The 285,872-nt window shown below is 36.9% G+C and overlaps 3 protein-coding genes across 8 annotated transcripts; all 3 read left to right on the plus strand.

The window, feature by feature from the left end:
* The first annotated feature begins 7,428 nt into the window (after nt 1-7,428).
* Nucleotides 7,429-14,835, plus strand: LOC117419440 (EF-hand calcium-binding domain-containing protein 10-like). 2 transcript variants are annotated; one of them, XM_058986036.1, is made up of 4 exons: nt 7,429-7,712; nt 9,624-9,788; nt 13,836-13,926; nt 14,646-14,835. In XM_058986036.1, exons 1-4 carry the CDS (start codon nt 7,673-7,675, stop codon nt 14,686-14,688), a joined length of 339 nt encoding a protein of 112 aa, XP_058842019.1. In that variant the 5' UTR covers nt 7,429-7,672; the 3' UTR covers nt 14,689-14,835. The 2 variants fall into 2 exon arrangements, with proteins under 2 accessions (XP_058842019.1, XP_033888073.1); XM_034032182.2 differs by lacking the exon at nt 7,429-7,712 and adding an exon at nt 9,016-9,133.
* Nucleotides 14,836-16,767: 1,932 nt separating this feature from the next.
* Nucleotides 16,768-43,888, plus strand: LOC117419534 (zinc finger protein 800-like). Of its 3 annotated transcripts, none has more exons than XM_034032346.3 (7): nt 16,768-17,092; nt 28,008-28,101; nt 29,953-30,067; nt 35,363-35,458; nt 35,734-35,877; nt 37,897-39,595; nt 41,887-43,888. In XM_034032346.3, coding segments are annotated over exons 2-7 (2,109 nt in total). In that variant the 5' UTR covers nt 16,768-17,092; nt 28,008-28,047; the 3' UTR covers nt 41,888-43,888. The 3 variants fall into 3 exon arrangements, with proteins under 3 accessions (XP_033888237.3, XP_058842021.1, XP_058842022.1); XM_058986038.1 differs by lacking the exon at nt 16,768-17,092 and adding an exon at nt 17,894-17,979; XM_058986039.1 differs by lacking the exon at nt 16,768-17,092 and adding an exon at nt 19,660-19,820.
* Nucleotides 43,889-47,348: 3,460 nt separating this feature from the next.
* On the plus strand, nt 47,349-195,832 carry LOC117419481 (metabotropic glutamate receptor 8-like). 3 transcript variants are annotated; one of them, XM_034032252.3, is made up of 12 exons: nt 47,349-47,618; nt 47,869-47,924; nt 51,672-52,498; nt 103,569-103,785; nt 143,186-143,321; nt 145,399-145,553; nt 147,410-147,547; nt 168,037-168,237; nt 180,336-180,475; nt 181,744-182,679; nt 193,060-193,306; nt 195,316-195,832. In XM_034032252.3, the coding sequence occupies exons 3-12, from the start codon at nt 51,992-51,994 to the stop codon at nt 195,363-195,365; spliced, it is 2,727 nt and encodes a 908-aa protein (XP_033888143.1). In that variant the 5' UTR covers nt 47,349-47,618; nt 47,869-47,924; nt 51,672-51,991; the 3' UTR covers nt 195,366-195,832. The 3 variants fall into 3 exon arrangements, with proteins under 3 accessions (XP_033888143.1, XP_034782081.1, XP_033888144.1); XM_034926190.2 differs by lacking the exon at nt 47,869-47,924 and having other exon boundaries at nt 47,355-47,618; XM_034032253.3 differs by lacking the exons at nt 47,349-47,618; nt 47,869-47,924; nt 51,672-52,498 and adding an exon at nt 100,338-100,432.
* The last annotated feature ends 90,040 nt before the right edge of the window (nt 195,833-285,872 follow it).

Below are 285,872 nucleotides of genomic sequence, written 5' to 3' on the forward strand. Positions count from 1 at the left end.
ATCTTATTAGGCACTTGGTGTTTGTACAGCAAATTACTAAATGTCAGTTTACCTGTAATCACATTCAGTTCATACAGTAATATATCAAATCTGACTTTGTATTTCATTTTTTATTTAAGCATTAAATGGTTGATTCATTGTTGTACTTACAATAACTACTGTAAGGCTATAGAAATCCATTTCAGACTCAGTACTTAAGTAGCCACAGGGATATTAAACAGCTGCCATACATAAATATGTGCTACACACCAAAGAGCATGTCTGCCCTTCAGCAAAAACTAACAGCAGCTAATAAGGATATCAGTTCTAAGGAATTAAATCATTGTTGGTATTTATGGACACTGTATAATTTAACTGTGCACTTCCTGGCACCAATTGTGCCATCTAATTTTTTTTTCTTTTTTCGTAGCATGTTTAATATTACCGTATGTTTAGAAAACATTAAATCCCAAAATGAATTGGTCCTCCTGTTGTGCATACTGTATATGTATTTCTCATAAGGTTGGAGGGATTCATCTATTAATATTTTACTAACTACATGTTACGAAATGGTACATAAAATTACTTCATTATAGATTTATCAAATGTGAAAATAAAAGATTGAGAACTCTGCTGTAGATCAGCATTGCAGTATTACAGATTATGTTGGTTGTTGTTACAGGCACAACTTTGCCCACAGGCAAAACTGCTGTAATGGTATTTATTTTTGCAGATTCAATATTATCTTGAATTGCCAACGAGGATGACCAGTATTAACAGACAAAAAATAGTGTTAATGAAACTGCCACAAGCACTCACTAATTTTAGATTTACTGATTTATTGAGGAGTAAAATCAGCAGTGGGCACTGCTGGAGTATGTCTCCAACTTGCTAATGGGAAATATTTTTGCAGGCTGTCATTGATCTTAGCACCTTGCACCTTGCATCTTAAAATTAAGTGAAGTTGACTAGTGACGGAAATGATCGTCCTAGTAGCAGTCAAAACAATCCATTGTTGCCCATGGGTGTATTTTATAGAATTTATTCTATAGTTCACAAAGTGGTGACAAGCTCAGTCTCAAGAGGTCTAAGAGTTGTCAATCATCATTTAGCAACAATACCACATTTTGTCTACACTTGTTCCAACAGACAGATGTGTTTTCAAAGAACAAAAGCACCAGGAGCCACACTTGATTTGTAGTTGTCGGATTCTCATTCACCATAGACATTAGTAACACAGCCTACATCAACAAAGTGTTTGCATAGTTGTAAGAGCTTGTGCCATCTAGTAAACAGCTACAGTTGATCAGGTTTTCTTTTGTATTGCTGTACCTGTTCACTAGATGGAGCTGGCGCTAACAATTTACAGATACTTTACTGGTGTAACCTGTGTTGCATATATCTGTGGTTAAACACAATCTGGCAATTAATCAAGAGCTGCTCCAGAACTCGGGTCAAAGCATATATCAAAAAGTGAATATAAAAGTTATTGTGCAGTTTCTCTCCAGGAGTTTCTTTTAATCAAAGCTCAGTTGCACATATAATACAAAATTACTCCAGCTAGAATCTTTGAAGGTCTGAAGATGTGTGCCAAGTGGTTTTGTATAATTCCATTTTTTTTGTGGCAGAACCAAGAAATATGTTTTTTTCAAAAATTCAAACATATTTGTAATCTTAAAATAAAGCCAGCATTTGCCTACACTGAGATAGATGCCTGTTCAACAATCCACTAATCAAAGAAAAAATAACCCCGGGGCACTTGGTGGCTGTGTGAAACAGTTGTGGTGGTATGATAATTGGTTTAATGTAACGTGAGCTGGAGGATACTGTTGGAGATGCACATGGTCTCTCCACAAAACATGTATGCCTCAATAAACTGAAGTTTTCAAACAGAAACACAAATGGCAAATCAGAATTTGTGAAGATCAACTTAAACAAACTAAATTTAAGTTGAAATACAAAAAGCAAAGCAGATTTTTACTTAGAAATAAATACCCAAAAGCCAAATAAATGCTCAAAACCCAGTTTATCAAGTTGTCATAATAACCCACTTAATATTTGATGATACACTACATTACTCTATTTAAAGATAACTGTTCTTATCGAGTTAAAGACGCAATTGCCCTGCTATTTTACTCCAGTGAAAGGGAAACAAACAACTTAGGTAGGTTACTTGATTTACTATCACAGTTGTCTATCTCTAGATTTGTAACATTGTCAGTCATTTATTTATTGATTTAGAAGAAAATGGGGCATATTGAACACTGCAGCACTAGCTCTGATAAACACAGATCATCCAGTATGTCTTAAGAGAAATGCTTGTTGAAGATATACCGTTAAGTGGAGAGGTCTTTGCCCACTTTTAATCTCATTAGTGTGAAGTTTGTAAAATAATGCCTTTGCTTTCCTATTCAATGTATTGATGTTTTTTTTTTTTTTTTTAAAGACAGGGTTTATTTGAGTACTAACACATTTAAAACATAATTAATTCAGGGTTGGCATTCATTTCAACAGCAGTACTCTGTTATCATGATAATGGATTAGTAGTGACCCTCTGTTTAATTGTATAACCAAAAGCAATAGGCTATCTTTTGTTCCATTTTCTTGGGGGAAGGGAAAAGGGATTAGAAAATCTGAATTCCTTTGGGACCACTAAAAATTATGGGGACACCATTTTGGAAGAGAATATTCTAACTTTTATAAGAAATGACCAGAGAGGACAAGAGACAGAGCTGCTTTGACTATAAGTGAATATATTATTCCACGACTCGAGGTGGAAGGGGGTAGCTGTTGGCAGGCCCAAAACAAGACAGAGGTCTCTGGCAATGCTGATAAAAAGCTTGTAGCAGTTATGTGGCATTGCATCTTACACAATTCTGCATGTAACACTAGACAAAGACAGCATTTAATGTAATGCAGTTTAAATATTGGGGGTTTAACTGGCTGTTCCATCACAAACATCATAAATCAATAAGAATCATCAACACTCTTTTTTTTGTGGGAGTTGTGGTATAAGGGACTTGACGCCTCTCTTACAATGAATATATATTTTTTTGTGAACAACAATGAAGCATTTCCGGGGGCATACTGTAAGGGGAATGGAATCTCTGATGGAATATTTGAAGTAAACATGAAGGAAAATGTATGTTTGAAAAGAAAAGGATATGTGTTGGTGAAACAGTAGGCCTACTAAATATTAACTCAACATGTTCTGTTTTCTACCCCAGAAACTATAAACAAATGAACTTAACATCAAATATTTACAATCACCTGTACAAAAAGTTTGCAGTGAAGATGAGATTTTTTTGTTTTTGTTTTTGTTGTGCTTATCAGGAATGATTCCCAAATGCTCACTGTACTTTAAAAGTTCTCTTTCCGTTGGCCACTGTCATAGAGCACTGAAATATGGCAGATAAAGTTGATGCGTGATGTTACATTGTCCCACATCTGATGAGCAGCCGTATGCTGTTCAGTGTGATTTCCATTTGCTTCAATTACAGCATCCATTTTTGGCATCAGTCCTGCAAGGGGATGGAATTTTTGATTGCTGCCGTTATCAATCAATCAGTCAATCTTTATTTATCTAGCACACTTCACATCAATAGAGTGCTTTACATAAAATAAGATACCCAGTTCACCTCATGCAGTTGCAAACAATAGTACAACTGCACTGAAGAGATGGGTTTTTAATAGACCTTTACATTTATTTAAACTGTCAGCTCCTCTGATGTTTATGGGGATGTTGTTCCGTAAAATTGGAGCCAGACAACTAAAGGAACGCCTACCCAAAGTGAAACATCGGAAGTGGGGAGCCACAAGGTAGTTCTGTGCATTAGATCTGAGACACCTGGCAGGAACATTGTTCTCCAGAAGCTCAGAGAGGTAAGCAGGGCTGGTTCCGTTTAAAGCCGTCTAAGTTAACAAAAGGATTTTAAGTGTAATCCATAAGCAGACTGACAGTCAATGCAGAATTCTGAGTCACAGTATGAGCTTAAAGCTGCAGCTGCATTGCTCATCTTGCAGGCATAATAAAAGTGTACAGGGTTTATTAGTTGATCCAAGGATGTTGCTGGACAATATATTGGACATGACTAACTTGTTAGTGCATTCAAGCGTATAATTACTGGCACCGTAGAAGTTGTGTCTATTTGGAGCACATCATGTGGCAATTCTTGCAGTGAGGTGGATCTCTACAATCAATCAATACTGACCTGAATCCTGAAGTAACATAAATCTGTGACAAGGTGCAAATGCATAAAAAAGCATAGTCACTTGAAGCAAAAAATATATAAAAAGAAAAAGATTTACAACACTTAAAAAATACCTCAAAGACTATTATGCATCCATATATGCAATCTCTCTCTCTCTCTCTCTCTCTCTCTCTCTCTCTCTCTCTCTAGCATATACACAAAAGGTTTAAATATTTTATTTCAGGACGATGAAAAGCTCTCACTGTACACAAGATATTAACACCAAATGTATTACCACACCCCCTCAATAAATGAGCATTTGTTTTTATAAAATAGTGATATTCCAATGCCTTTTTTCAGGTAAACTAGCCACTGTGTCACTTAACCACTACTACCATATGAAAGTGCACACTGTACACAACATATTGATATAAAATGTATTACTCCTGCCCCAGAAAGAGGGCACCAAAATCACAGGCACAAATCCTGCCCCCTCACTAAAAATGTGTTTTTTTTTGTGTGTGAAATATTGATATTCCAATTCCTTTCTTAGTTAAATGATAAGCTGTGTCATGTAACCACTACTACCATTTGAAAGCTCTCACTGAAAAGGAAATATTGATACCAAATGTATTATCCTTTCCCCCAAAAGAGGGCCTGAAAATCAAAAGCAAATACCCCTAAAGATCTATTTTAGAGTACAACTGTTTTGTCTGGGATCCATTAAAAAAATACAATACTAAAAACTTGAGTCTGTGCAAAAATTGCATGTAGGGTTGTATTGAATGACTGCAATTGGGATTCTACTTATGATAACCTTCTTAGTGGCTCCTCTCTTTTAAACCTGGCAGAAGGTCCTATTTTACTCTTGCTCACTTCTATAAGGTTTTGCACTCACTGTGTTCTACCTCTATGTCAGTCTGTGCTTGTAAAAGACCTGGGTTGGAAGGTCTCCACAATGCTGTTCTGACAATCATTCCTTGTAGCCTTCGGTTGGGTTGGTATTTTTTCTTTGGCACAGCCTTGGGGTTCTGGAATGCCCTTCCGGATTCCATTGTGTCATTGTCAAGCCTTTCCAGGTTTAAAACTGCTGTTCAGCATCATCTGTGCTTGAGATTACCTTGTTTTAGTTGTAATGAAACCATTACATGTATTTGTATGTACATGCATATATGCAGGCGGAGGTGGGACGCAAACCAGGGACCTCCCGCTCTGAAGTATAGTGCCGATACCACTGTACAAAAGAGCCGGTTCCCGTGCTGGAGCTGGTATCGGGCTTATGTCTTCATATTGTGCACGCTACAATATGTATATGTGTGTGTGTGTATATATATATATATATATACACACACACATACATTGTATATCACTTTGGATGCATAGTCATTGTTTGGAATTATTTTATTGTTGTATTGTCATTTACTGAGTATGACCTACTTAGGTCTCTCTTTGTATTAGTGCTTGCACTATCAAGATGTACCTGTGCTGGCTCTGCAGGCACAAAGTGAATAAACTGAGATTGTTTCTCCACATACTTCTTTATAATACAAAGCCTGTTGAAATTCCACATGCCCTTCTCAAATGTCTTATAAAGTCTAGAAATGTACTGTATTGGTATGGTATTTAAACTTGCTTATCTAATTTCAAATGTCTAAATACATATTTATGTTTAATTACCTCATATATTGTGCCCAGAGTCTCATTTGTATATTGTAATGTTGTATATTGTAAATGTTAGATATCTAAGAAATAAACACATTTTACCTAAAAGCCTATTTGGAATGTGGGTAATATGACTAGGCCACCAGTTATAACACCCCTGGTCTACTTTAGGATATTTTGTGTACAGTGTCTGCTTTCATATGGTAGTAGTGATTAAGTGACACAGCGGCTTGTTTACCTAAGAAAGTCATTGGAATGTCATTATTTTATTTAGAAATTGCTAATTTATTGATCTTGCATGTTATCAATGGTCAGTTGTGAATATACTGAATGTGGTAGCTAGACAATGGATCATAGAAACGGGTCATTTAGTGCCTGGAGTTGTAGCCTGTCTGGGAATTGCCAGAAACACCTGACCAACAAGTCTGGGTTTTCAATAAAAAATAATTAAAAAAATAAAAAAACATAAGGTTGAATCCATTCCAATGCATGTTTGTGACTGGTGAATAAGCAACTGGATTCTTAATCTTAGGATTTCTCAGCAGCGTCTTGGTCCCCCTCAACCCACCCTACCAATTTACCTGTCAACCGAACGTAAATTTATATAATAAATATAATATTCTGTGTTCAGAGTAGTGGTTAAGGAACACAGTGGCTCGTATACCTAAGAAAGGCATTGAAGTATCATTATTTTATTGTAAAAATACTCATTTATTGAGGGGGAGGGGTATTTGCCTTTGCCTTTGCCTTTGGTTCCTCTTCCGGAGGCAAGGTTAATACACTTGCAGAGTTAAGCCTGGAACACACATGAGCGGCGTGGAAAAAGCAGAATTTTGCCACGCATATCGCTCACGATTTATTTTTATGAGACTGAACTCACATTGGCGGAAAAGTATCGCAGCAGCAGAATTTTTTTAACAGCAAAATATCGCTAGGCAATCGATATTTTACAGCCAAAGACATTTTCCCGCAGCGGCAACTCTAGCTCTAACCAATCAGATGGGTGGTTTGGGATTGCATGATACATCACATCTGGATGAAAACTTCAGAATATTTCGCAACATGATTTGTGTCATTAAAATCTTATACTACTTCATCACACACAAAAGTAAGAAGACCTGGTTAATCCAAAATTACATTCAAAACATTTTGGCCTGGTTTTATTTGGTGCCTGTTAGGCGTAACACAGTTCTTGATATTTAATTCTGTAAGAACAGAAAGTTAAGGGGCAAAATTAAGCTTTTAGAAACATAAGGCAATTTTGTTAAAAGCATAATGAAGGGGTGCTCTACTAAATTTACACATCTTTCATTGCGTTTACTTAAAATTTAACTAAGAAATCTCAAATACAGAATGAAGCAAAACATGTAATTTTGTAACCTAAATAATCTCACTATTCATGAATGACAAGGTACCATTGAGATGATGTGAAACATAGTATTGCACAGTACAATTTCTCCTTTTTTTCCTGGTCTGTAAATAACAATATTTTCTTTAACAAATAAGATGCATATACTGTATTTATACTGCTACATGGCATATAATTTAGTTTGAAGTTCTTCCTCGTCCGTCTCATCATAACTGGAACTCCAGTCCATAATTTATGGCCAGTTTTGCGGTATCGCCCCTCACCGCTCCCAGCTAGAGCACGCCTTGCTCGTGTGTGTCCCAGGCTTTAGGACTACAGAGAGAAGTAGTCGTTGTATGACATTTGTGGACCACGAAAATACAAACCAAAAGAAATGTACTCATGGTGCACGGAAAAGAGAAGAAAAGTTTGGCTGAGGTCACTCAGCACGAAGTGATTTGATGCTCAGTAGTTTTAATGGATTAATGATGTGATGGCAAAGTGCAAATTTGATAGTCGGTGCAGAACGCCAGGTAAAAATCAGACTTTACAGCTGCTAAACACGATTTATGTAATCATTATGGGGGGTTTGCATCCGCAAATCACTTTGTGGTAATGCATCACCCCCTTGGTATCAATATTTTGTTTACCGTGTGCACGTTCATATGGTAGTACTGGTTAAGTGACACAGCGGCTCGTTTACCTACGAAAGGTAATGCCTTTTTTTAGTGAAGGGGTATGGGTATTTGCCTGAGATTTTGAGGCCCTCTTCCCAGGATTGGGGTAATAAACCTTGTATGAATATTTTGTGTACAGGTAGCAGTAGTTAAGTGACACGGGTGTTCATTTGCCTAAGAAAGAATTGTTTGGTGGCCATATTTTGCTTCAGAAAGTGTTGTTCTGCCTTGTTAATCTTTATCTGAAACAAAAACGCAATGTTATCAGAAGTGCTCAGCAATTTAAAGTGGAGATATAAAAAACACAAACCAAGTTTCAAGAAAACCATTGGGGCAACCTTGCCCAGCACAAAGCAAATAGGCACAACTGTAAAACCGATGGGGGCCAAAATTGCCAAGTTCGATCTGCTTTTATTGTGCATGAAATTTGTAAGTATGCTTTATAAGTATGCTTTATATAAGAAATAAACGCCCAGCTTCAGTTAAACCAATTATATATATAAAAAAAATGACTAATGAATGTCAAACTTCAGGTTTTAACCGCCATCTGAATATTGAATAATGAATAATTAATAAGTGTGTCAAACTTCAGCTGGGTGATGTACGCGACAAAAGCGCTCCATTAACTGTAGAAAGAAAAGTAAACACAGTGCAACAAACTAAGAGGTTCCAAAAGTTCCTAGTTTAAATATAAACTCATTCCCTATGTTTCCGAGCAGCATTGTTCCAGCACTGACTGATCCATAGAGGGTGATGTTTTCAGCAGTGTGATTATCGTTGAAATGTCAGGCTACTGGAAATGTAGTGGTGTTGATTCAAAAGCTTCGTAACTATTCCACAAACAAAGAGGTCTGCTGAACGCCTTTAGTTTGCCCAATGTATAGTTTGCTGCATTTCTTGCAGATAATGCATATAGTATATAAAACTTCAAATAAAATCGCCTGTCAATACGCGCCGGGTCCACTGGCAAATATTGTAAATAAACGCTGGAGGCGTTTAATTTAAGTGTTATGGTATTTATTAAGTATTTTTACATTTGGAATGCTCTACTTGCTCACTAGGATGTGTCCCATGCAAGCCAGGTATGTATGTATTTATTTATTTATTTATTTATTTATTGCAATTTCTGGTATCCTAGCAACAGAATTCTAACAAAATGACTAACATAAACAACATGGCGACATCTCGGGAACTGGAAGCAAATAATTATCTGGAGAAACATAAAATATTAGAATTTATGGATAATCTTACTAGTATGCTCTTCTTCCACAGACCAGGTAAGAACGTTCAGTTTTGTTTCGCTTTTTTTTGGTAATGACAGTGTCAGTATTCAAGTATGTACACAAACCTACAAGTAGGGACCTACTACCTTACTGAGTTTCAGCAAATTGAAAGTAGATGTGACGATAAAGTAAAACATATTGCAAATTAACGCAAGCTAGGATAGATAGAACAAAGTAAGATTATAATGCAAACAATTTGGGTCAGACTGGCAATTGGCCATATGTCACTGAGTCCTGGGAAGAGTGTTGGGCAACGCTGGCGGGTGGGTCATTTGTTCTGTATAGTTTTTCTCCACGAGCATTCTTGCTGACTAAATATATTGTTATCGATGAACTGTCACCCGCTTCAAAATTATGTAATATATTGCATTATTCAAAAAATATGTAATATATAGCATTATTCAAAAACAGCAAGTAGATGGTAGTTAATAGAACTGCTATCATTAGATTATACAATTATATTTATTTTATTTTGTTTACACAGAAAGACCCTGTGAGTTTTTGATAACTCAACTTGAGAGGCTGAAATTAGCCAGAACAACATCTAGGGATTATCCTTGTCTATTTAATGAATCAAATTTAGAGGCTATTTTTGGAATACTGGATCCCACAAGGCAAGGATATATTACTGTTGGCCAGTATAAAGAAGGTAAGCTGTTTTTTTATATATATATATAACTTTTTCACCTGTGCTCTACCTTTTCTAATGTTTCCAATCACTCTGGTTCTGAGTTCTGATGCTCCAGTGTTGTTCTTTGTACAGTATAAGAATCCCCCTGATTATCTAAACTTATTCAACCCTTTTAAATACATAAATAAATCCAATAACATTTGAAACAAATATCCCTTTACCTACGTTTCTTTTTAATAAAACGAGCCAGCTGCCCTATGTCCTCTTCACATCCTATCCATACAAAAAGAGCCATCCCTAAAGGACTGGATATAAGGATAAAAATAGTCTGTTCTGATAAAAATTACTATAAAAAACAGAGACTGGAATTAAAAATAAATCTTAAAAAAAGAGGATATAAAGAACTGATTATTGAGAAAGAATTGAGAAAAGTCAACAAACTGAACAGAAATGACCAACTTGAATATAATAAAAGAAAAAAGAAGGTTAAAAGAGTACCATTAATAATTACATATTCTAAATTATTAATCAGCATTTCAAAAATAGTTTGGGAACATTTACGTATACTTCATAATTCAGAAAAAATAGGAAAATATTTCCAAAAGCACCGATTCTGTAGACATATCACAGGACATTAAAACCTGTAAGAGCACATGTAAGGTCTGCAAATATATGTGTAAAGATCAAATTGATATCACACATAGAGAAAAAAGTACTCAATCTTAAAAAATCCTTCATGCAAAACTAGCAACCTTGTTTATGGTATATTTTGCCAAAAATGTAAGAAAATTAAATATGTAGGAAAGACAGGTACAACATTATACAAATGCATACAGAATCACCTGTCAAACATAAGAAAGACAAAAGTAAATGAACCAGTGTTCAGCACTTTACAAAGAACAAGCAAAACATAGATGACCTAAAATTTGTAGTTTTAGAAAAAATTTAATTAGACAATGTACAATATAGAAGACTAAAAGAAAATAAATGGATAAATAAACTCAGTACCATGATGCCTGAAGGTTTAAATAGAAAAGAATAGTAGATCATTACATCATCAACTACAGTATGTGGTCAATGACATCACAATCACATTAATAGATTTAAATAGAAATAAATAAGTGTAGTTGCCCTATATATATATATATATATATATATATATATATATATATATATATATATATATATATATATATATATATATATATATATATATATATATATACACAGTGCCTATATAGTAAGTATTCACCCCCCTTGGATGTTTTCACAGTTTGTTGTGTTACAACCTGAAATCTTGATGAAAAAAACTGAAATGTCTTGGTTAGATAAGTATTCACCCCCTTGAGTACTTGGTAGAACCACTTTTGGCAGCAATTACAGCTGTGAGTCTTTTGGGCTAAGTCTCTACCAGGTTGCACATCTGGATCGTGCAGTATTCGCCCATTCTTCTTGGCAAAATTGTTCAAGCTCTGTCAAGTTGGATGGGGATTGTTGGTGGACAGCAATCTTCAAGTCTTGCCACAGATTCTCAATCGGATTCAAGTCCGGGCTTTGACTGGGCCACTCTAGGACATTCACTTTGTTGTTTTTAAGCCACTCCAGTGTCGCTTTGGCTGTGTGCTTGGGGTCATTGTCCTGCTGAAAGGTGAATCTCCATCCCAGTCTTAGGTATTTTGCAGACTGAAGCAGGTTTTCCTCAAGGATTTGCCTGTATTTAGCGCTTTCCATTTTGCCATCTACCCTGACAACTTCCCAGTCCCTGCTGATGAAAAGCATCCCCATAGGATGATGCTGCCACCACCATGCTTCACAGTAGGGATGGTGTTACCTGGGTGATGTGCTGTGTTGGGTTTGCGCCAGACATAACGCTTTGCATTTAGGCCAAATAGTTCAATTTCTGTTTCATCTGACCACAGAATCTTTTGCCATATCTTTTCAGAGTCTCCCACATGCCTTTTTGCAAATTTCAAGCGAGATTTTACATGGGCTTTTTTTCAGAAATGGCTTCCTTCTTGCCACTCTTCCATACAGGCCAGATTTGTGGAGTGCCTGAGCTATTGTTGGAACGCTGTAGGTCTTTCAGAGTTGTCATTAGCCTCTTGCTGGCTTCTCTGACCAATGCCCTTCTTACCTGGCTGCTCAGTTTGGGAGGACGGCCTACTCTAAGCAGATTCTGTGTGTTGCTGTATACCTTCCACTTCTTAATGATCGACTTGACTGTGCTCCAAGGGATATTCAATGCCTTTGAAATCTTTTTATACCCCTCCCCTGATCTGTGCCTTTCCACAACTTTATCTCGGAGTTGTTTTTAAAGCTCCTTGGTCTTCATGGTAGTATCTTTGCTTTGAATGCACTACCCAACTGTGGGACCTTACAGCGACAGGTGTATTTAATCTGAAATCATACGAACCACTTTTATTGCACACAGATGGACTCCATTTAACTTATTGTGTGAATTCTGAAGGCAATTGGTTGCACCTGAGCTTATTTAGGTGTGTCATAGCAAAGGGGGTGAATACTTATCTAATGAAGACTTTTCAGGTTTTTATTTTTAATTGATTTGTTTTTTCAAAATTTGCAGTCAATTGATCTGCAGTTGCTCGCCTGTTTTGCCTTGCACTTCGAATTCATGCGCGGATATCACGATTCTGGAGTATGCGCTTCCACCCACTGTTGCCCTTTGCTGATGACCTGGGGACCTCTGGCACTGCTCTGGCCTGGTTCTCCTCCTACCTCTCCAACTGTACTTACCAGGTAACCTGGCGTGGAGCAACCTCCACACCTCACCCTCTCTTAACAGGAGTCCCCCAAGGGTCAGTCTTGGGTCCTCTCCTGTTCTCTGTCTACACCCGCTCCCTGGGCCCCCTCATCGCATCCTATGGTTTCTCATACCATTTCTATGCTGATGATGCTTAGATTTTCCTCTCCTTCCCCACCTCCACCATCTCCTCCCGTATCTCTACCTGTCTGTCTGCTATTTCCTCCTGGATGCACTCGCATCACCTCAAACTCAACCTCTCTAAATCTGACCTCCTTTTCTTTCCCTCCTCCATCCCCTCCTCTGATCTCTCTATCTCTGTTCCTCTGGAATCTACCACACTCTCTCCCTCTTCCTCCGCTAAGAACCTTGGAGTCACCCTGGACCTCTGCCTCTCTTATTCCCAGCACATCTCCACTCTGGCACGCACTTGCCGATTCTTCCTGAGCAACATCCGAAGAATCCGACCCTTCCTCACCAACTATCCTACCCAGCTCCTGGTCCAGGCCCTGGTACTCTCCCGCCTAGACTACTGCAACTCCCTCCTGGCTGGCCTCCCTGCGTCCGCCACCCGTCCGCTCCAGCTCATCCAGAACTCTGCTGCCCGCCTGGTGTTCTCTCTGCCTCACTTCGCCCACGCTACTCCACTACTCCGCTCGCTCCACTGGCTCCCGATCACCGCTCGCATCCAGTTCAAGACTCTTGTACTAGCCTACAGATGCCTTGACCAGACTGCACCCAGCTACCTCCAGACCCTCATCTCTTCCTACACCCCCACTCGGCCTGCACTAGAAGACTGGCTCTACCTCCGCTACGCTCCCCTGCCTCCAGAGCCCGCTCCTTCTCCACCCTTGCTCCGCAGTGGTGGAATGACCTTCCTACAGATGTCAGGACTGCCCAGTCCCTGACCACATTCCGGCGCCTCCTTAAGACTCACCTCTTCAAACAGCACCTGTAGAACTCCTCTGTTTGTATCCTGGGACACTATCACCCTTCATTTAAATGTGCTTTATTTTGCTCTTATCTGCCCCCTATTTTACTGCATTTAATCCTGTACTTCAGAATACTGTAATCTGCCAAGTGTTTAATCTGTAGTATTTTGTATTTAATCATATCCTGATATAACTATCACTATTATCTGCTGTATTATTGAATTGTGGTTTGTCACACTTGAACAAACATTATTGTATTTCTTGCTCTTATTGTATTACTTGTATTGTAACACTTGTATGTATTTGCTTACGATTGTAAGTCGCCATGGATATATATATGTAACATTTTTGTTTGTTTGTTTGTTTGTTTAGCGCTGAATACCATAGGGTTAAAACAGTTTGTTGCATTTCCACAAGGAGCAGATTGCAACAGAATAACACTGGAAACATTCAAGAAAGAAACGTGAGTATTGTTTGTGCCTGTGCCTGCATCTTGATAGCTCTGTTTGCGTACCAAAATAAAAAGACCCCCTTGTAAACAATACCATAATAACTAAATACATTAATAATCATTAACTTTTTTTATGATTTTGGATGATCTAGTCAAAACACTGAGTGATTAGCTTTCTTTAGTAAACAGCTGTATTCTGTGATTCTCAAGTTTATGATTAGGGACTGTTTGTTTTGCTTCAGGTTGCTGTTGGACATCACTGACCACCTCACAGACCATTTTATACATGCCAGCTAAATTGCCAGATCATTATATCATCAGCATGTAGACACAGTGTTTTTGGGTGATATTTACAATATGCTGTCATTACCCTAGTAACATAGTATCAAGTTATTAAAAGGGTTGAACAATGGGTAACCTTTAACAACAAACAAACCAAAAAAAAAAATCAGTCCTGCTATATTCTTAGAAACTAGTAAATTGCTGATGCTCTGTACATAAAGTGGAAACAGCATTGATGTAAACTTAACGTAAACAAATAGGAAAGAAAAAAGTAAAAGATACTGTCACTCGCAGAATGGTTGAAATTTGGTCAGAGTTTTGTTTTTCAGCAAGACAATGGCCCCCGCGTACACTAGCAAAAATGATTAAATTGCCTATCCAGGATACATAAATGTGGATGAATGGCTGTACAAAAGTTAATACCATGTCTTATTTTGTTTTTTTTGCAGGAAGGATGGATTAATAAAGTCTTCTGCCACTTTTAAATCATGAAAAGTGCAAAAGATTACTGTATCCATTTGTTTCCAACCTGCTGTGTATATTGCACGTTGTCCTGTACTTGTGAAGTTTACCTTCATTTATTTTTTACAATCAACATGCACATTTAACAAATAAAGATGCAGTTCTTATGAAAACTAATTTATTTTGCTTTTTACATTCATTTGATATTTTTAACATTATTATGTATAGGTCATAGTGACCAATATCTTCATAGTGCTGCCATTATATTATTTAGTTTTACACATAGTAATGCATATTCAGTTGTGATGAAATATGCTTTGGGAATTTTAGCACAAGTTATTGAAAGTTATCTGTCACACATAGTTTTAAATATACAGTATATTTTGATGAAACATTTTTTCATCACATCACATGCTTATATACTTAGTCATGATAAGATTTCTGTATTAACAGCTGTGGTTTCGGGGGTTAAATGCCAGTGATGTACTTGTTTATATCCTTGTCAGGGGATATGCTTTACACATAAATACATGTAGTTCTGTTTTATCTACTTCTTTTTGTCTTGCGTAATTACTGAGAACATATTATAACAGAACAAATATAAAAATAGTCTTAGAGAAATAGGTCTTTAGAAAAAAATTCAGCATAATTTAAAACACGCGCATATGGACACCTTACAAGTAGGCTGTTTCAAGTCAGTCACCATTAAGTAAGCTTGTATTTTAGCGCTATTCTATTATTGTAAAGAGGTGTAGGTTTACAAATGTGTGCATGCATTAAATATGCCACATTGTGGTGATTGGGAGTAGTGTGGGTATTTTGTACTTATAAAAGACTAAAGAAAATGTGGGCCCTAACACCTTATTTAGACAACAGAACATTCAGATGGTTAATAATGTGATCCATTAAAATACAACTTGGAATTCATGTAATTGCTCCATTATTATTCCTTTGTGTGGATCCATTCCAGTGTGAGACTGGTACTTTTCACAGCAATTCCCTGCTGAATGCAGAGGATATCATAGTGACAAATCCAGTCAGGAGACAATATGGGATACTGACTACAATCCTGTTGCTGGAAAGTCAGTGACTTTAGAGTATGGAAAGGAAATATTTTTTAAACGTCTGTATGTTTCAATTATGACCATTACAAAATCCATAAACTTGTATTGTTTAAATATGGCTAAAGCTGTCCCAAACTTAATTTAATCTGATCAGAATGTGCATACAGTAGCATACATCAGTGGTGCTATTAACAGAATAGTCGTAAGCAAACAACTGAAGAAATTGTGAGACAAACTGGTATTGTAAGAAGGCTGAGGAAGAAAGTAGAAACCCACATGATCATTCTGAGTTACTGAATTTAACTGTCAGACAGAGAAGGAGCCGAAATAATGGATTCGGATGACTAAGCAAGGACCAAAGAAAAATAGTTTAATTTACATGTTTATGATTAAGAATAGGACTAGAATAAAGTAGAACAAAGCAGAACAGAATAACGCTTTGTTTTGAAATTCAAGATTATTTACTTGAAGTGTGTGTGTGTGTGTGTGTGTATGTGTGTGTGTGTATGTATAGTGTGTGAGTGTGTGTGTGTGTATATATATATATATATATACACACAAAGACAAAGCGGCCCCCATATACACTTGTATATACATGAACACATTTTTATTTTTTTTATCCAAAAAAAAGGAAAATACAGGATTTTTTTAATTCACAGATTTACATCCCACTTCCCATATTTTTGTATAAATAATAAAACAAGTTTTGATTTACATGAGGAAATATACATGCAAAGAAGAGATCCATATATGATATTCCAAATACATACAGATATATATATATATATATATATATATATATATATATATAATTAAGGGTTACTGCTACTACTAGCTTTTTTCTGATTAAGAAACGGATGAATGAACAGTGAAACTTCTTCCAACAAAATAAGTCTTGTTTGATGATAAATAAATAAAAACTAATACAAAACAAAATTTAATTAAATTGGCAAAAGCACTATATTTGGAAACGGAAACAGGTTAAGAATGAAAAAAAAAAGTTTGCTTGAAAAAAAAAAAAAAAACGTGTGCAGCTGCCCACCCTTCCAATGGGTCAGCTGCCCCTTCCTTTGCCCACCCCCTAAGTGGCGATGGCATTGGCATTCACATTGCTCTAGACAAGTATGAGGACTGCACCTTTGCGCAGCAGCAGCAGCTCTTTAGTTCTGAAACTTAGGTCCCCCTCTCAGTGCACAAAGCAGGCAGCTGCTGAAGGAACAGCTACAGCGAGTGAACCGGTGCTGAGAGCAGTAATAAACAATCTCCAGTAGAGATACCGAGACACGGACACGCAAGGAAGCCACACAGACAAAACCCCGTGACCGTACACGGCTTTACCAGGATTTCTGATCTTGGTCAGGACTTTTCAGGTGAGAACATCATACAGCACATTCCGAACCGGGTTGGTTGTAAAAAAATGGGCCTAGAGTCGCGCTAAAAGCGACCTTATTACTTGCCTATGTTTCCCGTACGTGGTTGTTTTTTTGCAGAAAATGGCGTCATCGCTCTCTTTTGTTTCTGCAACTGCGAGGAGAAACGCATTGGTTTCTGAAGCCAAAACTGACCTCAAACCTTGTCGTAGGGGTACTTAACTTAGAGCACCAGGGTTATCAAACGACTAGTTAACTATTTTATCGTTTTAATATGATTTTGTAATTAATGGAAGGCCGTGGAAAGACGCGCAAAGCCGGAAGGGTCACCAGTCCTGTGCGCCAAGCTGCTGCTTGGAAAAGGTGGCACCGAGCCGCAAAGCGCACATTTTGCAGCTGAGTATTGGCCGTTTTGGGGATGTTCTGGTAAACTGTACTGCGGCGGACAGCTTTTAGATTTAGATTTTTTCTTATCAGTTACAGGGCCCTCCCCATGAAGTGTTTAGGTCAGCACACTCGGTTCTTTGGATATATTTTGTTTGGTGCAACCCGCTTTTACGCTGCACTCCCCTGCCATGCAGCAATCTGCAAAGGGGGCCTCTCTTCTACGGTTTGAAAGGTGCATTTTGTACTTGGCTTTTCCTTTGATCAAGTTAATCTGGCCTTTTGTGGACCAAAATAGTGGCGTTTTGGGCTGACAATGTAGCCGTGTAAAGGAGATTTCAGGGGATAATGGGGCGATGCAAATCGTGCCATGAGAATGGCAAACTGATTTTTTTTTTTTTTTTTTTTTTGGAATTCAATTCAAAGTTTCTGCAGCTGCCTCCTTGTCCAATCGGTACGTCTATGCGTCCCCTGGATGTAGCCAAGCATTTAAGCAACGTGAGGTATGCCTGTTCTAAAAGGTCATTTATTCTGTACAGTACTTGACCAAACACGTTTATGCGTGAAGTGCTAGTTTACAACACTTTGCATTGGTCAGTGACACTACAAAGCGGATGTCCAGTTTTACAAATAAAAAGTACCTATAGGTTTTGTAATTATTTTTTTAATGCTGTGTGTGTACTGCGTGATAAACTGTGTACACTGCTTGTTTTAATTGGGGTTTCTTATTATAATATAAGGCATGCGCGTAGATAATATTTGAAAACGAATTGTGCTAGTGTTGTCACCTGCAGTGGTCCTCTCGTCCTACAGGCTACAGACTTGACAGAGAGGCGATTGGGAAAACAATAAACGGGAGCGTTATTATGTATTTAATCAAGTAATATTTCTATTGAATTTATGGAATCTGCAAAAGCGAACGACGACTCTTACAAATACACCCTGTAGTTCCTGGGTATGTTTGAAAAACGTAAACTGACTAAACTGCGCCAAGCTGTGAAACAGAATACAGTATATTTTATATTGAAGTATTTTTATTCAATGTAACTTTGACAATAGTGTTGTAATACATCTGTACGACTTTGGCATATTAAACAATCATAAATGTATACTGTATAAAAACGTTTTGTTCGAGTTAGGCGAGCAGTCGTAATTTGTTTATATAAAACAGTGATCTAACTTTTACATTTAATATTATGAGCATACATACATTTTTGTCATCATGCATTCAAATGAGGTAGAATTCAGCGTTGTAGCGCAGAAGACTATGTGGTGATATGGATAATGTGTATGGAAAGGGAGTGGTCATTTGCTTTTACTGTACATCCTCTTTTCATTTTCGCTCTACATTAATTCAGAAAGCCTGTAGACTTGTAGAAAGTTGCATAGCAACAGATGCTGCTAAAAAAATTGTCTGGGAAATGTATTCTGCTGTGTAAACCGAATAGTTAATTGGTGAGTTTCAACAACGGATCTCCAGCCTTACTCTTTTGTAGTGTAAGTGTCAGCCTTAAAGTTAGTATCTTAATCGTTTAACATTGTTTACAAGGCAATGCAAGTCTCCTAAAATACAGTATTTTATTTTAAAATGTTGCGCGAAACATTTAGAGTGGCAGCCGCTGGATAATGTTAGGTGATTTATTGAATCTAATCCTGCTCATTTACTGTAATAGTCTAGATCTATTGTATACTTTTTATTTTATAACTTTTATTATAGAACTCCTATTGGACATTCTGTGGTAACCATTTATACCATAGTATACAGTGTGTACACCAGTGATTGCTGTGCAGTGCATAAAGTGGGAGTAGAAACATAATAGTTGTAGGTTTGCAAGGCCAAGTCTGCCCTTGTCATGATGAAACACCAGCTTAGTAAGGCCGATTTTGGGGTTCCTTATCATGCCAAGTGAATAAGAAAGAGCACACCATATAAAGCCCCATAACAAGTGTCAGGAATATGGCTGCTTGCCTACCCTAGTTTACTGTCCCACCTTCTCATCGTAATACATTTTCTATAGGGCAACAAGCAAATTGCTTGATAATATTGCATGTGTAAGTAATGCACACCTTTAAGGTTTCATTTACCTAGTCTCACTGGAGATGCATTCCTTTCGATGTATTAGTCTCAGTGTATGCATGTTGCATGCAGTACAGTGTTCTATGGTGAAGATATTGTAGCCACATTCTTCCAAGAATCTTTTATTCTTTTTTCTGGCAATTCCTAGGCAGGCTACAGGCTACAAGCTGTCTCGTCATTTCTCACGCTGCCGCATACAGTATGTTCATCACAATTGACCATTGAGATGCCGGGAACCAACGAAGAACAAGAAGCTTTGCATAAAATGTAAATATCATGCGTAATTCATATTTTTTCAATGCATAAAACACCCCTTACACAACTTGTCAGGAGCTCTGCCTGTTAAGTGAGAGAGCACTGTGAAAGCCATGAAAGCCACACACCCCGCCTTTTTATATAGATAAGTTTTCAGAACTTTCAAAAAAGGATTTGTGTGAATTTTACTCAGCAAGTTCAAAAGTATAAATCTGCTTTGCTTTTGTGTTTTAATGTTGTTTTCGTACAGTAAATATGCTGTAAATATAGGCCCATGGTGTGCAAGGTACACCAAGAAACACCCGTGTTAAATTGATATTGATACTATTGCACATTACATTTTAAAAAAGAAACAGAGCCAGTGTGCAATGGCCTTGGCTGTGGCTATAGTTTTGTGTCTTGAGTGGCATACTATAGAGGGTAGCCTATTATTGCTTTGATCAAAAAATATTGTCTATGATGGCTTTTTTGGTTCTAGGTTTGTGTTTGACTTTTTTTAAAGCTACAGTATGTAAAGATGTTTTAATATTTAAAAACCTGATGGGCTGCAAGAATATCCTCCAAGTTTATCGTTCTTCTCATACAGACTTTTTATATATTTTCTTCTGTCAAACTGGTTATGACATGGAATAATGGTGCTCAGTAAACGAGTGTAGCCTCTAAATAGATTTCTGTACCATCTAGGCCGAGTTCTCTTTCCCTCTATCCAACTAAACCAAACTTAATACAGCAAGGTGCCTTACTGTAATTTCCATCTAGTATTTTAACCTTGCTGATGGGACACCTGTGGGAATGAGAGGGTGTTTCAGTAGGTCTGTCCTGTGTAAATATGCACAGTAATTATTTACAAACAGTAAGTGGAAATGATGCACAATAATTCAGTTACAGTATATGGTACAGCACTTGCCACTATAACTTGGCAATGGGACAAATATCCGAATATTCAAACGAATGTATTCAGATACAAAAATCAGATGCACTTATCTACCACCTCACCAGAAGTTGCACAACAGTTTCAAAAAATGGCAAATGAAAAAGAGCTCAGTGTGATATGTGATATGAATATATAAAATCCCCCCCCCCCCCCCCCGAAAAAAAACCCACAGGATCAACACAGCAGCTTTTGAGTCTCCTATTTAAAAGTTTTAGACAGCAAAAAGTAAACAAACCAGATTATGTGTGCGCACGCATAGTGATCTCTACGGGCCATTTGGGTCAAAAACACGTTGCTGCTGTAGAGCGAGTCAGAATCTCATGGGACAGAAAAAAGGCAAGCACGCCATTCTGAAACGCCTCACTTAAACAGTTCCCAACTTGCTGGAAATGCTGTATATAGATTTTTATATAGATTTTATGGAATATATTTTTAGTTTTTTGCGACTTTTTTATGCGGAATGTAATAAACGAGAACCAAAACCGGTTTTATTTTTCCCCCTTCATTTTACGCCATTTCTACATTTGTTTTATTTGAAGTGTTTAAAGTTACATTTCAGTTTTCGTTTGCTTGTTTAGCTACAAAAAGGCACAAGTAAACCTCACTTAGGAAAATGTGTCAATGGCCACTGTTTACTGCGAAGAAACGGCAATGGCAAGGAATGAAAAAAAAGAAAAGTGGTGTCAACTTTATGTATTATATTTTGGGAATAAACAAAACAACATTTAACTTGAACTGCTTTTTGGCATCCTTTGTTTTTGTAGTTAATTCACTGGGTTAAAATAAGGCATGCACAACATATACTTTACTCCTGAGATTTACATAGTGTAACGTCTTGCTGTAATATAAAGGCACATACACGGGCCACGCCCCCTTGCCCCTGCTGCTATGCTGTCTCTGCCTCCGTTCTGAGCAATATAATGGCTTTTATTACTTTTTGAAAACGAACATTTAAATTGAGTGACTATCCGAACATGAAAATCCTGTGTTCGTTCCAGCACTACTAATGTATTCGCATCGTTCAGTTTTTTTATTAAGTAAATCTCTGAATGATGCTCCTTATTGTATGTTATACAATAGCTCTTCTTGCCTGGCCCAGCACTACAGTGACCTAGTCAGCTGCCATCATTGTTTGACCACCAAGGTCAGCAATATGCTTTTCTTTTTATTGCCAATTAAGTCAGGTACAGTTTTTACTGTTGGCATTCCCAGACAGGTGGATTTATACAGTACCTTGTGAATCCCCTCTAAAGAAAGTAGAGTCTCGCTGTAGCCTAACAAGATAAATAAGGGTTTTTTCCCATCTCCATCCATTGTAGAGCACCTCCATCCTTGTTCAAAACACATGTAGCAAAGAATTTGCATACTTATTGGATGTACTGCTGTTTTTTTGCCTTTATGTGGAGATGCACTGGAAAAACTGTCAAGGTTGTGGTGGAACTTAGTCTATGCATTACACTTCGATCCTGGCTGATGGTGCATGCAGCAGTTTAAAATGCAGTGCTGCCGATCACTTACCACATACAGTATTGAAAGCCATTGGACTCATTTCTATTACTAGTTCTGTGACAATAGCAACTCAGGAATATTTTTATATTATTTTTATGTGATTTTAGTGCACTTTAGAATTTTTTTTTTTTTTACCACCTTGGTCTTCATGTGCTGTGTTTTGGCACGGGGAATAATACTTTGATTTGCAAAACTGTTTACTGTTCTGCTGATTACACTTTTGCATCTTAATGGTGACAGACAGAAATCCTACAGTCTATGTATGTATGTATACATACATACATACATACATGGTAAACTCTTTGGGTAAACCTAAACCCTCCCTGCCCAGGCAGCGCTTTGCCAATTGTGATCCTCCCCCCTGGGAACTCCTGGCCACGGTCGGCAGTGGCATAGCCTGGATTCAAACTGGCGATGGCCAAGTTATAGGGCACTACTTGGGAGCTCTAGTTGGGCTGTTTCTTCAATCATTTTAAATACGGTGACCGAATCATATGATCTAAATGGAGATGGCTATAATTACATATTCAGCTTTAAAATACATATTTGTATATTTTTACAGACAAATACCCTAAATGAACTCCCATGCATTGTTAGATTTTTGGTTTTCATACTCTAAACAAAGAGCTATGACAATATCCTTGATGTGCTTTAGAAAATGGTAGAACTGTACAGTGTGTTTCAGAATTTAAGAATCTGCATGTAATGTAAATGTGGGTTATTCCAGTGTAAACTTCATTAAATGAAAAGGTATTTAGCAGGACCTAGATAAATAATTAGACTGTCATGAGATAATGAGTGTTTGGCAGCCCCTTCCAATTTTAAGACCAGCAGGAGACTTCTCTTAACTGATGCAAGTGACTATCATGAGGACCCAGTGGCTCATTCAGTAAAAGCACTGTTGCATGGAGGGCAGGGAAAGTCATGTGAGTATGATATAAATCCATTTTGCACCAAGTTGAGCATCTTGGCGGGGCACAGATGGAGGGAGATTGGCTGGGTATACTTCACCTGATCACACTTATGTCCATGCAGAAAATCCTTAAGGATTGGAGTGCAGTTTGGTTTGAAATCTTAGGCGCTCCACATTATATTGAAAATTATCTTGGAAAATGCTACTGTATTTAGATATCGCTAATGCTAATTGATTTCAGTTCAGAGCTGGCTGCTGTTAAATCAGCAAACCAAGCATATTAGCCATGCCTGTAAAGCCATATCTCTGTGTGGCAGTTATGAAATAGAAAAGAGAACTTTATACCCAGCAAATAGCTGCACATCTCCAAACAGATCTTTACCGAGAACAAACTTGGAGGGGACAATAGTACAATATGAAGCAATAGAGACAGAGACGGAGAAAGAGCTAGCACTGTTAAGGGGCTAATAATACAATTAAATTGCTGACCGGAGGTACCAACCGGACTTGTTTCACCTGATCAGGCTCTCTGGAAAGCTACTGAAAATAAGTCAGTACATCCCTAATGTCTATGTAGTGGGTGTCTTCTTACCATCCCTGGTTACCGGGCTCTATAATTTGATGGCATTTTAAACACTGCACATTTTGTATTCTTTTCCTTAACCACTTTACTTCTGGAAATATTTATTTCAAGATGCTTCCCATGTACCCTGTGCACCAGTCACCTGTTTCCAAAACCATGATAACTGATAGCCATCAATACCACAAACTACGTACATGTGGCAGAGGGTATAGCAGAGTGATGATGACCCTTTTTATTTATTTTTGCTCTGGTCATGCATGGCCAACCCCCCTCACACACACTTTTGAAGTGAGATTTTCAGTGATGCATTGGTCCAGTGTCTTTGTCAAAATTAGTTTGTTCAGCTTCATTGGTTTCAACTTAAGTATCCCATAAGGAAATAGGCTGCTAAAGTCTGTCTGCTGCTGGTATTTTTACAGTACATATGAACAGCACACCTGAAACTACCTGTTCAAAGCTTTCTTAAATATTCTTCTTCCATTAATACTGTAATTTTGTAAAATAAAATAAAACAATATGTAGTTTAACAGAGCTTGAGGCTTTTCGATGGATTATATCCAGTAAGGAGGTTTACTTGCCAGCTTACACTCATTGTGTTTTGGAAGTTTTGCTTCCTGCTTGGCACCTAAATCTCAGTTTGGAGCCCTCAGTATGACAGTTTTACTTCGCAGCTGAATTAATGGATTTTACTGCAGTTCAGGGTAGTAGCTTTTCATTGTAATAATACTTCAGGAGCATTTGGAAATGTATACAGAACAACCCAATTATGTCTGTATTATTTAACAGCATTTGTACACCTGCAGTGGTCCCTTATGGCCTGCGCTACAGCCACAGACTTCATTGTGCACTTTACATTTTTGGCACAGAAAGTTGCCATATTGAAAAGAGCATCTGTATCCTGCTAGCAAAGACTTATCAGTGAAGTTAGAAATCGTTTTTCCCTTTCCTTTTCCATCTTTTAAGATGTATTTAGTGTCACAGCAGTAGGGCAGCAACTTCTAAACAACCTTTTCCTATTGGATACAATGTTTTTATGCGCTACCCTTTTTGTTCCAGCGCAGTCTGAACTCTTATGCACAAGTAATCTATTGAGCTGAAATGCACTGAGAACCTAGTTAATGTTTTATGGTGATTTGCACTTGGTACATAACAAACCACAAACCAAACCCATTTAGAGCTGAAGGGTCCAACAGCCTAAAGAAAAAAAAAAAAAAAAATCGACAAATTAAATTGAGCTGTCTAGCGGTGGGGGTGGAATAAATGTTTTTGAAACTTAGTTTAATTTGCACATTCACAGCTATTCCCTGCTGACCTGTATATGAACATCATACATCTTACCTTTTGCACTTCCAGTGGCACCTTTATTCCAAGTTCAAGACCATGATACCTACCTTGTTTTTTATTTATTTATTGTGCATACTGTAGTCCTTTTTAATACCTTTTTGTTTGTGGTGGAGAGGTGCTCAACAATATTGTCACCTGGGTTTAACTACTGTAAGCAATAAAACAAATAGAATAATCATAAAATAAAATAAAAAACACTGGTAAGGATCCAAATGGATTGTCTTTCCCAGAAACGTGATTAATCTGTTTTGATTAATGGCCGAGGTAACCTCTTTCAAAAATCAGCTAGGCCTACATGCTTGATCTCCTAATACACAGCGATACTAACCACAAGACCATTTTATTAGCAAGTCATGTTGCATTATCTTTCAGACAAATTGATTTACAGAAAATCGAAATGCAAGTTGTTTAGTTTTTTGAAAGATATTGACATTTCTCTTGCAAATAATGATGCAGTTACTGTGCTACAGTGCAATCCTCAAGTATAAATGCCATTAGAAACCAAAGGAAATAATACCTCAAAGAGAAGTTCTTTAGCCACACAACAGTGTTCAGGTTTTATTGCACATCCCTTCTTGATTTCACACAAAATATCACAAGCCCATAAATACTAGTGCTGGGACAAACACTGGATTTTCATGTTCTGATATTTGCTCATAATTTTAAAAATTTGCTCATTTTCAAAAAGTAGTAAAAGCCAATATATTGCTCAGAACGCAGGCAGAGACCGCATAGCAAGGGGGGCGGGGGGGGGGGGGGGGGCGCTTATATTCACGGTATAATAAACCTATTTTGTACATTTTCATTTATTATTATTATTATTATTATTATTATTATTATTATTATTATTATTATTATTATCTGTAGCAGGATAGCATCAGGAATGAGAGACTTGGAGACAGACGCTGTAGTTTTAAGTGCTGTTGTGCACGTTTATTAAACTAACAAACAGAAAGGCACAAGGGCCAATATAAACAGTTCAAACAAAAGACAAAAAAAATGTGGTGGGCATTCACCTTCACTATAAAATTATCAAAACAGACCAGTTTACACTCGCCAAACTCTAAACACCTTCCCCAAACAAAGGATTGTTCCCCTTTTTTATATAGTGTAGGCACTCCCCAATTAGCACTCCATTACCTAATGGGGAATGACCACACCTGTGATTGTTGGCAGGGATGGATTTAACCCCATCCCTGCTAACCTTACATTCCCACACATATTTACATTTAGGACTTTCACCCTGCCACATTATCATCTTCTATAAGTGTTGTGGAAAGCTTGCTTGCTATTCTATTTATTATTGTCAAAAGTATACTGCTAATGGCCACTGGGTTTAGTGCAAACTAATTTAATTACTGGTATAGACCAACTTTTCTTGTATGGTCTACTCTATACTTTTTAATTTAAAATATACAGTACCATTTTGTTTGACCTAATTTGCAGATCTTATGTACTATTTCCTTTGTATAAGTCTATGGTGCTTGCAGTGTTACAGTAACCCCTGGGAACTTCTTACATTTCATTTTTCTGTCTCCCTCTGCTGGCTTTAGGAAGATACTCAAGTTATATTTCAGAATTAGAAAATCAAAGGTGTGAACCATAGTTTATGTATACAGTCTTTCAAATGTACTAATGTATGTTTAGACAGTTACAGTATACTCCTCAGTCAAGTTTAAAATTATTGCACTATGAAGGTTATAGTGCAGAGGAAAAAAGCATAAATATAAATTATTCAGACAAACCTTGTTAAATATTATAAAATATGTAGGGATTGATACATTTTGCTAATTGTTTTAAACTGCTGTAAAGAAGTTACATTAACTAGTAATGGCTTTAATAGTAAGTTTTTACCTTTTTGTTTGGAAGATTTAGACTATACTGTAAGCAAGTACAGTTAAAAAAAAAACACCTCAATGATCAAAGAACACTAAGCTAATTTAACCTTACAATTCTTTGTTTACACTTGCAGTACCGTGTACAGGGCACTAGTTTTATTTTATTGTGGAATGTATCGAGAGGTGTGTTTGTGGTTTCATCATTGGACATGCTAAAAGTTGTGGAGCATTCCTGTTACACCATCAACCTACTTCTAAAATATTTCTGTGCACAAGAAACCTCACTGTCATAACGTTGTGCCATTCTGTCCTGTACACGCAGCATGGGAAATGGGGAAGATGTGTCATGCAAAGTTCATGTTCCGAACAATTTCTGTAAGAAATATAATTCAGGTTACAAAGTACTTTCATTTAAATTGCATTGTGTTTGTTGGGGATCGGAATTCTGGCATGAGAATGTTGTGGGAATAGTTTACAGCAGTGGTGGCCAGTACATCCATTTTGGTGGATCTCAGTGGGTTCTGCGATCCACCGCCAATAAAGTAATGCGTCTACAGTAGTACAGTATGAAATTAAACGTATTCCATGTGTAAATAATGTTAGACTTCCCCAGACTAATTGCATAGCATGGTTACTCCCATGTTCTTAACATAAATAGTTAACAGGGGAAAGAATGAATTAATGTTTGACAATGCCCTAACTATACTGTAATCATGTACAGTAGCTATGGAACAGGATAATTTTGATTTAATCCTCTGGTTAATTTAATATTCTGGTTACTTACTGTAGTTGTGTCTTGATGGTCCGCTGAGCCAGTTTACTACAAAATAAGAATTAAATTAAGGTAAGACTTCAAAACCCTTCATTAGAAAACTCTAATAAAATAGTCTCCCAATGAAAAATAGTGACACTGGAGCAGCCTCAACAGTCAACTAAAATAAAATATGACCTGAACTGTACATATATTTTCACAACCAAAACTAACATTTGCAAAAAACCACACACTAACCTTTTACAACTAAGCCCCATAGTTGTGATCTGCTTTTTATTTCAAACCAATGTTCTTATTGTTAAACAGGTTGAACTGAACTGAAGCTTGCTGTCCTGTGGTGAAAACTATGGAGAAGTCTCCCTCTGCCATTAGGAAGACTTCACACTTTTTACGTAACCAGGTAGACTAGACTTAAGTTTTTTTTTTAATATGTTTTTAATGTTGGTCTGATCCTCACATATTTGGAAATGTAAGTCTACTCTCTAATTGCATACAATAAGCAACAAATATCCTAACAGCCTGCATTAAAAAAAAATAAGCCATAAGTATTTTGTAAACTGTGCCACTGCAGTTTTAAACACAGTTTAGTTGATAGTCCTACTGTTGCATCGTTTGTATGTAGCATTCAGCTGTTCACACATGCTACATTCTTCATGACAGTTTAAGTACTGTGTTTGCGAGGAGCCAGATTTATTTAGCATTCACAACTAGTAAGGTTCAAGTTTAAAGGACGTTTTTTTGCTGAGCGCTATGATGGTTATAGTGTGAATGCAGAGAGAAAAAGCATAACCAGATACAGGTACTGTTAAATGGTAAGGGCTTTATAACAATAAGTTGTGTCCTTTTTGTTTGGAAGATTTAGACTATATTATTATTATTATTATTATTATTTATTTCTTAGCAGACGCCCTTATCCAGGGTGACTTACAATTGTTACAAGATATCACATTATACATTATTTCACATTATACAGATATCACATTATTTTACATACAATTACCCATTTACACAGTTGGGTTTTTACTGGAGCAATTTAGGTAAAGTACCTTGCTCAAGGGTACAACAGCAGTGTCCCCCACTGGGGATTGAACCCACAACCCTCCGGTCAAGAGTCCAGAGCCCTAACCACTACTCCACACTATACTGCATGCAAGTGCTGCATGATCAAATAACACCAATGTTAATTTAAGTATACAAATCAGCACTGTTTCGTTCCCCCCCACCATTATTTCAGATCAGTCCAATAAGGTGTTTAGAAGTTCTAAGCCTCACAAGCTTTCAACACAAACATCCATGGAGCTCGCACACATACCAGTAACCAGAGCTCCAGATATGGTCGTGGGTCATTGAGTCATTCACTCTCCAATTTAGACACTATGTGAGTGAAATACTGTACATACCTGATGCTAAATCTTATGGGGTATGCATTAACTAACAACAGTTATTCTTCTTAGCTTTATTGACCACAAACAATATGACTGTGAAGCAAATAAACACAGTAACAGACATTTATTTAGTTATTTATTTATTTATTTATTTATTTAATTCATGGTCGCACTCTTGTCATCTTGCTTCAAAGGGATTAATTATATCCTGCCATTTATTTTCTTCAATAAATAAATAAATAAATAAATGGCAGGAGTTATATAATTAATCCTTTTGAAGCAAGACGACAACAGTGCGACCATGAATCTCTCTACAGAAACTCTTTTGGTAAGCTATCTAAACTGAAAATTTGGCTGAAAACATTTTGAACTTTTGCATTGCCGTAGAGACTCTACTTTCATTCCATGTAATTACCTTATACTGGTCAGCACCTCGTCAATATCAAACATTGTAGTGCACAAATGACCTTTCTGGTTTATATATAATTCCATAAGTCAGATACAAAACCTAAACACAATTAGTTTATTATGGATCATAATACAGTAGCAGTCAGGCATGCAGTATTTTATAGTGTGCATTGGGTGTGTCCGTAAAGTTAACATTTACAGAAACAGAGAACAGCCATGTCATTGCAGTTTATTTGGTAAATGTTATTTTATTTTCCTTGAGTTATTTATCTTGGTAGTTTCTGTGATTTTTTTTGTTCAGTTGTTTTCACTTTTATCTGTCTAATACAACACTGTAATTCAAGAGATCAAAAGGCTTAAATAGTGCTTTTGAAGTTTGCTGGCAGAGAAACTTTCAAATAATTAAAAAAAAAAAAAATAAAAAAAAAAATAACATGCTTCTGTATTTTTCATGTCAGCACACCAGTAAAAATGACTCTGACGTAGAGGATAATAAACCACGGATGCAAAGAACACCTGTGAAAGACCAGTGCTCTCAGACAGAGCACCATCACCATGGCTGCTGTGAACCAGGTAACGTTATATATTTTAAGTCATAAGCTGTAGGGATCAGGAAGCCAGTTATTTTATTTCACACCATGTAAAATCTGACAAAGAAACAAAAAAAAAAACTAAATTATGTTGACAGTCAGGTTTGTTTACATTCTTCACTGTTAGCTGTAGGGATGTCACATAAATTATAAGACATGCATTATTCACTTAAGTTTCTTCAAAAACACTAATTTGAACAAAGTAGAGTACACATGAGTTTAACTGGGGGATTTTTTCCCCTTATTTTTTGTAAAATATTTCATAGTGTCATATCGTTAAGCTAATCAGTATATGCCCCCACAAACTGTTTGTGCCTTTTGTCACATCAACCTTCACAAACTGTTTGTTCTCAGTACTTTCCTGTTGTCAACTAGCCTCCAACCCCCCCCCCCCCCCCCCTTCTTAGTCTGTTCTCTCTTGAGTCATCTGTTTTTAGCCTATTGTCAACTCCAGGCAACTTCTGCTACAGGCAGCATTGATTTAACTGTTATGCTTAACTATATTTTATTAGTAATTATACATTAATTCAAGTAATGAAAGAAAGAAAGAAAGAAACTTCTCATTCTCTCTTACACATTACTATAAAAAAGCAAGTTCACAATAACAACGAGCAATTTTTCGTGTTTTAATTGTATAGGGATACATATTGTATTGTAACCCATGGACTGAGGTGCGAGTCGTAGTGAACTCAAACATACACAACCCTACTTATTTGATACTACGATGATTTTTTTAAATACATCTTGCTGTGAAAAGTGACTTGCTGAATACTCAAGCTGAGAACAGGCATAACAGTATAATTAAATCTAGTGAAATCAAAGTACAGAAAATGATTCCCTCCAGTTTCATCAAGTCAGAGTGACAAATGAAATGTGTTTGTGCACAGTAGTAGTGGATTCTTTTTAGTGCTTAAACTAATAGGAGCATACTGTAACTCTCTTATTCTGTTGCACTGGCACAAGTGTCAAAAGATAACAGCAGACAGACAATTCCTGGAGAAGTAGTAGATAAAACAGAAAGAAAAAAAAAATGAAATGGCTGAATCACAGGTTAAGGTGATGGCAGTGCAGCATATTATGGGGGTATGCATACAATGAGTAGTACTCTACCCAAAAAAAACATCACTGTGGAATGCTTACGAGTTGGTTGCAAAATGAGTGTCATTTTCTCCTTGTTGAAGTGTTTGTTTGTGTCTTATAAAAAATAAGACACAAACAAACACTTCATTTTTATGTCATGTACAAGTTTGTTCAAGTACATTTCTAGGTTGATGATCCCACTGAAATATATGCTTTATTTATTTTCAGAAAAAAATTGGGTAGATTTACACTATAGTAAAAGCTACTGACTTAAGCTGATCTGGTTTTCCATTAAGCCTCCCCCAAACATACTTATAGTAAGGTGGTTTTACTTGGCATTTCTTTAAGCAGAATCTTTATGGAGGGAGGGGGAGCTTCCATATATAAATCTCTCCAGAATCCAGCTGCTGTGTACACAGATGAATGTAGCTAAACTGGGAGAACCAAAGGTGTTCACATGGGTACAGCCACCTGGAATCACTTTTGTAGGTTCACTTTATCTACAGAGAACCATTCAGCTCCATCCTCTTCTGGATTATATTTTATGAGCCCTTTTCCCTTGCAATTCTTTTTTCCTTGAGTTGCTTTGAAGATTTGAAGTCTGAAGTCATACATTTAGGTTCAGTATCTGTTGCATTATGGGGATGATAATCTGTTTATACTTCCTATGATCTGTTTTTGCAGTTCTGTGATCTCTGTTGGTGCAAGGCGCTGGAATCTCATCTATCATAAAACCTATTCACCTTCAGGCTCAAATAAAAAAAACAATCTCTCTGCATGCTTAACGTTCTAACAGTCAATTGTGTTTAAATTAGAAACCATGAGGCAGCATTTGTAAAAATAAATCAAATAATTGAGATGCTTGGAACTGGATAAACACACCTTCAGGTTTCACAACTGGGTTCAAGAAAGGTGTTTTCCTGTGAGTCTTTAGTTTCCGTAAGGTGCATGTGCAGATATTGGGGAAGGTTCTTCTGGGTATCTGATGTGACTGCTAATATACCAACCAATTAGGGGATACAGTAGTCTCCACGTGTAGGAACACCTTCTAAGAGAACACTTCGCCTAAGGGAATACCTTTGTGGTTAAACAGCATTCTCCCCATTGAAAATGCTCCGGCTAAAGCAATTCGTTCACAATGGATTTTCCTCCTCGCCACTCCTCAGCCACCCCTACAGGCCAGGTGCTGAGTGAGCTTGGGGGGCGGAGATTTGCAGGGCTGGTCTTTGTCCTCAAGAGGCCGGTAGCCTGCAGACATCCGCTCTCAGTTCCTGGGTGTAAAAAGAAGCCGATGGGCTTGTGGGATCGGAGGACGCCCACTGAGCCTCGGGTTCCTGACCTGTGTGGGGAGTCGCCGCAGTGAAGGAGAAAAATTATTATAATAATAATAATAATAATAATAGTTGGGAATATCAGGGGTAAAAATAATTAGATAAAAAAACATTGATTTAAGATTGACAAATATGTTTATTGTAATAAAAATGAAATGCTTATATAAGATTATCTGTACAATATTTTATTTAAATAAAACAGTAAAATACAGAATGTAAATCTCATGGCAATGTGTTTATGTATTAAATTTATTTATGTATTTCTTTCAGTGAGAGTAGTGCAGGGAAAGAATGTTGCCGTTCAAAAAAAAAAAAAAAAAAAAAAAGGTCATCATGGTATGAAACCAACAGTGTTCCAGTTAGCCATCATGGAGCAATATGTTAGGTGAGGGAGAAATAGCTGTAAAATGCTGTACACTGTTTAAAAAAAAAAAAAAAGTATATAATAGAAGAAACATATTTTGTGTCTGCAGAATTTGATGGAGACTACTGTAAATATTGCATGCATTTTGGTAACAAAAAAAGAGAGAAACTTGACAGGTTATACACATCCTGGGGTTCAGCAGTTACAAAACTGAAAGAACGTCAAGAAAAATCAGAATTCCACAAAGCAGCAGTAATAGTTGGCGATGAATTTGTGTCTGTGATGTAAGAAACTAAAACACCTGCACATCAGAAGATGAATTCAGCTTATAGAGAAAGAGTGGGGGGAAAAACAGGCGGCGGCTATTTTTATATTTGAATAATTCCCAAGTATTGCTTATTATAGTTGTACTCTTAGTAGGTTACTTAAATTTACTAGCAAATGTGTTCTAAACTTCACTGAAAGGAAATATTTTCTTAAAGTATGCTCTAAATTTGTTGGTGAGGTTAGGTCACAGGGCACCTTTTGTGTATCTTGAAGAATTTAGTGAACCCATCAAGCTACTGTACAAGGTAGATCCGTCCCTGTTAATCACTAATTGGTTGATTGTGTTCACTGTTAAATAAAACCAAAATTCTACAAGTTATATTCTACTTTTTTTGTGTGTGTGTTTTGTGCGACTGGAGGGGGCAAGTATTTTATTTTTATTTAAGTAGATTTTTCTAGCATTTTGTCCCTTGGACAAGAAGTCTTTTTCAGAAATTGCACCCTTGATATTAACATAATTTAACATCATGTAATCAAAGAAACTACAAAATGATATCGCAAAAGTCTACCGGAAGCCATAATAGTAGTACAGTATTTCATGTTAGATTTCAGATGTCAGTTTTTCGTTAAGTATATGGAAAACTACAAAGCATTATGTAATTCAATATGTTAACGTAACATTACTCAGCAGATTTCGTTTGACTTTATGAAGCAAAATTTGTTAATTCTATAGTGTTGCTAAACTGTTGGCCATAGTAGTTAATTGCCTCAGAATTATCGAATTATAAAACAAAAGTGCTATATAATATCATATGCTCTATACTTGTGGTTAGTGTTTAAAAAAAAAAAAAAAAAAAAAAAAAACTTATTTTGAATGCATATCCAAAATTAAAAGAAATATTGAAATGTCAGAAAAAAAAACTTGAGAATTTGAACTGATTTACCCTTCAATGATGGTTGCATCTCTAGGCTATGAATTAAGCAGACTCGGTAGGGTAGTGCTCAGCAGTTACTCTTTCAACACTTTATATCTATGAAAACATTGTATATGCATATTTTCAGGGTTATTAAACACATCAGGTAAAATGTTCATTGCTAGTGATTATGCCCTGTGCATTCTATTGTACACTGTTTGCCAGTGGTCATTTTTATAACTTTGATTTCTGGGATAGAGACTGGTTTCAGCTATAGTTGTATTAATTCTCTCATTGGGCCTACATACAGTATTGTTTGAACTTTAGTTACAAGAAGTTACGTGAATTATGCATGTAAAATAGAAATATCTAATTTTGTACTGTAATCATTTTTAATAATTTATATTATGAACATATCCTGTCTATGCAAAATGAAATGTTTTAGATTAAGCATATTGACTAAATAATAAATAACTTTAGATTTAACCTGCTTTAATTAGTAAAATCCTTTTTAATTATGAAACATTACTTATGGAACGGTGCCATAGTGTTGCAAAGCCCTAATGATTTAATTGTAAATAAAGGCAAATTAACCAGAACGACCTACAAGCTTAGACCCAGTTAGCATTTTGCATAATGAGATACCATAACTGTGGCAGCTGACCTTTCATGATGAGCTTGACAGACTGTCAGCTGTAATTGCTTAAATTTGTTAATCAGTTGAACTGTCAGTTTTATTGACACTAATGAATCATATGTTTAAATATTCACTACATTTTACAGCCTGTGAATGAAAAGAAACAAAGGCAGCTGAATACATTAACCAACAACATGTGCTGTGCTGAGGATGTCCCTGTCCTGTCCCCCCGACTGACATTTAGGAATTCTGAATCCTCAAATCTCTCTCAGCCAATCAAAGCACTGAATTATACAAACATTCTTGGACACCTGTTCTCCACTACAAACTATTGTGATATGCTATGCTTTGCTGGCTTTTTGCACACTGCATTTAACTGATCCTTCATGAAGTCTATCTCAATATCTTGGATCAAACCGGGCCATGATTTTCAAGAATATTTTGAAAATGTTTTGTAAAGTGTTAGATTTATCTAAGAAATCACTTTACAGTTCTAGAATCTGTAACATCCCTTAATTCATTTTAAACGGAGAGATATCAGAAGTTTGTGTCATTTCAATTATACAGTGATATTTTACTTAGTTCTGGTTTGTGTCTTCTTGCTGTCTGCAAACATTTTCTGCCCAAGGAAATGGCAGTTTTGAAGTGTGACTGGGATAACGTGATTTGTTTTGTGTTTTTATAGCCTATGCTATGGAGCCTGGTGATCCTCCTTTATTACAGCAGCAACTTCAAACATCAAAATCTGGTATTCAGCAAATCATTGAGTGCTTCCGATCAGGTAATGACAAGTTCTTTGTTGGAATAATTGTAATAGTTTCTATTATGTATTGTTATACACAATAAAACATCAGTACACAGCTTCAGGAAGTTTGACAAATGGTTCTTCAGTGTGAATTACATTTGAATGCCTGTTAAGCCATACCAGTTATTTTGTCCATTAGGATAACTTAATAAGATAACTCAAATGCCGTTTGAATAATATGTATACAATAATATTTTATCTGTTGGTAGGTATGTTAAGTGTGTGTTTGTTTCTTTGTTTTTTATCTAAAGGAACTGCACAGCTTAAGAATATTTTACTGAAGGAAGTGGATACTATTTTTGAATGTAAACTCTGTCGAAGTCTCTTTCGCGGTTTGCCAAACCTGATCACACATAAGGAGTTCTATTGCTTTCCCAGGCTAAAGTTGGACAATGGTGAGTGTGGCAATTTAACAAAGTACCAACAAACTTCTATTTCTTCTGCATTTGATCGAATCAGACCATACACACTTTTTTTGCCCTGTAACAGAAAGATCTAAATAATCCAGAACATTTTACTGTGGTTAATGTTTTATGCATGTTTAAATCCGAATGAAATTCATTAAGCAACATCAAGTGTTCGCAAAGTTCAATGATGAGCGTGCACAAAACTCAGGTACCACAGAGATGATTGACAGAGAGACAGGCTAAATGTCATGTGAACCCACCTACTTTACCAGTTAAGCAGTTACTGTACATCAGCTCTTAAGGCTGGTTCACACTGGACATACAATTCAGATGGACGCTATGAACAGACGCAGGCTGCAGTTCACACTGAACAAACATTCCCAAGTAGGACCATATATAGACTTCTAATACATAAAACAAGCTATTATTATTAGGCTATTACATTTAACAATTTTTAAAAACGTGAATACTTTAGTTACGTTTATTAGGCTAGCTATCTGATTGATACATATATTGATTTATGTGTTTCTATTTATACCTTGTTTAAAAATGTACGTTGATTAAAATGGCGTCATTAGGAGGAGAGCTTCACATTTCCATACAATTGATTCAGCCATTTCATCATTTTATATAAACAATATAATAGCCTAATAAACAGGATCTCCCAGATACTTGTAATTATTATTATTATTATTATTATTATTATTATTTATTTCTTAGCAGACGCCCTTATCCAGGGCGTTAATGCCGTTAACAAGGGATTTCAACATTTTAAACAAAGCGCTGGGGTAAATCACATAAAAAAATAAATAAATGAAGAAATAAATAAATAAATTTTAAAAATAGAAAGACTTTTAATCATTGCGTTTTCCTTTTTTTTTTTTTTTTTTTTTGTTCAAATGCAGCTACCCTAGTGTATTCACAACAATACTGTATGTATTGTGTGTCACATTTCACACTGAAGGAGAGTTCTGAATACAAAAGTCAAACGCTGCAAATCCATAATTGTTTGTGAGCAATTTATTACGTGATTTATGTGTTCGGAAACAAGCCCTCAAACATTTGGTAATACACAATATTAGTATTACGAATATATATATATATATATATATATATATATATATATATATATATATATAAATATATATATATATAATATATATATGTATTATATTTTTTGAAATTGTTTATTTAGGGTATGTGAACTATGCATCAGCTGCAGAGTCACTTACAATTACGTCTCACCCGAAAGATAAAGCACAAGGAGATTAAGTGACTTGCTCAGGGTCACACAATGAGTCAGTGGCTGAGGTGGGATTTGAACCGGGGACATCCTGGTTACAAGCCCTTTTCTTTAACCACTGGACCACACAGCTTTGCTTGGGGTCAGGATTACACAACCATGTTTGATGAGGAATTTCTGAGGAGAGATGCTTTAAAATCATTTTCATGATAAAATTGCATGTACGAGATTAAAGAAATTAATCAAAGTAATGGGAATGTTAAACAAAACTAAGGTAAGCTCTGCTTTGTTAAACTTCACACCTATAAAACATATTCACTTTAAGTTTGCTCAAGAAAAGAGAGACCAAGAAACTTGATCTGGTGCTTGCTGTTAAACTATGGTCAGACCATAGTTTGCAATAAAAATAATTAAGGCTTTTCCTCGGTCTGATTTTTAACAAAAAAACAAACAAACGATGTCAGCTCGTTAACTGGAAATGTACTGGCTGGTCATATTGTAATAGTTGGAATCCCTTGCAAAAGAGAGAGAGTGGAGGTTTGTGTCACACAACCAAAGGTGTAGCCTACTGTGCTGTCTGCACTACCTTCTCTGTTTCTATGCAAAACTGTTGAGACCCAATGCAAATGAAGCAAAGGAATCTGTCCTACAGAATCTTGCAGTACATAATTATCTGTGCCTTTTCCTGGCTGTGTTATTTAGATCACTTTAATTAAAGGGGTATCTAACTACAATATGTTATTTTTATTCTTTTTAATTTTCAGACCCTTCAGCTTCAAATGATAAACAGAGTCAAGCCATAAAAGATCTTCTGGAAGCCATATATCCAAGAAAGGAGAAGCAGGAATACGTTGTAAGACTGGAACCAATAGAGACCAATCAGAATGCAGTGTATCAATATGTCGCTGGAAAAGATGATCAAGAGACAGTGAATTACAGTTCTCAAACTCAACACCAAGGACATTTGGAGGAGCCCAGTCCTGAGCAGAACCAAACTGAAGTACCACCAGGCACAGAAATTGTAGAGCCAATTCCTGTAGAAGATATTAAAAAGGAAGTTAAAGTGTCTATGGAAGACGAAGCAATAGAGCCTTTCCTTTGTCTAGATGAAACCTCGAACAGTGATTCTGTAGATCAGCAGGTTGCATGCTGCATCTGTGGAAAAGACTTTAATACAAGACGCAGTGTTCGTCGTCATATAAGGAAGGTTCACAAGAAAAAGATGGAAGAATTGAAAAAGAACATAGAGACGAGGAGGGGGGGTCCAAATCCGCCGTCTGTCATGACTGGTCGTTCAAAGAGTGCATTGCTTTCATCAGGCAGAAGCTGTCCTGTTTGTCAAAAATCATTTGCTACCAAAGCCAATGTTCGCAGACATTTTGACGAAGTTCACAGAGGGTTAAGGAGGGATTGTATAACTCCTGATATTGCTACAAAACCAGGTCAACCACTGTCTCTAGAAACCAACGGCTCTCCTAAGAAATCACCTGGCTCTCTGCCACGCAGGAAAAAGTACTCTGCTAGGGCGGAGTACAACCTGACTGCTCGTAAGTGTCTCCTGTGTAAGAGGAAATATTCATCTCAGGTAATGCTGAAAAAACACTTGCGAATTGTCCACAAAATGACCAAACTGGAGAGAGGTTCAAATGGTACGATCAGCAGCACAGAAATCAAAGTTAAAGTTGAAACCTCTGATTTAGCAGATCACAATGCAGAATCATCTGAACCAGATGTCAGTCAGTTTCCTCCGAATGACTCAAAGGGCACAGGTCAAGCAGCGGAAAAGAGACATACACCCACAGCACAGAAGAATAAGGGTAAACAAGAAAGCGACAGTCCAAAGTCATCCAGTCCTCCTGCAGCAGGTGGCCAGCAGAAGGTCAGGAAGCCCAAACTATCAATGGGCTTTGACTTCAAGCAGCTGTACTGCAAACTTTGCAAGCGGCAGTTTACCTCCAAACAGAATTTAACAAAGCACATTGATTTGCACACAGATGGAACTGAGATCTACATCAAGTTCTACCGGTGCCCTCTCTGCTTGTACGAGACCCGCCGTAAGAGAGATGTGATCCGGCACATCACAGTTGTGCACAAGAAGTCCTCGCGATACCTAGCTAAAATAACTGCAAACTTAGAAAGCAGAGCAGTAAAGAAGCCTGTTGAGATGGTACTAAACAGCGTGGTTAAGCGGGGCCCCCAGAAGGACGAAGGGAAAAGCATGAATTCAAAGCAAGATGGCACACCTAGCTCTCAGTCTAGCAGAAAACATGACACTGTTGAAGTAGGCACAGAAGTCAAATTCGCCAAAAACCTCTCCCTGCACACGTATAATAAGTGTGGAAAAGCCTTTGCCAAAAAGACGTATCTTGAGCAGCATAAGAAAACCCTTAGGACAAGCGCGTCAAGCTCCCCTGAAGAAAGCAAAACCACAGGTCGTAGTACACGGTCAAAGGCAGTTTTTTAGTAAGTATGGAAAGACCACTTGTGGCAAGAATCTGTATGATTATTTTCTTTTACCCTTAGAAATATACTGCTACTAAATACAGTAGGTTCAGAAAATGCGAACCCCTGCTACTATTACTTTTTATGTTGCAGGTCCCATTCACGTCCGTGCTCTGGTCTGACTCCATTTAACAGCTTAAAAAATAGGAATTAAAAAGACTGAAAATAATAATTTTATGGCTTAAAAGTAAAACAAATATGTGAATTAATAAACTACAGCCATAGGATAAGGAACATCTGCTATTCATGTTCTCTTGCTACATTTTAATAGCATTTGGTAGTTATTAAACAGTGGTAGCGTTTCCTGCTACTGTAAATACATTTCAGTGAGCTGCAGAGCAAAATGCTGCTTAATTTGATATGCTTGCTGCTCAAATTAGTCTTTTAATCACTGGAAAAAAAATGTATTTATGTATTTACCATTTATAGGGACAATAAATATATATGCAGTGTGTAGTATCTTCCACATTTACACATCAACGCCACCTTTTTCAGACTGCTAAACAACGACTGATGTGCACACTGTAGGTCTTTACAGATCTAGATCTGTACATCATTGCGTCTAGTTGCTTTTGTAATTGTGGTGGATTTAGCTTGAAGTCGGTCTTTTTATAGGCGTGGAAGTTTTTACATTGGTTTTTTGTAATGTTCCCTTTACTTTTGATTGATTTAATTTCTGTAGACGTGTGTGTGTGTGTGTGTGTGTGTGTGTGTGTGTGTGTGTGTACAATTTTAGTATTAAAATTATTTCTCAGAAAATTTAAATTCTGTGTATAAACATGGTGGTGTAATCTCATGGAATGTTTTGCCTACCACAACAGAGCCACAGTGGCCACATTGTAATTGATCCCTTAGCAATCAGATGGGTGTGCACAAAACTTCGGTACCATACAGATTATTGACAGACATGTAGGCTGAACATCACTTCAGTGTCCTGCATCGCCTGTGCTTCTAAAATATTCTGTCTATTACATAAATTTATCTTAACTTTGAATTGTTTGGGATTTAATGACTTTTTCTGTGAAACAAAAGAGCAAACTTGTCGGTCATTTTTCTGTCGGAGTGCCACTGAGTAAAGTGTTGAAAATGGCTTTTGTTTTTTTAAACTGCAGTGTGCCTCTGAAGTGTTCATATTGATTGTCCAGTTTGTTTGTCGTGGATTAGTGGACATCAAGGGGCCCACAAAAAAAACACATCATTATCTCGGTGTCATTACATTTGCAAAGTTAAAGATTTAACATGTATTGATAGAGTACATATTCCTGTGCATTATTTTTAATTTTACTACACGCCCACTCTCTGTATGTATAATCTTTTTGCACAAAAGAGCCAGCTATATAGAGGGTGATTTTATATGCTGCGTTGATGTGGTTTCTAATCACTTGGTGATTAGACTTGGTGATCTAGTGGTTAGATTAAGGGGATTGTTACCAAGTGGTTCCCAGTTCAATCCCAGCTCAGTCACTGACTCACTGTGTGTGACCCTGAGCAAGTCACTTAACCTCCTTGTGCTCCGTCCTTCGGATGAGGCGTAAGAACCGAGGTCTATTGTAAGTGACTCTGCAGCAGCAGTTGTTGATTCATCTGAACTACCCCCTCTGAGTAAAAATGAAGAAAAACTACCAAGATTGTTCCAAAAAGTTGGTCAGAAGTATTAAGCATCCTGGCAACGTCAGTCCCTAGTGAGCGGGTATTCAGTAATGCTGGGCAGATTGTAAGCAACTGCCAGTCATCGCTTGAATTAAAACAAAATGTGGACACTATCATGTTCCTTAGCACAATTGAAATATAAGCCATGGACAACACTTGTTACTGAACTGCTGTGGACAGTGATAAGGTATGGCTACTCCATTCAACCAGCAACCGGAAGTCCCAATTGAAGAATTCTTCCCCATTTCAATAAAAGGCAACTCTTAGGAAAATCCCAAACAGTCATGCAGATAAGTGGATTCAGAAGGTATTTTAACATGTACATAGTATACCCTTGAGGTGGTGTTGACTTAAAAGCTAGTTGAACAAAGTGATTATATACACCTTTTGGTTATTCCCTATTGGTTGAAATTGCATTTGAATGAATTATAAAGAAGGGCAGATGATACAAGAACAGAACCTTCTTTGGTTCAGTAGTCCCCAGTCTACTGACCTATGAAAGAGAGTTTGTCCTTTTTGAGTAAGAGTTTAAGAAACAAGAAGACCTCATTCTTTGTTTAACAGTACATAAAGTATTTAACAGCTTTTGTTGTCTTTCCCAGATACCTCCAACTGATTTACAGCGTGCTTGCACTGGATTAATAATTATAAAATGTACTGGAAATGAAAACCACTTACAATACTGCAGAAATTTATACGACAAGGAGAAGACGACAATGAAGAAAAAAAATGCAGTCTTTCACATGTATACTAATGGCTTTCATCACAATAGTTTGCTAAATTAACATTAAAAAATAATGTAATGATTTCAGTATTTTTAAAGTTAATGTGTGGAAATGTTTGAAGTACTTCATTGCACTCAGCTTTGGGGTCCCACTGCTATTTTAGATTAGGGGTCGCTGTATGTTTAAAAGTCTACGTTATATAAAATGTGTGCAGTATGTATTGTTCAGCAGGTGGTAACAGCTTTTATCACACAATTAAAGATGGCTTAATAATGCACGAATGGTGAAGACACACGTTTATGATGTCAGGCCATTGTCGTGAGTGTGGTAAAAGTTACCACTTCCTGAACCACGCATTATTTATTTTCAAGAAAGAAAAATACTATACAGACAAAAGTCAGAGACAAAGGTGTCATTTCTTCTGGAGGAGGAATGTTTTTATTATTATATCATAATGGTGACCAATTGCAACGTGATATTACATATGACATTTTTTTGTCTCCACTGCAGGTGATAACACGATTTATCACACAAAATACTATAATGTAATATAGGAAACATAATGGATTTGTGAGATACCAAATGTGTCTCTGCATGTCATTGAAGAAAACTTGGAGTTATGATACCTTACTCATTGTGCACACATAATGGAACATACAGACATTAATCTTTTTTGAGAAAAAAATAAGCTATTTGCAAGCCGTTATTTGCAACAGTACCTTTGGTCAGTGTTTTGAATCTGCAATATGATTGACTAGTTGTGAGTTTTCTTCATGCTTTTTTGAGGAAGAGGTTTTTTTTTTTTTTCTTTTGGTTCAAACTTGTTTTTGAAGAGAATATGTTTAAAGTTAAAGCTTGGGAATAATTAAGCTGACAGCTTTCCAAATATACGAGTAGATTCTCTATGTACTCGTGGGTCGTGGTTTTAGGTGTGTACATGTCTATTATATTGTACTATACTATAGACACACACTATACACAGTACTCTTGTTTTGCGATCTGTCATATATGTTCCATTAAATCTCAATTCAGGATTTAAATGTGGTTAATAACTGATAGGCAACATCATAACATGCTTGTGTTTGTCTTGAATTGTACATTAAATATGTATTTTGATAACTTGATCTGTACTCTTCTTGAATGCTATGTCTTTTTTTTATATAAGAATGGGTAGCAAATGATTTTGACTAATATTTGTGTAAATGTACTATAGTAAACTTAAATTGATGGGCAACAAACATCAACAGCACATTTAAGTACAAAAGGTTTATTTTGAATTTCATATTAAGCTGTATCTACAAGATCACATTTTAAGTTGTAAGATCCAGTATTCAAATGAACAATTCACAAATGCCATTGATGTTGGTTGAAGCAGGATGATTGCATATATAAGGTAGTTTGTTTTCTAATGAAGCACATTTTATGTATATAACAGATATTGTACATGGTGTTTTAAAACATTCATTTTTAAAGTGATCATTCTAAATGTTTTAACATGATCATTCTGCCATGGTCATTTTTACAAATGTCTGCTGTTTCAGAATGCAAAGTAAATAGCATAGATCTTCTACTTGTAATTATGGTAGTCTTCCTAGCGCTTTTCACTAACAAAACAATGCAGTGAATATGAAACAGATAGTATTGTTGCTATTACTGTTCAATTGAATGTATATGATGATGGATAAATGCACTGTATTTTACTTGTAATAAACTGAGCTGGAATATAGCTGTGTTTTTAGTTTGGGATGCTAGACTAACTGTAAATGAGTTCCCCTTGATGGGCTAAATGACCTTTTTTTCATTCTCAAATGTTTATGTTCTTATGTAGGAACTCATTTTTGATTAACAGTCAAACATTAAAAGAACTATAAAGTTTGAACATTGGTAATGATGGTTTATTTCTAGAACAAAATGGAGACACTTGCTGCCAGAATTTAGTGAAATGTCTGGATTTTGCAAATGTCACATTTTGGTGATCTTGGGGAACGGGCCATGATCCAGTATCATCTCTTCTATCCACACACCACATAGTAAAAAGTGTTACATATACAACATTCCCATACATGACTGTCCTGAGATCTTTATGTAAACTGCAGATGAATACAATAGTAAAGGTTTATACCTGGAGTGAATTAGAGCCCTAAAAGTCTTAATAATACATGTTCCCAATTGACAGAGCTGGAGGTGTAGCTGTTCCATATGCAGCAAATATAAATTGAATAATGTGAAGCACTAAGAAGATAGATTATGCAGATAGATAGATAGATTGATTGATTTTTATTTTTATTTTTTATAAATACTCATATCACTCCTTATAGGACAATCCCCCGATTTACACGCTTCAAGCCACAGCAGTCTCTTCAAGGAAAGGCAAAGATGAAGTGGCTATAGTTTCAACTTCATACAACTTTGGTATCAGGTGAGCAAGGAAAATGACCACTATTAGCATCGCTTGGTTGCCAAGGACTGTTGGTGTAGATTTTGTTTATATAGACATTTTGGACCATGCTATATATAGGTGAACTAAATAAATGATTAGCTATTGGTAGATATGAAAGTTTACTTTTGTTGTGCTTATCTTTTTGTTTTGTGCAGATTTCACCTTTTCTTGGATGTATTGTCTCGCTTGCTTGCCGTTTAAACATTAAAATCATTATATATGTCCCTTGCACCCAAACACCCAGTTTTCTTTACTATGCCAAACAAACTTTGCAGTAAACTGCACTTTTTCCTCTGATGTAATTTCCTGGTACACCAAAAAAGGTCGGAGCAGTCTGCAAGAACGTATCTGGTTTGGCAATAAATACAAACACTGATATATCACTATTGTAAAATAATTTGATTTAGTTATTTTTTCCCATATATATATTGTTTCATTTTATGGTCATTATTATGGAAAATATTAGATAGACATGCAGCCTTGTATCAAAACATTCTACAAAGTAAAATGATACCATCTGCTTGTACGCTGATTGGCAGACAGTTTATCTTCCAACACGATAAAGACCAGAAGCATACGGCTGTGTGGAGTAGTGGTTAGGGCTCTAGACTCTTGACCAGAGGGTCATGGGTTCAGTCCCAGCTGGGGGACACTGCTGCTGTACCCTTAAGCAAGGTACTTTACCTAGATTGCTCCAGTAAAAACCCAACTATAAATGGGTAATTGTATGTAAAAAAATAATGTGATATCTTGTAACAATTGTAAGTCGCCCTGGATAAGGGCGTCTGCTAAGAAATAAATAAATAATAATAACTCTGGAATTCTTGAAGAAAACAAAGATAAAAGTTCTGGAGTGGCCTTCACAATCACCAGATCTCAATCCATTAGAAATTCTTTAGAATGATCTGAAAAAAGCTGTAACCAAGCATTGGGTATCCAGTCTGCCTAAGCCGAAGGAAATATGCAAAACAGAATGGGCCCCAATTTCACCAGCAAAATGTAACATACTGGTTAAGAATTATCATAAACATCAGAAAGTCATAATAAAACAAAAAGAGGACACAAAATACTAAAGCAGGGGTGCCAATACTTGTGTCATGAACAAATACTTTTTTTTATAGACTATTTGTTAAATTATAAGAAATTATGTTTTATTAAAAATAGGCCTTAATCTGTTACCTTGAATTGTAGTATAATAAGCTTTGGGTGCAAAACGTTTGAATAACTTGTATAAAAGAACCAGTGTATTTAAATACGAATTAAAAAAGATTGGTTGATTTTTTAAACATAAGATTTTACATTTTGGACTAGTTGCCAAGATCAGTTACAATCAAAGCCACATTACCAAAAATGCTTTTGTGATGCTGTCAAGATCATTTACCTTGAGCAGCTAATAAAATGTCTTCAGTATCCGAAACTGACTCGTTTGGCCTTATTACATCTTTCACGCATTAATTCACCTACATATACGTTGAAAAAAGCAAATGATCTTGAATACAGAATGACTGATTTAATTATAATTTGCTCCCATTCGTTCTTTTTAAGTTCACGTGGATTCGTGTCAATTAGTAATATACTTTAGGATGTGTGCTCATGTGAGATTGCTGCTTTAATCCATCCCTGTGGTAGAAATGCATTGGTGTATGTCAGTGTCAGTGAAAGGCTGATCAACTGTTGCATTGTTTAGCCACTAGATAGAGCTAGTCTACTGATCAGAACCTGACGTTTGTATTTTGCATGCTAGAAATGCATGTATTGCAGCGTCTGAAAATCAATCTTTTCAACCTAAGAAGCAAGTATTATTGAAAATGTAAACAAAATACACAAATATTGTTGTAGGGTAAATACTGTCCGTGTCTGGGGAAATATGTAATGTATTAAAAACGTGTTATAGGGTATATACAGTAACTTGGCAATATCTAGGCAAATGTTAATTTTGAAAACTTGCTGGCTACTCTAACAATAATGTATTTAAAAATAGAAACCAAGGATAAACCATAAGGCCCCGTATTAACTGGTTTTGTAAACCATTAATTTGGGAAAACTAGATACTAGACACTATTGCTTTCTGTCTTTGTCTGATTTCAGATTGGACGGGGTATTTTTGAATATTTAAATTTAAATGGGCTCCATATACATTCGTGTTCCTCATGGCACCGGGAATAAAATGTTATACATAATCTGAAATTAATTAGCCTTTATATTTACCACTTTATATCAGTGGCCCTGGAACAATTTTTAAAGTGTGGGTGTTGAAATCTACTGCACCCCCAGCACCCCTAGTTCCAGCGCCCCTGCTTTATATTTGTCAGAGGCTCAGTTACACACCACATGCATTATACACTATATATAGTTATCTGTGATTCATTCAATTCAATATACTAAAATCACCGGGTGTTATATTCAAAAGCTAAAATATTTATGCGGATGGGATGTTTCTCCTAGGTAGAGATCTGCTGAGGGAGGACACAGAGTTTAATCTCAATCAATCTCTCTCTCTCTCTCTCTCTCTCTCTCTCTCTCTCTCTCTCTCTCTCTCTCTCTCTCTCTCTCTCTCTCTCTCTCTCTAAGCAATGAAAAATATACTTCAGTTGTCAATGCATTTAAACATAAAACAGAAATATTAATAGTACAATGTTTTTTTTTAAATCTAGAATCTATACGTTTCTATAAATTCAGTATTTCAATTCTTTTTTTCAGAATATTGTCTGTGCCCCTTTACAACTCTAATAACTATGCGTAAGTGTTTTAATTAATGCAAGGGGTTAGTTCGCCGAAATGAGATTCTGTTCTGTCCATGTCAATGATACTCAATAGTATGTGTAAAGTGTTATTTTTTTACTGCCATATATAACACATGTATGTAAAATTCCAGTTATGTATTCCGTAGTAACGCAAAAAAACATGTAAAAAGTAAAACAATCTGAGGAAGAAAGCCTCATTGCCTGTGGATTGATTGAACGGCTGATACTGAGCATCTGATGAGGATTAGAATGAGAGTTGAGAAGACCACTCACTGCCAGTGGGAGTATTTTGCTATTCATTTGGAGGAGACGTGCTCCTCCTTTCTCGATTCGCTGTCCCTTTCAGCACCAAGAACAGTTACTAATGCAGCTTCAAGCGGGCTGAAAAGAGCAAGAGGAAACTGGAGTAAAATGCAGAACAGCAGGTACGTACTGAAATAAGTTATTTTTAGTGTAATCGTTCCTTTTATTAAGTCATATTGGAAGCATGGGTGTGATTTCTGCATCAAGTGTTCTGACTGTATTTTCTCTGGGCATAGACCAGATAAGATAATCTGCTGAATGTAACAATGTGCCATAATCTTTTGTCTCCTACTTCTAAATGATATCTGTGGAGCTAAAAAAAAAATTGGATCGGCATGTGAACAAGAATGTCATGTATTTTTATCTTCAAAGGAATTGGAGATACCACTGATTTAAGAAAAAAAAAATCTACCAAAACAGCGAACCAGGTACGTTATACAAAAGGTGTTACAATTACTTTCATTAAAGTGCTGTAAGAGGAATGTTGTGGGCATTTGAACAAACTGTATAAAAACATATGCTCAATTTGCCGGGAAAATTTGCCATAGTAAGTGTGCGTTTTCTTAATTTGTATTTTTTGATATGTTCTTTGCAGTGCAGTATATTTCCCACGGAACTTCCTCATGCAGCTCTAATAATTCAATATGCTTCGACAAAAGAACAAACATAAAAAATAGAAACTTTCGCGCCAGAAAGTCTATTACTGTACTACAGTTACTAATAATATTAATATTTAATAGTATTTGACTATATGCTGTATTGAACACATTAGTATTTTTTTATGCTAAGGCATGAAATACCATGATTTGTATGCTTCTGCAACTAAAAGAGGATTCTGTATGTATTACTAATTCAATTTAAGCATCAAATTACGTCACAAATGCTACTGCCTAGAACCAAATGAAACGTGTTTCATTAAAAAAAAAAAAAAAAAAACACATTGTGATTGTTTGGGGACACAAAAAAGATAGAAGCTTTTAGAAATTTGAAATGCAGCCGGCTGCCCGCTTCTGCTCACATTTTAATTAAGGGTTGTCTATCCTTCCCCATCACTTATGTGTGATATATTGAGATTTTGAACACTGTTGTCAAAAAAAAAAAAAGAGTTTAAAATGAACTGTTGATGCACTATAATAATTACTAGTATGCTTTTTTATTTTTTATTTTTCTTATGAACATGTTTTACATTTCCCCAAAGGATTTGTTTCCGGTTGTGTTTAATCTGACATGATCCGTGTCAGCATGATTAATTATGTCAGATTATCAGTAACAATTAACATTTTGAGTATAGAGAGGATTAAAATGATACATTCTCCTAGCAACAGGGCTACAAAAGCTATCTGTTCCACAAAATAGCGTGACGATCCCTAGAGGATTGTACAGTTGGAGAAAATGTAATAGAATCGCCAGAAGATGCTTCGTGTTTGACACATACCGGATCGTGTAAATTAAAGGAAGATTGGAGAGTGCTTCTTTCCAGTGTAATTGTTTTTGGGGAAGGGTGCAGGTTACATATGTTCAGTGCTGGAAAGTAATCCACGCAGACTACTCTGTTCTTCCTGTTAGCTTTCTTTGGACTTCTATTATTACTAGTGTTATTTATTGATATTATATTATTTCTTGGACGATTTATTGGATTACTGTCAATAGTCACAATTTATTTAGCTATCCGAGATGTAATTTCCTATAAGATGCTTATACTCGCAAAGAAGCCCGTACAGTTGGTAAAAATATGGCAAATATTTTATAGAATATTATACGATTAACTTAAAACTAACCGACTTTCAATTCAGGGACATGTTTAGAAATTAATCTGACAACCAAGCGAAATGTGGATAATATTCTAAATGCCGATAAATCCTAAATTATCTAAATGAAGCACTAGTATCAGCTATGCCAGGTAACCTGAAATAATATGCACTATCCCTGAGAGAATAAAATAAAATGGCTACAACTGCATTGCATTTTATTGAGCAAATTCTTGTATACAGACGATTACATCGCATCCCTATTGCCATAGATCTGGGGAAGCATTATGTTCCTATCAAGTTGATATTGATATCTTTGGTAATATTCCTGCATTTGAAGGGCAATATCACATATAGTATTATTACCGTACTGCATTATGTAGTCAATACATTTTCATAACGATATGAAGGTTTGGTATACGACGATTTTTTTAAAAGGGAAAATATGTTTTTATCAACAACACCAATGAGAGGTTGAACATTTGACATGTCTGGACGACGTTTAAAAAATGTATTGGATTTTAAATCTTAAATTCTGAAATTCTGTAATAAGTATTCATATTAACTGATTGAGGTATACATTCTTTAACCAGATTGTAATAAATTAGCTACATTCGGATTTATGACATACAAGCACCACCATGTTAGACATTGTCATCACTGAGATTTAAATGTAATCAATTGCAAGGCATTTTATCACCAATAATGTGGTTAAGCCTGAGTTGTTCTTATTCTGAGAAGGTTTTCAATGCTGAAATAAAGCAGTGCTGATCAGTATCTTGGTTAATGTAGTATAAGATCAATTGTCTGTTTTAGTATGTTTTGGAGTTCCCAACTGCACTTTATGTAGCAGAGGGCTTTAATAGTTTTAAGAGGTCATTATAGACTAGAGGAACTGTGTTTTCTCTTGTATGCAGCTGTCAGCTTTGAAGAACTCCTGCTTCAAAGAATTTCAATGGTTGACCAGATATTTTAGGGCTTGATCCCATGTAACATATACACTGATTGCTACAAGTTAAGGTCAAATGGTGAAGACAAATCGTTTCCTATTTTTCTTTCTACAAGCTAGTGGTTCCACGACATTCAAACATTCTTTTGTCTTAGAGTGTATAATACATGAATTATATCCTTCCCCTAATGTTAATAGTGCTTTTAATTACCAAAAATATAAATAAACGTCTGTTTATAGGATGTTTAGAAACAATACAGCATGTGAAATAATTAAAAGGTGGCAAACAGTGCAGAATGCATGTCAATTGCATTTAAAAGAGTAATGTCATGGGACATTACAACAAAAGCCCTTAATGAAACTGAAGACCGGAGGCACTAAAAACAACATTATTATCCTTATGTGCTTCCTCAATTGATGACCCTGGTTTGTCATTTATGCAGACAATGAATAATGGTCAGTAAAATATTAGGATGCCTATTCATAGTATCTTGCAAAAGGGCCAATGGCAGATGTTATTACTCGTCAAGAAATAAAACACTTAAAAAATAAGAAGCAACCGTTTAGTGCTAACAAAACCAGCAATTGTGCTAGACATGGCACCACACATCTAGTGCTATTGCAGGTAGTTACACAATGCTGCTTGTATTTATGTTTTTGACAGAACAGAACATCTTTATTCAGGAAGATCAGAGTGAAAGGTGCAACACAGATCTATTTAGGTCAGCACTAAGAGTGAATAAGGCTGATCTTTAGGAGACTACAACTTAGTAGTGCCTTTGGGTGGTTAAGAATCTCACATTTTCAAGAGTTGTGCTTAAATTAAATTATAATTAGCTAGAACCGTATGGAGTATCTTGCCTGACAGTATATCTTGTGGGTCTTGAATGAAAAAAGATTGCTCCATCAGCAGACTTTCTTTTTTATGTGTGATGTCTTACAGTTACTAAGTCGTAGTAAATTCTCCAAAGAGAATGGGTGTTTTGGTTTTCGCTCTTCCTTAATTAAAAGCGAGTCTCCTGGATTTCAATGCGGAAAAACAAAAACACTTTCAATGTTAATCATGTGCTCTATTATTAACAGTTTATGATTATAATAGTCAGACAAACATGGTGATTCATAGAACCTTCCAATATATATGCATGGATATTTGTACAGAAATATCAAGACTTCCATGCATACATATTATTATACTTTTGAAGCATTTTGAAGTAGTTTAGAAAAATACAATGCTTATCACATACCTAGACACTTGTAATAATGTATCTTGCACTCGGTGCCAGGTGTTTAACATTCGTAAGGGAATTTTCAGTGCATTAAACTGTGAGTATGTGTGTGTGTGTGTGTGTGTGTGGGGGGGGGGGTGTGTGTGTGTGTGTGTGTTAAAGAAAACAAGGCAATATGCTATGAAATTAAAAATGCATTAATAATCATTGGACTAGATACTAAAGCTATTTTTATTGATGCATCTTTTGCAGGACACTGAGAGCAGATGAAAATTAGGAATATAATGCCTTCAAAATCATACTGAGACTCAGCAGCAGCATTGCACTTCAGGATTCCTTTGGCACTCCAAAAGATACATTTTTCAAATGCAAGGCACATGTGGCAGAGATGTTATAAAAATCGACAGCCATCCTTCTGTGAACAGCATTGATTTGTCGACCCGCTGCATGGCTCTGAATTGATAGTGGGTTGGGACTGATGGTCGTGTTTATGTTGTGCACCTTCAGATGGTCTGTATACTCTAACCAGAAGAACCTTCACTTCTTTGACAGTTGCTGTATCTTAAGCAAACATGGTGAGGGAAAGGAAGAGATCTTTTTCCTGCCAATGCTTCTTTCTACTGACAGCCAAATACTGCTGGCTGCTCACCATGCAAAAAACAGAGGCCCAGGAACATGCCCATTCCATCCGCCTGGAAGGTGATATCATTTTGGGAGGACTTTTCCCTGTTCATTCTAGAGGAGATCGAGGCGTGCCTTGTGGGGATTTGAAGAAGGAAAAAGGGATCCATAGACTGGAAGCTATGCTTTATGCCATAGACCAGATCAATAAGGATCCTGACCTCCTTCCTAATGTCACGCTGGGTGCCCGGGTCCTTGACACTTGTTCCAGGGACACTTATGCCTTGGAGCAGTCTTTGACATTTGTGCAAGCTCTCATTGAGAAAGATGCATCAGACGTAAGGTGTGCCAATGGGGATCCCCCTATCTTCGCCAAGCCTGACAAGATTGTTGGAGTAATAGGTGCTGCTGCAAGTTCAGTGTCAATCATGGTTGCCAATATTCTAAGACTTTTTAAGGTAAGATCTTACTTTTCTGAATATGTTCTGTGTGTGGGGTATAGAAATAAAAACATAGGTTTCCTATTACTGGTAATACAATCTTGGAATAGCTGTCAATTAAAAAGGACAGTTTTGGGGGTCTAAATACCACCAGTCTATTAATCAAGCTGGGTCCACCAGGTTTTATTTATTTATCCACTTAATAACAATACTAAAAGCTGTACAACAAATCAGGTTTCAAATTTAGGTTAACGTATTGAGATCCTCTGCTGTTTAGTTATACTGCTGTTTCTCTGTCTCACAAATACAATGCCGTCCCAAATACTACCAATACATCCTTGTATTTTCCTCCCTAGAAATATACTTCTGCTACGGTTACTGCTACGTCTGGTACAGCCCTTGGTGCAGTACCAGTCTGGGCAATCATCATTGGCAGTCTTTCTCTAGCCATTCTGCATACTTAGAGAATGTACAACCTTATGGTGTCCCAATGCATTTATACAGGGCTCCACTGAATAGCATGCTCATGCTTGAAGAGGAGGAGGATGTTCTATTAAGGGATACTAGAATGTTTAATATGCAAAGGGATCCGAGTGGGAAAAATGTCATAGGGTATTAAAATAAAAGCTAGAAAAAACAGCATTTGTCTGAATGAAACAATTGTCTTTTAAAGTACAAGTCAGTCTGACAGGTGTTTCTGCAGCCATAGCTTAGTGACACAAAAAAAGGGGTAAACAATGTATTTTTGTTGGCTCTCGCTTAATAGGCTTTGCTGCACTTCTCACTGTGGCAGTGATGTGAAACACAGACAGTGATGAAGAAATCACATCCTCTGGTGCATTCCTAATCTGTTTGGATTGTTCCATAAAGTAATGGAAAAAAACCCTGTGTTATACACAAGTCACGCTTCTGGAGATCTTTGCATTTCAATTTTAAAGCCAACAGCTAAAAGGGACAGCTCCACTGTTAAATAAACATCATCATGTTAATGTATGTTTCATAGAAATACAACATGGCACAGTATGATTTAAATGCAGTATAACAAATTGATATGAAATGTAACCAGACTTACCCCAGTTTTCTCCCCAATTTGGAATGCCCAATTATTATTTTTATCCCGGTTCACCGCTGCAATTCCCCGGCAACTCGGGAAACGGAGACTGAAACACACGTCCTCCGAAACACGCGTCCTCCGAAACACGCGTCCTCCGAAACGTGTTCCTGCCAATCCATAATTTTTCGCACTGCAGGTCCACAGCGAAGCCACCAGACCTATAGTGCTGGAGGACAACACACATCTGAATGGCTCCACTGCAAACCTGCAGGCGCCCTATCAGCCACAGGGATCGCTGGTGCGCGGTGAACCGTGGATTGCCCTCCCGACCAAAGCCCTCCCTACCTGGGCATCGCTCAGCCAATTGTGCGCCGCCCCCTAGGAACCCCCGGTCACAGTCGGCAGTGACATAGCCTGGATTGGAACCTGCGATCTCCAGGGCGCATCCTGTACTCCACGCAGCTCCTTTACTGGATGCGCCACTCGGGAGCCCCTACTGCATTTTTTTAAATGATCATTTCTTTATTTTACACATTAAGATACATGAAAAAATGTTTGAAAAAACAAAACAAAAACATAAATGATAACTGAAAATATAATTGCACACAATGAAGCATCGAAATCATAAACATGTTCTGGAGGCGTGAGTTAATGAAACACATGAAAAAAAGCTTTATCACCCAAGTGGGTTTGAGTAAAGGCAGCTACACACCAGACGCGATGCGACAAGTGCAAATGTGCAGTGAAGCAACAAAATTAATAAAACTCACACCACAGATGACAAGAAAGGCGACGTGGGGGCGACACTAAATAAATAGAATTGAATCCTATTTTTTGGGATTTTGTCGCACGACAACTAGGGAATTGAGCAATCAGAGAACAGCTTCAATGCACGTGATCCAGCAGAGTGAAGCAGTACCCAAAATGACGGAGGAAACAATAATACTTGATGTGGAAAAACACCCACAGATGATCATTGCAAATATAAAGATACAGAGATGAAAGATAATATATGGGAGTCCATTTCAAAGGAACTGGATAAGCCTGGTATGTATGATTTATTGCCATATATGTTGAAATACCATCAGAGAAGACACTCATAATTTCCACATAATGTTGATGAATATGTACCAATCTTGATCATGGTTTTGTCAATAGCAATTTTAATAGTTTTATAGATATGGCAGTTTTCAAATCTGTCACATTGCATCTGTGTCACTTCAGGTGTGTATGGTCAAGTTGCTATGAAAGTATCTTGTCGCCCATTGAAAAAATCATTATGTCTGGCACGTAGCAGCATTTAGTAAGGGGAAAAACCATGAATTATTGCTGAGGCCATTATTGGTTTGACCTCAAGAGATGTTAGAACAGATACAATGCAGAGTGGAGAGTGGTAAACTTAAAATGACACCTCATTGTCAAGGACTTCTTTGTAATGCCAATACCAGCCTGGGAAGCTGACTGTGACTGTTGGCAACCTGTAAATTAACTCACAATTACAACCCCTGACAGCTTCACACAGCCCACAACAATGACTTTGGCTGCTCTTTTCTGTAATGCAGCTGGAAACAGAAGTTATTTCCAAGGGGCAGTTGGTTCTTTGTTCCTTCAGTTTCTTCTAAGGGAAAAGGATTCAGTGTCATGTAGTAATGCATTCGGTATCACATGTCAGAATCTCTCAAGGGGCTGTAGATATCGAGAACCTTTAGTAGAATTAGTTATGCTGGAGTTTTAGTAATTCATTAATCATTTGCTTCCAAATTTAGCCATTCCCTGCTGTGTACTTCAGCTATGGCCAATAGTTTTGCATCACCCTATAGAATGAACTCATTTTGTCGAGTGAAACCTGCTAAATAATGTTACGTTAACATATTGAATCACATACTGCTTTGCAGTTTTCCATATACTTAACAAAAAACAAAAATTGAAAAATATGACATTTCGAAATTTACCATTAAATATGGTACTACTATTATAGCTTCTGGTAGACGTTTGTGATATCAGTTTGTAGTTGATTACGTCATCAAATTATGTTTTTATAGGTTTTTTTTTTGTTAAATTATGTCTCAATCCTAAAATTGTAGATGATGCAAAACCTTGGGCCATAGCTGTAGGTATTACTGAATGTGCAGAACCAGAAATACACTCACTGAAATGGTTAAAGAAATTATACAGTATATAGTGGTTTGTAGGCCTTGTAGCATACCTTGGTTATTGAATATGAGGCCAAGGTTACCAAATACCATTGTTAATTACTGAAGGTCAAGCTGTTTCAATATCAAATCTGTTAAGGCACGTAAGTCAAATGTCAAAGTTCACAGTCGAACAGGAACTGCATCAAAGCAGTGAGGGAAAGATCTGTGTTGTACGCTAATAATTGAGATTGATTACACACATCATTGAAGGACACCAAAAAACAGTGAGAGTAAAAGCAGAATTAGCAAACAGATGCACACCAATTCGCATCATACGTGTCTGGGATACATTTTGTATTGCCTCTTTATTTAATAATTTATAATTGCAAATGCAATTTTAATTGTTCTTATTAAATTCATGCTTTTATACAAGAATGGAAAATGCGTTCATACAAGAATGGAAAATACTTAACCAAACGTGGTTTAAAGCTGAAAATTACTTCACTTTTACTTTACAGCGAGTTACGAAACAATAATAGGGTATCTGCATTCAACATGTCTAACTGAGGAGTCATAGAAGAAGACATTTATAATTAGAACGTTACTGTGAGATTTGAGCAAGAGCATCAGTGGTTACTGATTCATAAAATATTTTCCCAGCCGAATACATTTTAACACACAATGCATCTTCCCAAGATCTTTGGGGAAGAAGAATATGTGAGTTATGTGTACAAACTGGTTTCTTGCATTAAATGCTTCAGTACTAAATCAGATTATCTTCTAATACAGCACAGCTTCATTTAAATGTTTACAAGAGGGGAATGTTTTTGTATTAGTTTTTTTTTTCTCCTCCAAATGATATACTGTCTGCAGCTACAATATATACCATGTTGGCACAATTATGAGAAAGACCAGGGTATACTCTTCAGTATAAGTTCACACATTTGACTTGGCTAAATTCAATCTCCCATTCAGTAATTTATATGATGCTTATTTTATTTTTCAACCCTTACAGGACATCCTTAAAAAATGAGATGCTGTAGTTAGAATCAACCCACAGTTAGAACATTGTCCTTTAAGTAGGGCCTGGTCAAAATTATATCAATAGCCTTCACTCCCATGCATTGAAGCTCTTTCAAGATATTTGATCAATATATACTTCAGCTTAATATGGACAAGTAACCCACTTTCAGTAAAAAAAACACCACCACAAAATCCTCAATCATGATGGAAATCAGTGCACACAGGGGTTCCCTTCTTTTCATGTATTTAATATAGCGTTTTAGCTGAAAGGTAGTTATGAGGCTGTGTGGTCCAGTGGTTAAAGAAAAGGGCTTGTAACAAGAAGGTCCCCAGTTCAAATCCCACCTCAGCCACTGACTCATTGTGTGACCCTGAGCAAATCACTTAACCTCCTTGTGCTCCGTCTTTCGGGTGAGACGTAGTTGTAAGTGACTCTGCAGCTGATGCATAGTTCACGCACCCTAGTCTCTGTAAGTCGCCTTGGATGAAGGCGTCTGCTAAATAAACAAATAATAGAACATTTCGCACTACTTTGTCCAAATGTATTTTTAATACTGTGTCCTTTTGGAAGTTGTATTACCCTGTTAAATTATTTCTAACTGAAACTAGCTGCAGAGCTATCAAAGTAATGAGAGATGCAATGGTCATTGTAGTATTTTAAAAACCCATTTAATGCATGGTCACCTACTGTAGATTTTTTTTGTTATTGTTATTGTTGTCTGTTTGGGGTGACAGACTGATATAGTATTTAAAGGCTCTAGGATAGACATTAGCAGTTAAAGGCGATCATAAGAGAAAGGGTAGAAAAGGTGATTTTTCTCAAATGCCAGCAATTCATCTTGTAAAAGCATCACGGCTACCTGCTGATTTCTGTTATGCAATGAGATTGCAAATAACATTCCACTGCAGTCTTAATCAATACAAGGTCACAGGCAACCCCCTTTGGGAAGTCTCCTATTTACCGATGTAACTGATGTAGCACAGTTTCTGGCAAAAAAGGAGACGTTTATGAATGCTTTATTAATGCAGAGATTGTATATAGTGCTGCTTTATATTCAGCTATTGAATGGGGAATGCAATTCAATGTCATTTTCGTAATTATTCATATAGACTTCATGTCATCAATTAAAATCAGTTTCTACCATATAAACAGTTATGACCTGAGGAAGGTGCAGAGAGATGCTGTTCACAAGGGCAAGTATGATACTGTATTTTAATTAACCTACTGTCATATGCAATCTAGTTGAGATGCAGCATATAAGTTTGTTGACTTGGTGTCTCTGAATTTGTTAGTTGCTGTCATTATCTGAAGATTTTGTATTGGCTGACAGAAATTGATTTTCAAAGCAATTAAGGACAGTCAACAAGTCTGAATATGGAAAAGGACCGAACACTCTGATCCCATTTGTATTGACACACTGAAATGTATATTGCAGGTTTTAATGTAAAAAAATAAATAAAGGTTTAAGTGACTTAAGTGCCGTTGGTTTCATTATTTTGTACTTCCAATACGAGCCTGCATTAGAGGGTAAAATAAGTTATCTTACTTCAAATACTTTTTTTTTTTTTTTAACTGCATCTTAAGCTTTCAGGAAAGCTATGGATCAATAATCACAGCCCTATTTCTTTAACACACAATTAGATTTCTGCATGTTCTGCAAGCAGGTTATATGAACTGAATAAGGCTCTGGGAACATCTGCAACACCAGGAGTATGTACATAAACTGAACGTCACAGAAGGGTAGGGCCGGTGTTAGGTTAACTAGTACCTTAGGCAGCCTTTGAGGTGGCACCCCCTTCGATGTAAAACTAAATAATTACTGTTGTGCATTGAATGGTTAAACTCGGTGAATAGCTTTAAACTATAACGTATTCCAATTATTATTGTTCATATTGATGTAGAATATTATGTGGTGTTAGTAATGATTTTGCTGAGGTTGTTGGGTTCTTAAAGCTCTTCACTGGGGGCGGATTAGGCTAAGGAAGATTAGGCTAAGGAAATATTTAAACAAAAGGTATTCCAGGAACATTCTGGACATTTGTTATGAAAGCGATCAGTTTATGCACAGAAATGTTCATTTTGTGTGTCGATATTCCTGGAGCCGCAGATGTTCTGAAAACCTTTGCACTGCCCTTTTCATTGTTCAGTCACGTGGTAAAAATGTCTATACATTCACCCAATCCCACACATTTCTTTTTATCATTCCATGGTGGTATGTTCCTAGATTTTCAACAAAAAAAAAAAAAAAAATCTGCATTTAAAAAAAACACATGTATGATTTCTGAGAGCTGTAGTAAAAGCTTATGCAAATTACTAAATCCTGTTTTAAAACTTGTCCCTTTTGCACAAGATAATAGACTGTACTGGTCAAAAATACATTTTTTTAATGAATGCTGTTGAAATCAGTGAAATACCTACTGTGGTGCTATACTTGAAGTTCCACAGCAAACAGACATGCTTGCTTCATCAGCACTTCTTCTGTGTTTTAATGCTTATTTTGCCAGATTGTTGGGGAGCTCCTAATAAAATCAACTCCTCTTATTGTTATCATTTAAACAAATATTATAACATCCTCACAGCTATTTAATACCATCATAAGCCAGTCCCCTTTGTAGGTATGTTGCTCACAGTCTGTTCTTGTTTGTGTATCTGTGTGACTGCCTTATAATTCCTTTGTGAGAAAACCGTCTGGTTATTGTGGTTGCATAGGCAAATCAGGATATTCCGTCTTCTTGGGTGTTTCCACTATCCTGAAACCAAAGAGAGAGGGGAAAATTAAGATGTGTTTTCTTTTACCTTCTGTGAGGCACATAAAAATATTATACAGCAACACACTAAAAAATAGGCCTTCTATCAAAACTTCACAAATATAGAACTTGAATGAATAAGATGTGTTATTGTCTGATTGTCTGGCAGAGACTACACAATTGGAGGTTGTAGGTTTAGCCCTTTGCCAGGATAGAAGTAGTCTTGAAGAAACCTGGCGTGCAGTGTCACTGGCTCTTGTGATGCTGAGCTGTATTTGAAAATAGATAAAGCAATGCTTATATAAAGAGGCCATCACAGATATATCGTGGGAATCCTACATCCATTATTGATATTACTTTAACTGTTGCATCACTCCTTTCTGTGATTATCCTAAAGAATACCCATAAAAAAGTGGTTCCTGCCATCACTGGCTTCTAAAATGATGTAATGAATGAAGGCATCTGTAACTGATGATGGGGGTTGTTTTCCCCTGGCTTTGCTCTTTAATTTTGTTCTCTCCCCCTTCAGTTCTCATCCCTGTCAGTCTAATGTTTGTCCTGTAGAAATTAAATGTCTGCACCTATAGAAAAGCAACCTGTAGACATTCCAGAAGGACAGCTGCCAGTACCTGTATTTCTGTTTCCAAAACCAAATGTAGCACAGATGCCAGTGAACAGTTGAAAGAAAGCTCTAAGGAGTCCAGATATGATAACAGCAGGACTTTGGTAAATTAAATTACCAGTGTTGATAATGTCGATAACTCAGTGTGCCTAAACTGAAGAGCCCAGGGACTCTGGAAGGGAAGAATACGGTTTATTAATAGGGGCTTGCGTAGGGGAAGGCACATTATGAGAAATGGGAAAAAGCTAATAAAAGTGGTTTTGTGATATTATTCTGATATATATGATCTTGACTGTAGGCCCAAAGAGTACTGTTTATTTTGGTGGTTGTTGTTGTTGCCTTTTAGAATACAACGATAATTGCATTGGCATATAAACAACAGTAGCTGCATTGGTAGCCATATTATTGTTCATTCATCATATACACTATTGCTGTAAAATGATATCAATATAACAACAATATCTTATTACAACTAGTAGTAGCAAGGAGAAAACTGATAATATATTCAGGTTTCAGTACATTTTGTATGGTTGAATGGAAATTTGGAGATGTATAATGTAATTCACATTAACACAATGCCTTGCACAGTGAATTGAATGTATAAAGTCAGATTGAAAAAGGTAACTGAAGGGCTCCCGAGTGGCGCATCCAGTAAAGGTGCTCCGCGTGGAGTGCAGGATGTGTCCTATAGCCTGGAGGTAGCAGTTTCGAATCCAGGCTATGTCTTTGCCGACCGTGACCGGGGGTTCCTAGGGGGCGGTGCACAATTGGTCAAGTGCCGCCCGGGTAGGGAGGGATTAGGTTTGCAGGGGAACCCACGGTTCACCGCGCACCAGGGGCCCCTGTGGCTGATAGGGCGCCTGTGGATCTGCAGTGGAGCCATTCAGATCTGTGTTGTCCTCCAGCACTATAGGTCTGGTGGCTTCGCTGTGGATCGCAGGGCAAAAAATGACGGATTGGCAGGAACACGTTTCGGAGGATGCGTGTTTCAGCCTACGTTTCCTGAGTCACCGGGGGGTTGCACCTATCACCCGCTGACCCCCACAAACAGAAGAGGAACCAGCTGAAGAAAATTGAATGTACAGGTGGTGTCATTCGGAGGGGGAGGGTATGTGACAGGGAGGACCCCGTCACTGGTTCTTGCGCGGATGTGTGCAGCTAGGACGTGTAACAGGAGACGCATTGATAGATGACTAATTGAGCAGGTAGACTCATCAGGCGCTGAGCTGATTGAGAGGTCCGGATTGGCTGGGGGGCGTGTCCAGGGAGGCTGCACACAGCTCAAGAAGCGTCTGCACCACAGCTCGAGGTGCACCATCATGCTACACAGACAGGCACTTTGTTTACATAAAGGAGGAGAGCATCCACTCGGCAGGATAATTACTATGGAACCCTTCAATTGCAAGATGGTGTCTGTGAGGGCTCTGCCCAGCCAGGACTGTTGCAATGACCTGGAGTCACTGGGAGGCCGGGACTTCAGGAGCAACATCAGTAGCTTAGTTTAGGGAATGTTGATCACAACCAAGGAGGCTGTGTGGTCCAGTGGTTAAAGAAATGGGTTTGTAACCAGGAGGTCCCCGGTTCAAATCCCACTTCAGCCACTGACTCATTGTGTGACCCTGAGCAAGTCACTTAACCTACTTGTGCTCCGTCTTTCGGGTGAGATGTAGTTGTAAGTGACTCTGCAGCTGATGCAAAGTTCACACACCCTAGTCTCTGTAAGTCACCTTGGATAAAGGCATCTGCTTAATAAACAAATAATAATAACCAGTATAGAGAGGGTTTTGTAGTGTAGTAGGTTCCTGGAGCAGGATGTCTCTTTTAATGAGACTAGCGCTCACCTTGTGTGGCAAACTTTTATTTTTAGCTTTGTTTTTGTTTTTTTTATTACATGTGACACCCAATGCTCTGTGTCTGTGTTAATTAAAATTATTATTTAGTGATGACCCACACACGTAACACTTCCCCTGTTACAGGTGTGCAAAAAATAAATCTTGAAAAAAGGCAGCGAGTACTTCCAAAAACCTTGGCAAAACTGGAAGGTATACCCAGTATTTAACAATATATCAGAATGAAGAAAAAAAGACTGAAACTTGCAACATTTTCTCATTGTGCTTTCCTTTCAGGGCAGAACTACAAGTTTATCGTATCATCTTCGTTGCAATTAAGCAGATTTTTCATTTTATTTAATGTATTTCTTTACGGTATCAGAAAATGAAGTTACCTTTGGTAGTCAGAAACTTGAAAGCTTACGGTAAACCAAAAACAGATCTGTTAAATACAGTATTTTAGGCTGTGGTGCAGGTCATTTACAGTAATATATACACTGTTGATATATTTTTAATCTTTTTCTTTTAGACATGACCTTTGGCTGAAGGAAAAGCAAACGGGCAGTACAGCTAAAATGTCAGATTACGTGATTGCACATACCCATACACTCCAGTTACTTCTAAATTATCCACTCGCGTCCAGTTATTATACAAGGAGGGAGATTGCAGTCCTCCATTTTCCTCCAGTCGCTTTCTAACATAAAAAAGCCCCTTGAGTAAATGACTTGGGCCTCCCTACCAGGAATGTATAATTCTCTTTATATCTTCTCATCTTCATGTGCTTCATGAGAAAGGCAATGCAAGGTGTTAAATAGTTGCATTTTTTTTTTCAGTTGTAGCACAAAGGTAGTATTGACTATATGTCAATTAAAAGGCATACACTGCATGAGGTACAGGACTCTGCTATGCGTACTGTCTAATGTAAAAAGGACATGAACCTCAATCTTTCTACAAAGGTGAAAGGGATAAGCAACAACATTTATATTTTCTTTCTTTCTTTCTTTTGATAAACTTTAAAATACAGGTACATTCCCTACACCTAGTTACACTGTATTTATAATTTGCTACATGCATTCAATTGTGAAGATGGAACTTCATTTATTACATTATATAACATTAACCTGATCACAAAACTCTGTAGTAAATATATGTATTAAATACAAAGTGTAAATGCAGTGCAGCTACAGTGTAATTAGAAAATGAACTGGCATGGTATCTGAAGATATTTCAAACTGTAAGTCTTTGTTGTGCTTAATATGTGCCAATCGCAAGTACCCCGCAGATCCTGTTTTAGGACATACCATGGCGCTTATACTACTAGCTCGCTGTGGAACTGTACACTTTATTGAACGAATTTCTCATGTAAAACATTCTGATGACAATATTAAATTGTCTCTGTATCTTATACTGGTGACAATACCGTGAAGCAATAATAATAATAATAATAATAATAATAATAATAATAATAATAATAATAATAATAATAATACAAACACAATTAAATGTGTACAATAAATATGTCAAATAACACACAAACATGATACAAATAAATAAAATAATGACAAGCTCTTTCTCGCTTCTAAAAGAAACCTGCCAGATCCCCAAATTATGGAAACAAAAAGCAGCTACAGTTGACCACACCAATAAAGCTTTGTTGCAGCAACCACTTCCATGTTATTACCTGCCGAATAATGAGGCTAAACGCAGCTTCATTGTCAGGTATGCCCCCTAATAAAGACTAATAAAAGTATCAAGGTAGTGAGTGTGCTTAGCTGGCTACATACATTTTGGCAAAAAGCCCAACTTTTTTTTTTCTTTGTGACTTAAACTTCCAGAAAACTTGCCGAATAGTTGGTGGAGGTTGGCAGGGATGGGGTTAATTTCCTATCCCTGACAAATACATGTGAGAATGTGGCTGGAGCTAAATTGAATGATTAAGGGTTAATTAGGCTCCAGCCACATGGTATTTAAGGAGGGGAAAAGCCTTTGTTTGGGAGAGTTTACGCTGTACACTGTGAGTGGTTGCTGTTATTATATCGAAACTTTGCAGTGAAGGCTAATGCCCAGCCTACAACGGTTTAGTCTTTTGTTTGAACCTTTATTTTGGCCCTTGAACCAAATTTTGTTTCTGTGTTTGGTTCATGGTGTTCGTGACTTGTTTTGTTAAACCTTTTATTTTTATTTAATAAAAACACACACCAGCGCTTTTCAACAGGTTTATTTAAAAAATAGTGGTTGGTAACAAATTAAAGAAGCGTGATAAATTATGTCTACACGTCCTATTCCGTAAACCATGCTAGTATAAATAGAAAAAACAACAACATATATTGTTCAGGAAAAATTCAACAGCATCATTTTTTAAAAATATGAACATTCATGTCTTACAGAAGGGACATAAATCTGGTGAATTGCCTGGTGCACTGCACAATACAACCTATAAACATAATGTCAGAAATATCCTTTTTTTTACTTCATGTAGCAGATCACATTATTATACATGCAAACACGGCGACAGTCTGTCAGTGCTCTGTGGGATGATATGTAAATGTGTCATTCAGCAACGCTTCACATTTGCACCGCCAAAATAAGTCTTTTTTTTTTTTTAAGAAAGCTGAACACATTTTTAAAACTGTGTCTATCCACTGTGTTGAGCAAGCTGATGTTCATTGGCTTCCTAATAGTTAGCCCATGCTGCAACATATTGCCAACAAAGAAAATTTTGCTGGGGTCTGCTCGCTTCTGCCATTCACAAATCTACTGCCAAAAAAAGCACTGTCAGATCTTTTGATTAGATCCTGTCCAAAATCAAATCACCACATCTTTGATGAGACTAAATATTTGGAAGATAAACAATTAGCTGTTGTGTCAGGCAGCCAAACTGGATGATGAGAAAGTGGAGGCTTGTAATAAGACTAGGTGCATACATACCAGGGGTGGCCAAAATAGTCAAGGAAACTACTTAAATATAACATAGGAAATAGAAAATTTGTTTCTGGTAATGCATTTGAAATAGAAAATAATAAATACAATTTTGCAAAGAGGGTTTTTGTAAATAGTTTTTTTGTTTTGTTTTCCACAATAAGGATGTGTGTCAGTAACATCCATAACAATAATAGCAATTCAATGTTTAATCACAATTTGATAAGCTATTCTGTAGATATATTTAAAAAAAATGTTTGTGTGACATTGTCACAAAGACGGCCGGAGTGGGTGGCGTCAGACCAGAGCCAGGAAATAAACAACAGAGACTTGGGGTTTTGGTGAGGCTGAGCGTGATCGCGCTCAGCATTTAATAATTAACAGACAGAACAGAAAATAAAAGGTTTGAACACAAAACAGGACACGGCACTTTAAGTCAAAATAAATAGACAAACAAAACAAACTAACACTTAACAAACGGGGACGAACAAACACGATGAGTAAAGCAAAAACAAACGTTTCTCACTCTCTCTCTCTCTCTCTCTCTCTCTCTCTCTCTCTCACTCTCACTCTCACTCTCACTCTCACTCTCTCTCCTAACCCCGAGTGAATGAAAATGTGTCTATATATACTGTTGTGCTGGGATTCAATTACTAATTAATTATTCACTTGAATCCCAGCACGTGAATTCATTACATGCAACCCCGTGCTCACATATTACATTTAACCAGCACGTGAAGTGATTTGTGCCCTCCTCGTGCCTAAATACAAATCTACATTTTTAAATACACGTGAAACACAGACCCGTTTATATCCCGTGTACCAATCTCTATACACCAACACATAACACACACATGCACACAGGGGCGGGGCACATTGCCACAGACATACAGATGGACAGATGGGTGAATGTACAGACACGCAGACCCCCCCCCCCCCCCCAAATAACTTAAACTAAATAATGGTAATACCAAGTTTCATGACAATAGGATAAGCGATTCTCCAGATATATACACAAATGTGTGTGATGGACAGATGTCTGCAGGGATTTCATAATCTAAGTGCAGAAGAAGAACACAATGTGGATAATCCCTGCACTCGGGTTGGCTGCGAGGATATACATAATGGTGAACTAATGTACAGCTCTATATAAATTATTGTATCATCTCACAATCCCTCGTGTCATCATCAAATCTGTGATAATGTAATATTCATATTCTATACTGCATATTTTTTATTTTTTATTTTGGTTGACTCACTGACACATTTGTTAACACTTTTCCAAAGATTTCACAGCATTTTCTACTGTTATGTTATTAGGACTTATTGATGTCAATTTGAATCCTCTTACATGTATTTGTAGTATATCCTTCTGCTATCTATATACATATTTAACTAATCATTGCTACTACTTTACCCAGTAATAGAATACTTTTTAAATCAAAGTAGCACAGTTAATAACTAGTTATTTCTTGCAGATTGGGCAGAAATTCATCCTTTTTGAGTTTACAACACCCCCTTAATGAAAGACACATACTTGCACTTGGATGTTATATTTTTATTGAGACATTAAAAGTCAAATTGGTATACAAAAAAAATCTATTTTAAAACACTATTTACAAAATAGTTTTCCATTCTAAAAAAAAAGTATTTGAAAAGTATTTGAAATAGGTATTTTGTAAATAGTACAATATTTTCAGAACCCTTGTGCCCTAATACAGTACTGTGCAAAAGTTTTAGGCAGGTGTGAAAAAATGCTGTAAAATAAGAATGCTTTCAAAAATAGACATGTTAATAGATTATATTTATCAATTAACTAAATGCAAAGTGAGTGAACAGAAGAAAAATCTAAATCAAATCCATATTTGGTGTGACCACCCTTTGCCTTCAAAACAGCATCACTGCTTCTAGGTACACTTGCACAAAGTCAGGGATTTTGTAGGCATATAGTCAGGTGTATGATTAAACAATTATACCAAACAGGTGCTAATGATCATCAATTCAATATGTAGGTTGAAACACAATCATTAACTGAAACAGGAACAGCTGTGTAGGAGGAATAAAACTGGGTGAGGAACAGCCAAACTCAGCTAACAAGGTGAGGTTGCTGAAGACAGTTTACTGTCAAAAGTCATACACCATGGCAAGACTGAGCACAGCAACAAGACACAAGGTAGTTATACTGCATCAGCAAGGTCTCTCCCAGGCAGAAATTTCAAGGCAGACAGGGGTTTCCAGATGTGCTGTCCAAGCTCTTTTGAAGAAGCACAAAGAAACGGGCAACGTTGAGGACCGTAGACGCAATGGTTGGCCAAGGAAACTTACTGCAGCAGATGAAAGACACATCATGCTTACTTCCCTTCACAATCGGAAGATGTCCAGCAGTGCCATCAGCTCAGAATTGGCAGAAAACAGTGGGACCCAGGTACACCCATCTACTGTCCGGAGAAGTCTGGTCAGAAGTGGCCTTCATGGAAGATTTGCGGCCAAAAAGCCATACCTCTGACGTGGAAACAAGGCCAGGCGACTCAACTATGCACGAAAACACAGGAACTGGGGTGCAGAAAAATGGCAGCAGGTGCTCTGGACTGATGAGTCAAAATTTGAAATATTTGGCTGTAGCAGAAGGCAGTTTGTTCGCCGAAGGGCTGGAGAGCGGTACACGAATGAGTGTCTGCAGGCAACAGTGAAGCATGGTGGAGGTTCCTTGCAAGTTTGGGGCTGCATTTCTGCAAATGGAGTTGGGGATTTGGTCAGAATTAATGGTCTCCTCAATGCCGAGAAGTACAGGCAGATACTTATCCATCATGCAATACCATCAGGGAGGCATCTGATTGGCCCCAGATTTATTCTGCAGCATGACAACGACCCCAAACATACAGCGAAAGTCATTAAGAACTATCTTCAGCGTAAAGAAGAACAAGGAGTCCTGGAAGTGATGGTATGGCCCCCACAGAGCCCTGATCTCAACATCATCGAGTCTGTCTGGGATTACATGAAGAGAGAGAAGCAACTGAGGCTGCCTAAATCCACAGAAGAACTGTGGTTAGTTCTCCAAGATGTTTGGGCCAACCTACCTGCCGAGTTCCTTCAAGAACTGTGTGCAAGTGTACCTAGAAGAATTGATGCTGTTTTGAAGGCAAAGGGTGGTCACACCAAATATTGATTTGATGTAGATTTTTCTTCTTTTCACTCACTTTGCATTTTGTTAATTGATAAATATAAACTATTAACATGTCTATTTTTGAAAGCATTCTTACTTTACAGCATTTTTTCACACCTGCCTAAAACTTTTGCACAGTACTGTACATGCAAGGTTGCATTGTTAAAAAAAAAATCATGTTTATGAAGTATAACCTAGCTCATGTCTGCCAGACTGCAGCCCACATACAGGTTCAGGAGGTCTGAAGTCCTCCACTCCTGCAGTCTAGCCAATTACTCTTCTGAGCAGGAAAACCTAGAAATAGAATGTCGCCAAGCTACCGAACTGGAGGACAGAGTTCAGCTGTTATCTGCCTGGCCTAGTCTGGAGCCTGTGCAGTAGGAGTAATTGTGGCCTGGTGATGTAAAGCAACCACAGATGTTTTCCCCTTGTAACCTGTAGGAGAGCAATGGCCAATGGGTACCCAGCCAAGCTAGACAACCTCACCATCACATAACATAATCATAATCATAATCATAATCATAATCACAATAATAATAATAATAATAATAATAATAATAATAATAATAATAATAATAATAATAATAATACAAACACAATTAAATGTGTACAATAAATAAGTCAAATAACACACAAACATGATTAAAATAAATAAAATGGACCAAACTCATACAACAAAAATACTGACAAGCACCTCTTTTTCACTTGGAGATAAAAAGTATCTAAAAAAAACCCACCAGATCCCCAAATTATGGAAACTAAAAGCTACTAATCTCAGTTACAGTTGACCACAGCAATAAAGCTTTGTTGCAGCAACCACTTCCATGTTATTACCTGCCGAATAATGAGGCTAAATGCAGCTTGATTATCAGGCATGCCCCCTAATAAAGACTAATAAAAGTGTTATTTATTATAGCGCCTTTCACACCTAGGTGTCTCAAGACACTGTACAAAACAAAACAATCAAACATAAATCAACATTACAAAGCACAATGAAAAACAATTAATCAGTTAAAAAAAACAAAAAACATTCTATAAATACATAAATAAATTAAATACAATAAAATAGGTATATATATAGATAAAAGCAATCATCATAAAAGTACAGTATATTAATTATAAAGTGCAGACTGCAGTAGAGTCAAACAATTAAAAAAAATACAGCAGAGAATAAGTGCGTCTTAAGGGTATTTTTAAATTTGGCTACTGTTGTGGATTCTCTAATAAAAGTGTGTAATGAGTTCCAAAGAAAGGGAGCAACACAGCTAAAACCATGCCCTTTGAGTGTAACATGTTTTGGAACCATGCATTTTAACAATCCAGAGTTAGAGGATCTAAGCTGCCTCCCAGGGATGTAAGGGCTAGGAAGGCCCTTACATCCCTGGGCAAAGCCTTGCAGGTCAACAATAATATTTTAAAGGAAACACGGGACTGTGTCTCTGAACATGTTGAACACATTACAGCCTTCCTGACCTTTCAATCAAGTGTTTGCATTTGAGCACCAATGTGTGAACAAGAAATCAGAAAGTGCAAACGAGGCTTAAAATTTGCTTTTGAAGAAAATAAAAAAAAACAGGAAATGTTATGCTACCAGCAATTTTAGCCCAAACTCCACTGCTCTAGATAATAAATCATCCTCGGAGGGGAGAGCAGATCTGCATAGCCCACAGCTTCCACCCATGCCGAATTTCTGTTGAACTGCTGATGTTTTAAGGAGACAACCTAAAAGTAAAAAACTGTATAGTCAGTATTCTGCAACTGTATAAGAATCCATGCATGTTGTACCTAACGGTGCCATGTTTACACTTTTTTGTAAACTACTTGCAGTAAACAGTGGCACCCTTTAAACAATGGGTAGGGCCTTGTCAAAAAAAACAAAACCCTAACCCTAACCCTAACTCTAACCCTAACTTTCAATTGAAAATAAGACAGCACCAGTATCAAAATGAAACCTGAAATACAGTAACTACTGAAAAACACAAAATAATTTCATCTACTTAAATACATTCTGTGAAATTGTAAGACAAAATGTCAGGATTTGTAATATTTTAAACAATGGTGGTATTTATATTATCTACTGTATAGATATATTGAAAAGACTCTTCCCTTTATGCATAGTGCATATACTTTTTACTTAAATTACACTATGTAACACAATTTTTGTTCCTGGGTAGTAAGTGTTATTTCCTAATTGCTTATGCCTCAAAAGTATAGAAAATGGCTATTATTCCCCACAAACTTTGCTTTTGTGACCAGGACAGTGATATTTTGAAATTTACCTATTTCCAATGAGAAAACAGGTGAATTTGTGTCTTTTCGTTCACATAAAGTCAGAAAAAAACAACATATGAATCCAAATTAGCATGTATTTATACTAAAGTAATACAAAAATGACTACAAAAGATTTAGAAGTGAGTAGTTTTTCGAGATTTACGATTATACTGTAAATCACTTTCACGAATCAGCCCCCAAATGTAGTCTCCCATCATGTTCTCGTTATACTGTCCTTGGTAGCGGCGTTCAAAGTCCAGTATATCCTAGTGGAAGCGCTTGCCTTGCTCCTCCGAGTACGCTCCCATGTTCTCCTTGAATTTATCAAGATGAGCATCAAGGATGTGGACTTTGAGGGACATCCTACAACCCATTGTGCCGTAGTTCTTCACCAGAGTCTCAACCAGCTCCACATAGTTTTCGGCCTTGTGATTGCCCAGGAAGCCCCGAACCACTGCGACAAAGCTGTTCCAAGCCGCTTTCTCCTTACTAGTGAGCTTCTTGGGGAATTCATTGCACTCCAGGATCTTCTTTATCTGTGGTCTGACGAAGACACCGGCTTTGACCTTTGCCTCAGACAGCTTAGGGAAGAAGTCTTGAAGGTACTTGAAGGCTGTCGACTCCTTATCTAGAGCTCTGACAAATTGTTTCATAAGGCCCAATTTGATGTGCAGTGGTGGCATCAGCACCTTTCGGGGGTCCACCAGTGGCTCCCACTTGATGTTGTTCCTCCCCACAGAGAACTCGGTCCGCTGTGGCCAGTCCCGCCTGTAGTAGTGCGCCTTGGTGTCTCTGCTGTCCCAAAAGCAAAGATAGCAGGGAAACTTGGTAAAACCGCCTTGGAGACCCATCAGGAATGCCACCATTTTGAAGTCTCCTATGACCTTGATGCCATCTCAGAAAAATGCAGATATGTATCCACTTAGGCAGCTGGAACTAAACTGAACTGGTGGGCTTAAGGCCCCTGTATTTATACTAATATTTATATTACTGGAAAGTTCTAGAAGTTACTCCAAGTTTACTCAGCACTGAATCTATCTGGAATGTTCTGGAAAATAGGTAAATTTCAAAATATCACTGTCCTGGTCACAAAAGCAAAGTTTGTGGGGAATAATAGCCATTTTCTATACTTTTGAGGCATAAGGAAAATAGGAAATAACACTTACTACCCAGGAACAAAAAAAAAAAAAAAATTGTTACACGGTGTTATCAAATCACATCATGAACCCTGTTTCGGTTTTGCTTGGTTTAATTTAAATTCTACTTCTATGGGGCCATTTTCATTTACAAAGCAATGTCACCGCCAAGGATCTAACAGTAACCATTTAAAGCAGGTTTCCCCATAGGATCCAAGCTATCCCACCAGTGACTGAAAACTGTTCAATAGATGTTTGACCGTTATCAAGAAACATGAAATACCTAAGAAAAAAAATTGCACTTCAATGAAAACCTCATTAAAGATGCATACTTATTTTCTATAATTCTTTTTTGTTGTGTTCCTTCAACAGTCATGTATGTCTTAAAGCCTTTTCAGTAGATGCATTTGTTCTATTTGTATACATTTATGTTCTAAAATAAGACGTATACTGTACAGTGTTAAATACTAAATGTCGCTTTTTAACAAAACAAAGGGTCATTTTGAAGTTCAGCATTCAGTAACTTTTATAAATGTTATACTTCTAGTAGATGGCAGTAGCTGCAGGCATTTTGTTTTATGTCATCCTGTAACAATGCACAATTGGGATGGATCCATCAATGGCATATTGCAACAATATCTAGCACTATGATTCAATGTAGAATCAATAAATATACTCCTGATGTTCATCTCTATTGTTCTTACAACACTATAGTGCTTGAGACTCAGAAACTGTATTCTGCTAAAGTCCTCATCTACTCAAAGCAAGACTATAAAGACTATAAAGAATGTCTAGTTGACTCGTGTACGATTCAGAAATCAGGACATTTCCTGTTACTTAAGAGGGAATAAAAAGAAGAATACTGACAACATTTCATTTTCATAAAAGAGTGAATTTGCATAATAAGTCTCTGAGCAAACATGAGTAAGGACATACACAAAATGTATTGCCATAATCAAAGGTTCTAACTTTAGGTGTGGGGTTAATTTTGAGGATATCATTCATCATATAATGAGAATTACAAATATGTTGAATACCAGTAATTATTATAATTTTTTTTTTATGATCTCTTTTCAGAAATCTATTAGTGGCTTTTAAACTCCACCTCGTCTCATATTAACATACCCTGCCAGGGGCTGGAGACTTGTATAAAATAATAATAATAATTACAAAATATCTTTCTAATAGATGTTGCTTCTTTGGCAGCTCCATCCTGTTGACCTTTACACACAACACAATTTAAAACTCCACTATAGCTCCTCAAATTCAAGTTCACCCGTTATCTTGAATGTATGTGAGTAATTCAAGTGCAGTAAGTTCATGCTGAAAATATAATAACCTCAAAGGTAATCATTAGTAGGTGCCATTTATGTCCCCTGACACTCACTACTACATGTATAGTTATTACCAGTGCTCGAATTATGGGACAAAAAGTAGGGGGGGACTCTACAATGTTTTCCTCGCAGACTTCACAATGTAAATCACAATATTCCAGGACAAAATAAGACTATGAATAGAAAATCAACATATTTGTCATGTTTGTTTGATTTATTTATGCTTGCTCTGACAGGGTAACGCTGTGGCCCAAGATGTTACTGGCAGGAATTACAGACTCAGAGTCAAGAAGCTGCAGTTCAAATGCTAAACCGCACATTTATTAAACAAACAAACACAGGAACAAATAAACAGGCACAAGGGCCAAAATAAAGTTTCAAGCAAAAGATTAAACAGTTGTAGGCTGGGCATTAGCCTTTAGTACAAAGTTGCAAACAAAACCCAGTTACACTCACCTACCTCCCTGTTCCCCAAATAAAGGATTTTGTCCTTCCCTTTATACAGGAAGGGACATAATTAACCCCATCCCTGCCAACCTTACATTCCCACACACACTATTTACACAAGTAGGGCTTTTGCCCTGCCACACTTGCCTATTTATTTTCCAAGGAAATGAAGATAGTCAACACATAGGTAACGTAAAATATTTAGCTTTATTAAATTGAAGAAAAACAGGTATTATACTTTAAATGTCTTGTATCTTTTCAATGCTAAATAAAACTTATGTCTTCAAGATTGGCAACATTGCAACAAGCTGGTGCATTAATAAAAATAAACCACCCTCACATTTTGCAAATACAAATAAACAATGACACTCAAGTGTCACAAAGAGAAACAACAGCGACTGAAGATTGAAAGTATAATAACGTTGCTTAGCAAGATGGCTTAAAGTATTATGATTCCTGTATTTTGGATGCATTATGTGTACTTTAAGCTTACCTTTCATAGTAAATGAACATAAATAGACTGTTATATTCTTACAGTAAATATGTTATTACTAATTACCATTGACTTCATTTAATATATGCATTTTCTTTGTCTTGATCATATTGGAATCCTTAAAAATCACCAAATTTCAAACAAATGAATATTACTGATACAAACTGGTAGGTTTTATCTAGCTACCATAGGACCCTGTCTGACAACCGTCTGGATTGAGCTAAGTAGGGTACATCTCTGGGGTCTTCAAGTGGGCACCTTCCATCCTCTGCGTTTCATTGACTAGCCCACGATACCTCAAGAAGGCTCGACGGTGATTCTGCTGTCCCAGTATCACCCCCCTCCGTCCCCCACTCAACTCAGCCCAGCTTACTTACCCCAGCGTTACTTTCTTTCTATTGTGCTTGAGATCCCCAGCCAGAATCTTTCCATCTCAACCACAGCCAGTTGCTGCTCCTTTCTGCTGCTTCAGATAAGTTCTTCACTGTGCGACGCAACTCTTGACCACTGAACCCGACATCTCTGAGAAACCGGGTTGTAGAGTGTGCCACAAATCCTCGACAACCCACCTCCACTGGGTAAACCCGGACTCTCCATCCTTGCTGTTCCGCTTCAGCAGCTAGTTGAGCATACCAAAGTTTCTTCCTCTCATACGCCTCATCACTGTTACTGTTAACTCTACCAGATGAACAAGGCGTGCTGATCCAGACCACAAGACAATGTCTGGTTGAAGGTTAGTGGTGGCAATCTCAGATGGAAAAATAAGCCGTTGACCAACATCTCCCAGCATTTTCCAGTCTCTAGCAGCTTCAAGCTGTCCTGGGTGAGGCCTGGTTTTAACACCTTTTCTTGGTGGTTGCTCTCCTGGATGGAGGAATATTGTCTTTTGTGTGTAATGCTTTGATGGAACTGGTGGCAACTTATTTTATGCTTGTCTTCTAATGCTAAGGCCAAACATCTCAACACCTGGTCATGGCTCCTTGGCTAAGACCCACCTTCCTGTGAAAATGTGCCTTAATGTTGCAGGTGATGAACACAAAGGACACAAGGGATCCTCACCCACTCAGAGGTTTAGGTTCTGTGGTGATGGGAGAACATGTTGATCTGATGAGGAAACTGATCCTGCTCTGTTCCATTGTCCGTAGGTCTTGCCAGCCGATGTTGCGTTGTTCTACACTCTGTGTGGAGTAGTGGTTAGGGCTCTGGACTCTGGACTCTTGACCGGAGGGTCGTGGGTTCAATCCCAGGCGGGGGACACTGCTGCTGTACCCTTGAGCAAGGTACTTTACCTAGATTGCTCCAGTAAAAACCCAACTGTATAAATGGGTAATTGTATATAAAAAATAATGTGATGTCTGGTAACAATTGTAAGTTGCCCTGGATAAGGGCGTCTGCTAAGAAATAAATAATAATAAATAATAATATACTCTCTCATCTCTTCCATTCTCCCTGCTTGGCCTGGGAAACGGTCTTTACACACCTCATCCTCACCTCCTACTTTTGCACCTCGTTGACTAGCAGCTTCCTCCGCTGAGCTGGGGTTGAGAGGAGCCTGCAGGCCTTCATGCCTGGCCTTGGAGTACAGTACATGGCTAATATGTACTGGAGCCCGTCTGTCCTTGCTAGCTTCATTAAGAGCTTGTTTACAGAAATCAGCACTGATCTCATTCTACCCCCTCTCTCCCTTTCCCTCGGGACTTAAGAAGTCGCCTTTTTTATAACATTGCAGGGCATGTTTATAATATCAGTATCGCCATATTCACTTCTTGTTGCTTTTCCTTGGGTGACATGATATGAGTGCAAGTTTCTTGCACCTACATGTTCACTAGGAACACTGCAGTCCTCATAGATAGGTAACAATGAGCAATTTGACCTTAGAAAAATGTACTGAAGCACTTCCAAAAATCCTAGAAGAACAGAAGCATTTTGGCAATACCCTATTACACTTTTTTATGTTGCAATATGAGTCATGTTTCTAAAAATGCAGGGGTAGTAAAATTCTTTTTATGTAGAAAATTAAATTGATTGCCTAGTCTTTATAAAATACATACATTTAATTACTTGGCAGAGACCTTAAGACTTTGGATCAAATTAACATCCAAAAGGCATTTTTATATGATGAGCATTATCATTAACATATCAATAATTGTTTATTCCATTTCCTCTAGCGAATCCGATTAGTATCTCAAATTTAAATGAAGTTTTAATTCGCTTTGAAAAAAAATCTGTCTGTTAAAGATAACATTTAATTGCTCATTGAATCCAGTTCAAAAATCTTGAAGTGATGAGAAAAAAAGAGAATATTAAATGATAGCGATGAAACGCTTACCCTTATACAAGATAGGATCTTTCTACATGGCAATTGAAATTCGTTTCTGAGATTTATATTTGAAATCATAAAAGCTTCTTTCCACACTCCTGTGATTACCACATTAGGAGTCCTGCTTGTTTATTAAAGCTACAACAGCATTGTAATGAAAATACATCTAAGCTACATTAGCATATGCTTTTATATATGTTCAAATAATTCATTCTGATGCAAAAAACACTGTGGTGTTTTGTTATTAAGCCTGCTCTTAAGAGAGCTCTAAAAGAGGTTTGCTTTTCATCCTAAATATGTAATTCCTGAGCACTTCCAAATATAATGTGTTTGGCCCTGGTGGAGCTGATTACTCCTAACCTCATAGAAATTGCTACAAGGTTATAAATTAGAACTAACAGCCATTTATTGCTGTTTAAGAGCTATCAAAAGTGATTTTTGTAGGCTACTCTGTAGAGCTGCTTTAACCCCTAATCGCTGTTTGATTTATAGGTTGTAAAATGTTGTCATTATCCTGAAAGAAAAAAACAATTACGTTTTGGTAAATTTTACTCACTTTATTCTTTCCTACTTGCTGTGGTTTAATGTTAAAAAGCTTGTTGTGGTCTAGTTCATAATATTGTGATGTGTTAACTTCCTCATTTCTCCCCTTATGCGATTTGAATGAACTTTCTGTTAATACTGTAGGTATGTGTGGTAAAGTGGCACAATTGTCAGAATGGCCAGCCACTTACCACCACTAATTCAGTGAAAGTCACAGACAACCGTTATACATTTTAGTGTCTTCTGACACACTTTTATTTATGGCAGCAACAGGAAACAAAACAGAAAACAGAAGAATAGAGCCTAGCTCCCTTGGAGCACTGACTGAACTTAATATTATTCCTCTAACTGTCTTAGAAAAGGATAAGCCTTTTATCCCTTAGTTAAAAAAAAATACAACAATCTTTTATTTATAATCCAAAATCATAAACCCAGTCCAAAATACAGTTTGTAACATGATTAGTCAGTATTGTAAAGCACATTAAATCAAACCTTCACAATTGTGTTTGTCTCTTCTTATCCCTCTTCTCCCCAACATCACCCTGTCCTTTTATCCCTTCCTGGGTCCCTTCCTGGGGTAACAGCAATTGACTTCACCTGTGCTCTATAGTCTGGCTGATTGGCAGCCGTCTTAACTCCAAGTGATTGTCCAGTAGTTACCTTCGAGCCAAGATGGGTGTCAGTTACATAAGCCTCCCAGGGCTTAGAAGCTTGGACTTTCCAGCCCGGGATATACACTGCATCACAGTATGTATACAAGTTTCAACTTGTCAAACCAAAAATAAAAATATAAGCTTTGGTGAATTTCACTGCAGTTAATATAAATAATGCTGTTACCTTGGTACAGTATATGACATCAATGTTATAGTTGAGGGGTGTCCTGAAAAAAATATTGCAATCAACATTTTGTCAATCTACCTTCTTTGGTGTTATACATGGGAATGTCTCAGTCTAAACATTGGGATTTTAATATTGAGGATGGCATTCCCATTTGGGAGCTGCTATCACTGCTATGTTTCTTCAGTGAAGGTTTAATCTGCTTTGTCCAGATAGAGGTGCTCCAGGGTTAATAGTCTTTCCAGATTTTCCTGCAGTGAGTCTGTATGGATTTTCAGTGCTTTATCTCAGATAACTGGCCTATCAATGCACACACTTCAATTAACACTGATAACATACAGTTGCTGGATCATGGATTGGCATCTTAATTCAGCATTACAAGATACGCTTTCTTCACACTGACTGACAAATGTGTTAGCGTACAGCACAATAACAAAGTAATAAGATCACACTGCCAACCAGTAAAACTGTATTACAATGCTAGAACCTAGAATCTCATACATAAACTGACAAGACAAGCTTCTAATTGCAGATGCAACAATGAGATCAGGCTGTGGTTGATAAGGTCATTGCTAGAGTACTACATCAATATCATTCTCCTGCTTTAAATAGTGTAAGGTACATGAGAGAAAACATGTTGGACCTCTGCTAATTTGTCTGCATAAGTGTGGGTGTATTTATTCGTTTGCAAATATCTATGCTGGATAGAATCACTGTGGTGCAACTTCAGGTTTAAAGGGATAGGATGTAAGCTTCAATTTACAGGGAAGAACAACTGAAGACTTGTTTGTTGAGAATTAGCCGGGCCAAATTTGTATTGATCTGTATGGGATTTAGCCAAGGTTAAGCTCTTCTTTGTAAACATGTTAGAGGAAGCTTAATATCCACAGAGTAGGCCTGATACTGGCTCCCTAACATTATGTTTTGGGAGCCAGAATAAGAAAGTGCTGCTCATGCTGTTTTGGGAACTAAAGAGCAATAGAATGCCATGTTGATTTTGCTCAGCCATTGTGCAAACTGAGAAACTGGTCTGGACTGTTGGCATTCCTCTGATTCAATTGAAAACTGTTTTACATATAATTTAGAAAGAAAATAAATATAATGAAAATGCTTTGTGATGTGTAAGTAGGAAATATATTAACCATACTTTTTTAACACAGTGTTTCATTCATGACTTGCATTGTAAACCTAGCTGGGGCAGTGCAAAGTCATGTTGCTTCATGCATTTGCAATAGGGGCTACACAAATTTACCCTCTCTGAATATGCACTCTTGAGTAGCTGTGAACCAAAGAGCTTTTGAATAATAGCATGACTTTTCTAAACTAAATGACTAGAATTAATGGCTCCGTTATTTAAAATCTCTAATACACCAAGTCACCAAATTAGTTGTGTAATAACAGAATTTGTTACAATGTAGTCAGCAAAGTTTTACACATAATTCTCACAAAAAAATGTAACTTCATGTAATATGCCCCTAGCCTCTTCAGCCTGCAGTTGTGGGGAAAAGAAAACCTTAATGGATGACGTCCTTCAGTGTTTTGTTTTCCATAGCAGGACAACAAAGTGGCCAGGTGGCTTTTTAATCACCCTCGCTATATAGTAATACAATACAATCTAAAATACAATTTGTACATCCCTGTGTATTATTTTGCTCATACACCATTACTATTTTGTTTCAATAAACACTGTCCCTACTCCTATTTATTGCCTTGTGACACTATGGCTGATTTATTGTTAAATACACTACTCTCCTGTGTGGTTTAAAAACATTACAAGTGTTAAGCAGATGTCGATGTAAAGTAGCCAAGATTCCCATGCCAGACGCTGACTAAAGCAGGGCCAGAAACATAGAGTTTCTGGTACTGTTCTGGGCCAGCAGGTTTGTGTTGGGTACATCTGTGACTGCAAGGCATTGTAGGTGCTTTTAGTGCTCCAGATTGTTTTAGTGCTGAGTCAGTATCTTTCCCAAATGACATCCTCTTCAGGCTAATTCAATTGCATCCTCTTCAGGCTAATTCAATTACTTCGTTCAGTTCCAAATTGTTTCCCGTCAAGTTTTGTAAACTGTTTCTGTACTTCTTTACAAACATTAAAACGAAGGTGGATCAGGATAAAGCGATTGATTTTCAAGCCCTTTATTTAGCTCCTTAACAGTACATGAAAATGACCCGTAACCTTCATATAATAAGATTATTCTATGGTGACAAATTAATAAAAAAAAATGTGATACATGTATATAATGCATAACTGGAACCCGTCTGTCAAGCTGTATCATTTTTCCTAGAGCACTTTTATAGTTGTTGTGTTAAGCCACTTGGTGAAGGCTAGCTTTCAATTAAATTAACCTGCCTTTATTAAGAGTCCAAATATGCACATTAAACCTTGCTCAAACTGTTTGTATTGAATACGAATACTGTTATACGAGGCCAGCATTAGAAAGGTGGCCAAGTGTAATTATTCCTGAGTTGACAAAACACTGCAACTTGATATCAGTAATTAATTTATGTAAAGTTTATATTTCCTATCTGTGTGCTTTTGCAACGACTGATGTTGATACTACAGCTACCCTGTATTAATAGGTTAGGTATCCATTGGTATTTATTCTCTGGACTTTAATACAGTTTGAATTATTATTTAATTCTTGCTTTTCACTCTTTCTGGTATGGTCCAAATATTCTGCTTATTCTTGCTTTACTTGTTTTGATGTTCTGTATCATTGCTCATATACCTTGGCACAGGATTCTGTGGAACTGGATAAACTGTCCCTAATGTAATACTGCTAAGAACTTGGACAATAGTCATTAGGCCAGTTTACATGTGTGGTTATTTCACGTGAATCGACAATATACATGAAACTTGGCAGGAAAAGCTTGTGAAAGTGTCCCAAAAAACTGTCTCAATATTTTACATGAAAGTCTCAATTTCTTGTGAGATTCCAGGAAAAGCTTATGAAATCAACACCCACTTACACATGTAAACATGAGTTTCTTGTGAAAATGTTAATTAGCTTGTTCAAGTCCTTTCCTAAAGCTGCTATAAAAGTCACATGGGAATACGTAAGTTACCATTGTCCAAAGATGGCAGCAGGGAAATTAATGTTTTATTTGCAGTATTTCCTTTATCAGATTGATGTTGCGATAACCCCACATACATGGATCTAAATGTGTTTGTAAAGTATCATACAGATTGTATTTACAAAGTTTCTGTTTAAAACTATTACTACAAATGTTTGATAAGCTGCTATCTAAGGCTTGTGAATTCAGGTGGTTACAGCTACTGTACAGTATTCCAGAATACACTTGCAAATAGCTTTCCAAACAACCGTCAAAACGTCTTTATTGTAAAGTACTACTAAGTACTATGTTTAAATGTGTATAACTATACTCCAATGCAATTTCTCCTAGTTACTTATGTCTGAGCAAAACCCGTGTCCATCCTCCACTTACATCCGTTGGAGCGATGAAGAGACGGGTGTTAATATCCATAAGGGAAGATGATCTGATGAGGCAGCTTGATACAATGCACAACATGAACGTTGTTTAACCCACTCTCAAAATAAAATGTGGTGTGGAATTTTCATGACTTATTTCTTGGGAATCAACAATACTACTCAATATTCCAATTCTTTATTAAGCAGAAGCAGTCATTATTATTTATTTATTAGCAGACACCCTTATCTAGGGCGACTTACAATTGTTACAAGATATCACATTATTTTTACATACAATTACCCATTTATACAGTTGGGTTTTTACTGGAGCAATCTAGGTAAAGTACCTTGCTCAAGGGTACAGCAGCAGTGTCCCCCACATGGGATTGAACCCACGACCCTCTGGTCAAGAGTCCAGAGCCCTAACCACTGCTCCACACTCCTGCCCTGTCATACAAGTACAGCACAAATGAGGATGCTATATTTGGTATAAAGAGATATAAAACAAGCTAATGAAACAAAAATGTGATACAAAATAAAAGTACACCGTCGGGTTACAAAAATAAAGATAGCCGTGCATCTCTAATAGCAGGACCTTCTTCATATCGCTGTTTTACAATTCTTGCTGGAGGCTGAGGTAGCTGTTCCTCTGCTTGCCTGAGCACCTCCTTACGGTCCTGGCACAGATTGTGCAGGATACAGCAGGCTGGAATAATTTGGGGAACAAGCTCTTGGTTCACTTCAGTACGCTTCAGTAGTATCCACCCCCTCCCTTGCAATAGCCCAAATACCTGTTCAACCACCACTTGGATTTGGCCCAGTTTAGTATTAATAAAGAACTAACAACTCCACAGATGATCCATCTGTGTCTACGCATATATGATTATTAGTAATATTTAACAATAATAATTTCAATATTATTTTATTCATGTAGTAGTCATTTGTAGATACATCATTTTTTTTATGAAGGTCATATAAGTGATGTTATTTAGTTTTCGTAGTCCCCCAGTCAAACAGCGCGATATTAGCCTACCGTACATTTCTTTATAGTTGATGTTACAGACAGTAACGAGAAAACCGAGACTACTCTTACGGCCTCAGTGATAAACAGTGATGCATCTGATTTTTCTCAAGATAACAGAAGCCAAACAAGTGGGAAATCACTGTGTCCATGGCCTGCTGTTTAGACTGCAGAAATGTGGCAGGAGAAACAGAAGGTTTATCCTTGGATTGGCTGCAGTGATGGTAAACTTGGCTGTAATATCTGCCTAAAAGTCAGGAGTCTCTGTGCTTTTAAGAATGTACAGGGTGTCAACATTTCAGGTGAATGGTGCTTGTTTAAAGTTTCATTCAATGGAACATACTGAACAGCCCAACTGAAAGCATTGCGAAAGAAAATTTTGCACCACCAACAGTCAAAGGCACGTATTACTGCAAATAAATTACAGGAAAAGTCACAGGAGCAAACTCTTGAGAAAATGTGCGATAAATGGAATGCATCAAAGTTTAATAGCACTCTTGTTATTTTTTCGATCTGTGTATTACCTTGCAAAAAGTGACAGACCCTTCTCTGACCACTTCAACTCATTAGAGCTTCAGAAGATTAACGGCATTGATATTGGAATTGGCTTGCATTCTAGATACAGTGCTACGAAAATAACAGACCACATAGCTTCTGAAATGAAAAAGAAAATCTGTCAGCACCTTCTCCATAACAATTGCAAAATTTCTGTGATCATTGACGAATCAACAAGTCTGAGTAGCAAGTCAGCACTTATTGTTTATCTGAAGTGCGAAAGTGACAAAAACGAGGAGCCTCATTTCAGCTGACCCTGTGTTTGAGCAACTGTTGAAGTGTTTGGATAAATACGGATTCTGTGATAACTATTTGAAACAACACCTGGTGGCATTTACAAGTGATGGGGCAAGTGTCATGCTTAGCAGAAAATCCGGCGTAGCTCAGAGAATCACTGAAAAATATCCTGATATCATTGTTTGGCATTGCTTGAATCACAGACTGGTGTTGGCAGTAGGGGATTCTATCTCCGAAACTAAGGGCATTAATCATTTTCATCTATTTATGGACACATTATATTGTGTATTCAGTCGATCTCCCCAAAATCAACGAGAACTGGCTGAGTGTGCAGCACAATGGGATCAACAAATAACGAAAATCGTCCGTGTTCTTAGCACTAGATGGGTTGCTAGTTCTTTTTTGACAGTCCTTTGTGATCATTTTTGACATGAAATGAATGACACAAGGAGTACACCGGCTGACAGAAAGACATATAATGGACTGCATAGGAGGTTGTCATCAAAACAGTTTTTGCTAGGTCTAGCGCTGATGTATGATACCTTATGTGAACTTTCCCTAGTTTCTGTGTGTCTACAGAAACAAGACACTACAATTGTGCAAGCAGACAAACTCATTCGCCGTAGTATTCGTTTCATAGAAGCGCTCAAGGAACGACTTTGAACAAAAACTCTCGAGGCAGAAGTTGCAATTAGGGAGGGGAAATTTGGAGCTGTATCCCTGACTGACAACAGCAAAATCATTGCCATCAACCGTCAACAGTTACTGACGAGCATAGTCAACAACTTAACCCGTCAAATGTTCACTACGACCTTATCAGACACCTCGCTTGGAAAATCTGTATCTGATGGTGAAAAAAAAAGCAGTCACTGATGGAAGTATTGAGCATTCTGGACCGTGATCATTGGCCTTAGGAACTTTATGCAGGATATGGGGAACCGCAAGTGATGTCTCTGTCCAGGAGATTTAAAGTGCCAACAACAACAACTGTAAATTCCTACTGGGATATATTGATGCACAAGGGCATAATACCCCAAGGGAGCTCCAGCCATTGCTTAACTGTGCCAAATTCATTCCATGCAGCTCAGTTGAATGCGAACAAGGATTTAGCCAGATTAATTTAATAATTTCACCATTGCGCGCAAAACTTCTGCTTCATCGAGTATCTGCCCTCATGTTTCTGAAACTCCACGGAGCACCACTCTCAGAACGGGATCCCAAACCTTACGTCACTACTTGGTTGCGGAGTCACCACTCAGCCGATGATGCACAAACTAGAGTGACAAAGGCTGATCCAATCCCAAGAGAACCACTGTGGAAGCACCTGCAGCAGTGAGTGACTGATACATACTTTTGATGAGTTGATATAATTTATCTTGATTCTTTTTTATGTATTCAAATGCAGTTTAATGACAGTGTTTTAATCATGTATGTATTAGTGTATGAAACTGGTTATGAAAATAGGTATTTATATTTAATATAAACAGCTCTAAGTCTAGTGTCTTGTTGCATATACTATTACTTTACAATAATACCTCAATACCCAATTGTCTGAATCTGTACACGTAGCCATTTCAAACATGGTAACCAGCTACTGTAGCATGATAAACTGCAGTTCTTTTGAGTGTATGGAGAAAACTGGGAAAATGAGAAGGTGGAATAAAAGTCTGCTTTAACAAATACATTTCCCCTTTTTTTGTGTTTAAACGTAAAGCGTGGAGGATTCTGCAAAACAGATCTTAATTTGGGATCGGTTGAAAATATGTGCCAATGAGTACGTATTATGTTATTTATCGTATTTGAAATAAGTAGAAACAAAAGTTATAGAATGTTTACTTTTATCTTTCTTAGTCACTTGAATCGTATATTGTGTGCGGCATATAAAAAGCAAGCATTTGTGACAAGATATATATTCTGTCATTCAAATCAGAACATCAAAAAGGCATAGTAGTCTTCTCTGCTGCACATACTCTCTGCCTTGCCTCATTCCAGGAATGCCAGTTAGCTGTGTTTATATAATGCACAATAATGTGCCTGATTGAGTCTTCTGCTCCCCAGATGTTCTTTGTAAATGCCATAACAATCTCACAGGGATATCCCTGATTAAATTAATAGAACTGAATAAGTTCATTGACGATGTGTCAGTTCAATCCACACTAATATCCTTCCACGCTTGCTCTGTATTTTGGACTTGTTTATATTTATCCCAAGTGTTTTATTCTTGGGGGGGGGGGGGGGAGAATTGGGACCAGAGTATACATAACCTAAGAGCATATGGGTGCATGTGTGGTAGAAGTGAATGTGGATCGAAGGAAGACAAGCTTTTAGTAATTTTCTGCAATTCAGCATAGGTGGTGCTGCAGATCAATCAGACAGTTCTATAACTAATGTGTAACTGATTTCAAATTAAGAGTCGTGGGTGGTGGTGGATTATTATGCATACACTTGGAAAAGACTCTTGGAAAAGACTGAATAGATTGACATTAGTCCTTAGCCCATATTATATATTAGCATTGGTTTTGCAGGAAAAATAAGATAATTAATAATACAGTAGTCTCTGTGTATAGGAACACCTCCTAAGAGAACACTTTGCCTAAGAGAGCACCCTTTTAGTGAAAATGATTTTTTTTACCATTGTAAATGCTCCGCCTAAAGGAACAGGAACTCTGCTTAAAAGAACACCTTTTTGGCACCGCCATTGATTCGTTCACAACATATACGGTACTGTTTTGTAACCTGATAACTCATCATCATCAAACTTAAATTCAAATGGTTTATTCAAATCTTTTCAAATGTGACTTATCATCGCAAGAGTGTCTTGAGGCACACTGATTGGTTTATTCAATCTTTCCATAACCTCCATCATATCATTGCCTCGTTTTGTATGCTGATTTCCACGAAAGCACCTCATCGCTACAAAATAGCATGTAAACAAACAGAGAAATGCACCGCTGTTTCTCTTGCTACAAAAAGTGGGAAATTGTTTGAGTTCCTGAGAAAAACCTGAATCAGACACAAGTCAGCGAGCAATTTGTTTTTTTGTTTTCCATTCTGGTGAGTTGCTTTACCATTCTGTTAAATAATTTTGTGCATGTCTTGAATATTGCTCCTGTTCATGTATTCATAATTAATCTAAAGCTGCTGTTGAATTTTTTTATGTGTGTAGGGGTGCTGTGTTAATTTAGTTTGGCAGTTAGTTTATTCACGATAGTTTGTCTGTTACTTTATTATTATAGTTTTTTAACATACACTTGCCTATTGCTTTTCTCTAACTTATTCTGCTTAACTCATATGTCGATGCCTTGAGTCATGACAAATAATAAATATTTATTTATTTATTGATTCATATTGTGTCTGATGGTCAACTCTTCTTAAAGAACACTTCGGCTAAGAGAACACTTTGCTTGCATCCCGAGGGTTGTTCTCTTAGCCGGAGACAACTGTACTGAACAACCTATTCTACATTAGAAGTAACTAAATCAGATACTTTAAAAATGCACCATTATGTTAAGTTTTGGATACTTTTATTCAAGGTTAGGATGCCCACAGTTGGGTTTAGCAACATCTAATCTAGTTCACAGCTCTTGTTCTCTTTATCAAACATGAAAACCACACTCTCCCTTGCAAAACTACCATCTTATTATCCCAATAGGATTGCCAATCCCATTTTGAAAAGGAAACAAGTCTTAAACTAAAATGACCTGTGTATGCATGTTAAGAGGCAAGAGCCATTCATATTTCAGAGGGTGTGTACAATCACCGTACACAGCCTCAGCACTTCTTTTCGCTACTGACTTTGATGATAAATGTAATGTAGTAATGTTCAAATGGGAATGGTAACCTAAAAAGGGTCTTGACTCCCTGCTGCGTATCCCACTTCATTACACCTCGTGAAGGGAGGACTGGCACGCTACAACAGTAAGATCATTCATAAATGATCTGAAGCTTGGGGTGATAACATGTTCTCAGTGTCTTATAAATTTGCTGCTGAAAGGAAGCAAACTTCAAAAGAGCTACTGAGTGAACATATAATTATAATCATGGAAAAAGAGAGTGGACATAAATTTAGTTCCATTAAGGACTGGGGAGGGCATTCGATCACAGTGCCTTTTGTGTAGGAGAGACATGTAGGTTTTGTTTTATTTTAATACCAACTACCCTGGTACAAGCCTATTAAATCCAACGAGTGCCTGAGTTATTAAACAAAATTAGAAAGCATGGAGTGCTACAATGGCATGCCATTGGAACAGGGTGAATGAGTTTCTGAATTTTGAAATGGAAAAGAGCATCAGAAATGAAGTGATGGTTCAATAAATAAGATATTTCCTATATGCAGATGTCCCTCTTTACTGAGCTGGTGCTGGCTGGCTTAATCGCTACAAACAAGGCTGACCTCCGGTTTCAAAATCCTTTCCTTTGATTTTTTTTGGAACGTTATGTTTATTTCATGCATGTCCTGTGGCACCAATGTGGTTTCCGGATAGTCTTGTAGCATTACCAGAGCCTTTGTTTAATTTGAAATAAACATTGTACTACAGGAAAAGGATAAACAAACCAGGATGTCTTTCTGGAAACATCCTTGGCTTGGCAAATCACAGTGGCATCCCTGACCGCTTATCACTTTATATTAATTGATTTGAGTTGTATTTTACATGTTTTATTCGTTCTGTTTCATATTGTTGTTTTAAGGTGTTTTTAATATGCTTACACCACCCCAAATAAATAATTATTCACAAAAAAGAGTAGTAGAATAATATATAGTCTATAGAATTCCCAAAGGAAATAACTAAAGATGGTCATACAATGAATTAGAAGCAGATTAATATGAAGCTTGGTGAGAACTGACCTTTGTGGAGTGCCTGACACAAGTGTGTTGCTTCTTATCAGAGGATTCTGTGGTAGGGAAAGACACTGAGGGACTGAACAAATTCATGAAAGTTGAAGAAATTTGGGTCTGGAAGTTTGAAATTGCTACTGTAATAGGATATAATGATGCATAGGGAAGCTTTTAAACAAAGTGTTGAGGCATGTATTATATATGAAATAATCATGTAGCAGCATCTCAGGGATAATTAGTGTAATTACCCCTGAGTTAACAAAACACTGCAACTTGATTACAGAAATTCATTTATGCAACACTTCGGTAAAGTTTATGTTTCCTATCTGTGTGGTTTTAAAACGACTGATGTTGTGCGCTCCACTGTGGCTATGAAACTTTAGTAACGAAACCGAGATGTGCTGTGTGTGAACTGAAACAAGGTACATAAAATGCATCCTATTCCATTGTGATGCTAGTTTCATCCTGGGCTTTATTATAAATTACATGGCTATAATTACATGGTTAGCTGTATAAGTGCATGGTTGAGAGTATATGTACGTGGTTTGGGTTGGGTGTGCACTGTTACTGCGTAGTAATATAATGTCTATTTGACATCTGATTGGAGGAAACAACCTAGAGCATTGTACAAATTTCTGTATTATGGAAGCGGATTTAGCAAATAAGAGGTGGTAGCGGATTTAGCAAATTAAGAAACTCACTAAAATAGGGGTTTCTGGTGGACATTGGTATAAACTAAGATGTCTGGATGTCTCTAGACTGATCACAATCACGTTTTCCTAAAATGTTTTATTTAATTATTTTAAATGTAGCAAAGGGTGATGGATTTAAAAAATATGAATTAAATACATTATGTGGAGATAGTATTACCAGAGAGAAGAAACATTGCTACCTTCTAAAAAATAATTTAGAGATTAGTAGCTTGGAATACCATTAACACTGCCAAACGCAAAGGATGTGGTTTTCTGAGCTAGAGTTAGAAATGAAGTACAGTAGAAGGCTGGAAGCTCAGTTACAGAGAAGGATGTAGCATCTAATCTACTGCATAAAGGCTGATTGCCTGGATGAAATAACAGCTGCAAAAACAATAACAGAAGTGGGAGGTGGTTCAGAATTACAAACAGATTAATTTCATGGCTGAAGACAATTTTTTTTTAAAGTAAAGAAATCATAGAAATGAAATCTAGCATCAACGGAAGGTTTACTGGAGTTGAAAAAGATGTAGTTGCAGTAACTTGGAACGATTGGGTTGGAGGATGGTGTCTGAGGTTGTTTGTATTGATTGCTGCAGAAGTCCATTGATCCAAGTCTTTCAAAATTGACAACTCTAGAGACTTATACTTTAGGAAATGGGAGAACATATGGTTTTACTGTATGTTGAAAATCAATGAAAATCAGGCCTGGAGCAGGGAATTTCTTTGTCTGACAGCAAATATCACGCCTGGTCACAAGCTGGCTAAAGAGGTGTCAAAGCCAGGGGGTCCAGAATGATATTAGTCTCGTCCTACAGGGAAGTTTAGTTTCATTTTCTTACCCACATTGTTGGTATATATATATATATTTTTAAATGACCACCAGTTTTTCTATCCAATTTGGAATGACTGCTGCTGCTCCCCAATAGATGATCAGGATTGAAGATTGATGGGCAGCCCCTCTAGCTTATAGAACACAGGCGAAGGCCTGTCTGGCCCATCTCCACCTGGCCTTGTTGGACACATGATCAGTAGGAGTTGCTGAAGAGCTACTGCATTCTTCCGCCAAACTTATTTACAATTTGTATTTTCAACTCAATCACACCGCATCTTGCGCTGTCCAAGATGCTGGGAATATATAACAAAAAATATGTCAATTTGTTTTTTTTTAGGTTTAATGTTAGTGAGCTAGTGGTGAATAGTTAATAAACTCCTTCAAGTGTGACCTTTGCTAAAATCTAATTTGGATCACACTTCCTGACCTTTTAAATCAGAACTAAGCTCTTAAAAGAATAGATGCTCTGAAATAAATTCAGGATGAGTTAATGTATTAATATTTTTTTTTCATCATAAAACATACATGTTGTGTTTTATGAAATGGTTTTCTTTCTTCTTCTCAGATCTTCCTTCAAAATGTAATTGTTATTCAAACAAGGACCTGTGAGGTAATCTTTATATAAATCAGATTAGACCATGTAGACCAACTGAATTACCACTAAACATAAGAACATAAGAAAGTTTACAAACTAGAGGAGGCCATTCGGCCCATCTTACTCATTTGGTTGTTAATAGCTTATTGATCCCAGAATCTCATCAAGCAGCTTCTTGAAGGATCCCAGGGTGTCAGCTTCAACAACATTACTGGGGAGTTGGTTCCAGACCCTCACAATTCTCTGTGTTAAAAAAAAAAGTGCCTCCTATTTTCTGTTCTGAATGCCCCTTTATCTAATCTCCATTTTTGACCCCTGGTCCTTGTTTCTTTTTTCAGGTCGAAAATGCATTGTAAAGTTTTAACATTACTTCCCTTGATTTAAACACTTTTCACAATATATCCGAGCATCTTGTTGACCTTTTTTTATAGCTTCCCCACATTGTCTAGATGAAGACATTTCTAAGTCAACTTGTTTGTGGTAAAGCAGTTATTAGTAAACTTGACATTGGCTCAGGCTTTTGTCTTCCTATGTGAAATCAAGTTTGACAATTATAGCTAGTCAGGAATTTATCAAAACACCCACAGGCTGAAACGTTTTTATTTCTAGAGTTTTCTTCTGCAGAATGAGTGTTGCTTGTGATGGATTTTAAGAGATTTAAAAGCAGGTGTTGCTGAAACAGCTTACAATTCATGAATAAATGGTGCTGCAGTGCTATCTTTGCTGCTAAAACCTGTTGTTCATTATTTGGAGTTGATGCAATCTTTATTTAAAACATAATGTCACATAATAACAGTAGAATGTCTTTGACTTCTCATCTGAAATGCTGTTTCACTTTACAACAGTGTTCAAAATGTTTTTTTTACTGGTTGACAGAACCATTGTTTTTATATTCCAGTAAGGGAACTGCCCACATTATAGTTGCATAATTAGCTTAAGTGTTGTTTAATTCAGATAATGTGTAATACAGGTAACTTGTCAGCCCTTTAAAATACAAGTTTTGTTGTAAAAGACATTTATTATATTTTCATTTTTTTATTTACAGTTCTGCATAGAGGCTTCAAAATGTGAAATTAAAAAGTAAGGCTGTTTACACAGGGGTGTTTGAATGCTTCCCTGAAAAGGCAGAAGTCTGGTATCTCTCAGACCTAACCCCTGTAAATATCATTCTGCCCCCAATATTGGATATGCTTGTGCTGCAAATATCACAAATATTCATTGGGGACATCCTCAGTCATGGCTTATTTTTTTTAGAAAGGTGTTCAAATGGTAGAAAGGACCTGGTCATGAACATGCGTGCCAATTTAGGTGTCGATTGACGTTGCAGTTTAAGAGAAGAAGATTGTTGAATATTTGGCGCCAATCCAGCGTAGCGGGCAAAGTAATTGTTCAATCGACCTCGATTGAACATATGTTTCTTATAGGCCATTGCTGTACTATCTGCTGCCATCGTCATAGTTCCACCTTAAGTTGTTTTTAACGGCAAGAATTTTGAAAAATTCCCAAAATTTCCACGAGATCCAATATGGCGGTCGAACCATGTGACTTTTTCATTTGGGGACGCCAGTCTGGTTGTCCAGCCATAGTTATCTACTTACCCGTATGCGTTTACATAACTCTGTGATGTTGTTTGGGACAGATAGAAGAGAATACTTCCAAAGAAGAAAAACTATAAAGGCCACAGAAAAGGCAAAGTTCCTTGAGGAAAAGATAAGAAAGCCGGAAAGACAAACTGAAAAAAACAAATTCTGATGTAGACTTGCTTGTGTGTTTCGGATCATTTTCTTGCTGCATGACCCAGCTGCGCTTCAGCTTCAGCTCACGGACGGATGGCCTGACATTCTCCTGTAGAATTCTCTGATACAGAGCAGAATTCATGGTTCCTTCAATGAAGGCAAGGCGTCCAGGTCCTGATGCAGCAAAGCATCCCTAAACCATGACACTACCACCACCATGCTTGACCGTATGAGGTTCTTACTGTGGAATGCAGTGTTTGGTTTTCGCCAGACATAACGGGGCCCATGTCGGCCAAAAAGTTCCACTTTTGACTCATCTGTCCATAGAACATTGTTCCAGAACTCTTGAGGATCATCCAGGTGTTTTTTGGCAAACTTGAGACGAGCATTCATGTTCTTTTTAGTGAGCAATGGTTTCCACCGCGCTACTCTGCCATGAATCCCATTTTTGCCCAGTGTCTTTCTGGTGATGGAGTCATGAACACTGACCTTAGCCGAGGCGAGAGAGGCCTGCAGATCCCTGGATGCTGATCTAGGGTTCTATGTGACTTCCTGGACGATTTTATGCCTTGCTCTTGGAGAGATTTTGGCAGGACGGCCACTCCTGGAAAGATTCACTACTGTCCCAAACTTTCTCCATTTGGACAATATGGCTCTGACTGTGGTTCGGTGGAGCCCCAGAGCCTTAGCAATGGCTTTGTAATCCTTTCCAGACTGATAGGCATCAACAACTTTTTTCCGGAGGTCTTCAGGAATTTCTTTTGTTCGTGGCATGATGTGCCTCTAGAACCTGTGTGCTGACAACTTCACTCTGATGGTAAGGGCCAAAGTTAGTCAGATTTATATTGGGCAGGGCTGGCCCAAATCAGGCCTGGTTGTTAACCAAAGTACTCAAACAGCTGACCCTAATTATCCCTTTAATTGGGTTGAGTTAACTTGGGTGGGCAATAACTTTTTCACATCTGAAGATTATATGTTTGATTACCTTGCACACCAAACAAATGAAAGAAGCACCAAACTTTGGGGTCATTTTTTCTCTCAGACTCCCTCTATATACTACTACAACCCACAAAAAAATCTGACCAAATATAATCTGAAAAATGTGCAAAAATGCAGAAGATCAGACAGGGGGCAAATACTTTTTCACGGCACTGTATATAGTTTTTAAATGTATTTAAAGAAAGGGCACAAAGGGTACCATGTCAACTGTAATATGATATAGAAGGACGGCCTGCAGTCTGTAACCATTTCTTCTGATGTTTTAATGAATTGCATCCAAGGATTTAGCTATAAGATGAAGTGCTGAGAAAGAAACTCATAACCAACACAGAGCTTTCATAACCGACACCCCACACTCATAACCAACATTGTAATTAAAATTAGAATTGAAACAAATATGAAATATAAGTTTAAAAAACAAATGCTATACTTGTTTTCTATTTGCAAAACACTCCACATCTGTCTAAGTACTGTTTGCTTAGGATTTATTTTTTCTTCAGGAAAAAAACTTTTATGAAAATGTTATTTAATAGAGTGTCAGTTATGAGGTATAAATTTAAACAATTTAAATTAAAAACAATAAGTTTTTAATTATTGGGTGAAATATACATAAGAAAAATATTACAATTCTAGAAATACGACTTTTATAAATCTATCTAACAACAGTGTTCAGTTTTAACAAGTTTTCTATTGGGTGTCGGTTATGAGATTTTGAGGGGCTCATGACAGAAAATTAAGAAAAAAATACAAAAAAATGAAAAATATTAACTGTGCCAATAGTAGGAAACAAAACTTCGAAGATTGCTGATTGAGTATAGGTTTAAAAAAACACATAACAGCAATGATTTTATATCAACTTTTTATCAGTCCAAGTTACATAGTTATTTGAAAATTCCAGAAACTATCACATCTATGATTGTCATGTGAGCAGTCCAGACCCAATGAGAAACTATCAGCATCTATGATTGTCATGTGAGCAGTCCAGACCCAATGATAAACTATCACATCTATGATTGTCATGTGAGCAGTCCAGACCCAATGAGAAACTATCACATCTATGATTGTCATGTGAGCAGTCCAGACGCAATGAGAAACTATCAGCATCTATGATTGCTGAGAAAAAAAATTAAACATGTCTACCACTGCCAGAATTTAATGTTGTTGATGCTATATGAGGTACCCTGGCGCTAGAAAGCAGCACCATAGTGCCAAATTTGCAACCCTGTTAAAGCATGTCTGAAAACCAGATCCCACTTGTGTATCAGTGGTAAAGCAGTAGTACAGTTGTATCATACCACCTGCATTTAAAATAAGGTTCTACATTATCTGTACCAGCCATACATTTGAGTAACATGCTTTCCTCTATGTATAATATTGGTTTTCAGGGGTTTAATTGCCCTAATACAGTATTTTCATGGTGATCCTTATACCAGTGTGCACCTGGTCATAAGATACCAGCGGTACATGTATGTAAATTTATGAACAATCATTTTGCCATTTATTTGTGTCATAGGTTTACATAAAGATGTATTCAGATAAGTATCGCTTAAAACAGCAGTTATACAGTAATGAGATTTGGAGTCTGTGAATTATAAATCTCCTGGTCTGTGTTTAAATCAAGGCATTATCTAATTGTGTGTCCATATATGAGCCATTCATTGTTAGAAATTAGCTAGAGAGTTTTTCTTTTTTGTTAGAGCTTTATTAGTTATGAAAAATATGCTCTCATAATTCCCATCGAGAGACTAATGTGATCATATCAAAAGTGATTTATGTGCAGTGAATACTGCTACAGAGCACAGTACTGTGGGAGGAATTACTTTTACAGAGTCCATTGGGCTGTATTTTACTTATATTGAAGGCAAATGAGCTCATAATTCTTTTATTGACAGCTTGCATACCTTATTATACATTATATCTTCATGCACATAAAGCTGTATGCACAGGAAACAATACTGTACACCTGTATGATATATATATATATATATATATATATATATATATATATATATATATATATATATATATATATATATATATATATATACAGTACTGTGCACAAGTTTTAGGCAGGTGTGAAAAAATGCTGTAAAGTAAGAATGCTTTCAAAAATAGACATGTTAATAGTTTATATTTATCAATTAACAAAATGCAAAGTGAGTGAAAAGAAGAAAAATCTACATCAAATCAATATTTGGTGTGACCACCCTTTGCCTTCAAAACAGCATCAATTCTTCTAGGTACACTTGCACACAGTTCTTGAAGGAACTCGGCAGGTAGGTTGGCCCAAACATCTTGGAGAACTAACCACAGTTCTTCTGTGGATTTAGGCAGCCTCAGTTGCTTCTCTCTCTTCATGTAATCCCAGACAGACTCGATGATGTTGAGATCAGGGCTCTGTGGGGGCCATACCATCACTTCCAGGACTCCTTGTTCTTCTTTACGCTGAAGATAGTTCTTAATGACTTTCGCTGTATGTTTGGGGTCGTTGTCATGCTGCAGAATAAATTTGGGGCCAATCAGATGCCTCCCTGATGGTATTGCATGATGGATAAGTATCTGCCTGTACTTCTCAGCATTGAGGAGACCATTAATTCTGACCAAATCCCCAACTCCATTTGCAGAAATGCAGCCCCAAACTTGCAAGGAACCTCCACCATGCTTCACTGTTGCCTGCAGACACTCATTCGTGTACCGCTCTCCAGCCCTTCGGCGAACAAACTGCCATCTGCTACAGCCAAATATTTCAGATTTTGACTCATCAGTCCAGAGCACCTGCTGCCATTTTTCTGCACCCCAGTTCCTGTGTTTTCGTGCATAGTTGAGTTGCTTGGCCTTGTTTCCACGTCGGAGGTATGGCTTTTTGGCCGCAAGTCTTCCATGAAGGCCACTTCTGACCAGACTTCTCCGGACAGTAGATGGGTGTACCAGGGTCCCACTGTTTTCTGCCAATTCTGAGCTGATGGCACTGCTGGACATCTTCCGATTGCGAAGGGAAGTAAGCATGATGTGTCTTTCATCTGCTGCAGTGAGTTTCCTTGGCCGACCACTGCGTCTACGGTCCTCAACGTTGCCCGTTTCTTTGTGCTTCTTCAAAAGAGCTTGGACAGCACATCTGGAAACCCCTGTCTGCCTTGAAATTTCTGCCTGGGAGAGACCTTGCTGATGCAGTATAACTACCTTGTGTCTTGTTGCTGTGCTCAGTCTTGCCATGGTGTATGACTTTTGACAGTAAACTGTCTTCAGCAACCTCACCTTGTTAGCTGAGTTTGGCTGTTCCTCACCCAGTTTTATTCCTCCTACACAGCTGTTTCTGTTTCAGTTAATGATTGTGTTTCAACCTACATATTGAATTGATGATCATTAGCACCTGTTTGGTATAATTGTTTAATCATACACCTGACTATATGTCTACAAAATCCCTGACTTTGTGCAAGTGTACCTAGAAGAATTGATGCTGTTTTGAAGGCAAAGGGTGGTCACACCAAATATGGATTTGATTTAGATTTTTCTTCTGTTCACTCACATTGCATTTAGTTAATTGATAAATATAATCTATTAACATGTCTATTTTTGAAAGCATTCTTACTTTACAGCATTTTTTCACACCTGCCTAAAACTTTTGCACAGTACTGTATATATATATATATATATATATATATATATATATATATACACACACACACACACACACACACACACACACCTAGAAACAAAAAGATATAGTATAAAATGGTATAAATACAAAGGGTTATATATCATTCCATATAGAAATCTATTAAAAATATATATTTTGCATTTCCTCATTTATATACTTCATACAAAAATATTGCTAGTTTACAAGGCCAGCAGTTCTGCAAGTGAACAATGCATTAGATGTAGGCAGGTCAGGTTTGTTGAATGTGAATGAAGTACAATTCTATAAACACATACATATAATTTTAATGCATATTTATACATTGCTGATGAAGTGAAAGGGGGATAAATGGACTTGTTGAAAGAATCCAAGATAAACACAGAGCCATTTCAAAAATAAAAGAAAAACACTTGTGCAACACATTTCATTTCTGACTTTAATGTCATTTACCTTTGGGGAATGACCAAAACTGAAACTATAAAAACAAGCTGAGGTGAGGAACAGATAACTCAACATTTTCATTCAAGAGATGAATTGTTACCTACTGTATGCTGCAACAAAAGGAATAATACAACAGTAGGGAAGCTATTTCTGAAAATGTCAGGGGTTAAATCAGACAAGAGAGATGTGTCTGTAAAGTATTTCATGATGAGTTTGGATATTTGTTAATTATTGATGTTTATAACTAAGCAGCAGAGACTCTTACTTCTAGAGTCTATAAAGCATTCATTGTTCTCTATTCAACTGTCCAACTAACAGTACCAGTATACATTTAGGTGTGATATTTAACCAATAGCTCAATGCATGGCACGATTCAAAACAATCAATACTGCCTGTTGCTGTTTGTTAAGAAAAAGGCCCACATGAACCATTTGCACATCCCAATGGAAATGTGTAATTATTTGTTCTAGTGAATGGCAACATTTTTCTTCACTTTCCAAAACATTTTGTGCTGCCGCAGGCATTTACTCTTTCATAGACAATGTTGTAGCAGCATTTTACTGTGCCACTTCCCACAAGTAGCTTTTAAATGATATATTTGTTAGTACAGAAGCTCAAATAACCTACAACTATATGGAAGAAAATAAATTGCCAGACAAACACACAGAATGATATGGTTATTGCTAGATGAGCCTTTGAAGCTTTTTAAAAAAAAACATCAATAAAATGATACTACCATGCAAAATCAATACTACATACATGGTTTTTCCATTTTGATAGGAATAAAAAAATAGCGTCCAATTATTTTACATCCGTTTTTCTCCCCTATTTAGTATGTCCAATTATGCTCTTCCCAACTGCTCAGAAAAACTACAGGGTCAGGGGGTGATAAGCATTCCCTGGCAATTTTACTTCCACAACCCATGAGATCCCCAGCCACGATCAACAACTTGGCACAGCCAGGTAAACCTACCCTCCCCTGAACGTACAGTCGCAGACAAAAGTATTTAGTGAACATTAGCCACTAATTAATATGACAATGACCAAAATACACAATTTCTGGTAGTTAAATAATCTATTTAAAAAAAAAGCAGCACTTAAGCAATTTCAAATATTTGTTTATGACAAAAGTATTGGCACCTTATATTAATTATTACCATTGCACAGTAATAAAGCTGCATTATAAAGCCAATAAGAGGTAATTATTTCCAACATCTGTGGAAGAATAACATTTTGGCAACACAGCAGATGGTGGTCTTGGATTCATGGGAATGCATGTTTGAGAAAAGCACTCTTAGTAAAGTACAAAGGAAATAGCTACAGAGCAGTGTCAAAACAATATGGAATACCAAAATCCAACTGAAACACTTGAAAGAAGTGTATGCTCAAAGAAGGTTACGGGTACAGCAGGTAGGAGAATCGTCCAAGCGGCTAAAAATTAAAATCCAAGGATTTAGAAGCATCAGGTATAATAGTGCATGAAAGAACTGTACAAAGGACATAGGTAAGTTGAATGCATGTGATCTCACTGCAAACCACTTTTAAAGAAAATGCACAACAAATCAAAGCCATGAAATATGAACCGAAAACTGAAGCATCCTTTAACCAAATTCTCTGGTCCAGAGTCTAAAATATACCCCGCCCGCCACAATAATTGACCATAGTATAGTTGGAGAAAAAAAGATGGGAAAGCCGTCAATGAAGAAAACCTTGTACCTACAGTTAAACATGGAGGTGGTTCAATCATGACATGGGGGTGTTTTAGCAGTTTAGGGACTGGAGGCATTCATGTGATTGAAGATTGAATGAATGCAGCCATTCTATAAAGTACAATGATACCATCTGCTCGTAGGCTGATTGGCAGACAGTTTCAGCATACTGTTAAGTCAACTCTGGAAGTCTTGAAGAAAATGAAGATAACAGTTCCGGAATGGCCTTAAATCACCAGATCTCGATCCAATAGAAGTGCTTTGGACTGATCTGAATAAAGCTGTAGTCCAGCATTGTGTATCCAATCTGTCTGAACTGAAGGAATTATGCAAGACAGAATAGGCCCACAATGGTGGACGCCTTGATATTTATAATAAACTCAGAACTCTGAATCAGGCGAATTACATCATTAAAATGTATACAATTAGGCAAACATTATGACAAGAATGTGTCTTACCAAGATTTATAAAATGTTTAGTACCACTGGATATGTATTCTTCCCACATTCTCTGGGTCATGAATCAATTGTGGAATTGCAATAAACAGAAACTCTTGCATAAGTTAATGATCAAACCAGAGAACTTTTTTCTGAGAACAGAATTTCATATCTATGAGGCATATTTTTAGGTAAAATGTATGCAAATCCATATGTTAATGTGACATGTTCAAAATTAAGACACCGGTTTCCACTTCAGTGTTCCAAGAGCTTTGCTGTCTTACCATGCTTTTGCCAGGTTTCATTCACCATTTGTTTTTCTACTGTGCAGATTTGCTATATGTTTATACCATGGCATAAGGAAGTACTGCACCTTTGACCAAATAGGTGCAATTGACTTTCTAGCTGCATGCTCTTCAGATGTGTGTGGCGCAATTGTCACAGCTAAGCGGTTCACCTACAGCTGAATAGTATTCATAATCAGCCATGAAGCAAAGCGGCAGGGAAATGATTTATTCACCATAGGTCCACCACTGCAAACAAAGGAGACAAAACTGAGAAATATCACATTTATTCCAGACAGAAAACCATTTCACTGTAACATGGACATTTAAATGCAAAGAAAAAATACAAATATCCCTACAGAGGTTTGCAAAAATTAATCAAAATCAAATGTGAAAATGAAGCAGTTGTTTTGGCTGTTACTGGAGGAACACAAGTGTCCTCCCCCCCTTGAAACTTCCTGCCCCTATGCCACGCTGCAATTGAAAAGGCAAGTGGCTGCTACTTCCTGCAGTTTCAGAAGATTGTAATTACATATTATATCACTTTTATAGAAGCAAAAGGACAGTGTGGTCTTTCTTTTTTCCTTATGAATGAACTTAAACTATGATTATACAATTTAATTCTTCCCTATAGTTAACCACAGTTTACTATGCTGTACCATACTTACTGTATCTGGTATTCCATGATTTCACTATATTTGCTGTACTTCAGTGCTATATACATATAAATATAAAGTATGTGTGGAAGGGCACCCCTAATGGGTAGTGAATGCAGGGCAGCTGCTTCCTTTAAATAGCAACTAATGTGTGAGGCAGACAGACAACATATGATATTTTAGAGGAAAGTGCCATTGCACACATGTATTTTAGCATACTCAGTGCAGTTCCAAAACTAACAAACAAAGAATACCTTCACACAGAAAATAAACAAACAAAAACCCTTGCTGTAAAAGGCATTAACTATACAATAATCCCCCTACCTAACAAGGAGGACTAGTACCTTCAGCTCCAAAACAAAAATGTGAATGTTTAGTTTAAAAAAAAACAAAAAAAAAAAACAACCAAGGCGACAGCACACAACCCTGTTTTTCAAACATTTTCAGCAAACACTCCATCTTCTCAGCAAACACTTCCTCTCCCAAACAAAGGCGCTGGCTTTTCTTTTACAGCCTGAGGCTGGGCTTAATTGATCCTCAATTAATCAATCAAGCCCCAGCCACATTGTGCACAAGGATTTGGCAGAGATGCTATTTTAACCTCATCCCTGCCAAGCCTAAATTCAAAATATACATTATTTATTTACACAATTCACACAAACGCAATAATAATGAAGTAGACAGCATATATCTGCTGTCTATTATTATTATTATTATTATTATTATTATTATTATTATTATTATTATTATTATCAAATACTTTTGTTGGTCTATAATGTGCTTTCCATTTATTTATAAAGGACTATTATGGGGTTAATTAGTTATATCACCATAACATCAGTTCACTCAGTGTGAAAGCTCTATTGGGAGCCAACTTTCATTTAGAAAACTACACACAGAGGTACCAAACACTTCAAGGCTGGATAATGAATAACTACAAACCACCACTGACTGCTGTATCTTTTCTCACTTACAGGTATTTTTCAAAAATGATTTTATCTGAAGCAGAATCTTTCTGTGATGTAAACAACCTAAATTACTTTATCACACATTTATATGACTCAGAACTACCTGCTGTTTAAATGTGCTTTAAAACCATTCGGTCCTTTTTGTTTGCACCCTGACTGCTTAGACATCTGGATTCCCAAAACTAGTATTTTAAAACTGTTGCTAAATGGTATTCAGCGGAGAATACATTTGAATTTGTTAAATAAAAAAAAAAAATACACATGGAAGCTGCAGTACTGCACAATTTTACCAGGTAGTTCATAACATCAGTATTAAATTAAATATAATTTAATTCATTAAACACTTCCAGTTAAAATAGATACAGTAATTATATAAATTAATGTAATTTGCCAACACTTTGTAATGTAAATAAGAATGTGTCTAAGAAATATGGTAATTATTTCTATTGATGATGCACAACAAATAGAAAAATGTTAATTAAAATGTGTGTCTATTCACAGCCATTATGGCTGCAGTGCCCGTTCAGCTACAGCAATTAGAGACGCCTGTATTAGGAAGTGTTTGGATCCAACCAGTAACATGATTACGTGATTTGCATGGTTAAGTCGCATCAGAAGGAAAAAAACAACAAACTAACAGCCAACACTACCCTTTCAAGAACATGGATTTCTAACGTGGGTAATGATGCTATCTCAGAAAAGAGTCCAGAAAACAAAGCAGTAAGCCTTACAAAATCTGCACAAAAACAATTGCAAAACTTGATATTATTTTCAGGTCAGTAGTTTAGAAATCTTTACGATACTTACAAGTGGTTTTCTTTCAGGTTTTAAAAAAAATAATTACTGTAACTAACTTGAATATGTTTCAATTGCTGTTATCCCCTTATTTTAATGTCCTTATTTTTACCACAACAAAACTAAAACGGTAGGAAATACTTTGTATTACAGTGTTTATTTTCATTATTTGTGCATTTATGATAAAGATACATTTTAGTTTTCTCAGTTTATCCATTTATGCAGCACAGCGACCCGGCATTTTGTATGTTACACGCAGGAAAGAGATTTCTGAGTTTAGTTTGTTAAACTCAGTCAAAACATATACTATTAAAATTTAACAAAAATGGTCCCATGGATTACTGATAAAAGTCAATCTCTGGCTTCAGCGCAGGGAGCTATGTCCTCGCAGGCTCGAATCTAGGCTGCTGGTTGACAAAAGAAAACAGCAATTTCTGAATAAATAGTTATCATTAGGTTAAACTGTGTTGTTTCTTTCTGTGGCCAATAATTAGATTTGTATATGGATCCTAAGCAAAATTACACAACATCCTACACTTTGGCCTTGACTTTGTTTAGTGGCATTGGTGCCCTGTGGCAGTGTGGCAAGGCAGAAACATGGGTATGTGTGTGTGTGTGTGTGTGTGGGGGGGGGGGATATTGGGTGGCAGGGAGGGAGTTAAAATGCTCCCTGAAAAAACATGTGGGAATGTGGCTGCAGCCAGGAATTGAATAAATGATTAAATGATTAATTAAGTCTCCAGCCACAGCTCATTGGTCCATATAAGAAAACAAAGAAGGACCTAAACCTATATATTTCACAGTCTACAAAAGGCAGGCAAGTTGCCATCCAATTTGCCCAAAGAGGAAACCAGATCCTCCGCTTTGCCTCTACTGAGTGTTACTCACAATAGACAGAAGTTTCTAGTTCCTGGCTTCATATGAATATGTTGATGAAACATGGGATGTGATTTTTTTAACAATGAACAGCAAGTCTCAGCAGATGAAATTAGGAAATTCCACTGTAAAAAAATAAATCAGCAGGTGATAATGTGTAAGCAGATGCAGTGGTAACCCATGTATTTTTTATACTGAACACAATGAGCCATGTATTTGGAAGACAGATTTAAAAAACAGACAACTTGTGGCTCAAATATGCAGCTGTGTAGGGCCCAAGGGATACAATAGAGGACTATAGATAATTTATAGATAGCAAGCTGTAGCAACCTACATCCCAATGTATTATTTTTATTTTATATGCTGAGTTTCGATTTTATTATCCACGTTTCCTACTCTACAGAGTCTAGCTCAGAAATTGACTTTTTCTAAACGAAAGAGAATGTATTCACTTGTTAGACAGCCAAAAAGATTAGAAAGCGGGTATACGCTGTGACCACAGTAGGGTTTTGTAGCTCTAGCTAGATGGTTTTAATGTGCTGTACTCGAGCCAACACAGTGTAAAAGATCTGAATGCCGTGGGAGTGTTTTAGGTGTTTTTTCAGAATGGCTGTGCAAATTCAACACAAATGTTCATATGGGTAATTAGGGACAGCTGTTTAAGATGTACCATAGCTGTCCCCAGCTGAAGGCATTCTATTGCATAGGTGCAGGATTGCCTTGAAAAGGCTTGCCAGTTCCATCACTTACAGTGTTAGTATTTGTCTAGCCTGAAGAGGGATGACCAAAGGAATTATCATGGAGCTGCCAGCTACATGGGGAGATATTGATTAGAAGTGGGCAGTACAAGGTAGTAAGAGCAGACAAACCCCCATTATATATCTGGTACATACTACATTTTAAGGGGCATTGTGGCAATTGAGAAGGGCACCCGGATGAACTTATACATACCCAACTCGGGATAAGCCAAAGCTGGGAGCATTTTTTTTCAGCACTAGGAAATCACCCTGGATTGCATTGACCAACTATCTGTGGTTATCCCAGGATTGCCATTAAAAATGTAATCCAGCGTGATCCCCCAGTGCTGTGGCTTATCCTGGTGTAGTATAGGTTGATCAAATCGACCCATTAGTTATACCTCAGAAAGGGTTTTTGAACATGAAAAATCCATGTTCTCTTCTGAACTAATAATTTATGACTTTTTAAAATGAACATTTATCAGTAAATATGACATGATTGGATGCTATTTGTATAAATGGCAGCTTTCTGCTGTGTGAATTGAAAATGAGGCTGTGTTGCTCGAGAGTAACACCTTGGACTTTTTACATTACATCAATCAATCAATCAGTCTCTTAGACATTCTGTTTGCCTTTGAGATTTCCTCTTATTATCAATCTGTCTTCCTATCAGTAATTTATTGTGTTTTGAATAACCAAGCAGTGACTCACTGTACCTCTCTTTTTTAATCAACAGATACCTCAGATAAGCTATGCATCTACAGCCCCTGAATTGAGTGACAACACCAGGTATGACTTTTTCTCTCGAGTGGTTCCTCCCGACTCGTATCAAGCGCAAGCCATGCTTGATATTGTCACAGATATGGGGTGGAATTTTGTGTCGACCCTGGCTTCCGAGGGTAACTATGGAGAGAGTGGCGTGGATGCATTTATACAAATCTCAAGGGAGTCTGGTAAGTGGCCATTTATCAGGTTTTGTATTCAGGCTTCCTTATCTTTAGTCTCACAGAATACCATATTCCCTTCATGGAATAATTAGCAGGTGCTCATCTTAGAAATCACCCTCCCTTCATATATAGAAGGTGGATGCTTTACAAGTCCTTCTGCTCAATGAAGCCACATACAGATGTCACTGTTTGGTGGACTTTTACTGAAGTGCAATATCATTAAAAGCAGAACTTCCAGATCTTTAAGAACTTCCTTTCTGATCTTCAACAGACACAGTCTTTTCAGTATTAAACCATGATGACACCAGTGTAAAAGTTTGTGTGTATTTAAAATATGTTTAGCTATTTCTTTTTTGCATTCACTAAGAATGTTAAACAAAACAAACAAATGTGCTCTTTCTCCTATAGAGTACTGTATTCCTTCGAATTTAAGATGCCCTCGAATTTAAGATGCAGCCCAAGTTTCCCATCCTCAATTTGAGGAAAAAATAAAACATCAAATAAATATGCATTTACAAATATACAACCTCAGTTACACATATGGAGGCAGTTTGCAGCTGTCTGCTATATCACACAGAACATTACAGCTATATGCTGCTTCTCATTTCCAGTCGTGATTACTCACACCTGCCTGTATGTCATGGATCATTTGAGATTGGGCAGTAACTTTTTGGTTTCTTGTTTGTCTTTTCTCGTCAGTCACATTGCTGTTTGTGTACGCTGGTATTTACGTCTTGTGTTGGCGATTTTAATACATGCATCACTATACTGTACTCGAATTTAAGACGCAGGCAATTTTGAGAAGAAAAAAATGTTTTAAAAAGCGCTTAAATTTGAAGGAATACGGTACTTTATATGCCCCTAAAGAAACATAATTTGTAAGCAACAACACAAACCACGACATGTCTGCTGTGACTGTATATATTTTACATTTGAGAATATCATTGTAAATCTGTAATTTACTTGCTTGCTATTCAGTTTTTTTCACATTTTAGGCTTAGGTTTGCCAGGGTGTCCTCGGCTCACCGCGCACCAGTGACCCCTGTAGTCTGGCTGGGCGCCTGCAGGCTTGCCTGTAAGTTGTCCAGAGCTGCGTTGTCCTCCGATGTTGTAGCTCTGAGGTGGCTGCATGGTGGGTCTGCAGTGTGAAAAGAAGCGGTTGGCTGACAGCACACGCTTCGGAGGACAACATGTTCGTCTTCACCCTCCCGAGTCAGCGCAGGGGTGGTAGTGGTGAACTGAGCCTAAAAATAATTGGCTATTCTAAATTGGGAGAAAATAATAAAAAAGACAATTGGTGACTCCTAAATTAATATATATATATATATATATATATATATATATATATATATATATATATATATATGTATGTATATATATATATATATATATATATATATATATATATATATATATATATATTACATTTGTAAGCACAGCAAGATATGTGAATATATTATCTATTTGAATAAAATTTGCATTCAGCTCAGGAATAATTTAATATCAAGCCTGTAATATATTGTGTTTATTCAAACACAATGCAAAAGAGTAATGCGAATACTTTAGGAAACCAGTGGGAAAAGACCTGTTTTTCTTTTGTTTCATCTAGAAAATAAATGGGGGTGGATAAAGGGGACTGCAATTTGCTGAAAAAATAATGTTCTGTAGAAGAGTAAGCTTACTGTAGATTATTTTTAATTAATTAATGCGTGTTCTGAGTTTTGGATCTGATCTACAAGGCTTCTGCTGCAACTTCCTCCAAAATAACACTCATTCAACCTTTAGCAGATTGATAGAATATTTGGGAAATGTAATTCGTGGGCTGTCACTATCTTCCTGTAATCCGTTAACCTTCCTTGATATTTTACATTAAAACCAAGCTCTAGGTGATCCATGAAATCATGCTGCTTGTCCAAGAGATTAATAATACACTGTTATCTCCCTCCCTTCTTGAGGAAGAATGAAGGGAAAATAAAAAGGCAAATGTCCTTTTCAAAAAAGATATACTGCATGAACCATGAGAGGAAGGTTGCTTGAAAAGTGTTCAAATCGTCAGGTGGCTTACATAGGAGACCAGTAATCAATTTCCAAAGAGTTGGGAATGTGATAATGCCCATAGGCTTCTAAGTTAGTTTCCCTGTCTAGTTGGTGGAATCCAAATAGACTCATTACATGCAGAACACAAGCCACTAGCTATATTTACTGCAATGTCTGAGCCCCATGCAAGCCATGGCACTTTTGCGCAGACTGCACTGTAATGACTTGACAGACTGTCTGTTCTTTTTGACCAGGCCATGGTTTACTCAGTGGGAATATACATCTTTCTGAGTCACCAAAACTGATGTAGAACTAAGGTGACACAATGTTTCTGCCATGTCATTCACATCAAGTCTGGAGGCTTTTTTTTCATTCTGATGCAGTTCCTGATTTTTTTTTCATATTGAAAGTATATGCTTCACTGAGCTGCCCTTTAATAAACAGATTGCTTAATCAATTACAGGTAACTGCACCTGAAACGCTAATGTGATTATTGTAAACAGTGTGCTTTAGCTACCACAGACGAACTCTGGAAAATATGGTGATTGCTTAAGTTAGTAAATATTAATATTAAAACAAACTGGACAAATCATGTTTTTTGTTATACTTTTGAGTTATGTTTACACTGTGGCGAATGCAGTATTTGGCAATTTGAAGGTTATGTATTTTTAAAATAGCTTGGGCCACTGCTCTGCAGCATGCTTAAGAATAGTTTTGGTCCTGGTGATGTGACATTGACTCATACTCCACAGGCTGCGCCATTACTCATATCTTCAGGTTGTGAATGTTCAGAAAATGTTTAATTAATGAAAACCCATGCTTAAAGTTTCAGTTCATTATTTTGCGTTAATGTGTTGTTTCTAATCAGGCTCTGTTTTCAGAAATTAAGAAGTGCACAAACACAGAAACAATTAATGATATCTTTAAATGTAGTTGCCCTGTTAAAGGCTTGTAGCATTCTGCCATAAATGCATAGAAGTTATATCATGTCATACATTTAAAAGAAACATCCTTGGTATAAATTCAACATAAACCATTGACTATTCATGTGGCAATTGACAGCACTGCATTCCCTTACAGCTGCAAAAATAGAATTTGACCATGCATTTGAGCTTTATTATATTAGACAAGCATGTCTAGATATCTGAGTGAAACTATAAACATCATACATCACATTTGTTTATTGACTGACCGTGATAGGACCTGGGACAAGTCCTGGGACATGCTTAATGTATATATTATATATGTTGCATGGATCTGGGTGTTTGTGCATTTGCCATGTCCCTATGTGAGAATATGCTTGGAATAGAACAACTGTTATCTCATTTGGCCAAACAATAACTAAGTTATTTAGTTAATTGATCTGCCAGCTATGCATGTGGATAGAAAAGGCTCCATATCATGTGTTATCATCATGTTTTGAAAGTGAATAAAGTGAATGGCAATCACATGGTTTTAACGCCTGCTCACCACACATTATTTAGGTAGAACTGATTGGGTATATCAGCTGCTCATTTTTATATAGGAAGCAAAGGACTGTTCGGTTTTTCAAATTTGAAATAAAATTGCTCTGAAGCTGTAAAACACATCTTTTTTTTTAGTTGTGTGATACCTGCCTGTCTGCATGGCCACTCCATTACACCAATGCACATCTAATTAGATTTAGTTACAAATACAGGCTTTGGACTCACAGTTGTATATGTGGAAGCAATAAACATGGCCAGTTACTGGGGGAATAGTCATTCCCTGAAGGATAATACTCTTAAATTATATAAATGATTAATTCCGTAAGTGATTGAAAGTCAGGCAGCCCTTTTCAGAGATCCTTTTAGATCCACTTAAGTTGTTCACATTATCACTCAATCATCAATCAATCTTGTTTTATATAGCGCTTTTCATAGTGGACCACATAGCACTTTACAAGATGCAGTAACAACAAGAAAATCCATAATACTTTAAATACAGAGAAATGCATAATATATGATACACAGTAAAAAAAAAAAAAAAGCATAATACATTAAATACAGTGGAAAGTGCACAGTAGCAGCAACACTGCAGCTAATATCAAGCTTAAAGAGCATGGAAAGCAAGAGAGAACAGGTAGGTCTTGAGGGTTGATTTAAAGTGAGCGACGATGGGAGCATCACGCACCAAAGCTGGGAGAGAGTTCCAAAGAGTCAGAGCCATGAAACTAAATGAGCATTCTCCAAGTGTGGTGCACTTTTGCTTGGGGATAACAAACAGGCCAGAGTCGGAGGATCTCAGCTTGCGGGCAGGGACATAGTGGGTCTGCAGGTGGAGGAGGTATTCAGGACCTGTGTGATGAAGGGCATTGTAGGTGAGCAGGAGAGATTTGAAAATAATCTTTACAGGTAGCCAGTGCAGCTGGGCAAGACAGGGGGTTAATGTGATCACGTTTTTTACATCTAGTAAGGATCCTGGCAGCGGCATTCTGAACTAGCTGCAGTCGGTTTATAGTGCGTGCCGGGAGACCACCATATAGAGAGTTGCAGTAGTCGAGTCGAGAGGAGATAAATGCATGACAAAGTATCTCCGCATCCGGGAGGGAAAGGTAGGGATGGACTTTGGAGATGTTTCGAAGATGGTAGAAGGAAGATTTGACCACGGAAGAGATGTGGGCCTCAAAGGACAGGTTGCTGTCAAGAAGTACACCAAGGCTTCATACTGTGGGGGAAGGCAGCAGCAGACAGTTTCCGAGGTTGAGGGCAGCTATATTTAGATTCTTAAGTTGAGTTTTAGATCATACTAGAAGGAGTTCAGATTTGCTGGTGTTCAGCTGAAGAAAATCCAGGCCTTGATGTCTTGAATGCAAGCCGGACCATGGCAGAGGGGCTACCAGAGTCGAGTTTTAAGTAGAGCTGGGTGTCGTCAGCATAAGAGTGAAACATGAGACTGTATTGGCGGATGAGGTCTCTGTCTTATTTACTGAAGAATACATTTACAAGATACATTTTAATAATGGTATTTCATAGAATTTCAGATTTAACAGATTCTCTAGGTTGCATAAAGCACATAAAAACAGTTATCATTTTAACAGAAACATATATATACCGGTTTGTTTAAAAACCTTTACCCAAATTTTCTGAGCAAAAAATTAGTTTGTATTAAAACAGAAGTGATTTCTTCATTTTTTCATTTAACCACAACTGCTCACAGTTAACACCTTGAAATGTTAGTGATTTCTTTAGCTTCATGGTGTACATTTCTTAAAGGTAATTATTTTTTTCAGATAAATAATTGAATAGCTGCAAACCATTTTGCTTTTCCATAAATCAGATTAAAGAAGCAAACAGGTCCACTCAATCTCCCTGTAAATGTTGACATTTCCATTGAAATTTACTGGGAGGGCCATTCGAACAGCAGGTGGGATGTTTTGCAACATAAAGGAAATCATCAACCTAGCGCTTGTCTCATTGTGTGCCTTCTTAAGCACCGTGCATAATAAAAAAGGTCTCTTTGATCCTTTTGATACTTTGAGGCAGATGCTTGATGGATATGAGTAGACACATACAGTAGCTTTCTACCCACTGGCTTGCCATGTATGCAATATATATATATATTATATATTATATATATATTTTGACTTTGAATTAGTGCTCAATGTGGGCTTTAAAAATTAATTATGAATTAGTCTTCTGTTCTTTAAAAGGTATTCATTCAAAATCAATGGGATAGTCTATTCTGATAACTGTCAATAATTTTACAGTTTCAGAGTCTGAGTGTGTCTTTTATATAACCAGTTCTACACATATAAAATAGATGTTATTTTTTGTACTTAAAAATAAGTACTTATTTTGGGGTATACACACTTTTGTTATAACACAAAGATTCTGCATGCACCAGGTTGCCAGTCTTGGTTGGGGACACACATGGAATACTGCAATGACCTTTGCACTTAGATGAGGCAAGTTCTTAATACAGTAGCTTGGTAACATCCTTTGCTGAGGTTCAGCGCTGAAATCTGCATTAGTTTGACAGCGGGTGAACAGAGTGGTGAGGCAACATTCCAGTTGTGTAATTTTAAATTAGGTTGCAAAAACAAGGGTCAAATAAAAAAATAAGATACAAAAACAACATATAAGTTACCATTGCAATATCTACAGTAAGTCCAATAGTAGTTGGGTGTACTCGTTGCTAGAAGGTGATGCACCGTGTTGTTTCTTTTATGAAATGTAATCATCGCTGTAAATGTTTCAAACTGTATGTTAATTTACTTGTAGCACATTGGCATGCTAAGTATCATTTGCTTGGAAATCCACCAAAAGTGTTGTATGCCTGGAGTGACCAGGGATAATGATAAAGTACAAACTGGTATTTCTTGTGATTGTAACCTCTGTGCATAAACAAAACAAAAACTGATGACTGTATTTTCATGGGACAAAAGTGAATGTGCATAACGCATACAGTATGACTTTGATTTTACAAACCCTGATTACACTGCAAGGTTATTGCCATCTTAAAACTATCAGCTGTTGTGCTTTCGATTATCATTGGACTTCAGTGCATTATTAAATTCAACACTGTTTTCATTTTCATACATACATTAACAAATACAAAATTAACTGGACTGTATAATCGTTTGAATCACAATAGTGAACCCTTTTCGCTGGAAGTGTACAAGTAGCCTACTGTACTGGTAGTATAAATACATATTTATATTAACAAGGACGCTGTAGATAATTTCAGATTCTTGCTGGATTGCTCATCTGTATGCTTGAAAAAGGGTGTATTTATACTTGTAAGCACTTTTTATACACCCTACTACAAGGGCGCTGGAACTACCGCACCCCGGGCTTTACATGACTTCCATCATATACAGGGTTACAGTTTTGTTCAATGGCTTTCAGCACCCACACTTTGGAAACGGTTCCAGTGCCACTGCCCTGCAATAGTTAATTTTAGTACAATGACTACAACTCCTCTATTTGAACGAGTGTGAATAGTAAATTTACTTCAAAGCTTAACTCCAAATCATGTGCAGTTTTGCTGTACTCTGACAAAATGCACGATTGTCTTTAAAGTGTAGTCTTTAAGACCACAGAGCTCCCAGCTGTCGGGTGTAATGCATTTCTGCTTTCTTTTGCTACCTGGTGGCAGGACTGATGAAGTGCAGCTGATTCAATGCCAGCCAGAAGAAACTGGATTGCAAAACTGCGACAATTTTGCGACAGGTGAATAGCTGGCCATGGCTACCACTGTACATACATTTTCCAATCACAGGGCACTGTTTTTAAATGAATATTGACTTAAGTAGCTCAGTGAGCAAACCCATTAAATAAAGCTAAAACTACATGCAGTACAACAGCATTCTACATCATGTGCTTCAGCGACAATGGATGTAGCCCCAAGAATAAGGTTCCAATGTGAATGGCAACCAACTAATACACATGTTATCAAACACACCGATGGAAAATGGAATCTTCATTAATCTTTACCCTAGGAGGACAGAAGTCGACTGTTCCTGCAGTCAGCCAATTGACTCTTTTCATTCGCTGCACCTAAGCAATAGATGTTACCAAGCCTTTGAACCCTAGTGGGAAGTCTCTGCTTGAACTCATTGGGTGATGAACCAGTAGGGGTCACTGAAGCAAGATGATGAGACTAACTAACCCCAGTCTATTTTTCTTCATAAAACCACACAAAGACCAATGCTACACTCCCTGTGGGTTCCCAATATCAGTAATGTGCTGCTACTCCCTTTTCAAGGAGAACAGCTCTGTGTAAACGTATTGGGAGCTTTTTAAAGGGGGAATACACATCTCTTGAAGGCGTGCTAACTAACTGATGAACCAAGGGTTGTAAAACTCAGATGTAAAGTGATGGAACTCAAAGAGATCTTCCCCAGTTAGCTTTTGCTGAAACTCAAAGTAATTGCACTGCAATGCTTCCATGTGTTTATATGAAGAGACAAACAGGAAAGAGTGTAACTTGTTTAACACTCTCCTTCAAGTCCAATTAATATGGGTAATTGCTAGTATAACATTATTTAAAATGTAACTTTGTAAATGTAACTTGAATCCTCTGTTTGTTATATTTTTTCAGGAACATTGCCTAAGATGCTCTTAAGAGACTCTTAAGAGAAACTTCTTGAATGTTGGTATATTTGACCTTTGTAAAGGTGGTCTACAGAATAGAAGTAAAATACATTTGCTAAGAAACTGCCTATGCTAAGTCTCCATAGCACTCCATTTCCATGGGTAAAATAAAGAAGACATATTTGCCTTGCTACATACCCTAAACAGAATCGTTCTAGTCTGCCTGCAAGATTCAAAGGATATTCAAAACAGTTTTTGTTGAAAATAGTATTGAACTTCTTATTTCCTATACTTCGAATGTGCTGGAGCTTGTACCTTGTTAACACATTTGTGTACCCATAACCATTGAAAGGCCAATTTAATAAATAGTTATTATCAAGAAATCTCATGGAGGAGGGAGCAATGGTAAAGGCATGGTGGTTGTAAAACTGCTGACTTCACTACTCCTGACATTAAAGAAAAACAATTAACATAATCAATGCGTGCAAAGAACAGTGTTAAAATCCAATTTACAATGTTAAATGACCTGTTTTTAACACCTTTTAAAAATGCAAAGCTATTAGTAGAAGACTGGATTATATGATTGGCATACACCTTCAATAATAACTTGAAGCCACTTCTTCTTGACATATAATCAAAACTCTAATCCTTAGCATGTGGCATATATGCCAAATCTGAAACGCAACTTTTCTGAATCTTCAACTTTGCTCTGACTATAAAGTAGATGGCATTGGGACCTTAGGCAATGAGTGAGTTGGTAGAAATAGCAGTGTTGCTATTAAAGGCATTTGTTTCAAGAATTAATTGACTGTAGAATCGAATGTAAATGTTTTATACCATATATAACTCAAGAGAAATCCCATTATTTTAGAATGTTGCTTTTCTAAGCGGATCTAATGGAAAGAATTAACCCTTGTGAAGATTACACTGTTGCAATGTCTTTTCCCATTTTTTTGAAAATGAAGCCATTTGTCCTTTTGAGGCCAGACATGCAATTTAGTCACACACCACCATAAAAATGAGAAGTTTTTCATTTTTCACTCAACTGTTTTTAATAGTTAAAGGAGAAAGATGAATGCATTCATTGCTCAGACAGTGCATTATATTCTGGAAATAATTGATTGTGGGTTTTATGAAAAAAAAAGTATTAAGAAAATGTACAATTAGATTGGATGATTGCTTTAATTATAAGCTTTTGAATATTTTAATTAAACTGCTTTTTGTATTGAGATTCATGAAAGGATATGCATTTTCCTCGACTGCATTATCGATTTCTAAAGAAACAGAGGTGGAAATTAAAGAAACTGATCAAATCTCAGCAAGTCATTCAAGTCCCTAGTATGTTTCAAATGGATTGTGAATCACAGTAATTAGATGCAAGTGTTAAAGAAAATCAGGATTTAATTTCAATGATGCTATACACACTATGTGAGTATATATCTTTGTTAATTTCATCTGGACTTCTGACCTATGAGTACGTTGTTGATAGAAAACGATTATGACAGTGCACTGTCGCTGTACAAGAAGTGGTGTTTATATATCAACTTCCAGAGTCTTATCTCTTCTGCTATTTAATTTAATCCATACTTCTGTTAACCCAGTGTTCAAGGTTCATAAACACCTTACTCAGTGCTAATCTAAACATGAGGGTCAGAACCCTTCGTAAGTATCTTAATAACAGGACAAAATATTGTTCCTTTATGGTTATGATGCTTAATGGTACAATGAATTAATGAATTTATCTATCTATCAATCTATCTATCTGTCTATCTATCTATCTATCTATCTATCTATCTATCTATCTATCTATCTATCTATCTATCTATCTAGACGGCTTGGAAAAATAACAACCTCTGATTGGTTAAACAGCATCACATGACCGTGCGTATATATAGCGTATAGCACGGTTTGCATACTAATGAGCCGCTTCACACTGAATAAATCACTACGCACCACTACATTCTAAATTCCATGACAAACTGCCATTTTATTTGTTATTAGTTACAAAACCACAGCCAAAAATGAGTGGCATTTGACCTATTTCCTTTAATATATTTGGGGATGAAACTCCATATAACTGGTACAACACCGACTTTCTGAGTGAAGACAGCAGACCATCTGAAAAAAATAAATAAATAACATAAGTGAACCAGCAAGAGTAGACACATAACAGTAGATGAGGAACAGCTAAATGAAATAGAAGAAAACAAAGATTGAACAAAACACACACACCAAAAAAAAAACTACAGCATGGGCTGGTTAATGTGCTTAAAGAAAAAAATATGGACATTCATTTTATGGAAATATGTCTAAAAAATCTGAACAACATTAAGGGAATTTTATGCCAGTGCAAGAAGTTCAACTGGGGACCAGTATTCAGTCTCCAGTTTTATAACGCTGAGCTGGACTAAATACATATTTTAACAATAGAAGTTTTAAGATCTCTGCTGACAGCGAGTTTAAACCCTGATGAACCTCGAATTTTATGATACCACATGTTAGCCCTCCACAACTTGACCTTGAGAACATGCATAATCCTATCTCATTTACAATATCTGACTGTAAGGGCTGACTTCCTAAATATTCATGATGACCTGTGATTGTCGATACATGGATTTGAATAATTGTCTATTGTACTGTGAGCAGATGTTAATGTTAATGCTAACATTTAAGTGATAGGTCAATTCAATCACTGCCACAGAATATAAAAAAAAAAAATCAATGCTTGCATGATGTAAAGTAATTAGCAACATATTGCCTGTGAAACTACCTTAGATGTCAGTCCCTTCCTGGTGCAGTTGTGACGAACAGAGAGTAATATTTTTAATTTAATGAATTCATTGATATCTTTGTAAAGCAATCTTGAAGGCATTCATGCACAACAAAGCTTTTTCCAAAAACACTGTATATATCAATGTCTCTGTAGAGTTAAAGTATTTAACAGCAATGACATATGAAACATGCACACTTTGCTCGATGACGCTCGTAGAGAGGTTGGTCGCACACTCAAAAATCTCTTCTTTCAGACTTGACCGCTAATAATTATATGCTGATTCCTCTTACACATTTTGTTTTAAAAACCTTTTATTATTTATTAAAACAAAACATGAAACAAACACAACGTGTTTCTTCATCAGGTGTTGCAGCGATTGTCAATTAGAAAACACAGCTTGATCATATATATAGGACACCAATCAATCCAATAGTTAATCATTAATTGGTTAATAGCCACAGACATTATTTAAAGTTACAGATGATAATTTTCACCTATCATAGCATTCATTAATTGAAAATGGTTTTAGAATCCATTTAGTCCATACATAGTGTAATTATACAACAATTAATCTCAAACACTGACATATTAAAACACTTTAAAATACAGCCATATATTCTGCTATATGTTACAGATCATATTACATAGTTAACTTAAACAACTAGTTCATATTATCATGAGTAGCCTATAAGCCAAATGAATACTGTCAGTTTTTATTTAAGTCAGTCAGTGGTGTAGTGCTAAATTGTGCATAATTACAAACCACCTGCACATTAATAGTATAGGTGTGTTTCCTATTCCTATACAGATGCTCAGAAGGAGGGGTTAGCGGCACATGCGTGCAGTTTATTGCTCCCAACATGTTGGGGAAACCAGAAATGTGATAGAAATTTGTTTTCAAAGCTTGTAAGTACACACTGCTTTTAGGGAAAAATAGGTATTTGGGTGTTCGCCTCAAAAATGCATTGAGCACAACTGGCAACGCATGAGATAAAGCGGACTGGGAAATGCCAACGACAATTGCAACTGTTTATAACGCGCTTTCAAAAGTTCTTAACAAATTGATGCAATTGTAAGTGTCGCAATTGCTGGCAGATTTAGTACATCTCATTATAATATTTGAGAACCCTCATCTCTACCCCATTTTTGCGAATTTATGCAGGAACACCCATAATTACATATTCATCTAAGGCTGAACCGCAAAGAAAAACTGCTTCTTCCCTAAAAAGTCGCTAACACGCTTGTTTAGTACATTTCACCCTAGACTTCCAACTCATTTGCAACTGGTTTGCAACCATTGCTACAGCCGCAACACTTTAGTACATCTACCCCAGAGACTTTTTTCCAGTCCTATAAACTTAAGACTTGAGGCAGAACTGTGGTTCATGGCTTTATAGTGTCTCTCTATTGCATAATCTATATTGTTATTTTGTATTGTAGCCATGTTCTGGTATACATAGTTTTAAATGTATTTTTGTTTGTCCTAAATAAACTAAGCCGCAAGGATATTTAAGCATATATACCACATGGGTTGTATTACAACTGATAAAACCTTGTATCATGTATTTACGACCAGAGTGTGGATGATGAAAATATTTGGTATTGTGTGTGTTAGAACAATGAACACATCTTCCACACCGAAAGTCACCATGTACTGTTTTAGTAAGCCAGTTGTCATTAGATGTTATTGATTTATACATAGAAGCGACTAACACATCCTTAATATTCCTACCACGTCTAAAACAACATCTAGGTGGAGAGGTAATGAAGGGCCGAAGTTGAAGATCACATTCTAATATCCGCCAATGTTTCGAGATTATTGTGGGACAAATAATGACAAAAGGTTAGCTGACACAATTCTAACCTGTAGTTTTCAATTACGTGTTTTGCTATTATTATTATTATTATTTATTTAGCAGATACCTTTATCCAAGGCGACTTACAGAGACTAGGGTGTGTGAACTATGCATCAGCTGCAGAGTCACTTACAATTACGTCTCACCCGAAAGACGGAGCACAAGGAGGTTAAGTGACTTGCTCAGGGTCACACAATGAGTCAGTGGCTGAGGTGGGATTTGAACCGGGGACATCCTGGTTACAAGCCCTTTTCTTTAACCACTGGACCACACAGCGTCCTATTAGTGAAGTATGCTTGTTTTTTGACAGTGGGGGGTCCGTAGTAGGAGGACTGGAACGAGGACAGAGCTCGTCCTCCGCTGTAGCTGTTATTATTTTATTTACTAGTTGGGTTTTACAGTGAGTTTACTATTCTATATTGCTGAGTTTGAATCATGGAGTACCTGGATTGTAAAATAAGACTGTTCTGTGAACTCCATAAAACAAGAAAACAAGTAAACGCAGCCAGTGTACTTCACCCGCAAGTGTGTGTGTCATCCTTTCATCCACACTACTGCATAGAAGGTAAAGCGCCCACGACCTTACATTATTCTTTTAATGTCACTGGAGGTATAATTATACTCTGTGACAAAAGTTATTATTTATTGTGTAGTCAATTCATTCATCTTTATAGTTTCTATAAGCTCACTATGTATTTTAATTTCAGTTCTATTAAAAGCGTTTTCAATTAAGTTATTATAACGAGAGTAGATGTTAAAACTTCATGCTGATTTGGCGAGAGCCGAGTTCAAATCAGCATGAAGTTTTAACATCTACTCTCGTGTAATGGAAATCATAACCCCAAGATCGAAAGCGAGCTTGCATGTCTTTAGCTTTCATTTTTAAGTCAGACATATCACTACATATTGATTTTAGCCGTACAAATTGACCATATGGTATATTTTTGATCAAATGTTTTGGATGATCACTATCGGCATGCACGATTGTATTCTTATCTGTTGATTTATGAAAAATAGATATATTAAGAAAACCCTCATCATTTACTGAAATTAACAGATATAAAAACTGCATCTTAGTTTGGCTATATTCCATAGTGCACTTTAAGTTAGGATTGGTATTATTTATGTTCGCACTTTGGGATATCTTGGCATGAGTTACTATATAAATACACACTTTTGTGTTATTGGTCTTGTTATTGTTGTTTTAATTAGGTCAGCAAAGCTGTTATTTGGGTCGATGAACATATTTATTCCACTAATGATACTCCTCAATCCGCAGCTAGTAATTGTATGCCAAGAAATGCAACCTCAAATAACCTGAAAAAAGATGGTTTTATTAAATGTTACTGCCTAACCTTCACCATATACAGTATTTTGTTTTGGGTAAATATTTTAATTTCACCCACAGCCTCATTAAGAACACCAATAACCCTTTTTTGTACAGCACACACGGATGTTTTTGCAATGTTTCTAGCATTCTTTTATATACCAGGTGGCTTGGTGTGCAATGAGTGGATGCACAATGTGACACAGAGTATTTCTAGTTTAAAACTGGGGTGCAGTAGGGTTTTTGTTATATTTTTACTTTTGAAAAATGGTGTCTGTTTGGAAATGGTGTCTGATGTGTTTGTGGAAACAACAGACTATAAGAGGTTTTCTGTCTGAAAAAGCATTTGTTTTTAAAATGTACTTTTCTTTTGGTTTGCCTGGTTTACGGATGTACAGGATGCACAAAAAGAGTATAATTTGGTCGTAATAACTGACAGAAAATTACAGCCCATTTAGTTTATAGTTGTTTTCACTGCATTTTCTTACGATACACGTTTTTGGTTTGCACCATTTACAATATGTTTGTAGATGGGATATTATTCAGGAAAGGGAGTATTCACTTGCAGCAGCTGAATGGGTTTATCAGGTAATTTTATGGTTTTCAACTAGTTGTGCTGGTTCAGGAGTTGGTTAAGCTAGTTCACAGGAAAAAAAGTAGAGCCAAGCAATGTATGTATACGCTCTTAATTACTTGATGTACAGTAAACCTGAAGATCTTTTTTATACAACAGCTTTCTACATTAAAGTGAAATAGATATTCCTTGAACAAGAAAATGGGGATCAATTCTAATGCTGCCAGTGCTAATAAGAGGTAAGAAATATATTTTAAAGGCTTGCATATCTTTGTAATATATAATACTTGTAAGGCAAAATGCATCTGAAGACTCTACATCAAAAAAAATAAATAAAAAAAGATCAGAAAAGAAAAAAAAGGTAGGGCCTAAGCCTATTTAACCAAAAACAGGTTTTCTGTCAAATTATGTGAATGCGTGTAATCCAGAAGTTGTCAGCCAACTAAAACGCAAACCTCACAGTTCAAACACAACTCATCAGACACTAGGAGGAGAGCCAAGGCTCATGGAGATTCAGTGACTGACCACTCGCTGCCCCCAAGGATCCGAAGTGCCGTTAGAGTGGTGGTGCTCAAAGTGTGGGGCGACTATGACTAAAGATGCAGTAAAATTATTATTATTATTATTTTTAAAGGATATACATTTTAAATAAATACATAAATGGCAGCTAATTAATTCAAGTTATTACCTTTCAAATGAGCCATTGACGATCGCTCTAGGGCTTGTAGAACCAGACAAATAATGTTGGAAGTGGCGAGCGTCAGTGAAACTGCAATGAACAGAGCTGAAATGCAGCTTCCATGTATGAGGCTCGAAGTGTGAAAAAAAAGCACTAATATATAAGTTACATGTATTTAACAGATTTACTTGTTAGAAATGTTAGCTAAATGTTGACTCGACAAGTTTAAAAAAGATTTATGGACTGATTTTAAATGCTGAATTTACGATACGTGTTTTCAACATTTTAAATCTGAAAGTACAAAACTAGTTAAAAACTTGAAAGAATGTGTCTTTAACATTTATGTATTTAGCAAAATATTTGGTTAAATCTAGGAAAAAATATGTGATTTACATTAAATCATGAAAACAAACACCTGCTAAAATACAATATACTGAGTTAGAGAATAGCCTGTCTTGCAAAACAGCATACGTGCTACAGTTTCCCATTGAATTCAATGGTAATCTCACGGTTCAATGTCAAAAGTCTGAGGTAAGTACATGCCTTATACTTATGTCAGTATTATTAACCCATCGACTGCCAGGAGGATATCCATTACAAAGTCATCACTGCTTATTAACCATGGCTGCAGCCTCTTCACAAAATACTGATAATGAATCACAATGCCCACATCCATTGTGTTATTTTAGCACATCACAATCATGATTAAAGGAAGATCTGTAAAGTATACCAAGCATACAAATCACAGGTCTCACAATCGTTGGATTGTGAATATTTCTTTTTTTATACCTGTAGCAGGTAGGAACCTTTATTGCACTGTCTTTTGCTTCTGGAGTGGTTTTGTTCTCTAATAGCCAGGATGGGGGAGGGGTCCTTTTACTTTAAAAACAGTTGGCTAGAGCTGAAATAAGGAAGCCGTCTGCTTGGGTGCCATGAGGTCTAAAAGTGTGTTGTTAGACCTTAAAGTTATTAAACTCTGATATACTTTCGTATTGGTATCTTCTGGTATATTATGTATCACTCTAAGATTATGTTCACTTATTTTCCCTACCGTGCAATTCTGACCTTTTTATTCAAGGTGCATAAGCAATATACAGTAGTTCAAAGTGCCTGCACGGTAGGCTTTTGCAATAATGAATACATTAAATGCTGTATTGCAGATTATTAAAGCTCACACTTGCATGCAAAAAGGTATTTAGGTTAAGTCTTATAAATGTATTTGTACGAATTATGATTTTTAAACATTTGAATTTTACAGTTGGCACGTCTGTTTTTTAATTTTTTTAACCCAGCAATGCCTACTTTGTACTAAAACTATCTGTGACGTATTGTGTTAGCCACCATGACCTCATGCGTCAGTGCTTCACACATAATATGGACAGTGAAGTCTTGAAGCAGCATTTGTGTATTAAAAGATCAACATTTATCAACTCCCCAAGTATGTCATATTTAAAGAAATCTATGATCTCTTTGATCTAAAAAGCCAAATCCACTCAACTACATCAGACAACCCTTATATGATGCTGGTGTTTGTGTCCCGTGATTGTCTGTGTCAGCCAGTCTCAATATATACAGTATGTGTTACATTCTATGCTAATGGACAATCTGTTAACATTGTTTTTTTTTTTTTTGGTAACATTACTATTGTCTGTTTACATTCATATTATATTTTTTCCTTCTTTCAAATACAAACTTATACAGGACTTGACAAATTTTATTTGTGTTTCATTTTACCGCTGTATTTTTCAACATTTGGTGAAGTAATAAAATTAAAAGTCGCAAATTAAATTAGATTAATCAATGCATGTCCTCCTATTACTGTATCTGTGCCACTAAGCAATACGTTTGTACACAATTACGTATCTTACAGGTTTATTTCACAGAGTAGGCGACAACTAACCTATTAATAATTTGATTTACAATCTACCTTAATAAATTAACAGTAAATTGTCCATTTTATTTGATATGGTGTGTATACCCATTAATACACAGATATGTAGTCAGAACTAGCAACAAATCTGAAACACTGTCGGTTTAGTTGGGTGGGAACGCACAAGTTTGAAACCTTGTAAATGGATAGAAGTGCTTACAGAACCTCCCATTAAAGACAACAAAAAACAACAGATCACCATAGCATGCTGTAGACTCTCTTTTTAATTCCAAGGATTTTGCGAAGTCTTACTGTTCCAAACAAAGTACCTGCTTTTGATGTGTTTTCAACAAAGCCATTATCTTGTGCTAAGATTCCCTCCACCCCGTCTGTTGCAGTAAACCCAGTCTAACAATTAAATTATGTTGTGAAATAGTAAATAGTTTCGTGGAAAAATTAAATGTGTAAAAAGTGTAGTTATTGCGAATGAAAATGCCAAATTCAGTGTCCACTTAGGTTTAGCTTGCTAACACTAACTTAAGTAATATAATGCAAATCTAATACAACTGGGAATGTGTTATCATGGGACAAATAATCATCTATTTTCAGAGACTGCAGAAACAAGTCAACCAAATCCAAATGTGCAAGATGACCCTTTATTCCATTGGCGTATGTAACAAATAAAAGGTTTAACACTGGGAGCAATGCGGTGCATCATATTTTCAGCGTTTAAGCTTATTTCACAATGGAGCGGTTATAACATTGAATGATAATTTTAAACATTATATCACCTGGGCCACATTTGTAAGTCTGTAACACACTGACTCCGTGATGTTGCTCCATGATTGCATGTGAATTGCACCAACAACTCAGATTCCTAATGTTGTATTATAGATTCTACTGTACATCACTAAATTCATATTTTGGTATTAGAAACCATATTTACAGAAACGACCACCAGACCGGAATCCCACAAGGATGTTCCTAACGAGGATGAAGACCCCCCAGAAAACCACGTGTCACCCCCTCCAACTGACGTTCAAGAAATAGCCACCCCACAGAGACCCATTCCTGATGAAGAGCACACTGAGACATATCTGTTAGAGCACCACACACAATTAAAAACTATACTGACCACACATTTAGCATCTTTATTCACATCATTAGCCAGCATAGATAAGACAGTGAGCTCATGTTCATATGAACAGAAGCATCCGAATGAGATTCAACATCAACATGAATCTTTCTGAGCTGAACGAACCACAAAGCTCAATGGTCCCAGCAATTAAAGACCTCACTGTGGCCATAAGGGAGTCCACCAATAGTGGTAATTCTGGAACTGCAACTCAGAGTGCAGTGCCCACCTCTCCCGCTGCAGAACGAACGGGAGCTGACAAGCCCACTACAGTCAAAAGAAAAGCGTCACATGAGAATGGAGAATGCTCTGCTCAAATGGTAGCTTCTAAATAAATATGGAATTTGTTTTTCAACACCAGGGAGTGCAACCTAGGAGTCATTGGTTGTTTTGTTAAATGTTTTATCATTTAGTAATGACTCTCTTAATTGAGACGACTTTGTTTTTGTATTAGATAAATATAAAACTCAAGGCTAATATGAATCATAATTAAGAAATGGCAAAAATGGCAATACAATGTCAAAGCCATTATAATGTTATTGAAGCCGTATTGGTGTTTATTATAATAGTTGTAATACTGCACTCTTATGTGTGGGCTTTCCTCTAGGCTACTTGTATTTAATTCAATGAACTTACAAGGCTAGTCCATGAAATATATTCATTAAAAAAAAAAAAAAAAGTTTTGGTAGGCAATGTTATCTATTACTACCAAAACATATTAAACTAAATATCAAAAACATTTGCAATTACATCGTTTCTAATTTGTATAGCCCTCAAATCTTCTTGCCCCCCGTTTGCTATTTCTGGGACATCTGGCTCAATTTTGAAGTCTTCAATGTTTATATTGCGGATGACTGAGATGTTATGCAATATGCAACACGCTGTGATGATTTTACTGACTTTTTCAGGGCTATATTGAAGCAAACCACCTGAATGGTCAAGGCACCTGAATGAATGCCAAATGCTCTCTCTATGGCAGAGCGAGTGGAACGGTGTGCTGCGTTGTATCTCTCCTGAGCAGGAGTTGTGGGATTCATCACTGGAGTCATCAGCCATGGTTTCAGGGGATATCCACTATCACCTGTGTATCACAACAATTAAATAAAGCAAATCATATGATAATCGCACTCAGGCCCTAAATTAACGATCAGAAAAAAACATATGCTGCTGTAGACCTACCGATGAACCAGCACCCAGACACTTCTTCAGAGTCCATGTATTGTCCCACACCTGACCCAGTCAAAATGTACGAGTCATGGGATGACCCTGAATATTTCGCACCACATATGTTATTTTCAGATCTGCATCGCACACCATCTGGACATTGATGGAGTGGAAATTCTTACGGTTAATGTAAGAATTCCCGTTGATTGAAGGGCCACGTAATGCAACATGTGTGCAGTCTATAGATCCTAGGACGTGTAGGAATCCTGCCTTTGTACAGAACTGACGTTTCATCTCACGTTGCTGATCTGGATTTTTTGGGAAACGTATGCATTATCCTGCTCTCTTCACCAAGGCGTCAGTGACTTCGGTAATGATTTTTGATATTGCCGACTGGCTCACACTGCATATATCTCCGATCAGTCTCTGAAATCTCCCAGAGGCATAAAATCTAAGAGCAGCTGTTACCTTTACTGCTATAGGTAATGCATGTCCACATTCTGTCGGACTTTTCAAATCTGGTCCAAGTATTTCACACAGATCTAATATAGCCTGTGTTGCGTCTGAAGCATCTGACTACTTCTTCCTCAGCGATGTCTAAATACGCCAATTGAGGATGATATACTCTTTCTCTATACATCACAATTCGTCTTTTTGTTCTGCTCCGAGCAGCTCGAACACACACCAGTTCTAATAGTAGATCTGCCATTGTGCTCTTGCCTTGTGCGGAACATCCCCTTTTTGTAGATGTGCTCTACACGCCGCTGGAGGAGGACTAACTTTCAACATCTAAATGACTGTTTAGATAGAGTCTAAATGTTTGAAAATCACTTGTAAACATGGTAATGAGCTAAAACGCGACTTGATGCCGATAGACGGGGCAGGGCGTCTAAGGACATGAACGTGGGGATTTAGACACTTTATAAAGTCGCTCTTACCCTAGATGCTAGACGGAACACCTAAAACACAGTTAGATAATCTACAGCCCTAAATCTACCCCCAAGGTGTTTAATGAAAGTGACTTTTTTCATTTAGCATCTAATGTCTAATTTAATACATTTATCTGAAATCAAGCAGATTTGATTAACTTGGTCAGTGTGGAAAATACAATATGTTTAAACATAAATAAGCAGCTGACTTATGAGAAAGCACATCATTTGAAACAGTACAATTCGTCCATTCATTCTGTCATTGCATTTGAATGAATGCAAGGTAGATTCCAAAATGAGATATGGTAAAAAAAAAAAAAAAAGATATCTACTGTATATATATATATATATATATATATATATATATATATATATATATATATATATATATATATATATATACAGTATATATATATATATATATATATACACAGTATATATATATATATATATATATATTTCTTAAGAACAATTTGAACATCAGATTTTGTCAAATTCTACTAAGAGATAAAAAGATGAAGAGAATATACTGTAAACACTGATGAAGGACAAATTATTCAGAATGTGCTGAAAGATAATCTTGTCAAGTATAGTTTGAATTAACGGAACAAAATACGTTGGACAGTTCTAATTTAATGATTGGTCACAGAAACAAAGATGTTTTTTTTCAATTAATGATCACAATCAAGGTAAATATTGCCCTCACATGTAATGTAAATGAGTACTTATAGTATATTATTGGGACACTAGGCATGTCCTAACTTTGTTTTTTTTTTATTTTGGCTTGAATGAGTTCTTCATTTGTTTTTTGTTTTTTAATAGGTGAAATACATTTTCTGTGACTCTGCTAATTATAATGAGGGGTTGTTTCCAAATGCAGCAGATTGTTGGACTAGAAAGTCTCGCAAGATGGTATCACTGTGGTTAAAAATGGCTTTTCCATATGCTAGTGCAAGCTGTTTAAAATGGTGATTATCACAGAGATTTTACAACAAACATGCTACTTATTTGGAATAGAAAGCAAAAGGCTTTGTATAGTATTCTGGCCCTTAGTGATATGTTCCAGATTGAAAATTGAACAACTAAATGTGTAGACAACATATGCTTAATTAATCAAGTATACATTCTGCTGCGAAGTGAATGATCTACTATCTGTCTGGTTAGTTTAAGGTACACTTCAACAAACTAAAAACAATGTCTCCATTCATTACAGAACAATGTTGAGATTAACCCCATGCTTAGTTTATCTAGACATAAATGCTTTTAATGTTTTATTCTAGGTCATTATAATTTCTCTTCTCTGCATTAGTTTGAAATTAATGTAATGCTAATTTTTAGAGAGGTAATGTTGGAAATTCTTGTTCACAAAGCTTTTTATAATACATCTGCAGTATAATTCTTGATTACATAGTGGAGAAAGTAAAACCTAAAATTCAAATCCTTGAATTACAGGGTAAAACCTAGGCAGTACTCATCCTGTACAGTATGTACTGTAATGTATTTTTTCAAAGTGTTCAAATAATTTGTCAGTTACAGTATACCTTTGTTTTATGTACAATATAGTCATCTCTGGCTAAGAGAACACCCTTTGGGAAGCAAGCAAAGTGTTCTCTTAGGCGAAGTGTTCTCTAAGATGGAGTTGACCACAAGACACAATATGAATCAAAAAATTAATAAATATGTATTACTTGTCATGATGCATGTGCATCTACATATGAAATGAACTGAATAAGTAAGAGAATGGCAGTAGGCAAGTGATGGTTAATAAACTATAATAATAAAGTAACAGACAAACTAATGTTAACTAACTGTCAAAATAAATTAACACAGCACCCCTACACACGTTAAAAACTGTATCAGCAGCTCTAGATTAATTATGAATACATGTACAGGAGCAATATTTAAGACATGCATAACATTATTTCACAGAATGGTGAAGCAACTCACCAGAAAGGGAAATACAAATTGCTCAGCGACTTTATCTGATTCAGCTTTTTTTAAGAGCTCAAACAATTTCCAACTTTTTGTAGCAAGAGAAACAGCAGCAGGTTTTGCCATTTGTTTACATGCAATTTTGTAGCGATGAGGTGCACTTGTGGAAATCAGAATACAAAACGAGCCATTGGTGTGACGACGGTTCTTGAATGATTGAATAAACAATCAATGTGCCTCAAGACACTGTTGCGATGACAAGTTACTTTTGAAATTTTAATTGTTATCATTGCCAAAAAGGTGTTCATTTAACTGAAGTTCCTGTTCTTTTAGCCGGAGCATTTACAATGGGAAAAATCTGTTTCACCACAAGGGTGTTCTCTTAAGTTAAGTGTTCTCTTAGCAGGTGTTCCAATACACAGAAACTACTGCATTAGATTTTATTTTACCTCAGTAAACCAGCACACTGTATTATCTGGCACAATTTTCTGGTCCAAAGCGATGTCGTGTAAAACAGGGTTTGCTGTACACAATTGGATAGTACAAATTCTGTATTAAGTTTTATAAACACTCTGTTGTTGAGTGACTGTGAGTAACATATTTTACAGTTTGTAGGCTTTGGTTTATTTATTTAATTTATGTATTTTATTTCAAGTCCTTCTTTGATTTCAATAAAAGTCAGTTTGAGTTGTGAAAATTGTAACTTCAGTTCCCTCCCAAATCAAATATCAGGAATTGTTTGATTTGATGTTGCACAATTCTTGCAGCTTCTCAGAACATACATCCGCCTTAGTTTTAGTTTGAATCTACCCCTTAGTCAGATTCCTTGACATCCCTGCTACAAGGACAAATTATTCCTTAACTGTTGGAAAATGAAGGTCTCGAGTTCCTAATTTGATTTAAAATAGTGCTATCAGGAAAGCCTCTTGATGTTCTAGCCAATACACTGGCAAGATACAGTTACCATTTCATTCATCAACTTCATATGCATCCAAAGATGTAATAAATAGGATAGCGTTAACTTCGACTTTGCTATATTTCTGGGCAAAAAGTAAAAAAAAACAAAAAAAAAACACAAGCATGAACAGCAGTAATGCAATTACTCAATTATTTTTTAAAAGTGCATCTGGAGTGTTTTGTGGTAAGAGCTCACATTGTTTTAGCCATCATTACTTTCAAGCATGCTTGAAATCTGAAACTATTTGTACTTGTCTGTTGTGAATAAGATAGAAAATTCAAAGGCATCACTTTCTATATTCTATGCAGGAGGCAGAGCCAAACAGTATTTCTATACAGAATTGATAGCTAAGGTGCAGAACACATACAATTTCATAACCATTATTGTAAGAGATATATCATCCCCATTATCATTGGGGATGATATATACAGTGCCTTGCAAAAGTATTTAGACCCCTGACCATTTCTCTCATATTACTGAATTACAAATGGTACATTGAAATTTCATTCTGTTTGATATTTTATTTTAAAACACTGAAACTCAAAATCAATTATTTTAAGGTGACATTGGTTTTATGTTGGGAAATATTTTTAAGAAAAATAAAAAACTGAAATATCTTGCTTGCATAAGTATTCAACCCCTGTGCTGTGGAAGCTCCCAGTTTACATCGATGAAAGAAATTGCCCTAACGAGGACACAATTACCTTACCATTGGCCTCCACCTGTGAACCATTAAAGTTGCTGTCACATTTTCTGGATAAAAACCCCACTGTTGAAGGATCATTGGTCAGGCTGTGAATCTGAAAGAAAATGAAGACCAAAGAGCATTCTACAGAAGTTAGAGATAAAGTAATACAAATGCATATATTAGGGAAAGGGTACAAAATAATATCCAAGTGTTTGGATATCCCAGTAAGCACAGTTGGATCAATAATCAGGAAGTGGAAGCTGCATCACACCACCCAGGCACTGCCAAGAAAAGGCTGTCCCTCAAAACTCAGCGCTCAAACAAGAAGGAGACTTGTGAGAGAAGTCACAGAGAGGCCAACAATCACTTTGAAGGAGCTACAGAGTTCAGTGGCTGGGAGTGGAGTAATGGTGCACCAGTCAACCATATCAAGAGCTCTGCATAACACTGGCCTGTATAGGAGGGTGGCAAGAAAGAAGCTGTTACTCAAAAAGTACCATCTGAAAGCATGTCTGGAGTTTGCCAGAAAGCATGAGAGTGACTCAGCTGCGATGTGAGAAAAGGTTTTGTGGTCAGATGAGACCAAGATAGAGCTTTTTGGCCAAAACTCAAAGCGCTATGTGTGGCGCAAACCTAACACTGCCCATGCCTCAAGACACACCATCCCTACAGTGAAGTATGGTGGTGGCAGCATCATGCTGTGGGGATGCTTCTCATCAGCAGGGACTGGGCATCTTGTTAAAATTGAAGGAAGAATGGATGGAGCAAAATACAGGGAAATACTGCAAGAGAACCTGCTTCAGTCTGCTAAAAAACTGAAGCTTGGGAGGAAATTCACCTTTCAGCAGGACAATGATCCCAAGCACAAGACCAAAGCAACATTGGAGTGGCTCAAGAACAAAAAGGTGAATGTCCTACAGCGGCCCAGTCAAAGTCCTGATCTCAATCCCATTGAGAATCTGTGGCACTATTTGAAAATTGCGGTCCACAAGCGTCGTCCAACCAACCTGAACAACCTGGAGCAAATCTACCAAGAATAATGGGCCAAAATCACTCCGCCACTGTGTTCAAAGCTGGTACATACTTACCCCAAAAGACTTAAAGCTGTTTTTGCAGCGAAAGGTGGCTCTACCAAATATTAATGTGTGGGGGTTGAATACTTATGCAAGCAAGATATTTCAGTTTTTTATTTTTCTTAAAAATATTTCCCAACATAAAACCAATGTCACCTTACAATAATTGATTTTGAGTTTCAGTGTTTTAAAATAAAATATCAAACAGAACAAAATTTCAATGTACCATTTGTAATTCAGTAATATAAGAGAATTGGTCAGGGGTCTGAATACTTTTGCAAGGCACTGTATATATATATATATATATATATATATATATATATATATATATATATATATATATAGAGAGAGAGAGAGAGAGAGAGAGAGAGAGAGAGAGAGAGAGAGAGAGAGAGAGAGAGAGAGAGAGAGAGAGAGAGAGAGAGAGAGAGGTTCAGTGGTTACAGAAAAGGGTTTGTAACCAGGAGCACCAGGAAAAGGGCTTGTAACCTCCTTGTACTCCGTCTTTTGGGTGAGACGTAATTGTAAGTTACTCTGCAGCTGAAGCATAGTTCACACACCCTAGTCTCTGTAAGTCGCCTTGGATAAAGGCGTCTGCTAAATAAACAAATAATAAAATTATATATATATATATATATATATATATATATATATATATATATATATATATATATATCATCTCCAGTAACACTAGCTGAGTTTATTGGTAAGACATTATTTTTATTGTTTACCCTTTTTAAAGACCATTTATATTATCACTATTTATGATTTTACCTGTAGGTAATCCCTCACACACAGGCTAAGGCAATACTGCTTTATTAAAAGTCCCACAGGCTTCTTTGCCATTCTCATTAAAGATGGCAGCCCTCTGCTCTCTCTAAATTACAGTAACATGACTGTAAATCCAGTGTTTATTATGTTAATGTTGACAGTTAAGTGCCATTTATTATTTTGTTAAACAGTTTATCAGGTAACAATTAGCATTATGTGACAAGTGGAATCTCCCTACCATTTACTTTCATTATGATTCAATTTTTTTTCCTGCAGTAATACAAAACTATCCATTTGAAGAAACAATAGCGACAGATAGTGACAGAATCCTGTCACCGTGCTGAATACAAGATTTCGCTGTAGTCTGTCAAATCCGGGTTTTAAAGAAGGAAATAACAAAATGTGTGTCATATAAGACAGACCCACAGGACGCATATAGTGCATGTGAAGACAGCAGTTTCCCTCGCTAGAATATCATCCTTAAATTCATATCAGAGTTTATCCCCTCGGACTGTGGCTGTATCTCCTTTCTTTTGCACGATGCACCCATTAGTTAATTCACTTGAATTAATAAGGTTTTTATTAAATAAATAAATTAATTAATTAATACAACTCTTAGAAGCAATGAACTGTTCAGTTTTGCCACACACTGACACAGTGTTTGCCTGGAAACTCTTGCAAAACCTAATTAATAAAACAGCTGGTTCTTTTTATTTAATTCAGTACGCAACAGACATCCACACACAGCTAAAGGTGTTTGTAATGGAATTCAAGAGATAAAAAGAACACCATTTCATGTTTACATTATCTTGCCAGATGAATTCACAACCCATTTTAAAAGTGCATGGGCATCCTCATGAATTATGAAACAGAGCAAGCACTGGTTGTTATTAAGTGCCTATCAACACAGATCAACCAGAACTGCATTGTTATTTCCTATCCTGAATTCACATCAGCTGCTTGCTCCTATGGAACTGCAGCCTTTGATAAATTAGCTCTGGATTTTATTTACATTTTCTTTGCATTATAATCTCTTTTCTACTAAGGAGCCCCACATCCCGTAATGCTGCCTTTCCTTTGCATTGTTTCCAAATGCATATACTACAATAGCTAATGTTCAATGAAGTGTATTTGTGTCGTCTGCAAAAATTAAGTGGCCATCTGCATTTCCACACATAAGAGAAGATTTCCTGAGCAAACCACTTCCTTATCTACCCCAAACGTGTGCTAATAGCCAGTAAGACCTTATTTTTTTTTTTTTTTTTTTTTTAAAGGTAGAGGTATTACTATAAAAACAATGACCTAATTTTTTAGTTTGAAGAAAAAGCACAGCAAAGTATCTGCATTGCATGCAGGGCTATGCCTTTTGCTTTGTCCTGCATACACAACCACTCATCAATACTTGGTTCTTGTGTATGTGGCATGGTTTTATCAGTGTGCACGGACTAGGGCTGATTCAGTATTTAAGACAGAGAAGCTATGCAACATCATACATACAAGTGCTGATTAATATTTGGGGACATCAAGTGCATAATTTCACAAGGTACCATCATAAGAATTCCAAGATTGCAGAATTTGGTCAAGTATAATGTATGTATAAATCACTGAAATGCACATAGCACATCTGAATTAGGTAATGTATTAGTTCTGCCTGTTTAACACTCATTCTCTTCCCGCTTGGCTTCTGGTTGTTCACATGCAAAGATCCAATGGAATCTTACCCTATACATGCCAAATGATGCTTTCTGATCAAATGCCATGTTGTTTTTTATTTTTATTTTACTTTACATAACATGCACCATATGTTTGTGACTCCTCTATAGCTGTGAACATGTCAGAAACAAGTGCTTTAGGACATTGTAAAATGAAGTGGGAATCTGCTGAGAGTGAGTGAGGGATTGACAGAGGGGTTATGGTTAAAAATATGTTTTCAATGAGTTAATTAGTGCATTTGTCATTGCTAGAGTTAACACACGATTAAATACAGTTATCTTATGCATTTTGTTTTAATGCCCTGATGGACTAGCTTCCAAAGAACAAGTCAGGAAATGAATGCCGAATTATAACTTCAGGATTCAATGTTATTGTGTTTGAAAACTGTTAACTACAGGTGTTTCCTAAAGTCTGGCTGGTATCTATAAATTCTTGAGATTTTCCTAACTAACAGTCAACTAACTATTCGTCATTGTAAATTTAAGGATTGCGTTTGCCTAAGTGGAACATTTTTCCTTTTTTAATTACAGAGAACATTCTTAGTGATGTATTGCAACTCCTGGCCATCTGGTTCATTAAGTTTGCTTAACATTTAATTTAGAAAGAATTGCGCTGGCTTTTTTTTTTCTTTCTTCGTTACATTTAATTATTTCTGAATGTTCGCTTAGTCTTCTGAAATGTTATTTTTTTTTTCGTTGTGGTTAACAGTTTGAAACATCATTGATTATATTAATTAACCCACCACTTCCAAATTAAAATGTATAATTATAAACAGCATAAAGGATTCATCTAAAAAAAAATGTATTTTGAACAGCGTTATTATTCTAGTCTTATAAATTAAAAATGGTGTGGAATATTCAAAGAGCTGAGGATATGGATAAGTTTGGACAGGTCAGGAAATAATTATGATTTGTTTATTTAGCAGATGCCTTTCTCCAAGGTGACTTACAGAGACTAGGGTGTGAACTATGCATCTACTGCAGAGTCACTTACAACAACGTCTCACCTGAAAGACAGAGCACAAGGAGGTTAAGTGATTTGCTCAGGGTCACACAGTCAGAGTCAGTGACTGAGCTGGGATTTGAACCGGGGACAGCCTTCTCATGTGTGCTTACAGTCAATATTATTTAAATATGACAACAAGTGATGCAATATCAGAACAGCCTGATAAATCCAACAAATGAAGGTACAGTTTTAATTTAAACCCTTTCAATGTACGACTAATACAACTGTTATGTTACCTTGTTTTTTTTTTTAACAGTACTGCTAACTCAGGTAAAAGCAATTTAAAAAAAAATTATAAAAACACAGTATTTTAGAATTGCAATAAGGATAACTTATTGTAAAAATGTCAGTGATTGTAAAAATGTCAAAAAAATAAGACAATGTAACTTGAAGAAGCTTACTCTTAAAAATATACTTCACATATTCTTAAATCATCTATAAAAAAAGAACACACAAATTATACTTTGTGAGGCTGCTGGGGAGTTGTGCATTGATTTGCATTATAATGATAAAGTAGCCCATTTTTTTTTCTAAAGAGCTGTGTTTATTGAAACAGCATTTAAATTAATGATACTGTACCAGTTACACTTTAGTAGTACCAAGATAATGGGTTTTATTCATTTCATAAATAAAATCAAGTTTCATGTTCATAAAATTTTACTAGATTATTTTTAAAGAAGCCAGCAAGAGGCGACAAGAGTTTAATTAATATCAAAATGTATTTTATTCATAAAAGCATTCTTTATATATCTTCATATTTCAAAAATCTTGGACACCAGACAACAGTGATATTCAAATGTAGGTGTGAAAGAAGAAAAAAAAGTAAAGAATATTATATTTGTACCAGTATAGAATCTGTGACTCTATTTACTGGTAGATGCAGTTTAGCTCATAAACAAAACAAACAAAATAATAATTAAAAAAACAAACTTTAATATAAGAAAGTGTTGACAAATCTATGACAGTTTTAAAAAATCTGTGTTATTGCAAATCTTTGCTTCACCTTTAAGTGCTTGATTTAAGTATGCCTGTTTTCCCTTCCAAGTGAATTCAATCTTGCAAATTATATAAGCTCAGTGGTATAACATTATTTCTACGACACCCTATGTTATTAGGAACATCCATTAACAGGTGGCACTACAAATTTCTTTAGCAAAAGTACAGAATACAGAAATACAAATGAGAGAACTCAAACACAGGAGGAAGTTAGACCATCTACAGATATAAAGAAAAACTGAACAGAGGAACAGCAGGTGCAATTAAATACAAATGAACCCAGTGGAATAGCCAATGACAGCACTCCAACTTGGGAAAAAGGAAGACACTCGCTATAGCTGAGACAAGCACTCAGGTTCAAACTAAATATTGAAGTCTAAACATAGTCTTAGACAGGTGGTCTTCTCATAAAGGTAATGCAACATTGTACTGTATATATATATATATATATATATATATATATATATATATATACACACACACTGCTGTGCAAAAGTTTTAGACATTTTGTATTTTTCTACTCTGATGCATTATGAGCATCAACAATTTACTCAAAGCCTCCACTAGTGTTTTCTACTATTATAACAACCTTGACTTGCATAAAGAAGGAAAAACATTGAGTGAAATAGCTTGCGTCACGTGTGGTATCCGAAGCATAATCAACAAGTACAGAGAAACATCATCTGTAATTGATGAACCCAGGAATGGACCCAAAAAGCTGTCTAAGAAGGATAAGCAATACTTGAAGATAATATCCTTAAGGAATAGAAAGAAGGCAAGCGTTGAATTGACAACAGAACTGGCAGAAGGCACAGGTGTCGTTGTCCGTCAAATCAACAGTACGAAGGTCACTCTTGAAATCAGGACTTAAAGGATGTGTTGCAGTAAGAATACATCTGTTACGAAAGGGGAACTAGGCTGAAAGGCACAAATATGCATAAGAACACAGAAATTAGACTATGGAACAATGGTCAAAGGTGCTTTGGACTGTTGATGGCACCGAGGGCACCAAGCACCGAGGGTACTAGGCAAGGGTGCCTCGTCTGGACTGTGTGCAGTCACATAACCAGGGCAGCGTGTAGCTTGCAACAGAGTGGAGCACTGCCTACAGACAGAGGGCACGAGGGTACCGGGGGCACCAAAGCACCAAGGGTACTGGGCAAGGGTGCTTAGTCTGGACCGCGTGCAGTCACACAACCGGAGCTGTAAAGTAGTAATAAGAAAGACACAGGTGCATAACACAGTAGTACAATTAAAGAGAAAAACAGTCACCACGCCAGGTGGGTCAACTCAACAGTGGGTCGCAGCTGAGCTGGGTCCCGGTGGAGGAATCACGCATCTCTCTTTTTTTATTTTAAAGCTGCAAATAGCAGAGGAAAAAACACAAAACAGCAAGTGCTGTAAGGTTAGAAAGCAGACTACAATTGCAAAGCGATGTAGGCTGTTGAAAAGATTAAACGCAGCACAGTTGCGTAGCGTTTATAGCTCAGTTCACAGAAGCTAAGTTTCTGATTCCAGGGAACTGAATTGCAGGGGAACTCCAGAAAACTCGAGTGACTGCTATTTTACACAGACTCAATCACAGCAACTGGACAGGTTAGTTATACCTACCTAACTTACCTGATGTGAGAAGCAAAAGACAACGTGATCTCCGCGGAGTGACTAATTATTCCCTCGGTAGGCGGGACCAAGGACGTCACTCCCCGGAAGGGCCTATCGGCAGCTCTGACATAAAATGCTCAGTAAATACCTGTCCTGTGGCAGGCATATCCCAAAAGTATTGTTGTTGGTCATCTTTGAATTGAAAGGGAACTAAATCTTTGTAAACAAGAGAGAAAAAACAATGTTTTTACCCTGGGTTATTCAGAAATACGGTATATTTTGTTGAAATACAAAAATGGCCAGGTTACATCAATTAAAAAAACAACAAACACAAAAATAAATAAACTGCCCTATTATCCTTTTTTGCTGCAGTTTTTAAAGCCCCTTCTTTAGAATGAATGCAAGCAGCTATGTATGCATATTTCATACACAATTGAGCAAAACAGTCTAAAAATTCCACTCTGGCTGAGCAGAATGGCTATAAAACTCAATGAAACCAAGTTCACAGGAGAGATGACAGAATGGAAATGGATTGCTGGAGTTGCAGCTCTAGCTTAGAGAGAATAAATAGTGGACTGAAGTGCTTGTGACTGGGTTACAATTGTTTGCCAGTGGCCAGCCGCCCTTGTTAAGGTGAGGCCAATGCTGTCGGGCCTCCAAGGCTGGAAAACGAGCTTCACTTTACCCAAGGGGGAGACTGGAACTTAAGAAGGAGAGTGTTGCAGATTTGGTTACTTAATAATGTATAGTTGCTGAGAGCCGCCCGTGCTGAGGTGAGCTTTACTTGCCCCAAAAAGAGGACCCCCGGCTCTCAGCACTTACACCATTAAAGCAAAGAGATTTTTTAAAATTTACTTATTTATATCTAACTATCTATTTATTTATTTATTTAAAATTAAGATGTAAAAAGGGGCGTTTGGTAAGCCACACACTAGGGTACAAAAAGAGTGCTTTGGGAAAAGGAAAAGCCCTAAAATGGCTCTCAGTTTACCAGGGTGCAATACACAGAATAAGACATTTTATTATGTTGTATACATATTTGAGCAGTCTTATACAAATAACTGAACAATTTGACATTGTGGATATTTTAGCAATTTGTGCACACCATACAAAACAGATATGTTGCTGTAAGAGGGTATACATTACATAATCCAGCTCTGTTATATCTTAATATAATTGTAAGAAATTATGGAGACAACTATGTAGCTGTTTATTATTATTTTTGAACAAACCTGCATACATATAGAATACCTAGCTTACTGTAAACATGACTTTTGCTACAGTCTTTCTGGTGCTGTAGGATAAAAAACATAGGATACTTCATTCCATATTGCAGCACCATAGGATTAATTTTGTGTCAAACTAAGTGGCAAATAATTCATAGTTCTTCAAGAAACTGAATAACCACAATAAGCAAGTCACCAACATGATGACTTGCTTTCCATTTATGTCATAAATCATCTGCAAGCCTGGGCAATGTAGAAAACAGATTGTAGTCTTACTAGCGGCTAAGAGGATTGAGGTTTCACCCCCGAAATTGTTGTACATGACTAATCATACCTGTTACGAATGAATTGCCACCATATTGTTAATAAATGCTAAGCATCTGTAAACAGAATCAATCTGAATGTCATTTTCCATACTGAACTACAGTAGCAAATACATGTTTCTGTCAAGGGATTTCTTTACTTTTCTGAATGCTTTGAGTTACAGTACAATGAGGTTACTGGGAAGGTGACGTGGTGAGAGTAGATCTGATCCCTGTAGTAAATGTACTGTCAAACTTCAGCTCTAACAGTTGTACAAATTAATCAGGTTCATTTGTACAGTTGTTAAGGCGCTGGAGCTGTGAAATTCAAGTTACAGTTTGATCCCAGTCTCATTTTGTACATAGGGTTACCTCGGCCTGTTGATCCCCACACTTGTGATTGGAGCAGGGAAGATCGCCAGGCTGATTCAATTCTATAATCAGGCAGTAAATCAGTACCTGATTACCATACCTTGGCCAGCCCCCAATCCCTCCTGCCTCTACCTTGCAGTTGGCTGGTTAGGGTGGCAGTGCCACAGTATGGTAGAGAACGAGAACGCTATGCGTTTAGTACAAATGTAGGCTACCTTAACTATTAAACATCACATTTAAGCTTGGTTACATGTTAAATTCATATCTTGTTTGGCCAAAATGGTTTAAAAAAATCAATTAAAAAAATATTCCGAGAAAAAGGGCACTTTACACAGCATTTAAAAGGGACCAAGAACAAAGTACACAGAATGAGTACTTGACACCAATTCCAAAAAGTTTTTCCAATATTATAACAGCAAAAGAACATTCAAGGAGGAAGTAAAATGTCTAAGAGATACAAATGGCAACATCATAGATGAAGAGAAAAAAATTGCAAATATATTAAATGATTACTTTTCACAAGTTTTTACAAAGGAGGATACGGTCAACATGCCCCACATGTCGACCTATTTCTATCCAGTTTTAAATAACTTGTTAAAGGGACTAGGAGTTCTTAAAATAAACAAACCCCCTGGGCCGGATGAGATCCTCCCAATAGTACTCAAATAAATGAAAGAAGTTATTTACAAACCGCTAACCAAGATCATGCAACAGTCTCTTGAGACAGGGGGGGTTGTACCGACAGACTGGAGAATTGCAAACGTAATACCGATCCACAAAAAGGGAGACAAAACCAAACCAAATAACTACAGACCCATAAGTCTGACTTCTATTATATGTAAACTTGTGGAAACTATAATAGAATCCAAAATGCAAAATTACCTATATGGTAACAGTATCCTGGGAGACAGTCAGCATGGTTTTAGGAAAGGGAGATCGTGTCTAAATAACATGTTTGATTTGTCTGAGGATGCAACATTGATAATGGATAATTACAAAGCATATGGCATGGTTTATTTAGATTTCCAAAAAGCTTTTGACAAAGTCCTGCATAACAGGTTAATTCTCAAACTGAACGCAGTAGGGATTCAAGGAAATGCATGCTCATGGATTAGGGAGTGGTTAACATGTAGAAAAAAGAAAGTACTGATTAGAGGAGAAACATCAAAATGGAGCGAGGTAACCAGTGGTGTACCACAGGGATCAGTATTAGGTCCTCTGCTCTTCCTAATCTACATTAATGACTTAGATTCTGGTATAGTAAGCAAACGTGTTAAATTTGCAGACACCGTTGCATCAGCAAAGGTAATTCAAAATGATCTAGACAGCATTCAGATCTGGGCAGACACATGGCAAATTACATTTAATATAAAAAAGTGTAAGGTACTACATGCAGGCAATAAAAATGGCCATTATAAATACCATATGGGAGATACTGAAATTGAAGAAGGAATCTATGAAAAAAATCTATGAGTTTATGTTGACTTCATCTAGACAATGTGGGGAGGCTATAAAAAAAAAATTGCTCGGTTATATAGTGAAAAGTGTGTTGTTGAAGCTGACACCCTGGAATCCTCAAGAAGCTGCTTGATGAGATTCTGGGATCAATAAGCTACTAACAACCAAACGAGCAAGATGGGCCGAATGGCCTCCTCTTGTTTGTAACCTTTCTTATGTTCTTATTCTTCTGCATTTCGTGTTAACTCTACAGTAGTTTACATTATACATACTGTATAATTAATTTTAAATCATATGAATCTAAATACAGGGCTCCGTCATGATTTCACACTTGAAAAAATCACGTATTCAGTTCATTCATGGTAAGACCACGTTGACTATAAATGGTGTCAGATTGTGATATAACAATGGAGCACCGTACATGAAAAACTCACCTATTCATGTGTAATGCATTAAAACATGTTAATTACAAATGTCTGAAGTAACTCCTGTCTATCAGGCAGTTGTATTAGTTTTTAAAATAGAGCCCTCAGTGATTGGCAGCAGCATGACCTGTGTTATTCTGGACATAGTAGTAGATTGTGAGTTTAGTAATGGTTTATTCAAAACATAACGCATGGTTCACCCCAATTTAATGACTTTTAAAGTAGATTGGGTATGTAACTCATTTTTTTAATTACAGTTTGACATAATGTTTATTAATTTAAGAAATAAAAAACATACTTTTCACCTTGGACAGACCTTGTTTTACAAGGGAAACGTATCTCAGAAATTCTCTCCAAAGATCCTAATAAGCATATAGTATATATTTCAGTAGTAATACATTGCTTTTAAATTAACATGTCTAACTATGGGCTATGGGAAGGTTAGCAAGTGTCTTCGTTTTTGTTAAAATGTGCAGTTTGACCTTCAGGACCAGTTGAACATTTGAGCTTTTTCACCATGTGACAACCCTATTTAGTTACTGTAACACTGTGAAGGAAGCCAAAAGCCATTTATCAAAAATATTGGCGATGTCCCCAGACCAAATAGAGGTCACATAGCCCAGACATGCACTTTCTATCAGGGATCTTGTATCCAGCAGCCATCAAGATACTCACAACATTTAATACCACTGCATGCCTGTGTTTTAAGATATCCTTGCAAAGCAGCCACTATGGAAAAAAATACGATTTCAGGGTTTTCAGAGGATTTGATGAATGGTCTGTATATGACAATTCTTAAAGCTAACCACACTCAAATTCAAAAGCTTTTTCTCATAGACATGTTTAGAGGGCTCTTCTTTCCAAGGCAATTATATGCTAACAGTAAATCTCTAGCGAGAACAGTGCAGAATAGGACTTTGTTTCAGGCACAATATCACCCATTGAACATCAAAGGCATGTTATTCTGAACCCAAGGCATGAGTTGTAACATAACATTGAACTTTTACCTTTAAATTTCAATTCATTTTAAGCTTAAACACTAATGAGGTTCAGAATAAGTGTCTCTGATTTCTACATTCTGTTTTTGCTCAGAAAAATTGAAAAAAAAGCTTTTTGGTTTTCTAAAGGAAACACAGATGTACATTAATTTTGTTAAAAAGATGCTCTGCCTTATAAATGCCTCATTCTCAAATATATTTTCGCATAGTTTTTTGTAATATGAGAAACAAAAAAGACAACTTTGTGGTGGATTGTTAAATGCGGACTATGGCTTGGTTTACATGCACTTGAAAATTGACTCTACAGTCCTGACTGTGTGACGTCGTCACGCGAATACATCGTGAAACAGCAAAAGGACGCCCTTTTGGCAGCGCGACTTTAAGGGCAGGGTCAGTCACTTTCTCAGGATAAAAATTGCTGTAAGAACCCATGTAAACCGGAGCAGGAATTGTGCTTGTGGCTCACAATGTTTCAGCAGTCAAGATCCCGTTCTTCTGACTTAATATCACGTAATCTCCAGTAGAAAGGCCGTACAAAACATACACACACACACACACTGTACATTTATGGACTACTTCAACACTAGAACCGCTGACAGCAGTCACTATCACGGTACATTTTAAACATTATCAATATTAAAATGAAAGACAAACTATCGTATACAACTCAAAAGTTGTATTCAAGCACATCATATCAAACATCTGCACAGCTGAAACGCTGTATTTAAATGAACAATTAAACATAAAAGGGTTTATTTTCTAACTTACCACATATAAAGCACTGCTTAAAAAAATGAAAAACTGTAATAAAATAAACATTTCAAAAGAAACTAGTGTGTAAACTGGTATATGCACATACAAAACTGTAGAAACAAAAGTAGTTTTTAATCTAAAACGAAAGTAACATATGATTTATCTTGTGTGTGTCACTCGCAGCACAGAATCCAGGTTGGGTTGCTGCAGCCTGCAGCTTTGCAGTTTTCTGATCAAAATGTTTCTACTGAAGCACTGTGGCTAGCTTCAAGATGAAATCTCTCCTAACTTGATGGCTGCCAGGTCCAGTAGAGATAACAACAGGCTTGTGTATATATATATATATATATATATATATATATATATATATATATATATATATATATATATATACACAAAATAAAAACATGAATTGTAAAAGGCGGTTCTAGTGTTAATGAAATGTAACTTTTAGATGTTCCACAAACACACATACACAAATATAAATTCTAAGTAGTAAAATGGTGTAATTCAGAATGAGCGCGGCAACACATGAATTCATGTGGATTCATTTCTCTTGTTAAATGTTTTTATCTTCATGGCAACGCATGTAGCTCTCCTCACGATACTCAGAGTCGTTCTTTTAGTAAGCAGACACGGACATTTAAAATATCCCCTCCTCTAAGTGACTATGAATTGAGTAATCTGCATTGGTATGGCCGATTTTTTTTTTCCTAAATCAGAACTGTATAGCAATTCATTTCCTGAAAAGTATGGCAAACACGTCGTGAGGAAAACTGTCATGACTTGTGCATGTAAACGCTGCTTATGATTACGATAACCAAGATAAATGATTTAATCTCTCTTGATTTTAACCGAGTAAGGCAAGTGATCAAGGTACGCATATGAGAAACCTTGTTGTGCTGGTCAGAGCCTGTTATCCACCCATTGTAACAAATGTGCACTGAGGGCTCTTTCCAAGAATAATGTTAATGCAGTTGATGGAGCATCTACCTGTGACAAATTCAGAAATGAAAAAGTCAATAATTCTAATTAGTCAGTGCCGTTGGAGTTAAACCATATATATATATATATATATATATATATATATATATATATATATATATATATATATATATGATTTAAATGTTGCTTTCTTTAAATTGTTTTTGTTTCAGCTTGTTGTCAGTTCAAGGTATATATTTTGTGTTTTTTTTATCTTCATACCATAGGAACTGTCTTGGGCATCCCAATTTCTCACAGGAAAAATCAATAAGCTGATGTGCTAATAATCATTGCGCTTGTTAACATTTTCAGACAATTAACTTAATGCAGCTACACTGGGAAACCTGTACCCTTGTAATGACATTGGCCTGTGGTATTAAATAACTAAAATTAATTTATTCAAAATGGGTGGCCAAATATCTCAGTTTTATGAACTGCAGAAATACTGTAGTTTGATTCAGGTAGTTTGATTCCTTTGTTTGCTTAATCATGCATCATGAGGTGGGGCTGGACAAATTAGAATGGTGGCTATAAAAGCCTGCTTCTGATTAATAACCAGCCACACAGCTGGTGATAAAGCACTTTTTTAATCTAGAGTCATTAGGTAGATACACAATCTGAAAATTAGATCTGGAAATCAAGGGTATTTGTATGTGGGGGCTGGTATCATATTTACACAGATTGTATCTACTACAGCAGTGTGTTTTTGTAGAGATAATTTAAGTCATTTTTGGACGATGCTCCAAACTGTGACCTTGTGTGTTTTGTAAATGTAAAAAGTCCTACAGGACTTATCATAGTACTGCATAAAGTCCAATCCAAATCTCACAAGAAGCTTAACTACTCCAGCTCCCCTTTGGTAAGGACATCTTAGGAAATCATCATGTAACCTGCAAGGTTTTCCCTGTGTAAATATCTGACCGTGCTGCATACTTCGACAGGCACAGCTGGAATGGAACCTACTGACCTTTTTATTTTAAATGTAGTAATTGGCAATGGTTTATACCCCGATTTTCTCCCCAATTTGGAATGCCCAATTATTATTTTTATCCCGGTTCACCTCTGCAACCCCCCAGCGACTTGGGAAACGGAGGCTGAAACACGCGTGCTCCGAAACATGTACCTGCCAGTCTGAACTGAAATGCAATTACTGGTATTTTTATTTATTTTTTTATTGCATTTCATCTGATCTTCCTTTCAAATTGTATGCTAGCCTTTTTACATCCACTTGAAAGGTATCATCCTATGTTGAGATGAAGAAACTCAGTAAAAATGAAAGGTTGAAACTCTTCCGTTAAATGAGGATATTTTGAAAAAGAGTACATCTGTTAATCTGTTAATATTGAGTACACTTGTCAGAATGCATTTCCTCACAAACAGGTTTGCTGTTAGAGTTGAAGTAATGTACCATACTTTCAGACCAAGGGGAAAAAAACGAAAATTCTGTATGTTCGGTTACATTAAAATATGACAGCATTTTTGTATTGCATTCCTAATATAATTGTATCTGTTTAAATAGACAGCTTTATATTTAGCTAGTGTTACATGATATGTACTTAAAATATACTTCAATCCTCCATAGGACAAGTTCATTTAGATTTTGCTAAGAGGATTTTATGTTAAAATAATATTATAAATATGAGAATAGAATTACAGGATATGGTTTGTTGTACGAAGTAGCATATCTATTCATAGGGTTTCCTAATAAAGAATTCATTAGATTCTGAATGGTATTGGGTTTTTCATGCAGGTGGTGTTTGCATTGCACAGTCACTGAAAATCCCTCGAGAACCAAAACCAGGAGAATTTGACAAGATAATCCAACGCTTGTTGGAAACCACAAACGCCCGCGCTGTGATTATGTTTGCAAATGAAGATGACATCAGGTTTGTATTTCAATAAATAAATACATGTATATATAATAAATAGTAAAGTACACGTTTAACATATCCCTTTCCAAAAAGTTTTACAAAATCACTGCTTAGCTACTACCTGCTCAGCTCTACTTATGTACTGCAACTACACATAATTGGTAAAATTATAGTACTGTATAGTGTAGCAACCAGGAGTATTGGCAAACAATATTGTACTTAAGTATTACTTAAACTATTTGAATATTACTGACCACTGGTCTTCTACTCGTACTGCTGTAGAAGGCATTCTCAAGTACCATGAAAATCAGTTTGCTTAAGCACTTTGGTCAATACCAGTTATTTTGGAAGCACCACTTTAAGTATTGTGAAGAAATACTTCTTCGGAATGCCTGGCAAAACATGAAGGCAGGCGTAGTTGGGTCTTCTTTAGACCTGATTTTAAACAGTGACTTGGATGTAGATGGTTTAATACATCTACATTTGCTGTTTGTGCACATAAGCATCCAAATCCCCTTTATAATGTTACAATTGAATTTAGACATCTGAAAATGAACGTGATTTTCATTGCTTTAGCGCTGTAGTCCTTCCTGGAAATGTATAACCATTAAACACCCTGGAGTGTGTTATTGTGCTTATAAAATGACTTTATATTAATCTTATAAAATGAAAACAAACACAAAAAAACACTAGATTTTAAACGTTAAGTTCATTTTTTATTGAATGTATCCTTCCACCAATACAAAGTAGTCCCTATACATATTATTGCTGAATTAATTGTTCATTTATTTTTGTAGATATGCACATTTATTTACTTATTTTTATACTGCAGCTTGAATTTGTTTTTTTTATGTAAAGAAAAACATAATGTAATGCAAAAATGTAAGAAAACACTTGCTCACATACATGTTTTATACACATTGGTCTGAAGAATTGTTTTCCTACAGTAATGGCGCTCTGCATCTTTCAATTTTAAACACCAAGCCTTACATACCACTTTGTAGTTTTCCATATACTAAATGAAAAACTGACAAAAATTGAAGAATGTGAGATTTCGAAAACTAACATGAAATATTGTACTACTATTATGACTTCCGGTACAGTTTTAAATGATAGTTCATATAGTTTTTTTTTTTTTTATTGTCTCAATCCTAAAATTCTAGGTGATGCAAAACAGACTTTTTCGTCTTCGTTGTTAAGGTCCAATGCAAGCATGCTGTACCCCGGATTTTAGAGCGGTTGCATTCTGTACTAGAGACCGGTGCAATCAAAGGTGCCCTCGTCATTGTCGACCACATCAAGATTTAAAAAGATAAATAAATCCAAGGAAATTGATTAACATTTCAAATGTATATGATTCAATTTACTTACTCACAGTATTAGACTAATGTTTAATGATGAAAAAGCTACATGTGGCATGTAATGGTGGCTAAATTCACTTTTAAAAGCTGTTGACCCAAATGCGCTTTGATATTTATGCAGTTAATTTAAGTTTTAAGAATGTGATGAGGTAAATAAAGTTCCATTACAAGCCCATCACGTCCAAATGGAGCTCTTACTATGAAACATCTTTCTATCTAGCTTTCAAGCGCTAGTTTCTAGTTTTTAATAAAATATCCATAAAAAGATGAGCAGATAATGCAGATGTTTTTTTTTGTAGCTTATATTATGCCACTAAATACAGTTCACTTAATTTCAAATGATATCGATCACCCCTTGCAATAATGATGTCTAAAGAAAGTATTCATGCATACATTAAAATGGTCTACAGACACCTAAGTGCTTAAGGGGAAACTATTTGATGTGTTGGAAGCCAGTCTGAAAGTTGAGTTACACCCATCTAAAGCCCCTGGTCACCTTTTGAAAAAGTACAGAAATATTTAGCATTGAAGCAGACATCCATATTTACTAAGTCTTTTACCATGACTACCAGCTGTTCTTAAAGATAACTAAAGACACAACATGATTGCTGGTCTACACCTGTCAGAGACAAAATATTGGTGAAATGAAGACATATTGGAATTTAATTCACCTGAAAGTAGTAATCATCTGATGGTGCTATTTTGTGTGACACTTCATTTCTAACTTGCAGGCGGGTGCTGGAAGCAGCCAAAAGGATGAATCAAACTGGCCATTTCCTCTGGGTTGGTTCTGATAGCTGGGGTTCCAAAATCGCACCAGTTGTTCAGCAAGAAGAGGTGGCAGAAGGGGCTGTCACAATTCTGCCCAAAAGAGCTTCTATCTATGGTAGGAACACTAAGAAACCTACACACCCATTGGGATTTGATTTCTTGCACCCTGATTGGTATCACTATGTAACACAATTTTTGTTCCTGGGTAGTAAGTGTTATTTCCTAATTGCTTATGCCTCAAAAGTATAGAAAATGGCTATTATTCCCCACAAACTTTGCTTTTGTGACCAGGACAGTGATATTTTGAAATTTACCTATTTCCAATGAGAAAACAGGTGAATTTGTGTCTTTTCGTTCACATAAAGTCAGAAAAAAACAACATATTAATCCAAATTAGCATGTATTTATACTAAAGTAATACAACAATGACTACAAAAGATTTAGAAGTGAGTAGTTTTTCGAGATTTACGATTATACTGTAAATCACTTTCACGAATCAGCCCCCAAATGTAGTCTCCCATCATGTTCTCGTTATACTGTCCTTGGTAGCGGCGTTCAAAGTCCAGTATATCCTGGTGGAAGCGCTCACCTTGCTCCTCCGAGTACGCTCCCTTGTTCTCCTTGAATTTATCAAGATGAGCATCAAGGATATGGACTTTGAGGGACATCCTACAGCCCATTGTGCCGTAGTTCTTCACCAGAGTCTCAACCAGCTCCACATAGTTTTTGGCCTTGTGATTGCCCAGGAAGCCCAGAACCACTGCGACAAAGCTGTTTCAAGCCGCTTTCTCCTTACTAGTGAGCTTCTTGGGGAATTCATTGCACTCCAGGATCTTCTTTATCTGTGGCCGACGAAAACACCGGCTTTGACCTTTGCCTCAGACAGCTTAGGGAAGAAGTCTTGAAGGTACTTGAAGGCTGCCGACTCCTTATCTAGAACTCTGTCAGATTGTTTCATAAGACCCAATTGCAGATGTGCAGTGGTGGCATCAGCACCTTCCGGGGGTCCACCAGTGGCTCCCACTTGACGTTGTTCCTCCCCACAGAGAACTCGGTCCACTGTGGCCAGTCCCGCCTGTGGTAGTGCGCCTTGGTGTCCCTGCTGTCCCAAAGGCAAAGATAGCAGGGAAACTTGGTAAAACCGCCTTGGAGACCCATCAGGAATGCCACCATTTTGAAGTCTCAAAATGCATCTGACGGATGCTTGCAGCCTCTTGATGCCATCTCAGAAAAATGCAGATATGTATCCACTTAGGCATCTGGAACTAAACTGAACTGGTGGGCTTAAGGCCCCTGTATTTATACTACTATTTATATTACTGGAAAGTTCTAGAAAGTTCTAGAAGTTACTCCAAGTTTACTCAGCACTGAATCTATCTGGAATGTTCTGGAAAATAGGTAAATTTCAAAATATCACTGTCCTGGTCACAAAAGCAAAGTTTGTGGGGAATAATAGCCATGTTCTATACTTTTGAGGCATAAGCAATTAGGAAATAACACTTGATACCCAGGAACAAAAAATAATAATAATAATTGTTACACGGTGTATTCACACAGGCATAAAGGGTTCAGTAGAACATGACTGAGACTTTCCTTGGAAGGTTAGTAGATTTGAGGGAGGTTGGTTATAAACCACATTAATTTATTTACACTGCATTCCCTCAAGCTCTAAGAGAAGTGATATGTTTTTATGCATTCACGTATTATTCAGAGTGCTGCCACACTCGCTATAGTTGATGCTAAGATACAGGCCCATATGATGATTTTAAAAGCTTTTTTAATTGAAGGTTTTTCAAATTGTGTACTGAAGTAGCTTATCTTTTTTTGTGCTAATCAAATAATGACATAAAACCACAGAAGAAAAAGTACTTTACAAAGGCATTCTTGCATAGTAATTGAGCCTTATTTCACAGTGTATGGCGTTCACTGCTTTCCTCTCTTTTTCCTTCCCTCTTTCTCTGTTTATCTCAGGCTTTGATAGATATTTTAGGAGCCGGTCACTAGCTAACAACAGACGAAACGTATGGTTTGCAGAGTTCTGGGAAGAGAATTTTGGATGTAAATTAGGATCACATGGCAAGAGAGTTGGTAATCTCAAGAAATGCACAGGTAAATGCTATGCTATGTTAAGAAAGAGGCAAATCATGTGAATATATAGAGGTATAGTACATATGCAAAACCTTCAGAATAATTGAAATCCACTTCCATTTGCTATGTAGGTTTTGACACATGTCATAACAAATGTGTATTTTGATTTGAAAAAACAAATCTGGGTAAACAATGCTGGATCATATGCAAGATTTAAGGCACTATTTCATTATATATAACTCTTGCTCACTTTTGGAAAGCATTCATCTCACCAGCTAGTAACCAATAACAAAGAAAACCTGCTAATGATTCCATTATCACTATACTTACCAGATTGACAAAAAAAAACATGGCCAGGATGTCCTCTTACATATTGTGTAAGTTATTTTGTCAAAATAATATTCTTTAAAAAAAAGCCCATAAACAAACAGGTTTTGAGGGATGTTTCTAAGAAAAAAGACATTACTGTATCCATAATGTTCTACATTTTGAGCCTGACAAAGAATATTGTGATTTGCTTGCCAAGAAATGGGCACAACATAATTAAAATGATAAATGATTAGATTGATAAAATCCAGATGATCCATTCCATCACAAGTATGTGACTAGAATTACTACAAAAATACCTACTAAAATGAATAATGAACCAGGTTCAGCCACACAACTTATACACATTATTAAGCTGCTTTTTGTCTCAGCCTTTTAAGAGAGACAGGTTTGAAATGAAAAAAAGGCACAGCTGTGGCGCCTTTTAACCAAATATTCATGGTACCTTGCTGTGGACTTTCAGCGTATATTGCCCACCAAGAACTGAATAAATTGAAAAATACTTCTTGCCAAAACGTTGGATTTTATTACTTTTTTTTTTTGTACAGTCAACCCTCCTTATACCGCTAGCTGGGCCATGGGCAAAAACAGGCACTAAGCGAAGGTGGCGTTATAGTGAGGGTCAATAATAATAATAAAAAAAATACACACACACAACCTTCTATAAACCTTTGCAATAAATCCAAAAGTTTTATTTTTTCAGTTATACAATTACAGTATCGCCAGGCCATTTTAATAAAACATTAGTCTTTTTTTAAAACAACAGTACTAGTTCTTAACACAACAGTGGGTTTACTAGTGATGTTTTTATCATCTTTTCCCCTCTGTATGAAACATACATGGTTTCTTTTGAGGAACAGTTTATACTTAAAAAAATAAAAAATAAAAAATAAACAGTCATTTAGTGTATAGATTTTAAGTGAAATGTTACATCAGTAGGTAGAAACGGCTATGTAGAAACTAATTTAAGCTGAAAATGGACTCATTCATCAGCTATTTTATTTTATTTTTTTTTTATAAAAAAGAGAGTCAATCCCATAATATTTAAATGCGATGCTACCCTGGGCAGCTGGAACTTGTTCAGCATTCATGTGAAGCGGTCCAGAGTGTCCCAGTGCCTTGACATGATGAAAATAATTACTTTATTGTCCAGTTCCTATTATTTTCTCAGTGTTTTCTGTCTTGAGGAAGAATGTATGCAGTCATGTTGTTTATACAATAATATGACAGCATTTGTGTTCTGTCAACTACAAGTAACTAGAAATGTGATGATCTCTTTTGAGATATCTGGTTCATCAATCACAGGATGAATTCTGAAAAGAAAACAAGAGTACACTGATAAGAATCTGAAACTGCTAATGTAAAAAAAATATAATAACCTGCTGTGATCCCTTAGATCCAATAGGGTTGTAAATGGTGTTCACACAATTTAGTAGCAAACAAAGGATCCTTGTCTGTTCAAATGTGTTACTGTAACCATACAAGTAATCCATGACAATTAATCCAAGCTTACATACTCAATAATTATAATTGCTTTTCAACAGTGGAACAACCTTTCAGCATAGTGAACATACAGCAGGCGTCTATTGTTATGGCACTGCTCAATTTATGCATTCCACAGCCAAATCTTCAGTTGGTGGCCATATTGTGGAATTTGGCAACACAAATTCTTGGGAGAAGATAATCAGTTGACAGCAGGATCGTAGGGCTGTGTGGTGTTATTGGACCCAGATGATTGTCCTCATGTTTAATTCTAGATTCTACAACACACCAGAATATTACAGACAGAGAACCATTAATTCTGAATTATGTAAACAATTGATTTAGCTATATATTTAACACAAACCAAATCGTTACGATACATCAAACCTTTAGTTTATCTTCTCAATATTTTTTCAACCTCTGCTTTAGTCATTTTTAATTATTCACAATATAATAATTGTACAATATAATCAATTACTACTGATCCAAAGCTATCCCCATCTATGCAGCCTGATTTCAGACAATCTTTAAAGGTACAGACTGGCAACCTACAGTATGTGAGCCTACAGGGGTCTATATAAACAGTGGTAGGACTAGGACATGGGGTGGGGGAGCTTGGGGGGGCTGGGGGGGCTTGATGGGCTTGGGGGGGCAGTGGGATTATTCACAAGACTAATATGCCTTTCACCTCCGGAGGACAAACTTTGAATCTGCTTCATGAAATTAATTGGTTGGCCGCAAAAAAAAAAAAAAAAAAAACACCACACAATTTGCAATCGCCATATTATATGTCTTTATCATATGTAAAAACAAAAGGTTTAAAATAGGGACTTCTTCCTTCTAAACCACCAGGAGCACCCATCAGTAAGTTATGCTATTTGGTGATATTGTAATTAATGGGTTGCTCTTAATCATTAATCAGTCCATTGTTCTATTATGTACTTTACATGCAAAGTAGAATCACTTGTCCTATTTTTACCTATGTCAAGCTTTATTTTAAAGGGAACTTAACAAGATTAAGCTTGTTAACTTTTTTGGGGGACAATAGTTCATTCAGATACAGTATAAAGTATACTGTGTATAAAGTGTATATACCTAAGCATTTGTAAACTAACAAAATAAAGTATCATGTGCTAAACACTACAAATGTAACCCTATTTCAAAGATATAATCGACTTGTCTGTGGTCTGGAATAAATTCTATTTTAGCTTTTAAACAAACAACAACTGTAAAAACAACATGTTATCATTTATGCATATTTCATATGTAAATGTCTTATAGAGGATGTTAAAACATGGGTGAGTCATGTGATCATGGTCTGAAAATTGGCTTGGGAAAGTTTGCCTCATCATGCTTCAGTAAAGCCCTAGTCCAGGTGGAGATTTCCTAGGCTAGGCCCTTGCCTACAAGGTTCAGTAACTTGGTAAAATGTGCTGCTTGGGCTGGTGGGTGAAAATAGGAGACAGGAAGCTTGACAGGGGAACACAGGCTGTCCTTTGACCTTCAAAAATGGTAAATAAACAGGGATGACATTAATAACTTTTTTTTTTTTTTTAAACGCACCATATAGTTTCAACGCTCTAGCAAGAGGGTAAAAGAGCTTGGTGAAAAAAAAACTGCATAAAAGGACAACTTCAAGAATTATAAAAAGCTATAGAAAATATCAAGAAAATAATCATAAAACACTAAACCTAGCCATATTGATTTATTGTTAACAGCCTTAATACCCAGTGCTTCAGGGTCTAGGCCAATACTGTAGGTGGGTTTAATATTTTTTCCAACACACATTATGAATTTGGTAGCACATATTTTTTCATGGTAATAATACCAGCAGTATTACTGAAGAAACTTGAAGAACTCATGAATTGTATCTACTTATCCATTATTTATAACACTAAAAGTAATAGTGTCTAAAGTGCCTATCCTGAACAATTAAACATGAAAGAATTGGGTCATATGGAATAATTTTGCTCTGTAAACTTTTTACAAAATATGGAAATAATAGATTTGTTTTTTTTCAGTGATTACATGTAGTTCATGTTTCACGAAATGCTTATGTCAAGCTTAGGGAAAATAAGTGCTTCCTTTTAAAAGCAATTAGATATGTTAATCACTTACTCTTGAAGTATGTACAGTATATATTTTGTTGGGTAATAATAATCACTGACACAGCAAAAGTAAGGCTGCAAGTGTAGTTTATTATGAAAAAAAACAGTGTTACCATTGTTACAGGTAGTGGACAAAAAAATGGAAACACCTGGGTAAATGAGGGACACCAAGTATATTGAAAGCAAGAGCTTCCACACAGGTGTGGCTCATGCGTTAATTAAGCAAATAACATCCCAGCATGCTTTGGGTAATGTATAAAAATTCTGGACAAGCCTGGTTGCCTATAATTATGGCTAGCACGGCTGCAAGAGGAGACCTCAGTGACTTTGAAAGAGGGGAGACTGTTGGGGCACATTTGGCAGGAGCTTCAGTGACCAAGACAGCTCAACTTGCTAATGTTTCAAGAGCAACGGTGTCTAAGGTGATGTCGGCATGGAACTCCGAGGGAAAGACATCATCAGCAAAGGGCAACAGTGGGCGGAAGCACATACTCCAGGATCGTGATATCCGTGCATTAATTCGAAGTGCAAGGCAAAACAGGCGATCAACTGCAGATCAACTGACTGAAAATTTCAACCTGGGGCGCGAGCAGTCAGTTTCATCAAAAACGATCCGCCGAGAACTCCACAGAGCGGGATACCATAGTGGCCCAACGCCCCATTAACTGACTACATTCTTGTTTCCATTTTTTTGTCCACTACCTGTAGCTGTATTACAGATTTATCACTTATCACATTTAACACATTTTCTGTTTTTTTTACAAACCATTTTTATTCTTGACATATTAGATATTTGTAATCCAACAAATACCATATAGTTAAGTGATAAAAGTCTTCTGAGTGGATACAATCCAAAACAGAGTTTGAGTGTACACTAATTGCAAGTGTTTTGGTATACTGTATACACATATGCATTTCGCATTTTTTAAACTAAAGTCATTTTACAGTTAATTCATAAGCTATACGACAAAACACAACATTTATTATTATTATTATTATTATTATTATTATTATTATTATTATTATTATTAGTAGTAGTAGTAGTAGTAGTCGTAGTCATAGTATTAGTAGTAGTTTTTTTCAGGTTCATGTTTAATTGCTATTAACATACTTATCAAATTACACGGACCACACATTACACACCACATACTGCACATGTCAGTGTGTGCAGGGTGATCCTTTATCATCAGCAATTTAGGAAAAGTTAAGAAGTGCAGTTTAACCTGCTGAGGAATTACGTGAAATGCATTGCAATCCTTATCACAGAAGTGTGTAAATTCACAGTTTCCACACGCAGTCTGAAGAGGATTTGAATACCTGTGGGGAGCTGGCAGTGGAGCAGTGCAGGCCCAGCCTCTGCCCCTCTTGTTACCTCACACAGTTCTTGGGGTTGAAGGTCCCTTCCTTGATTTCCTTCTCGATTTAGGGCGCCACGACCTCCGTGAAAATCTTGTGGCTCCTCCGTGCCCGGGGGCGTAGTAGTAGTAGTAGTCATAGTAGTAGTAGTAGTAGTTATTATTTTTTTTTTTGGTTGAGACGTCATTTAATAGCATATTTTGTACAGTTTGTTTAGAAGACCAACTTGTGTGGGTAGACTCTGTTGGTGAGGAAAAATGTGCAATGCAGGTAGCCACGCAGCTGGGGAATCTTCCTGATCAGAGGCATGAGCTGAGAGTCCACAGCCTGGTCTACCTTGCGCTGCTCATTAACCTGGTACTTCTCTTTCTCTGTGTCAAAGATCTATCCCTCTTGGTGTCTGGGTTTGCGCAGCCTCTTCTTCTTGAAGTAGGAGTCAGTCAGGGTCCTGGGAATCTTCAGACTAGAGATATCAATCTTGGTGTTGGTGGCGATGGCAAACTTCTGGTGGGCCCTTCGCAGAGGCACACGGCTCAGGTCAAGTGGACCAGTTACAAGCAAAAGACCACTTGTGAGCTGCTTCAGGAAAACCACATGTTTTCCCCTGTGACAGCCTGTAAGGAGGATGAGGACAGGGCCAGTAATTATAGGATAGTTAGGAGATGTGGAAAAGATGTATCACTTCTTAAATGTATTGTAGCATTTCTGCCTGCATGGATTCAATGGAAGAGACTGAAATGCATTTTAAGCAGAAGAGCTCTTTATTTAGTTCCCAGCAACCCTTAAACGGACAGCACCCACCCCACCCCCAAAAGGCAGCACAGAGGGGAGGGGGCACACACAGACAAACAGCGACACAACGGTGACTGACCTACATTTCACACACAGATATAAGGGGGTAACGGGAGCAAAAACAGACACAAAACTCTTAAATGTAACACCTTCCCATAGTCCTTTGCTCCGGTGTATGCAAATGAGTCCCTTTTCAGGCACTGCATTTCATTTTTTTCTACCACAAATACAGAAGCTGCTTTTTTATGCCTTAAACACATTTACTATTGATAGCACAGCTCCAGTTTGTAATTTAAAGCATGGGGCTGATCAACTTGTGTGGTAGTTATGACTTTTTCATTGGTTAATGTACAAAATACAGCACATGGCAAATTTCATAATTCTGAGAAGGGATTTCTTGCATAGCCTTGTACCATTCCTTTTTGGTAACACTAGGGATTAAATTGCAACACAATACTACAAATATTATCCAAGCACATGGAAATCCAGTTACTGACTAGTTTTACACTATTTTAACATTCAAAAGCTTATGGCTTTATTTTATATAGTTTTAAAGCTTTTTTTCAAAATGTCCGCTCTAGTGCACTGGGGTCTGAGATCTGTCCTCTAAATCATTGCAGGAAGAGCGATTAAAAAAAAACAAAAAAAACATAACAAGTGCTCTGGCTTTTCTGTTCCGTACCACATCATGGATTGTTATTGCTGTGTTACCTGTTCCATAATGTGGGCAATAATCCTTACACTATCAGTACACTACAGCAGACATTTTGCAAACAGCTTTGAAACAGACTTTAAAGTTATAAGTGTAAAATGTTGTCAGGATGGTAACAATGAAAAAGACAATTTACAGGTACGTTATTTAAACAGTAGCAACACGTGGGGACGTGTAACGCTATATTTTTCAGAACCCCATTACTTACTCTTAACAGCTGTTTCACAGACCCTGATTGGCATTAATCTGATGTTACCTTAGTTAAGGTCATTCAAAATTAGTGCAAAAGGGTTTGTGAAACCAGCATATACAGTAACTCTGTTCTTACCTCATGTTAGTAAAACAACAGTCTCACAATCATTTTGCTAAAGTTTTAAAGATTTAATTTTTTTGCAAAGCTAAGTGAAACTTTAGTGGCATATCCAGAGAAATGGGCTCTACCACAATAAAACAAAGTAAAGTCTTGAAAACTAACCTATAATTACTTTAAAAAGGACTTGCAAAGTTGTCTTGGATACAGTATGTATCCGAGTGAGAGAAAGAGAGAAGGATTAAACTACTAAGACATTATTCTGCTGTACTGTATATTTTAACAACTATTTTCAATAAGTAACCATATGTATGGCATTTCATTTGTTTAGTATGTGTTCATGTCAAATTTAATGCAACAAAAATCTGCTTTTTTCTTTGCATGGAAATCTTTGCATGGTTCTTGGCTTAATGCCTGATCCCTAATCCTTTTGCCTAAAGAAATTGATAGCCATGTACAAATCAAGACAGTTTAAATATACAGTATAACTGTTGAAGCACTTTAAGCATTAGGCAATTAGGCATGCAGTGAGAAAATGCAGAAAAAAAATATTTCTTATCTATGCGTATCAGGCATGATATTTAAAAGTCTGTATCTAGCCTACATACAAAGTATGGATTTAATATGTATCTGCTGTACTGTAGGTTTTCAAAAAATGCTGCCGTGTGCATTAAAGCTAAGCTCTTCATGTTGTCATCTGAGTCACCACAATGTTTTCGGAGATGAAATTGCTGGAAAAATGTGCTAATAGAGCCTAATAATTTAGGCAATACATCTTGCACAGACAGAAAGGGGGGCATTTACCAGTAAAAATGTGAAATGCTATAATGTAATAAATATAAGAGCCCTGACTGAAAGGACTTGATACTTTCACTTACTTCTTTTAAATTACATTAGATCTAGCCCTCACGGCCCCCTTGGCTGTTAGACAGCATGGCTCGCTTTCCAGTCTTTTAAGTGCAGTTTGGCATACTTGATTCCTGCAGAATTGCTTGATAAATGGAGACGTCATCTTGGATGACAGCTAATGAACTGATTCTTCAATTTCTCATCACCTTGTTTCAACATGGGATGGCAATGATCCTCCTTCTCCTGACAAATAAGATCACATACCAAAGTTGTAATACATGGATAAGACAGGAAATGGACAGAACATCCTTATTGTTTCTTGAAGTCTTTTTTTTACCATTCAAGAAACTCTACAAGTTTGATGGTCTTTATGAACAAGATATTTATTATGGGATTCATCAGAATACTCTATGGACAGGTGGTCCTTTTATTTAGTAGATGGAACCAATTGCCCACTGATGGGGTCTCAAGTTGTTGTTCCCTTTAGGAGTGAGAACTTAACTTCCAGTCCAGTCCAGTGTTAATATCCTGTTCTACTTTGACTATGCCAGTAATTGCTCACCACTGCCCGAGAGCATTGCAGACCAGATTAGTGGCACATGCTCAGGTGGAGATAATGTGGGACATGTATCAAGATCGACAGACACAGCGCTAAATTGGCAGAGTGTATAGTAGCGCTCTGCCGCGGCACACATTTTACCCCATCCCGAATGTATTAACTGCCCTAAAATGAATGAGGTACGGCGTAGGCTGCTACATTTGAATACTGAAATGTGCTGTGCTGGTGTTCTAAATGGGCTACCGGTAGCACAAATTACCAGACTAATCTAAAAAATAGCGCCTCCCCTCCAAAAGAGCTACCTCAATTGAACAATAGGCAGGTCATTTGTTGAGAGGCAGAAATGACAGTTCAAAATGGGCTAACCTGTGTTTTAAATAAAATGCACAGGTTTTAACTCACTAAAGTCGGGGTACCTCATCTGGAGAGGCGGAAATTACCTGTGTTGACTAAGTGTCTTGACTTTCTATGATATACTATTATTAGGCGACGGATAAAACCAAATATACATAATGAACAGGATAACTTAATGAACCAAGTTTATTATACAACGAATACAAACAATTGTACATAATGAAATAGCTGGTATCGACCTATAATTTCATCCTCAGGGAGATCAAAAAGAGTAATGTGGACCCTAAATACTCTCCCTTTTCAGTACTGTCCCTCTGTTCCTGAGGTATTCAGAAAGGTTAGGAGCCTGAACTCTCCATCGTAAGAAATACGTTATGACTGCTGCCATAATGCTCTTTCCTATCAGCTGCTTTTTGAATTTTTCTTTGTGCCCAAATAAGACCAATTTGAAATTTGACTTATTTGTGGACCCTTTTAGAGCCGGCTCAGCTGTTCTGCTGCTTCATAGATCTCATTTTAATATCACAGGCTTAATTTACAAAGAGCCCCACCTACAATTTGCCCATGCATGTAATTAAGACGACAAACCTTAAAGTGCACGGCTAATGAGCAGTGGAGCGCATTTTGGTGGTGCTAACATGGCCTTAACTTGACAAAAGTGTCATGATACAAATGGAGCAATTTTAAGGACAGCGTAAACTCGGCGCTACGGCCTTAATGTTGTCACAAACGGTTGATACATGACCCCCAATGTGGCTGAGTTGTATAGCTTTTTTTGTCAGTGAAATTGCTTTTTTAGCCTCACGCACACACCATCCAGTGGGTGACTCAATCTGTAAGACCTACTATTGTACTTTTAATGTGATTTCAGGGTTTAAGAAAAAAAAGGGTTCCCAGCTCTGATTACACTCCACATAAGGTTGAACTAAGCCTCAGGTGTAACTTCCTGTATGTGAACAGAAACATGTTCAGCTTGAAGACAGCAGATATGTTCTTCAGGCAGATAATTTATTGCAATAATTGGATAACCATGAAATCATTCAGTACTACTAGCTTTCCTGAAAGTGATTTCAGAGTTGTCAGGGATTTGTTTTATTATTTGTTAGGTGGTGTAAAAGGGGGCTTCTGCACAATTGAAGGACCTAATGACTGAAGACTGAGATGTGGCTGTGTGTTCGCTGCGTGATTGACAGCAGACCGAGACTGGAAGGTTGGGATTGACATGGCCTGCAGGCGCACAGGTTTATTTACATAAAGACATACAGACATTAACCCCATGTGACACTACCAGCAATGGCAGCTCACGTGGAACATTAGGCCCGGTGTACAAAAGTCTAAATAAAAACAAACTGCAAACAAAAGGTGCCATGAAGACGACTCACGCTACTCCGCTAACAAATGGAGGTCCCACTTACACACCAGTCTGCTATACTGGGTGGGATATACTAACTCCGAAACTAACTCCCTGTCCCTCGGGCAGTTCACCCAACTCCAACCTCGGATATACACACGATCGTTAGTACATTACAGCTTCCTTCTCCCAGAACAAAACCCCCGACCACCTCCTGACCTCGGAATATACACACGCTGGCCGTTAGAGGTGGTCACTTCGTTTCCTGTTAATTCTATAGGGTGATGCAAAACTTTTGGCCTTAGTTGTATATAGTTATACTTACAAGGAGCAATTTAAGGTCATAATGTCAGGGTCACCCTCTGATAGAATTTGTATGCAGGTGCATTCTTAGTGGTCACAAAGCAATGAGAAGCTGCAAGTTGAGGGAATTTAAAAAAAAAAAGCCATTAAGAGTTACTTATTGTGCGTCAGAGAGAAAAGCATCAATAGACCAGTGGCACAAAGTCTTAACTAGCTTTATAACTGCAACCCAGCAGTAGGCCCCATTTGTTGACACATTGCTTTAAAAAACAACTGGTAAAAAAAAAAAAAAAAGCTTATAAATACATCCTCTACCATTTCTTCCATCACTACTTGAGAACATTTTGTAGCATTTTTCATTTTTTCTGTATTTGTAATCTGTTAGCATACAGTAGTTACATGAGCACCCAGGCAAATTGTAATGCCATAGCAGCAATCAAGATGAAAGGCGATGCAACTGTAAATGATGAAGAATAATGGCAAACTAAAATCTGCAGTGTTCTTGTTGGAGAAGGAAAAGAAAATTAATAAATAGCTGTGAGAATGCCGTCAACCTTCACCATAGAGACCTTTACAACAAATCATGCAAGCTGCTGTTTGCACTGTAATTACAGGCAGAAGAATGTAAAGCAGGAAAGGCCAGAGCTGTGATGGCATTGACTGTTTCTAAGGATAACAGAGCTAGTTAAGCTGACAGTGTTAAAGGGACAAGGGTGAATGTGTCATTAGATAGAGAAGATTAGCTGAGAAAGGTGTTGGAGAAACATCATTTTGTGCCTGCAAAATGCAAGAACATGCCTAGGGTGTATTGCGAGACAGGTACAGTGACACATATGGGAAATGCTTTAGAAAATGGAAGAAGAGATCAGCAGCGGTACTGGGGATAAGCAAGCAAGAAACACTGATAAAATGTAATTCCAAATAGTATACCTTCACTGGCTTGATGGAGCTGCAAACAAAAATAAAGTTAAGCTTGCATAATGGTCTTTTGGAATGATATATTTCTGAACACCTCTAAAGCAGTGCCTACCTGATTATTGATTAGCTTGCCTCCAGGGTTCAGTTGATTTGGTAGGTGAAAAGAGGCAACATTTCAATGTAAAAGAATAACATTATACAAAGAGGGGAAGATGAATATCTGACCCCAAATTCCTTCCAAATGTTACTTTTGCCAACCCAAAATGCTCAAAGGGCTATCCTGTACTTATGCAGTTAACGATTTCTGTGGGAAGAGAAGACGTCTGTTGATGGAGTAGGAAAGTTAAATATCCTATCGGCTGTAGATGTCATGATGAACGAGGGGAAAATATCAGCATTAAAGGTAAAGAGGAATGCCTGTAAGCACAGTGGTGGCAAGACATCTTTCACTATTGCCAATTAAACCTAATTTATTCAGGATACTATGAGCAGGCTGAAAGACCACAGGAGATTGATTGATTAATTGCCCAATGTAAGACGGCTGTATACAGTGATGCTTGATCTCATTAGGACTAATTTGTTGAGTGTGGGTTTGCTAAACAGACAAAAATGGAAATATGGAAATATATCACAAGGGTTTAAAATACTTCTGGAGTTTAATAACAAAGCAGAGTAATGTATTCTATTATCTACAATTATTAACTTACACAGAACATGTGTTTTTGTCACATTGTAGGACTGTATAATCCTAGTTAAGGAGGCTGTGTGGTCCAGTGGTTAAAGAAAAGGGCTTGTAACCAGGAGGTCCCCGGTTCAAATCCCACCTCAGCCACTGACTCATTGTGTGACCCTGAGCAAGTCATTTAACCTCCTTGTGCTCCGTCTTTCGGGTGAGATGTAATTGTAAGTGACTCTGCAGCTGATGCATAGTTCACACACCCTAGTCTCTGTAAGTCGCCTTGGATAAAGGCGTCTGCTAAATAAACTAATAATAATAATAATAATAATAATAATAATAAATAATCGCTGCTAAATACGTTGTGGTACAACAGGAAGCTGACCAAAAGTATCCAAACAAATGGGAATTCTCCTCTCAACCGGTACTGTACTTATTTAATTAACCAGCAACCAACAACGGGCATTTTATGATGAGTTTTAGTTCTACCAGTTGTGTTAGTGGGTTCAGCCTTAACATAAAAAAGTATCAATGATTTCGGTTGAAGGTCCAGAGAACCCTTTCGAGAACTGGCTGATAATTGTTATTTGCAAAAGGTTCATCACAGCATCACAATGCACTTGAAAATTCTGAAAGAAAGAATTGCGTCAGTTTTACAAATTTGAGCTCTGAGCAGCTAGGTGCTGCATTTGTGAGTAATGTTCCCTTGCTGATTCTCAAAGAAATATAAAATACAATTCACACCCCCCAGCTGTTAAAAATTGTATGAGGAGTGTATTCATAGAAATATACAGTATTCTATAGAATCTGAAATTAATCCCACACAGAAATACTTTATTTCATCAGTAATCTAATTTATATCTGATAACAGTGCAAAAGAAGTATCTTTACACAGTATGAAAAATTCAATCAGAATTAATAGCTGCCTGAAAAAGTTTCATTCAAATGCATGTTTGAATTATTTAGCTTTCTTTTCAGGTGGCCATGATGCAGTTTAATATAATGTATGTCAGTTTATTTCTACTAGGAATCTATTATTAAACAGGCAGGTTTTAACTGTATTGATCCAGAAATTGTTTATACTGGACAGTACTGTATTTCCATAACATTACTGACACCAGGACATATTCACAAATCATTTTTACTACAGTATATCTAAGTTAACATATTTTTTTTTAAGAAAACAAAACATGAACAAAGGCCTTACTTGGTGCAAACTTAGGATGGTGGAAAACGTTAGGTTACAGATGTAACCCTGGTTCCCTGAAAGAGAAGACAACCAAAAACCATCATTTTGGGATATGCCTGCTACAGGTCAGGTATTCACTGAGCATTTTATATGAAAGCTGCCGATAGGCCCCTCCGTGGAGTGATGTCCTTGGTCCTGCATCACCGAGGTAATAAATAGTCACTCTCTTTTGCATCGAACCCGCAAATGCGGGTTATGCGACCTCACAAGGTTTGTTGGTCGTCTTCTCTTTTAGGGAACCAGTTTTACATTCGTAACCTAACGTTCCCTTTCAATTCGGAGACGACCAACAACCAATACTTTTGGGAAAGTATATCAAAGCCGTCACAAGGAAATATGAGCGGACAGCATATGAGGGACGTCTCACTACCACCATCTAGTGTTGGTGGTGTGACCATGCAACCTCAAGGACCCTTGTCCTAATGAAGGCATAGAAGGATCTACCACATTACGTTGGTAGAACCTGGTAAATGTATGCGGAGTAGCCCAGCTAGCCGCAGTAAAAATATCCATCAATGAGGCCCCTCTAAAGAGGGCCCATGACCTAGCCACACCTCCGGTAGAGTGCGCGGCCACCCTCCCAGGTGGTGGTAGGCCAGCATTTGTATACACAGTTGAGATTGTGTCCACAATCCAATGGGACAGCCGCTGCTTAGAGAGGGCTTGGCCTTGGGTCCTTTCACCATGACAGATGAAGAGCTGGTCAGACTGATGCAGCGCTCTCATTCTATCCACGTAACCTCTCAATGCCCGAACAGGGCAGAGGGAGTTCAATCTCCTATCTGTCTCCTCCGCAAAGGGAGGGGGATGGAAAGCCTCTAGTTCCACTGACTAATTCAAGTGAAAAGCTGTAATCATTTTGGGGAGGAAAGCAGGGTTTATGTGCAACGATACCCTGTTGCCTTTGTCCCAAACACGCATACAGGAACTGTGCACTGACATTTGCCTGTAGCTCACCGACCCGCTTAGCGGAGATGATAGCTTCCAGAAAGGCTGTCTTCATAGAGAGATATTTCAACTCTATGGAATGTATAGGCTCAAACGGGGCCTTAGTGAGAGCCTCCAGTACCACATCTAGACTCCATTCGGGGAGGACGTCCTTTCTAGGAGGACATAACTGCCGAGCATCCTTTAGAAAAAGGGTCGCTAGTATATGAGCGCCTGGGGAGACTGAGTCAATGGGGACATGGCAAGCAGATATGGCTGCTAGGTACACTTTAAGCGTAGAGGGGGATTTATCCGCCTCTAACAGATCTTGCAAAAACTGTAAAATAATTGCTATAGGGCAATAGATGGGATGATGACCTCTGATGCGGTAAGCACTGGGGCGCTGATTTTATCGAAGTGCCAATACACTGGGTCACCGAGGTAGCAATGTACCGAGGGGCCTGAGGCTGCCTATGCACAGGGTGTGTGAGCACCCAGACACTGAAGCGTCGACGGTGCTGAAGCACTGAGACGTCGAGGCTATAGGGCACCAGGGCACTGAGAGCACCAAGGTATCGATGATACCAATGCCAGGGGCGCTTAAGCACCAAGGGCGTCGATGCACTGAGGCGCCGAGGCTCTGGGGGACTGGGGTGTCAGGGCACCCAAGCTCAAAATGGAACCGAGGCCACTGATGTACTGCGCTCTGGAGACGCTAAGGTGTCGAGGTGCTGAGGCGTTAAGCCTTGGGGACCAGGGGTGTAGGAGCACTGAGGAACTGAGGCCCTAGAGCACCAGGGCACTTAAGGCTGGGCACTGGGGCATGAAGCCACCTATGCAGGGGCGCGCTAGATCACCGAGGCATCGAGGCTCTAGGGTACAGAGGCGCCGAAGCACCGATGTACCGAGGCTCTGAGGCACCGAAGACCCGAGGGTACCAAGGGCGTCGAGGCCAAGACACTGGGGCGCCGAAGCACCAAGTGCCAAGGGTGTCCAGCACCAGGATACTGAGCTATGTGTCTGGTCTCTGGCTAAGGAATCACACAACCGAAGCAGCGCATAGCCTACGATGGTGTGGTGTCTACAGACAGTACAGTGTGGACGATAACATCTCTCTCTCTTATTCTATTTTTTTTTTAAAAGCTGCTTGAGGCAGAGAAAAAAGAAAACACAGGCAGCAAGCTGCATGGTTAGTGAAAGCAGACTACGATCGCCAGGTGATGTAGGCTGTTGGAAATATATATATATTTTATATTTTAAAATGGAGTGGCATTGTGCAGTGTTAGCTCAGGCTTCAGATGTCGAGTCCTGATTCCGGGGAAGTGGCAAGTCGACTTCCAGCCATAATTTGCCAGGGAACTACAGAAACCTCAAAGAAAGAGCTTTTTAAAAAAGAATCATCACACAACTGGAAGAGGTTAGTTATACCTACCTTACTTACCTGGTTGTGAGAAGCAAAAGAGGGTGAGATCTCCGTGCAGTGACTATTTATTACCTCGGTGAGGCGGGACCGAGGACGTCACTCCACGGAGAGGCCTATCGGCAGCTTTCATATAAAATGCTCAGTGAATACCTGACCTGTGGCAGGCATATTCCAAATGTATGGTTGTTAGTCGTCTTCGAATTAAAAGGGAACTAAAATCATAACTATTTGTGTTCTTTTTATTATTCCATTTCTTGATGTGTTATAAAGTACTGTTCTGTCTTTATAAACACACTCAATTAATTTAGACCAGTGTAATAGGTATTCTGGGAGCACCAAATGCTTAGCTTAAAGGAATGTCTTGAATAGCCAGTCCTGCTATATAAATCAAACTGGATTTCCTTTACTAGCCCATATTAATTCAAGACTGACATTTTCATTGATTGAATGCTCAGTGGACTAGTTAATTCACCTAGCTAGTGTTTCTACAGTACCCTAAAGAAACCATAACAGGAAAAGAAAATTGAGCAACTGCAAATGAGTAACATTCTCAAGTGAAATGACTAGAATCACCATTGGGTTTCCCAGTGTGAGTCTGATTACCTCTAGAATCACCAATGGGTTTCCCAGTGTGAGTCTGATTACCTCTAGAATCACCAATGGGTTTCCCAGTGTGAGTCTGATTACTTCTAGAATCACCAATGGGTTTCCCAGTGTGAGTCTGATTACCTCTAGAATCACCAATGGGTTTCCCAGTGTGGGTCTGATTACCTCTAGAATCACGAATGGGTTTCCCAGTGTGGGTCTGATTACCTCTAGAATCACCAATGGGCTTCCCAGTGTGAGTCTGATTACCTCTAGAATCACCAATGGGTTTCCCAGTGTGAGTCTGATTACCTCTAGAATCACCAATGGGTTTCCCAGTGTGGGTCTGATTACCTCTAGAATCACCAATGGGTTTCCCAGTGTGGGTCTGATTACCTCTAGAATCACCAATGGGTTTCCCAGTGTGGGTCTGATTACCTCTAGAATCACCAATGGGTTTCCCATTGTGAGTGATTACCTCTTAGACTGATGGGTTGACTGGGAAGTAAACAGCCTGGATTTACTACCTTGTGTACAACTTTTTTTTAAAATTATTTGAGTTAAAGTGCATTGAGATTTAATCACAGCTATTACATTCACCTTGTACTGATAAAATCATTACATGTTTCAATTAATGTATAAATTCCTCTGCAGACATGCCGTACTAAAAAGTGGGAGATGTCATTAAATCAGGCTTGGGAGGTGTGTGAAGTGCAGTCCATACTGTACTAGTCCCAATCTACAGTACATGGGTTTATATAGAACCCTTCCCTATCAGATAACAAATGATATATCAGATACAAATACGAGTAACTGGCCAAACACGTTGAAAAAGTAGATTGGCAGACATGTCCCAGCTGTTTGAGTGGTAACTGGTCACAGTTACCACTCAACTTGTGCTTTATTTATCATGCCACTGTAGCTTCTGCTACAGTGACATGATAAATAAATAAAAATAAGTGCACATTAAGAATACACAAAAATGACACACACATTACAGAGAATTACAGCCTTTACATGAAATACTGTTTTTAGTGCTACTCAATTTATTCAATAATGATTTTCCATAATTGTCCTTTGTGTATGTTTGTGATTGTGCGTCGTTGATTTATTATAGTAAGAATGAGTTATGGTTCCTCCTGCAATAAATGCAATAATGCCAAGGCTTTGTGGCAATTTATGTCCTAAAGGCCTGAGGAGAAATACAACACATTTTCCACAACCTCTGCATGAAGTCCATAAAGACCCCACAGAGGAATTTAACAAAACGATCAATATACTCTTACTAACAAGGACAAAAGTCGTTCAGTAATAACAAGAAAAAAATATCTAAATAACTGTATAACCTGGTGTATAATGGGTGAATTGTCATGCCAACATCACATATTTTAAGAAGGGATGTTAATATTTACCTTTTAGAGAGTCACATAACCACATTTCACAGCTAATTAAATTGATCCATGAGTCATGACCATATCTGTGGATAAACCCCTTCTTACTAAATTGCAACTGTCAAAAGCCCCCCTTATGGAGATGTGTAGTGAATCCCTAAGAAATGCTAAGCATTTTATCAGTCATTGTAATATATACTGTACATGTGAAATATTTACTGAATCAATTCTAAGACACTGACTAGATAAAAGTTTTTCAATGGTTGCTTCAGATTGCATAGTAGTTTGTCAGCCTTTAAAACAATGCTAACTAGTGAAAAACTTCCCAGCAGCACAGTATAGGTATGTTTTAAATGAGGGTTCTTCTGTAGTTTTTTTTTCTTTTCTTTTGTTAATGAAATGGTGTGTGGAGGTGTGCATGTAACAGCTTACTAAAAAAGCAAAATGATAGTACTTTTTGAATAAATCTACCCTTGTGGAGTTTCATTTGTGCAAACACAGTTTTATTTATTTATAAAGTTCTTCAGTGCATACAAAGAAAAGGAGGTTGCAATAGGGAGCCATACAACTATCAGACACCTACCCCCCTTTAAAAAGAGTAATTATAACTTTAAGAAACGTAGTTAGAATAGCAGCATTTTCATTTAGACATATTTTATTAGAATAGCAGTATTTTCATTTTCAAAAGAACTGTTTTTTTTCCCATAGCAGCATGCCAGTGTTTTTACACTCCCACTTTTTTAACTTTTGGTTGATAATACAGCTAAAGCCCACCCATGTGACCTCCATATTCACAATTCCTTCAATATTAAAAGCATTGCCACAGCTACACACATACACTGGACAGCTTCTATTTATAAGAAATACACAAAAAAGAAACAAAAAAATTAAATACACATTCAACCCTTAATCTCTTCATTACATTAATCAAATGTAATCAAATGGTGCAGCATAAATGAGGCCCAGCCTAGCCCAGCCAGACAGATTGGAAGATGTGGTGATGCGTGACCATCTGGAACCTCCTCTCCTTCAAGTACTTAGGATGGGGCGAAAGCCATCGTCCTTTTTTGGCACCATAAAGTATCTCTTGAGAGGTGTGTTCTATGAGATGGATGGCCTGTTTGAGAAGCAGTTTCTCTATTTCTTGCCTGAGTGCCAAAGCCTGAAGAGGGTCGTTCACTGATGTAACCGTGATCCCTCAAAAGGGAGGAGGTCCCGCGCATAATCGGTGTGCACCCAGGAGTCTGGGGTGCAATTGCGCTGTAGGATCTCCTCTACTGCTGGGCCAAAAGTATGCCCCGGGGATATTGGTGCATCCAATAGCGCCATTTTATCCACATCGGGGACCCTCACCTGACAGCCATAACTGTCTGTGAGCCACCATCAGGCTTGCCAGGCTCCGGCCCAGGGCTTGCCCTTAAAGGCGGAGATCTGGAGCAGCATGCCTGAAAGGAGGCGTAAAGGAGGCACAATGTATGCCCATCCTCCTGGGGCATGTTCGCCCTGCAAGAATTACAAGCATGGAACCAAGACATTCCAGCTGGGGTATGACTCTGGCACTGCACACAGTCTTGCACTTCGTGTAAGCACGGGGGCGCCTAAGCACTGCGTGTACCGAGGTACCAATGCATCGAGGGTACAGTGCGTATCAAGTACTGCGCGCGCCGAGTGCACCGTGTGCACCGAACGTACCGAATGCCTTGTGTACTGATTATTGCGTGCACCGAGTATCGTGTGTACCGAGTGCACTAAGTATGGTGTGCACCGAGTACACAGAGGACAGTGTACCAAGGTGCTATGCACACCGAGGCAGCATAGCACCACTCGCACTGATCACCATGCACACAGAGTAATTTGCACGGTGCGAGCACAGAGCACCGTGTGCAGCGAGTGCACTGTGTGCACCCAGCACCGCGTGTCCCAGGCACCGAGATGCTATGCGTGCCAATTGCACTGAGCACCGTGTGCACAAAGTGCACCGTGTGTCCCGAGCACCGAGGTGCTATGAGCACCTAAGTACCGTGCACGCTACGTGCACAGAACACCGTGTGCACCGAGCACCGAAGTACCAAGAGCTGAGCATGCACTGAGGTATCGAAGCACCGGGGGGCAGCTAATTCAGTGGTGCCTATCCTAACCGCGTGTAGTCAGCCACCTGGTCAGCACGCAGCATGCACCAGGGGAGACACACAGGCCGAAGCTGCGGCGGGCGAGAGCTCAGTTAGTTTGAAAAAGAACAGAGCATAAGGATGTACACACTTTCTTTTTGAAGGCCCAAGCACCGGGGTGGGTGGGCCGAGGCAGCCTACAAGGTCTACTCGACAGCGGGGCAGGCTAAAACACAGCCTTGATGGAGGAACACAAGGCTGTGAACGACAGCTGGCAGAGTCACTCAACGACGGGACGGCAAGCCGAGCTTCAGTGAGGAATAGTGTTCTCCCTGAAGGTGTAGGCTGAAAGACAACACACACACCTAATACTGCACAGGCAGTCACACTCATACAACGGACAACCAAGAAAAAAACGTAAGAAGAAGGAAAAAGACACTCAAAATGGAACCGCTGATTCCACAAGAGTGGCAAGCCAGCCCTTCGCACGAATGCAATCGTTGTACAGGTGGTAATACTGTATATCCTGAAACAACCACAGATTTGAAATAATAATGTAGAGATGGAAAACCCAGGAGTACTGTTTGATATACCCCTATCTAAATTTGGTATTTGCTTACTAGTACCAAAGCATTACAGATGTAACCTACAAAACACAGCCATGCGGTGTGAACAACACTTTGAGAAAAAAAAAAAACTAAACTAAAAAAGTATTTATTTTCTTTCCCAGGGTTAGAAAAGATTGGGAGGGATTCCAGTTTTGAGCAAGAAGGGAAAGTGCAGTTTGTCATTGATGCTGTGTACGCCATGGCTCACTCGTTACACAGAATGCACAAAGACCTCTGCCCTGGATATGTTGGTCTTTGTCCAAAAATGAGCAACATTGATGGAAAGGAGCTACTTAGTTGCATCCGGGCTGTAAACTTTAATGGTAAGTCAAAACATATATTTATACATTTTTAAAACAAATATGTAACTTGAAATTTAAGCAAATATTGGTCATTTGGCTGTTGTTGTATATATATATATATATTATTCAAACTGTGCTGCATATAATATAGTTAACATTATTGAACTTTGTGTGCTAATAGACACTGACTAGGACTGTCATTTATAACATATTGGTGTCTATTCAATGATTTTAACAGTGGCAGGTCTAAAAATGTTCATTATTTAAATATTAATAATAGGGCCAAATTTGGTATTTTATGATGTATGTAAGGTATTTAAACCTGCTACAGTTTTGATCAATTTGTTTGTAAATACCTCTTTTCGTGGTGCTTACGTATTTCATTTAGCTTGCGGAGATGTATAAGTGAGTTTTACGGGTTCATACAGTGTGCTGTTGTGTATGCTCAGTCAATGAAAATTATACTTTCATGTCCGTCAGCTCTTTATTTAATATTCATGGTTCATAGATTCATTTACTTTCGTTGGACATCTAAACATCTGTTCATATCTTAGCCTTATAATTTACGCTTATTCCATGTTGGAGTAAGCGCACTCCAAACCTTTTAAAATGTACTTTGTATTATTATTATTAGTTTTTATTTTATTTTATTTTTTTTTTACATTGTGGTGCTTTGCAGATAATTAAAAATAGCTGACATGTTGTATGCTTTGTTTTTTTGCACATGTGCACATACAGGACCATACATGTATCAGGCTTATATACCTGTATGTGTAGGCAACAAAAGGCGAAATGAAAAGGGAAAATAAAACACAGTAATAAAACTACAAAATAAAGGTGCTGCTTACGTAGTGCCTCCACTACCGTTATGTGTAAAATGTAAGACTGCTGACAGGTATTGAATGCATTGTCATAAATGTCAAACTTACTCCTGAGCTTTACAAGTGGTTTTGTACCTGTTTGTCAGGTCTGTGACAGTGATGTATTTGAGATAGGCATGTAAGATTGCACTTGTCTCATAATATAAATTGGACTCCAATTATCAGCTTGTTTTATGAGATAACTATAGCTTATTATAGATGCTTGACATACAGTACATGGAAACATGTGTGGACAAACATTTAGGATAGTAAATCATCATGTTTGTATATATATATATATATATATATATATATATATATATGGCATTTGAATTATTACAGTACAACCAATGGGTAAAAACAAGTCCCAGCAACTAAGACTTTTTACAAACAGATATTATTGCGCCAAACGTTTAAGAACCACCATTTGGCCACCATTTTTCCCCCAATTAAAACAAAATAATAATACAATGTCAGACTTCCTCCATGTAAATTTGAACTTGTTTGGTGACTCCAATGTCCACACATTCCTGGAGGATTTAGACCGCAACAGTTTGGTAACAGATTAATACAATTGAAGCTAATACTAAAAAAGCAACTGCTTGGGCTGTGTCAGTTTTTAATGATTGGTCAGCACAAACAAAAAATAATATGGACTGAAAAACTGTATCGAAGACTGAAATAAACAGTTTTAAGAAGTTTCTTTGCTGAAGTGATAACATCAGCTGGCACACATTATTCAGTTAGCAGCTACACAAGCTTGCGAGCTGGCCTGAATCATTATTTAAATTATCCCACAGTGGGATGATCTATAAACTTCATTTTAGATACCCGCTTTAAAACATCAAACAGTGTCTTCATTTCTATCCTGAAAACTTACACGCAACAACACAAAGACAAGTCACAACATCACCCTGCTGCATGCCAACCAGACTTAAACAAACAAGTCATGTGTACTCAGGACGCAGATATCTCCCAACCCATTTTATAAGGTAGTTTAAGAAGCTATTGGGCACCAGCTGAGAAAGACAGGAAGTCCTGGAGTTACATCCTCTCTGGAGTACCGTCATCAACTCGTAAACAAAAGGCAGAAACAAACTCCCCTACTCACCAAACAGTGCCACCTACTGCACAATCTGTCCAACTATTTAACCAGCCATTTAATTGATCAAAACTGTACATTCTCTGGTTCAGTCAACTTCATGAGACAAATACTGAAAATATTTATTTAATTTATTTGAATTTATTGAAATTATTATTTAAAATAATTAGTTTATCCATTAAATTAATTGGGACTAATAAATTTATTGGGACTATTTATCCTAGTGTAGTAACATATTTAGGAAAATGGTACATTTTGATTTAAAACAAAATCAGGATTTTTTTTTTTTTTTTACATAAAGCGAAAGACAAGGGGGATAAAATCATTAGACATAACACCAGAAATGTATATAGGACATATACATTATTATTTAATAATAATAATAATAATAATAATAATAATAATAATAATAATAATAATAATAATGCAAGAAGGGATGCAGTGAAGTTTAGAAAGATTAATCAAATAATACAAAAAACCCTAAGGCTATAGTTTAAGAAAAACAAATAAAAAATCAGTTAATTTACCCAAGCATGTAACAGATCTTACAGAATTTATTTATTTATTTATTTATTTTGCCATTAAGCTCCCTGATGTTACGTTATTTCCAAATTCACCTCAAACTGCTGTAGCATTATAACTACCATCTTCTTAGTTATTTTATAGATTTACTGCTGAGCTGGTAAATCTACACATATACCGGTTATTTTATAGATTGAGCGGTGAGCCGGTTAATCTACACATTTACTGATTTTACACATGAACCGTAACATATATATATATATATATATATATATATATATATATATATATATATATATATATATATATATATATGCAGCGAGAATAAATGAAGAGAAACAGGTAGTAGTTCAAAGCTGTAAAAACGGCTATTTTTATTGAACTGGAACAGCAGGAAGAAGGATAAAGCTCAGTTAGGCAACACCAACAACACACCCACAACACAACTCCGAGCTGCTCATAGGCAGTTCCTAAATAGAGATCCCCCAAGCCCTATTGACTCACACAAACAAGGGCACATTTACATACACACTGACCAATTGTTCACTGGTGGAACCGAACACAAATCACAGTGTAGCCAACACAGACCCCTCTCTCATACAGCTGCACTGGTATATGGTATTAATATTGTTCTATAATATTATGTTCAATGGCAGGTACCAAGAAGCTGAATCATTTATCAAGGTTTTACTATGGTATAGAAAACATGTCATGTTATAATAGAAAATGCCATGTTTGGTTTTATTGGGTTAGTAAAGCTAATCGTAAGTCTGGCATTAGCAGAAATCGCTTATAATCACATCAAGTTCCTGTCTACTGTACTGAAGCTTTAGCAAGCAGAAATTAGTTTCACAACACTGCAGACTTTCCATCAGTCACCGGGGCTATTGATTGTACACATGTAGTATTAGGCACCACTGGGAGTCAGCACTCCTGTCTTGTTACAGTCCCTGTTGTGTATATTGCCTGGTTTGTTGCTTGTAGAAGTGTTCTGTTTTTGAGTAATTAATATTGAATAATACAAACTGTTATATTTTAATCTACAATTTTAATCACACACATTGTTGTAAAACAGGAAAAGTTACACTGCTGTATTCTAAGACTAACAAAAATGATTTCCAGGTAAGAAGCCAGTACATTTCAGGTTGCAAATACTCTGCTGGAACCTAGGAAACCAGAACATTCCTTTCCTTGTCCTTACATTTGAAACAACTTGCATTTATTGTTAATGGCACATACATTATCTTCTAGTAGCAACATTTCAACTGTACAACACAGATGCAAATTTTTTTTAATGAAAATTATGAACTTACAGAATTCCTCTATGCTTCCCTCTTGCAACCTTTAAGTTATAAGACATATTCCTGTACAACAGATAGTTGCATATCACTGGTTCTAAATGGAACTTTTAAACCATGATAAGGTGATGCTTCATATATGATTCAAAACATGAAGCACTGTGGCAATGTGCTCTGACCCTGTGTGTATTATGTGTTATATGTTGCGTGTGCTTTGTTAATGTTGGTGTATAGACATTGCTGCATGGGATATAAATGGGTCTGTGTAGCACGAGTAATTTAAAATATGTAGTTGTATTTAGGCACGGGGATTGCACTTCATGTGCATTTAAAGTATTTCATAATATGTGAGTACAGGGTATACAGTGTCTATAGATGCACGTTTCACTCACTCGGGGTTGTGTGTTCTTGCTCTTATTTGAAATTGTTCTTATCCATTTATTGTACTTACTACTTGCTCTTAATGGAATTGACTCTCATAACCAAATATTTGTAAGTTTAACTGCTCTTAGTTGTAATCGTTCTCAAACATAATTATTTAATGTATTTTTTATTTTCTCTCATTTGAATTTGCGCTTACTACTGATTTTTATTGTATTTTATAACTGCTCTTATTATCTGTAATGTGATACTTTGTAACAACTGTATGTCGCCCTGGATAAGGGTGTCTGCTAAGAAACAAATAAATAAATAAATAAATAAATAAATAAATAAATAATAATAATAATAATAATAATAATAATAATAATAATAACTACAAGTGACAGGCAGTTTTATGGCTTCCAAGCTCAGTACCAGCTGGAAATTTTGGCAAGCTGTAGAATTGCAACACAAGTGTCAGCAACAGATCAGTTTCAATTCAAAATTCTGCATTAGTTCATTATCTCATGATTCTTTATAACTTTAAATACCATAGTAAAAATAACCCTATCTACACAGTGTAAGGAGTTATAAGCTAATTTTACATTTAACCTTAAGGAGAGGTCAAAGGTCTGGATCAAGGTAATTTTTGAATAGAGCATATATAGGTTCCTAAATGTGTTGTATAGTAACCATAATCCTATGTGCACTGTAAGGAGTTATTAGCTAGTTTTACATTTGACCTTTGAGAAGTCAAAGGTCACAGGCAAGGTGATTTTTGGATAGAGCATATATGGTTTCCTATATCTGTTCCATAGTAACCATTAACCTATCTGCACTTTGTAAGGAGTTCAAAGCTAGTTTTACATTTGACCAAAGATTTTGAAAGGTTTTTAAAGAAATGCGTCAGGTGGCCCCCCAGGAACTATTTTTTTTCTAAGAGTGAAGTGGCACATGACAAAACTATATGATTTGTTAGGATTTCCATTCTTTTAAAGGTGAGAAATCTTGATCTTATTCCTTTGAGTCTTAAGACTTTAACTTATTCTTCACAGATACATACTGTTGGGGTGAGCTTCATTCTCAGAGATACACAGACACGCTCTTAAATATATTGGAGTTTTAAGAAAATATTTTTTAAAAAAATTCTCAAACCCAGACTTGGCACATTTATCCCAACGGTGTGTGCATTTATCTTTTGTGTTGATTTATAGCAGAAAAGCTTATTTTTTTAATCACTTTTCCTTTTCAAGCTTTCTCTTTATATTTAAAGCACATGCCTGTCTCTTATGACATTCTACTCAACATTAGTGTCTATTGACAACTCGTCACCTTGTCTACTCAGTGCTGCTCTGTTGGTTTCACACTACTATAATTGGAACATTTCCATTTAACTGCCCACTGTCTTTTGCTCCTTGGAGCCTGGAAAAGTAAAATTAGGCATTTCTGTCAGTCTAGGAAAATGTAGATGGCTCTTAGTGCACTTAGCTAAGCACATGTTCTTGGTATGGTTGGCCACATATTGTTCACAGCTTTGGCACACTTTAGCTATTGCCAATTTAATTTAATCATGCTTCTTTCTTGAATCTGCAAGAGGGTTTATTCAAAACTCATTGCTGTGACTGCTGCCACTAAAACATGGGGCTCTGTTCATTCAGGTTTTTTGTTTGTTTATAAATTAAAGTTTTATATTCATGAAACTGTTCTAGTCTTGGGTGGCGCGGTGGTTAGCACTGCTGCCTCACAGCTCCAGGGTACTGGGTTCGATTCTGGCCTCAAGGGTCTGTCTGTGTGGAGTTTGCATGTTCTCCACGTGTTCACGTGGGTTTCCTCCAAGTACTCCAATTTCCTCCCACAGTCCAAAGACATGCTGGCTGGGTGGATTGGCCTCTCCAAATTGCCCCGTAGTTGCCCTGCAATGGACCAGCGTCCCATCCAGGGTGTAGTCCCGCCTTGCACCCTACAGTGCCGTGAAAAAGTATTTGCCCCCTGTCTGATTTTCTGCATTTTTGCATATTTTTGACACTGAATGTTATCAGATCTTCAACCAAAACATAATATTAGATAAAAGGGAACATGAGTGAACAAACAACAAAAAAATATTGATACATACTGTATTTCATGTATTTATTAAAGAAAGTTATGCAACACCCAATGCCCCCGTGTGAAAAAGTAATCGCCCCCTTAGACTCAGTAACTGGTTACGCCACCTTTAGCAGCAATAACTGCAACCAAACGCTTCCTGTAGTTATTGATTAGTCTCTCACAGCACCGTGAAGGAATTTTGACCCACTCCTCCATGCAGAACTACTTCAACTCAGTGACATTTGTGGGTTTTTCGAGCATGAACTGCTTGTTTCAGGTCCTGCCACAACATCTCAATGGGGTTTAGGTCTGGACTTTGACTAGGCCATTCCAAAACTTTAAATTTCTTGTTCTTCAACCATTCTGATGTAGACTTGCTTGTGTGTTTCGGATCAATGTCTTGCTGCATGACCCAGCTGCGCTTCAGCTTCAGCTCACGGACGGCTGGCCTGACATTCTCCTGTAGAATTCTCTGATACAGAGCAGAATTCATGGTTCCTTCAATGATGGCAAGGCATCCAGGTCCTTTCCAGACTGATAGGCATCAACAAGTTTTTTCTGGAGGTCTTCCGGAATTTCTTTTGTTCGTGGCATGATGTGCCTCTAGAACCTGTGTGCTGACAACTTCACTCTGATGGTAAAGGCCAAAGTTAGTCAGATTTATATTGGGCAGGCCTGGCCCAAATCAGGCCTGGTTGTTAACTCAAACAGCTGACCCTAATTATCCCTTTAATTGGGTTGAGTTAACTAGAGGGGGCAATAACCTTTTCACATCTGAAGATTGCATGTTTGATTACCTTGCAAACCAAACAAGTGAAAGAAGCACCAAACTTTGGTGTCATTTTTTCTCTCAGACTCCCTCTATATACTACTATAAACCCACAAAAAAAGTCTGACCAAATACAATGTGAAAAATGTGCAAAAATGCAGAAAATCAGACTGTTTATGCTGCTACCGACTTAAGCAAACAGCTGCACTCCCTTTAGGCCATCTCGATTCAGTGTCACTACTGGAATTTAGTGAGCCAACAAAATGAAGGGTATTTATTAAAATAAGTGCTGAATCACTTACACCACCAGACAATAGTCTCCATCTGTCATGTTATTGGTTCACTTCACTGTCAGTCCCACCCCTTTTCAAAGGAACGCCCTACACCTCCATTCCTGCCAACAAGATAAAATGGCTGAATGAAAACTGCTGAACGGCGAAAATGAATTACAAAACATACTACAAAAGAAAGAAAAAACTTGCAGTATGAACTTCAAAAACATTTATTTATGTTGTTTAGTTATTTACTTATGCTGTATCAGCTACAGTATATTTAAACAAAATACTGTAAAACCATAAATATTTCCGACCAAAATATTTGGCGAATCACACTCATAAAACCTATTTTGCTCCTGAAATGTTGGTGACCTTTTACACTGGTAATAGTATATTACTTCATTATATGTACAACACTAAGATATTCCTGCCAAAAATGTTTGCTTTTTTTCATATGCAAAAAATGCATAATAAAAGACTTGCAAATATTTATAGCTTTACAGCATATAAAGTCATATTTACTATCCAACCTTATTTTGACTGACTCATATATTAAATATGTACTGCAAACTCGGCTCATAGTGGAAAATTAAATGCCCCTCGGGAAGACTAGTGTTATCTGCGGCTTCGGGCATTATAGCTCCCTATTGTAACAATCGGGTCAACAATTTTATATATATATATAAAATATATATTTTTTAGGGCTGTCAAGCGATTATAACAATTATTTTTTAAAAGTTAATCTTGGTTTTAATTGCATGTTTAATTGTTACAATTACTGCATGCATCTCATTTGTTTATTTTATTACTGGTGCTATTATTATTATTATTATTATTATTATTATTATTATTATTATTATTATTTTAAAGTTCTTCTTATTGCCTATAAGGCCTTACATGGTCTTGGACCTTCTTATCTTCAAGATATGCTGACCCCATATGTCCCTGGTCGTTCCCTGACCTGCTAATCTTCAGTCTCTAAAATTTTGAGCCAGGGCATTTAGTTATAATGCCCCCCGTCTTTGGAACTTGCTCCTGATTCATATCAGGAATGCTAGCACAATCAAACCTTTTAAATCCTGTTTGAAAACTTATTTGTTTGGGTTTGCTTATTTGTAGCTGGATTATATATTAGACACAGGCTTTTTTATATTTCTTTTGTAAAGCATCCTGGAATGCTTGCATGAAGAGCGCTATATAAGTGAAATGTATATTGTATTATTATTATTATTATTATTATTATTATTATTATTATTATTATTATTATTATTATTATTATTATTATTATCCACAAACAACACAGCATAAAAAAAAACTGATGTCCTATTTCTGGATTAATTTTGTTGCCACTTCTTTATAGTTTTATATTTATTTACACAGAATTATACAGAAACATTCCAGCATTTGCTGTTGAATTGTTTGAACCAACTACTAAATCACAGTGGAATCAATTTATTACTCACAGTAAGGTAGTTCAAATCATACAGTATATTTTCTTATCAGTTTCCTTTAAGATGTCATTTAAACCACGTTAAAAACTGTATATATAAACACACACGTACATTATTATACATGGCTATATTATTTCCTTTGGTGACACAGTATTTGTCAGGCTGAGATGAATTGAAATGTTTTCAGGTCTCGGTAATGTATAGACTACAGTAGCGTGCCGTGACGTATTTATATATATATATATATATATATATATATATATATATATATATATATGCACTTGTGATGACCTACACATGAGCTGCACAATTACTTAATTTAACTTTAATAACAAGAGAGCACATCTTCTGCGTTCTTCTGTTGTAATCATCTCTGATTGTTCATTAAATTTAAGATCAAACTAAATCAATTTTTTATTGCTTTCAAATGAAGGAAAGGGATTCAAGGTCAACACGATAATGCACGTCTAAATGCCTGAACCACAATGTGTAACTCAATCATTGTCATCACGGATTTCAATTTTCATTAAGCACAAATAAAATGAGGAAATAGAAGTCAAGTGATTAGCTGAGGGATTGTTTTACTATGGCTTTCCTTGTGGAATTCCAAGTGCCATCATCAAAAAGCTTCACACACAGTTTACATCTGCTCTGTAAAGCACCCACATGCTTTACATCTGTTTTGAATAAGTATTTTTTATTTCTAAAGCAAAATCAGAAATGACACATCACTCAGAGTTATGCACAGCAGAGGATAAAGATAACAACAGGTTGATCATTTTATGAAGGAGAATTTTTAAGAATCAAAGTTTTAACTGCAAACCCCTGTGGTGTATCAGTGTGCTGTACTAACTTATGCACATAATGATTGCTTTAACACTACCTTAATACATTTCTTCAATCATGGATAAAGTACGCCTTGCACAATGCAGTGGTATATTATAATATTGATAAATGTAGTGTAAAGAATGTCATGTTCAATGAAGGGCAACCACATAGTGCATTGAACAGTTATACAATCCATTTAATGGACATAGTATTCATCCTGAATTCATCCTGGTCTGTAATGTATTATTCTTAATGCCTGTGCACATTTCCTCTTTTATATGCAGCTGTAAAGCTGTTTGTTCAAATTAATGAATTACATTTTTTTTCTGATACAAATAAAAAGGTTTCACTGCCCCTCTTTAAATCCACAGAGATCTCAAAGCCAGAATCAATAACTCTGGATCAATGGAAAAAAATATATATTTTCAAGGCTAGGTTCTCTAACTTAATGCATGTGATCTGAACTCAATTTAATAATATATTAATTCGAAAGGTCTTCAGTTGCTATTGACAATTTTGTAATATATTATGTATTGCAGCACAATATCTAATTTGTCAGAGGATAGTAATTCAAGCCAAGGGGCTTTATCAACATGGTGCAAGCATGTAATGTTATGTAGCCCACTTGGGAGATGCAAAAGGAATTTCTGGCAAATAATTCATATGTGTAACATTTAAAAAAAAAAACATTTTATGGTGCAGTTTCCAGTTAGCAAGTCAAATCAGGCTTATCAAATACAGTATACAGTAAATGAAAAGCTGGCAATTGACTTTGTTTTACTGTAACTTCCAGTGTAAGTCAGGTTTACCAACATGCAGTTCTCATATGACTAGGAGCTTTGTGTCTGGTTATCCAGAGTAGCATGTTTCTAACTACTAAAATAAAAAAAATAAAAAAAATAAAAAAACAATACTCACATAATACATTATGGTACTTTTGGAAATGTAATACATAATTTAATAAATACATATAGATATTATGCAATTTTGCATTCTGTCATTATATGGCAGTAGGAGCATTACTTAAAGTCCTAGCAATAGCAGCACAGATTACTCGTTGTGAATTATAGTACAGCAGAACAAAAACATATATTTTACCTGATACTCTATTAAGGGCAGTACAAAAGCCAGTGGACAGTTGGAAATGAAGTGGAGCTAGACTTAGGACAGAGGGAAGATACTTCTTCACGTAGAGAGTGGTGAGGGTATGGAATGGGATACCGAGTCATGTTGTTGAGGCGGGAGGATGGCAATTCGTCCCTGACAATTGGTCCCGCTGACAGATTTCTTATTTTTTACATTTTACGAAATCAAGTCATTTTTTTACATTTTACGAAAATCACAAGAAAACTTACCTTTCTTTACACATTAAACTGACTAAATTAAACTCAATAGTTCCAGCTGACTTTCTGTACAAATGTAAAAAATGACTTGTGTTATTGATTCAATAAAGAATTATTATTATTGTTTTATTGTTATTATTGTTCATTGTACATTCAGTTAGAAAGAAGGCAATTGCTCTTGTGCAACTGTATGTGTGGAAATTGTACTGATTTCACTGTATAAGAAAATGCATAGATTATTATTAGATTATTGGTATTATTAGTAGTAGTCTCAGTAGTAGTGTTGGTTCTATACGTTTACATTAGTATAAACTACAGTACAACATTTTACAGCTTTGTTGCTTGTATTTGTCATGTGACAAATGTAAGAGAAAAAAAATGTATTCATCTAAATACAGCACATGAAATCTATCTTGGATTAGGAGTAAATAGAAATTTTACCAGAACCTAACTTACAAACTCAGTCTTATACCCATTGAATTTCCAAAAATGAAACTGATGAACCAGCTTTCTGTTGATTCCCATTATTGATTGTGGTTGGAAGCACTGTACTGTTTAAACATGTATACCATGGGATGAAGCTAAAAGTGTAGAGTTAAATCCAAGGAGGTTGTGTGAGGACATCCCAAAACCTCTAATTCCAACACTAAAATTGACATACTGTCCAGACTGCATTGAGCTGAACAGTAGGTTCCTATTATTACAATTACTGGTTTGAAGGTCAATAGAACCTGACAATTTGTTTCTTGTTTCCAAAATGAAGCAATGCAATTTGTTTTTCATCTGCATACATTAATTGTTTATAGTGTGAGCATCACCATAAAGTTGGTGTATTTTCACAAGGTGCAATTTTTAGATCTATTCAAGTGTTTTTCATGGCATGCCTAGATTCTTGTAGCAAGGCTACCAACTCCTATCTCTTCCATCATTAGTTAAGCTGCTCCTGAAATACAGTGCCTGCCTCCGAAAATGTCATGAAGTTCTTTCTCCTCTCCTCTCTGCCCCTGGTCAATGTTCCATCACCCAGCCTTGGTTGACTTCTGACACCATCAGTGTCTCACCTCATTTGAGGGCGGCTTCTGGTGGCCTGGAAGGAGAGATCTTGAACCAAAACTGTCTAAATCACTTCCCCAGTCTGAACTGTCATTTCCACATTGTCCACATTGTCCACAATGTGAGTGTTGCCTTGCTCTTTGAATCAATCTTTTATTTTTTGTAATCAACAGGAAGTGCAGGAACCCCTGTCGTTTTCAATGAGAATGGAGATGCTCCTGGACGCTATGACATTTTCCAGTATCAAATCACCAATAGGTCTACAGCAGAATACAAGGTTATTGGACACTGGACTGATCAACTTTACTTAAATGTGAGATTTTTTTTTTCTTCACAATATTGCATAATAAATCACCTTAAAAGTTTAAATAAATGTCTTTTATCCAGCTGTCAAGTAAGCATATTCTTATGTCTTTTTTAAAAGCTGTCATGTCCCACAATGCTCAGTTTAAAACTAAAAGGCTTGAGCATTTTTTTAAAACCATGTTGGACTGCATCTTGTTATTTAGGTAGTAATGTTATAATATTAATAAAATTACTTTAAATGTACTAAATGTAAGTATTTCAATAAATGTTAGGTCATTCGTCTTGACTCTTCCATAACATTATATACAGGTTGAGTTGTAATTGCTGCAGACTATTTTCAACTGCTAGATTAACATATGTTATCACATGTTGGGATATCAGAGACTTGTGACAAATGTCTAATTATATGGGTAATTCAATAATGTCAATGCCTAAAGATGTCTCTTAACAAACAGAACATAAAACATCCTGTTTAAGTTTTGTCCAAAATTGGGTTCTGAAATATTTATGCTCACATAACAAGTTTGTGCTTTCAAGCATGGGAATACAAAGTAACGTTTGAAATGTTCAGAAAATTAACAAAAGTTACAAGCAAGATAAAAAAAACCCTGCATGTTTACTAGAAGTGAAACTTTCAAAATGACCCCACGCCATTATGAAATCATAGACTGCAGAGCAGCTTCCAGACAATCAATAAGCACAGCAGAATCAGCATGGCAAGAGTTTGAGGGTCATAAACTCATACTCAACTCAACTGTATACTCTTGACAAATTTTCCATTAATTAAAATGGCCTGTACTATGCAAATGTTCTATATCTTTGCTTTATTTTGTATTGCTTTATTCATTGTCATCCTCTGTCTAGATTTTTCAGTTCAGTTAACAGGAGTTAATGTCATTTAGCATGTAGATTTTGTAAATAGTTTATCACTACCACTGCTTCTGTAATTTAACACAGCCTGCATACAAGGAAATAAACCCTTCCCTTAACAATAGTTGTGGAAGGCTACATGCTTGCTTGAAGTGTATGATGGGTTTGAAAAAAAACAGAAAACACACATAGTATTGTACATCAAATATGACTGAGAAGCAGTGGATGTTATTGCCTAAATAAAATAGACATTTAAATATACAAAATCATCTGGCAATTCTAATTATTTTGTGTGTTTTCCATAATTAAGGTAACATTGAATATAATATATACTGAGCTATATAAGACTACTGTTTAGATAATGGAGTGATAGCTGTAAGTAATGATTTGTTATTGTTGCTACAGCGGAATGATATGCAGTGGACTAGGGGGGATCCCTCTGTTCCAGTCTCTGTCTGCAGTCTTCCTTGTAAGCCTGGTGAAAGAAAGAAGACTGTAAAGGGAGTACCCTGCTGCTGGCACTGCGAGCGCTGTGAAGGCTATCATTACCAGGTTAATGAGTTCACCTGCGACTTGTGTCCCTATGAAGAGAGGCCCAATGAGAACCACACAGGCTGCCAGCCAATTCCCATAATCAAGCTGGAATGGCATTCCCCTTGGGCAGTTGTGCCCGTCTTCCTTTCCATGCTGGGGATCATTGCCACTACCTTTGCTATTGTGACCTTTGTGCGTTACAACGACACACCCATTGTAAGGGCTTCAGGGAGGGAACTGAGCTATGTGCTGTTGACTGGGATATTTCTCTGTTACGCAATCACATTTCTCATGATCGCGACCCCTGACACTGGCGTATGTTCTCTCCGGCGTATCTTCTTAGGACTCGGCATGTGCTTCAGCTATGCTGCCTTGCTGACCAAAACCAACAGGATCCATCGCATCTTTGAGCAAGGAAAGAAATCTGTCAGTGCCCCCAGGTTTATCAGCCCGGCCTCCCAGCTTGCCATTACATTCGCCCTCATCTCCTTTCAGCTGCTGGGTGTCTTCATCTGGTTCGCAGTGGACCCTCCCCATATCCTAGTGGACTTTGGGGAGCAGAGAACACCAGATCCTAAGAATGCCAGAGGGGTCCTCAAATGTGACATTTCAGACCTTTCCCTCATATGTTCTCTTGGATACAGTATTCTTTTGATGGTCACATGCACTGTTTATGCCATTAAAACAAGAGGCGTGCCAGAGACCTTCAACGAAGCCAAACCTATTGGGTTTACTATGTACACAACATGCATCATTTGGTTAGCTTTCATACCAATATTCTTTGGTACAGCACAGTCAGCAGAAAGGGTAAGTAGCTTTAAAATAACTTTTAAATTAGCCTCTGCTTATGTGGTTAAAAATTACGGTTGATTGAATAAACAAACAAAAAAACGGGGAAACAAATCAACATACTGCCATGAATGCAACACACTTGGTATTACACTTTACAATGGTAAAACCCTGATATCTTTACTTAAAACATGTAATCTCTGAAGGGAACTTTATTTGAATAATACAAGATTTCTGGCTTTATACACCAATGCTCATGTATTTCCTTAATCCCCATATGCAATATGTTTTTTCACCGAGTAAGCCACAGCGTAGCCAAGTGTGAATTGTACTCTGGATAAGAAGACAAATGACTACAATTAGACTGTCCTCTGAGCAGCTGGTCCGGGGTCGAGGATGTTTTATTGGTGAACTGTCATTTTAAATGTTGTTAGTTTAATACTGTACAGAAGTGTTAGGTTTAGGTTAACAAAAGTTTTGTGTTTTAACTGGTTGACTGTAGTTTGACTGGTTAAAATGTAGCTGGTGTTGGTCTGGATGTCACAGTGTTAAATCGGGAAATAAATACATTTTCTGTAGGCGCATTTTAAGAATTCCCATCTGTAGGCTTGTCGATCTGAACCACGGAAGTCAGAAAGAATATCTTGTTGCAATTTTCTGACTTTTAAAATCTATAAATAGCAGCTGTAGACTTTTAATATCCATAAACATTCAAAACAGCAATTAGTGTGCTGCAGCACAATGTAAAATATATACAGTCTGCAAGAGGCACCAGAATAATTCTTCCACTTTATTCATGACCTCATTAGTTGTGACAGACTTCGAAGAACTTAACTCTTGACTAAGTATCTTAATATTATATATAGTTATGTTAGCAGGTATGTTTTGATTCACTTTGGCAATTTTAGGTTTTGTATAGACCCTTAACAAAAAGGCTGGAATCGATTTATTGTAGTTCAAGCATTTAGAGAGTCTAGCTCATTATTTTTCCACATCACACAGAATCACAAGACCATAGCTGAATACCTCTTCTTCGAAGGATACAGTGATACAAAAAAGCTGTTTATCAGCTGAAGCAATTTCTTTTAAACATTATGTTTTTTGTTGTGAAACCAGTGGTGCAATAAACCATAAAATACAGTTTTCTGTAGAAAGTCACTGACTCCTAATTTTGTCAAGATTACAAAGTCATTTATTTCACATAAAACAGGTTACAAATGTGATCAAGCTTGAGACCACAATTACAGTCAGTTGTCATATTTCATTATCCTTGTCAAATCATATTGCGTGACGTTTTTCTGTTAATAAAAAAAGGAAATAAAATAAAAAAGGAACATTTCCTATGCCTCTCCAGTACTGTGTTTAGGTGTTTTTTGCATCTTACAAGTCTGCGGTCACTTCCTTCTGGAAGAAGGTTTTCATGATGATTATGTTCTTGTTCTCTGAAAATTCGACTAGTCCGTCGCCCCTCTTGTTCCTGTCCAAATTTACTGACCGAATTCTCGTTTTCTTGCTATTTTGGCATAGAAGACACCGATGATGAACTTATAGTGGCGCATCCAGTAAAGGCGCTCCACGTGGAGTGCAGGATGCGCTCTATAGTCTGGACATCGCAAGTTTGAGTCCAGGTTATTTCTTTGCCGACTGAGGACAGGAGCTTCCAGGGGGCGGCGCTCAATTGGCTGAGTGCCGCCCTGGGGGAGGGAGGGTTAGGGCAGCCACAGTGTCCTCGGCTTACCACGCACCAGCGACCCCTGTAGTCTGTCCGGGCGCCTGCGGGCTTGCCTGTAAGCTGCCTGAGAGCTGCATTGTCCTGTATAGTAGCTCTTGGGTGGCTGCATAATGAGTCTGCAGTGTGAAAAAAGTGGTCGGCTGACGGCACACGCTTCAGAGGACAGCGTGTGTTCGTCTTCGCCCTCCCGAGTCAGCGCAGGGGTGGTAGCGGTGAGCTGAGCCTAAAAATAATTGGCCATTTCCAAATTGGGGAGAAAATAATAAAAATAATTGGCAACGACTAAAATTTAAAAAAAAAAAAAAAAAAGATATTGAGGTCTGGATGTCTGCCACTTTTCTTCAGCTCAACACTAACAAATCTGAACTCCTTCTAGTAGGATCGAAAACTCAGCTTAAGAATCTCAATATTGCTGCCCTGAACCTCAAAAACTGTCTGCTGCTGCCTTCCCCCACTGTACAAAGCCTTGGTGTACTTCTGTATAGTAGCCTCTTCTTTGATGCCCAAATCTCCTTGTGGTCAAATCTTCCTTTACCACCTACGAAACATCTCAAATGTCCATCCCCAGATTGCAGCTGGTTCAGAATGCCACGGCTAGGATCCTTACCAGATGTAAAAACGTGATCATATCACCCCCCCAATTGTACTGGCTACCTGTAAAGTTCAGGATTACTTTAAAAATTATACTGCATGCCTACAATGCCCTTCATCACACAGATCCAGAGTATCTCTTCAACCTGCCCACCTGCCCGTAAGCTGAGGTCCTCTGTCTCTGGCTTGCTTGTTATACCCAAGCAAAGTGCACCACACTCAGAGAGCGCTCTTTTAGCTTCATGGCTTCGACTCTCTGGAACTCTCTCCTAGCCTTAGTGTGCGAAGCTCCCACAGTCGCTTGCTTCAAATCAACTCTCAAGACCCACTTGTTCTCTCTTGCTTTCCATGCTCTTTAAGCCTGATATCTGTTATTAGCTGTTGTCTAACTTGCTATTTCAGATTTTTCACTGTGTCTTATTCTTATGATTCTGTATGCATCCAGTGTTTAGAATACACATCCTAGCCTTGTATTTAATGTACTGTGCCTTGTATTTCACTGTATTTAATGTATTTGCATTGTTTCTCACTGTTTAATGTATTATGCATTGTTTCTCACTATCTGGTAAAACGCTTTGATGGTGGTCCACTATGAAAGGCGCTATATAAAATAAAGATTGATTGATTGAGTTGAAGAAGGCTGTGCACAAGAGAAGTCCTCTAAATTTGAATGAACTGGAACAATTTTGCGTTAAAGACAACACTACAAAAGATCTTTCCTTTTGACTATAGCTGTATATGTATTGTTCTGCGATGATTTGAGTGCAACGTGTGTGCAGTCAATGGGTTCCATTACTCTGGGAAATTCAGCAATGCCATAAAACCCTTTGTAGCTGCTTCTGCAAGAATACTGATATTGTCGTTAACCCTCTTTATCAAGTCGCCCGTGACCCTTTGAAATGACCCCGAGACATAGACGGACAATGTTGCCAATAGACCTTCATATGCGGGGGTGCAACACGGCCCCTTTTCGTAGGCAATTCAAGGTCCTCCTGCAGAGTCTGACAGAGGTGACAATAGCTGCCCTATCCAGACACAAGTTTTTAGATCGTCATCTGGTAAATCGAAGACATTAACTCTAGTCCCGCACACCCTCTCTCTGTATTGTCAGCGTTGCAGCTGGGGTCTGTCAATCGGAGGCTCGCACTCAAGCTCTAAAATTACATTTGCTGCTATTGCTGCTGCCACTCCCAGCAAAGCCACACTGTAGTTTGTTTATTCTATTTTTTTTTTTTAACACCAAAGCACTTAAATACTGCTTCAAGCTTAGTTATATACTTTTTCCTTAATTAGAACCCTCCTTTTCCAAGTGCTAATTAACTGCTGATAAATTATGGTAATTAACACAGATTTCCTTTTAAATTCCCACGGAAACAAAAGAAATAGTCGCAAGAAGCACTGCTTGTTAAGATAGTAACATTCATTTGTAAATCAACATAATTTCGGAAATCACATTAGCACGATTATTTAATATCGAAATAGGCATACTGCTCGCTTGTTCATTAACACTGGAGTTATTATTTACAAACTATTGAACCCCCCCCCCCCCCCCCTCCCCACACACACACTATGTCTTAAATGTTCATTATGTATGTATGTATGTGTGTATGCAGTGCTAGAGAAAACTATTTGGGGGCGCTGTGCACTACTGTATCTCCCCCCCCCCCCCCCCATCTCCAATAATAATAATAATAATAATAATAATAATAATAATAATAATAATAATAGAGTAAGGTCAATCAAGCACTAAATATTCTGAAGAAAACTATTTTGTTTTTTAATGTTACGACATATGTTCTCCTTATTTACCTATTCTTTGTCACTTTAACATTTTTTTTCTACTACAAACCAAATAATCGGGCTGCTTCATTGCATTAAAAGTATTCCTGATGGACACATAAATACTACAGGGGTTTGTTTGTGTGCATTAGGATCATCTATCCCCATTTCAGCCTCAGACATCTCTAGCTGGGGGGCCCGTCAGTTGTTCTGGTTCACACTGTGGCCATCTTCAACAGAATTGCCTGAACTTGACATTCCCCCTATTGCAGGGTCAGTGTCAGTGTCAGTTACCTCTTGATTGAAAAAAATGGCTCAGTTTAGACACTTTGAGTAGCTCTTTGCCCTACCGTTCATTTTCCTCAAATAATTTTCTTTTGGCGGAACCTATTGCCAACATGACATTTTTAAATAAAACCAATCGATACATGTAACTACTGTGATTTTCACGCTACTTACATGTATGTTAAGGCTAAACCTCGGCAGCCTCCAAACGGAAAGGTCCAGTGAATTAAGCAGAATGCGTTACTGTGTTTTTAATATAAATACAAACAATTCATGCTGGAAGGATCAGCACGATACTTGTTTTGGGTTTGTGTTCACTGTTTTGTTTGTCTGTTTATTTTGGCCATCGTACCATAAATTTGGGTCTCAGTGTTTTGTTTTGTTGTTCAGCCTGTTTCTTAGAAAATATGGAGCAGCGCTTCACTCACAACATTGTGTCCTGTGTTTCCTGGTCTGTTAATCCAGACCTGTGTGTGTGTGTACATGGGGGCAGGGGAGGTTGCTCAATTAATTCCTGTGGTTTGCTTTCTTTTTCGGGCTGTTTGTTCTAATTAATTAATCAAAACATTAATGCAATTCTTTCATTCTCTGACCTAAGAAATAAATAATAATAATAATAATAATAAGTAAACATTCCAAATAAACATGTACAATTAACTTATTCAACATCTGCATGTCCAAAATGTCATTTTATAACATGTTTCCAAAAAAAGAGCTGGAGGCAGTAAAGAAGTCTTTTATTTAGCTGTTACATAAACAAACTATCTACCAGTATGGCATATTCGACTTACTTCTCTTTATCTGAGCAACATTGTCTTGATTATTCGTTGTTTCACATTTGTAAATGATAGTTGTCTAATTTGCATATTGACTTCATGGTTCCATCATTTTATTTTGTTCTCCTGTTACATCACGACCATTAATTTGTATATTGCTTTGGCGGCTGGCATTGCATTTCCTTGCTAAGGGCCACCTTGCTGTGGCAGAGCCTTCAGTACAGGCAGCTGTTATGTACTTAGGCCTGATCATTTGGTAGCACAAGCTCACTTAATTATATGTAAGCTCAGAAGATAATTAATAGCATTGCCATTAAACCAACTGTGCTATATTCCGATTACAGAGCAAAAAATGGTATAGCTTGACATAAAATATGTCTCACATGATAAAAGTTAACAGCACGATTCTTGTCTTACAGACCATTACAGATCATAATGCGAGTTCCAGCCAGGTTTGGCTGGTTGCTAGGCTCTGATCTTTCTTTGCAATGGATGCCTGCCTATTAGTGAGCCACAACTATAAATCTGACTCTAGTTGTGTTTTCTTCCGTAAAGTGCTGCTGAAATATTTATATTGTGGTTATTTTGAGGCTTATTTCTATAGGGTGATTTTATGAAATATTTATATTTAAATACTGTAACGGCCCGGCACTCACACGGGTTCGTTGCCCCTTTAAAATCACGTCTCAGGACACAAGAAATTGAGTTTTTCAGCGCTGTCGCGCTAATTTTTAATAAACACACAAAAATTAAACAAAACGAAACAAAACACCTAGCTCCGTATACTATTATAAAACTCATCATGTGGTTTCCAGATGCTTGCTTTTCAAGTGCTTTGTTATCTTTTTATTTAAATAACCTGGATAGCCGCTTATCCACATGGCATGAAACTAAGTAGAAACATAAATACCTTAAGTTATTGAGTATCAGATTCTGGTAACATGGGGGACTGGGGGTACGCGACGCTGACGATACAGAGAGAGGGTGTGCAAATGTGATCCCTACAAGGATGATCATATTTGCAAAGTTTACACATCTCTGAAATATACTTGGAGTGATTAATTTAAAAACATGTTTATTTGCTAATACTTATTTTCTATGTGCATAATTAGCTAAAAATATATATTTTCCTTTAATTAAACAATCATGTATTCTGATGTTTAACATGGTGTTTCTTGGTGGATGAATAATAATGTTTGATATTTATCTTAATATGATATATAACAATGATTCATGTTTGTAGAGAGTAACTTTTATTTTTCTCTATTTGCATGTTTATGAGGTCTGATTCGCACATCTAATTAATCTATTATTAAAGAAAGCCAGAACGGATTTGTAAGTTATAGAATTTCATTGTAACAGCTTACTTGTTATGAAGAAATATGTTTATATATATATATATATATATATATATATATATATATATATATATATAGCGATTTGTCAACTGTATTCTATTCCTACAGTATTTTATACTGCCCATAATGTATGAAGCTACACTGGCTGGACAAAAAATAGAGTACATTTAAATTAAATTATAAAAACTCCCCTTGTCTGCAATGAGCACAAAATATTTGTGGTATTTTCAACTATGTATTTTGTTTTAGCACTTTTTGTACCAGTATTAATATTTTCAATGGTCTAATTACCCACTCTAAATATTAGTTAGAGCAGGTTTGCTTGTTACCCTCCTTCTGAGATTACTTAATGCGAATGATTTTTTTTTTTTCTGGGAACACAGTATAGCTTGCTCCTCAACTATATGATTAGATTGTGATGCAAGTTTGTGCTGATGTTTCAGACGCTGCCTGCTCTGTACATTATATTCAGGATACAACTGAATCTCAGTTTGGCCGGTGTTTGAATAGGGGAAGGGTTACAGTAAATTAACTGCTAGAATGACATATTAATTTGCATTAATATAGAATGCATTTGTGAGTTTTTCCCAATGAGTGCAACAATGCAATGCCACTGTGCTTCATGTATAGGCAAGTCTGATGTCCAATGGCTCCCTTGAAATGAAAGCTACTGTTTTGAGAGGGCATCATACTTTACAAAACTAAAGGTCAAAGGTAGTCTTTTGAGTTATGTTGTGTCAACATGTCTAAATATATTAACCTGGGCTAAAAATAGATATTTGATATAATGTTCTAATCATGTAAACAGTGGTTAAATGTTATCCGTACTTTACAACAGTAAAACAAATATATACTGTACAAATATATAAACATACTATGTTGTATTTCACCCTCATATAAACTTATCTTTCGACACATAATATTCTTAAGGGGAGATGATGATGGCTTTATTTGGAAATAAGCAAATTAGACTTTTTTCAAATGATTTATAATATAATTACTACAACTACGACTACGACTACTATACTTTCAGGGATCATTTGTATAGTATTTAGTTTACTAGTGAAATGCATTTTACCACACTCATGTTTAAAATGGTTAACAATGCACCACCCACTTGTCTTTCAGCATTTATTAACCCTTTGCAGTCCATTTATTAAGTGCATGTCAGGCGCGTCGGGTCCAATTTATTTTCACACGTGCAGTTAATTTTAGACGCGCTGTTTAAAAGTATTTTTTTTCCCCACAGTCAAACAGGTTTAAAAGGCCCTGCATATCAACAAAGCACTCACTAGGCATCTCCAGCCCCACCCCACCCTTTCGTTCGCTATAGCTTTCACATATGCTAATAAATAAATAATAATAGTCGTACATACCGATCAATCATCTCCTGATCACTCGTTTTATCACCAAACGCCTCAATAATGTGATCCAAGTCATTATTTTATTACTATAACATCTGAAAAAAGCTCTGCAAATGTCTGTGATATTCTCTGAGCGCTGATGCAGTTGCAGTCAGCTTGTTTCCTTATGGCCGCCATTGTCTGATGCCAGGGGCAAGTATGACTATTCATGAGATAAGCCCTTTTTTTTCGGCTTGTCTTGGCTCCTGTCGCTCCCACTCAGCCATTGAATGGTTTTCTCAGCTTTTTCTGGAGAAAAAATGACTAGAAACCCGTTTTTTGCATCTTTTTGATGATGTCGGACAGGGTCCGACATTGGACCGGATAGGAATAATTGCAATGTCGGACCAGGTCCGACATAGGACCACATAGGGTTAATAATCTGTCCTAATAGTAAGCATGTATGCCTGTGATCTGTTTTAGAGGTTATCCCTGTATACCTGTTATCAATGTAACTAGACTTTTTCTAAAGCTTTTAATCCTTTTTGTTTATTTATGACCTCATCTTTTGTCACTTCTTTCTGGCATACTTCGGACGGTATTATCAGCATTTTGTTGCAAACCGTACTGCAAATTTCACAGAGCTTTAATTCCCCAGTTTCCAGCTCGGCACTGAAGCATGAATGATCATAAGCTCATATCAATTGTATATGCAATATCAGATGTTAATACATAGATACAAATTACCTTCACTTTTTTTCAGTAATCTCACTCCTAATTTGTGTATAATCTCCTCCCCCCTCCCAAACAACAACTCTAAATAAAATTGTACCTCACCAGCAATATGGTACCATGGCACACGTTCTTTAAGATTTTCACAACATTAATATTGTTTAAGATGTTCTTTTCTGATGTGATCAGAATCGACAACTGTACATTACACAATAATTGTAGTGTCTTCACTAAAACTTGGTTATTTGTCACCAATCTAAAGATTCAAGATTTATTCAGGACAGCTATTACAGCTCAGTTTGACTTCTAGAGGTGAGCTAAAGAGATGTGTTGTGAAGAATATTCTGGTAGAGAACAAGCCTTTACTATTGTTAGAAGTTGGTAGAAAAGTATACCCTAACCAAATAGTTTTCCTTGAAATGTTATTTCATATATTGGTATAAGTGGTGGCTACTTGCCAATAATGTTTGCAGTGTTAATGAGTCTTGGTCATTAAACAAATAATGTGTTATTATAACATTTTTATGACTATGATCTGGAATTGTAGTGCAACTTCATGCTTGCTAATGCCACAATTATATGCTCCTCGGTTTATTGCTGCACATTTGTGGCAGGATGGATGGGTACAGTATCAACCTGAAAGTAGCCAAGCTTAAATAAACTACAGCAGTGCAGGGCAATGCCAAATCCAATCGGGTAGACTGGTAAAGTGGCCAGGCACTATGTATAGACATACATCCATACATACAGTAGGGTACAAACATATCAATAAAGTCAATGATGGCCACAAGTTAGTCACCTTAATATCATCCAAAATCTAATCAGTACACCTTTATGTGAAGGGTCATTGTTCAATAAAATGTAAAAAAAATAATTCAGCCATGTGGATCAATAGACATATATATATATATATATATATATATATATATATATATATATATATATATATATATATATATATATAAACTTTTAGGATGGTTTCCAGATAGAAATATTAGATAAGTCAAAGTTAATCAACAAATTCCGTTTTGGTGGTTGGTATACCTTTTCAAGTCAATACAACAAATAGTCCAATAGAACAATCATCAATCAGATTAATCACATTACATTATTTTTGACTGGTCATCCTCCTTTTATTGGTTATTGATTCCCTGTTCCTGTGTCTGAATCAAATCCTTGTAGATCAAACAGAAGTCATCATCCCATCTCAGCTATGTTTGAATGTTCATTAGAGGCACTTGTGGAACTCTAATATCAATATGTGTAACTGTCAGGGAAGCATTAGATTGTGATCTATGAGAATCCTCGTGATCGTTTTGCTACTCAAGTTAAGATCATTTTCATTTGAGATCAGACACATGTTTCCATTTGTCTGATGCTCGATTATTGAGACTCACAATGAGATCCACCTTTTTGTAAACGATTCATCTTTACCACTTTAATTATATTTCACATATTGTATTAGTGCCCATATTTTTGTTGTCCTTTGCAACGTTTACAGTGTCATTTAATATCAAATACAGACATTCTTCAACCAAACAATGTTTCTGAAACTGACAGCATTCCTTAATAGCTAGTGTGAATACCTGAATGTGTTCATAGCGTTAATATTTAATGATGAAATGGTGAATAAGGATGTGATCCTTGAAAAGGGTACAGCTGGATATAAATCAAATATCCTCTCCTGTATCATACTGCCCCTTAATTAAGTCTATGAGCAATCAGCTGCTTTTTTAGGCATTATTTTGGCCTTAAACTTGGAAGGTGTTTGTAATTAACTTTACTTTTGTTTCTTCTTTCAGATGTACATCCAGACCACAACTCTTACGGTCTCCTTAAGCTTAAGTGCTTCAGTCTCTCTGGGCATGCTCTACATGCCTAAGGTTTACATTATCATCTTCCATCCAGAGCAGAATGTGCAAAAACGCAAGCGCAGCTTCAAGGCTGTTGTTACAGCAGCCACAATGTCAAGCAAGCTGACACAAAAAGGAAGTGACAGACCAAATGGAGAGGTCAAAACTGAACTCTGTGAAAGCCTTGAAACTAACAGTAAGTAGAGTGCTCGTCAAATACTGAATTACATGAAGCCAAACGGTCAGAATAAGTAACACTTAAAACATATTTTAACCTTTTTTTTTACCGGCTGGGGGAAAGTTATAATGTTCTGGGTTAAACTTTCATAAATACACTTACATTGAGTACATTGCATTTAAAATGACAGTTTATGATGTGACTATTGCTTTTGCAAAAAAAAAAAAAAAAAAAAAGGGACAGCAGTATTATCAGCACAGCATGAATTAAATAATGATTTGCTCTGATTTTATGTGAATGGTTACAATAATAATTATATAGAAATAAGGAAGAACAGACATCACTGGGAGAAGTTACAATTAGACAAGGATATGTCTAGTGGGGAAATGCCATGTCATTATTAAAGTAACCATTTCTAAGTGAGATCACATTATATGCCGTACAAGTAACCAAGCTGTTGGTTGTGAAAGGTTACATTTATGCTGTGAAAACGCTGTAAAAAAAAAAAAACTGGTAAAAGAAAATATTAGCAACCATTGTAAAAGTATGGTAAAGAACAAAGAAGTATTACAAAGCATATTAGAAAACATGGCAAACTATTTTAAAGCACTTTAAATCCACTTTAAAGCACTGCAAATAATGAGAGTATGGCACAAATAATAGTCAACATCTGCAGAGCTATACAACCTGCTGTTATTATGATCAGTTAAAAGGACACACGCATAATGGCGTGCAAAAAAATATTGCACAGACCAGTACCAAATAACAGAAGCATATTTTAATGCTTCTGTTACTGTTACTGGTCTGTGCAACTAACCGATAGACCTCTGGCATGTGTAATTAAAAAAAAAAAAAAAAAAAAAACTGTCAGATTGCTTTGGCATGGACTGAGAAAGCATGATAAGAACTGTTTTGGAATGCTGTTTTGTAAACTGACAAATACTGTATCACAGTGCATTGTTTTGCAATACTTTTCACTGATTTTCTTTGTGTAGAATGTGCAGTGCAGCACTTTTGAGTTTTAGACACACTGCTGTACCTGATATTGTTCATTTATAATGCCACAGTGATAATAAAGCAACTACAATGTTGTATAACGACTCCCTCTGAAAAATGATATTTTACGATATCTGATGGACCCCTGGAACCAATTAAATTGGATAATGTGTATATCTATATCTATATCTATATACACCACCCACTTAATATATCGCGTGTGTCGGAGTCCAATACAAATCCGCTATATATCGAGGGCTGCGATATAGCGAGAGACCCATAGAAAAACAAATAGGCTAACAAATACTGTACAACCACTCTCTTGTTTATCGGGGGCATCAGGGTCTAATCCTCTAGTCTATGCAACCTGCTTTTTCTCATTTTTCATATTAAAAGCAGCACACCGTTTTAATTCGTACTGCGGAGGGTAATTGCTTCTCATCAACTTCAGTCTCCAATTAATTTCATGAATCTTCCTCTCCTTTCTCAAATGCCCAAACTGCTGCATTGAAAGAATCCATTCCCAACATAGGAGGCTTGTTGCTAGGGAGGTGACGTCACTGCCCTGTGACTTTTGCTAGTGCATTGCTTAAAAAAACTCTTCAGCAAGCAGATATTTAATTTGCTTTGTGTTATTGTACAATGCGTATGTATATGATAACAGTACGATATTAATGCTTTGTTTTTAATTGTTCTGTATATTTTAGTTTGTGTTGTGCAGTACAAAATAAAACAAACACTAATTCACTAAGTGAAATTACCTCTGTATGTTACAGCTAAGGCATGCACAGTTAGACTGTATAAATCGGGAGCCAACTCGAGGAAAGCGATATATCCAAATCCGCAGTATAGTGAGGGGCGATATAACGAGGGGTGGGTGTATATATATATATAGGTGCTTTGATTATATTTTTGTTTGTAATACTGTATGTGCATAGCTTTTAAATAATAAATATATATTGAATATTTTAGGTATAAAAACACTACAGTATCTGAAATGTCAAAAAACTATGCCTTATTCCCCCCAACAGCATCATCTACCAAGACAACATATGTCAGCTACAGCAACCATTCCGACTGAGTAGCTTACAAAATGGATCTTCTGAAGAGCACAAGTCTAAACAAACAGTTTCTCATGTATGGAGACTTCAAGCAGCACCAAGGCATGAGATGTTGTAAGAATGTCCACTTAAAACAAACAATCCGCTTGGTGCCAATGCGGAGTATGAAGTTTGTTTGTTAGAGAAATTGACCAGCCATAAAAGAACAAAGAGGTTGCAAGAAAGATAATAAAAAAAACAACATTTAGCTTTGGGCAAAAAAAAAAAAAAAAAAAGTTGCTATCAGAGTCAACCATATTTGTTGTGAATATACTTGTAAGTATTTTTTTGTGGTTGTGAAAATGTTCATTCTTGTCCCGCTGTCCGACCTGCATAATGAGATGAGTTTGTCTCTTGTAACGTCTAACTGAATTGAAGCCGTGGATTGAAGCATGACAATTTTTATACAAATTATTTATTTATAATAAAGGAATGTTTTGCAAATGTTGAGCGTTGTTTGGTGCCGTTTTAAATTAAGAACTGAAACATAAAACAGCCTATTGTGAAAGGGAAACGAACGCCACCCCTATCATGTTAAACAGGTACTGGAACCAGCAATGTCAAGTCACTTGAAGTTTGAGGTACTATAGACAGTTATTGCAGATATTTAGGAACACAAAAACATAGAGCACAGTCTTTTCCTCAGGATCAGGTAAACAGAATTATTAGCAGGAACCTGCTATAACATAAGACTATAGGGATTAGACAAAACCTGTCCTGCTATCCCCTTCCTATATTTCCTAGACACCTTTTATCAGCCTTCTCCTTGATTTAAACTAAACAGATACAAAACCTGAGGCTCCCCCAACCCCCCCACCTCCCTACCCACCTCTCTGCCCCACCTAGTTCTTAAAATCCCTTACTTTAGGGTTTTTATTTATATAAAAATACTGACCTTTCCACGCTACAACAAATTAAATGCTAAGTATTCATTAGTATTATTATTATTGTTGCCATGATTGTCAATAGCAACATCCACTGATTCACGGACACCAGGTTGTGAACCAGCCACAACAAACAAACTGGACTGTAGAAGGTTTTTATGTGATTGAAGGGATGTTTAGCCTATCTGTCCATCAATCTCTATGGTACCTGAGTCTTATGCAAACCCACCTGATTGCTAAGGGGTCAATTTGCACATTCCCAATGTTGTGCAGCCATGTTTTATGGGGATAGAGGAGAGAAGTTGCAGGTGCGAGCCTAAAGAAACAAAGGTAAGCTCTGTTTTGTTAAACTTCCTCATCTACAAATATTCAATATTCAGATTTATTAACAGTTGTAGACTATTTTAATTATTACTTAACCACAAACCATATCCCAGTATTAAAAATGATTTCTGTGCATATTTTATCAAAACATATACCGTATGATTATTTGCATCACAAACACCTTGCACATTCCTGTAGAGATGTTCACTGCCTGAGAGAGCTATTAATACAGTTTGAGTGCCACAGAAGTACAGTCCCCATTACATCTTTGGTGTTATGTAAAATGTGTTAGCATACATGATCCTTTGCAAAACCCTTTTCGTATTTTAGGTCTCTGTCTTATCAACACTTCCAACACTGCTTTCATTCTTGGCTCAGTATTATCTGAAATCTTCAATTTAAAAATAAGTGTTGCCACGATGTCTTGATCTGCCTCATCTTAAAAATAAATACAGTCAACTTTGGTGAACTCCACACCCCACAGGGATGCTATTTAATGTTGACTCATCCAAGGTGTTGAGTTAACCACGGGTGCACATGAGCCACGGCATTAACATGCATAGAACTAACAGAACTCACATGTTTTCAGTATTACAATATTTAACAGTATAGCCACCCGTCCAGTTAATCGAGGTTGACTGTACATTAATTAAATGACCCCAATTCCTGTTTCACGCTCTACATCCTTGGGCCTCAGGTAAAAAAGATTGGGAACCCCTGTGCTAAATGACTAAATAATAATAATAATAATAATAATGCTTAATTAGCTGATTTACAGATTAACAAAACAATAGACAAGTACAGTATATAATGTGTTATTGTTTTTACTAGCATTTACATTTAAAAAATTTGTGGAAACCTGAAATATAAAAAAGACATAGTTTATTAAAAAAAAAATGGTTTGAGAATCTATCCCATAGCCCAATCTCCTGCTTCCTAAACTCCTACAAACTGTACTACAGTGCTAAAAAAGACTGCTTCAGCTGCTTTCTTCCTAATGAATTGAAAGCAGCTGAACAGAACATCTATCCAGTGTTCCTTGGCTATTTCAATTCAAATTCACTAGAATTCAGCTATGCATTACAATATTAATGAAAACTGTCCAAAATGTCTTTGGGTTAGGTAGTCCGGGGGGAGGGAGGGTTAGGTCGGCCAGGGTGTCCTCTGCTCACCGCGCACCAGCGACCCCTGTAGTCTGGCCGGGCGCCTGCAGGCTTGCCTGTAAGCTGCCCAGAGCTGCGTTGTCCTCACTGCACGGTGAGTTCACAGTGTGTAAAGAAGCGGGCGGCTGACGGCACATGCTTCGGAGGACAGCGTGTGTTCATCTTCGCCCCTCCCGAGTCAGCGCAGGGGTGGTAGCGGTGAGCTGAGCCTAAAAATAATTGGGCATTTCAAATTGGGGAGAAAATAATAAGAAACTGATTGGCAACGACTAAATTTTTTTTTTAAAAAGTCTTCGGGTTGCTGTAGAGCTCAAACTATAGCAGCTAGTGAAGGTGTTCTGTTATTACATTTTATTATGCAGCTAGTTGCTAGTCCTTTGTTTGTTTATTTTCAGTGACATTTCCATGTGCATCACTGAATAGTAAAATATAATAATTAAACATACCAGTATATAACTTAAACAGCGACACTACACAGGGCCTAAAATGTTTCTTGACACATTGAATACATTTATGATGACCTTACAGGATAATCTGTGCTTTGGTACATGATCCATGAGTGAGAAAAATTGGATATTTCATTGTGGTAATGTGCCCCGCCCCTGTGTGCATATTATGTGTTGTATGTGGCGTGCGTGTGTTAATGCTGGTGTATAGTCATTGGTACACAGGATATAAACGGGTCTGTGTTTCACGTCTATTTAAAAAGTGTAGATTTGTATTTAGGCACGAGGAGAGCACAAATCACTTCACGTGCTGGTTAAATGTAATATGTAAGCACGGGGTTGCACAGAATTAATTCACGTGCTGGGATTCAAGTGAATAATTAATTAGTAATTGAATCCCAGCACAACAGTATATATAGATGCACATTTCTTTCACTCGAGGTTGGGTGTTCGGTGAGTGGAGAACGGGATTGGAGACGGAGGTAATTGTGAATTGTAAAAGTGAAAGTATCTGCTCACCGTGTTTGTTTGTCTGTCTAGTCCGTTTTGTTTGTCTATTTATTTTGACCTCAAGTGCCGTGTCCTGTTTTGTGTTCCAACCTTTTATTTTCTGTTCTGTTTATTAAATGCTGAGCGAAAGCATTCGCTCAGCTTCACCAAACCACACCTCTCTGTTTATTTATTTCCTGGCTCTGGTCTGACGCCACCCACTCCGGCCATCTTTGTGACATTCATATTTATATTTTATTAAAAAAAAAAAAAAAACTTATCACAAAGAGGAATCATAGCACTTACATATTTTGGTTTATATCTCTTAAATCAGATTCGTAATTATTTTAACAAATTATTTTGCTTGAGATATGCCCTCTGAAAATAGGACAAATCTGGGAAGAACCTTGGTAACTTCTTACATGACACATTTATAGATTGGCTTATATTGTGTTGCCCGGTCATCAGCTTGAAGGTTGTATACTACAAACAGTAACACAAGTATGTTTGCATTTGTCCAGTATTTTCCATTTAAACAAAAAAAGGTCACTTAATGTGGTTGAGGGTAAATGTATTACTCTAACCACTCAGCTGTATCAGAGGAAGCATACAGCTTTACTGAAAATGGGCTTTATAAGTAAGCTTGTAGAAGAAGACTGAATGATGGGCCTTTTCTGAATCATGTTTTGCTTGTTTTAAGTTGTAAGAAAACAAGGCCTAATATCCCAGAGAGTAAACATGACCAGACACGACTAACAATTTCAAATCACAGTAATCAGGTTTTATTATTAACATACAGGTAAAAATATACAGGCAAATTCACTACTACTGGAGTTTATAAATTAACCCTGATACAAAGTAACAGATAATAGGTTAATACTTACTGGTAGCTATTAGCTCTGGGCAATTGACAGTTGTGACAGGACAGCATCTCCCTTCCAGACAGTTCAACCAGGAAGGAGACTCATACATAAGAAAGCTGGTTTAAACACGCTTTTGCACACTTTAATTATAAATAATAAAAACAAACAAACAAACAAAACACAGGAACAAACAAAGTGGCACGGTGGCCAAAACAAACATTTGAACAAAAAACTATAAACACTTTACGTGACCTCCGGTTTCAATAGAACACAGCTTCACACACTCCCCTAAACACCCACGATACATCAATACAAAACAGCACAGCACACACACCTTCACCAACTAACACAGACATAAATTCTAATCCTTCATTCTCAATTACCACCCGTGAACACCTATTTTGTACACCTGTGACTGGTGTATTCCCATGTGTTATTTTTGGCAGGGAAGATAATTGTCAACTTCCAAACCAAAACCACACTAATACTACTACAAAATACACAAATATAATAATAATAATAATAATAATAATAGTAATAATAATAATAATAATAATAATAATAATAATAATAATAATAATAATAATAATAATACAAACAATAGAGAGAGAGAGAGAGAGAGAGAGAGAGAGAGATACGCACTAACACAGATGCCCACACGCACACACAGTAATGGAAATAAGACTCCTATTGCATAGCACTTTCACCCATTCCCCCCATAGTAACCATTAAATGAACTGAACTAATTCAGTTCTTTGCAGACAAGTATTCAGCTTTACATATTAAAAAAAAAAAATACCAATAATAATCATCATAATAATCATACATATCTCATACTGTAGGTGGGGTTTAGAACCAAAATGAAGAGGGGGCAAGTTCTAGAAACAAAGTAAGATTTTTTTAGATTTGTATGTTTTTGTTTTCAAGGCATGCCAAGGTTCTCGGAGCAAGGCTGCAATCTCATGTCCTGAAGTTATTTCTCCCTCCTCTTCGCCACCTCCTTTGCAACAGCATCTCCCTTTCAGACATTTCGACCAGAAACCATAACCAGCCTTGGTTGACCCTTGACAGCGTCAGAGGTCACACCTCAATTAGGGTGGCTGCTGTTGGCCCGGAAGGCAAGATCCTTATCTAAAACTGTGAAACGATTCCCACATTCAGTCCACACTCACACAACCCAAACTCAGTCTATACACACTCACAAACAAATGTTGTGACATATGGAGAAACACTGAACAACTGCAATTAGGGGCATGCGTTGCCTGTTTCACTCCATTCAGACTCTTTAGTTACTAAATACCTTGGCATTCTATTTTCAATATGCAAATGTATGTAAATCCATAATATTACAGTGTTTTAGGGTAGCAATATTAAGACATGTAACTGTTTAGAAAATTAAAAGACCTTCTTACCATTCCACTTTCTTTCTGTTTTGTTAATTGTTCTTCATTTGGATGCTGAACAGAGTTTCTCAAAGCACAATGAAAGGCTTGTGCTATCTGCATCCACCTGGTGGAAACCATTAGAAATGCCTGCAATTGCATTGAAACGTGAACAGCTTTTGAACAAGGCATTCTACTCAACCAGGAATACTATCTCCTGCTTACTTACAGCTTGCTAACACAAATATTTAAAATGCTGAAAACTAAGTTTGGTCCCATACAACATGTAGCTATAGCTCTGCAAACAGTTGCTTATCAAGCACATGATCCCACATTTCTGCACAGATTTCAAGATGGATAGTGGATTAAGGCTGTGAATAACAAATTTCTGGATGCAGTGAGATGATACCCTTGTGTAATTGATAACTAACCGTTTTTTAAATATTCTGATTAGCCTGACCGATTCCCTTTGGATTTGTGTCTTGTCATTACAGCACATTCACTATTTACAATGTATGATTTAGCTGCTGAAAATTAGGTTTCTTTCAATTTTGTTGAATAAAAATTCAACAGCTTTGTGATGGGAGGCCAATTATGAGCTGTATATCATGTAGAGCAAGCAATTATGTTCATTTTCTTTAGTGCTGGGAATTTTGATAAGGTTGAGACTTGGCACACTGCTGTGATAACAGTTAATTTAAAAAGAGACAGAATACAGAAGACTAAAGAATTGAGACATCTGCTTTTGAAATGATAGACAATTGCATTGTCTTAAGGTATTAGTGCATTGCAGAAGAGTGGACAGCAAAATGGATATATGGATTTGCGTTTTGATAAAAGAACTACTGCACAAACTGTTGCTGAGAAATGCCTTTCCAGATTTAGAATGTAGAAGTTAATGCTGGATTAATATCATTTTAATTTCACAATGTTCGTGCAAGAAGACACATGTGTGCCATATTTATTTTTATTATCATTATTTGTATTAATATTATTTGTATTTGTATTATTATTTCGTTAAAATGTGTATGTGATATTTCTGTTTACGTTAAATGTGCAGTATATATTTAATGATATATGATATGGCGTTGCAATAGATACAAGCTGCTCATAAATGTACAGAGAAATTGCCTATATGTGTAATGATGTTCTTGTCTTGACGAAGCAATCATGAATGAGATCAATGCCATTAGAAATTAATTAAATCATGCATTAAAACATGACAGCAATAGTATTATATTTATATTCTCACAATGCCATATTTGAAATATTTGAAATCGTAATGGTAATAATGACAGCCTTTGCTTGGATGTAAACACAAAGCACAATACCAGTATTCTACTGCATACATTGGGCAAATATTCAATGTAAAATTAATGATTGTTAGTTTATATCTGTAATGTTTAATATAAGAAATGGTCTGCGATTCTTAATCTTCCCAACAATGATAGTTGTATTAATTGACTTTGCATCTTCATTTATTATACCACATTGTACTGGCATTTTTCAGATTTTGATTGATTTAATGCTTGTGTGTGTGTATATATATATATATATATATATATATATATATATATATATATATATATATATATATATATATATATATATATAACCTTCTAGTGATATTCAGAATTATTGACTCACAATTTTGGCCTGCCACTATTCTTTCAGGTATAGTGTTTGGTACAATCTGAATATCATTATTTATGTTGATGTCAGTGATATCTTAAAGATAAGTTCTTCAGATATAAATGTTTCTGAACTCTTACAGGCTAAAAGTCTGAGCTTTTAGTATGCTAAACTAACAGCAGCATATAGTACATATCTAAAAGTGAATGCTTTAGGCTTAAAAGCATGCCACTATTAGTTTTAATAATGTTGAATTTAAAAAAAAAACGCATGCAATTTAGAACTGATGTGCAATTTTATATATATAAAAAACTACTGTCAGAGCCTGGGTAGTTTATGGAATGACAGTGCTAGGGGAGCCTTTGCAAATTATTTTCAGAACCTTTTACAGAAACTCAGGGCCTGAAAAAGTGCATTTCACTTGCCCCTTATTGCTCATGTCACACAAAGCTTTTAGTGTATTTTATATCCTAATACACTGCAAAGTAACACGTAAGAACTAGTTTGAACTAGACCTGACAAGGTGGATATACTGTGATTTTCTGCAACCACAAGCACTCTAGCATCATGCGTTTGGATCCTGAAAAGGAATAGAAACTAAAACTGGTACTTTGTGTATGTGTTTCTATTAGACATCCATGTTTGAGGGATCCTATGATAGGGGCTTAAAATACAAGACAGTTCTTAATTTTTTTCAGTGAAGACGTGCTCACCGAATAGGCAGGGAAATCTCAGTAACCATCAACAAAAGTTAAATCCGAGTTTAATCCGAGTTTGTGAACAGTTCAGAAACCCTGTATTTCTCATAAAAAGTGATTAATAAAAAGGTTGTTGATAAACCTTGGTTTTCCATATGAAGTTAAAAACACATTATTACACAAATAAATGTTTGACACTGTAAGTAATCCCTTGTTATTTGCATCAGTAAAGGGTTTGCATAAAATTGCCAATGCATTTTCAAAAGAGAAATTCTGTAGTACATTTAAAAAAACAACAACAAAAAAAACAGTTTTATTATACAGTTAAAAAGTTCCATCTGGAAAATGAAGGGTTAACATGTTATGGAAACAACATAGCTGTAGTCGTATAAAAGTTTAAACTATATGTAGTCCTTTATGATACAAACCTGTAATAGGTCTGTATAACCTTTTAAACCCTCATTACAAAGAAAGAAATTATTTCTGCATCCATTTTATTTCTTCAAATAAACACTTTCAATAATTTACATTGTTGTTTGACTAAAATTATTTTGGAACAATCAAGAGCATACAACCACACATGTTTGTATGCATTGCATTTTCTTAGATTTGCATGTCAATTTCAGTCTCAGTATCTGACCTTATATAAGCAAAGAGAGGTGCAACTTGGGACTGCCCTTTGCTTTTCCATGACGTTTCATTTTTTTATGAGCATCTTGTTTCTTCTTAGTCAAATCTTTTGTTTCATCTACCAGAACTGAAAAGTACTCGGCTTCCATTGCCTCAGCACATAGGGTTTTCCTAACATGTTTAAATCATGTTGGTAATGGGGACTTGTATAATGGCCATACTGACATTCAAGCTTAGTTTTGAGAGTGGAATTTGACTCTGCGATAAGTTGAAACATTTCAATGAAATTTCCTGCATTTGAAGCACCGTCATGTTCAGAGTGACCACAAATTGCTAGACCCTGCCTGCCCAAAAGTGCTGTAACTTTAAGAAGCAGCTTCACATTTTCTGTTTTCATCAATTTCTTGCTGTCTCACTGAGGACAAACATGATGCAACTGACTGACGAGAGCCAGACTGAATATCCTTGAAATGAGACCATGCGACCATGCTCTTAATTTGCCACTCACTAGCTTGATGTTGTTTAAACAGAACAGATCTTTTCATTTCCAAGCTCCCACGTCTATAAAAACTCACTTACCAATCTTTTCACCTTTTCGAACTGCAGATCCTGCAAAATACCTACAACAAACAATATACTGCATCTTGTGAAAAGCTTCAAAATAAACGGCTCTGAATTTCCTATTTGGTTTATTTTGGTTATTAGGGTATTTTGTCAGTCTTGGGTGACATGGACCATAGTAGGGTGTTTTAGGAATGTCCTGTATGTCTGTTGTGGACTTGTGTGACTGAGAAGGTTGAGATTCAGGAACTTCTAAAGCTTAAGGAGCCTTGCTCAGTAAAACTCAATATGTCAAAAGGGGATACTGGAGTAGCAAGCTAAGAACTTTCACTGACTGCACCCGACACTTCACCAATGGAATTTTCATTGACTGCACCTGATGCTTCATTACTGGTAGATTCAGTGCATGAATCAATTACCTAAATTAATAAATTAAATATATATATATATATATATATATATATATATATATATATTGCTACTACATTTCAGTTCATGTCACAACTTTAAGTTGTTTGAATTGTAATATATAATGGAAGTAAAGTGTTGCTATGGTGTTTTCTTTATAGGCAGAACAATTTAAAAACATAGCAGCACTGGAGCTTTTGGCAAGAAAAAAGAGAATGTTTCATTCAACAGCGTTACATTGTCAGGCTAGTCCCTTACAATGTAACGGCCCCTGTCGGCCTCCCCAAAATGACGCCCCTGGGGGCGCCGCAGAGCCGGGGCCCGGTGGAGGAATCAGGCGTCTTTTTTTTTTTTTTTTTTTTTTTTTTTAAAAGCTGCAAATAGCAGAGGAAAAAAACACAAAACAGCAAAAAGCTGTAAGGTTTGTAAAGGAGACTACAAGCAATGTAGCTATTGAAAGAAATAATTAAAATGAAAGCGCTGTTGCACAACGTTTAAGCTCAGTCTTCAGAAGCCGAGTTTCTGATTCTGTGGAAGTGGCAAACAATAAAACTTGGCAATAAAACTGCAAGCAATAATTGCAAGTGAGCGCCCGAAAAACTCGAGTAAGCGCTCTTTTAAAAGACTCAATCGCAGCCCTGGAAAAGGTTAGTTATACGGTGGGCAGGACCAAGGACGTCACTCCATGGAGGGGTCTATTGGCAGCTTTCATATAAAATGCTCAGTGAATACCTGACCTGTGGCAGGCATATCCCAAAAGTACGGTTGTTAGTCGTCTTCGAATTGAAAGGGAACCTTTCACTATGTCATGGCCTAGGATCTGATGTTTTACAGAAACAAAAAAACAATAGGTATGTCACCAAAGAAATTTAGGAATATTAATGCATATACAGTACATGCACTGTTGATTAAGGTAAAGCTGTCGGATGTGAGATGCATCCGAAACAGTGTTATTGGTTGTAGAGCACCATATGTCTCTGAGATGGCAACTTGAAAATCAGCAGAAATAAGCTGTAGATGCTACTATCTTTTTTATGGTATTGTTTTGAGAAGATTATTATTATTATTTGTTTATTTAGCAGACGCCTTTATCCAAGGCGACTTACAGAGACTAGAGTGTGTGAACTATGCATCAGCTGCAGAGTCACTTATAATTACGTCTCACCCGAAAGACAGAGCACAAGGAGGTTAAGTGACTTGCTCAGGGTCACACAATGAGTCAGTGGCTGAGGTGGGATTTGAACCAGGGTCCTCTTGGTTACAAGCCTTTTTCTTTAACCACTGGACCACACAGCCTCGAAAATTACATTACTGTGCAGCAAGGAGAACAAATATATTAGTACAATGCTGCAAAATTCCTACCTACAGTGGCTTTAAATGCTCAAGCTCACTGTTCAGAAAAGTAAAGTGCTCTGTATAATCCAACCCTGCTTACATCAAAGAAAAACCGCAGGTACACTGTTTTTTCACAGAAGGGAGGAGTTCACTCAATTTCACACATCATACACAGCTCCCAGCATGACAATTATTCTACAGTACTGGCATTCTGCAGAGATTTTGAAAGAATACATATATTTTAAGATGGAAGGTTCAATATTACATTCTCTGGCCAGTAAACAATTTCTGAAGCATAAACTGGCAAATATTGACGCCATCCAGATCAGCACAGTGTATGTGTTGAAAATGGAAGTTTAAGAGAGATAATTGAGTTGCTTTCTGCAGCCCAAATAAAACAGATTTTCAATGTTCTGATTTTGTACAGACAAGTAATCGTAAAAACTATGGCTGTTTCAGAGTATTATTCAGTTTGCACTAAAATAAGACATACTTTCTTTTGTCTTGTCTAGAAAAAAAGCTTTGCTATTTTTTTAAAATCTAGGCGACATTTAGACAGCAGCAGGCAGAGAAAGAAACATTGCTTAGTTTTCATTTCATTTGTTCACATTTTATTTCCTACCTTTTAGCAGCATTGCTTATCTTTGTTCTTTTTTTCTCAAGCTAGGCAAACACATTGCAGCATTCGAGTTGCAGTAAAAATATATTTTTCTTTTTGAAAAGTTGCTGTTGACTTACTGTATATATATATATATATCTTTTTTTAAAAGCTTGATTAGTATTTTGACTTAATTGAAGAGCTGTTTAATTTTCTGTAATTTTAAATCAACAGTACTCACATTTGAGCTGGGCTGTTTCAGAGCAGCATTCAGTTTGCACTAAAATAAAACTTACTTTCTTTTGTCTTTGGAAAAAAAGCTTTGCTATTTTTTTAAAATCTTAGGCGCAATTTAGCGGTGCGGTATAAAGGTCTTCTGAACAAAGTCTTGTTAATAATGTTTATTTTACAGCTCTCAAGTGTTCATCATAGTTTGCAGTAAAAACTATTGTTCTTGTTTTTGGAAAGAAGCTTAGTGTTGACTATATAGTGCTTGAAATTAATGGCGGCCATGTAGCAATTGCTGTGGGTGCCCTTATCAGTTGCCGCAATGCCCCTCAAAATGTTGTCTATCCACGGCCATTATGGCCGCAGTGACATTTCAGCTTCAGCAACTAGAGAGACACCTGTCTTAGCAACTAGACAGACACCTGTCTTAGCTTCTAGAGAGACACCTGTCTTAGCAACTAGAGAGACACCTGTCTTAGGAAGTGTTTGGATCCAAATAATAATATGATTATGTGATTTGCGTGCCATTAACAAAATGCACCGAAAACTTAAAATAAAAACGCAGCAGAAGGTCAATTTTTTTTTTTTTTTAAGCAAAGTGAAAATGTTACCGTATCAAGCTGAAGCATTTTTTCTTTGTGAACTCCAATAAACTAATTAATGTGGTCTTTCACCAATCAAATCGTAGTGTGTCTAAATACAGTTTTGAGTTAACATGAACAGATTTATCGTTTGTTGCATCTTCTTTAACAGCTGAATCTATCCCATATGTATTCAAGTCTGAGGATGATAAGTGTGCAGCAGCTTACCTAGTTACATGACGAGCTGATAATATGTTTTAACTTAAGCCAAGAAGCAGGCATGGTAATTTAAGGCGTTACCATAATGGGTTTTGTACTAAAGCAGGGTCAGCTGCTGCAGTTTATTTCTCACGGACCATTTTAAGAACAGTAACAGCAGAAGGCATATAAATACATGGGACTGTAATTAGGAAGTGTACTCCTGAAAAAAAAAAATAAAAAAAATTAAAATGAAATGTACTGCAGCTTGTTTGATTGCAGTAGAAAAACTGCCATTCACTAAACTTTCAGATTGTGGTAATGAAGAAGAATGGTTTGGAAATATCTAAAAGATGATATTGTGTTTACTGTGGTGTATTTAATGTTATAAATAACAGACTCACTGAAACTTCAACTTGTTTTTTTTACTGAAACAATAAACTGTTACATGTACAGTAAAAAAACATAACAGCTGTCTGTGTTACATGTTCTCAGACCAGGACTCCACTAACTAACACTGAGCATGCGAGCTGCAGCATGTCATTCCCCATATTACAACTGTACACAATTCAAGGTTGCCGTCACCAATTCCATACACAACACTTGCCAAATAGCTCATATTCAACAGAATGACAACAAACAAGTGAGTACAGACATGAAGTTACTCTTTTAGTATCACGTTAGTGTCTTAACAAGTTATTGTATTTCAAGTTGTTGAATATGGTAGCAATCAACTTGCTCCTAAAGTGGCACCCAACAACTGGATTTGAAGACCAATTTTTTTTTTGGCCTAAGTCATTGGCTCCTAAGGCAAAAAGTTAGTCTGGAGACCTGTTGTGACAGGATGGCTCACAGTGGTGAAGTGTGGTGACGTCACGGACCAGGAAGTAACTGAAACCAAAACAATGGATGGGCGGGTGAAGCTGAATGCTATGGCACTCAGCTTAATTTATTAATAAACAAAACAAAAAGATTTAAACAAACAACAAAACACAAAACAAAAAGAAACAAGTATATTTTTAAATATAGCAATTGTTCTTTATCTCCTCGCTCTCTTGCTCTTGCTCTCGCTCTCTCTCTCTCCGCTCTCCTGTACTCTCCTCTCTTCACTCCCAACAACCAACCCCGCAGCACGGACAGCTGCCGGTTCTTATACTCTGGCCGAGGGGTTAACTAGTTGTTAATTATCAGTCTGCATGACTGTCAGCTAGTTACATAATCAGTAGCTGATCAGTCATGCATCCTCACAGGGTTTTTAAATATAACTATAAAAAACAATAACAAAAAGACGCGGCACTTTTATCCGCGCCGCAAACAAATACAAATAATAATAAATAAATACATAGGGGCGGGACACTCCGCCACACCTGTCTAGTCTACTGGTTGACAAAAAAAACAAAACACAGAATTTTCTGAATAAATACATAGTTATTATTAAGTTAAATTGTGTTTTTCTTTCTGTGGGAGATAATTAGCTTTATATATGAATCCTAAGCAAAATGACACAACATCCTACACTTTGGACTTGACTTAAGTTTAGTGGCCTTGATGCCCTCTACACATTTATTTCCTGAAGGCCACAGGACACATAACACAACTCTGACTAACATACAAAATAAAATAACTCCCTCTCTATAATGCACATATAGTGAAGCAGAAGAGTAACATTCATTGAATTAACCATGCATAAATCACCATGTAATCAACTTTATATTAAAAAAAGGTAACATTCCCACTCATCGATCATTTTACTTAGCAGTTTTAAAACTATAAATAGCCTGGCTAAACGATGGTCGGGAGTTCAGTTCGAAGCGACAGAAGCAAACAAAGTGCGAGAAGGATAGCGGCTCAGGTGAGGGGAAGAGGGAATGGGCTCGCCCCAGGTTCAGCTGCCGGAACGGGGCTGAAGCCAAGCTGAAGCGTCTTGTCTCCCGAAGAAAGCTGCAGCTCCTCTTGCAGCAAAAAAAGTAAATACATTAGGAAATATAAGCATGTAATAGGCCTAATATTTATTTAGCTATAAAACGAATGCTGAATAAGATGTAAAGTACCAACGCAACTTTTCTTCAGTTCAGATACTGTATCAAAAGGGAGAGACAGAAACGGAAGTTGGACTGAGAAATTGTTTACAGTTTGAACAACACTGGTACTGTATTTACTGTAGAAATATTGCATGAATCACTATTATAGGGAATTGGGGGACATGCTGTAGGAGCGTTATATCCGAGCTGCGTTATAACTGAGTGGCTGACGGTATAAAAGGGGATGCGACAATGTGAAGTGTTCCTTTTGTTATGGTTACGGACGAACCGCTGAAGGACCGTGAGTGTTTTGTGTTTGTTTTGTTTGCCGTATTAATTGTACTGTTTGTTTTTTATAGACGGCTAACACTTCCGGGAGCTGTCACTTAAGGCCAGCACCCAACCCGGACTTCACTGCACTCGTACTCAATAAATATATTGTATTTCACCACTTGCACTGCAGCACTCACTCTGGACTTGTGATCGTGTTTGTGTTGTGTGTGTGTTTAAATACTATGTCTATTATTTCGGGACTGAACCCCGTGTTTATTTAACTGCGCAATATACATCGTTGTGTATTGCCAGTCTTCCATTACTTTACTGTTGTCAAATGACATTGGAATTACAAATAAACCACCATTTCACCAGTACTTTGTTGTTTGTCATTGTCTTGAGCACTGCATCACCTCTACACCTGCACACTGCAAATCACTTTGCCACAACAATATACTTGCAGTAGCATTAAAATAATTGTAGATAATTGTAGATAATTAAAGTGCACTTTGTCTGTTTTGTTGAAAAACAGTAGCCTTTAGGAGTACAGTTTTTTATATTTTGGCAGATATTTCCTGTTGAGTTTTTTTCTGTGTGTTTTGTGCGCTTCTTAAAAGAAAAACATTGTTTTCAGTGTATGGTTGCAAGTAATGGGTTACATGTCCCTAATAACTGCCCTTTTTATAAATGTATTCCCCCAACCTCAACTTCTAACTAGTTCTCGAAACTAGAATGCTCTCATTTAATATACATTATGTTTTGTTTGTGATTTTGCTAATTGTACTAATTCTGAACAGTAATTATAGTATTTATAACTAAACTGAATCCACACTTAATCAGTTCATTCTATTTGTTTTTCATGAAATGGATCAGTAGCAGCATCAGTTTTAAGAAACATGACACATACTGACATTAATGCCCTGCTTAACAACCATTGTAGCAGGTGCATTTGAAGCATGAAGCATTGTATGGTACATGATAATGGGTGGTTTGACTAACTACTGTTCAGTAGTGCCTGAGCATCATGAATATATGACTAATGACTTAAGTTACGGACTGCTAAATTCACTTGAGGATTTGAGTCAAAGGTTTCAAGCTTTGGAATGATAAGTGTTGATCCTGTGCCTGAGTAGAATACACAAAATGAAATGAATATTAACATCCTGAATTATTTTAGCCACAAGATTATTTTAATTCTAACGCAATTATGAAATACACACAAAACAAAAGTGCCAAGGCAAACAGACATTTTATAATAAAAAGGAATAGAACACAAAATAAATAGGGACCTTAAGATCCCAAATACTTTGCCTCTGGTAAAAATGCATTGCTGTGGTATACATCACATTGTATTGTACATCTCGTTAATTATGTAACATTTTGTGCTGAAAATTCTAGAGCTAAAAACGTTTTGCATTCAGTACTACCGAGTGAAATTTTTTTTACTGGATCTTTTTTTTTTTTTTTACTGCATCTTGCATTCATTCAAATCCAATAACTGCCGAATGACTGCGTTCCAAATCATGGTGTTTGTTCCGTATTTTGATATGCTGTACTATTATTATTATTGTTATTATTATTATTATTCAACAGAGTCTGTACACTTGTACAGGGCTACCACTTCCATTCCATATTCCATTTCAAATTTCACTTGTTGTCACGACTAGTAGGAGAAGAAAGGAGCAAGACAGTTGCTTGTACATGCACTTTTCCAAACTCACGGCTATTCTCCGTCAGATTGAGGCTATGTCACAGGGTGACCAAACACTTATAATCTGCTCTAGTTATAGTTTGTTTAACACCTATACAGGTGTCTAAAAGCACATCACAAGACCCATGTACCAGCTTTATATAAAATGAGAAACGAAAGTTCAGGAAATACATTATTGTAAATAACAATGACTAAAATTATAACGTTTATAACATATACCAACGTACAGGGCATTGTATACTAGTAAGTGATTTCACTTCCAGCGACAGGTTTATGGATTCCGCTGCAAGGATGCTGGGAAATATGATTTTTGGGGTAAAGGTTAATACTTTTGTTGGCTGATTGGCTTTGGACAACGAAGGGAGGGGCACAATGGATATAAAGAGCAGAGACGAGCAGACACGAGGAGACACAGGCAGAGACGGGTGGAGATACTGGAATCCAGACAGAAATCACGGATAGGAGATGCACCAGGAACAAGCAGGAACAAGCAGGCTTTATTAGAAGGTGGACTCAGGATGAAAAGGGTTCAGTTTTAAAGGGAAATAGTTAACCCTCTAAATTATTGACTGTAAGATACATAGTCTAATAGGGTTTTTGACCCGCTTTCTGTTTAGGGACCCGGGCGCACCTTATTCTTTTCTTTTTGCTGCGAGTAATACCTGCCCTTTTTAAATTGAGCTACCAGGTGGAACAAGGCAGGCTGTCTGGTGTTTATTCCTGTATTCCAAAAATAGCAGTATTTATCCCTGTATTCAATAAATAACACCAATGATTGGTGTTATTTTTCTGCACCTTGTGTTTTTCTGCACTGGTGTATTAAGTCTTTATTTCTGTAATTACCTTCATAATAGGCTGTGTTGTAGTTATTCCTTACTTTAGTGGTGGGTTTCACTGTCTCACACTTTATATGTATAAGTGCACATTATAGAGTGGGTGGTGCTCTAGGTGCTGCACTTCAGCTTTTTAACTGTGGTTATAAAGTGTTTTTAAATATCTGTCACAGTGGATTATAAATACAAGCATGCTTAAGTAATTGTTGTTGGGGTGTTACGGACAGTGGCAAGGCTGCCCAGTGGCCAGTGCACTGTACAAGTGTATTTGTTGGACATTTAGTTCTATTGTTTTTTTCTGTCTCCAGGGGGAGGCGCCTGCCGCGTCAAGGGAAGAGTCTGGCTCAGGTGTTGGGGGATGACGACACTAGTTGCATCTGTCCTGGAGCAGCTGGCAAGGACCCAGTGGCGGCTGTTGTGGTGACCTGGCAGCCTGACGAATGTATCTATTTTTTTGATACTTTTGCACCCCAGCAAAGTAGTGGGTGCTTGGGGTTTTTTTTTATACTTTGTGCACCAGCTGTCATGGTCAGTGTCTGTTCTGATTTCCAACTGGTCACAGTTACGAACCTGTGTTGCTTTAGTGTTTCTAGGGTCCTAGTGCCCTATATTTTTAGTCACAATGTGGCGTAGTTGGCTACTGGTTAAAAATGTAAGTTTCCAAGAGCGTCTAGTTGACAATATTTTGTTTTACAATTTTTCATGTTAAAAACACGAAAAGAAAATGCATGTGAAAACAGTTAAGTTTGGAAATCCGATACCAGGCGTGGAAATCAAAATACATACTGATTTCCTTTGAAGGTTATTTTTAGCACGTTATGACTTTAACACAAGCCCACCTGCTTTCTGTATATAAAATGTGTTATTCATCTGACAGGTCAGCGCACTGCTGTTCACTCACATCTGTGGGTAATGAAAGGTAAATGAAATCTAATTAATGTGGATGGTTTGCTGACAGTAGTATATTGTTTTGGCGCTTTTATATTTGACTTTTATTTGATGTTTAAAATTCAAAACACAATATTACAACAGAAACAATATGCCTATGTTCATACATTGTAATAAACCCTGTGCTAAAATCTGATTGTATATTATTCCTGATTCCACGTGGAATTAAATATTCTATTTATATTCTATTTGTATTCAGTTCTATTTATAAAAGTAAATAGTTGTATTTTTTCCAAGAATATATACTGAAGCTAATTAGTTAGTGTTCAAAGACAGGGCTAAAGGGTAATAACATTAAGGTTTACAGATACATTTGGTCTTTTTTCAAGGTGATTCATCCATATTTTGTCTGGGTAGAAATTCCTGGTTGGATGATCTAAAATCATTTCCACAAAGCTGTGATCTGCATACCCTATTAACATTCTTGCTTAGCACAGTATGTTTGCCTTCAATTCCTCCAATGATTTTTACCCAATGGCTCAACATGTCCTTGACTGTGAATGTAGAGGTTTACTGAAGCATAAGTGTTGGGCTTTAGAAATTTCATATTCTGAGCATACGGGTCACTAAACAGTTGACTTATGCTATTTTCTTATTGTTGTGTCACACCAGTGTCATACTGAATCAGTAATTGCTTTTGTAGTGCCTCAGGTATACTTACTGTTTTGCAATACTTCAGGAAACACAACTATTTTCAGAAAAAAAACCTATTTGGATTGTTTAGTATATTGGTCTTTGTAGCATATGTGCAGGATTCTCTCATTGCAGCATGCAGTCATGCAAAGAGTAGCTGTTGTTCAGACTCCCCGTGCGAGGCAATTTCAATCAGCAGGGGAAGTGAGTATTTGGGGATTTTTCTTGCACCAGTTCCCTTTGCTGTGAGGGTTTGATTAAAATCACGAAGCAACCTCAGAGAGTATGAGGCACTGTTCATATTTAACTGCTGTGACTTTTAAAGGCATGCTTTTCATTTTACCTTTCTTCAGGACGTTATTAACCTACATTTGGAAAACCGACCCTTTGAAGAATAATAAAAATTTGATGCACTTGGTCGTGTAAAAGGAACTATGCACATTTTATACACTGAATTTATGATTAGTGTTTAGCTTTCCCATTTAATATTCACCCGTTCCTTCTGCATGATAAATATTTTACAAAATGGCTATGTCATATTGGACAATGAAAACCTGACTTAAACCATGCACTGTATAAGAAAAACTGAAAATTGCCTGGATGTTAGTATGACAGTATTTCTCTAACAATCTGTACAATACAACTAGCAATGATGCCACTGTGAATGATGAAAGGTAATATAGCTCAGATGAACTTCAATTGAATTACTGAATTAATTGTAAGGTAGTTCGATTTATAAAAATAATCAATTAGTCTTCTTTAGATAAAGTCAATCAAAAAAAGTGTATATAAGAATTACATAAAAAAGCAGGAACAAAGGAAATGAAACACATGCAATTCATGCCAGGCACCAGTTGGTTTAATTTCTGAGCACTAAGGCTTCCTGCAGTGCTCTGGTACAGAGATATTATTTCTGCACAACAGAGGTACGGGTCAACTTCCAGGTCTCGACAGGTGGTTTTTCAAGCTCCAAGGCAACAGTGCTGAAGGTCTGAGCTGCCATGGCTTCCTGAACACATGGCTTTCTGCGCTGCACATATACATAAACATGAAAAACTGTAATAAAATAAACTTTACGCAATGTAATATGTGTAGAAAGCTGTAAGCACATATTACATTATAAAACATAAATAACTAGTTATAAAAATAGCATAAAACTAAACTAAATAACATAGGTAGGGCTTCTGTTTTTCGGGTTTTATTAATTGTATTTTTCGGTGCTTATTTTGAGCTATTTTCAAGTTTTATGTAAATCGTTTTTTTCGGGGCTTTCGTTTTTGATATACTGTATGAAATTAGTGTTTTCGGTTACTTTTCAAAATGCTTGAGTTTTTTTTTTCTGTCAAAATATGTATAGTAGTAACTCGACAGTACTTGCACACTTAAGTTGTACCTTCTTCCCTTTGCTGTCTTCCACAACGACATCCCTATGGTCATGGGCACATTCTTCTGGGGTTTTTGTGTGTAGGCATTTTTGTACATTTCGCCACAATTCTATTTTAAGTCCTCCATATCTTAACTGTAATACAGCTTGAAATCCCGCTAACAAAACTTAATTCCCGATTGTAATCTCGTTTTAAATCTTGCAAGCAGAGTCTCCAATAGAAACGTAGGAATGTGCTGTCACTCAGTAGTTGGGGCGGGTTTGAAGTATTCAGAACAAATCAATGATAGATGCAAGTCAGGAAGGCGGGACCTTGCCCAGCAGCATTGGGAAATGTATTTATTATTATTTTTGTAGTAGGTTTTATTTTTTAATGGTTAAAGGGTAAAGTCAACATGAATTGATTAACCATTTCCACAGTATTTCCGGTGTTTTCCGGTGTTTATTGGCTATCCACCAATTTAATATTTTTTGTATCGGGGGTGTTTTATAGGGTTTTATCTGTTAAAACCGAAAATCAGAAGCCCTAAACATAACTTATGCAACGTGAAAGTGTTTTGAGTGAAACAGAGTTCAAAGGCTCTGTCTGTCTGTTAAGAGTTCTATTACAGTTTTCTAAGTACAATCAACGCAGAAAACACGCTTTTCAACTGTACCAGTGCATTTGCCACAGACTACTTTTTCACAACAGACGCAGACATGAAAAAGTTCTGTTTTTATTGCATTTAGCAAACTGGCAGTCTTTTATTCTGTGTGCCAGTGGGCGCAGCGCTGGCTGAAGGCTGAGGGGCATTTGCCAATCGGCTTTCGTGTCTCTTATCAAAATGTTTCTGCTGCAGCTCCAGGGCTAGCTGCAAAATGAAGTCCTTCCGGGATATTGTGTTCCCAGTGCACTCCTTGTACAAAACAAAAGCCAGGTCCAAAACATTATAAAAAACAGCCACATGCCACCTGCGAGTACCACCTTTGACAGAATACAGCCATACCATTTGATCTAGTATATCCACACCATACTTCGTTGCGTTGTAAAATGCAAAAGTCTCTAGCTTTCATTTAGCATCAGTCCCAACTGTCACTGATTTGTGCAGAGAGCTTAGAATAAGCACATTTTTTCATTTTTTTTACACCTGTAAGTAGCGTAGCTATATCACACTGTATTATGTTTCAATGTGTATATTTTGTGACAACTGCTAATAAAATAATAATAATAATAATAATAATAATAATAATAATAATAATAATAATAAATATATGATGTGTAGAATGACTTTCATTAGTGTTTCAGCACTCGACAGGAGTATATACTACGTTCTTTCACAATGACTTTGATTTTATTAGAAAGCCCAGACTAAATTGTCGGCTATATTGTATTGATTTCAATATGCCGCATAAACTGCCAGTCTGGCGGTTGAAGAAGCAAGTGCTTATAACTTATTCATTTTTACGATTCTGCAGCTGAAACACCGTATGGATATTTAATTCAAATATTTAGTAACACTTAAGAACGGACATGCACGAGATATTCACATACACGGAGATATTTAAATTTGAATTGCATAAGCCATTCAAAAAGCGGCTATGGCGGTGCTAATGTTAAACTAAATGTATAGGAAGTGGGACGTTCCCATTTAACCAATAAATGCTTGCCAGCACCCTTTAGTGACCCTACGGCTAGTACTGTAAGGTTCTAACACCTTTTATGGTTCTAACAAGCATGATCAATCAGCAATTTCACGTTATATTTATCATTTGTATCTAGGCAGAAGATTGAACTGAAGGTTATAAAGATATTTTAGTTCATGAAAATACTTAATCATATCGAGAGCAGAACTCATGATGTGTCAGCAGGCAATCAGTGATATTCAAGTTATGTCAGTCAACTGTATCTAAGCAGACAAGAATATTGATCAAATGGCTTAAACATACATTCCAACATAACATTATCAAAAACAACTTTTAGCTGATTTAAAGTTAGTCCAGCACTTCCTCTTTCTCCTGGTTTTGCAAGAACAAAAAGACGGAACTGCTAATCACTACGAAACTGTGTTCGTGCAAAGCTACATGGTTCGCAAATTTGGGCTGTGTTAAATAGCGGTTCGAAAAGATTTACATTAAACACAGAGAAATCACACAATGTTTCAATGATTTCTTACTCCTTCACCGTTCAAAAGGGCACATGAACAAACGTTGCATATTGGAAAGGAACAAACGGCTGATGAAACAATAAGAGCTTGTGCCATTTATCTGAAGCAGAACCATGTGTACAGCACCCCGCACAGGGTGCGTGTTTATCAGAAAAAATCCTACATGTTCAATTTGTATAGCGTGTTATTATTTCTTACATAATACGGTGAATAACTAAGGGCATTAATTGTTTTCATTAACTTTCATGAAAACAGCAGCTTACAAGTTGTACTATGGTGATTTCTTTATGAGGAAAGGTGTTGTAACACGGTGCCGCATGCACCAGGCACCCTATTTCTGGTTGATCCTCTCTCTTGACACCACTGTAAGAGCTTGATAGTCAAATGAAAGTGAAGGGGTTGTCAGGAATTACACAGGGGGTATAAAAGTATATCACCATTCTGTCGAGAGCATTTAACTACAGGGCACATTCTCTTAGGGACCTGACACACAAAAAAATTAATTAAAAAATCTGGAGCGAGAGGCTTATTTCCCTCCTCTTCCCTTAGGCTTGGGTGTGTCAAATGTTCATCTGCCTTCATAGAGGCTAACCCAAAGAAATCCCCAAATAAACCAAAAAGTATGGGATTTCATATAATTGCCTTTAACTGCTGTTCATTCGACATACTAAAGATCTTTGTTTTGGAGGAAACCTCTGCGGGTATGAATAGGGTTAATCCTAATATTTTATTCCACATGTCCACAGTTTGATGTATCTGAACATAACTCACTATTCTTTCCAAATAGCTTTCTCAAAATGGACAGGTGCTATGGGTCATTGATTTTAAGTTTGATGAATAAAGGACCATTAAACACCATCCATATGACTATTGTCTGACTGAATAGTAACTACTATGGCATAAATAATAATAATAATTATGTCATACCCCATGTGCAACAACACTCATTTGTTGTCAAAAAGTAATTATAAAATATACTGTTTCAATCAAAAACAGCGACTGTCTATGCAACTTAACATGTACAGTATAATTCCACAGTGAACAATGTGAGATCATTGATAATGATTAGTGATATTTGAAGTGTGCATATGTCTTTTTTATGTTTTGGGATATTCTGCAATACAAAAATATTACCACAGTTATATACAAGTCAGTTAATCTAAATCCATGGCAATGTTCTGTACTATTCAAAGCTAAATCCAATATGTGCAGGAGAAAAATGCAATTCATTATTGTCATAGCAGAATATGCTTAAAAGTAGAGACACAAGATATTGATTCCTATCACTTTGATATGTAAATCAATAGCTTCTCTTGAACCAGACATCCCTTGTACATTTAGGACTGAATGCAGCCAGGCATTTGAACTCTTGAACATGTAAACATATTGAGGACTATTCAATTGATCTACATGGTGGCAGATTTTAATTCTGCCGTCAATTAAATCATCGCAATAGGACCCAAGCGTTTTACATTGTTACAGGCAGAAATCCAGTAAAGAGTCTCCAATCCAATATTAAGAATCACCACTGTTTAGATCAATTGATTAGACCCCAGCATCTGTAACATTAATCCCAGATAGAAAGTGCTGTCTTTACAGATGCCACAGGCACAGGTGTGTTCTCCTGGAGGAATTACAATGCTATCTAAGGTGCTGTAAGTCATTAGTCACCTAGACTGTCTGCTGCAATTGCTGTCTTCTCTTTCAGATGTGGCTTTTCTTCTCTATTTCATCCAAATCAATACACAGTGGACATCATTAAATTAAACATTAGTCTTTTCATATTTTTTTCTTACTGACAAGTCTTCATCAGTGAAGATTGTATGACAGTATTGGTTTCTTTTCAGCACAAACACATATGCTTGTAGAATTCTTTTTTTTTTTTTTTACTAGAATTTCAACTCAAAGCTTCCCATGAATATATATTCTGCAAAATATTACATTTGATATAATACATGTAGTGAAAAAAATGAAAATCTATATTAATAAATTATGAATACAATTCAGAATACAACATATTGTTGGGCTTTCTGACAATCAAACTGCATTATATAATATTTTCTTTAAAAAGTGGTACGCATAACTGGGATTGGAATATGAGCTTCCTTGTCTCAGAGAGGAGACACACTGCATAACTCTTTTGACTCATTCCGGGTTTTATTAGGAGCTAATTAGTCAAAGTTTCTGGAATGCCGGTCTGCTATGCAATGGGAGTTCTTTACATCTGCATTAGAAACACCTGGATGCTTTATTATTTTGATATTCCCAATGATCACAACTTGCTTCTTTTTAAATGTGATAAAAAATGTTATTTTTTGGGACCTGTTTTTCACAGGGGACAATATTAGTCATGTGCTTTACTTTACTTATAACTAATACAACTAATAGCAGAGTTTGACTAAATTATTCTTACGCAGCATTGCTCTGTCAGTGCAGAAAAAAAATCCTGCACACACTCAAACCAGGAGGCAGGGGCTGTCTTGTTGAAACAATCCTCCACCACAGGGATTCCTGCACAGACCAGGTCAGAAACTTGTGCCTGACTTGCAGGGGCAAGCGTGACTAGTCACCCCTAAAATCAGTCCTGTAGTTCTATAGGAGCTAACTCCCAGGACCTTAACAGTGAATTAACAGCCAATACGTTAGAGTAAGTAGAAGGGTTCTGAAAAATATAACGTTACACGTCCCCACGTGTCGCTACAACTGTTTAAATAATGTTCCTGTAATTCTTCTTTTTACACTTTAAAGTCTGTTTATAACTTTAAAGTCTATTTCAAAGCTATTTTCAAAATGTTTGCTATAGTGCACTGATAGTGTAAGGATTATTGCCCACATTGTCAAACAGGTAACACAGCAATAACGAGCCATGATGTGGTAGAGAACAGAAAAGCCAGAACACGTTTTATCGCTATTCCTGCAGTGGTTTAGAGGACAGATCTCAAACCCCAGTGCACTACTAACCTGTAATTTTTCTTTTCATTGTTAACATCAGGACAACCTTTTACACTTATAACTTTAAAGTCTGCCTGACTCCCTCATCTCTTTTGACAATTCAAAACATTAAACCAAACAAAAAAAGAACAACAACATATATACAGATTACTCAGCACACCATGGAGCCTATCAAATGAACCCCCTAATAGCCATGTCAGTATCAGTAGTTAAAGATAAGGCCTGAAGCCAGCAGCCAGACAACCAGTGAATACGTAGCACTTTTCAGTCTCAGAATTGGACTGGGATATGACATTGTGCTTTAATCAGATTTTTCTGATAACAGTGATTCTGAATCAATAGCAGATAATACTGGTTATATCGGTTTAACATATACTAGTTAAAATTGTTTACTTTTTTTGTTTACTACTGACAAATAGTAGAGGTGTCTGTCACTTTGAATGACAGCTCCTATATTTTCCAGTACAATAGATCATTTTTGTCATTATCAACTTGCGTGGTCTGCAGTGTTTGGTATCCATTGCTCTATCCATTGAGCACTAGCAAGCACAAATAAATACTGATTTAACAATCCTTTGGGGACCCAGTGTGCAGATTGCATTTATACAAATCTTAATTCCTACAATTTGTTAAAGCTGTTTCATTTCACAAACAGAAAATGAACTTGTAATAGGAAAATATAAGCCCTAATATACAAATTAAAGTGCTAAATTAATAATATACATTAAACACTTTCTTTAATTTGTTCTTTTTAATAACATACATTTTGATTCTATGTATTTCAAAAACCACTTACTCACTTACTGCATGTACTGTAGTATAGAAATATGTATTATAGATAGTAGTATCAATTTAAATTACGTAGTAGACAGCTTAATATACAGGTGCATTTTTGTAATATTGGTACAGTGTATTGTATACTAAAGCCATATGACTGTATCATTTATTTATTCAATAGCTCCCTAAAATATATATATATTTTATCTTTGGCTACAAAAGTTCCTACCAAGTTCAACTACCTACAATGTAGCAGTTACAATGTATTTGTTTCTGTGCTGGAAAACTCCTGACTGATTTTCTTTTTGTTTATCTTAGTAATACAGGGCTAGCACAGCAATTTCTCTGTGGGCCCTCCTAACTCAACCTGCCTTCTACCCTCGCTGGTGGAAACCGCAGTTTGAAATTCTGCACAGAGTGCATGCAGAGTTATTTTCACTCTCTGACACTTCAAGGAATCTGAGCTGACAGTCAACAAAAGAGCCAGAAAAAAATATGACTCAATGTTTGACAGCATTATATGAGAAAACTTTAGATGGTATTACCCTTAGATCTCTTTTTTTACAGTTTACAAGGCACCTGGAAGTGTTTTAGAGAGAGAGAGAGAGAGAGAGAGAGAGAGAGAGAGAGAGAGAGAGAGAGAGAGAGAGAGAGAAAGAGAAAGAGAGAGAGAGAGAGAGAGAGAGAGAGAGAGAGAGAGATATAATAATAATATATGGGTCAGAATATATTACCACACAATAATATGTCTCAAGTTGGATTACTAGCGCAAAACCAACAAGAGGGATATTTTTGTGTGGTAATATATTCTGACCCTTATTATTATTTTATCTCTGGAAAATGCTGCATTCATAGTTATGTCTGTGCAGGTAACTGGCAACGCTGCTAAAATGCTTAGAGAGAACTTGGTTCAAATTCATCACTATGTATTTTTTTTACTGACTAGATGAAATTCGAAAGGTGTTTGTCCAGGTCTTTTTCAGGTATCTGTTGAAATTCTTTTCTTTCTCCCACTGAACACAAATACGACATTGTGAGGTTTATGTCAGCAATTTTTTCCTCTTTTAAATTATGTTATTGGTGTGAATCTCTGTTTTTTTATGAATTGTCCATATTGTTTGTTTTGAATGTAGTCTATTATTGTCCGCTTTATATCGTGCTTGTTGTAATTGGTGATAAATATGGCGGCTGTTGACATTAACCCTATGCCGCCTACTAGGAATGACTATAAATTGTGCATGTATCTAACAACTTTCTATTTTAGCGCTTGTAGTTTAATAACCATACATCACAAATTAAAACCCAATATAATCGACAGAAAGGTATTGAGTAGAACGCCAGCAAAGGGTTAATCAGCACAGGCAGGAAGAAATTGCACACTGAAGAAGGTGACAGTGCCGGTGTTTGGGTTTACTGGGCCCTGGTGCAAGACTGTGAAGTAGACATTCCACCAATATTACCTTGTTCCATTTTTTTTTTATAATCCCAGTGCACCTATATATATATAAGGCTGGGCGGGGGGGTAAGTTGCATCCCTTGTACCACCCCTGACACCGGCCCTGGAAGGTGATGACGTAGGAAGGAGTCTGATATAAAAAATATTAGCCATGTACATACGTATGAACAGAACTTATATAAGGATTTATTTTTCCCAGTTTAGGGGTCTGTTGCCATGGTAACATAGAATATATGAGGGGGGGAGAGAGTGGAGGTTACGGTAGGAGGTGACAGTGGGGGTAGGTGGAGTAGGGAGAGAGGGGAGAGACAGAGAAAAAGAGATGAAATAGTGATCAGAGAAATCCAGAGGGGTGACAGAGAGGGTGGAGGGGCAGCAGGCCCTGGAGAAGGTGAGGTCCAGTTGACGGCCAGCTTTGTGGGTCGGAGGGGATGGAGAGAGAGAGAAGTTGAAGAAAGGATGAAAGAACTAAATCTATTTAGCCTGGAACAAAGAAGAATCAGGTGGTAAATGACTGAAGTCTTTAAAATCTTAAAAGGTGTTGACATAGTTAACTCAAACCAGTACTTTAAGCAGAAATTAAATAGAGACAGACTAAGGACAGAGGGAAGAAGACACTTCTTCACACAGCCAGCGGTGTGTGTATGGAATGGGCTACCAGTTATATTGTTGAAGCAGAAACACTTGGATCATTTAAGACCCAACTTGACAAAGATCTCCGATCAATAAGCTACTAGGAACCGGACAAACTTAGATGGGCCGAATGGTCTCCTTTCTAATGTTCTTATGTTAACATTTAGTTGAACAAAACTGTAATACAAGCAATTGATTTATATTTTCTGAACCAAACTGCTTCAAATAATGTATCCCATTTACCTAATAAATATTAGAAACACCTTCAACTGTGAAATAAATGTGGGTATTGTTGGCAAGGGAGGCTACACATTCACAGTGGTCTAGAAGGTCATCTTTGGCTATATTATATACTGTAGGAGTAACCTGTCCTCCAAGATCAAGGCAGGAGATCAGGTTAGTAAATGAGGTTTGATTTGTGGATGTTTATGATCTCTCAGCACTTGATGTAAAAAGTAATTTGGTAAAATTCACACAGGTATTCCAAAATTATATAATCAAAAGCCCGTTTTGATCATTTCAACTACATTTAAAATTATTTGTGAAAGATGAGCAAAGCTGTGTTACTCCTATTTTGATGTGGCAGTATGGAAACCTCGGAGAATAGATGTTTTTGTAGTGAGCAAACAATAATGTGGATTATGCATTCAGCTGTGAAACCTTTGTGAATCCTGCCTGTCAGTCACACACAAAGCAAAATCCCCAGAATGCTAGGCAATCGTAACAGTCAACTGCCTGAAATATTGGTTCATCATCTAGACTTTATTGTGTGTTGGTCTGTTATGGTCAATGAGTTTGCTGTTTATTGTGTTTCTGTTTACCCCAGCTAGTGTACTGTTTTATCTTCAGTGGATTTTTTTTTTTTTTTAAACCTACAGTATATACTGTATGAAGCAGGCTTTTTGATGATGTGCTCACAGTGTAACCATAAACCTGTCCCCCTGCAACACTTTGCCCTTGTGGATGTAAGTAATACCACATTAACAGGCTGACTTTAAAATATTTTGTTGTGCTCCATTTTGTGTACGATAATATGCTCCTTACCTGCTCTCATGTAAATATTGACTATTTTAAAATTGATCTTGGTTTTACTCTAGAACACACAATCAGCTATTCATGTATTCATTCCTATGGTAATGACGGACACTCCCCATAAATTCTCTTTCCTCTGTCGAACAGGAGAAAACAGCAATGTTAATTAAAATAGGTAGAAGCAAAAATAAATAAATAAATAAATAAATAAATAAAATGACACTGGAAAGGAAAATCACTTCAGTAATTCATCTTTTATGAAAGATCAAACTCTCTAATTCTTTGTGCAAGTCCCACTTTGCAGTTTAATGGTTATTTTTAACAACCAGTATGTTAAGGTAACATGTACTGTATGGGACCATACAAAGGATTTAAAGCAAAATGCAACCTATTGTTATTCATACAGTTCTTTAACACCATGAAAACATGCACATTTGTAACCCACTCACCCTCCTCTAAAAGTTGTTTGTGAATTATCAATTGAATAGAAAGCCATTGTGGACAGTCTAAACAGATTTAAATTGTTGTTTTATTGCTTGCGCCTTGCCCCATGAACTAGGTGTAATAGTGGTGGTAAATGGACTTTTACTCCTCTTTTTTGATTGAAAATTGGACCTCAGCACCAAGTGCTATGAGATAATTAGATGCATAGGAGTATTTGGGTGCAAAGCTCTAAAAGTGGGTCCTATCAAAGTGGAGCAGTGCAAAATTAGCTTGCGAACAAAACCACTGTGGTAATTCTTGTAATTTAACAGGGAGTCACCAGAATGTGCTTGCTGAGAATTGTACAATGGGAATCTAAGCATCAAGAAGAATACATCAGTTATACTATAATAGTTCAATTATCTTTTACTAAGGTTATTTAAAAACATGAATATGTTTAATGATAATACCATGTAAAATGAAAGATTGCATTATTATTATTAGAAAATTCAAATAATCAATTTAAATGGTTCAGTTTTATTCTTGTAATTGAGGTAGCATAATGAAAGTAAATTAATTATGAGGCATTTGTTTTACCAAGCAAAATCAGGACAGTGAATAATCAAGCAGATGTGAGAAAAGAAATGTAGTAATTATAATTAAAAAAATAACTTAGGCTAGGAAATTATTTAATACAAAAATGAAACCCTATCATTGTAAATTTGGTTAACCCATTGCAGTAGTATGGTACTGACAATACACTTCCATAATAGTCACTGCCATTAACTGTAGCAATGAAGGAAGAAAACTGTTTATACCCCTTTGTAAACTGAAAGTTTAATGCATCACAGAATTTCATTAATAGTTATTAGCAACAGGTGTATTAACAGCACAAAAGAATTACACTAGTTTAAGGAATTCCAATTTCAAAAGTGATGTAATGTAGTTTTTATTCAATCTAACCAAACTTTAATAAACAGTAATATGTTCACAAGAAATCAGGTAAACACCAAACAATACCCTACTGTTATCATTCATTTGCTGCCTCCAAAAAGCCACCAATCTGCATCTAAAAATCCCTACTAAATTTGTGCAGGAAGGTGGAAGGGTAGAACAACTAGTAAAAATAGTTCACTAGTCAAGGTAAAAAATAGTCGAGGGGGGAGGGGAACGGACTAACTCCAATCCTTCATGTTCCATTGGCTCCCACGATTTACTCATACACATCAAATACTATTGTAGCAGCAGTAAGGAAACAATACACTTTTCCATTATGACATATGTCAATAAACTGAGCTCTGGTCATGTGAACACAATCCCTGCCAGGCAGTGCAGTGAGACACAGAGAGAAAAAATAAACACTATGGGCGCGAGAGCGAATGCCCTAGAGCTGTGATGAATTTCCAAGGATAAATATCGGGATTTTCTTCCTATGCGTGGAAATCACATTTGCTAGGAAATCAGGGCTGTCCCGACCATATAGGAACTGTTGGCATGTATGCAAGTTTGTTTTGCTTTATACGAGTCTCTGTTTACCATTTGCTGCTTCCTTAATCAAGATAGTCGCACCTTTGATCTTAAGTTAAGGTATTATTATTAATTTTCTCTACAGGTGTACCAAGTTAAAATATTACTGATAATATTTTGAAAGAACTTGCCTTGGGGCTTCAGCGTTCAAAAAGTGAGTCAGTGCATGGCTGCTTTTTTACTTTGCAATTTTAACCAAAACCCCCTGACTTGCTGGCTTGGCACCAGAATGGGGATTGCAGTTATGGGGATTAAAGTTCAAGTTAAAGATTGTCTTGTTATCTGCATGTCACATGATTACATCGATGACATCACATGATGTGTGGTTTGTCGACAACCAGGTTCAGTTGTCACTTTTGTAGTCAACTAGTTGACTAGCCCTAGGGAAAATGGTGATGGCTTTGTTAACCTTTGCCCATGGATATAGGTTTCAGTGAAGATTTTGTACATCCAGCCAGCTGCTCCCTTTTGAACAGAATTGAACAGCCTTTAAGGAAGCGCTGAAGATGTAATTTAGTAAAGCCCTGCTTTATAAATATTTAATTGATTGTCAATTAATTGAAGTTTGATTGCATGCTTTAAAAAAAAAATCATTAGCTAAGTATAGGATTCTTAACAATAATTCATTTATCATGACCATACTGTACAAGCAGTACAAAGCTGAAAACTAAAGCTGCATTAATAATTGTATTTGAAAGCCATGGTCTTGCGTTGCACTGAAGACTTGTGAAGAAAACAAATTATTTGCATGAAAGGATTTCTATTTAGGAAGTTAGAGGTAGAAGAAATACGAGTTGGAATTACATTGTGTCGAAGGTGGTCAAGTAATGATTAGAAGAAGAGGGAATAAAAAGTTGTTGATTGCAGAAACTTTCTTTTTCAAAGTGTCCAATACATTCTTTCAGCAAAAGTAAAAAAAAATAGAAAGTAACACCTGAGGCAATGGGTATAAATATTGTCAGAGAATAATCAAACTGACATTGAAGCAAGAAAATTTTGAAAAAACATGACAGCATGTTTTTTAATCTTCAGGCGATACGATTCTAACCAGAGGGAGAAGGTTATCATTTACCTTCTTGTGGAAGATATGAACTTAGTGGGCGTGATTCTGATGATGGGGTAAACCTTAAACACCAGGACGAAATGTGTTTGCCCCTGATTTTGATGAAAAAAACAGAAGCAAACTGCCATAGCCCAGTAATACGATGTTGCTGAGGCTTAGCACCTTCCTTTTCTGTCTGCATCAGTGGTTTGCATAACTTTCGGGGTGTGGCCTCATTTGTATGTCAGATTTGAGTGATTTCAATGACGGCACAGAAGGGGGGACTGCATTTCAATCTAACCAGGTAAGTGGAAGTTTATTTGAAACACAGGCACTGTCGATCCCATTACGAAAAGGGAACAGCAAGTGGTGATGGAGCAAAGAAGTGAGAGAGAGAGACTCACTTTTTTTGTAAACAATTTTCTATGTTACAGCATTTTTTTTTTAAATAAACAATAAATAATATAGCTGTGTGAACTGTGGCATGGAACATGCCTTCGTCATCTTTATTCTGCTCTGAAAAATATAGATTTACATGAAGAAAAATGAATACAAATATATATATATATAATTAAGTAATTTATTACAGAGTGTTTTCCATTAGTCATTAGCTATGTGGTGTCTTTTGGAATTTGCATATGTTTCAAACAAAGACAATATTATCTAAAAAAACTATCTGGGAGATGTCCTAAAATCTGTATTGGAAAGACATGAGTGATACCTAAACTTAAATGATACCGTGAAAAGTAGTATTTAAAAAGAGGCTTCCATTTGCTTTTGGACACAAGTTGGATTATAACTTTTGGAATTCTTTTGGAGATAAGACGTTCTTTAATTTAATTAAAAGTCGAAATGAAGACCTTTAACTTGCTAATATGTGATGTGATCTAAGATAATTTAAAAAGTGTTTTGGACACATTTTAAGTTTTGTGTACTACAGTACATTCGCATATCTGACTGTACCAATGGAATATGACAAGAATAAATCCTCCTGTGTTTTAATTCGGGCTTGTCTTCTTTATTCTCGTCTCTTATAAACAGGGGGATTATGGCAACATACTACTGCAAAGCGATATCAGAGGATACTGTGTAAGCAGACTTGAACACGGTTCACTTCCAGATTACAGTTAAAACAGTTTATCTAACCCAGTTATGATGACAACCGAGTTCGAGACTACCTCCTGAGTAGGTTTCAGACTCAGTTGTGAACCGTTTATAGTGTGGATGCAAATCGATTTAAGCACTTTTAAACAGGTTTTAAACCCTTAACTCGGTAATTTGGCCAGGGCCTAAAAGACTTAAAATAGCGTACAGGCAATTACTGTGCTGTACCTGAACTGACAGTTTGTATAGTTATGTTTATTGACTTGTATATTATTATTATTATTATTATTATTATTATTATTATTATTATTATTATTATTATTATTATTATCAGTTTTATTATTTCTATAATTTATTATTACTGTAATGTATTTTTTTTATTAATTTGTTTATTTTACTAATTACAGTACAGTATTATTCAGTACGTTAATTACATGTTTTTTGTTATTTTTTATAATTCATTTAGCTGACCATCTTTATCCATGGCAACAGAGAATTACTGTATTAAATAATTAAAATACTGAATGTTACATACAGTATAGTAATGTACATTACTAGTTACATTACATTGTTTTATATTTTTAAGTTTTTCCCTTTCAAACTAAGCAAATGAAACACGATGCCAGAAAAACATTGTAGCGTATGTTTAATTTTTACAATAAAAAAAGAAGAAAAAAAAACAAAAGCCTAACCCGTTCTCGGGCCCTACCTAAACAGTTGTTGATACTATTTAAATATGAGCAAAACCAAATCAAAATCCAGCGTCGTAATCCAAATACCTGTTTCAATATGTTTGTTTACCAGTAAATCAATAACAAATAATTTTCTACGCTCACTCTCCCAAACCTCTCGCCAATCAAGCTCTTTACATTCCCCTTTACAATCAATTACATCGTTAAAATAATTGACAAGGCATTAAATTGAATAATTAATCTGAACTGGAGGCATCCCTGACTCCAGTAGCTTCCCCATGGTCCTAATGCCCCAAGCAATGTCTCTGCACAATAGTAAATATTTATTTTTAACCGAAGTTATCTATTTTTACTTTCCCTTATTTAATTTGTTACATATATACAATGGGGATTGGTTTTATTCTTAATACAAGGGTGGTAAAACATGACTGAGGTGTATCTGGGTAACGGATATCTGAGAGCTGACTGTATATGGTAAAGACTATGGTGAAATATTCCACAGCAGGCATATTTCAATAATGCAATGAACTCATTCTATTTAACCACCCAGCTGCTTATCCCGCGATTTAAACGTGGAGCACATGCAAGTCCAAATTTGTCACTCCCGTGAGAATAGCGTGCAGACGCTTATATGTGCATCTGCAAAGTTTAACATGTCTTTTTAACTTGCTTCAATGAAAAAATAAGAAAACTGTATTGTAACAGTGTATGCAGTTTTATTTTTTACTGGCAGATTGCAGCAGTCCCTAAGAAATGTGTTAGACAGACCGGGTCATCTGTATATACCCAGCTGAGAGTGAAAAATGGATGCCTGTGTATCTACAGAGAATAAAACAAGGATATTTATTTATATATTTGTTGGTGTTACAGATTGTAAGGAAGCCTTGTCAGGTTTGGTACTGGTCAAAATGACCTATTTATTTATTGTACCTACACTTCACAGATAATTATTCATATAACAGCGCTGTACACCCGTGGCTGAAACTGGGAAAATTTGCGACGTGTTTTCTGATGTATATGTGCTAGATAAAGACGTTAGCATTGATCAGGATTTGAAGTGCGTCTGCTTTAAAATCTATCACACAAAAATAATTTCTAAAAAGTGATATGGCTGCACAAGTATTATAATGTTATTATAAAGCTGCCATTATAAAAAAAGATGTGTTATTTATACTTGATGGAAAAATTATGTTATGTTGTGATCTATATTATAATGCTACAATTGTAAACACATTGTTGTTATGTTGTTACTTAAATTCTATTGAAATATGGTATTTCCATTTATCATAATCACAATAAAAAGTGTGTATTTAAATATATATATAGCAAAAATTGTTTTGAAAACTGTCCAAATTGCTTATTTGAGGGCTAAGAATCAAAAATCTGCAAAAAAAGAGCATTTTTAACATTGCCAAAATAAATGGGCAGCTGGGTGGTTAAGCAGGAGATTTAATATGTATCCAGTTGCTTGCTTCCTGTGTGGGAGCCACTTACCAGCTCAAACAGATGTTGATTTGCACATTTTAATGCCACAGCGCACAGTATTATTTTCTTCTAACCCTTTTAATCATTGTGTAGCTTAGTAATATCATTAACTGACATGTCTCAAAAGACACCTGGACTATTTTTTTCTTCTCCTGTTTTATATTTCCTCCACTGTTTGCCAAACTGATACAGTTCCATTTAAAAGTACAGGGCCTATACTTTAACTCAGATTAGTTGCTCAGAAAAAGTACAGACATTCAATTTTCAATTCATCACTATGTCCTTACATTTTTAATTATTTAGAAAAAGAATACCAGGTGGTTTTGTTTGTTAGCTGGCACTGAAAAAGCAAGTCTTTTTCTTGCCTATATATTGTTACCACAGCTGGAAGAGTTAGAAGTCAGAAGCGCCCTAAAATAAGAGTATGAGTAATAAACGTGTTACAGATACTCATTTTTACTTGTTACTCGGAACACCATTGCCAGTCTTGAAAACATGTTTTGTAAGATGTAATTTTTTTAAACTAGAATGTACCGTTAGTTAAGTCTAAAACTAAGTGGGAAGCTATGTTATGAAAACACCAGCTTTGAATTGCGGACCTGTCACAAGGTTATGACATCATCCCACATTTGAAAAGTGGTCAACATGGATTTTCAATTTAGCTTCTGGGTAATGATACATTTTAATATACTGTAGATACTTACATCAAAGTTCTTTTGTGTGATGAGTTGATATAGAAGATATGTATATACTGTACCTAGAACGTATAAACTATGAAGTTACAATGATTCACTTTGTATCTTTATATTATATTTTCATTTGTCCAGTTTAGTTGAAATGTTTTTAAAGCACCAGCCCCCTGTTCTGGCTATGGTCTACAGCCTATAGTCTATAATACAGTATATTATATGTCATGACACTGTATTCTCAATCAATCTGTGCCAGTAAATGGACAGTCACAAAACAGGTTCACATTCTGTGGATGTTATCAAATTATTCATTTGTGTCAGCCCAGCTAGCATCTCTGCACCATTTAATTTCCTGTTGTCTATGTAGTTGTGTTAGCTCTTAGGTGAAAAGTGATACATAGGTGTCAGGAAAAGCTTTTCATCCTGTGTGGTTTAATGGCTCTATCCCTGGGTAAATCCTCGAGCAACAGGGCTATAATCAAAATGATAAATCTTTGGCCAGAATGATTCACTTTCGAAAAACAAGACAAAATCCACTGAAAAGATAAATCTACCTCCCAAAAACAATTAAAATAAATATTAAAAGGATTTTTATAGTACTGGTCATAACAATATTTTGAAGGCAATTGTTGTACCCCTGAATCCCATATCTGGTCCCTTTTGGTATGACAGAGGAGAAATATATAGTTTTCAGATGATGAACCGTATGAAACGTGTATTTTTGTTGCAAAAAAGAAAGACCCTTGTGGCACACACTTACTGAGTTAAACTGTTTTAGATGTACAGTAATCTACTGCTAATACCTATGGCTTGCTGGAGAGACAGGCATTTATCTGTGCCAAATCCTAAGGCCCTTAACTTGTTAATTATAACTGCATGTTCAACAGCTTTCAACAAAACATCATAAATGGCACCAGTTTTTGGAAGATCTCAATGTCAGTTACAATATGTATGATATGGAAGTGACAGCACATATGGAATTCTCTCAGAACTGGACATTTTTTTCAATAATTGTATTACTTACAAGTACAGGAGCAGGTATTTCAAGTAAAGTCTGCATAAGGTCTACCAAGATCATGCGTTACCTGTCTGTTTATCACCATTGGTGTCATTGCTACAACAGTGCTCCTGAACATTTACTTGGAGTTAAGAACATAAGGACATAAGAAAGGTTACAAATGAGAGGAGGCCATTCGGCCCATCTTGCGAGTTTGGGTGTTAGTAGCTTATTAATCCCAGAATCTCACCAAGCAGATTCTTGAAGGATCCCAGGGTGTCAGCTTCAACAACATTACTGGGGAGTTGGTTCCAGACTCCCACAATTCCCTGTGTAAAAAAGTGTCTCCTACTTTCTGTTCTGAATGCCCCTTTATCTAATCTCTCAGAACTGAACACAATATTCTAAATGAAGTCTTACTAATGCATTGTAAAGTTTTAACATTACTTCCCTTCATTTAAATTCAACACTTTTCACTACATATCCGAGCATTTTCTTGGCCTTTTTTTATAGCTTCCCCACATTGTCTAGATGAAGACATTTCTTCTAGATAAACATAAACTTCTAGATCTTTTTCATAGATTTATTCTTCAATTTCAGTATGTCCCATATGGTATTTATAATGGACATTATGTCTCTGCCTATTTGAACCCTGCTTTTTGTAAGTTTAGTTTCTGCAGCTGTCAACCTGCTTTCAAACTGCTTCTAAACTGCTCTGCACTTTTCCACGAAGCACTTCTCCACGCTGTGCGTTGTTTGGACTGCCTTGCTTTTGTGTGTGCGCCTGTGCGTGCTTTGTTAGCTCCGCCTCCTTGTCTCAGAATGGCACCGAGTTTGAAACTGAAAGTAATCAGCTGGCCCCAGTTTCAGCTTGTTATCAGAAAAAAGACATGCAGCTGTTAGAATTTAAGCTCCAGTAATTTCCCATTTTACTGTATTTTCTGATTAAAGCAGTAATGATTTAATTTCTCTTTACTGCTTCTAAACTGCTCTGCTCTGCACTTTTCCCACACCGCCACTCTCCACGCTACTCTTCAAAGGTTTAATACAAACGTTGGAAATAAGTCTAAACAAAATGTCCTGGGGGGAAGGTGTACTTTAATTCCAAGTTGGTGTTTGTTTTATTAGTCTAAAAATATTAGAGCATCTTAGCTGAACTAGCTCGAGTCCCTTCCACGTGTGTTTCTGGCTTATACAATTTAATTAGGGTTTTGCATGTGGAATGGTTCAGCTATGATGACTAGGCATGCTAAAACTAGTTAAATACCGGTCTTCATTATTTGTTTTAAGGTCTTTGTAATAATACATCAATAGTTAAATGATACAGTTATGTTAAATACCAATAACCAACTGATTGTAAAGGGGGCAACATTGTAAAAATCCAAACATAATATATTGCAAGCTTCTTGGCGTCAATAAAGTGTCAGAAGAACCAACCTTAATGTTTCATGGTGTGTTGTTGCTTTTGCTGATGTTTACATCATTTAATGTGTGCTTGTTGGTGGGTAGATTTAAAACGAAAAGTTGACTGTCCAGAATACTGTGACAGCACATGTAGAATTCTCTCAAAACCATATAAATACTTGCATAATCTGCATTCTCATTATCCAGTCCACTCAGGTACAGTATTCCGAATAGTAAGAATATATAAATGTAGCAAAAGAAATACCTTTTTTGCTTTTAAAATACATAAATTGGGTGTAACATCTAATACTTTTAATCAATTTAGTATTTTAATATACTTTTCTTTCCATTTCTATTAAAAATTCTGGGGGTTCACTCGTGTCATTTAGCTGCAAGGAAGAAAAAAAAAAATCGAGTTATCACCACAATGAAAAAACAGGGCCTATGACAAATCACATTATATCATCAGAATCTAGACCGATTGGCATTTGAAGCTTATCAGACAAGTACAAGAGCTCCACAAGGCAGATATAGGAGTTGATTCCTCTGGGGCTGCTGCTGATTATCACCTTACTAATTGAAATTCCTCTACATCACTGACTGTTGCATGGCTGAAGAAAGCACAGCCATCATGTTTCTCTGTCAGTATTGCAGGCCATGTAGAAACCAACCTGAATGTTTGTTGGAGATGTAACAAACCTCATCCTTCATTTTTCAAAGAAAAAAATGTCCCTGAATATATTAATGTATAATCATTTCTGAATTTTTCATTAAGCCACTGAGCTGTAACTTGTACACCATACCTTCTGCTCTCACAGATTCATTAATACAGAAAAATCCACAGGATTTTATTACAAAAATGTATGTAGAGGAGAGATATGAAAGCAGCGGATAAATGAATCGATTTTTCCTAACCTGGGCATTCGTCTGTCATTAACTAAAACTAAACATAACAAAAAAATCATTCAGTGCAATCCCAGCATTCAGAAGTGTTATGTTGAAAATCTTTTGAACGTGCCCAACACTGGTTTTTGCTACAGTTACAATCTGAATAGTAAGTTAAACTAGATGGTAACTTTACAAGTAAAGTTGTGGTGGGGCTTGCTTTATTGGGAAAGTGGTCAAAGTAGCTGATTTGTATCAAAAGTCACATTGTTTACTAATTGTCTCATGCTTAGAATGTGCTATAATTTGAAATTTCTCAAAGTTCTATGACAGTTAATTCAACAGTGGGAAGTAGCCTACTGAAAGAAGTTGATGGATGTGGTTACTAAAACAGCTGTACCTCTTGATTGGTAGACGCCATTCCTGTTTTGATATTTGAATAGCAGAGAAGTAGAGGAATATGTCATACCCTCTAACTTTTTGTCTAGCTTGTTGGGAAAGTGGTCAAAATTTCAGTTTATAAAAAGTTAGAGAAAACGTAGTTGGTGCGGTTACTAAAACAGGTGTACCTCTTGATTGGTCAAAGTTATTTCTGTTTTGATTTCATAATTGAATAGCAGATAAGTAGAGGAATATTCCATATGCTCTAACTTTTTGTCTTACCTTTTGGGAAAGTGGTCAAAGTAGCTGATTTGTGTCAAAAGTTACATCGTTTACAGTAAATAGAATGTTGGAAGTCTGGGTTTTCAAACAATGGGGAGCTTTAGAATATTGAAAAAAGTCCCATTAAAGTGAATGAAGATGGACAAAAAAGGACAAAAAGCTTAATAGTTTAAAAAGTATAAAAGATATCAAAAAGTTGTATACAAACACACTATTGCAGACCGGTCTACATGTTTTAAAGTTTGAACGGCGTTTCTAGCTTAAACGGTGTAAGAGGAGTAGCGTGCCAAAGAAGAAGAAGAAGTATTTTCCCATGTATAGTAAGTTTGGAAAGCCTTTCAAACCATAACAATATGAATAGTGCATTACTATGCTATATCCTTTTATTATTCACCAGATTATGGCTGCAAATAGCAGCCGTACACATTTAATAAAACCTCCATTCCCAAGGTGTTCGTAACCAATGTAAAATGTTGGGAACCAGCACAATAAGAAGTCATCTTACAGTACAACTGCAAAGAGAATGTCACCAAGTTTAAAGTGACTTCCATTTGTGCTAAGTTTATTGCTATATAAATACAAACACAAACCATGCATTCTGCTTACAATTGAACAGGTGCTAAATGAACATAGAAAAGCCTCTAAACTGACTGTAGTTAATATATTGTAGATTACTAGATGGGATGGGAATCACATCTGTAAGCTGCTTGAGATACTTCTTTTTCTCTCTTGCATGAATGCTTGTTTCATAAAAATACTAGGATTAAGTCAATTATTAAAATGTTGTCATCTAATTTTGTTGAATAAAATCTTCTGTTGCAGGTCTCTTTTTACTTTGTCATTCAATTTGTTGCTTTGAGTTTCAAATACAGTTTGGCTACAGTTACAGTGGCATTGCAATTTGATAAAAAGTGATGAGACTTTATGTTTATAGTAGCAGGGATTTACTGGCAGATGACCTGAAATGCTGCATCATAGTTGGCTGTGTCTTTTTCCAATTTTCCACTAGGTTGATACAAGCAATAATTGCAGGGCTCATGGAGTGTAGAGCAGATGACACATTGAATTCCTATATAATATAACTTCTTGTCTCCAAGTACTCTGTCTGAATGTTTGTGATACATTAAACCCTTCTTTCCTTTTTCCGACTGCAATATTATGATTTTTTTGTAAGAAATAGTGAAGGTTTGAAACTGTATTGTAGCATCTTTCATTTTCATATGAACATGTTATTATTAAATGGTTTATTTCAAAGGTATGTTAAAAAATTATAAAGCAACACAAATGTAGCCAGCTATGGCGAAAGAGTTTATGGATAAGATGATGTATTGAAGTGTGTTTTAGGTTTTAAGAAAAATATAATTAGCTGTAACACAGTTAAACACAAGAAAAAGTACTGTATTTATCAATTCTTGTGTTATATTTCAGTTGTTAGCTGTTCAGAAGCTCAGGAGCAACTGGTTAAATGCTTTTCTAAATATATTTCATGTATGTTTTGTATTTTTGTAAACACTATAAGGCAGAGTTGTAGTGACTCGACTCGAGACCCTGCGAAACAAGACTCGAGGCGAGTCCCTGCAAAACAAGACTTGAGGCGAGTCCCTGTGAAACAAGACTCGAGGCGAGTCCCTGCAAAACAAGACTCAGGGCAAGGCCCTGCAAACAAGACTCGACGCGAGTCCCTGCGAAACAAGACTCGAGACGAGTCCCTGTGAAACAAGACTCGGGGCAAGGCCCTGCAAACAAGACTCGAGGCGAGACCCTGCGAAACAAGACTCGAGGCGAGTCCCTGCAAAACAAGACTCAGGGCGAGTCCCTGCAAACAAGACTCAGGGCGAGTCCCTGCAAACAAGACTCGAGACGAGTCCCTGTGAAACAAGACTCGAGGTGAGTCCCTGCGAAACAAGACTCGACGCGAGACCCTGCAAAACAAGACTCGACGCGAGTCCCTGCGAAACAAGACTCGAGACGAGTCCCTGTGAAACAAGACTCGACGCGAGACCCTGCAAAACAAGACTCGACGCGAGTCCCTGCGAAACAAGACTCGAGACGAGTCCCTGTGAAACAAGACTCGACGCGAGACCCTGCAAAACAAGACTCGGGGCGAGTCCCTGCAAACAAGACTCGAGGTGAGTCCCTGCAAACAAGACTCGAGGCGAGTCCCTGTGAAACAAGACTCGAGACGAGTCCCTGTGAAACAAGACTCGACGCGAGACCCTGCAAAACAAGACTCGGGGCGAGTCCCTGCAAACAAGACTCGAGGTGAGTCCCTGCAAACAAGACTCGAGGCGAGTCCCTGTGAAACAAGACTCGAGGCGAGACCCTGCGAAACAAGACTCAGGGCAAGGCCCTGCAAAACAAGACTCGGGGCGAGTCCCTGCAAACAAGACTCGACGCGAGTCCCTGCGAAACAAGACTCGAGACGAGTCCCTGTGAAACAAGACTCGACGCGAGACCCTGCAAAACAAGACTCGGGGCGAGTCCCTGCAAACAAGACTCGAGGTGAGTCCCTGCAAACAAGACTCGAGGCGAGTCCCTGTGAAACAAGACTCGAGGCGAGACCCTGCGAAACAAGACTCAGGGCAAGGCCCTGCAAAACAAGACTCGGGGCGAGTCCCTGCAAACAAGACTCGACGCGAGTCCCTGCGAAACAAGACTCGAGACGAGTCCCTGTGAAACAAGACTCGAGGCGAGACCCTGCGAAACAAGACTCGAGACGAGTCCCTGTGAAACAAGACTCGAGGCGAGACCCTGCGAAACAAGACTCGACGCGAGACCCTGCGAAACAAGACTTGAGGCGAGTCCCTGTAAACAAGACTTGAGGTGAGTCCCTGCAAACAAGACTCGAGGCGAGTCCCTGTGAAACAAGACTCGAGGCGAGACCCTGCGAAACAAGACTCGACGCGAGACCCTGCAAACAAGACTCGACGCGAGTCCCTGCGAAACGAGACTCGAGACGAGTCCCTGTGAAACAAGACTCGAGGCGAGACCCTGCGAAACAAGACTCGAGACGAGTCCCTGTGAAACAAGACTCGAGGCGAGACCCTGCGAAACAAGACTCGACGCGAGACCCTGCGAAACAAGACTCGAGGCGAGTCCCTGTAAACAAGACTTGAGGTGAGTCCCTGTGAAACAAGATTCGAGGCGAGTCCCTGCAAAACAAGACTCGACGCAAGACCCTGCGAAACAAGACTCGACGCGAGTCCCTGCGAAACAAGACTCGACGCGAGACCCTGTGAAACAAGATTCGCTATTTTTTTAAACGTATTAGTGAACAACCCTTTATCTACAAATAACGAAATTACTTTTTGCTAAACTCTTAGCCTTTCAAGATACATTACTTTCTGTATTATTAAGTAAATTAGGTTGAGTTTATTGATTTTGAACTGGAGCATATATGTGCGAGCATGCAATGGTTTTAAAACTCTGATTTCACCTTAGTTGCATTACTTGGACTGTTTTCTTTTGTAACTGCTATGTTTTAAGCTTGGAAGGACGACCTCTATATCAAATATCAAATTAAATACCACAAAATGTCCTTTCATATGGTTAATGTATCTGAACTGTTGATAAAAAGTGAAAACAACTCAGGCTGCCATCAGTAAAATTGTAAATAAATGGTTAAATGCATTCTTTTGTTTTGTGGTATCCATTACTGTACATCCAACCCAATTGAGCATGGGTAAAAGGGCCTCTGTATGGTCAATAACAAAACCTGCTTATAAATGGGCCAATGAATCATGAATTCACTGAAATGGAGAGATAAAATACAAGATAAAAACACAGAAACTGTGGCCCTTTGATGGTGAACATCAGTGGGGCAAGTATGAGCACATTAGTGTGTGTCTAAATTTTGTATTTTTAATTTAAGTGTTCTTTTCTTTTTACTTTTAGATTGCTAATCTCCTGTAAAATGAATCTGATTAAATCAAACTGTCTCGAACTGTCAAAACTAATGACTCAAATTGACGAGAGCCAGATAGGTGACTCAACTCGAGCAAATTCTGTGACTCGACTCGACTCGAGCTTGGCATGTCAGAGACTCGACTCGAGTCTTTACCTCCAATTTTTGTGATTCAATTACAACACTGCTATAAGGTCACATGATGTATCTGAAAAGTAGAGCATACTGTAAGTAACAGCTTTTAATGGAGTTGAATGATTTAAGGAAGATAATGAAAGTGAATTTCTCTGGAAGGACAATATATCGTAACTCAAATACAGGACATATCTTTCACATCGCCAAACACAAGTGACTGAATGTGGTTTTACACAATTGTGCTTCATTAGTTTAAAGTTATAAATAGCAGAATTCATATCTCTAAGGGGGGTTAGATAATGTCACAGGTGTAGGCTGGAACTCCAAATTAAATAGAAGCACCCTTTGTGGTCTTGTCTGTATGCGCTCAAGGATCTGACAAGCATTTATTTTCATTTTGTTAATCTTTTGATCTCATTTTAGTGTGGTTTGAGCAGTAATAATAATGTAGATAAATGAGACAGGGAACATCATCCTAGACATGTTTCTGTGATGCAGAGCCATTATACTCAGCATGCTTTATTAACTTTTGACACTCCTATTATAAAACTAAAAGCTGGTATATTTCAGGTAGGCACTGTGTCTTGCAGGTTAGCTTTCACACTTGTTGAATGGCTTCAAGCGAAGTTTCTATTCTGTGCTTAGGTGTAAAAAATTTACCTCAACAACATCATCCTTAATAGAATAATTTATCTCAACAAATTGCTTTATATCTTTGTTTTGTTCTTAAGACACAGCTCAGACAACTCACTGTGTTCGTTAAGCTGACATTTTTTGCTACAGTTCGTTGTTGTGAAGAACGCAAGTGAGTTTTAATAAATGCAATTCCTATATAGTATATCAGTAATTTAAAATTAACATTTTAACCGCTCTCACAAGTGTTAGGGACAATGTTGCTGCTATTCAATACAGTACCCATGTCCTAAATTCAATAATGACTTGTGGGATTCAATGGAGTTCAGAGAGTGTGACAGCCTATTACCTGGCAATCAGCGAGGACATGGTCTTTGGTATTTATAAAAGGGATACTATCAGCAAGTAGACAGAAATTAATAGATGCTATTTTTGGCTATGCTTGTCACATGGTTTTACTTGTCTTTCTGCCTTCTCTTCTGGCTAGCGTTGACTAGTTTCAGAAGTAGACTGACTTTGGAACTGTTCGACATATGGCCACAACCAGTGCTTAATTTGTAAATCGGGAGGTCCTGGAACACATACAGAGCGAGGGGGGGGGGGTGTTCCGGGGGGCTCTGAGGTACCGGAACGCATGAGAAAAAAGTGACAAACACAATGTAACCAAACAATGTAACTATAACCTGTGTTAAGGTGTCATCTTTAGCCTTGGCTACAATGCTTGCTGCCGCTAAATGGGCCTTGGTTCGGGCATGTTCAAAAACCTTTTTTTCTGAGGGCTCTTTGTTGTTTTTTTTACGTCGGAGGCAGAGGACGTTACTGTACATTCCACCCACTCTTTTTCTAGTTTCATCCCTCCCTATGATTAATACTTCTAAGTCATCTTGAGTAAAGTCAGCCAAATTACTAAATAATATTATTAATAATAATAATAATAATAATAATAATAATAATAATAATAATAATAATAATAATAATAATTGAGATATACACCTCATTTCCAAAATAAATAAATACAAACATCTACTGGTATTGTAACGTTAATGTACCCAAGGCTTAATTATATAACTTGTGATTACATATTTGACTTTGAGGAATGAATGTATTTTATACATGACAATTTACAACTACGGTTAAATATTTTATAATTTAATAATGACGGCGATTCACCTAGTCCACAAGGTGAAACGTAGTATCAGCTACGATACAACAACCTTTTAGGAGGATATATACACTAAATATATACACGTTTAAACGTTGTTTTTATAAAATATACATGTTGCGGTTATGGGTGAGCTTCAACGTGTGATTGATTACATGACTAATCCCAAAGATTTACTGGATAGAAGAGGAATTGGGCAAACAGCGTTTTGCTGTGTGCTGAATAAATATCACGGATTAGTTCCACAAATACCACTCGTTCGAGCCTCTCTTTTTTGTTGTTGTAAAAAACAATGGGTGACTCCAAATGTATAGAAAAAAAACACATAAGAAATGAAAATTAAATTAGATTAGATTAGATTGATACTGATGGCTAAACAATGCTAATGGTTCAAACTGTTATGTTATCTCCAGTATTCTAAATATATATTATTATTTTTTTGTCAAACTATATTTAATTTAATGTTTATGAACCAAGTCAACCAAATATAGATTCTCCCTAGCTTTTGTGATGTGCAGTTTGTGAACGACTCGTTCTTTCCGGTTCAAATAAACCTACGTAAACAATCTTAATGCGGCCTACATTGATTGGTTTTGTGTCATTGAATCAGTGAATCAAATGAACGAAATGAATCGATTCACCAAAATGAACTGAATCAAATGAATCGAGTCACTAAAAATAATCGAACTGCCCATCACTAGTCCTCCCCTACCCCGTCCCCCTCTCCCGCCGAGTCTGACTCACTAGTGGCCTGCTAGCTAGTGGAGGACGTGCCGGTGGTGATGCTGAACTGGCGGGATTAGCAGCGCAGACAGCGCTGCTAGCTAAGGCATCGCCATCAGGAGCAGTTTCCCCCTCATTTTCGATTTGGCTTTTCCCACGACACGTTTCAAATTCAGTAGCGACGACTAGCCTAGGCTACGTGACGTGATTACGTAGGGACCTCTCACTAGCTGACCACCACTGTTTCAAGATCAGTTACTTACCTCGCCGGCCCGCCTCATAACCTCTGTGTACAAATAAGAGAGCAGGTCTGGAATCGGTGTGGCAGGATAGGATGCGCTTTTACGGAGGGCGGGAGAAATAACGAGGAGGCAGAAGCAACTTTAACTCTGATCGCTTTCATTAGAATGTTTACAGTGCAAACAGTGGAAAAAATAATAAGTCATGCCGCGAGAGGTACCGGATCCGGGCAAATTAGGTGCCGGAACAAAAAAAGTAAAATCTGAGAGGTGCCGGATCCTGTTCCGGCAGGATCTGGCTCAAATTAAGCACTGGCCACAACTGTGCTTTAAACAGCTATATATATAGCTTTAAATACTGTAGATCATATAATAAACTAAGGGTTCAAGTTCAAGAATTACTGTTGAGCTAATCCTCAACGCTGTGCTATTGCAGTCCCACCCAGGACTCTGAGCCACTGGAATCAGTGTTTTGTCTCAGGGTTATTTTACAACTAGAAACAATCAACGTAGTTGTGGAAATACCTGCCAGCAATGCTTAAAAAATAAAATCATTACACACAGTGCAACCTCAGGACTTCAAATAATAATCCTCACAAATAGACCAGCAACCCCCATTTGATTTTATGATCTGTCTAAAGCTGACAAATAAAATGTCCCTTTAGGGGGGGTTGTTATTGATATTGATTGCTCACTGCACTCAATAACAAAACATCTGGTTCTGTTTATTAATCACACAAATGGGAAAATCAGTACATCAGCTAAGTCCTAAGGGGTTTTTATTGATTAGATGAGGAATGCTGGACTGAAATCCAGCTGGCCTTGATAAAAAGAGAACTATGTATAGATGAGACCTCATACTGTGTGCTTCTGCATCATGAAATCCCCTAAGCTACTATAACAGAGGTGTTGCATTTCACTGGCTAGCCTACCCTTTAGTTTTACATAGCTAGAATATTTTCATTGATACTTATGTCCTCATAGGCATATTTCTTTTTAACATTACCTATGTCCAGGCTACAGTATCAATATAAGTTGATTATGTGGTCATTGCTGATAATGACCGCTAATTATCAATCATAATCAGCTGATTGGTTTAAGTTGATGATTTCTATTTTGAAGAAAAAAAATATGGTAGCCAGGAATTACAGTACCGTAATGGGAGACTGAACAATAAACAAGTAAATTATCTTTTTGTTTGTTTGTTTGTTTTGCTTATATGTATAGCTTTACATTGTTTAAATGTTTATACATATATTGCATTACTTATATTCTATCTTGAATCCAGTGAATATTATTCTCCAGTGTTCCAAAGCAGCCTAAGTGATCCAGTCAATAATATCTCCTAAAAACACATTTAAACTATGGCTTCATACTCTTTGGCTTGAGACACCTAACTGATGATGCGGTCAGTTATCTAGCAAGCAATGACCATTGGGTCAGACATTAATGTTTAAATACCACACTGATTGTATCTTTATTATAGGAGGCTGTGTGGTCCAGTGGTTAAAGAAAAGGGATTGTAACCAGGAGGTCCCTGGTTCAAATTTCCCCTCAACCACTGACTCATTGTGTGACCCTGAGCAAGTCACTTAACCTCCTTGTGCTGGCTCAAGTTCCAGCTGTGGAATGAGTGACACATATACTGTAAACTCCCCCTTTCAAGAAATGCTTAATTATGAATGAAGATGAGTTGGTCTAGCTAATATAATATAACAGACTCATATTTCATACAACAATGCCTTTTTTATTACAATATTCATTTGACCATTCGTTTGACCTATTGACCCCTTGCAGCCTTTGAATTCCACTTCAAATAACTATCACCTGTGAAAGACATGGATACAAATGAGTGAAATTATCTGTATGTCAAAGTCCATACAAATGCCTAAAATGGCAAAACCTATGTTTGAAAAAACAAACAGACACCCAAAGTTGCTCAAGTCTATATGCTAAGCTTTGACCTGGTTGTCCCCTACACTTCATTGATTTTAATAATACTTTCAGAAATTGACATTGAGATATCAAACATATTTTTGGAGCAGTATCGTTTTCCTATTCTGAGATTTAGTTTTTCTTTTTATTTGCAAGTTGGTGAAAAGAACCTTTGCAATAAAGATACATGTCCTTTTGTTACACCTCCACTAGGCCTGTCATTCTGAAATGAAAACTTGATAACTTATGAATGAATACACTGACTTTCAAATTAGCATCAATTCATAGTGATTCTTTTAGGGGCCAATCTCCATAGTTTAATGCCACTCTTCTTTTAAGGTGTTCAATCATGCAAGGCTATAAATGTACATTAGAGGTTCATTAACCCTCATTTGCATATAGACATGAGAAATAGCATACTAAAGAAGTTGAAATCAGAAATATATGTACTGTAAACCCATTGCATCATAATAAAATGCTAGGACAGTCAAAATGTATCATTCAAAAATTGTTTTTGCATGTAAATTGCCAATGGCAATATCTGAAAGAACCGGTATTGGTGTTTTTAAAGGACCATGCCTTTATTTAGATAAAAACAGCAGATGCTGGGATGGTCACATGATGGTTTTACTTGATGTCAGTCAAAAATAACAGATCAGAACTGTTCAGCTTTATTCCCCAGATGATGTTTGAACAAATATAAATGTTTAATGAAAAAGAAAAATAACTGATGAACTGAAAAGTCACTAGATAGACTGGTGTTACTTAAACAACATCAGTTTACCTAGCTGTTTCTACCACGCTATCTGAAGAAGGCCGAAGCCGAAGCATTGTACTAACTAATTAATAAAATAATGGGTTTTCAGTTTATTAATTACTTTTCTTCTTCATTAGTGATTGATGACTATCCTGTTGGATCCCGATTCTCCTTGGCTATAGCACTGTTAACTGTTGCTGGATTCGTTCTCTCTCTCTCTCTCTCTCTCTCTCTCTCTCTCTCTCTCTCTCTCTCTCAATTCAATAAGCTTTATTGGCATGACAAGAATGAATATGTTTTGCCAAAGCAATGTATAACAAACATTACAAAACATTAAACATTACTAAAACATTTCCCTCTCTTCTTCTTAATAATAAATGGGTAATGGTCTAATCCGGCCCTGCATGCATTATCTGGTGTTTTTCTTTGTAATTTTAGTATGTTTTTACAGAACTGCATGCATGGTTTCTGTGGGGTGTCTGTCCCATTTTGTGTGGTCCTGGTCTGTAATTGGACCCCACACTTCACTGCCATAAAGTGCAATTGGCTGAATCACACTTTCGAAAATTTTTAGCCGAATTGTTATGGGGGATTTATATTATAGAGCCTCCTCTTTATGGCATAAAAAGCACTGCATGCTTTCTCTTTAATGCATTCACTGCCAGGTTAAAGCTCCCTGACGCACTGATGGTCAGACCCAGGTATGTGTAGTTGGTGGTGTGTTTCAGGGTAGTGTTGCCTAGAGTGAAGTGGTATTTGTTTCTCTGAGATCTGGCTTTCTTCTGGAATTTCATAATTTTGTTCTTATCCATGTTTACTGTCAGGACCCAGGTCTGACAGTACTGCTCAAGCAGTTACAGGCTCTGCTGCAGCCCCTGTTTGGTGGGTGACAGCAGAACCAGGCCATCTGCGTAGAACAGGAATTTAATTTTTGTGTCGTGTAGAGCGAGTCCAGGGACTGAAGACTGCTCCAACACTGTGGCCAGCTCGTTGATCTAGATGTTAAACAGCATTGGGCTCAGACTGCAGCAGTGTCTGTTCTTTTGTTACCAGTTTTCACACCGCATTTATTTTCTGAATACATCTATTTTCTCTCTCTCTCTCTCTCTCTCTCTCTCTGAGATAAGAAGAAAAAAATAAATAAATAAAATTGATGTACACAGAGGGTTTAAATTATTTAAAAAATAAATAAAAATTATTTCAGGACGTTTCAGGCAAAAGCCTTTTAGCTGTATAGAAAGAAAGTAAACACAATTCAGTAAACTTGTTGATTTTCAAAAATTCTGAGGATGATGTCAGAATAGAATGTTCATTCCAAGAGGCTCCAAAAGTCCCAAGTTTGAAGATAAATTCACGTTCTCTTTGCTTCAGAGTAGAATTTGTACCAAAACACTGACTGATTCCACAGATGGTAATGTCTTCAGCAGTGTGATTATTGCTGTTGAAGTGTCGGGCTACTGGAAATGTCCAGGTGTTGATTCGAATGCTTCGTAAATGTAAAAATGTAAACAACAACAACAAACAACAAATGGATGCTGACATTGAGCAACTTGATTTCTGTAGTTCATTATATAACAGCAGACTTTGAATAAACTTTATGAACACAATGAAAACTGAACAAACAGCACGATTAGCAACAACACGTTGGCTACCAGATGTCAAATTATATTACTTTTGCTAATACATTTTAAGATGTAGTACTAAATACAATAAGTTAGGGTCTACTAAAATGTACACAAAGAACATGTACTGAAATAATATGTATTAAAAAAAAGATAGTTTGATTGTTTAACATGTAGGCTAGTTAAAAATAAACCGTTGACAAACCAGGACCATTTTTAAGGTACATACACTGTGTGTAAATTATTAAGAACATTTTTTCTTACCTGCTGTTTACTGCGCCACTGGAACACTGAACCGAAGCCTGAACAGGGTCGAACCACGCATGGAATTCAGAGAAAACCACGTGGAATATTGAGGTAAACGTTTTGAAAAATTAAAAAAAATAGTGCTTAATAATATTATGTGGGGGGGAAAAAAAAAAAACAATCAACGAAACTAATAATATAACTTATTTTGTATCTAACCTGCCCACTCCCACAGTGCCAATGGCAAATGCAAATTAATATTTGATCACTGAGACCAATTTTGGTCACCCCTAGCGACCCAGAGCTCGCAAATTTGAGCCCTGAATGTGTTTTGTCGTAAAGACTACAGCAAGATTGATACATCCTTTCATGAAGAAATAAATTATTGGTAGAGCAGAGCCATTTCAACAATTACCAGCTGCTACAGGTCATGAGGGTCAAGACCCCTTAACAACAACTCAAGCAACCATAGCTTTCCTACAGTATCTAACAGAGCAGTTGGTCCATTGTTTGGCCTTTCAAGATAATAAATCACTTGGAATTGAGCTTTCTTCAAGTAAGACCTAAATTGGGTGACTTTACACTGTAAAAGTTCTGACTTTAAATATACCATGGTGTCGAGACCAACCAGGTCATTGATTCAGTTGACCTACAATGGCCTGCATTCTTATCTCAAGATGATCGTTCCCAAATATAGACAGGTGTTTGCTGGGGAACAATTACTAATACTAAGATGCATTTATTTTTGTATTGTTGTTTTTATTTATTTAATCAGTTATCCCATTATCGAGAATAAACAACCTAGATAGAGGTAGTGTTACACTAAAGTATAGTGCCTGTACAAATTCCTGTCAACATGGCCTAATCACAAATTAACCAAAATTATTGAATCATGAAATAACAAGGGCGCACATCATAGGCAAGGTGGATGACACTCTTAATGCAATAGGCTTGCCTTTTCTTTAACCTTAGGTTGGGGAAAGCTTACTGGTTTTCAGTGAAGGCAGCTGCTTATTATACAGATAAGATACACCCTTTTCTTAAAAAACATAATGTGTTTGTGGTGGTGGCCTATATGTAAAATATAGTTTTGTATGACTTATACATGATGTGTTTTTGTTTGATTAGATATTGCAGGGCTGGGAGGTTTGACTTCCCTCCCTGCCTAATTGAAATGTCATGTGCAGCAGGTGGCCAGGTGTCAATTGAATAATTGATAATCAATTAACCCTGGTCACCTGCCTTTAAAAGGGGTCTGGAAAGCCAGTCCTTTGTTATTGGTTTTCCATTTTATTGTTTTTTGTCAGCAAGCTGGAAGTGAATTGGCTGGGAATCCTCATGACTATGTACAAACCAGGGTGAGCAAACAAAGTAACCACTTGTGATCACTGTGTGTGTTAATTGGGATCCGAGTGCTCAGGATAGGGATTAGTTTAGGGGATTTTAATCCCACCCCAGTTTATTTTAGCGTGTGTTAGGGAGAAGGTTCCTGAAGCGGGACCTCCCTTATAGTGGGAGCAGCACTGAGTCACTGGATGGCAAACCTTTGTTTTGAGCTGTTTTACCCACTGTTTTGTTTTGTTTTTGTATTATGTACACCTGTGTGTGTTCTTCCGCACTAGAGCTACCATTGTTGGTACCCTTGTGCTGGCTAGCAATCAATGCAACTGCCTGTCTGTCAGGGGCGTGCGTAGGGATACAAATTTGACTGCTATTGGGGGGGGGGGGGCACATTAAACAAAATATATATATAGACAGCCTCCCTTGAGAAAGATATGTATGTTGGGCAGCTGGCTCTTTGAATGCGTGTGCACATGGTAATATATAAATAAATAGCACCACTTTCGCCATTTCAATGAAAGTACATACACTGTGGAGCTTCTCAACACTGAAACATCTTTCTGCAGTTGTAGCTGTACCAGGTAACATGGCCAAAAGCACCAGTAGGTTGAATACATCAAGATACAGAAGTCCCAGGTTGTGTTCTTTACAGACCTTCATGAGTTCTGGCAAAGACATTGCATTATCCGATTCCTGAGCGTTAAAATAGGCTCAATGTGGTGTGCAAATAAATCGTATTGCATTATAGGAACACTGCATTTAAATTCTTGATTCAGCTTTACAAGTGCTTTCCCTTTAGTATATTATCAGTCTTTAGGTTTTCAAGATAGGACACGGCTTGGAGTATTTCTCTACTTTTCTGATTAAATTGTCTGTCGATCTCACTTATTGCATCATCAAGCTCAGGGAAAAAAAGCTAGCGACTATATTTCTCTTACAAAGGTTAAAAAACTTAGGTTTCTGGCGCCTTTTCCTGAATGTTGGCATTTGCAGATTCAGTTCATTAGCACGATTTTCAGCTTTTAAAAAGTACTCGTAGAACTAACTTTTCGTCCATTCTCAGGCTGTACAAAACTTTTAAAGCTCTCTATGACACTTACTGCACTGGCTAAATCAATGTTCTTCCTTTGCAAAAAAAAAAGCTAGCATAAAATAGCATAATATTAAAAAAATTGCTGGTTTTCCACTAATTGTACTACTGCAGCTGGACTCAAACATTAAGTGGACACAAATACTCGCGTGTCCTGCACTTATGGGGGAACGTGTGCAAACCGAGTACACGTGCATTCATAACTGCACATTATGAGGAAATACGCTCAGTTTGTGAGTGTCAGTGACAAAGTGCAAACACAATATATTGATAAGCAGAAATCAATATTTTGGAGATGATTATTGGAGGGGTCAGTGCCCCTGCTTGCCCCCCCTTGTGCACGCCCCTGCTGTCTGTAAATAAAACCTGGACGTCTGAGTGGCGTTTTCAACTTCAAACCCTCTGTGTCTCTCTCGTCTCTCAGCGGATATCCACGCAGTAACAGTACACCCCTGCTACACTTGGTATCAGCAGTGGGATCCACTGAGTCCTGCTGAGGCAAGGCCACCCGCCTGAGAGAGACTTTGGAGAGGTATGAGAGCTGTCTTCTGGACCTGCTGCCAATATTCCTGGTGGAGGTTCCCCTGGTGGAGGAGGGGGGGCAATCCCCCTGACTTTTTTTTTTTTTTTTTTGGCGGGGGGGGGGATCAAGCCACATTTACCCCTCAGCAGCCACCAGAGAAGGAGGGTCTACCTGCCCAAGGGCCACAGAAGAAAGAACTGCCTACCTGAGAGCCAAAGCGACAGGAGCTGTCACCTGTGTGAGCAGTGGAGCTACCATGCTGCTCTCAGCAGCCCCTGCACATAATGTTGAGGGGAGCGCGACAGAAGTCAGGCATGCTACTGCCAGCGCCCGTAGCAGCTACACTGCCGGAGTTCCCAGCGCTGTTTAGAGCAACACTGCCGGAGTACACAGTAACAGAACACCCCTTTTACACATGGGTTTATAGTTTTAGGTGGTCTTAGCAGCCAGTAACCTTGCTTCTCTTTCCAGCATGTCTTGTTTGAAATATATATTAAACCCACTGCACTTTCTAGACAGCATTCATTGTTTCAGATAGAAATCCACTACATTTTCTAGACAGCATTCATTCTCTCTCTCTCTCTCTCTCTCTCTCTCTCTCTCAAGTACCTTATTAGATAACATATTTTTACTTTGTATTTGTTAACGTTCGTTTGTCAGATTTTTGATAATTGAAGTCAATATGGACGCACATTTACATTATTGGTTTTCATCAGATTTACTGTTGTTGTAGCTGATTTATGTGCACATATACAGTCTGTGCTTTACCTTTCTGCTGCCTTTATAAAAATGTAAACTTTGATTTGCTGAGCTTTTACTCACAGATTAAATGCTACTCTATACAACTGAGTGTGTCGGGTATTACAGTATAAATTGAACTGTTAATTATAGTGGTGCGGTACCACGACAGGGTCGAGAGGAACTTTATTGTTAAACACCAATTTTTGCACTTTAATAATTTCGACCCTGTTAAATGGACTGGCATAAGAGTTTGTATGGAGGTCTTGTAGGGTACATCTCTTGACGTGGCCGAATTCATTCCAGTCAGATGTGCAGTTTTTGAGAGCATTTGAGATTAGACCCAGCGCTGAGAGTTTGGAGTTTCAACTTGAAATTTTTAGGGTAGGAAGGGGATGGCCCAAAGATGGTGCTTTTACTGGTAATACAAAAATATTAATATTTGATCTTTAAAAAAACACTGCATTCATAGCGAATTTTTGTAACTGTAAAATGGTAACATGTCAGGCTACTCTCAGATTTGTAGTTCTGCAGGAGTCTTAAACAATTAAAGCTCTCAAGAGTTCTGAGGGTGTTTTTTCTTGAAAATCAGATTGCTCTAGCTAAAGTGCATTATCACATCATGCATTAATAAGAGGGGTTATTTTGTACTTGTTTATTTTTCTATGGCTCTGCAAACAACTTAAAGCATTCTTTCTTTCACAAAGGGCAACATATACAAAGGCAAATACATTTGTATATATCTTTACCAAAGTGATTGTTTGTGCACTGCGTTTAAATCATTTAATTTTAAAATGCATTTGCTTGAAGCAGTGTATTAAATCAAATTTCGTACAATGTGAGTGCCCAACTGTGAATTTTTTTTCTTGCTTTGTTTTATGTGTGGTGGTGTAGACCACTTAAGTTGATTTTTTTTAAAAAATTTCTGTTCATAGTTATTTTCTGTGGAGGCTGTGTGGTCCAGTGGTTAAAGAAAAGGTTTGGAACCAGGAGGTTCCTGGCTTTAAATCCAAGCTCAGCCACTGACCCTTGCTCTCTGACCTAGAGCAAGTCACTTAACCTCCTTGTGCTCTGTCTTTAGGATGTGAAACCCAGGTCCTAATTTAAGTGACCCTGCAACAGTGACTGTTGTTGCACAGTTCACAGCTTAGCCTCTGTAAGTTGTCTTGGATAAAGGGGTTTGCTAAATAAATAAATAATATTATTATATACTGCTATTATTATTATTTATTATAAATAACATGTTTAATCAAGAAACTTGTTTTCATGTCTTCTACAATAAAATCCTTTTTATACTTTTTACTTACCTCAGTGAGATATGCTTAAGTTTAAACTGAGTATAATTAAATAGCTTGCTGAGGGCCATTTACAAGATTGTAACACTGTATCTCTAGTAAGGTGTGTTAGTGCTCCGGCTCAAGACACAAAAACCTATGTTCATGACTATCGTACTATCATGCTATTTAAGTTTGTTTGTTTGTTTTAAATAGTTCATTTACATTGTTACTGTAATATGTCAGTAGGTGACATTTTTTCTATTATAATTTACACTTCCTGCTCTACTTGGTAGTGGTTGTTCTTTGCAAAGTATATTTATAATACTTTCAAGTATGTTGATAAAGCACACTTTATGACTGCTTTTTTTCAAGTTTTATTCCTGCACATTCTTGTGTGGTTAAAATAAGTCTATAGATGTGGAGACAGTAGCTGATATGTATTCTTAAATTTCCCTTACTGTGCAGCACAGTCTGTGCTCTTGAATTAAATTTATTTCTTAGCAGCAATAAAGATAGACAAGTGTAAACGCAACCTGAAAATGAGAAGGATCTCTGTTGCCATCTGGACCTATGCCGGCTTAAGTCTGAGTTGTAAATTTAAAGGCCTATAAATCTAATAATTATTATGCGATACAAAACCATGTTACCCCGACTAGTTTTAAACACCTTGCCCCCCCTAGAATTAATTCTGCGGACACCATTGATACTGTATGAAGAAAAGGAACAAAAAAACTATGGTGATTATGCAGTTGCAGGTTTGTGAATGTGTCATAAGTTCACTTATTTTCTTTATTCACGCGACTATTTCATTTTATTTTTATTTACATATTATTTAAATGATTAGTTGTGCATTTCTTCTTTTGAATAAGCACTTACAGTAATATGTATCCGACATGGGACCGGAAAGGGAAAATTGTAATGTCGGACCTGGTCCGACATAGGACCGCAAAAGGTTAAAAAAAAAAATAGATGTTGCTGATATATTTATATCTTAAAACAGCAATAATTTGCATAGTTTTAAATATATTGTTATATGTTCCAACATATTGCAATATATTTACCAGGAAAAATACAGCATTATATTGTAACATATTTTAAAATGTGTATTTTCCACTTAATATATTTTCAAAAATATATTTGGTATACTGGGGCTCCTGAGTGGCGCATCCAGTAAAAGCACTTGCGTAGAGTGCAGGATGCGCCCTATAATCTGGACATCGCGAGTTCGAGTCCAAGCTATTCCTTTGCCGACCGAGGACAGGAGCTCCTGAGCACCGCCCCGAGGGAGGGAGGGTTAGGTCGGCCAGGGTGTCCTCGACTCACCGTGCACCAGCGACCCCTGTAGTCTGGCCGGGCGCCTGTTTTTCAAATAAAGTGCTTTATGTACCCCTGTTGTGAAAGTTTGGGTTAACAGTACATACAATTAATTATGGGTTGCAATGCTTTCAGCTGTGACACAGTATAAATAAGGTGGTCAAAACAGTTGAAAGGTTAAGCAATTCTTCATATTGTATTGTTGAATAAAATAAAAAATGTCTTTGGGCATTTCAATGTACGGTGATAGAAAAATATCCTTTTTGTTTTTTCTTATCACGTGGATGTCATATATATATATATATATATATATATATAATATGGATAGGCTATTAGACAGAAGGGCACTTAACTTTACTGTTTGACTGCCAATCATTTAATACATCACTCCAACATACTTGTGATGTGTGATTGAAGCATATGCACTGTGAGCTGCCGGGCTGTGAGTGACAGCAGTTAAAATTAGGCAATGCACCCTTGATAAATGTGGGTTGTGGCCAAGGAAAAGTGTCTGCATTAAATGCAAATACACAAATAAAATGCTCTAGCCCACTACACCCCTGACAATGTCCAAGAAGTTGCCATTATGATGTTATGCCTGCATAAAGTACATCTACGTATGTAACCTTAACTGTAATTATTTCCTTTGGTTAACACAATACATTTTTTGATAATGTTTCTAGATGTGTTTTAAAAACAAATAAGCTATACACGACTACAGTGTTGGATTGAGTCCTCCAAGATGCAATTTGTGCTTGGCCCAGATATACCCCGTACCTATGCAAGGACATTCTGATTTAGCTCTAGGCTCAGGCTCACTAATGTTCTATATGTCTTCATTCATTAACAGTTAGGTGCTGTTCTGTCACTTTACAAGCAATAATAAATAACACATTTCCACTTATGGACCAGCTAACCATGTGCTATTGATTTCATTCATGCTCGGATGAGCAACAATCATCGCTTTAAAACTGGATATCACTGCATGTTTCACAGGGCCAAAAAGATTAAAATACAAGAAGTTATAGAAAAACTGAACTAAATTGCCAAGACAGAAATCAACTTCATTTTATTTATTATTTTTTTTTACTTGATTCTTCAATCTGTCTTATACTGTACTTTCAAGTCTTCATCCTATAGTCAGACTTTAGTCTGACTGTCAGACTTTAAAATTGTAGCTTGCCCTATGTCTCTGATAATGCTTTTGTCTTAACTATTTGCGGTCCTATGTCGGACCTGGTCCGACATCGCAATTTTCCCTTTCTGGTCCAATGTCGGACCCTGTCCGACATCATCAAAAAGACGCAAAAAAAAGGTCTCTAATCGTTTTTTCTCTGGAAAAAGCCGAAAAAACCATTCAATGGCCGAGTGAGACCGATAGGAGCCGAGAGAAGCCGAAAAAAGGGGGGGGGGGGGGGCGTATCTCATGAATACTGATAGACCCGACACCACATAGATAACACGGACATTCACAAACAAGATAGCTGCTTCCGCATTCGGCGTTCAGAGAATATCACAGACACTTGCAGAGCTTTTTGAGATGTTATAGTAATAAAATAACGACTTGGATCACATTATTGAGGAGTTTGGTGATAAAACGGGTGATCAGGAGATGATTTATCAGTATGCACGACTATGAAGAGGTATGTGAAAAATACAGCAAACAAGGAGTGGGGCAGGGCTGGAGATGCAGTGTCTTGCTGATATGCAGTGCCATTTAAACCTGTTTTACTGTGAAATAAATACTTTTAAACAGCGTGACTAAAATAAATTGCGCGTGTGAAAATAAATTGGACCTGACGAGCCTGACACGCACTGAATAAATGGACCGCTTAGGGTTAATGGTATCAGAGGGATTTGTGAATGTTCTCTTCCTTCAACATTGTTTTTGTTAACTTACCAAGATTCCCAATGCCTATATTTTACGGTGTCCATATTAGGACATCGTCATTTCTCACGTCTCAGCGTCAGTTCTCAGGAATTTCTTTGTCATGGATCATTTAGTTTGGCGATCAGCCGTCATTTGTCATCGTCATTTCTCACGTCCCAGTGTCAGTTATCAGGAATTTCTTTGTCATGGATCGTTTATTTTGATGATCAGTCGCCATTTCTCAATCATTTTTTCTGTCATCCCTCATGTGTTTATGTCAGCCATTATTTGTATCGGGTATCATTTGTGTTTTGTGTCCGCCGTCACTCGAATTTCGAGTCACAGAAAACCTCTATCACTCAAATTTCGAGTCATGGAAAACCTCTGTCACTCAAATTTCGAGTCATGGAAAACCTCAGTCACTCAAATTTCGAGTCATGGAAAACCTCTGTCAATGAAATTCTCTGTCAACCATCAGACAGCATTTTTTCTGGGACTTAACGTAACAACCAATCACGTTTCTAAGTTTGCATATCCTATGATTTCATTGGCTACTGTGAATGTTTGACCCCAGACATGACCACCCTGGTAGGCTGCCCTCTTGACGTGCTGCTCCAGAGCAGCTCGCGTTGGTGGAATTTGTTCCACAGAGTTATTCTTTGCAAAAAGCTTCTTTATGGCTTTGTCCACATTGGTGCAGGTGCTTGTTCTGTCATACATTAGGATGATGAACCTCTCAATGACTTGCATGCCAGTTCCAGCAGCGCATCAGTGAGCTCTGGCAGTGTGTTCCAGGTGGCCTAGGCTGTTTTCTTGCCATGGCCAGCAAAGGTTGACACTGTGTTGCACCCTGTCAGTGCATGGAACATCGGAAGAGCACGTGACTTCTCTGGTCCCAAACAGGCAGCTAGGTCTTAGGCTGCCACGTAACGGAAACTCTTCCCTGATCCAAAGGCTAGCCATAGTTCATCGTCGGCTGGTAGTGTCTGTGCTACCATCTCAGCCAACACCACAACATCAGTGTCAAGTATGTTGTGATGGCCATGCTGTGCAGCATGTGCTATGTGCAGTAGCATGTGGGTGTCTGCTTCTTCATGGCTGCATAGCCTTCATATTGTACAGGTTAAATATTTTATTTATTTAAAAAAAAAAAAAAAAACAGTAAATGCCTTTAAAAATACCAGAAACACAAATATAAAACTAAAAGTATTAAGGTGGTGAGAGCTAAGAGGAGGATAGTGGAAAGATACTGTAAGAGAAAGACAGATTGCTACCAACTGTGAGACTTTGTAGGTATTTGTTCTGTTTAATTGTTTGTGTTTATTTTTGTTTGTTTGTTAAATAAATGCACTGAGTGCCATCTGCTGTGTACTGCTTTTCTGATCTGAAGTCACCACCCACACGCACCACTCAAGCAATCTGTGACGGGCACGTTAATTTTCACTCCAAACTGCCTGTCATCCTGTCTCTCAGGCATGAATTCTATCAGTCTACAAAGGCTGCATAATAGTGGTAACTTTAAACTCACAGAATAAAATCATGTTTTAATAATGTAATATAAATTAATACTTTAAGAAGCAGTACATCTTTCTACATCTATTCCAGCTCCACTGCAACTCTCAGTACTCTATTAGGAGCTGCGCATGGTAGCCTATACAGTATATGAAATAGACACTGTTTCTGCTCACTGAAGACGAAACAAATAAATCATGTTTCCAGTGCTGTACTGTATCAGGTAATAAGTAGGATACTGTAAAGAATGCAGTTGTCAAATAGTGCTGGAAACGAATGTATTATGTACACATTGATGCACGGTTTCATGAAAATGACTGTTGGCTAAAATAATTACATTTATGGATAAATCAATTTAAAAAGTTTTTCTGCATCTCTCAACAATATATTCTGTCAGTAAGCAGGAGCTGTGATTGTGGCATGTGAAAAATGGAAAAAAACGGAAGGCATGAAGGGGTCACCCCCACAATTTACCAAGGACATTCTTGTTTTCAAAGTAAAGGTGTGATTAACGTTACATTTAAGGCTATCCCATAATCTTCAAAGAGTTATGATAAATGTTACTTTTAAACATACTGGGTGAAGTGGAGACCACTTAGACCAGATTGCAAATCTACAAGATGTATTTTCTTGCATTTTATTATTTATTTACTAGCTATTTTTAGGATTATTGTGGTGGTGGTGGGGTGTACAGTACATACTAAAGTATAATCTGCAAGAAATACTATTTAGTATTTTAGTGTTATTTGTGGATTTTAGGTGTTTATTGTGATGCAGAGGTGCTTGTGTACAATATATATATATATAATGATATAAAATCAATTTTCATTTATAGGCTAATGTCCACTTATTGAAACTTCAAAAATGCACAAACACATGTTTTCCAAATACTTTGGATATTGATATTTGATGTATCTCTGATGAAAAATACATGGCCTATTAAACAATGCACACAACTCGTAAAAAAAAAATACAACTTGTAGAAAATAGCTTTAGATATTTCTTCAAGCGAATTCAAAACAGACAATAGCTTGTGTGTGCAAAGTACATTAAAAGGCATTTTACAGGCACGTAACTTGTGTTGTCTGTGTGTATACCTGTACCAGTATGACTAGTACAAAATTAAGTACACCTGATCTCAAATAAAATAACAAGGAAAATGAAAAAGCCACCCTCAGGTTAAATGCCCTTTTGAAAAAGGATTATATTTTGTTTATATAAAATAATAAAGTAGAATACCGTTCTGTATAATCACAATACCAATTGTTTTCTGTGTGGCCGTCAATGTGACTGCTCCCAGGGCTTTTAGGTATAATGTAATATATATCCTTTATTTCTGCACTCCCACGTTTCATGCTTTGTCAGAATATTTAATACATATGGACAGATATGTGTTACACAACTAGAGAATTACATTTTAAAACCAAAAACCGCCAAAATGACTGCCGCGGGGCTTCTAGTGTTAAACCATCTATTCTTTTAAAATAATACGTGCATCTTAAATTTACTTTCTATGAGCTGCTGAAATCATAATCCTCTGCACATAGTTGTGATGTCTTGCAGAGCCACCAGTGTGCAGAGGCCTGGAATGAAACATTTAATGTCTCTAAATGCAGTGCTCTGATTGCATCCTGCCTGAAAGACTCTATGGGGAACCAGCTGCCATGAAACTTTATGGGCTTCACATTATAGGATGCTCAGTCATGCAATGCTGATGCCCAGTAATTCCACCGAGACCTAAACTGGAAAACCCATCTACAGTTATATAGTAGTGACACTGTCATAGAGCCATCTTAAATTTCTTTGTATCAGATATATTGAATCAGAGTTTATATCAGATGGAAATGATGTGACATTAAGACTAGCTATACTGTTTATTTGTTCTTATTTAACTATCTATATTGTACCCCTGCTCCCTTGGCAATCCCCTTTAGATAATGGGGGTTGCGTTTGGGTCAACCCTAATAGTGGAATGGAAAGCATGTGTAGGAAAATGAATTTAAGGTGTTAAAAGTTATGGGTTAATATTATTGCACATTATGTTCTCTGTTCTCAAAATAAACTCGATAGCAATGCCTGGTAACCAACTCCCAAAGAAGGAATATGAAACAATTGAAAATAGATGGTTAATCACAGTAATTATCAACAGTGTCCTGAAGAAATAGGGCAGATCATAAAGTAGGCTGTAAAAATAAGCTGTAAATAAGTCATGAAGTAAGATGAAAAACTAGTCTAGGTCTGTGACAGAGAGCAGATAAATCCAAGTCAACAATCTCCTTCCTGGCCTGTGAGGGAGCTGTGTAACAGGAACAATGTTCCTCATACTGGATGGTTGGGTAGTTCATTCCAGGGTGTGTTGGAAGCCGGCCATCCAGGAAGGGGGCGGAGTCACGGTACCAGAAGTCATCGCCCTAGTACGGTAAGCCATGTTTCAGTCATGGATTGGAGGAGACATGATTGAACTAGCTATCGGAGGGGGCGTGACTAAGGGTATTTTAGGGGATGTGACGCCGTAATCTGTTCCTTTTGATGTGGTTACTGAAAGGACCCGTTAAGGAAACAGAAGTAATTAATTATTGTGAGTGTTTCGTTATTTGTTTGTTTGATGTGTTAACTGTCATTTTGTCTTTGTTAGATGGCTAAGCACTAGCCAGGAGCTGTAGCTACAAGCCAGCACTAAACCCGGACTACACTACACCACTGTTTCACAAACTGTTTGTCTTTCATCACACCTGCACAAGAGCACTCACTATCAGGAGAAGTGACCATGTCTGTGTTGTGTGTTAATTATTAGTGTCTTATTGTTTCAGGGCTGAAACCCTTGTTTTGCACGGAGCGATACACATTGCTGTGTAGCGCTCATGCTTATTATTTAAGTGTTGTTGACAGGCAACCCATCCAAATAAAGGAGCTGTTTTTATTGAACTTTCACTGTCTTGTGTGTGTTATTCCTGAGCACTGCACCAACTACACCGGCGCACGGCAAGCCACTTAGCCACAAGGTCACAAAGTCACATGGTGATATAGTATATAAGTAGCAAGTTTGGAATAGATAGTGAGTAGTGCTAGAAGAGGAGCAATGGTAGATAATAATATGTAAGTGTTTCTGTATCCACCCTCCCAGAAAAAAGGTAACTATTTTCTGAAATCAAAAATGGAAAGCAAAGGCAGTACAACCAAATAAAGTCCATCTGCTACATAGCACTTAGTTACAGAACACTTGGACTAAACACTAAGCGGGGATCAACAGCAACACATCACAACAAGGGGGCCTAACACAAGCTCAAGAATGGTGCTACCCAGTGAAAACAGAAAGGCCATTTAATAATGTGCAACATCAGAGGAGCAATGACCTATGCTTTGGATTCTGTCAAGGGGAATTACTGCAAAGGCTTTCTTGTCACCAGGGCTTCTGCTACCATTGTTTGCGGTGACATCCTGGACAGGGGGGATAGCAATAGAGAGAAGCTTAAACTTGCAGAGGGTGATCTGTGGCCTACAAATGTTCAGCCTACCCCAGTGCTCGGGAAAGCGAAACTGCAGATTAAGCTGTGGCAGATGATGATGCATGAGGCCTGGGCAGCTATTGTTGTAGATGAGCTGTTTTTTGGCTTGGACCTTCTGCCTGCCACTCACAGTTAACTGGATATGAGTATCGACTGACTGGTTGTAGATGTTCAAATCCATCAGTTGCATGTGGGCCTCATACAACATCATCTGGGGCCACCAACCCACTTCAGGGACAAAGTGCTGTTGGCTGCCTGTAGTTGCAATATGTCAGCTGGGGAGCGAGCTGGCCTGTAGCTTCATCCAGTCAAGTGCCACCTGTTACAGAAGAAAACGCTCTTCCTGGACAGTTTTGTCAGCTAAGGGATTTCAGCTGACCCAGAAAAGGTGACAGCTGTGCAGAAGAGTACCATACCTACCAGTGCTTGACAGCTATGAAGCGTCCTTAGGCTAGCATCACATTACTGGCATTTCGTATGGGGAATCACCACTGTGGTAGGGTTGCGGCACCTGCTCAGAAATGAAGCAGCATGAAAGCAGGCCCTTAATATGTGCTGTGTGCCCTGCATTGATCGTTTCTGTCATATGAGCTACCATTTGCCAGCAATTGACAGCACTCTGATGACTGATGTCTTGGAACAGCCTGTCTCTTAAATACTGTAAGATATTTTCCTTTCCCCATTTCTGGTAGACTGATTACAATTGTGCTGTTCCCACATCTTTCTAGTTATACAGGAATCAGATGTCACATCACTTGATCAACCTAATTTGCATTTTTGGCAATGCCAAATACAATTGGTTAGACAGGCTGGAATATATATTGGTTTTACTTTGGTGGCAATATATAACAACTTCTTATTTATTTATTTTTTTCCGGTCTGGAAAAATTTATTTGAAACACCCCATGTGCCAAGAAGGTAAGTGGAATTTCAGGCAGCTAAAATATTCCAATGTGTTTCTAGACAAGAGCCACATACAAAACACAGGCTTTTTGGACATTAAACAGTATTGAACCTCAACCTCAGGGAGAGCCATTTGACAAAATTTGAATCAATAGGACTTAACAGATGCAATCTTACTTGGAAAAAATGAATAGATGTTTCTGGTAAAGTAACATCATTAAGCCAGCAAGACTTAAAAGATATTAAGGTACAGTAGTCTCCGGCTAAGAGAAAAGCAATAGGCAAATGTATGTGAATAAACTATAATAATAAACTAAATGTCAAACTAAATCAACACAGCACCCCTACATACATTAAAAATGAATACACGTACAGGAGCAATATTCAAGACATGCACAAACAGACAAAAAAATGTTTATTCAGCTCAAGTCTGCACCATTATTAGACACTGTACCGTTCTTTTTAGATATAAGCCAAAAACCCAACTGCACGCATGTTTATGTCAGTATGTGTCACTTAACCCTTTAAGAACCGGGAACGTGTTAACACAATCATACATAGTGGGCTTCTAGGACTGTGATCATGTAAACACGCTAAAGAAAGCACTTCGTTGTGATGACTTACAGGGTCACCATACTTTGCAGTACAGCTTGTTAACGCATATGATTGAATAGGGGAGGGTTTGAATTTCACTGCCTGCTTGTTTGTTTTTTCATGTAAGGTCACTGAGACGGGCATTTCATTTTAAAGAGCCTGAAAAAAGACTTTTTCAGCAGCATGAAGAAACAAAGTGACACAAAAACTTGTTTACAGATAAGAAAATATGGGAACACACTGTAAATCCGATGTATTTGACTTATAGTTATATTACAGTTATAGTTATATTTACTATCTCATGCGTTTTAATATATATGTTTTTACAACATTTATAAATATCAGGAAACAAGTCGATATAAACAGATACTATTTCATGAACTAAATTTATCAGGTAGGTTTTTTTCCTCATTACTGATAATAATGGAATGAAGAACTATTACTTTATTTATAAATATTTATTTTGAGAAAATAATCAAGAATAGTGTCCATTACTGCTTATAAAGACCCTGAGAATAAACGTGTATTGTGTCATTGCAATCACACAGGTGAAACAATGTCTTGTAATTTGCCGAAACATTGATATTTTTCAACAAAATGTTCAAGAAGTATTGTAAGGTTTTTATGCATCTCTAAGCAGAATACATAATAAAAAATACTTAACTTTAATATATATATATATATATATATATATATATATATATATATATATATATATTGTATTTGTATGGTTTCTTAAGTATTTTATCAAGTGGTTCCTCCTCTTCGGGCACTGGAGACGACCATGGCTCCTCCCTCTTTGGCTCTCAGAATGATAGCCGGTCCTCCCCCTTTGGCTCTTGGGACAACAGAAGCTCTGGTTCTGGTTGCAGCAACTCTGGTTCCCCTGCTTCTGTTTCTGGTGTTGCAAGCAGTTCACGGTGTTTGGAGAGCCAAAGTTGCCAACAGACAATGAGGGCGATGTTGCCTAATCTTGGTTTTCATCTGGAGGGGCAGGTCAAAAAAGTCTGACAGCATCCCCACATCTACGGATACAGGGAACCCGCAGTGTTGCCAGGTACTCTCCATTTTCTTTTCTTCTTTTTTTCTGCAGTTTCCAGCTGGGTGTGTAGTGGGCGCTTCGCCACAACTGCCACCGTATGTGGTTCCAAGCAAGGCTGGTCTGTGCCCTTGAATTAGTACAGCCAGACTGCCAAACTGCAGTTTAGCGCTCTTGCACACTTTTATTTAATCACAAAACAAAACAGCAACAAAACAAAAGGTTTAAACAAAAGCACTTCAAAGCACTACAAACAAAACAGCACCCAAACTTCTTGGTGTCTCTTTCTGTTCACTCTCTGTTCAGGCTGTGCAAAGCGCCTTCACTGAACCATCTTTCTAGCAAACAGTTCTTTGTTCCCCTTTTATAGTGTTGCCAGGGGTTGATTGACAATCAATAATTCAATCACTGCCTGGCCCATCCCACACTTTTTCAATGAATCAATTGAACATTTCTATAAACCAATTTACTGTGGGTGGCTGTGCAAAGGTGGAAATCTTGGCCCCAGACTGTTCCTTCACTCCTGAACCAAGATGGCCGCCAGCCACCTAACACATATATGCACACGTGCAGAGACTTTGCTCTGCCACAGACTCATACTGTGCTCCAAACAGCAGTGCTTTTGGTTATTGAGATCTCAATGTGGCTTATGTTATGATGCATACTGATACATATTTATGTCAGAGCAGTAATTTTGCACTTTTTTATCCTTATTTTTCCTTGATTTTAGAAGACACACATTTCCGCAGGCTACTCAGTTGCAACAATGTTTTATTTATTTTTGTGTTTATTTTTGGAACCACTGGCACATTTTCTTTATTTCTTAATTTAATTTTCTATTAGCAGCTCATTTTTTATTGTAAGAATTTCGATTTCTTATTTTTTGTCACATTTTTACTTTTTACTCACGTCAGTGCCCTAAGGTTCCACACTGCTGTATCATCATCACCGAATGTTCAGTTTCTACCACAGGGATGATTTAGTGTATCATCACGTCCCTATTAATTTACATATACAGTAGTATAATGAGGATTTTCAAATACCATTGCCATTGATCAATGTTTTTGTTGTTTTATTTTAATACCCTTCATTGTCAATTATGGATTTTTCACAGAACATAAAATACCAAAATATTCAGACCTTTGGGTGGCACAGGAGCAAAATGATGAAAATATTTTTTAAATTAAATTACTTAGCTTTCAAAAGGAACAGATTTATGCATTTGGGAGCTGAGCAGTGCATCTGAGTAAATTGCTATACATTTAGTAAGGTTATGGATTATCTGGGGAAAAATGCCTAAAGTGATATGAATATTTAATGTTGATGTATAAAGATGGTCAGATGGTGTATTGCTGAAAATAAGTTAACTCTTTTTACTCAGGTGATTTTTATTTTGGAATATGCGTCATACATACTGTCAGTGTTGCCACTGCTGGAGTGCCCCGTGCTGCTGCCAGCGCCAGTACCAGTGTCCCACGCATTGATTAGCCCCTAAAGCACAGTTAAAGAGAGCATTGTGTTTATTTTAGTCATTATCTTTTATCACCAATGCCTGTTTTATGGGAAGTAAAAAAGCAATACTCCGTGCAGACTAAGAAAATGAAACTGAAATTGCTGCAACCAGATGCACTTATTTCTCTTACAATTCTGTAACAAATATACATAAACAGAATGCACACACGCAAAACTGCAAGCCATTTGCTGCCATTTCTTTTTCTTCTTTTTTGTGCTCACAGAAAGGCAAAAGGTGTCTGGTGCACATTATTCTCTTGTGTATAAGGTTATAGTTTGGGGTTGGACCGGTTTTCTTCTTCTGATTATTATTTTAATATGTACTAATATCTCAATATTTTGTACAGCAAGGTATTTACGTCTCTTTTTCCAGGTAGCGTGGACGATGTTAGGCCTGTTGGCTTTGACTTTGCAGCAGCCTTGAGGTGAATACATGGGACCTTTTTATACCTGATGCCCTGCTGGAACACACCTACCTGCTGATTAGATTCTACACCTTGTTATCACACACAGCAGGCAGGCTCTACCAGGAGCATCATGTACTTCATTAATTAATTACAATAAATACACACTATTTACAATACACTTTACACAGAAAAATCCTCTTCATGCGTAGGGCTCCTGCCCTGCCACAGTGTTGTATACACTTACATTAGTGTCAGGTAATTTACACAGTAGCAAAATGCATAGATTTACGAAAAAAAATCATACATATTATTATAATAGTTAGTGGTAAACAATTGCAAACTATTTATGTTTATATTTTTTAATAATGTTTTATTACTCTGGAGATACATATCTGTAAGTTACTGTAGGTGGTACTGAATATTTTCATACCATATTTCTAATAATGCAACAGATTTAATAATAAGGCCAGCTGTATAACATTGCAGCCCAGTACATTTAGGTTGTGTCCTTTTATTTAGGCAGTGGGAAGGGGGGAGTTGAGTCATGCAGCAGTACTTCGAGTTTAGTTGCAAGTATCCTGCAGTTCTGCATTTTAAATACTGAAAAACCTGTGCCTGGAAAATAAAAGGAACAAAGAAACCTTGTCTTGTAATTATTACAATACCCAATAAGAGGCATTAGAGAGATAATTGTAACATGACATACAGAAATATATAAAATATCTAATCAATCAATGATAATATCATAATACAATATATACATTATTATTATTTATTTCTTAGCAGACGCCCTTATCCAGGGCGACTTACAATTGTTACAAGATATCACATTATACAGATATCACATTATACATTATTTTTACATACAATTACCCATTTATACAGTTGGGTTTTTACTGGAACAACCTAGGTAAAGTACCTTGCTCAAGGGTACAACAGCAGTGTCCCCCATCCTGGGATTGAACCCACAACCCTCCGGTCAAGAGTCCAGAGCCCTAACCACTACTCCACACTGCTGCCCTATAAATCCGTGCATTTCTGACCCTTCTACAAAATCATGGCAACATTAAGTATTTAATTAACTCGTAATAGTAAATTCAGATAGCTACATTTTTTATTGAGTATCTGGAACAGGGTGTCAATACTTTTGGGCAACACAGTAAAAGTGGTAGGAAGTCTGGTAGGTTTATCTATAGGTTTGTATCTATTGTAATCAATAGGAAATAAAGCTGTGACTGAGGAGACTGCAGCAGCCCTGGATCCAATGTGTTAAAAAATGAGGAAAGCCATACTTCAACCCACCAATACATTTTAACACCACAATTTTAGAGATAATTAATATAAAATGTGTTTCCGCAGACATTCTTATAGCGGTCCGGCCAATATGTGGACTGGACACAGAAAGTACAATTTTGCACTCATCATGACCCAAGTTTTGTTTTACACAAGCTGTCGAAGCCCAAACTTTTCTAGCATCCAAACTCTGTAAATTGCAAAAACTGTCAATTGCACTGATTTTAGGAAGCAGCAGTTTCTCCTAGATATGTGTGTAATAGTATGTTTTTTTATGATGCTGTATTCTGATGTTGCACCACAATTTACTAAAGCACAGCTTTTCATTCCTGGAGAAAATATGAGCTTAAACTTCAGGTAATCTTACAAAGTAGATATGGAATTGTAATAAAAGTCTACCCAACAATCTTCAGGAAAATCTAAAACAGAGCTCTGAAATATCAGCAGGTTCGTGTTAGCATTCCTTATTTCTCCACATTTTGTGTGTGAACCATGTAGTAAACTGCCAATTGCAGTACTTCATTGTAACTAAAATGGCCTTTTAAATGTAACTCCCGGCTATTGTCTACCATGGATATCATATCAACGCGTATCAAATAATTAGTAAAATGCTGAAATTATGTTGGTTACTCCTCTATCACGCAATAGTCATATAAGTTTAATTTTGTTGTTGAATTGCACTTAGTTCATTACATTCAACTGAAAATAAATATTAGTAGATTTGGAAAAATGGTTTGTTACATTTATTTGGCTTTAGTCCATTTAATGTTTCATTGAAGTCACACATTAGGACGTATTCATCTGTAAGATAAATCAATGGCAATTTAGATGTTTTACCACTTATAACTGTGTCTTTGTTAAATAGTGGTACTACAGTAATCTTCGGTTGGTTTGGTTTCATGCACTTATTGTGTTCAATTGCTTACTATTTATTCGTTTTTATTTGTGCCAGTTGTTTCCTATATTATTGCTGGGTTACAAACCTCAGAACCACCATGAACGACCGTGTATTGAGTTGAATTAAAATCGCTTAAACCTAATTCCAAGGGCAAGATTTGTTTCAGAAGAATGAAAAAATCTGTTGGTTCCACAAATTTGTTCAAAAAGACAAATATGGGGTTTAACATCAGATTGCTGCAAGACTTACAGAACGAATTTCCAGAAAGTTACAAATGCCTGGGTGGATTAACATCTACTGAGGAATTCTTCTTCTTCTTCAGTGAGCGAGTAAGGTAGCTTACTGTAGATTTACTACCAGTATTTTGAAATTGAACATTTTCTCAAAGAGCCAGCTGCCCAACATTTCGATATGTTGTACATATCTTTCTCAAGGGAGCATGTGTTTGAATCAAAACATTGGAGGTATTTTTGACGGCATGACAACTACTTGTTATTGTTTATGTTCAAATCCATGATTTATTCTTACATGATGTAATGGTGTTCTATATATTGTGACATAATTTTTACTTCTATCTTTTAATTCTAATTAACATTATTTTATATAAACTTATATTTATATTATCATGCAATGCTGGCTGTGAGGATCAGCCTTGATTTGGCCTCCCCAGCACATCACCATACACAACTTTTGAATGAATTTTGTTTATTTATTCATTTAAATGTTATATATTTATTGGAGTTAATTAGTTGAGTCCCGCTGGCATAATCGTCCTGCTGGCATATTCTTCTATATGTCTCATTGTCTAATTTTGGCTGTTATAATACTACAAACTTTACATCATATATGTCATGTCCTTGACTGGTGAAGTGCTGTACTAATGGTTCATTATTTTTTTTTTAAATTTATAATTAATTCTCTCTCTCTCTCTCTCTCTCTCTCTCTCTCTCTCTCTCTAAACTACATGTAAACCCAACTTTATTTTTGCATGTAAACTAAGCCACTGAGACTTTTACAAACCTCTTAGGAAAGCTTTGCAGCATTGAGATCACATATTGTATAATATTTATGTAGCCACATCCCCCTAGTCTTAACTTACACATTGCTTTTGAAAGAATGAGTAGTATTATCCCGCATTGGTTTACCCTTTTTATGCATTATGCTTTTCACCCCTCTCTTAGAACATACAGACTGCCAACATGCTAAGCTTGTGTTCTTTGTTGTGAACATTCCCTCATTTGTTACCTTTCGGTCAGAGGAGCTATGACACTTCTCTGGAGGGCACTTGTGTGATGGATACTCACATGCCAAGTTTTGTTTGCAGTTGCTGGTGAAGCAAATTAAATGTCAGCTGAGTTTGGCGAGACATCAGGAAATTCACTGGACAAGAGTAATGCATGTAAAAAGTCGGATTTGATTGGCTGGAGTGTTTTTGTACTTCACAGTGAGGTGGCAAGCTTTGTCTGCCCACCAGAGGGAGATGCAGCTGCATAGGTGGTGATGGGGAGGAATGGGGAAACAAAAAGTTCAAATGAAAAAGATAAGGTGCCCGACTAGGTTTTTAAATAGCAAGCTGAAGATTGGAAGTGGTGGGGGGGGAGCAAATAAAAGCTTGTAAAGTTTAAAAAAAAATGTGTAAGGTAAGTAATCAGTCTCAGGGCAGCAGTGTGGAGTAGTGGTTAGGGCTTTGGACTCTTGACCGGAGGATCGTGGGTTCAATCCCATGTGGGGGACACTGCTGCTGTACCCTTGAGCAAGGTACTTTACCTAGATTGTTCCAGTTCAACTGTATAAATGGGTAAGTCGCCCTGGATAAGGGTGTCTGCTAAGAAATAAATAATAATAATAACTGTAAATATTCTCTGTATAACAGGTACAGATAAATCTATAAATATTTATACACACTGTATAGAGAATAGTACCAATTTTTGCTTTTTACGGTATATATTATACAGTATCATAGAGCAGGTCCATTTGAGATGTAATATCTGTGTATTTTTCTTCATGTCACACTATCACACTGCCAAATTGATACTACAGCTTGAAAGTGAGATTCTTATTTCTGTGTTTTCTCTTTATCCAAGAGTGTGATTAAAAAGGAAACACAGAACTACAGTCATCAAAAGATTGTTGTAGCACATGCTGCGTTTACCTCCCTTTCTACCTAATTTACTGATTAATGATTTCTGCAAGGTCAGTGTGCAGACAGACAGTCAATAAGAATAAACCCATGGTAAGCATATTGATTTGAAAATTATCTGTTTAAAATGTCCTAGACTTTTTAAGTTAATTATGTTAATTCTGTCTGACACAATTTAAAAAGGTGGCATATTTTTGTCATCCTATTTTCTGTTGGCCATTTGTATTGGTTGTAAGATCTCATTTTGCAACGGATATTCAGTACAGTACATTTTACATCACAGCTAGTAAGTCACTGGCTTGTGAATAGACAGCCTTTATACAGAAATTAACCTGCAACCTCCAAGTGCAGCACATCCAATTTCAGCCCCTTGATAAGAAGAATTAATTTCTACTTCCTAGCAATCTCATACCTTTCTGTGAACCTACTCATTACAACCGCATATAATATTGATTATATAAAGGTGTCTCATGGGTATTGCCAATGGGTAATCAGGATAAGAAAGTGAACCAAAAAAAAAGCAACAGGTTCAAATTCATCATTCATAAGAGTATTATCTAGTTACTGCTATGTCTCAGTTGGCTTAACATAATTTACAATGCTTCATTGCTATTGTACAGGTCTTTCTTATACTAAGAACTGTTGTGCATACAGCAAACAACATTTTTGTAAGTTCTTTGATCACTGTTAAGTATGTGGTGCTCAAAGCTATCTGAATGGAACTTGTGAGCAAATTAAGGTAAACATAGGATGCCCACAGGATCTTTCTAACAGCTGCAGCTACTAGGAGACAATTCCAGACTGGGCTCCAGTCCTGACCAACCAGACCCATTTAATGAGGCTGAAATTCAAACACCCCAGACAAGAACTGAAAGAAATGAATTGGACAAAATGGCAGTTTAGCTGGAATGAATGACTGAAACAATGAGTAGACAGTAAGGGCAAAAGAAAATATCATAACAAACCTAAAATAATGGGAAGCCAGAGCTGGCACTGAAGCAAAAATTATAAGAAAGCTGTCAAGTCAGAGCGGTTGTGGGGCATGTTTTCAAGAAAATGAAATTCAAAGACAGGATAGCGGTAGTGTGGAAATTTAACCTGGCTGTTTTGGGTAGGAAACCCTTTGAGGCTGAATGTAATGAGAGATGTGTGAGAGATAACAGGAGCGCTCCTTGGGATGATTCAGCTCTAACAAGCCCCCTGAATATATGGCAGAAGCAGTGATTGAATATTAAGGCTTGTAGTTATGATTGCAGAGCATGGTAAGAACAGCTGCAGACATCCCCCAAGAAGCATGCTATGACAGTGAAGCGGAACATCCTCTACCTGTGGGGAAAGGCCTCAAAGTTGTGATTCTTATTGAAAGAAAAGCAACAGTAGTTTAACTTAAGACTTTTCAGCCATTGATATGTTTGTTATGTACATTTAAAAAAATGCATATGTTTTCCTTTTGAACCACACCAAAGGCCATGTAAATGAATAATATATGACTATATCTGACAAGTAGAAGTGGTTAATTCTGTAATTTGCGATGCTCTAAGTGGGTGTACTGTGTAAAACGTACTGTGTATTCCAATATCCTCTATAAATGTACACAAATCTATAACTTTTTAACTGAAAATCACAAGAAGATAGACAGTTAGCAACACATTGGACACAGAGATTAAATACACAGTGAAAATGACAGAATACTATAACGTGCAAAAAAAAGAAAAAAGAAACTGAAAGAAGTGAGTTGCCAATCAAATTGTACATTGAAAAAGATTTGGTTGGTTTTGATAGGAGCTGCAGGGTATGAACTTGGTTCAGCTAATATTTAAAATACAGAAAATCAAAGACTGCTCAGGCAATCATGATGTGAAGTAAAAAGACAGCTTAAGCCACTGGGATTCAGAAGTCAGTTCTTACTAGGCAACTTGTGTTATCATGAAACAGAGGTTATCAGCAGAGCAGCTATCAGGATACAGGAAACCAGTGCTGATGATAGGAATGTAATGTCAAATGTTGGTCTTTTCAATGCACTGCTTTGAGCATAGGGCCCTAACAACTGTGATGCTTGCAACATTGCTTCAGAAGATTTCATTACTGCAAAATCTGTTAGAGGAAGCTCTGAGCAGTCTCATATGGAACGCTTCGAACAAAGGCAAACCCTGAGATTTTTGGGTGTAGAGGCAGATAAATGAGATCCACGCCAATTTTTATTCATTTAATTTGCATGTCTAATTAAGAGGCCTATCCTCTACTATGAATAACATAATCCGAGAACTAAAATTCATTTTTTGAAAGTTTCATGTGTTATGAATAGTGAAATGAAAAAAATAAATTGTCAAATTTAAGTATAAACGCAAGGCAGCTAATTAAATAGGTATAATAGATAGTACTTTGACCGTCTGTTGCTAGAACACACACTTACACACACACACACACACACACACATATATTCAATTAAGGCAATAATCTATTATTGCTAAAGCTTTTCTCATGATTATTTGTGTAATGCAAATATGGTTTATTTTTTATATTGGATGGCTTTATCGTTCATAAAGCTTGGATAGGTAAACTCCATCATTTGTCACAGAGCTCTAATTTTTTCTGATCGTTCCACTGGGGAAATGTAGTATCTAAATATACACATAGGTGCCAGGCAGTAATGAGCCAAAGTTTGCTTCCTAACACAATTTGTCAAGGCACCGACTAGAGGGGAGGCATGCCTTGGTTTAGTCTTTTCAAATAATGAAGACAGAATAACTAAAACAGAGGTCAGAGAGCCATTGGCAAACTTAGACCACAACATGGTCTCATTTAAAGTATTTTTTAAAACCCCAAAAGTAATGACTAAAGCTAAGGTTTACAATTTTAGAAAAGCAAACTATGAAGGTATGAAACAGAGACTAACAGAATCAGATTGGAGTAAAATAGAGAAAACATCCACAGAAAAAGGGTGGCTGTTTTTTAAAAATGTAGTACTAGAGGTGTAAAACAATTACATCCCAAAAGTAGACAAATCTAAATCTAAAACAAAATTGCCAAAATGGTTTAATAGATCAAGTAAAAAAAAAAAAATCATCAAAAAAAGGCACTTTACAGAGCGTTTAAAAGGGACCAAAAACAAAGTACACAGAAAGAGTATTTAGAACTGCAAACACAAGTCAAAAAGGAAGTTAGAAAGGCCAAGAGAGAGATAGAAATCAATATTGCTAAGGGGGCTAAAACCAATTCTAAAATGTTTTTCCAATATTATAACAGCAAGAGAACATTCAAAGAGGAGGTTAAATGTCTAAGAGACACAAATGGCAAAATCATAGATGAAGAAAAAAAAATAGCAAATATATTAAATGATTACTTTTCACAGGTTTTTAGAAAGGAGGACATGGACAACATGCCCCACATGTCGACCTGTTCCTATCCAGTTTTAAATAACTTTAGCATAACAGAGTCAGAAGTGTTAAAGGGACTAGGAGCTCTTAAAAGAAACTAATCCCCTGGGCCGGATGAGATCCTCCCAATAGTACTCAAAGAAATGAAAGAAGTTATTTACAAACCGCTAATCAAGATCATGCAACAGTCTCTTGACACAGGGGTTGTACCGACAGACTGGAAAATAGCAAACGTAATACCGATCCACAAAAAGGGAGACAAAACCGAACCAGGTAACTACAGACCAATAAGCCTGACTTCTATTATATGTAAACTTATGGAAACTATAATAAGATCCAAAATGGAAAATTACCTATATGGTAACAATATCCTGGGAGACAGTCAGCATGGTTTTAGGAAAGGGCGATCGTGTCTAACTAACCTACTTGACTTTTTTGAGGATGCAACATTGAAAATGGATAATTGCAAAGCATACGACATGGTTTATTTAGATTTCCAGAAAGCTTTTGACAAAGTCCCGCATAAAAGATTAATTCTCAAACTGAACGCAGTAGGGATTCAAGGAAATGCATGCATATGGATTAGGGAGTGGTTAACAGGTAGAAACAGAAAGTACTGATTAGAGGAGAAACCTCAAAATGGAGCGAGGTAACCAGTGGAGTACCACAGGGATCAGTATTAGGTCCTCTGCTCTTCCTAATTTACATTAATGACTTAGATTCTGGTATAGTAAGCAAACTTGTTAAATTTGCAGACACTGTTGCAGCAGCAAAGGTCATTCAAAATGATCTACACAGCATTCAGAACTGGGCAGACACATGGCAAATGAAATTTAATAGAGAAAAGTGTAAAGTATTGCATGCAGGAAATAAAAAATGTGCATTATAAATATCATATGGGAGATACTGAAATTGAAGAAAGGAACTATGAAAAAAACCTAGGAGTTGAATGTTGAATCAGAAATGTCTTCATCTAGACAATGTGGGGAAGCTATAAAAAAAGCCAACAAGATGCTTGGATATATTGTGAAAAGTGTTGAATTTAAATCAAGGGAAGTAATGTTAAAACTTTATAATGCATTAGTAAGACCTCACGTAGAATACTGTGTTCAGTTCTGGTCACCTCGTTATAAAAAGGATATTGCTGCTCTATAAAGAGTGCAAAGAAGAGCAACCAGAATTATCCCGGGTTTGAAAGGCATGTCGTATGCAGACAGGCTAAAAGAATTGAATCTATTCAGTCTTGAACAAAGAAGACTACGCGGTGATCTGATTCAAACATTAAAAATCCTAAAAGGTATAGACAATGTCGACCCAGGGGACTTCTTTGACCTGAAAAAAGAAACAAGGACCAGGGGTCACAAATGGAGATTAGATAAAGGGGCATTCAGAACAGAAAATAGGAGGCACCTTTTTACACAGAGAATTGTGAGGGTCTGGAACCAACTCCCCAGTAATGTTGTTGAAGCTGACACCCTGGGATCCTTCAAGAAGCTGCTTGATGAGATTCTGGGATCAATAAGCTACTAACAACCAAACGAGCAAGATGGGCCAAATGGCCTCCTCTCGTTTGTAAACATTCTTATGTTCTTATGTTCTTAAGTTGAAGTCCATTGACACATATAATGCTGTTTAATGCATGTTCAAACTTCTCAATAGTGATTAACGCTTTAAATCCAGGATCCCCCCGTGGTTGTCGTGGGTATAGTAGGACACAACGCATATATATTTTAGACAGTGCCTTTTTATAATAGAGAATTTCTGCACCATGTTCTGCAATCTGCAATCATAATTATGGAGTTGTGCAAAACATGTCCATGCAAGTTAAGGCAATTCAAATTTGGGAAAACTGTGTTCCACAGTTCTATACATTTTGGTCATGTTTTTTTATCTATTGCTAGATGAGTATACCAAAGTTGCAAAAGCATATTAACAAGCCAGAAAACAACACAACAAGCAAAAACGCAATGGTAAACATGTACTTCAACCTGGCAAAATGATGCTGCATTATGAAGAATTAAATAAAAAATCCTGTTTGTTACAAAAACATCTGCAGGTCCAGGACTTTTTTATGATTAGACACTGATCCAAAGGCATTTGTTCAAGTGTTATACTCAGCATTAACCAGGAACTCTACGAATATGAATGCTGGGTTAACTGAATGCTTTGAATTCTTTGTCTGTGTATAAAGTAATACATTTTTAGTCTTGCAGTGCCCAACATTACAGTTAACACCTTCCAGCAAAGCAATCTATTGCATCTATTTTTGGTGACAAAATTGAAATTGCTTTCACATGAGCTGTGTTTCTCACTATTCTTTGTCGCTGCCAATCATCAGTTCAATGGCATTGTAGTTTTGGTCTATAGTGCTGGGGAGATTTGATAGCATTCAATGAGATTTGATTTTTACTAGTAATTCTTTGGCATAAGACGGGCTTTGGACCACTTTTATTTTATTGACTTTGAAGGAATATTGGTTGCTAAAAATTGAATCAATGGGTCCATATAGTTTGAATATATTTCATAATTGGGCATGTAAGCACCTATTTATACTGTCTTTGGTACTGCCACAGTATGTGGTATAAGACTATCTGCTTAAAGATGATTAAAATTATTATTTAGCCCCAAAATCTCTTTTAGAATAGGAAGCAAGGGATTTTTAAATGATTAAATAATATTTCAGCTGTCTTCGATGTGTGATCATCTGGAACCTCTTCTCCCTCAAGAACCCGTTGAGGTGTCTCAGGTCTAGGATGGGGTGAAGGCCACCATCCTTTTTTGGCAACAGAAAGTACCTCGAGTAGAACCACACCTCTTGAGAGGTGTGTTCTACGAGGTGGATGGCTTATTTGAGAAGTAATGTTTTTACTTCTTGCCTGAGGGCCAAGACCTGGAGAGGGTCGCTCACGGATATAACCGTGATCCCTCGAAAGGGAGGTGGGCCCATGCTTAACCATGTGTATGGTGGCGAGCACCCAAGAGTTACCGGGGCAACCGCCGGTGAGGGCGGGGTCGGTTCCGGGGCAGGTGCCAGAGGCGGAGCTAGGGCAGGAGCAGGGGGAAGAGCCTGAAGAACCATCTGGCTCTTCAGTTCTGAGATGTCCTTAGCTTGCTTCGAATGTCTCGCCTGCTTACTACTCCTTGAAGGAGACCATGAGTGGCTGCGAGCTTGATGGGCTGGAGCCTGTGTGCAGGGTATGCTCTGCGACGGGCTCGAAGGCAGGTGGAAGAGGGGGGACGACAGGGCTCCCAACGCTGCAGACGGCTCAGCTGAGCTGGCTGAGGAAGTCGCACCCATAAACTCTGCGAGCCTCCTGCGCAGGGTCCGAGGCTGGGACACGGCGCAGTTTGAGCAGAACGTCTCATCTCCTAAGGCGGAAGAGGCGTGCTGCATTCCCAGGCACCTGACACAAAAAAGGTGTTTGTCCTGTGGGAGAAGCATCCCTTCGCAGGACGTGCAAGGGTGGAACTTTGACATCTTGATGTGCTGGGGCAAATCCCAGATGCATGGAGCATCTGAGCACTAATAAATTGCAGGGGAACTAACATAAAACTCGAAGTGAGAGCTATTTTACAAAGACTCAATCACGCCTCTGGAGAGGTTAGTTTATACCTACCTGATTGCGAGAAGCAAAAGAGAACGTGATCTCCGCAGAGTGACTACTTATTTCCTCGGTAGGCAGGACCAAGGGCGTCACTCCCTGGAGGGGCCTATTGGCAGCTCTGACATAAAATGCTCAGTAAATACCTGATCTGTGGCAGGCATATCCCAAAAGTATTGGTTGTTGGTCATCTTTGAATTGAAAGGGAACAGTAACTGTGTGGCTTTATGTGGGAGGCAACTAACTGAACTGTTTATTTAACCTTCAAGGAAAAAATCCAATGTTTATTCTGTACACCCACGTGTTTCCAGAGCTCAGCTTTCCTTTTGCCAGTCTACTTTCTTTGTACACTGTAGCTGCCCTGTTGCCTGTATTCCTGTAAAGGCTCGTTAAAATATATTCCGGTCCTGCAACCTGCACTGTGGCTGAAATCCCATAAACCGTGCTGCTGCAATATTGGCTAATCTCCTACTGGTGTATTTGTGCTCCATTCAGAGAGATAATTCACTCAGCAGCTTACCTTCCTTGAGCCCCCTGCTGCCCAAGTTTTATTTATTTCCTATTTAACCTATCTACCTGAAGAGCACATCTTCTCCACCGCAGATAAAAGAAAATCTTTGTACCTCTGATTTCATAGCAATCATTCCTGTGCTTCTGCACTCCTCACCATTGACTGGTTCACCTTCAGCCTACTTTATCTTCTTCTTTGTCTTGCTTCATGTGTGGTCCCTCTTCTACCAGACTCACAAGAAACATATCTCCCAGAGCACAGGCTAGCAGAGTGCAATTCATTGCCATATTCTTCCAGCATGAGTTAACACTTGCTCAAGAAAAAAAAATCCAATACAACGCTTTGTTTTCTTCAGTTAGATTACTGAAGTTTGCTTTTTCCATTTAATTGAAGATTATTTCATCTTTTAATCCCTTTCCCTGGTTTAATATTTAAATATTTGCAATTAAACGTGAGTAACAATGACTGGGGCTTTCGTCGTCTTTATTCCAGCCTTCAGGCAATGTTCCTTGAATTTCCATGCCTCTGAATGTAACCGTTCAAGGAAGTTCATAAAAAATTTAACAACTTATTACCAATGACATTTCACCATCTCTCAACAGCAAATTCAAAACAGAAGCAATTTACGCTATTCAAAATATATTAGGTCAAAGACCACAGACGTTCGTTTAGGGTATTATTGGTTTACATTATAATAATAATAATAATAATAATAATAATAATAATAATAATAATAATAATAATAATAATAATAATAATAAGCAGGTTTGGTTGCTGATGACATATGTGAAGTTTGAGATCAATCAGTTTACCAGTTCCCAAGAAGAAGATTTTGAAAGGTTTTTCCAAAAAATGAGCCAGGCCGCCATCTTGGTTGACACAGGAGTGCAGTTTTTTTTTTCATCTGAACTGTAATCGACACGGGATGATACCTGCCAAGTGTCATGTTGATTGGTTACTCCGCGTGCGAACAGGAGCAGTTTAAAATTGTGGGAGGAAAATCGACAATAATTTATTTTTATTATTATTATTTTTTTTTAATCTTTATAATAACAATAGGCTTGCCAAGCCAGCTTGGAAGCCTAATAAAGAAGAGTACATTTTCAGGAACTTAGTAATACTTTATTCTATTGTGAATTAGCCAGTTAAGCATCCTTCTGGCATTTAAGAGTGACTTATTTCTATGGTTACACTATGTGATTCTGTTATCCAGTGCTTATAATACTGTGGTTTCTGTAAATGTAAAACATTGAGGTTTGCTTGGTTTAGGTGTAAGGGTTAGTTTTATTTGATGTAAAATGGAAAACGTTTTTTGCTACACCCATAGACCAAAATGACAATGCCGCTGCAGACAAAGGGGCACAGGCTAAGACCACCAATAAGGTGGAGACTGTTGATTGTTTAGATCAGTGTTTCTCAACCTTTTTCGTAACAACGCCCCCTAAAGATCAGCTGAGCTTAGTCATCGCCCCCTTGCCATAGAAAATAAAAAAATGAAGTATTATTGCCGATTAACAATGCCGTTTAATTAACATCAATTATTAATTACATTTAATTCCACTAGTTCCGAGAATTACAGAGAAATAATTCATAAAACAAAAATAATTAAACCCTAGTCACTGATATAATCAACATGTAGATACATCCATAAAATACCTTACTATTATGGAATATTGCCAACATATCTTCTTTGCTTGCGCCATGCTGTGGATAGCAATAGACATATGTGAACCGGTTCCTTTGAAAAGGGTACCCGGTTCCTGCTTTGGAACAACAAACTGGATACAAATATCAGGGATCCGGTTGCAGTGAGTACTATTATGTTTTTAGTAAAACTGATTATTAAAACATTAATTTCTGTCAAAAATACATTTGATAACTATAATTGACATGTTCACACTTAGAAAAAAAAGGTCTGCGAAATATTTATTACTGCCCCTCTTGAGAAACACTGGTTTAGATGCAAGACTTAAAGCACTGAAACTTTAGGTCAGCATGTTACACAGCTGCCTTAATGACTCACTTGCAGGTGCTACATGCCTTTACAACTTACATCCTAGGACACTTATGCTGGCATGTTATTCTAGTTTCCTTTTTTATGTTGTTATATAGTGGGAGTGCTCACTTATTATTTCATTCTCAAGGACCCCCCTCCCCCTTTAAAAAGGAAGAAAAAACATCTAATTGTCTCCCAGGATATCGCATTGTTTAACTCTCTGTGTATAAAGCATTAGGTTCAGATTCCACGTGTGGAGTTTTGCTGTTCCTTTGTCTAATTACGGGCTGGAGACAGCCCTTTTTCTCACCAGGGGAAATATGTGATGAGTATTTTGCCCTGTTTTGAGTACTGTACCTTTAAGAATACCAATGCCTCGTTCTGAGTACTGGAGATCACGCAAGATTAGAGGAGAGAAGAAGAGTTCGGTGTAGAGGGAGGACGTATGTCTTACTGCACTGCTCCTCATTTTATAATGCTGTTGTTGCTGCATTACCAAACTCATATGTATACAAAGGGAGGGGAACAGAATTATGTGTAACTCCTAAGATAAAATAAATGTAACTAAGAAGTGGATTCCCTTAAAACTCCTGTGTTTGTTGCATCGCCTCAGCTGCCACATTGCCTACGAACTCCCCTTTGATGAACACTACCAATGAACAGGATTCATCACAATAGCCATTCATACATTTAAAACACAACTGCAAATAATATCATTCTACTTTGTTTGTTTTTAAAAGACCCTGTTAAGGACTATTCATAAAGTCACTTTTTCTTTAGTGTACTGCGTTTAGAAAGCCATACATGAGTCACTTAATTTTATTTTGGCACTAACATGCTATTTAATTTAAATGTATTCTATAAACCTGTCATACTGTAGGGTATTATTGGATCCTTCTATCATATATACAAATGGTAAATTAATTGAGAATTCTTCCTATCCAATCAAACCATGTTCTTCTGAATTGTATCCAAATTTAATCTGAATATGTTCAATACAACTTAAAAGCAACAAACAACATTTGCTAGTGCAGTTTTCCCCTGCCTGGTCACACAAGCAACTTTTGTTGATAGGAAAAAGAGGGAGACTTGTGTTGCCTTGTGTGACCGTATTGGTCAACATGCTGTCGATAACCCTGCAATGTTTTGCCCAGTTTGGCCACTGTTCTATTTTGCTGGTGACACAGCAGCAACAAACTCAATACTAGCTAATCATATTTGAAAGTAGTGTCACATGGTAAAAAAAGGCAACATGGAATCTTTTTATTGCATCCAAAGCATGAGGACTATTTCAAAAAAGAAAAAATAAGCTGCCCTTCAGAGGTTATTCCAGGAATAGGGGGAGAGGTTCTCTGGTAAAAATCTATTTTTTAATATATATATCACATATTTTATCGCTTAGGAATTAATTCAAATGACACTTTTATGTTCAGAATACCAGTGTCAGTAAATCATAGTTGCTCCCAGGGCACTTTTGATATGAGACATTTTCCCTGTGACTTGGTAACTTTTATTCACGTGACAATATATATACAGTATATATATATATATATATATATATATATATATATATATATATATATATATATATATATATATATAGTTACATGCAGGGGACTATAATGCCCGAAACCACTGTTTTTTGAAGTCCATAGTGCATAATTATTAAAGTTTGTTTGCATAGAACTGTCCATCTGACTTTTTCACTGTGGCATAGAATTCTCGGAGGAGTCAGTTGAGTTTGTGAACATTGTATTTATTTACATCATCAAGTTGAATTTTAGTAAGTTAAAAAGCAAAATTTTTTACGATGATTTTAGTGTTTGCAACATCTTTGCTTTGTAGTATATTTTGTAATTCTTAGTTTAAATCATATATTGTTTTATAATATTGATTCATTGTTAAGCCTAGGTATCTAATACTTTTCTGTGGCAATTGAAACTGATAGTCCTCAAATATAGATGGAAGCAATCTTTTGATTGGTAGTGCTTGTGATTTGGACCAGTTAACCATATAACTTGACATATAGCCAACATCCTTAATGTCTTTCATGAGGCTATGAAGGGAATTTGTAGACATGTTTAGGGTAACTAATAAATCATCAGCATATAGTAGTACTTTTGAAGTATTTTTTGTAATTGCTAAACCATTTATAGGTTTGACATTTTGAATGTATGCTGCCGGACTTTATATTACTAGATTGAATAGTAGAGGAGAGAGTGGACATCCTTAACGCATTCCAAGTGAAATATTAAAGGGCTCTGATCGAACAGCACCAATGTATACAGAAGCTATTGGACTTTTGTATAAGTCTGAAATCTAATTTATAAACTTGCCCCATGCAACATAACACTGCATATAAGAAAGTCCACGCCACACTATCAAAGGCTTTATTTGCATCCAAAGATAGTACTAAAGTTTGTTGCCCTTTATCTTTCAAAGCATCTAAAACAGTTAAGGGTTGCAAAACATTATCTGACAAAAATCTTTGCTTCATGAAGCCCTTTTGGCCTGGATGAATGGACCCTTCCATTACTCTGCACAAACGATCAGCTAGAATGAAGGTTTATAGTTTACAATCTGTTTGGATAAGTGCTATTGAACGACAAGTAGAGCTGCATAGAGGATCCTTTCCTTCCTTATGAATTAAAGTGATGTGAGATAAGTGCATAGACTGTGGTAAGTGTTGGTTATCAAAAGCATATTGAAAAACATTAACTAAATTGAGAGCTTTATTTAAAAATTAATCAATACGCATTTTATTAATGTTATTTGAAGAGTACAGTTTCTTGTAAATGTGTTTAATTCTTTATTCATTTCATGAGGATTTGTATTTATGTGGTCATCTTTATTTTTAATAGTAGTTATGAATCTACAGCTATGGCCAAAAGTTTTGCATCTCTTTGAATTTTAGGATTAAGACATAACCAAAAAACTAGATGAACACTAGATATTTTATTTAACATTATGTAATCAAAGAAAGTACAAAATGATATTGCAAAAGTCTACCAGAAGCATTAATAGTAGTACAGTATTGCATGTTTTTGAAATATCACATTTAAAATATATATATATATATTTTCATTAAGTACTGTATATGGAAAACTGTAAAGCTGTATGTCATTTAATATGTTAACTAATTAATCAGTTATTAAACCTCCATGTACATGTTTTTTTATGGATATATTATGTTAGCACCTTGTTGACAGCAGGCTTATCTCTCCGATGACCACAGTATTTACAAGGCAACATGCAGGCAACACAAGTCTCCATCTTAAGTTACTCGTGTGACCAGACCTTAAGAATCTGTAACTATCTGGTATTTGCAACATCATGACATCAGTAATAGATGTACCTTAGCAATTATAAAAAACAGGTTAGATAACTATTTTTCACAATTGAGTGTTTGTGTGTGTGCTTTGGGGTATTAAGTGCTCCTGCAAGGTTAATATAGGGCTGCTACTGCTGACCTTTTGAACAGCAACAACTATGTCAAGAAAAAAAAATATATATTTATATATATATTTTGAAATGCCCAGTTCAAATCTTGCCTAAGTGATGGTCAAAATAATTCTCTTTTCACAACTCAAATCTATGCAACAAAGAGCAATGATGTGAACTAGCACCCACCCCCACCCGACCCCACCCCCACCCCCACCCCCACCCGACCCCACCCCCACCCCCACCCCCACCCCCAACCCCAACCTAGCTGGCGTGCAAAAGCCAATGTAGGTCTTCAGCTAAGATTGTCATCTTGGTGCAAGTGGGAGTCTAACCGCTCTCGCATGACTCAAAACTGCAAAACATAATTTAGATAAAAGAAACTACAAAATGATATTGCAAAAGTCTACTGGAAGCCATAATATTAATACAGTATTTCATGTTAGATTTTGAAATGTCACATTTTTTGGCAGTTTTTTCATTAAGCATATGGAAAACTACAAAGCGGTATGTAATTCAATATGTTAATGTAATATTATTCAGCAGGTTTCATTCAACTTTATGAAGCAAAATCAGTTAATCCCATGGGTTGATATTTGGCCATATCAGTAAGTGAGCCACTGGGGTCCATTTTTTTCTGACAATCTTATCTTGCAATGGCAAGGAAACTTTATGGAAACATGTGTCTATTTTATTAAGAAGTTCCTGATACGGAACCAAATAACAAAATGTAGAATCATAGATGTTGATTCAAAGTGCATCAAATAAGGTTTATATATTACTTGGTAAACGTTGACAGTTACCAGTAAAACTTATGATTTACTAGCTTCTGACTTTTACCAGTAACTGTCAACATTTACCAAGTAAGGTGATGAATGTTCATAATTAAGAAGCAATATATTGTTTTTCGGATATTTACCAAAAACGTATTGGTAAAGGCACATGTCCAAAGTGAACAGTTATGTTTATTTTAGATACGTACTGCTTTACTTGGTAAATGTCGATATTTACTGGTAAATCTTTAGATTTGCCAATATTCAGACTTTTACCGTAACTTATACAGTGTTTTTGTAAATTATCCATTCCACTAAGGTTTTCTAAAGCACATAACACAGTAACTGTTTTTAGGCAAATATTAGCACAGCATTGACATTGTATCCATGGCTTAAGTGTTATTGACAATGTAATCTTGTTTGACAGGGATAATTCCATGGGGATTCGGTATTTTTCTACCAAGGCATCTTTCTAATCATCTGGCAAAGACAAAGATTGAAAATCATTACATCAAACCAGTACATCCACTATTCTTGACCCTGTGATTCCCTTGGAGTTACTGTAGACAACAATTATGTGTTAATATTCATATTCTTAAATAGGTCAGTCAGTCTGTTTCTAACGTTTGTCTGCGGCTGCATTTCCATTTTGCACCATGAAACCAGTCTGTAAAACTCAATCTCTCCTCGTTCCAATATCAAACTAAGGCTGCTTTTCTAACTGGGTCTGCGTCCTAATTGAAATCACTATGATATATCTGCTACTGATGGAAATGAATGAGTCTGATTTCAAATCGCTTTCAAGTTACCCTATGGCAGATGGAAACTGCTGCTTGATGAGATTCTGGGATCAATAAGCTACTAACAACCAAACGAGCAAGATGGGCCGAATGGCCTCCTCTCGTTTGTAAACTTTCTTATGTTCTTTCTTATGTTCTTATAATAATTTTTTCCCCCGATGTTATGCGTGTTCAAGTTATGGATAAATTACAAACAAAATATCAAGATTTCTAATATGTTACAAAAGTAATCCATTTTGAGAGCATTGCCATGAACAAGGGAACACTCTGGAGGTTGTTAGTTTGAAAGTCTTTATTTGATCTTGAAATCACAGTACCTCAGAATAAATTCACAGAAAATGTTACAACAGTGATGTGGAGCAAAATGATCCTCAATTCATCCCTCCAACATAGACAATAAAGAAGTCAAACAATGTGACACAAAAGAAGAGCATTTTAGAATCAACTAGAGACAACTTTGCAATGACAAGAAATAAACCGAACAACTAAACTAACATCCATACTCTACAACTGCCACTAAAGCATCTTAAATATTAAAATAAACCAGGTTTCATATAGGTTTCCACTTGGGTGAATTCAAGATTACAACTGATAGAATTTTCCAAGCCTGGGAGACATGCTATATTTTTAAATGGTGTATGGAAAACTCTACATCTTTACACAATTTTATCAACTCCTTCATTTCAAGCATGTCTATCAGAAACAGGCTGCAGATTCACTTTTCAACATTTATTTTTACAATCCATCAGTCAGAATAATTTTTTACCTTTCAGAAGGATGCTACTGATGTACTTCTGACCTCTCATCCAAAATGGTATACTGAATTTAACTTCAAAAAATGTTCCTCATAGTTTCTATTTGAAAATATTGTAAAGCAAGTATAGATAGAATGCAGTATTGATGAGTGATTGATCCCAGCAGTATACAGTGAAGATACTGGGTCTTTTTTTTCAATATAATGTTTATAACACTTTTAAGAAACAGAAACTAAGCATCTAAAACAGCAAATATAACTAGAGAATTGTATGTGTATGTGTGGATGTTGGCTTCTTCTGTTCTCTTGTGATTTATTTTGTCCTCTACTTAAAGAGTAAGTGGCAGGGTTCCAAAAGATATAGTGTTTCACATCCCCACGTGCTGCTACAACCATTTAAATAACATACCTGTCATTTTTCTTTTCATTGTTAACATCCTGACAAATTTTTACACTTATAACTTTAAAGTCTGTTTCAAAGCTCTTTTCAAAGTGTCCGCATTACATATGAAAGATAAGACTCAGAGCACAAGCAAATAAATGCATGTTTCTACTGCTTATGTATTTTGTAGGCTACGTTTGTATGAATCTTTTCTTATTTCTTAAGACACACAATCCAGCCTGAAAAATATTCACATTGTGCTGCTGATACAGTACGTATTAAATACTGTATATTAGGTGTTCTGTTAGATGTTTAAATATTTCTTAATTATTTTGTCAAATGGGCAAAGCTTAATTGATCATTTGACAGTAACCTATGTCGTGAATAGTTTCATTCATCAGGACCTCATTTTCATTAATGACAAAAGTGAGCACCTACAGCCAGAGGACATCATTAAATACGCCTTTGAGAAGGGGAGAACTGAAGCTGTATATCACAGAAGATGTAATTTCTTTGACACATGGTTTCTTCAGTGTGGTATTAAAGCAATGGAGGGTTTACAGGCAAGGGTCTGAAAAAGAAATGAGAACTGTCAATCAGACCCATTAATGCCCCAAAGTCACTAATGCTTGCTTTGCTAACCTCACGTCTCTTCTAGCTGTAGTTGTAAGACACAGTACATAAAAGCATGCATGAAGCAGAATGTCTTGGCCCTTAAACATTCATTGTTCAGAACCCCCTGGTTTTTAAAGAGAGCTTTAATGATGGATAAATATTTATTTAATTATTTTTTATAATTTTGAAGTCCTAAAGTGCCATTTTATTTCTTGTTGTGCAAGACATATTATGTATTATCAAATTATGTGGAAGTGAAGGCCATGTAGACCAGATTGCAAATCTGCAAAATGTATCTATTCATTATTATTTATTTACACGTTATATTGGGACTGGGGGGTGGCGGTACTTGTATACAATACATAGTAATATATATATATATATATATATATATATATATATATATATATATAGACACACACACGCACACACACTCTCTATATCAATAAAAAAATATGAAGTGCTATTTTAGTGACTAGTCTGCACAGATCGAGCTCTTCTGTGAGAAAGAAATAGGTTCTTCAGGGGACCCTTTCTGGTATACCAGGAAATTACATCCAATTACATAAAACTACAGGTTTAAAACGGAAACAAAGCTTGCAGTAAGAAAACCGTGGTGGCTGGATGCTAGGGAGTTATATTATTTATTTTAACATTGAAATGGACAAAAAGAGACACAACAATACCACCGAGAAACTTTGGAACGTGCACAAAAAAAGGCAAGCAAAGCATGAGTAAACTTTCAAATCTATCAACATCAACATTTCATATCTATTTAGTGTGTGAAGCTCCCAAA

Source organism: Acipenser ruthenus, chromosome 14 (genome assembly GCF_902713425.1).
Source record: "Acipenser ruthenus chromosome 14, fAciRut3.2 maternal haplotype, whole genome shotgun sequence".
Lineage (NCBI taxonomy): Eukaryota > Metazoa > Chordata > Actinopteri > Acipenseriformes > Acipenseridae > Acipenser > Acipenser ruthenus.

Excerpts from the sequence above, each read along its gene's own strand:
- LOC117419440 (XM_034032182.2), top strand. The coding sequence starts at position 9,031 with ATGGCGACATCTCGGGAACTGGAAGCAAATAATTATCTGGAGAAACAT. Across the intron at positions 9,789-13,835 it reads TGTTGGCCAGTATAAAGAAG|CGCTGAATACCATAGGGTTA; the intron begins GTAAGCTGTTTT and ends TTGTTTGTTTAG. Across the intron at positions 13,927-14,645 it reads GAAACATTCAAGAAAGAAAC|GAAGGATGGATTAATAAAGT; the intron begins GTGAGTATTGTT and ends TTTTTTTTGCAG.
- LOC117419534 (XM_034032346.3), top strand. The coding sequence starts at position 28,048 with ATGGAGAAGTCTCCCTCTGCCATTAGGAAGACTTCACACTTTTTACGT. Across the intron at positions 30,068-35,362 it reads CCATGGCTGCTGTGAACCAG|CCTATGCTATGGAGCCTGGT; the intron begins GTAACGTTATAT and ends GTGTTTTTATAG. Across the intron at positions 35,878-37,896 it reads CAGGCTAAAGTTGGACAATG|ACCCTTCAGCTTCAAATGAT; the intron begins GTGAGTGTGGCA and ends TTTAATTTTCAG.
- LOC117419481 (XM_034032252.3), top strand. The coding sequence starts at position 51,992 with ATGGTGAGGGAAAGGAAGAGATCTTTTTCCTGCCAATGCTTCTTTCTA. Across the intron at positions 103,786-143,185 it reads ACAAATCTCAAGGGAGTCTG|GTGGTGTTTGCATTGCACAG; the intron begins GTAAGTGGCCAT and ends TTTTTCATGCAG. Across the intron at positions 147,548-168,036 it reads TAATCTCAAGAAATGCACAG|GGTTAGAAAAGATTGGGAGG; the intron begins GTAAATGCTATG and ends TTTCTTTCCCAG.